The sequence below is a fragment of the Tenrec ecaudatus genome, chromosome 12 (genome assembly GCF_050624435.1).
Source record: "Tenrec ecaudatus isolate mTenEca1 chromosome 12, mTenEca1.hap1, whole genome shotgun sequence".
Lineage (NCBI taxonomy): Eukaryota > Metazoa > Chordata > Mammalia > Afrosoricida > Tenrecidae > Tenrec > Tenrec ecaudatus.
In genome coordinates, this window is record NC_134541.1 from 136,484,548 (window position 1) to 136,769,809 (window position 285,262).

General features: G+C 50.3%; 4 protein-coding genes, 2 non-coding genes and 2 pseudogenes across 14 annotated transcripts; 3 read left to right on the forward strand and 5 right to left on the reverse strand.

Moving 5' to 3' along the window:
- The first annotated feature begins 15,808 nt into the window (after window positions 1–15,808).
- Window positions 15,809–39,777, forward strand: KPNA7 (karyopherin subunit alpha 7). The gene is made up of 10 exons (XM_075528555.1): window positions 15,809–15,893; window positions 18,509–18,637; window positions 22,923–23,005; window positions 23,337–23,605; window positions 25,700–25,782; window positions 28,887–29,150; window positions 32,740–32,973; window positions 36,249–36,431; window positions 38,030–38,176; window positions 39,590–39,777. The coding sequence occupies exons 1-10, from the start codon at window positions 15,828–15,830 to the stop codon at window positions 39,695–39,697; spliced, it is 1,566 nt and encodes a 521-aa protein (XP_075384670.1). The 5' UTR covers window positions 15,809–15,827; the 3' UTR covers window positions 39,698–39,777.
- Window positions 39,778–69,952: 30,175 nt separating this feature from the next.
- On the reverse strand, window positions 69,953–70,429 carry LOC142423320 (U6 snRNA-associated Sm-like protein LSm3 pseudogene; annotated as a pseudogene).
- A 2,477-nt stretch (window positions 70,430–72,906) lies between these two features.
- Window positions 72,907–151,055, forward strand: SMURF1 (SMAD specific E3 ubiquitin protein ligase 1). Of its 2 annotated transcripts, none has more exons than XM_075565046.1 (18): window positions 72,907–73,277; window positions 136,319–136,357; window positions 137,439–137,547; window positions 138,968–139,101; window positions 139,239–139,304; window positions 140,476–140,554; window positions 141,625–141,866; window positions 142,193–142,277; window positions 143,276–143,422; window positions 143,697–143,895; window positions 145,188–145,291; window positions 146,851–146,965; window positions 147,378–147,556; window positions 147,801–147,938; window positions 148,086–148,206; window positions 148,411–148,612; window positions 149,297–149,372; window positions 149,552–151,054. In XM_075565046.1, the coding sequence occupies exons 1-18, from the start codon at window positions 73,223–73,225 to the stop codon at window positions 149,649–149,651; spliced, it is 2,190 nt and encodes a 729-aa protein (XP_075421161.1). In that variant the 5' UTR covers window positions 72,907–73,222; the 3' UTR covers window positions 149,652–151,054. The 2 variants fall into 2 exon arrangements, with proteins under 2 accessions (XP_075421161.1, XP_075421162.1); XM_075565047.1 differs by having other exon boundaries at window positions 72,957–73,277; window positions 149,288–149,372; window positions 149,552–151,055.
- A 4,780-nt stretch (window positions 151,056–155,835) lies between these two features.
- On the reverse strand, window positions 155,836–234,085 carry TRRAP (transformation/transcription domain associated protein). Of its 6 annotated transcripts, none has more exons than XM_075565050.1 (71): window positions 233,947–234,085; window positions 229,840–230,003; window positions 229,402–229,451; window positions 224,647–224,757; window positions 223,260–223,364; window positions 220,975–221,058; window positions 219,046–219,102; window positions 218,058–218,183; window positions 216,843–216,920; window positions 216,596–216,684; window positions 215,747–215,843; window positions 214,596–214,734; window positions 213,549–213,627; window positions 211,513–211,747; window positions 210,429–210,795; window positions 210,236–210,330; window positions 209,442–209,636; window positions 208,878–209,069; window positions 207,992–208,157; window positions 207,538–207,794; window positions 207,003–207,203; window positions 205,686–205,837; window positions 204,166–204,365; window positions 203,344–203,561; window positions 203,058–203,255; window positions 202,064–202,324; window positions 201,773–201,934; window positions 200,093–200,189; window positions 198,441–198,562; window positions 198,033–198,203; window positions 196,460–196,528; window positions 192,855–192,974; window positions 192,039–192,158; window positions 191,393–191,557; window positions 191,107–191,288; window positions 190,807–191,005; window positions 190,390–190,518; window positions 189,848–190,114; window positions 188,027–188,233; window positions 187,386–187,544; window positions 187,175–187,306; window positions 186,647–186,757; window positions 185,732–185,878; window positions 184,436–184,649; window positions 183,696–183,821; window positions 182,967–183,113; window positions 181,925–182,157; window positions 180,740–180,861; window positions 180,110–180,323; window positions 178,939–179,118; window positions 177,415–177,561; window positions 175,956–176,075; window positions 175,074–175,361; window positions 174,849–174,986; window positions 173,734–173,846; window positions 173,451–173,586; window positions 173,082–173,273; window positions 171,969–172,164; window positions 170,966–171,231; window positions 169,769–169,869; window positions 167,047–167,248; window positions 166,139–166,303; window positions 164,974–165,064; window positions 163,972–164,171; window positions 163,060–163,321; window positions 161,313–161,538; window positions 160,479–160,696; window positions 159,298–159,482; window positions 157,829–158,032; window positions 157,546–157,740; window positions 155,836–156,633 (listed from the first exon to the last, which is right to left on the reverse strand). In XM_075565050.1, exons 2-71 carry the CDS (start codon window positions 229,937–229,939, stop codon window positions 156,349–156,351), a joined length of 11,577 nt encoding a protein of 3,858 aa, XP_075421165.1. In that variant the 5' UTR covers window positions 229,940–230,003; window positions 233,947–234,085; the 3' UTR covers window positions 155,836–156,348. The 6 variants fall into 6 exon arrangements, with proteins under 6 accessions (XP_075421165.1, XP_075421169.1, XP_075421166.1 ...); XM_075565054.1 differs by having other exon boundaries at window positions 163,972–164,117; window positions 181,925–182,124; window positions 210,236–210,333; XM_075565051.1 differs by having other exon boundaries at window positions 181,925–182,124; window positions 210,236–210,333.
- LOC142423655 (small nucleolar RNA SNORA9) lies at window positions 189,241–189,362 on the reverse strand (annotated as a pseudogene).
- Window positions 229,526–229,703, reverse strand: LOC142423721 (small nucleolar RNA ZL1). Its single transcript, XR_012779321.1, has one exon. It is a non-coding gene; the product is annotated as a small nucleolar RNA ZL1 (small nucleolar RNA).
- Window positions 234,086–236,107: 2,022 nt separating the features above from the next.
- On the reverse strand, window positions 236,108–236,214 carry LOC142423527 (U6 spliceosomal RNA). The gene has a single exon (XR_012779158.1). It is a non-coding gene; the product is annotated as a U6 spliceosomal RNA (small nuclear RNA).
- Window positions 236,215–250,495: 14,281 nt separating this feature from the next.
- TMEM130 (transmembrane protein 130) lies at window positions 250,496–263,368 on the forward strand. Of its 3 annotated transcripts, none has more exons than XM_075528567.1 (8): window positions 250,496–250,580; window positions 256,792–257,097; window positions 258,598–258,757; window positions 259,566–259,738; window positions 260,502–260,586; window positions 260,807–261,009; window positions 262,680–262,792; window positions 263,213–263,368. In XM_075528567.1, the coding sequence occupies exons 1-8, from the start codon at window positions 250,496–250,498 to the stop codon at window positions 263,366–263,368; spliced, it is 1,281 nt and encodes a 426-aa protein (XP_075384682.1). The 3 variants fall into 3 exon arrangements, with proteins under 3 accessions (XP_075384682.1, XP_075384681.1, XP_075384683.1); XM_075528566.1 differs by having other exon boundaries at window positions 262,680–262,791; window positions 263,176–263,368; XM_075528568.1 differs by lacking the exon at window positions 256,792–257,097.
- The last annotated feature ends 21,894 nt before the right edge of the window (window positions 263,369–285,262 follow it).

The window sequence follows — 285,262 nt, forward strand, 5'->3', positions numbered from 1 at the left end:
TCCCCCTTAACGGAAACCCGGTGCCCCTTTAGCAATGCTCCAACCCCTGGTAGCCACTCATAAGCGTTAAGTCTCTATGCATCTGCCTACTCTAGCTATCTTACATAATCGGGATCCGACACTATTAGGGGGTCCATCAACAAGTTTGTGGGAAAATGGAATGAAAAGATAGTGTAATATTCCCACCAGTTAGCCCCTTGGTGACTGGCTTAGTTCACTCATCTTTTCTGGTTTTTGACCTAGGGTGGTGGGTGGAGGGTCCTTCCTGGCACGCTCCGGAAGCCGCATTCCCAGCTGTTGCTTGCTCCTGTGGAGGAAGGGGATCAGTGTCCTCCCAGGAGGGCTGAAGGACAGTGTGCTGGCAGATAGGGGAAAAGGCACTGTGTGCTCCTTGAAGACCAAACATGGACACAGCGCCTGGGCCCAGAAATAGCCCCTGGCCCCAGAGACCCTTGGAATCCTGCAGGGTCATCGCAGGGAGAGTAGAGTCTGAGCAGGCGCTGCTAGAACCTTCCCTGCAGGCTCTGGAATGGAAAACAGGGCCAAGGACAGCTGCCTCTGAGCACTGCTCTCTGGAATGGGGACAAAGAAGAACCTGGGGCAAGTTCTTCAAAGTCATCCCAGCGTGAAGAGTCTGACTCCAAGCCAACTGGAGATTTCCTAATTGCTCTTGAGTTACCAGGGATCCCAGCAATATGGCAGCCAAGGTGACTGAAGGCTGATTTCTCCGGTGGGGTGGGGGGTGGGGCAGCTGCGTGTCTTAACTTTTTTTCATATGACACTTAAACTTATTTCTCAATCTGGTTTTATTTGGCACAAAAGTGCTGCTGTAGCTTTATAATCTCACAGGTATCTTAAAAATCATCCCCATTTTCCATCTCTCCCAGTATCAATCTTTATTTGTATTTTCCCAAAGGAGAGAATCTGTGAAGTTTCTATGTATCTTCCAAGGTGAAAAACTGGGTTTGAATCAGCTGAAATGAAATGATCAATCAGGTAACTCATTTACCCATTCATCCATCATTCATCAACTCACCCCACTGCCCATTTATCCACCCATCCACCCATCTACCTGAACAGGTGGCAGAGATGGGAGTGAGTCAATGAAAGGCTGGACAAAGCCTCTTCCGGCCTGTCTCTGCCACTCGGAGCCATCAGAGGCTCTGAATTGCCCAAGGGCTCAGGAGGATACCCCAGGCTGGAGCTCAAGGTCCTCATGCTTCCTTGAGCATGCTTGTGATCTGGCCACTCCTCATTTCCCCGATGCATTCTCATCCTTGTCCAGTTTTCTTACGGTAGGTACCACAACAATCCCCAGCCCACCGCTCTTGAGTTAATGATGACTCATACGGTTCCTTAGACTATACACCCTTATAGGACTAGGCAGTCTCATCTTTCTCCCAAGGAGTAGCTGCTGGGTTTGAACCACAAATTTTATGATTAAGTTGCCCAACACCTAACCCACAGTGACACCATGGCTCTTCCACTTGACGTATGGTTATTTAAACCACTCACCGTCCCCCAGCACATCCCACCTACTGAAACCTGCAAGGGCCCGGAGCTCTCTTGATTTGACAGTGAGAATGATTTACTCTCACTCTCCCCCTCTCCCTTTCTCACTCACATTCACAAGTTCGCTTTCTCTTGCTCTTTCCAGAATTCCCACAATGCTTTCTGCTGCTCTTAGATCCTTGTCCTGACCCATCCAGCTCAAAGCCTATCTGGGGCTCAGTTCACTGAATTAAAAAAGATTCGGTGGGGCCTGCATCCAGCGTGTGCACATGCTAATGGGACACCAGTTCCAGCTTCTGGGGCTTGGACAATCAAGCAAGAACGCTGGGAGAGGGAAGGATATAACTGCTGACACATGGAGCAGAGGGGAGTTGGTGGCAGGGAGACCAGGCAGGGTCAGATTGGAGGCCAAATGAAAAGCTCATTTGCTGGACAAAGCAGGGAAGGGTATCCTGGGACGAGGGGCAGGCGGCCTCCTTCTGGGCCAAATAGCATCGACCAAGAATCTAAAATTAATTCCTTAAGGGTCAGCATGCTGTGAAATATAAGTCCTCCTGAACCCTTGGGACTTTTGAGCAGTCGTCTCTCGCTCTTGCTCGATCTTCGGCCAAGTATGTTGGCAGCTGCGTTGTGAGGCGCCAGTGGATTCCCACAGGCTGACCTCAGCCCAAGACCTTCTCAGAGTCCCCCAGGGACATCAACTTTCCCCACATGTGACCAAGTAGAACGCGCTCCAGAGGAACTTCTTGGCTGTGGTCTTTTTTTTTTTTAATTTTTTTTTGGCTGTGGTCTTCATGGGAATAGGTCACCAGGCCTTTCTTCCTCAGCAAAAATAAGTAGGTAATTATTCAGGCATAGGAGCCCAGGTGGCACAGTGGGTTAAGCATTGGGCTGGTAATTGAAAGTTCAGCCTGTTGAATCCATCAGCTATTTCACTGGAGGAAGATGAGGCAATCAGCGCCCACTAAGATGGACCATCTCAGAAGCCCTGTGGAGTTCCACTGAGACAGAGTTGGCTCTGGGCAGTGGGTTAGGTTTGGGGTTGTATACAGGCAGGCCTGGGAGTTACGGCAGCGTCAGTGCCAGGCCACTGTGACAAAGTGAGTAGCATGACACACCGATAGTGCAATTCATCTTATACACTCCTCCGGAGCCCATTTGCATAGTGGGTTAGGATTAGATTGCTAACTTTCAAACCACCACTCACTCTTTGGGAGAACGATGGGGCTCTTTCTGCTCTGTAAAGAGTTACAGCCTCAGAAATCCACAGGGGCAGTTCTATTCTGTCTTCCCAGGGTCACGCTGAGTCAGAACAGACTCACTGGCAGTTAGTTGTTTAAATATATACTCCCCTGTAGACTCCCAAGGAGCCCTAGTGGCGTAGTGGTTATGCATCGGGCTGCAGTCTGGAAGGTCACCAGTTCGAATTTAAAACTACCAGCTACTCCTTGGGCAAAAGACTGGACTTTCTACACCTGTCAAGAGTTACAGTCTTGGAAACTCACGGGAGCAGATCCACCCTGTCCTATAGGAGCACTCTGCGTGGACGTTGCCTCGATGGCCGTGAGAGCGAGAGCGAGTAGACTCTTCAGGGTGGGTCAATAGCATTCTGGAAAAGAGTTTTAAACCTTATGAGACTGACCAAGATGGGATGCAGAGACTCGGAGGGAGCCCAGTCTGTCAGAAAAATGGCCCCGATAGACTTGCCTGATGTAGGTGACCACAGACATTTAACTTGTAAAATTAAAACAAAAATTCAAAGCTGATCGTATTTCTGAAGTGCAGTAAGTTCAAGTGCACCAGAGAGAGGTGTGGTGTGCCTGCAGACTCAGCCCAGCAGTAGGTTTTGTCGGGGTGGTGGGAGCACTTGGCCGGAGCAGAGTGCTGGCTACCTGGGCTGGAGAGACCTTCAACACAATCCTGGGACCAGAGTAGACGCCGGCCTGCTGTTTATCTGCACCCTCTGATGCTGATTAACAATGCCAAGGACAGACACTCCTCCCTCTGGGGAAGGACTCTCCCTGGAACCTCCTCTTGTGAGGGCACCATAAAGAACATAAATCAGCATGCACAATGCTACCAAAGTGTGAGCAATCAGTGTTTGGGTTGAAGGAAGAAATCAGGCTGCACGAGCAATAGAGCCACAAGAGACAGGTGGCCCTCCCTCAGTGGGTGACATGGGGCAGCGTCAGTGGGGCAGCCTTTCTGCAAAGTAGGACTGAGAATTCCTACTGTAGCAGAAGAGTTCAGCCAGGCAGGCACACACACCCAGCATGTCATGTAAGCATGTCATGTAGGAACGTGTCGGAGGGCCCTTCGAGGAGCAGAAAATGTTGCAACCAGGGCCACTGCCCCCCAGTGGTTAGCCTGGAGCAGAGACTGGGCCCTTAGAGGAGACAGCTCACTGGAGGGTGGGGCTGGACATGGGGAAGACTGGACAATGGGCAGAAAGAACGACTCTCTCCTGGTCTGGGAACAGTGTTGGATTTATACAGAGTAGGGGTCGGGGAGGCACTGGGACCCTCATATCTGGTTTGATTATACCAAAGTGCTTTTCCCAGCTCCTGGGAAGTTACTGTAGACACTGCTGTAACGAGCTGGTTTACTTAAAGGACATGGGCTGGTGCTCGACTTGGGAAGGCCATTGAGCACTGCCCACTGTCCACCACTGTGCCTCCTGGATGATGGAGGACAATGGCAGAGGGTCCATTAAGACTCAGGGGTTAGTGGGAGGGGACTGGATTGCATACATCCAACATCTGTAAGTTCTAACTCCTAAACCCATGACCATGATTTGACTTGGAAAGAGGGTCTTTCAAGCTCTTGGTTGAGTGGTCATTGGGTGAGTTGTCTGGAGGTTACCCTGGCATATGGTGGCTCCTAGCCCAATTGGAATGATGGCCCTATAAAATATGAGTTGCAGAGAGACATAGCCAGTGGAGAGGTGGCCATGTGACAAGAGGGGTAGAGTTTGGAATGATACATTTACATCACCTACTGTCCCTGTCTGAGCCCTGGTCACCATCTGCTTTCATTCACCTTGAAGATTCCAGCCAGCTCCTAACTGCTCCAGAAACAATCTTCCCATCACCTCCCCAAAGCTAGAGGCGGTGGTCTAAAATGAAATACAAAGCACAGTCATTGGTTTGGTTGTGGTTGTTAGGTTAAGTTGGTTCTGACCCAACAGCGACCCTGTGCACAACAGGATGAAACGCTGCCTGGTTCTTTGCAACCCTCACAATGCTTCCTTCGCCTGAGCCCCTGGTTGCAGCACCTGCATCAGTGCATCTCGATGAGGGCTTTCCTCCTTTTGCACTGCCCCTCCACTTTACCAAGCATAATGCTCTTCTCCAGGGACTGGTCTCTCCTGGTAACATGTCCCAAATATGCGAGATGAAGTCTTGCCATCCTTGCCTCCAAGGAGCACTCTGACCTCACTTCCTCCAGGGCAGATCGGTTTTGTTAGGCAATGCAATATAATGAGTTGTTCAATATGGCTCTCCTAGCCATAGCCCTTTGCTATTCCCATCAAAAGACCGTGCTTTTTCTGATGGGTCAGGGTAAGAAGGCGATGGAAGATACTGATTGTATTATATGATTCCGCTGTGAGTGATTGCCATCGGGCTGGGTATAAAGTGAACCATCTCCGAAGCAACGAGTGGGACATGTGCTCTGGACCCTGAGACTCTTGCACAGTGAACCTCCTTGGTCCAGGGAACAGCTGTGACAGTAGAACAGGGGCAGAGGAGCGCAGCAGCAAAACCAGAAGCCAGCGCATGGGACAGAGCAGTGGGCTTCCCAGCCCATGGAGCAAGTAAAGCTGGGTGCGTTGGGGCAGGAGGCCAGCTTTTAGAGTGGGGAGCCTCTGGGCATGTAATTCGTGGAGCTGGGTTCGCCTGACTCATGGAGCTAGAGGTGAGTGCCTCTGGATTGAGGCATACAGAGTGGCATGCCCTTGGGGCATTTATTAGCAGCTCTAAAGGAGCTGTGTAACCTGTCTTGACTGAACAACTGTATCCTGAGCATTTCTTGCCTGAATTGTAACCTGTTAAGCTTCCATAATAAACCCTAGTCACAAGTATTGTCTGTAAGTTCTGTGTAGCCATTGCAATGAGTTGTAGAAGCCAGCAGAAAAGTAGAGAGTACAATAGGTAGACTCTTGATATTTTGTTTTGCTTTTTACAGTCCTCACCTGGTAGAGATTCACTCTGCTGTACTTATGGGTGAAATGATGAGATGTCTGAAAGTTCTTTTAGAGCACATCCACGGAAATCAATTAAGTGCAAAGTAAACATAGAGGGGATCAGGGAAGCACAGGAGTGGCTATGTTGTAATTGCATGGAAGTCATTGTTGAGTGGGGGTAACTTCTTAAGAGTCTCTTTATACTCCCCTCTCTGAGTTCATGTGTTTGGAAGTTTCCATAATAAAAAAAAATGTGAAAAACCTGCAACCCAAACGAGTGGAGAAAGTATATCTGCATCAAGACCAGCACAAACGTTGATAGCCGCTTCGGTCTTCGAAACGGATGCAACCAAGACATGTTTCTATGATTCGAAATGAAACAAAACAAACCTGCTGTCTTCAAGTCCATCCCAATGCATGGTCCACTTTGTAGGACAGAGTAGCGCTGCCCCATAGCGTTTCTAAAGCTATAAATCTTTGCAGTAGCAGTTTGTTAGCCCCCCCCCCCCCACACACACACACACCAGGTTACCTGGTGGGTTTGAACCACTGACCTTTAGCTTATCTGCAGAGTGTATCACCACAGTGCCACCATGGGTCCCTTTGTCCTTCAATGCCCACTGCTGTTGAGCCTGCTCATGGTGGCCCTGTAGGATGAGTACAACTGACCGATGAGGCTTCCAAGGCTGTACATTTGCACGGAAGCAAACTGCCACATCTGTCTCCCATGGAGTAGCTGGTAGGTTGAAAACACTGGCCATTTGCTTAGCGCTTAACCACTGTGCCACCAGGGCTCCTTATATCTTCCAATAGATGGATGGAAAAAACAGCTGTGCTGCATCCTCCCAGTGGAATATTGTGCAGCTGTTAAAAAAATGAACTGCAAAGTAGGGAAGGCACAGAATTGTAAATGCATGTTGTTATGTGAAAGCCCAAACCCACTGTCATGCAGATTCAGGTTTATAGCAACCCAACATGGGGGTTCGAAGCTGTAAAGCTTTAGGGGAACACACAGCCTCATATGTCTCCTGTGAAATGTCTGGTGGGTTTGAACTACTGACCTTGTGATTAGCAGCCTAATGCCTAACCAGAGCTGCACCAGGGCTCCTCTAAGTGAAAGGCGCCAGTCTGAAAAGACAACGTACACGGCATTCTGCAAGAGGGGGAGTGTGGGGTAGGAATTAGTGGAGCATAGGGCATTTTTAGGGCAGTGAGACACTTCTGTGTGATATGGTGATGGCAGACACATGACATTACATTTGTCATAGCTAGTGGTAGGGGGTCAAACAACACAATATACCCCAGGGTCAACAGTGGGCTATAGGTACTGGTAATGTGCCCATGTGGGTTCACGAATAGATGTTGTGTTAGTCTGGGTTGACTAGAGAAACAAATCCATAGACACTCATATATATGTAAGAGAGAGCTTTATATCAAAGAGTAATTGTATATTAAGAAAACATCCCAGCCCAAGCCAGTTCAAGTCCCTAAATCTGATATTAGCCCATATTTCCAATACCAGTCTATAAATTTCTCTTCAGACTAATGCAACACATACAAGTACGCTGAATGTAGGAAGATCACAGGCCAGTGGGTGGGAAGTCTTGTGGCTCCAGTGATGGTAGAAGCATCTCACCACTGGCATGGATATCCACCTGGTTCCTCCAGCTCCCAGGCTCTGGCTCCATCAGCATAGCTCCATGTAGCTTGTCAGCAGGAAGATGAAACAGAGTGTGTGTCCCACCCCCAGGGAGGAAGACAGGAGTTCCCAGAATCCTCAGGCGAAGGCCATGCCCACACAGAGGCTTCATTGTCTAGGACCTGATTGACTGGCTAGAATCCACCCCTTCGCTCAAGCTGACAAGAGATTATATAGCTGCCACAGATGTGGTAGCAGAGTGGACTATGCACTGGACTGCTAACACAAGATTGGTAGTTTGAGTCTGCTGTTAGCTCCCTGGGAGGAAGATAAGGCTTTCTGCTTCTTTAAAGATGTACAGAAAGCCACAGGGGCAGTTTTACTCTGTCTTATAGGGTTGCTATATGTTGGAATTGACTTGATGGCAGTTGGTTTCTTTTTTTTTGGGGGGGGGGGTTCTATGGTTTCATCAATTGTAACATGTTTCATGGGAGAAATGACATGTGAGGGGGCAGGGGGATATGGGAACTCTTTCTTCTCTCCACTCTACCCAAACTTGCTCCAAAAGATGAAGTCTTTTACAAAATAGATTTAAAAAGTCAAGCATCCCCAGGGTCCTCAAACTGCTGCTGTGGGGTCGTGCTGTCCAGTCAATTTCTACTCATGGAGCGACCCCATGTGACCGAGTCCAGCTGCCCTGTATGGTCTTCCAGGTTGTAATCTGTAGGTAGCAGGTTTCCAGGTCTTTCTCCCAAGGAGCCGATGAGTGGATTTGAACCATCAGTCTTTCAGCTGAACTCACAACTGTTGAGCTAATAAAACCCATCATCGTCCAGTTGACTCCTAGTGACCCTATAGGACAAAGCAGAATGACCTCACAGGACTTTTCCAGGTTTGTAATCTTTACTGAAGCAGACTGCCACTTTCCCCAGTGCTTTAACCTCAGGCTCCTTTGGGGGATGTATATATTAAAGATGAATAAATAAAAGCAAAGAGGAGCACACCACAGCCAAAGGAAGGCCTCAGTGGCTCCCTGCTACTCTCAGGACAAAAGTCAGACATTTCATAGGGTCCAACCACCTGGCCAACAAAAACTTCGGCAATGAAGATGTCTCCAAATTTATGACTCATAGGAGGATCCTTTATAGAGCCGTTGGCAATGGTGGCTGGGCACCATGTAATTCTTCTGGTCTCAAGGTTGTGAAGACTGATGTGTGCTCTGCCCACTACTTCTTTTAGAGTAATTGTTTTCATTTGCCTTTCCATTTTCATCATTCTTCTTGGGAGCCCTAGTGGCATAGTGGTTACTCACTGGGCTGCTAACTGTAAGGTAAGCAGTTCAAAACCACCAGCCCCTCCGAGGGAGAAATACTCTCGTGAAAGAGTTAGTCTCCAAAACTCATAGGAGCAGTTTGACTCTGTCCTCTAGGGTCACTGTGAATCGGCATCGACTCTACGGCTGTGTTTTTGTTTTGTTTATAATTTCTTGCCTCTGGAGGGTTCAGAGAGCAACACCCCCCACCCCCCCACCCCAAGATGCTGGCCTTTAGTCATACCCTTCAGGCCTGGAACTGAACTCACCGCACCGCCACCATGTTAGAATCATCAACCTTGCAAGATGACAAGGGCGTCATTTAGTCGACAGTAAAGTCCAGAGGCCAGGAAAGGAGGAGGATGGACACAGGACACAGAGGGAGGACAGGGGTAAGCGATGGCCCTCTGAGGGATGGCACTACATGCGTTGAAACAAAACACGTTTCAGCCGTGGAATGGAGAAACCGATGTCTGTATGGTGGATCATCACCTAATTCACAATTAAAAGTTAAAATTTAAAAAGCAAATGGATCTCTAGTTAGTGTTCACTGTTGACTTACAGTCTCCTATGTGGAGAGCTCCCTCCCCGACCTATAGCAGGGGGTTACTCTCTGCCCCCCTCCCTCCATGCACCAGGCCATTCGTGCCCTGCCAGCTGACCCCACTGCCCCTCCAGTTAGACCGAGTGACCTCCTTGTCCCCATGGGTGCCCTTGTACATTTCCTAGGCTCTTCCCTCGGCCCCTTTCTTCTGCTCCTGATGTTCCTGCCTCACGCCCTCCTGGAAGCCCTCCTGAGGTTAGCTCTGCCTCACACCCTCCTGGAAGCCCGCCCAGATGGCTGCTGCCCCCTGCTGCTGCTTGCTGGACCAGAGGGTCCATCTCTGCTCCTGGGCTTGGAGAGTGGGGATGAGGCCCTCTCCGCTGTCAGTGTTCCCTATAAATATGGGCTTCCTGTGCTTACTGATCGGTAGTAAACAGTCACACCTGGATTTTGGCAGGTTCAGAAACACATGGAATTGTTTGTTACAGGTGAGTAAAATCAAACAACCAAACCCACTGCCGTTGAGTCCGTAGGAGCCTTATAGGGCAGGGTCGGACTTCCCCTGTGAGTTTCTGAGACCGGGGAATAGAAAGCCTCATTTTCTTCTTCTTCTTCTTCTTCTTCATTGGCTTTAATACATATATCATTCCACAGTTCCATCACCGCAAGCAGTGTTGTACACGTGCTCCCACAATCAGTTTCCAAACATTCTTTTCCCTCCTGGACTCCTTGACATCGTCTCCTTTTTACCTAACATCCCACACTGCACCCCCGCCCCCAACCCTTATTCCACTTGCTGTTCCTATAGGTTCATCAATCTTGGGTTTTATATACTGAAAAACAGAAGAACATATAATACAACTTCAAGAGGCTGGCCCTCAATGACTTAATACAACTGAGATAAACCCTAATATGGACAATCAAAAAACTACTGAAAATGTTGAAAACCAGATCAGGTTATCAGAGGGAGGAATTGACTAACAAGGTTTTACTGTTCCGGTCAGGTTTATGCCTTTGATCTTTTATACTCTGTCTCCCCAGTGCACCCTGTTTTGTAACCACTCTCCTCCCGTCCCTCAGTTATGGATAGATGGAGATCACCAGAGGCTTATTTCCTATGTAGTTTCCACTAATGTATCTTGGGCTCCCAGAAAGCCTCATCTTATTCCCAAGGAGTGGCTCAGGTGTATTTGAACTGCTGACCTTGGAGCTAGTAGCCCACTGCTTAATCCACTGTGCTGCCAGAGCTCCTAAGAAGCCAGAGAAGCGGTGCACCTGCAGAGACCAAAGGGGCACAGAGGAGACACACCTGGGAGTCGGATTCCACTCAGAGAACAATGAAGCCCTCGTCTGGGTAGGGCCCAAGCAGCAGTGCTGGCTGAGCTCCCATGTGATTCCAATGTCTTCCCTCCCATTTAGCTGGTCTCATCTCTCGGAACACCTGCTGCCTGCTGGGGGGTGTGTAAGGCAAGAGCAGGCTGGGGCGGCACATCTCCTGCATAGGTGAGTGTGGGGCGTGGGAGCTCCCAGGAATACTGTGTCCTCTCCAGATTCTTGGCTCAGGTGCCCGGGGGACATTCCACTCTTGTTCTGGGAACCTCGGGGTGGCATGCAGGGCCGAGCAGCCCAGGCCACTCTGCCGTCTTGCTGAGGCAAGGCTTGCTTCTCAGAAACGGTTGAGCAGCCATTGGCTTGTTCAGGGTGGGGGGTGGTAAGTGGTGGTTGGGAGGTGAAGGTGTTGGACCCCACCCTTCTGAAGGGACCTGGGAGGCCAGCTCAAACTGGAGGGGAGGGGGGAATCTGCCACCTCCTGCCTCCACTCGCTGTGGGCTCCCAAGTCCACTGGGAAGTCTGGAGTGGCCAGTGAGTTCCGTGCATGCTGGTCAAGCCCATGTCTTTAGTTTCCTTGGAGTCGCCTCTGACTCCTGGTGACCCTTGTGCAGCAGGAGGACATGTTGGCGGGTCCTGCACCGTCTTCATGAGCACAGGTGGGCTTGTGTCCTCCGAGGTGGTGGCTGTTGTCCCCTACCATCATGGAACGGTCCCTCCCCTTCCCTGACCTCTCTTTACCAAACTGGTTGTCCTTCTGACCAGGTAGGTGAAGCCCTTCCTGGAGCCAAAGAATGCCAAGACGTGGGCTCGCCCTTCCCTGTGGCTCCAGCCTCTGTCCCCGCCCGTCTCTGATAACTGGCCGCCTTGCAGTCTGCACATTCCTTGGACAGCAGCTGATCCCTCAAGTTTTACCTTTCTAGTGAACAAGCTTCATTTACTCCAACCCGTTGTCTGTTTTTGACTTAAAAAACAAAAACAAAACCCATTTCATTTAAGGATTGGCAGCTCTTGATGTTGTCCTAAACCTGATGACATGGAGAGGTGACCAAGGGACGTGCTGCCAAGCACTGGTTCTCTCAGGGTCGCCTTCTATCATCGGCATATTGATGTGTGTCAGGGGCTTCAGGCCACCCAGAGGACCGTGTGAGTGTCTAAAGGGTAACTTGGAGGAGGAGTGAGGATTATTGGGAAAAATCAAACCAAACTCACTGCCATTGAGTCAGTGACCCTCTAGGACAGGGTAGCTCTGCCCCTGTGGGTTTCTGAGACCGTTGCACTTTACAGGAGGAGAAAACCTGAGCAGGTGGTGTCAAACTGCAGACCTTGTAATTAGCAGCCCAATGTGGAACCACTATGCCACCAGGGCTCTCGAAGTTATTGAAAGCCGCAATGACAAACCAACCACGCTGACTCATGATGACTGGTTTCTCAGAAGAGATGGCCAGGACCTTTTCTGACCAGACACGTTGAGCCTCTAACCCCCAGCAGCTGAGTGCACTCACAGTACACCCCAACCCCCACCTTCCAAGGATTCCTATGGGTATTGCTCTCAATCTATTTTTGAGGCATTTGCATGGTTAAAGCCACCAGTGGGTGACTTTGAAATAAGACTACTGTCTTAGAGAAGCCCGTTCTTGAATGATCGCCCTTGTCTTCATTTCAAACCGTTCTCGGGTCACAAACGATGTTCCTAAGAAAGACTTAGTGTGAGCAGGAGAAACCCAGGAAAACCAGCAGTGGTGTGGAATGCCCCCGTCAGAGGGGCTGATTCAGCCCCAGTCATAAGACTTGGAAGTCACCAGTGTCCCCTCACCCAACAGGAATGAAAGGGAAAGTGGCTTGGGGGTTGGGGTGGGCTGGAGCCTGGCCAGGTCCCTGGGCTGGCGCCTCTGAGGATCTTGTGGAAGCCACCTGACGCCCCATGGCGAGTGTCTCATGGCCTGACACTCCTGTGGGTTTGCCCTGCTGGGAGGAAGGAGACTTCCTCCTTTCTTCCCGTGTGCTCTGGTCTCCTGCTGCTGCCGCCCTACCAGAAATACCAGTGGGTGTCTTCCTCCTCTTTTTTTTAGTAATTTTTTTCTTGTAAATTGGGTGAAAGATTACAGAGCAAATCCGTTTTCCGTGCAACAAATCACACATTTTGTTTCATCTCATGTATTGTGATTCCCCACAATATCGCAACACTGACCCCCTCCTTCTCTCCTTCTCCATTTCCTGCTTCTATTCCTGCTCCTAACTCTTCTGAGCATCTCCCTCGGGCAAAGGCTGCTGCTTCAGTCTCAAATGGTGGCGTCTAAGGAGTTTGGGCCTCCCTGGTATAATCGGTCCCTTTGTAACCTATTGTTTGGCTGAACCTGGAGCCACACGGGATGAGTTCCATTCCAGACCTGGAGGGAGAGTTAGGACTGTGGGCTCGGGGTTCCACCAGTGTCTATCCAGTCACTGCTCTCTGGCCTGGAGCTTGTCCCTCAACAGACTCCTCTCCCTCTTCCTCTACTTCTGATGGAAGTAGAGGTGCCTCCAGCTTGAGCTTCGATTGAACTGATCTCAGACATGAGATTGTCTAAAGCAAATCTCTGTGATATGCCCCTTCTGGTACAGAGGCAGTTACTGGAGGCCTCAAGGGTGTCACTTGGGACCTCCTGAGTGCCACATCTTGTGTGGACATGACTTTATTAATACGCTGGTTGGGAGCATCGTTGATGTTGATTGGGACCATGTGGCACACTCCATCTGTCCAATGGGACTGGTCAATCCAGAAAAGGATTTACAGACAGGTTGTTTGCTGTTCTTGCCCAAGTGCCCAAGAGCATTAGCCCATTAAAGCAAGGGAAGCGATCAAAATGGAACCCAGAGAGATTGGGTGGGCTGACGCTCTGCTTCTACTTTGAGAGCCAGATGACCTGTTTTCCTGCAGCTCGTCGTGCTGTGGATACCTGGAGAGCCTTGACTGAGGACCTTGGTCATGTCGCATTTGCTACTGCTCTGACGCTGTTATTCTCACGCTCTTCCTCAACCTCCTGGTCCCTTGCTGGGCCTTTGTTATTCTGTCCCTGATATGGGGCACATAGTGATTATCCATTGGGCTAAACACCGGGCACAGTTGGAAACCACCACCACCCCGGGAGACAAAGATGAAGCATCTTAATCCTGTAAGAATTACAGTTTGCCCTGTCCTATAATGTGCTCTATGAGTTGGCATTGACTCGATGGCAGGGAGTATGGTTCGGTTTGGAAGTGATCAAAACTTGGTCATAATCTTCCTGCTCTCACAGAGTACGTCTCTTATTAAGCCATCGGTTTTGGATCTAAACTCACTCATGAACTTCAAGTTGTCTATGCCAAACCTACTGCCATCAAGTGGATTCTGACCACAGTGACTAGATAGGGTTTCTGAGGCTATAAATCTTTACAGGAGTCGATGAACTCTTCTTTCTCCTGAGGTAGGTTTGAACCACTGACCTTGTGGTTAATAGTCCAACCCAACCCAACTGTGCCACCAGGGCTCCTTAAGTTGCCTATGCAGACCAAGAAAACCAAACTCGCTGCCACTGAGTTGCTTCAACTCACAGCATCCTCATAGGACATAGGATAATGGCCTCTGTGGGTTTCTGAGAGTAAAACTGTTATGGGAACAGAAAGCCCCATCTTCCTCCCAGGGAGTGGCTGGGAGACTAGAAATGCTGACCTTATGCCTAGCAGCTCAAAGCCACCAGTCCCATTAAATTGATACTGTCTAAATGGGTCTTCCTTGCCAAAACTCTTTCCAGCTGTTATCCCCTCACGGCTAGTCAACTGACCTTTTTCATCCACTTACCGCCTTTCTACAGCACAACCTGAACTTCCTGTGTACTTGGAAGCAGGTGGGTGTTCATTGCATGCTTGTAAGGAATGCCATTCCCCGGTGACTTGTATAAGGTTCACCTGGCCTGATTGGCATAACCACCTTGAACTGAGGGCCAGCTCCCTGCACCACCTTCTCACCACTCCCCTCCTTCAGCAAATATTTGAGTACCTCCTATCTGTTGTGCATTGTGACTGGGCTAAGGACCCATACCTAAGAGACACACAGTCCATTGTCCTTGGGAAGTGGGGAAGAAGATAGACAAACAAGAGTAAGCAGTGGTCAGCACTATACAGAACAAGAAACAGGTCAATTGAGAAAAGGTGTAGTAAACAGTTGTGACCGACTGTCCAACTCATAGCGAGTCCGGTTAGAACTGTGCTCCACAGCATTTTCAGTGGCTGATTTTTTTTAGAACTAGACCACTAGACCTTTCTTTTAAGGTGCCTCTGGGTGGACTTGAACCTCCAACTTTGGGTGGTTCAAGGATTCCTAGAGTCTTAGATGCAGAAGTTTTGTAGAGGTGGCTTCTGAGCTGAAAATGCATGGCAGGGCACCAACTTGCAAAGATTTGAGCAGAATATCTCCTGTGGGAGGGACAGCCTGTCCCAAGGGCTTCAGAGGAGGGTAAGCTTGGTATATGGGGCCGGGATGGGGGCGGGGGGTGTCTCAAGAAGCTCATGGACAGATGGAACTAAATGATAATGAACTTTTTGGACTTGATACCAGAAAGCTAGAAGGTCTGTAACCAATGGTCAAGAAAATAGTTGAGGACAATGAGGTGGACTGAGGCTACCTCCTCCTTAGCATCATGGTGTGCTTGAATCTTCTCTTCAGCTCGGTGGGCAGCCAGGCGAGGGTTTGGAAATAGGGGAGGTATGGGATCAGATGATTTTCTTTAACTCATTGCATGGGTGCTGCATGGAGAATGGATGGGGCCAAGGCAGGGTGCCCAGCTGGGAGGTGATGACGATGGTGCAGGTGAATGATCATGGGTGCGTGGGTCAGGGTAGAGGCAGCCTACCAAGAATCAAGAAGGATAGAATCATCGGGACTGTTCCGACCAAATGTGCTGGTGGTTTGGGTGTGGGCAGACTGAAACATTTCCCTAATGCAGCTTGGCTGGGCTCCTCACCCTCCTCCATATATTCTCTCCACAGCATTCCATGGGCACCGCCATCTGAAAGAACTCTGGGCTCTCTTCCCAGGCCCATCCTAGCTGTCAAGGCCCAGTTCAAGCCAGGCTGCCTCTGGCTTCACTTACTTAATGCTACACCTCAGGGCTGGTCCCCTGGGACTCATGGCCTGTGGAGCTGGTAGGGTGATGCCACCAGACTCGCCTCCCGATTGCTCTGAACTCTAGAAGGGTTCAGGAGTTAGAGGTCTTTATTGTATTAACTCACACTGGGCACTTAAAAAAGCTTTCTCTGACCTACAGGTGATTCACTCCTTCCAGTCAGTATGGCGGCTCTAGAAGCTCCAGAGGAGAGACTGAGGAAATTTAAATACCGAGGCAAAGATGCATCCGTGAGTACGAAGCACTGCCTCTAGGAAAGGCAAGTGCAGTAGAAAGCATGGGTTAGAAACACATCCAACACTGGGGGGAGAGATGGGCAAACTGAGCAAAAGGTTCACTGTCGATAGGAACCTAGGGTGCACAGAACACTGCTTTCCATTGTGCTGGCTTCTGAAGCGTCCATGATGAAGTACTAGGCTGGGGAGGAACAAAGCCATCCGGCCAACTCTGTCCTTGAGTCAAAGACACACAACTCCAGAAACCACTACAGTTTCTATGAGATCTTGAAACGGCTTAACTTGCAGAGCTTCAGTATCTCCATCCCAAAACGGCCTCTCTCCCGCTCGCACTCTCTCTCTCTCTCTGGATTTGGTATGTAGATGTTTGGCTGTAATTGATCATACTAAGGCCTCTTGCCAAAGAGCTAAAGGGTTGGGGATACAGGCGTGGCCATCAAGCATTGGTGCAGCCTTGCAGAAGCAAGAGTTGGGACTGGTGTGCACACCCCTGCTCTCCTCACGGCTGGGGGAATAGCAGGACTCGGGCAGGATGTATGTGGATGTCTAACCTCCATGCGGACTCAGGCTCTGTGTCCTGCATCTGTGTAGTTGAGTCAAGGCTTTGCAGGAGGATGGCTATCGCTTGGGACTCTGAGGGCTGTTGAGAAGGAGGGAAGCCCAAGGTCACAGTGGCCTGGTCAGGACAGTGTCAGAAGCTGAATCACTCCTACTGCCATTCATTCTTGTAAGCTTGGCTCTCTGGCTTCTAAGACCATCACAGAGTAAAGGGAACATGCTGGAAGGAAGGAATTGACCTGGCAATGGGAAGAGCCAACCAGATGGAGGGTTAGGAATCAGAGGTCCATCCCCTCTGTATTAGAGGCTTGCTCAGTGAAGAAGCAACATGGCTACTGGCTGGGGTCGGCCTCACAGGTGTTGCTGCCTTGTCATCTACAGGCTGACCTCTGAGAGATGGTGGGTCCAGTCTCAGACCACTGTGATAAAGTCATGCAATAAGGTGTGATTAGGTTTCTTCTTGTAGCTAAAAGTTAGGTGTATATTGTTATGTTATCTATGACGAATGCAAAAGCATTATGAAAAACAAAGCAACAGTGAATTACTTCAAGGATTACAAAAATGGAAGGTAGAGACAGGAAGTGAGTGTATCTTGTTGGGAAAATCTAGTGCCTTTTTTGACTCCGGGTTGCCACAAACCTTCAATTGGTTAAAAAGAAACAATCACCCCAGTATTGCAATATTTGCCAAACTCAATAAAATGAGGTCTGCACGTAATGCCTTCTTGACTGTCACCAAGAAAGCATTGAATAGCGTTCTGCAGCTTGTTTCAGGAATCAGACATGCCTAATACCGATTCCTTACAAGCAATACATGAAACAGTAGTGATTCTGTGGTAGACTGGTCACCTTTCATGGGAGAGAGGAGACCTGGGTTCAATTCCCAACCAATGTCACCTCCTCCACCACACCCACCACCCTAGAAATATCAGTGGTGGTTTTCAGGTGGTTATGTTGCTGAGAAGAATCCCTGGTGGTTTACTGAGTTACCTATTGGAATGCTAACAATGAGATCAGCAGTTCAAAACCACCAGCCATTCCAAGGGAGAAAGATGAGATTTTTCTACTCCCCAAAATATGTAGTTTTGGGACCCACAGGAGCAGTTCAACTCTGTCCTATAGGGCCACCATGAGTGGGGATTGACTCCATGACAGGAGGGAGAGGCTTGTGGAGCCGCCATGAGTCGAGATGGCTCAATATCATCAATACTTAAATCTTCCACCTAACCCCCATGTATCCAAAAAGGTTACGACGTCATTCCCTAAGAGTTCTTATGACCAGAAAGTCTGTCCACTGCTGGCTGATATAATCAAAGTGTTTGGATCATGAGATCCCTGGATTTGGTGTCCAAGTGCAGCTCGTGGGATTGGATGAAGGCTTGAGAGACCTATTGAACAACATCCCCAGGGCATATAGGGACTGAGTGTTCTATCAGTTTTCCCCAGTCCATCTATCTCCCCACAGATATGAGGTCCGGGTGTCAGCAGTGCTCTAGTATAGGTTCTCAAACTTACTTGGTCAATTCCCCTTCTTCGGAAACAAACAGAAAACTCAGCACCTCCCCTGAAATGAAAAACTCTTGTCCTATAGGCTGTCACCCAAGGTCAAGTGTAGGTATCTGATGTGGCAGCCCCTCTGATCATTCCAGCACCTCCGGGGGTGGGGGCGGGGGGTAGCACCGACTTTGAGAAACAATGGTCTACAAAATCCGGGTCCCACCACAAGCTGGGAGGCAGCGGACTGCTTTGTTCACGTGCCATTAAAGCAGAGACACCTATGGCATGTGTGCATGCCTGTCTTTGGTATAGAAAGCAAGTAGGGATATTTTTCCAGATGTGGTATAGAAAGAGCCGAGAACATAAGTAAGGCAGATTAGCTAGCAGTGTGCCTTCTAGCCTGTTGCAACTATAAAGATAAATGCGGTGCCTTCAGGCTAGTTCAGAGGACTGAACAGGACACGGACACACACACACACACACACACACACACCACCCCATCCCCTACCACCACCCCTGTCTTTAAGCACTCATGTTCTTTCCTGCCCTCACCAGGCAAGGCGGCAACAGCGGATTGAGGTCAGCATAGAGCTCCGGAAGGCCAAGAAGGACGAACATACCTTAAAGAGAAGGAACATCACAGATGCCTTCTCCAAGCCATCTTCTAAGGATGTGGTAGAAGTGGTGCGTCCTGGTGCTGTGAGCGGAGAGGCCATGTGCAAAACACACCCTTAGCTGGTTTGAATATGTTCTGCAAAACACACGTGGCTGGCGTGAATGTGTTCTGTAGACTTAGAAGCTGACAAGCTCTAGTGTAGGGTTCACTCCAGAGAGGAGGGGAGCTCCTGAGTAGTGGGCTCAGCTGCTGATGGAAAGGGTGGCGTTTCAAGTCTGCCTAGAGGCACCTAGAAAGACTGGCAACCTCCTCCCGAAAACTCATCCATTGACAACCCGATGGAACCCATAGGGCTTCCATGAGATGAGTCAACTCAACAGCCACGGTGAGAGGTGATGGTTAGCATGAGAGTAGCCATTTATACATAGAGGAGAACCATCAATTTCTCCAGATTGAGCCGACAACTTTGCTGAACTTGTTGACTAGCTCAGTCTTTTGGGGTCGGTTGGAGGGAGGGAGAATGGTCAGGGAGAGGGGAGGATTTTCTGTATTCAATCCTTAGGGTTTTCTGTATTCAAGATTCGCTAAGTCCCTGAGTCATGAACTTCAGACTTGTGGACAACTGGTACTTGCCCTTCAAAGTGATTGTAAATTTCCCTTCACTTGGAAACAATTAAACCAACCCCTCCGACTGCCGCTTAGTGGATTTTGACTTATAACATCCTTGTAGGGCAGAGTAGAACCACCCCTTTGTTTTCTGAGGCTATCAATATGTCTGGAGCAGACCACTTCATCTTTCTCCTGAGGGGCAACTGGTGGGGCTGAAAAGCTGACCTTGGTGGTTGACTACCCGGGGCGTGTAAACCACTGTACCACCAGGACTCCTCGAACCAACCCTCCAAAGCAAACCATACCCACTGCCATAATGTAGCTCTTGCCTCACTCAACCCTACAGGGCAGAATAGAATTACCCCCGTGGGTTTCCAGGGCTGTAAATCTTTACCGGAGCAGCCAGCCTCATCTTCTCTCATGGAGCAGCTGGTGAGTTTGAACTGCTGACCTTGTGGTTAGTAGCCTAACATAAATCCACTACTACATTACCAGAGCTGCTTTTTGTTTTTGTTTTTAATCAGAGCTCTTTGAGCCAACCCTGTGGGCTATAATTTCATCACCACCACCACCTTCACTTGCTACATGAGCAGTGTTTAACTCACAAAAAGGGCTCCTCAACTTTCCACTAAGGTGAAGCCTGGCTAGATAAGAACTATATGTACCTGTTCTAACTTACCTCCAAGTGAACTGATCTCCTTCAAGCCCCACAGACTATATCTGCAAATAGACTTCTACTTCTTCTTTTCAAATATGCATTATTGTAGTGACTTTTTTAAAAAGTTTGCCTAATTGCTCTCTGTAGAACCTCTCGTGAAACATTGACTAGAAGTGGTAAGAGTGAGGATTCTTGTCTTGAGCCTAGTTTAGGGAGAAAGGGCTGTCTTTTCCTTCATCCAGGATAGGTTTCCCGTACATACCTGTTATCAGGTGGAGGGTCTTCTTAGGGCATCTTTATCACGAAAGGCTTCTGGGTTTTGTTGAATATTTTTTTCTACATCAATTGTGATGATCATGTGAGAATTTTTTCTTTATTACTATAAAAAAGAATTACTATGGTTTATTATATTGATTTTCACATGTTGAAACAGCCTTACCTTTCTGGGAGATTGCAGACCCTTTGTACAATAGAAGGGCGCACTGCCTGGCCCTGCGTCATCCTCACAATTGTAATGTCTGAGCCCGTGGTTGCAGCCTCGCTGTCCATCTTGTTGAGGGCCTTCCTCTTTTTTGATGACCTCCCAACTTTACCGAGCATGACGTCCTTCTCCAGCGACTGGTCTCTCCTGATGACACGTCCAAAGTACATGAGATGAAGTCTTGTGATTCTCATTTCTAAGGGACCCCTGGCTGTACTTCTTCCAAGATAGATGTGTTTGTTCTTCTGGGAGTCCCTAATACTTTTCAATATATTTCACCAACATACGTGTATCTATGAGGGGACTTTAAAAAATTCTTGGGGAATTCCATTATCTTTCAGTTCCCTTGGTCATGGTATATAGTCCTTTTTGGGGTGGTGGTGGTGGTGGTGGCTAGAATTGGGTTGCTAGTCTTTGGAGGATTTTTTTCCATTAGCATTCATCAGAGATCTCAGCCCATAGCTTTCTTGTGGTGTCTTCATCTGGTTTGGGTACCAGGATAATGCTGCCATCATACAACAAGTTGAGAAGTGTTTCCTTTCTCTTTTTTGGAGAGTTTGTGAAGGATTGGTGCTAACCGTCCTTCCAAAGTTTGGGGGAGGTGGGTGGAAAGGACATTAGTAAAGTCATCTGAACCTGGCCTTTTCTTTAATCATGGAAATATTATAAGTATTTTTAAAATGAACAGATCTCTTTAACAGTGTGCCAATAACTCAATGTCCTCTTCTTGAGTCAAGTTTGGTAGTTTGTGTTTCTAGGAATTTGCCTGTGTTATCTGTTGTCTAGCTTGTTGACATGCAATTGTACCCTTACAGTGCCTTTTGTCTCCGTAAAGTCAATAGTGACATTCCCACTCTCATTCCTATTGGTAACCTAAGTCTCCAGCTATTCAAAACCACGGCCTCTGAAACAGTATGCCAGGGAGCTGTAAGTTGAAATAGCCTCTGTAGCAGTGGTGTGTGAGTTTGAATCTCTATAGAAGCAGACTACCATGTCTTCCTCCTGCAGGGTGGCTGATGGGTCTGAACCCCTAACTTTCGGTGAGCAGCCCAGGGCTTCACATTGTGCTACCAGGGTTTCTCTTTCTTTTTGTTCTTATTGATCATTTTATTGGGGGCTCAGCCAGTTATTAAACAATCCATAAATCAGTTACATCAAGTGAACTTGTACAGATTCTGCCATCATCATTTTCAAAACGTTTTCTTTCTACTTGAGTCCTTGACATCAGCTCCTCTTTATTTCCTCCCTCCCTGACCCTACCACCCTCGTGAACCCTTAATAAATTATATGTATATTTCATATCTTACACTGTCCCATGTATCCCTCCTCCCACTGTTCTATTATTTATCCCCCTTGGGGGGGTTATACAGCCATCATTGTTATTCCTTCCCCCTGCCCCCTCCCCCTCTCCCTTCCTATACCCACATGGAATCATGCTTCTGAGAGATTTATCCTGGATTTAATATGTCGAAAGCTCTTATTTATACCAATGTACATACGCCGGTCTAGCAGGATTTGGGAGGTTGAACTGGGGCCATGGTAGTGGGGGAAGGAAGCATTAAAGAACTAGAGGAATGTGTGTTTCGTCAGTGCTCTACCTGGATGAGTTGTCAGGGTGAGTCAAGGGGTTCTCTTTATTCAAGCCAGAAAGTGGTTATTCTAGAAGAAGGCTGGTTCTTCAGAGAAGCAGGAAGTTCTGGGCCATCTCAAGTTGTCCTGTCCAACCCCGTCTCCAGCTTCCTTGCAGCTTTGAAAGCCAAGACCCTTGACCATTACTGGAAAGAGCAGATTGGGGATTTGGGTGCCTTCAAAACCCGACAGGGCTTCTGACACCGTCAGTCTTCATGAGAGCCTCATCTTGTCTTCCAAGGAGCAGCTGGTGGGTTTGAGCTGGTCTTGCAGGTGGCAGTTTAATGCCCAGCCCTGGGCAACCCTACAGGGAAGTTCTACTCTGTCCTACAGGGTCAGTACGAATCAGAGATGAGTCGATCACAGTGGTGTTCTGTCCGTTGTTTGTTTTGTTTTGGTTGAATAAACCAGATAACTGCACGTGTTTGCTTAATGTCTAGAATTCCAAAAGGAGTTGATTCTGACCACTTTCGCTAGTTCATTCTGCTACTTGAATGTCTGTGAACGTGTTTCCACCGCAAACCTGTAATGCAAGCTACTGGCGGCCCAAGGTAAGGAGCCCTGGTGGCGTAGTGGGTTATTGACCACAGGTGGATGGCTGCTAATCACAGGTCAGTAGTTCAAACCCATAGTTGTGACACAGGAGGAACATGTGGCTTCCTTTTTCTTTACAACCTCAGAAACCCACAGGGCAGCTCCACCCTGTTCTTTAGGACAGCTGTGAGCCAGAATCAACTTAATAGCAGTGAGTTTTGGGGTGGGGTGGGGAGGAGAGTAGAGGAAGAAGGAGGGTTTGGTTGATAAGATTTATCCCTCTTTCAGGGCCCTGGGGGACCACCCACATCCTTCTGCTGGCATGGACCAGAAAGCGGCCACTTGTCCAAGCCAGCCTGTTCTAATCAGATGGATGGCTAGACAAGATGACCTTTACTGCGGCTTCGGGCTGAGTCTCTGACCTGAATGTCTTTCCTTGCAGACCAGGCCCAACCTGGATGAAATAGTCCAAGGGATGAATAGCCCAGACCCGGTCCTATGTTTCTGGGCCACCCAGACGGCCAGGTATCACCAGACATCCACCTGCTGTTTGCTGGGTCCAAGTTAGAAATGAGCTCGTGGGAACAATGGTCCCCTCCTGAAGTGAGATTCCATTGCTGCTCTACACAGTCCATAAAATAAGCAGTGTGTTGTCGGAGATGAATTGCCTCCTTTAGATTGGCCTCTACCTGAAGCCCTGCTGGTAGACCATACCTGCAGAGAGAGGGGCAAGTGCTGGGGAGCTGAGCAGCTGGCGGTCCCACCGGGTGGTTAGGAAGGCCAGGAGCATCCATGTGTGAGGCTTGCACTGTGCGCCAGCATGCAGCCAGCTGGCCAATTCTCTTCCCTTGCCCAGGAAACTGCTGTCCCAGGAGAGAAACCCACCCCTGAAGGTGATCGTGGAAGCGGGACTGGTCCCCCGGCTCGTGGACTTTTTGAAGTGTGTCCTTTACCCTCATCTACAATTTGAAGCAGCCTGGGCACTGACCAACATCGCCTCAGGGCCCTCAGAGCTGACCCAGGCTGTCGTGGACGCGGGCGCCATCCAGCCCCTGATGGAGCTCCTGTCTTCCCCCAACGTGTCAGTGCGCGAGCAGGCAGTGTGGGCCCTGGGTAATATAGCAGGTGAGCCTCTCCCATCTCGAGCGGGCTGTGGGAAGTGGTCCCAGCAGGCAGCTGGTATGGGCACTCTTTGATCAGGTACAGAATATTCTGGAACCTTGGCCAGGAGGCTTTTTACTGTTAGTGCCATTGAGTTGCCACCAACTCAGAGTGACCTTGCATCTGAGGGACTGATTGAAATGTGACCTGCTCCTGAGCCGTCCTCACTATGGTTGGTATGTTTGGACCCACTGGACGGTGCTTGTGTCAATCCGATGTCTTGAAGGTCTCGCTCCTTTCTGCAGACCCTCTCCTTCACATCCTTCACGACGATGTCCTTTCCTAAGGACTGGCCTCCCAGGATAAAAACTGAGAAATGCCATGGGGGGAAGGTACAGCAAGCAGTTTTCAAAATGGGGAGCCACATTGAGTCCAAAAGTCAAGTGATGAGGCGTACGCTGAAGCTCCAAGCTTTCTGGACCATGTGCCAATATGAGAGGCCAAATGGCTGGGTGGGGGAAGCATTGGGCTGATGACCTCAAGATCAGCGGTTCAAATCCAATAGCCGATCAGAGGGAGAAAGTTGAGGCTTTCGGCTCCCATAAAGATTTACAGTCTCGGAAACTTTAAGGAACTGCTCAACTCTGTTCTAAAGGGTCAAGTGAGGCAAGATTGGCTGGATGGCAGTGGGGTTGGGTTGGGTTTGGAAGGGCTTGATAGGACCCCCAGGGTGGGGAGGACAGTTTGTGTTGGCCATGGGGGTAGACAAAAGCCTTGACAATCTGCCTCCTTTGAGATGACAGCCAGGAGAACACTGTGGGGTTCATTTCTACTCTGTCATATGTGGGGGTGCTAGGAATTGGCATCCACTCAACAGCACTGGGTTTGGTTTGGGTTCATGGTACCAGGGACAAAAGAGAAAGCCTTGGCACATGCAATGTAGATGGTTGGGACAAACCCTGGCATCACCCAGGCCTCTCAAGAGAATTTGACGTCAGCTGAGCTGAATGGAAAGTTGCCAAGGCAATGTACTTTCAAGTGTTACTCTGGACTAGTCTCCCCCTGAGAACTCAGTCTGATGAGCATCACCATGAACTTGGGGGGCTCGAGTCCCTCCAAGCTCCAGCAAAGTCAGAGAGGAGGAAGGAATGCTACGGGACTGCTCCCCACCCCACCTGTCCCCACCCTGACTTGATTCCTGATGAATGCAAACACTCCTTGAGGAAACAAACTCATGACTTGGCTGAATTTAGATCAGCCAGATATCGGCAACTTCAAGATCTGGAAAAGAACACCCCCTCACAACCGCACAAGCGGGAACATGTGGTGTGACCAGGCCCCCATGGACTTGAGAAAGGGGAATTGGCAGCTTCCGAATACAAGCTTGGTCTGCTTTTTGCAGACTCGTGGGACAGAAAGTGCCTCTCACAGAGACTCTTTGCCTCTAGTTTGGCTTTGGGGCCCATGGGGGACGGGCAAGACTGGGCAGACAGCCAGAGTCTCAGATTGGTCGCCAAGGCTAAATGGCAGACAGCTGATCGCCAACACCTATTGATTTCCCCCATTTTGCTCTGAGCTGCATTTGGAACTTGCTGCCCCATGCTGCAGGCTTCTGGGAAGACCGCTTTGTCTTCCGGAGAGCTATGCTGTGAAATCCGGCCAGCATTTATCGTCTACTCCTTGGGCCTTTATACATCCACACCTCCTCAAACCGCATAGCTGTTGCATCGATCCTGACTGGTAGCAACCCTTTAGGACACGTAGAACTGCCACTAGAGTCTCTATGAAGGTGGCCTTTACAGAAACCCACTGCCACATCTTTCTCCCACAGGTGGGTTTGAACCGCTGACCTTTCACTGAGTCTCCTTTATAGGTCCCAAATGTCTGCTTATAGTAGCAGCTGCAGCCATGTGACAATCTACTGCTTATGTCAAGCTTGATCAGCCAATCAATTCCTTGGAGACTCAGGGTCTAGAACCTGGCTATCCCCTCTACTTGCCAAATCTGGGAAGGAGTACAGGCTTCTCATCCACTAAGCAGACTTTTTTTTTTTTAAAGCTCCAGCCCCAGGGCTCACTCTCGTCTCTCTCTGAATGCCATGCTCTCATCTATCGACAGGTGACAACACAGAGTTCCGAGACATCGTCATCTCCAGCAACATTATCCCACATCTACTAGCCCTAGCTTCAACAACCATACCAGTGAGTGTCTTTCGCGGCCTAGTTCCACGATATGTTCTCAAGGTTGGGAAATGTGGGGTCGTCAGATCGGTTCTGAGTCAGCACTCATTTGAGGGGTGGTTGGCTGCTTACAGAAGTAGACGGCCGAGTTCTCCACTCAACAGCAAAGGTGGATATAATTGCACCGTCGGTTCTGTTCGTGGGTGACAGGGTCTAGTTGGGAGGTTAGAGGCAAAGTTGGTTAATGTGGCCATCAGAGAGGACTCTGGGTCAAAAGGGACATTTGCATTTGATTGGCTTCCAACTCAAAGGAAAAGAGGGTAGCTTTCAAAAGCCAAGAGGATCCAAAGGAAAGCGAGGTGGCCAATGAGAGGGGGAAAAGATGTTCCGTTGGAAAAATGCATGACCAAACCAGAAGGTAGTACCACTTCCCACCTGCTGTAGAAGTAGTGCTCAACTGAAGGAAAAAATAACAGATGTGGGTGAATCCATAGAGATGAGAATGTAGAATGATGCCACCACTATAGAAGACTGTTCTTCAGAAAGTTACACGTATAAGGACCACACGAACCAGCAGTTCCACTTTTAAGTATGTCCCCTTCCAGTGGAAGAGAGGAGTCCAGGAGACACCTGTACACCTGTACTGCGTAGCAGTCCCTCTCACAGTAGCCAAAGGTAGGGAACCACCCAAGTGTCCATCAACAGAAGCAAAAAATAGTTTGTGTAAATACAGTGGTGGAGTATTACTATTCCACCACAACAAAGAACCGAGTGCTGATACATGCGATGACATAGATAAACCTGGGAAATGTGATATGAATTGAAATCTGTCTGAGACAAAATGACAGACGCTACATGGTTCGCCTTTTAAGAATGACCTGTTGTCGTCGTTGGTTTCTTTGGAACCTGAACCCCAATGGATGGCCTGGATGGTACAAGGAGTTTTTTGCCAGAGGGTTTTCTATCAAATGCGAATGGAAAGGTTTGGGGCTCTACCCCATCCAGCAGCTCCGTGACAGGCGCAGACGGCCAGCGGTTGGCTTCTGTAAAGATGGCAGCCAAGAAAGCCCCAGGAAGCAGTTTGACTTATGCGTGGAATCTCGCCATGAACTCTCTAAAATGGGCCAACTTACTGAGACAAAGTAGATTTGAGGTTGCCAGAGGGAAGGGAATAGAGAGTTACCGCTTACTGGATATTGAGGGGGCAGATGAAAAAATTGTGAAAGTAGATCACGGTGATTATACAATACGATGATTGATGCCACTGAAATGCACACTTACAGTGGTTTGCAATGGGATGCTTGCTATGTATATTTACACACACACACACACACACACACACACACAGCGTTGCTGAGGGAATATGTCCAAGAGCTGCTTGGGGGAGCAAACCTAATACAGTGGACCTAGAAAAGGGAGTCAGCAGGGTGGGAGAGTCTTCTGGGAGAGAGTCGGTGTAGGCACCACCCTGGCAGCAATGGGCAGCCCATGGAGGATCTCAAGCCAGGAAATGATGGGGTCTGATCCTGCAAGGAAGACGCTTCTGGCTGCTTAATGTGGGATTACTGAAGGATGTGGTCAAACACAGGGCTCCCTGAGATGTTGAGGTGCCAGACGTGGAAAACCTCAAATCCAACTAGGTTGCTGTTGAGTTTTCAGAATTGATCTGCCCCAGCGGACTTCCCAGGCAGACATCTTTCCAGAAACGGACTGCCGCATCTTTCTCCTGCTGAGCCGCTGGCGGGTTCAAACCGACGAGCTTTCGGTTAGCAGTTGAACCCTTATCCACTGTGCTGCCCTGCCTCCCGTCTAGACATTAAAGGAGACTGACAGAAGTAAGGATGCCCAGAGGTGTCAGGTTAGGCCCGTTAGATGACGGTCCTCTTGTAGAAATAAGGCGAGAGAGTGAGGAAGGAATCAGAGCTTCAGTTGCAGATGCCAAAGTGCCAGAAGTCGGAGGCGGCATAGCAGCTAGGCCAGGTAGAGGGATCCGTAGGTCTAGGCGAGTGTGTGTACCTCCCGTCATCATGTTAGCAAGGAGCAGACATCAGCAAACCTAATGCAGCCGGCTTCTCGTTTTCATAAACGAAGTTTGCTTGGTGGATGGCCAGGTCCATTCATTCACATATCGACTGTAGCTGTTTGGGGCTACGGCCTGGCAGAGAAGATTGGTTGCAGCAGGAACTGGAAGGCTGGCAAAGCTGAAAATGACTGTTCCCTAGGGGGCCCTCGACAGAAAAGGCTTCCCAGCCCCTGGCCTGGGATAGAAGGAGAGCTGGGACCAGGTCCTGGGCTTGTATCATTCAGAGGTCAGCCTGCTTGTGGAGCAGACAGAGGGATGAACCCCTTTGTCAATAGAAAACCAGAAGGTTTGGTGTCACGGATGCCAAGAAGAGCTTTTCCCAAAGGGATGACTGGCTATGAAATACAGATAATTTGAGGACAGTAACTTTAGGACTGAACAGCGGCCATTGGCCTTGTAGACTGAAGAGGAACTGATCCCCACCGTGAACTACAAAGAAGCAGGGACAAGCCAGCCTGGACTGGGCTGGAGGACAAAGGGGAAACTGAGGAGGCAGCGAAGCGAGACAGCATCTCTTGAGAACAGACTAGGAAAAGCAGAAGCGGGCAGATGGCTGGAGAGGGGGCAAGGGGCGAATCTAGGTCGAAGACACCAGGAAGGATTTTCATGTGGGTGGAGGTTGTCTCCAGAGAGAGAGAATGAGAGTGAGTTAATCTTGGGGCACAGTCGTGAAAGGCAGGAGGGGTGGGGTCTGGAAGTGGGGTGAAAAGAAAGGTGATTGTGATATGATGGTAGAATGATAGAGTGTGAGAAGGACCGCTAAGTCCTGCTTGATCTTGATCAAATCAGGTTGTCGACTGAACAGTGTGGGGAAAGGTGCTTTGGAGACTAAGGGGGCCTCCATTGAACATTGGCGTGTGAAATGTAATATTTGCCCTCTGTGTCCCTAGTTCATATCATTACCTAGAACAAGATTCCATTTGAAGCTCAAAAGCTTTGGTTGGTGTCAGTCAATAATATTGATCAGAGATGGCAAAGAAACATTGCTGCTGGCATTTTCTTTCTTGTGCCTTGGACGCTGGGAGCAATCTCTTTGTTACAGATCACGTTTCTGCGGAACATCGCGTGGACCTTTTCCAACCTGTGCCGCAACAAGGACCCATACCCTTGTGAAGAGGCAGTGAAGGAAATGCTGCCCGCCCTCTTAAACCTCTTGCAACACGATGACATCGAGGTTCTCTCGGATGCCTGCTGGGCCCTGTCCTACCTCACCGATGGCTGCCAGGAGCGCATTGACCAAGTGGTTGCCACGGGAGTTCTACCCAGGATGGTGGAGCTCATGCAAAGCTCAGAACTCCGTATCATGGTAAATATCGTCCCAAGTCCCGTCTGTCTCTGAGAACCCTCCGCCTAGAGTCTCAGTCATACTCATTTAGCACATCCTGTTCTCTACGCCCCCACCTGCCCACCCAGACCTTCCCTGGTCAGCTCTAGTCCTTTCACCATCAGAAAGCTTGCCATCTGCAACACGTTGGTCTTTGTCATTCTTGAGCCAAAGACTCAAACCAACGTTGAGTGAAAATCTGGTGGATATCAAGGACCCAACAGCTCTGCAGGAGGAAGTTCTGGGGACTTGCTCCCGTAAAGATGGTTGTTGTTGCTGCTGCTGTTGGGTGCCCTGGAGTTGGTACGAACTCACAGCGCACAGCGTAGCGAGCCTATGTACAACCGAATGAAACCTGGCCCGGACCTGCGCTGATTACAACCTAGACAAACCCCTGGGGGCAGTTGTACTCTTTCTGAGGGGTCATCATGACTGGAAATCAACTCAGTAGCACTCAGCACCACTGGGATATCCATAGGCTAGTATGGCAAGGCTGACTGGTGGGTAGTGCTGGGCTTGGGAGGTAGAGGATGGGAAGAGACTCTCTGTAAGGAGCTGTTGACCCCCCGGTCTGCAGCCTAGTGGGCGCTGTCTAACAAGGCTGTGGTTGGTCTATGGCATTACCTTGACCCCTCATTTGACTAGCTGGCAGGTGGCACAATAGGCTAGGAAAATTCTGGAACTGTTGATGGGCTGTGCTGGGCCTGCCAGCTAGCCATTATAATTCAGACAAACCAATGTTGACTCATAGTCAGCCCTCCTCGTGGGGAGTAGTAGCTGCCTTGAAACTAACTGTAGACTATTGGGGGGGGGGTCATCAAGTGTTATTGTAAGGGGGTTGTAAATACACCAAACATGCCTCTGGGGCCCCATGGTTCTATTGTTAGGTGTCATTCAGTCAGTTCTACCTCATAGCAACCCCTAGGACAACAGAATGGAACTCTGCCTGGTCCCATGCCATCCTCACAAGGGTTGTCTCCATGGGTTCTCTGGCTGTCATCTTCACAGAAACAACACCAGCAGATCTTCCTTCCACGGTATCACTGGGTAGCCTTGAACCACCAAGGTTTAGTTTCATAGTGAAGCACGTACACACACACACACACACACACACACAGCATCCCATCCCACACCACCCCCTCCCACCCCAGGACCTTGAGTATCTCATTATCACTGCCCTTGAATGGATTCCAACTCATAGTGACCCTATGCATTGTGTTTTCAAAGCTGTTGTTCTTTATGGAAACATACAGCCTCCACTCTTCCCCCAAGGAGTAGCTGGTGAGTTGGAGCAGATGACCTGGCTGTTAGCAGGCCAACACTCGGCACCAATTAAGTAGGCAACAGATGCTTGTTACACATACTACATATGAGAGGGCTTTGAAAAGTTTGTGGAAAGATGAAATGAAAACATGGAACTGTTTTTTAAATCGTTTTATTGGGGGCTCATACAACTCTTATCACAATCCATACATACATTAATTGTGTAAAGCACATTTGTACATTCATTGCCTTCATCATTCTCAAAACATTTGCTCTCCACTTAAGCCCCTGGCATCAGGTCCTCATTTTTCCCCTCTCTCCCCGCTGTCCCCTCCCTTATGAACCCTTAATAATTTATAAATTATTATTTTGTCATATCTTGCTCTGTCCGACATCTCCCTTCACCCACTTTCTGTTGTCCATCCCCCATGGAGGAGGTCACATATAGATTATCAGTTCCTTCTTTCCAACCTACCCTCTCGCTATGTTCCCAGTATCGCCACTCACACCACTGGTCCTGAAGGGGTCATCCACCCTGGATTCTCTGTGTTTCTGGTTCCTATCTGTACCAGTGTACATCCTCTGGTCTAGCCAGACTTGCAAGGTAGAATTGGGATTATGATAGTCGGTGGGGGGAGGGCGGAGGGAGGAGGAAGCATTTAGGAACTAGAGGAAAGTTGTATTTTTCATTGTTGCTACAGCACACCCTGTCTGTCTTGTCTCCTCCCTGAGACCCCTCTGCAAGGGGATCTCCTGTGGCCTACAAATGCGCTTTGGGTCTCCACTCTACACTCCCCCACTCATTCACTATGGTAAGATTTTTTTTTTGTTTGATGCCTGATAACTGATCCCTTTGGCACCACGTGATCACACAGGCTGGTGTGCTTCTTCCATGCGGGCTTTGTTGCTTCTCAGCTAGATGGCCGCTTGTTTATTGCAAGCCTTTAAGACCCCAGACACTATATCTTTTGATAGCCGGGTACCATCAGCTTTCTTCACCACATTTGCTTATTCACCGCTTTGTCTTCAGTGGTGGTATTGGGAAGGTGAGCATCATAGAATGCCAATTTAATAGTAAAAAGTATTCTTGCATTGAGGGAGTGCTTCAGTAGAGGCCCAATGTCCTTCTGCTACCTTAATACTAAACCTATAAATATATGCACATAGATCTATTTTCCCATCCTCATATATAAATATATTTGCATTTGTACATGTCTTTATCTAGACCTCTATAAATGCCCTTTGCCTCCCAGCTCTTTCTCTATTTCCCTTGACTTTCCTCCTGTCCCACTATCATGCTCAGTCCCCACCAGGGTTTCAGCAATTCCTCTTTGTGTTACATTACCCTTGATCATGCCCTACCAGGCCTCCCACAACCTCCTCACCACCAATTTGGGTCACTTGTGGTTCCCTTATCCTTGGGTTTGTTAACACCTCTTCCTTTCCTCCCACCTCCCCTTCTCCCATGTCCCCCGGGAACTGTCGGTTCCATTGTTTTCTCCTCCAGATGGTTCATCCAGCCTGTCTTATTTAGACAGACCTGCGGAGATAATAACATGCACAAAAACAAGACAGAGCAAAACCAAGCAATAGGATACAGCAAACAACAAACCAATAACAAAAAACAAAACAAAACACAAGAAAGAAAAGCTTGTAGTTAGTTCAAGGATCATTTGTTGGCCTTTAGGAGTATTTTCCAGTCCAGTCTGTTGGGACACCACACCCTGGCCCCAAAGTCCACCTTCAGCATTCCCTGGGGACCTCGCTGCTCTACTCCCTTGCTGTTCTGTTGCACCCCCTTAGTGTTTTGCCTCGGTGTGGTGGGATCAGATCGGGTGCAATTCCCACACTGTCTCTGGTGTTGGCTTCTGTAGAGCTATGGGTCAGTGAGGGGCGTCATGTCTCCTAGGGGCCTGGCCATGTGGTCCTCTCTGTGGACTGGCTGCTCTAATTGGGGTCATCGTCCTCAAGGCCTGGTTCCATTAACTTTTTGATGCTTTCTCATGGTCAGCAGAAATGATGGCATGAGGAGTTCCATGCATTTAGCAATTTCGTGACACCAGGATATGGAAAGGATAGCACCATTCCTTGATGGAGGCGTCCTTTGCCCTCTCTCCCACTTGAGCTAGACTTTGGGTAAACTGGAAAGGGCCTTGAAACCATGCAGCCACACCATGGCTGAGATAAATAAGGGTCGTGGGTGTCATTGTTCAGGAACTTCCAGGGAAGCATCAGCAGAGCACGAGGTACGTTTGGGAGGGTGATGAGTTTGCAGCATGTGGTTAGACTTCTAACCTTGTTCTCCCAGATGCCCTCTCTCCGCACGGTGGGAAACATCGTCACGGGAACAGATCAGCAGACCCAGAAGGCCATCGACGCGGGCATGCTGGATGTGCTGGTCCAGCTCCTGAGGCACCCCAAGTCCTCCATCCAGAAGGAGGCGGCCTGGGCGCTGAGCAACGTGGCTGCTGGGAACTGCCAGCACATCGAGCAGCTGATCAATCACGGCGCACTGCCCATCTTGGTGTCTTTGCTGAGAAATGTAAGTCCTGCTTTGCCAGCAGTGCCCTTGGCCAGAGACTACTTTCCAACTTGCTTTGTGTTGGACATCAGGAGTTAGACCCAGGTGAAGAGGCAAAGTCTGGTCACATCTCACCATTTGGGTTGTAGCTATGGTCTATGATGAGTCCGAGTTGACCGGATGGCAGTGGGCTTGGTGTTTGGGTTTAATGGTCTATGATAGATGGTCTGTAAAGAAGCTCCCACATAAAGGCTAAGCATTAGGTTTCTAACCGAAAGAACAGTGATTTGAACCCACTCAGAAGCTCCACAGGAGAAAGATCTGGTAATCTGCTTCCAAGGATTCCAGCCTAGGAGTTGCTATGGGACCATTCTGCTCTGTTACGTGGGGTCACTGTGTGTCAAAATTGAATGGACAGCATCTAACAACAAGTTGGTCTGTGACATCACCAGGAATGCTGGATTAGAGGGTATTGAACCAGTGCTCCCTGGAGAGTGCTGCAAGCCTCTGGTCACAACATCTTGACCAACTGTCAATACATCCAGCGCTTTATGTGCCATGTGCTTCTGCATCAGGATGTGTTCTGGAATACAAACGCTTGCTGCATTAGCATCGAACTCACGACCAGCAGCACTGTCGCTCATGCCTGAACGACACTTACCAAACACACACATTTTCTCCATCAGGCACATCACAGCCTTGTGGCACTTAGGAAGACCAGCCTGCACTTTAATACTATGCTGGATGTGCCACAGTCCTACAAAACACCGACAACACAAGGTGGGAAACGTGGCACTGAAAAGACCATACAAGGACACACTTCTTTGTGGTATGAGTGCTGAGACAAGAGGCAAAACATCACCTTGCTCAGCCTCAGCTGGGAAGCAGGTATTGTCTGGAAGACTGAAGATTTTCATCACCCTACATGTCTGCAAACGACCCCTAAAGCACCGAGAGTACTGATGTGGGGCTACAGGTGGATCCCTTCTAGTACAGGGGCAAATGCAAAGATGGGATCAGCAGGCAAGGAAGATCAAGTGTCACTGATAGATAGCACAGCGTAATGATGAAATGCGAGTTTCCCAGTTCTCCCTTGGAAAGGAAGGGCCATCCTGCTTTGAAGAGTCCATGAAAAATTTGGAAGACTTGGAGTACTGGCTCAGTGAAAAGAGGACTCCACACCTCAAATGTGCAGGGAAGTCTTGAGCTGACCCCTACTAGCTCACCGTGTGTGTGTGTGTGTGTGTGTGTGTGTGTGTGTGTGTGTGTGTGTATAATGCACCATCTCAATACCAGCCAAAAGAGGGAGGATGTTGATTTTTTTTATTTGCTAATTTACATTTACCTAGGGGGAAGGACATGCTGGGTTACAGGCACTATGTCACTACAGAAAGGTGGCTTTTTTGTGGTAATCATTAATTTGATTAATGATTATTGCCAAGAGGCAACATAAGCAGGAACTCCAAATAATAAAAACCAGAAATACAAAAAAGTTAATTTTTTTCCCCTCCAATTTCTACTTCCCTTCCCCAGGAGCAACTATGGACGTCAATACAGTTGACCCTTGAACAATGCATGGATGGAGCATCCACCTATATGCTACACTTGGTCTTTGAACACCATGGGCTTGGGGCACCAGTCTCCCACCCGGTTGAAAGTACCCTTATGAGTTACAGTTGGCCTTTGAACAGTACAGGTTTGCACTTACACAGGTATTGTTTCTGCTGCTATTGAGGAGCGCTTGAGTATCACAAGTACCCTCGTGCTCACTGCAATAGCAGAACGAAAGAACAACTCGTGCGTAAGTGGGCCCAGGCAATTCAAACCCATGTAATCCAAGGGTTGACTGTATTTCTTTTGGCGGCTTTTCAACAAAAAAGAGCTATATTTAAGCCGTATACATTTGAAATAACTCACTGGTGGCTCCTGGGAGCAGGAGCAGGCAGTCAGGTGGAGGAGGAGCTACCTCCTGGAAGGTGTTACTCTCAGTGGGTTGGGTGAGGTGTGAGCCCCAGAGCACACAGCAGTATCTTATTATGATTTATTAGATCTCACTGCCATCCAGTCGATTCTAACTCATCGCGACCCTGTAGGACAGAGTAGAAATGCCCTTGTGGGTTTTTGAGACTAAATCTTTATGGGAACAAGAAGGCTCATCTTCTTCAGAGTACCTGGTGGGTTTGAATTGCTGACCTTGAGGTTAGCAGCCCAACACACGACCGACTCTGCTACCGGGGCTCTTGTTTTATTAGATACCTCCTGCTATTTCTGTGAACCTGTGGGCCAGTGGTAGAACTCTTGCCCTCTGTGTGGGAGACCTGAGTGCAAGTCGCAGCCGGCACACGGTGGGCACGGCTGCTGCCCATCTGTCAGTGAAGGTTTCTGTGGTCCTAGGATGCTAAAAAGGTTTTAGCAGAGTTACCAGACTAAGATGGACTAGGGGGAAGGGACAGGTGACCTACGATTTCTACTGACGTCTGTACGTATTCTAGCAAGAAGCAGCTGCCAAGTCTTATTACAAGCTAAACCTTTGTGACTCTAACTTTCTTTAGAGCCCTACGTCAGGTTTATTGTTGCTGCTGTTCTTATTGTTTGTTGTAAGCTGACTCGTGCGTCAGAGTAGAGTTGTGCGCCATAGGCTTTCCGATGTCTGATCTTGTGGAAAGAGACCAAAGAAATCCACTCTTTCTTCCAAGGGTGGATTCAGAACTCCAACATTTGGGTTAGCAGCTGAACATGTTAACCATTTACACTAACCAGGGGCCCCAATGTCGCTGTTCAAGACTATAACCTTGCATTCTATGCAGAACCCCTGCTGTGAACAGATTACTTGAAGGGAGCCCCGGTGCTTAAGTGCTGAGCCGCTAACTGAAAAGTCAGTGGTTCAAGGCCACTAGCTGCTATGCAGGAGAGAAGATTTGATGATCTGCACCATAAAAATTACCACCCAGGAACTCCGCACTCTGCCCTGTAGGACTGCCACGAGGCAGAATCAACCTGACGGCAAACGGCAACATTGTAGATTACTTGGGCTGGTTCTAGCTTTCTCACAGCCCGATGTAGAGAAATGAGCCTATGTGGCCTTAGAAATCTCTACGACACCCCTCAAGTCTTGATTCTGGGCTTTTCAAGGATAATGTCTTCTCAAGAGGGAGAGGCAGGTTGGTAAGGTGCTCTGTGTAAAATTTATCCATGTCCCGGCTGCCAGAAGCATACCCGGACCGGGGACCAAAGTGGCCTTCCTGCACCTAGGTTTGTGGTGATGTGTAAGATATGTAAGCATTCTCTTTCTGCAGGGAAAGTTTAAAGTCCAAAAGGAGGCCGTGTGGGTGGTGGCTAACTTCACGATGGGGAGCACCACAGACCAGTTGGTCATGCTCATCCAATCTGGAGTCCTGAAGCCCCTGACGAGTCTGCTCGTTTGCCATGACCACAAGACCGTTATCACCATCCTTCAGATCATCTTCTATATTCTCCAGGTGAGTTTTTAAGTAATTGAGATGACTGTGACCCTTCTATCATACTGAAGTCAGGCTCCCTAGGGACCACAGGCACCTATTCCGGCTTGCCTGCCCATCCTTAAAGACATGGTAAGGAATGGATCTAGTTTATAACTCAGGGAACTGCCGATCTGTACACGTGTTTGAGTGAACAAATAGCTCTGAATGATTCATCCAACGACCTGCATTGGTTCAATGCTGTTCAATACCCAGTTCAATGACCTGCTCCCAGGACCTTCATTATCTGTCATGCCTTGGCTTGGGTCCTGTAGATACACAGCTTGAATCTTCACCATGTTTCCAAGCTGTATTTAGGGGACGCTCCCTTCATCGGGGGAGGATGTCTACTCAGTGGTGATGTTTACGATCCTTCAGTTCTGATGGATGGCAATCTCATGTGCAGAGCAGGACCACTCTGCAGGGTTTCCAACACTGTGGCCTTGTGGAAGCAGACCACAAGGCCTGTCTTCTGAGGCTCCTCTGTGTGGGTTTGAACTGCCACCAGTTTTTGAGCTTGTAGTCAAACGCTTAATTGTTGATGTCTCGGAGTCGGCAATGGCAAGGTACTTACTGAGGGTAGTTTAGTCCACAAAAGAAACCACCCCACATACCACGATGGCTGAGAAACACCATATTCTGCACAATGGAAGTCAACCTGGCACAGCAGTTCTAAACCTGTGGGTTGTGACCCGTTTGGGGGTTGAACGACCCTTTCACGGGTTGCCTAAGACTATTGGAAAACACATATTTGGATGGTCTTAGGAACTGAGACACCGCTCCTCTGTCTGTCTCCAAGAGGGTCCGCCCACATACAGATACATTCACATAAGAGTACACTGCGTGAAGACTGTTACCCATGCTACACCATGCTTCCAGACAAAATTTCATTTATTTGTAATTAGAAATAAATATTTCACAATATATAATTACATAGTTTTTGTGACTAATCGCTATGCTGTAATTATGTTCAATTTGTAACAATGGAAATACGTCCTGCATATCAGACATTTACATTATGATTCATAACAGTAGCAAAATTAGTTATGAAGTAGCAATGAAAATAATTTTATGGTTAGGGTCACCACAACATGAGGAACTGTATTAAAGGGTCGAGGCATTAGTAAGGTTGAGAACCACTGACCTAGAGGTTTGTGATAATGTAAATGCCCAGTACAAGAAGAAGCTTATGTCACTTAAAAATCAAACCAAGCAGCGATTACACTGGGAGTGCCCATGTTAGGATGCTTAGAGCATGTATTTCCCAGAAGGAGAATCTCTGGGTTAAGTCCCCTGAGAGGGCAAGGCCCAGATTTCCCACTGGGATCCCTGAGGGGTACTAGGCTGCTACCCCAAAGGCTGCAGGTTCTAGTCCACTCAGAAGCATTCTGTAAGAAAGGCCTGAACCTACTTTCAGAAGACCCTACAGAGCACAGTTCTCTGCCACACGTGGGGTGGGGGGTGTTGCGCTGACCACCAGTAAGGGTACCTTCTGTGGTGAAGCTCCCCCAGGGCTGGCAGAGGCCCTGTCTCAGCAGGCCTCATGCCCAGGGTCTCCTGTCCTTCCCTACAACTTCCAGTCTGCAGTGAAGTCTCACGATTTGGAGAAGCTCCGTCTCATGCTAGAGCAACTGGGCACCATTGAGAAGATCGAGGCGTTACAGCTTCATGAGAACCATCAGATTGGGCAGACTGCGTTCAACATCATCGAGAACCTTCTCACGGAGGTGAGTGACCAACAGCCCCGCCTCTCACCGCTGCCGCGTGCCCCCCATCCCCTGTTCCAAACTCGGATTGGGGGTCTCTGGGCTCCTGCGTAGAGCTCTCCCTCCTCGGGAGACTCGGGCTACACTCCGCCCAGTTTGGGTGTCAGCCGGGTTGATTGAGTGGCAGCCACCACGTTGCCTGGGCTTCCTTCGAGAAGTGATTTCCCCTTCCATCCCCAAAGGAGCTTATTCAGATGTTGCTGGTATAGAATTTCATGTTGCTTGCTCCCTTCCTTCCTTCTTTCCTTCCTTCCTTCTTTCCTTCCTTCCTTCCTTCCTTCCTTCCTTCCTTCCTTCCCTCCTTCCCTCCCTCCCTTCTTCCTTCCTTCCTTCCTTCCTTCCATCCCTCCCTGGAATGTGGGGGAGGGGTGGGGGCGGAAAGGAGAAGGGCCTATGAAGCCCAAATCTCTTCTGACCAAACAAGGCAGGGTGAAACTCAGGAGAACCCAACTTGCCAACTGCCTTAGACTTTTTGGGGGGGAGACAGAAGAGGCTTTCTACTCCCGTGAAGCGTTAAGTCTTGGAAACTCAAGGGGCAGTTCCACCTGTTCCTACAGGGCCGCTGCGAGTCAGCATGGACTCGCTGGCAGTGAGTTGGGCTGACTTTTGGATGGCGACATTATACACCCATCTCCCCTAATATATGGCTTGGGTCCAACAAGCTGCCTCTGCGTCATTCCGTAGCACTAATTCTTGTGAGCATATGAAGGGACTTCAAGAAGCTCGGGGTGGGGGTGGGGGTGGGGGTGAAAGATAATGGAATTTTCCCATGTGCTTTCTGAAGCCCCTTGTTAAGGAGGTGTTTGAGCTGAAAGGAGAGTCCTGGATGGACTTGCCTTGTTCCAGAAGGCAGTGTTTGGGGTGAGCTGGCTGACCTGTTGCTAACTAAAACATAGGGGTCTATCAGAGGCCCTCCAGAAGAAAGGCCCAGCAGTCTACTTCTGAAAAAAATCCAGCCCAATGGAGTAGAACTCTACTCAACACACACATGGCTCACCAAGAATTGGAGTCATCGGGCAATAGGTATTTGATTTTTTAAATCTTGGCTTGGGTCTCTTAAGCAGAGATGACCCAGAACAGGTCCGAACATCTTCTGGGTTAGAGACTCCCGGAAGAACCTTGTTAATTGGGACCCTCGTTCTTTAAAGGAGCTCAGGTCCCTAGGACTCCGAAGATTGAGACTCGTCACTCATCTCCAGTGACTGCTCCACTGCACTGGGTGTGAGGCTCGCGCAGGAGCTCTGTCCCCAAACTTCATCTGTAGTCCTTCCTGGGAAGCATTGTTAGGCTTCATTCCTTCAGGTGAAGGTGTCAATGTGGGGGTGACACGGTGCTGAAGAGCTGGGGTCTAACAGTGTCTCTTCTCTCCTGAAGGAAGAAGACGAATGTGCTCTCCTAGACCTTGAAGACAGCATGCACTTCAAGCCTGGAACCCTAACCCCTCCAAACCCCACAATTTTCAAGCCAGCACGCAAACCCTGAATGAGCACACCTTGCTTCAGAAGCGATGCTCCTCGCACTTAGCATGCCCCGGGTAGAAAGCTTTTTTACGCGTTAAATAAAGGTGGTTTTTTTTGACCCTTCAGTTCAAGAACTTACATCTGAAAGGCACAGCTAAGACGGTATTGGTTTTGTTGGTTCCTAACTTCGTGTTGTGAGTTAGACGAAGGCTTCCAGGGCAGATCGTCCGTTGGACATTCAGCAGTTCCCGAGCCTGTTGCTTTTAGTGCACCCGTCGCAATGCTCCCAATGTGTCGTTGCTCAGCCCACGTCCTCCTGGTGTTGCCTCTTTCCAGTCGCTCCTTTCCTAACCCTCCCTGTGCTTTGTTTGTTTTTTGGCTAAATGTTGGCCTTCTTGGTCTTAAGTGGTTGATTATTTCTAGCAGTGGGGAAAGTTCCAGACTTGATGGGCCTGATCTCATTCTCTCTCTCTCTCTCTCTCTCATTTTTGGTTTTGTTCCACATTTTTTCTCCCATGTGCTCATTAGCATATGCCCCCTGGTTTGGTCTGGAGGACTTCTCAAAGACTCCTCAACTGCTGGAAACATCCCCGGGTTTTTGAGGTGGTGTCTCAACCAAGGGCAGAGACCAAAAATCTGTGGGTGACATGGAATCCTTTACCCACTCTTTCTAGACCGTTCGAGCATGAAATAGTCCTCAGGAATTTGGGGGAGCGGTTCTCAAACTTGAGTGTGCACCTGAAGCCCTGGGCAGACTTCTTCCATCACAGATCTCTGAGCCTTCCCCTAAAGGGTCTCTCTCATTCAGGAGGTCAGGTGTGGGGTCTGAGAACTAAACATTTCTGAGAAGTTCCCAGGCTGATGCTGTTGACCCAGGACGACACTTTGAAAGCTACTTGTCTGTATAGAGATGAGCAAATTCAGCCACTGCCTACTTTTATTGGGACATCAATGTGGCCATTTGTATGTACTATCTGTATTGTAGCTTTTTTTCACTCACACCATGGAAGAATTCAGTAGGGGAAACCCATTTCCTGCAAAGCAGAAAACCTTAACTATCTAGTACCATATGACAGGAGTCCTGGTGACGGAGTGGGAGTTACGTGTTGGGCTGCTAACCACAAGGTCAGCAGTTTGAAACCACCAGCCACTCCAAGGGAGAAAGATGAGGCTTCCTGCTCTCGTAAAGAGTTTGTCTTGGAAACCCACAGGGCAGTTCTACTCAGCCCTATAGTCAGTATGAGTCAGGACCAACTCGACGGCGGTAACTTTATTTTGTGTTTGAGCATTTGTTACAATAAATGCTTACTGGTCCATGATCTAAGAGAGTGAGCCACCAGTGTTTCCCCTTCAACACTGGTGACTTAGTGCTTCACCAGAGTTACACCAAACCCAAACTCGCTGCCATCGAGTCGATGCTGACTCATAGCAGCTCTATAGGTCAGGGTAGAACGGCTCCTCTGGGTTTCTGAAACGACAGGAGTAGAAAGCCCAGTCTTTCTCCCATGGAGCAGCTAGTAGTATGGAACAGCTGACCTTATGGATTACAGCCAAACTTGTAACACTATGCTCTCAGGGCTCCTTTGTTTTAATGGTTCAATGATATAAATGACATCATTTAAACATGAAAGTAAGCAGTTAAAATGATAAATGTCCCAGCTGTTTAGATGTGACCATGAAGAGTCAGTGATTCTTGTTTTACTTTGTGCTCAAGTTCTTCCCAATCGCCTGTGATAGATATGAGGGAGCCTCGGTGGTGCGATGGGGTAAGCGTTGAACTGCTAACCACAAGGCTGTGAGTTCAAACCAACTAATCATTCTGAGGGAAGAAGATTAAGCTGCCTGTGCTCATAAAGACTTAGCCTCTGAAACCCTGTGGAGCGATTCTTCTCTGCCCTATAGGGTTGCTAGGGTTGGAATGGTACTGGTAGCATTGATTTTGGGGTCTGGAGGTATGATGGGGCAAAGGAGTCTTACTGGTCCTGTGGTTACATGCTCACCTGCTAACTGAAAGGTCAGCAGTATGGGCCCACCAGCTTCTCTGTGGGAGAAAGATGGGACAATCTGATTTCTTAAAGACGACAGTGTTGGGAACCCTATGGGGGCAGTTCTACTCTGCCCCCTAGGGCCATCATGAGTCAGAATCAACTCAGCAGTGGTAGCGTGGGTTTTTGTTAGTTTTAACAATAGAGGCAAGAGTGTGGATGAGATTGACAACTCTGCTACCGTGATTCATGAAGGATAGTGAGTTTAGAAAGTTCTTTGCTACCTAATTTCTTTCAAGACTGGATTGTTTTCTGATTTGAATTTTTTGTTAAAACTGTTTCCAGTTATGAATTATGAGTGACAAGAAAACAATTTTTGAAATTAGAATTTTAATACAATTAATGAAATGCATATGCCTTGGAGCTGTGGTTGGAGGATGAGGACCATTTCTTCAGATTCACACAGTTACAGGATCCCCACCTGAGGGTAACGTATTAAAATGGGCTAACAGTGTCCCACTAACCCTAGAGGCAGAAGATGTTGGGAAGCACTATATAACATACAGAAAGTCTTTTAATGGACTTAAAGATTTGCTACCAAATTACTAACCTGTTAGGGACTTTGGGCAGTGATGAGCCCAAGATGGTGCTGTTGGATAAAGGTTGAGACCCTAACCACAAGGTCAGTGGTTCCAGCCTACCAGCCACTCATCAGGAGAAAGATGAGGCTGTCTGTTCCCTTAACGATTTATAGCCTTGGAAACCCTGTTTAGGGTTGCTATGAGTCGAAACTGCCTTGATGGCAGTGGGTTTGGGTCTGGGTTTGGTTTGATTGAGGGATAGGATACTATATTGAGTCTGGTTCTTGGGCACCTGATCTTCCCTCTGAGGGCAAAGACTGCTGATGAGAGAATTAAATGGTACAAAGGAGCTTGGACAGTCCTTACACTTAGTTTTATATAAAAGCTGTGCCATAATTTCCATTAAGTATTTCTGGAAGCTGCTTCCCTGTTCTGTACTACTAGACCCCAGAGGTGAACACTTTTCTCTAGGGTTTGCTTTTATTGTTATAAACAAGTGCTTACGCTGCATTAAAAAATAATTTACAGGAGACTCCATATCCAAACCCATTGCCATTGAGTTGATTCTCATGCATCATGACCCTGTATACAGTTTCTGAGGCTTTGTGAATCTTTGCATGAGCAGACAGACTCGTCTTTCTCCTGAGGAGTGGCTGGTCAGTTTGGAACTGCTGACCTTGTGGTTAACAGCCTGGATTTACATAAGAGTCACTTTAAAAAATCCTGTCTTTTCCCATCGTAGATATCTAATATTTGTTAACTTGAAGTCAGGTTTATCATAATTATGTAAATTATATTCAGAACGGTGATTGCCTGAGAATTAACATTTCACTGCATAATTTTCCTTATAAAATCCAAGGGTAAATCTTCTCTTGGCTGTGTCCATTTGTATCAGTATCTATCAATATGCTTGTCTTCTGTACATATCCCAGAACATCCTCCTCTTGCACTGCCATGGGAGAGTTGTCTCCTAACTATGGCAAACGTGTGTCATGTTGAGTTCTCCTTTTGCCATTATCACAGTGACTTTTTAACTTTTGGGTTGGCTTCCTTGCTTTCTGGATCTCATACCTTCCTTGATGTGTCTTGTAGTAGTGTATGCCCTCTAGCAACTTTCAAGAGAAAGTGCATGGGAAATTAAGTTTCAAGTTCTCATCTGAAAACATCTACTTTGACTCTTGGTTGATAATCCAGCTGGGTATAGAATTCGACACTAGAAGCCACCAACTTCAGAGTATTGCAGGAATTATTGAATACCTGAGTTTTCAGTGTTCAGCTCAAAGATTTCCACTTTGTGATCAGTTATTTATATATGATGCCCTCCTCACCCCAAGTTCTGTCTAAAGATTGTAGAGCTTATCTCTGATGTTTTAAATGTGCTGAAATACTTTTATGGAAGTGCTGAGATCTGGAAAGACTTTGCAATCTAGAATTACATCTTTCATCCTCTCCTGTCTCATTTCCTTCTTCTTTTCTTTCCTGGAGTTTCAGTTATTGGCCTTTTTGAAACACATTCTCTAATTTTCTTGCCTTTTTATATAATATTTCCCATCTTTGCCTTTTTCTTTCTGAAATAATTTCTTCTACTTGACCTCTGAGATTTTTCATTTCTGTGGACCTCTGAGGTTTTACATTTCTGTGGTCATTTAAACTTGAGGAATTTTATTAGCACATATTTCCTTCTTAAATCTCTCTCATTAATGAGAGGTTTGTGGCTGTCATAAAGCCTATCCACTCTAGCTGTTATTTGTGCATTGCTTCTTCGGAGGGTAGATTGTTGTGTATTTTGTCTAAGGTTTCTTGAAATGTCAGAAGAGCCTTGCCACTCTGTTCATATTGAAAAAGTCCTCAAGATTGGTGGCCATCTGCGGGGTGATCATGCTGGGAGCTGGCCATTCCAAGGATGAATAATGATCAGATCTGTGGATCTTTTCTCCTAGGCTAGTTGGTTTTCCCAAAGATGGATCCCTCAATCTCTCTCCTGGGATATTTATTACCAACTTCATCCATTCTCTGGGGAAAAGTATAGGAACTAAGATGGATGAGTCATATTCAGTAGAAGAACGCATAGCTCAAGTTATTGTGAGTTCAGGTCATGGCAATATGCAATTCATGCAGATAAATTTGTTCTCCAGAGTATATAAAAGTTGTGTTTTATACTATAGTTTATTTAGCAGGTGTTCGCATGGTGAAAAATTTGAAATGTGAAATGGCATCAAAAAGTTCATGGACTTGGAAAAATCAAATCAAAAGGGCCCATGGATAAAGCTAAGGAGGCTGGAAGGTGTAGAAAAGAAGGGAAAAGGTAGAAGGCACATGCAGGGAGGAGGTGCACAGAGCGCACTACATTGTGGGGATCGCAATCAAGGTCACAAAACAAAATCTGTCTAAATGGTTCAATGGAAAACCAGTTGTACTTTCACTCAGATCACAATAAGGTTTTTTCATTGTATTAGCTTTAAAATCAGTAAAAGTGACTAGCATAACTCTTATCTTTTAATTCTATTTTCCCATGAGGTATTTGAAGTCCATCCCCCTTCCCCTTGTCTTGTGGGTTTGGGTTCAGACCACGCCTATGAAGTTAATATCGCATCCAAGTGAGTCCAACACCATTCTTGGTTTCCCAATAGATGTAACTAGTGATGTTTGCACTGGGCTACAGAGCCCTAGTGGCATAATGGTTATGTTACCCTCAAGGTCAGCAGTTCAAAGCCACCAGCCAATCCATGGAAAAAGATCGGGCTCTCTTTTCCCATAAAGAGTTAGGTGCAGTGTCCTAAAGGGGTGCTAGGAGTCAGAATGGGCTTTATTGCGGCGAGTTTCATTTTTTAGTAGCCTACCAAGTGTTAAATAGCGCTGTGAAAAAAGTTTGATATGCTGTGATAATTATCAGTCCTAATACAGACACAATGTGAGCATGTGCTGTTGAAAAATGGCGCAGGTAGATGGCAGGGTTGTCACAGCCCTTCAATTTGTTTTTATTTGAAAAGCAATACAATAAAGCAACGTGCAGTAAAATGAGGTGTGCCTATAAACCACTCAGTCCCTTGGCTCTAGGCATCACCAAGTTCAGAGTTGTCATACTTCAGTGTCCCAGAGAACTTCCAAGTGTCCAGGCTGGGAACTAAAAATTCAGTGCCATTTTCAGCTTGCATTAGTGGGGACGTGAAGGGGTGTGAAGCAAGCAAACATCAAATGTTGGATGTGCTTGTAGGAGATGAGATGGTGGTAGATTTACTGCCAAGAAAAAGAAGCAAAGGTTAAAGATAAACAGCAATTGATGGTAGAGCCAGGCTTTGTCCTACTGGTGAGCGAATCAGTATGTGTCTGTGTGTCTGGGTGGGGTGGTGGCACAGCAGAGGGGTGCCCAAAGTGTGGATTCTGTTCTCTGGGGAGAGGAATGCCTTATTGCTGGGTCACTCAGAATGCCAACTGTGACCGCTTTCCTGAGGGTTTGCTGGGGAAGTGGTCAAAAAGCAGAATGATCACATCTCAGCCAAGACTGGAGTGTAGGACCTATGCATCAGTATTTGCATCTCAGGTTTCCCAGGGGGAATCTGAGACGCAAACCGTAGAAAGATGACGTTCTTTCTCTCAGGAGGTTTATGTTCTAACGAGGAGCATGACAGTAAACAATTCGGTATAAACTAAATCAAGTGCTGGGATGAAAAAGTGGAATAAAAGGAGAAAGGATGATGGGTATTTTATATCCCAGGATCTATCCAGAGAAACAGACATTGAAGACGCTTCCTTTCCCTTCGTGTGTGTGTGCGCGCGCGCACACACACACACGCATGTACTCCCACACTCCCTAGGGTTTTCAAAGGCTGGTTTTCAGGAAGGAAAATCAAAACTTTCTTCTGAGTTACTTTGGGTAGACTCAAACCTTCAACCTTTCACTTAACAGATAAATGTATATCAACTATTGACACTATTCAGGCACAAGGACAAATATTGTGTCACTCCCCTGACAGGAAACACCTGTTGCTGTTAGATGCTGCTGAGTTAGTTCCGACTTACAGCGGCCCTATTTACAACCCAGTGAAACCCTGCCCCATCTAGCCTCACAATTGTTATGTCTGAGAGGAAGTCTATAGAATAGGCAAATCTACCGAGACAGAAAGCAGATTAGAGGCTACCAGGGGCTAGAGGAGGAAGGAAGGGGGAATTATTGCTTAATGGCTGCAGTTTCTGTCTAGAATAATGAAAATGGGTTAGAAATAATGCGATGGTTTAAAAGATGTCAAAATTGTGTTGTCTTAGGCTGGGTTCTGTAGAAAAACAAAACTTGGGTGTGTGTGGATGTATTCCACACACGCACACACACACACACAGTTTCCTCTAGGAGATGGCTCACACAGTTGTGAAGGCTGGCAAGCCCCAAGTCCATGGGTCAAATGTTAGGTTGGAGGCTTTCCTTGACTGGCGTAGTTGCGGGGTAGTAAATCTTCCCAGTAGCAAAGGGCGGGTGAGTTTAAACTGGCAACCTGTAAGCTAGCAGCTAGCACTTCACCTACGGTGACACCAGGCCTTCTTGCCAAGGGCTGAGGCCAAGGGACTGGGTTGCTCTAGTGGCAGGGCTGGAGGGACTGGAGCTGTCCCCTGCTGACCTCAGAGGTTGCCCACATCGTAGTGCTGCTTCAGGCCTCTCTCCCGCCCTGCTCACTCTTCCAAACTCATCCAACGAATTCTCAAAGCTGCCAGAGTTCATTTTTGTTGCCTGCAACTGAGACTTAACGGATGCACATGAAGAAAGAAAACTATAATCGATAACCCTCTCAAAATCTCAAGCTCACTGCTATAGAGTCGATGCTAATTCACAGGGAACCTATCGGACACAGTAGAACTGCTCCTGTGAGTTTTTGAAACTAACTCTTCATGGGTGTAGAATGTCTCTTCTTTCTCCCACAGAGTGGCAGATGGTTTCGACTGCTTTGCTTACAGTTCACAGCCCTACACATACCACTACACCAGGGCTCCTGCAAGCCATAACCCTAGTTATTAAGTATAAAAGTAAATGTTAAATCTCATTCTGTCAAGATAAAAATATTGTGTAAAATTGATATTTTTTCAATTGAAATAATGTAGCAAAGATGCAAAAATAAAACCTACCACTCCAACACAACTATTTTTCGCTTGTATTTTCCCTTCTAGCTTGAGGCTTACACACACACACACACACACACACACACACGCACTGTACATATTTGTAAAGCATATGTAACATTCTTCAAACACCTTTTTTCCCCTCAAGTAGACTGAAGTTGAAGGGGGGCAGGGGTGCAGAAGGTGAGGTCGTTGGTGGAAACACTTCTGGAGGAAAGAAAAAGCTGAAACCCTGTTGTGATGAGTCACTGCCTTTCAAATGCTCAACATGCTGTTAGTCTTTCTCCCCCTCCCGCCCTTGACCAACTAAGCTCTACTTAAAATTGCACAACAAAGGAGCATTTGTAGTTTGAAGATACTGATACCAACTTGTCTAGCAAGGTTTCAGAGAAGGGGCGATTTGCCTTTTGTCCACGGCCTGAGTGCAGAGAGATGGTGTTACTCACCGGCTGGCTGGGTGCCCATGGGCTTGGACTTGGCGTTTTGGCATGGCTGGCAGAGGAACAAAGGAAGGAAGGAAGGAAGGAATGACTGAGCTGCTAGTGGGCTCACAGGGTGAATGCTGAACTTGAACTATTCTAACCTCCTTGCCTTTACCCCATATGTGTCACGTGCCATAACGGAAATGCAATTTTCCTGCTTAACCGTAGATTATTCATCATTTTAAAAAATGTCTCATTGTGATAAAAATAGAGGCCACAAAACATTTGCCAGTTCAACTTTTTTTTAACGTAGATCAATTCAGCGATAATGGTCACAGACCTCCCAATGCTCCATTTCAGAAATGGTCTACCACTCTTAACAAGAATCAGTGTCCTCTAAGCTATGGCTCCACCAAGAAACTTCCGGTCTCTGGACACAAGCCTATTTCTTATGCTGTTTTTGTTGGGTGCCCTCGAGTCCGTTCCAAGTCATAGTGACCTTAGGTACACGCACTGCCTGGCCCCAGGCCATCCTCACAATTGTGTTTGCGCCCACTGCCATAGCCTGTTAATGGCCTTCCTCTTTTTCACCGGCCACCTACTTTACCAAGCATGATGTTCTTTTCCAGGGCTGGTCTCTCCTGATAACCTGCCCAAGGTTTCATGAAAGTGGGGTGGTAGTGTCCTTTTGTAACTGCCTCTGTCACTTAGCATAATGTTTTCAATGTTCCCCTAGATTGTAACTTTGTCAGAATGACACTTCTCTTCGTGGCGGAGTGATACTCCATTGCAAGTATGTTACCACATTCTGTTTATCCCCCATCTGTTGATGGACATTAAGGTAATTTCTGTCTTTGGACTGTGCTATCTGCTGCTACAGTGGACACTGGTGTGCAGGTTGGTATACATGTTATCAGTTCTTTGGGGAGTATACCTAAGATTGAGGTTGCTGACTTATGTAGTAGTCCCATGTTTACCTTTCTGAGAATCTTCCACAGCATCTGTACCATTTTGCCTTTCTACCAGCAAGGGATGGGGCTCTAGTTTTTTCAATCTCCAAAATCTACTAACTATTTTTCCCAGCCATTCTAGTGGTAAAGTGGTAGTTCAGTGGGGTTTGTATTTGCACTTCCCTAGCTACTAATGGCTTGGTGCTTGGGCGGTGCAAGTGCTTTCTACTCAACTCTAACCCCCAGTCCATGATGTAAAAAAAAAAAAAAAAAGTAAGCTTGCTGATCTGTCCCCGTAAAGATTACAGCCAAAAGGCCACTCTGGAGCTCACATCTTCTCTGTAAAGATGAGGTTGCACATGAGTTGGAATTATAAACAAGTTTAATTTGCTTGTTTTTTTTAAGTTAAACAATGAATGGATATACCCTGTGTTGTGTAAATGGTTAACATACTTAGTTGCTAATTCAAAGGTTAGAAGTTTAACTCGAAGGTTGGAAGTTCTTTCAGAGTCGCCTTGGAAGAAAAGCTTGATTATCAACTTCTGAAAACTTAGCCATTGAAAACTCATGCGGCCCATTTCAGCTCTGACACCCACCGAGGGGCTGCCCTGGGTGGGAATCTACTTGAGACCGACTGTTCCAGGAACAGTGGCATCGAGCTGCTTTCCATTGGTTGGTTGGCCATGTTGATATCCTCCTCGGTGAAATGTCTATTCCATTCCCTTGCCAGTTTTTGGATTTTTTATATCGTTTTATTAGGGGCTCATACAACTCATCACAATCCATACATACATCAATTGTGTAAAGCACATTTGCACATTCATTGCCCTCATCCTCAAAACATTTGCTCTCCACCTAAGCCCCTAGCATCAGCTCCTCAATGTTCCCCTCCCTCCCCCGCTCCGCACTCCCTCATGACCCCTTGATAATTTATAAATTATTTTGTCATATCTTGCCCTGTTCAATGTCTCCCTTCACCCACTTTTCTGTTGTCCGTCCCCCCGGGGAAGAGGTTATATGTAGATCCCTGTAATCAATTCCCCCTTTCCAACCCACCCTCCCAGTTTGGATTTTTTTGTGTGTGAAATTTAATATGTTAATTCATCTGTGATAACATATTTTTGGGGAAAAAATGACCTGTTGGTCCCTTGAGGATATGCCTAGACGTGAGATGACTAGGTTATATTTCAACTGTTGTTATTAACATACTTTATTTAATTGTAGATTATGTACTCTGATTGTTGATAGTGGCTGTGTTTAATAACGGACTCCTATACTTCATGAAACGCAACAACTTGCTCCAGCAAGCTAGTGTGAGCCCCCTCCATCATGTGACCCCATAAGGTCCCAACAGTTCACATCTTCTGGTCTTGTTTTCAGTCACCATGGGACTGGTAGGAGCTTTCTCCTAAACTAACAGGCTGACTGAGGCATTCTTGTAATGCGCCCTCTCATTTGAGGAGGAAATGGAATTTTCCAGGCGATGGAAAAGGCTGTAAGCATTCGCTTGCCAAAACCCATTCCCTCCCCACGCAAGAGTGTGAAAAACCCACGTAGCCCTCACGCTGTAATTAGGGTAAAATTGGAAGGACATTTCGCTTTTCTGGACTTCATGTGAAAATTGCCCTAGGCAGACGCCCTCCCCCCAAACTTAATCCTAAACCAACTGCAGAACCCTCAAGAGGCTTAAATATTGGCCAGGCCATTCAGTAAAACACCATAAAAACAAAAGAATTGGCCATGCCAGCGATCTCTGGAAACAGCAGGAGAAGATTGTGCTAAAGAACAGGAAGGCTGGTTGAAGGACTACTTAAGAAAACACGTAGACGCATTGTCCTCTGAAGTGTCAGAATACAGACCTCCAGAATTGTGCCCCTCCACAAAAGCAATGGGGGGGGGGGAGGAAAAACTTGTCAGAATCAATTTTCCCCCCAGAACTCTGGATATAAATCAAAGGCTTGTAGCAAACTGAGGAATCACTGGTTCAAGGGGGAAAAGAGCAGCTCAAGACTCCATACGAATCCCGAGATGGGTAGCATTTTTCCTTATGCACTGAACTGAGTAGCATCCCCACAACCAAAGGCATAGCTTACCAAAACTTCAGAATTTGACCTTGTTTGGAAATATGGCCATTGCAAGTGTATTTAGTTAAGATGAGGTCAAAGAGGAGAAGGGAGACAGACACAGAAGAAAGCTATGTGACAATGGAGGCAGAGATTGAAGGGACCAGAAGCTAAGAAATGCAAGGAACAGAATCTCCTTAGAGCAGTGGTTCTCCACCTTCCTCCTGCTGCGACCCTTTCACACAGTTCCTCATGTGGAGGTGACCCCAACCATAACATTATTTTCATTGCTACTTCATCACCGTCATTTTGCTACTGTTATGAATCATAATGTAAATATCTGATATGTAGGATGTATTTTCATTGTTACAAATTGAACATAAAGCATAGTGATTAATCACAAAAACTATGTAATTATATATTGTGAAATATTTCTAATGACAAATAAATGAAAATTTGTCTTGAAGCAAGGTGTAGCATGGATAACAGTCTTAATATAACAACAGTATATTACCTTGCTACATTTTGCAACAGTATGTGCAAAAAGCCAACATCAGTGCCAGGGTTGAGATAGCTTCTTTCTCACCAGATCAGCATGTCTGCATGTGGGCGAACCCACCTGGAGACTAGAGGAGCTGTGTCTCCATTCCTTAGACCATCGGAAATATGTTTTCCAGTGGTCTTAGGCAAACCCTGTGAAAGGATCGTTCGACCTCCAAAAGGGTCACCACCCACAGGTTGAGAACTGCTGCTTTAGCGCCTTCAGAGGGAGCATGGCCATGCAATACCTTGATTTTAGATTTCAAGTCTCCAGAACGGGGAGGAAATAAATTTCTATTCTTCTAACTCACCCAGTTTGTTGTCATTTGTTATAGCCATCCTAAACATTTAATACTCTCTGGTCCTGTGACACTCCCTGCCTGTCTCCCCCTGCCACCACCCCACCACCCCTCTAACCCAGCCACTTCCCAGACCCCGTGACAGCCTTGGAAAATAACAGCCCACATTGTGGTACAGGAGGGAAGAGAACACCGCTGGAATTCTTTCAAAGCTTCCCAAAGTCATTACCGACATTTCTGGTGGTTCCCTAGAAGAGCCCATTTCTTTTTCTTTTCTTTTCTTTTACCTTTCTTTCCCCAGACTCACTTGTTGCCCAGTGATCAAAACCTTTCCCAGGAGGGCATTTGTCAGACATGATGACAGTAAAGTGCTTGAAAGGTCTAGGTCAGTAGGTAGCAACTGGAACAAAGCATCAACTACCCAAAAAGCTTAAAAGGAAGTGAGGCACGGAATGACCGTGTTGTTCGTTGTTAGTGACTCCGAGTGACCCTGTGTTCAGCAGAAAGGACACGGTCCATCTTGTGTCATCCTCCCAAAGATTGCTGTGTGTGAGCCCCTATTGTAGGCACCGTGTCAATCTGTGTCGTTAAGGAGGTTCCTCTTTTTCAGTGACTAAGCATGATGTACTTTTCCAAGATCTGGTTTCTCCTGAAAACACGTCCAGTGTACAGGAGACCAGGTCTCGTTGTCCTTGCTGCTAAGGAGCATTCTGATCGCCTTTTCTCTAAGATGGATTGCTTTGTTCTTCTGGTAGTTCACGGGACTTTCAGGATTCTTCAGTAATACCATAATTCCAATGCATCCATTCTTCTCTGAGGGCAGTCTTTCAGTTTGAGCTGACAGGAGCCATGCTCTTAATCTATTGAAGTAGTAAAGACAACTGTGTTGCTTGCTGTCTCATTGGTTCCAACTCAAAGTGACCCTGTAGGACAGAGTAGAGTAGACTTGCCCCATGAGGTCTTCTCGGCTGAAATCTCAATGAGGAACAGTGCCAGGCCTGTTCTCCCACGAAGCAACTGCAAAGTTCAAGTCTTCCCCTTAGCAGCCAAGCACTTAGCCATTGTGCGGATCACGCCAAATCCAGTGACATAAGAAGTAATTTACACTGTAACCAAGTGGGATTTACCCCAGGGATGCAAGACTAGGCCAACATATGAAAATGAATCAATGGAGGATGCCACCTGAATAGAATAAAGGAAGGGAAACCCCACAAGATGATCCTGACGGATGCAGAAGAACATTTGGCGAAATCTACTCATTAATGATAAAAAAATATTCAACCAACAGACTGGAAGAGAACATCTTCAACCGGATAAAGGACAAAAATTGGCAAACCCACAAGTAACAGTCAGTGGTGAAAGATGAAGTACTTTTCCTCTAAGATCAGGAAGAGAGGCCCTTGAAGGTAGTGGGTTACTCGGTGGGCTGCTAACTGCCAGAGCAGCCGTTTGAAACCATCGGTCACATTGCAGAAGGAAGATGAAGTTTTCTACTACGCCAGTCTTGGAAGCCTTGTTCTGCAGGGTCCCCGGGCGTCAGAATACAAACTTGAGGCCTATGGGTTGGGGGCTTGGAAGAGTAAGAATAATACAAGGCTAATCTGCTTTGGATATTTCTATTCAATATTGAACTAGATATTCCGGATGGGGAAATTTGATAAGAAAAAGAAATTTTAAAGCAGCTATATTAAAGAGAAGTAAAACTATTTGCAGGTGACATGATCTCCCATATAGAAATCCTAGAGATTTTTCTCTGTGTCTCACACACACACACACACACACACACACACACACACACACACACCTATTAGAATGAATAAATCACTACTAGCAAAAGAACAGCATGCACCATCAATCTACAACCATCAGTTGTACATGTATTCTAAGCATTAGCAATGAACAATCAGACCATGAAATTAAAACAAACCAGCTCTAATGCCATCAAGAAGACTAAAATAGGAGCACGTTTAATCAAAGGATTGCAGTAGGATGGTTCCTCGAGGAGCATGGGGTCTCCTTTGGGGCTGATTCAGCCCTTTGGGGCCGAGATAGCAGTGATGGTTGTACAGTATTGGGAATTCACTATACTCTGCTGAAGTGTACATCTCAATATAGTGAATCGTATCTCAAAAAGGCGAACAGTCAAATTTTAAAATGACAATGGATTCTGACAGGCAATTCTCCAACTAAATTAGAAAAATAACCAAAAAGCACATCAAAAGATATGCAGCATCAGGAGTCACTGATAAAAGGTGGTGTCCAGGGGGCTCAGACTCGCAGCGAGCCTGTGCACAGCAGAATGAAGCTCTGCCCCCACCCTCCTCCCAGTTGTTACCTTTGAGCTGACTGTTGCCGTCACTGTGTCAATCCACCTCCTTGAGGGCCTTCCTCTCTTCATCTGACCCCTATTTTACTAAGCACGATGTCCATTTTGAGGGACTGATCCTAGAAACCACTCGTCCTGCGTATGTGAGATGAAGTTCAACCATCCTCGATTCTAAGGAATGCGAGTCACTAGAGAGCTACAAATGAAAACCATGATAAGATACCACTTTACACCCACTTGCATGGCTATGATTAAAAATGAGCAAATAATCAAAGACAAAAAAACCCCAAAAGCAGAGCATTGTGAATGAGGGGGTATGCAGAGTGGGGACCCAGGGCCTGTCTGTGGGAAATGGGACATCCCCTTGCAGAAGGGCCACAGGGAGGAGACGAGCCAGTCAAGGTGCAGTGTAGCAACGATGAAACACAACTTTCCTTTAGTTCTTGAATGCTCCCCCGCCCCCCGCCACTATCATCACAATCCTACCTTACAAATCCAGCTGGACTGGAGGAGGTACACTGGTACAGATAGGGACTGGAAACAGGGAATCCAGGACAGATGAACCCCTCAGGACCAGTGGTGAGAGTGGTAATACCGAGAGGGTGGAGGGAAGGTGAGGAAGAAAGGGGGAGCAGATTACAAGGATCTGCATATAACCTCCTCCCTGGGGGATGGACAGTAAAGTGGGTGAAGGGAGATGTCGGACTGTATAAGACATGACAAAATAATTTATAAATTATCAATAGTTCATGGGGGAGTGGGGAGTGTGGAGGGAGGGGGAAATGAGCTGATGCCAGGGGCTCAAGTAGAAAGCAAATGTTTTGAGAATGATGAGGGAAACAAATGTACAGAAGTGCTTGACACAATGAATGCATGTGTGAATTGTGATAAGAGACCCCAATAAAATGATTTTAAAAACAGAAGTAGCAAGTGAAAATAGCAAAGAAATAGAAGAGATAAAGGAGAACAAAATGAAAAACCTTTAGAACTAAAAAATAGAGTGATTAAAAAGAAAAAACTTCAGGGATTCAGCAGCAGAACAGAGGAGACAGAGCCACAGAGAGACACAATCGCGATCTCTACATTCAACTAACAGTGTAGAAGATACACGGAACACTGAACACGGCGAAGCGACAATCCAAAGACGACCAGCACTAGCCGGACCGTGGAAAGCTCTGCAGGTCCACTCAGGGTCTTTCTCTAACAAACCTCAGTTTAAAAGTTGCTCCTAGGGAAGTCTGTCAATGGAGAGACTCAAACACACTAGCCAGCCACGATGGAGGCACCTTATTTGTATTCTGATACAACAAAACGTAAGGTTAAATAAAGGAAAAACTTACAGCCACTGTGAAACCATTGGAAACTTACACATGGAATGCTTAACAACATTAAGATAAAAAATATTTGGGGTGGGTTAATGGCTTTGGGTTTGTTTTAATTAAAAGCAGTCTATCTTCTAGAGATGTCAACTGAATAATTACAGATGGGATAACATGGTGCTTGAAATTCTGTTTCGATGAAACATACAACTTTGCTCTAGTTCCTAAATCCATCCTTCCTCCCTCCCCTCACTGTCATGATCCCCATTCTACCTTACAAATTTGGCTAGACCAGAGGATGTACACTGGTATAGATAGGAACTGGAAACACAGGGAATCCTGGACAGATGATCCCTTCAGGGCCAGTGGTAAGAGTGGCAATACTGGGAGGGTGGATGGAGGGTGTGGTAGAAAGGGGGAACCGGTTATAAAGATCTACATATAAACTCCTCCCTGGGGGATGGACAACAGAAAAGTGGGTGAAGGGAGATGTTGGGCAGTATAAGATATGACCAAAATAATTTATAAATTATCAAGGGTTCATGGGGAAGGGGCCAGCGGGGAGGGAGGGGGAAAATGAGGAGCTGATCCCAAGCGCTCAAGTAGAAAGCAAATGTTTTGAGAATGATGATGTCAACAAATGTACAAACATGCTTGACACAATGGATGTATATATGGATTGTGCTAAGAGTTGTACGAACCCCAATAAAATGATTTAAAAAAGAAAAGAAATTCTGTTTCAATAAAATAGGAAATTAAAAGGGAAAATACTGTATGATGTTGCTGATGTGAAATAAATATATAGACACCAAAAATTATTAACGGTTACCAGGGGGAAGAGAGAGGGGGAAAGGGGGAAGCATTTGCTTACGGGGCATTGAGTGCATGACAATGGTGGTGGCTTTAGTTATCAGGTGCGGCTATAGTAGAAATACATAGTGGATGACTTTGACAAACACGTTTATCTCCTCAAGGTTAGGAAGTTGGAGGTCTGAATTGACGGTACCCACCAGAGGGAAAAGTCTTCTCTCTGTGTCAGCTCTGGGGGAAGTTCTTGTCATCAATCTTTCCCGGGTCTAAGGAACCTCAGCTCCAAATGACATGTTCCGTCCCAGCTGTTCTTTCCCAGGGATAGGTGTTCCCTCTGATCCCTGCTCATCTGTGCCATCTCCTTTATATCTCAGAAGAGAGAGAATCAAGATATAACTAATCTTCCAGTGCCCTGCCTCATGGCCAACACGCAGGTTAGATTTTACAACATACGTGATCATGATAATGATCTCATCACCAAAACAGAGGGTAATTACACAATATCCAGAGTCATGGCCTGGCCAAGCGGATGCCTGTGTTAAGTCAGTTGCGGGGGTGGGGGTGGGGGTGGGGGGAGACACATACATCCTAACAGTGTTGGACTAATTTGGAAAAGGGCAGAGCAACAATGATGCCACAACATGAAGGATGTAATCGGTGTCACTGAATCATCCGTGTAGAAATTGGTGACTACCTTGTTGTGTATGCCTTTACCACAATCTGCTTGGTAAAGTGGAAGGGCAGCAAAAAAAGAGGTAGGACCTCAGCCAGGTGGATGGACACAGTGGCTGCAACAATGGGCCCCAACATCCGAACCGTTGTCAGGAAGGCACAGGACAGGGCAGTGTTTCATCCTGCTGTACCTAGGGCTGCTGTGAGCTGGGACAGATTTGACAGCTCCTAACAGCAGCAAGATGATAATAATAAGGCTGGGAAGTGGAAAAGAGGCAGATATAGGGCAGGACTGACATTGTGAGAATGTTTGTTGGGGCTGGCGATAGGTCCCTGGAGGGTGGTAATATTATTTATTTCTGCGGATGCTTATAAAAGTTCTTCCTAACAGAAAAAGAAGCCATCGTGTTGGCAGACTCCATGAAACTAATCAAGCACTAGAAGTTTACAAGAGGGTATCCCAGAGAAAAAGCTTATTTTTTCAAAGTTATATATTTACCATAGCTACTCATGTATAAGCCGAGTTTTTCCACACAGTTTTTATGCAGTTTTTGTGCCTTGGCTGATATTTGGGTTGGCTTATACTCGAGTATGCACGGCAAATGTTTTTTTTACAAAAACAGCCTTATCACCTTCAAAGTACTCTCCATTATACTTAATACATTTGCCAAATCTGTGATTCCATTTTCTTTCTTTTTTTAAATTTTTTTTTAAGTTTCTGCATTTATTGTTTGAATTTTTTTTTAATTTTAACAATTTATTGGGGCTCATACAATTCTTTTCACAGTTCATGCATATACATACATCAATTGTATAAAGCACATCTGTACAGTCTTTGCCCTAATCATTTTTTTCTCTTTTCTTCTTTTACATTTTATTAGGGACTCATACAACTCTTACCACAATCCATACATATACATACATCAATTGTATAAAGCACATCCATACATTCCCTGCCCCAATCATTCTCAAGGCATTTGCTCTCCACTTAAGCCCCTTGCATCAGGTCCTCTTTTTTTCCCCCCCTCCCTCCCCATTCCCCCCTCCCTCATATGCCCTTGGTAATTTATACATCGTTTTTTGTCATATCTTGCCCTATCCGGAGTCTCCCTTCCCCCCTTCTCTGCTGTCCCTCTCCCAGGGAAGAGGTCACATGTGGATCCTTGTAATCAGTTCCCCCTTTCCAACCCACTCACCCTCCACTCTCCCAGCATCGTCCCTCACACCCTTGGTCCTGAAGGTATCATCCACTCTGGATTCCATGTACCTCCAACCCTCATATGCACCAGTGTGCAGCCTCTGTCCTATCCAGCCCTGCAAGGTAGAATTCGGATCATGGTAGTTGGGGGGAGGAAGCATCCAGGATCCGGGGGAAAGCTGTGTTCTTCATCGACACTACCTCACACCCTAATTAACCCATCTCCTCTCCTAAACCCCTCTATGAGGGGATCTCCATTGGTCGACACTTGGGCCTTGGGTCTCCACTCTGCACTTCCCCCTTCATTTAATATGATATATATATACATATATATACATACATATATACATATACACATATACACATGCATACACACATATCTTTTTTTTTTTGCATGATGCCTTATACCTGGTCCCTTGGGCACCTCGTGATCGCACTGGCCGGTGTGCTTCTTCCATGTGGGCTTATTTGCTTCTGAGCTAGATGGCCGCTTGTTCACCTTCAAGCCTTTAAGACCCCAGACACTATCTCTTTTGATAGCCGGGCACCATCAGCTTTCTTCACCACATTTGCTTATGCACCCATTTGTCTTCAGCGATCCTATCATGGAGGTGTGCAGTCAATGATATGATATTTTTGTTCTTTGATGCCTGGTAACTGATCCCTTTGGGACCACTCGATCACACAGGCTGGTGTGTTCTTCCATGTGGACTTTGTTGCTTCTGAGCTAGATGGCCGCTTGTTTATCTTCAAGCCTTTAAGACCCCAGTCACTATCTCTTTTGATAGCCGGGCACCATCAGCTTTCTTCACCACATTTAATTGTTCACCCACTTTGGCTCCAGCTGTTGTGTCGGGAGAGTGAGCATCATAGAGTTCCAATTTAATAAAAGAAGGTATTCATGCATTGAGGGAGTGTTTGAGTAGAGGCCCAAGGTCCTTCCGCCACCTTAATACTTGACCTATAAATATAGACACATAGATCTATTTCCCCATCCTCCTATATATATTTGCATGTACATGTCTTTGTCTAGACCTCCATGAATGCCCTTTGACTCCTAGCTCTTTCCTCCATCTCCCTTGACTTTCCTCCTGCCCTACTACCATGCTTCATCGCCACCTGGGCTAGAGTATACCTCTTCTCTAAGCAACCTTACCCTTGATCGTTTCCCACCAGGCCTGCCACTCCCCCTTCTCTACCATTTGGGGTCCCATGTTTTTCCCTTGTCCCTGGGTTTGTTAACACCACTTCCTTACCCCCCCTACCCCCCCACCCCAAGTCCCCCCAGAACTGTCGGTCCCATTGTTTTTCCTCCAGATAGTTCATCGTGATTCCATTTTCAGAAACATTTTTCAAACTCATATATTTGGATGGCTGATAGCACCTCCCTCATTTTTTTCTCCACCTCTTCTGTGTCATCAAATCACTGTCCTTTCATGTCCCTCTTCATTCGCAGAAACAAAAAGAAGTGGCACGGAGTGAGGTCAGATGAGTCAAGTGCATGGGGCAAGAGAGGCATGCTGGGTTTGTTTTTTTTGCCAAAAACCAGCCCACTGAGATGGCTGCGTGAGCAGGTGCATTGTGATGGCAAAACAAGACCCATCCCCTGCACCCCACCATCTGCCACAAATCAGGCCTCTTTTTTGTCACACACTGTTATGCAATCTTCTCAGAACCTCTAAATAGAAAGCTTGATTAACAGTCTGACCTAGTGGCACGAACTCCAAATGCCCTATCCCCTCACATCAAAAAAACAAATGTGCTTCGGTTTCATTTTGGAGGGGGGTACCCCCTATATTCTCTCGTCTGTCTGAAAATGCACTGGAGCCCACTGAAAGCACGGGCAAAACTAGATTTATCAGAAGGATTCAAAAGTAAATGCCACTGGGAATGCTGAAGGAGCCCCTCACCCCACACTCCAGGCTTCATACATGTCCTCCAGACAGGAGACTCCAAGATCCTTCTTTGGAAAACCTGACCATCCCAAGAGGAAAGCGCAAAAGACACTGACATTTCTGCTTCCACAAAGAAGCCACCAAGTCAGGTGACTCAGGATTTCAGAGTTTTTTAAAGATCTCACTGTGCAATGAGCAGACCACTAAGAATCACCAGACATCGGAGGAAAGTCGAAGACATGACAGACATCAAAGGAAGTGAACTGGGCCTGCGTGGGAAGGGTGTGGGCCTAGGAAGACCCTGGGAGGAAATAGAAGACGTGCAAGCAAAAGAGAAGAAAAGAAAAACAGTTTCCCCTGTGTGTAACACAACTTTCATTAGGAAACTTATAAATAACATAGCATCAACTATTCTCATGACTAATATTAAATCCAATGAACAACGAAAACCAGATGAACATGTGCGACAAGAAGTGAATGACCTGTGTCTAATTAAGCATTCAATTATCTCTGCTGCCTTTTTACAAAGGAGGAAGCCCGTGGTTTACAGGCACATCAGATTGACAATAAAACTGCAATAGCAATTTTACACAATTACCATTCTTAAGAAGCTCCATCATTAGGACGGTAATTGTGAGTTCAAGAACAGTCCCAGCATATTTGAGAGGTAAGGGTAGATATTGCATCTAGGTACCGCTTTCATGAAGCAAGAATAGGATGCTACTTTTTTTTTTTTTTTTTTAAGAAAGGCTAACTGTAAGGCCAGCAATTTGAAACCAGCAGCCACTCCTCAGGAGAAAGACGAGGATTTTTACTCCTGTAAAGAGTTAGAGTCTTGGAATTGACTTGATGACAGTGAGTCTGGTTTATGGTTCAGCTAGAGTAAATGGACCTAATTGAAATTCTGTTGTGGGAAGATGGAGGAAAGAGAGCGAGAGCGAGAGAGGTCATTAAAACCAAAACCAAACTAGCTGCCACGGAGTCAATGCTGACTCATATCAACCTTACAGGACAGGGTAGAACTGCCCCTGGGAGTTTCTGAGACCGTAACTCTTTATGGAAGTAGAAACGCCGGTCTTTCTCCCTCAGGGCAGCTGGTAGTCTCGAACTGCTGACCTTGCAGTTACCAGCCCAACATGTAACCACAACCCTACCAGGGTTCCTGGGAGGTCATTAATCATGCTTAAATTGAAAGAATCAAGAAACAGATAAATAAGCACATGACTTAGAAATAGGGAGGTCAATTAAAAGTAGTTGCTTCTAGGAACATTACCACGGCCGTTGAGGTGATTTTGACGGACCCGAGAGGACAGGATGAGACCAGACTGCTCCATCAGGTTCCCCAGGCTGTAAAACTTTATGGAAACGGACACATCTCCCCCACTCTGGGTGGCTGATGGGTTCAAAGTGCCACTGTTTTGCTGGCAGTGAACTTTTACCCACTGTGCCACCAGGGTTCCTTCTGGGACTATTAGCCCTAACAGAAACGAAGCCCTTGTGCAGGCCACAACATGCATGAGCCTTGAAAACAATATGCAGTATGAAATAAATCAACCCCAAGGGACATGCTTACGTGAAAATACCTAGGACAGGTCAGTCTGTACCTGTACAGCTCAAACTTGATGAGTGGTTAGCTGTCATGGGCGGGAGGGAAGAAGGGGGGACTCTGCATAGGGGACAACAAACTTTCATTAAGAGAGATGTGAAAATTTAGAAATGTATAATGGTAATGGCTGAGTAGGATGATAAACTTATTAAAGTCACTGAGTTATACACTGAAGAAGATGAGAATGGTAAAGAACTGTTGCAGATGGTGTAACAATTGCAAGATTGATCAATGCTTATTATACATCTCACCAAAAAAGCAACTCCTTGCCATCGAGCTGATTCATAACAACTCTATGGGACACAGTAGAGCTGACCCTGTGGGTTTCTGAGACTGTAACTCTTTATGGAAGCGGAAAGCCGTATCTCCTCCCTCGGAGGGGTTGATGGGTTTGAACAGAAGACCTGGTGGCAGTTAGCAACTCAACTCCCCAACTGGGAATCCTCCAAGCTCTTTCCCAGGGATCCTTCCCATCTATCCAGGACCTTCTAATGTGCTGCCTTTCAGAGCAGTTGGTAGTGGCAGCTGGGCACCATCCAATTCTTCTGATCTCAGGGTCATGGAGGCCGACCTCCCTCATCTATGCCGTCCCTTCACCCAAGACAACGTATGTCTCCCTCCTACTGGATAATTAATCAGCCCACCTGTGGGAACCATCAAAGGGTTTTTTTGGGGGGTGCTTATATCGGTTTTTAATTTTTTTTATAATAGTGGGCTCATAGACTGTCTTTTTTGGTGTGTGATTGGCTTATTCACTCAGCATTATGTCCCCATGGACTTGAGACCTAAATGCCTACAGTAGAACCACACCCAACAAAAGTCTGATAGCTGGCATGGATGTTACCAGTAGTGAAAAGGTGTTTCTCCTCCGAAGTTAACACTCTTTCACTTGGCTCAGGTGAACCATCAATGGGAAACTAGTCTATATCCCGGTTTACTTGTCTTTGAGAAATGTGATGGCTCAGAACATTTTTTTGAAGTTTTTACCCTTCTTTGGTCATGAGACCATTGATCCATGTTAAAAATGATGAGATCTTCATTACTTGCACAGCTTTGGTCACTACGCCTGCATTCAGTTGAACACATTGACAAAAGGAGATCAAAGGCCCTCTCTGGAATCTTGCTGGAAGGAGCAGCTACAAACACTGGAGGCTACGAACAATCGTTTAAGTGATGTGGCAGTTACATAATCTCCTGTCAACTTGGGAAGGGGCAGAGTCTAGTCTGTCAGTCAGGTCGCGGCTTGACCTCATTTGGAGGCATGAAGGAGATACACAGCTCATTGGAGGCCAGATACAGTCTCTTCTTGTCTCTCTGTGAGACATTCCTATTGACAAGCCACATGGAGCTACGCTGATGGAGTCAGAGCCCTGGAGCTGGAGGAGCAACATGGAGACCCACACAAGTGCTGAGATGCTTCTACCGCCACTGGAGCCACAAGATTTCCCACCCACTGGCCTGATAAACCTTCCTGCATTCAGCGTCATTGCTTGTGTTGTGTGAGTTAGCCCAGTGTATAACCACTATGCCACCAGGGATCCCTTCTATTACATATATCACCCCCCTATCAAGTCGACTCCTAATTCTTAGCAGCCCTATCGTTTCCACTTAGCAACCCTGTGTAGGATTTCTGAGGCTGTGAATCTGTCCGGGGTCAGACTGCTTCTGGTGGGTTTGGACTACCTGTCGACCTTTCGGTTAGCTGCCCCCTGTTTGGATCACAGTGCCACCACGGCTGCGCCTACTACCATAAAGCCAAACTCTTGGCCATCAAGTTGATTCTGAGTGACCCTGTGGACAGAGACGAACTGGCCAGTGGGTTTCTGAGACTATAAATCATTCTGTGGGTAGACAGCCGCATCTTTCTCCTTCAGAGTAGTTGGTGGGCTCAAACCCTTCACCTTGTGGTTAGCAGCCCAATACATAGCCCTCCGCACCACCAGGGTCGCTGTGTCCACAAGTGGGTGCATAGAAATAACCAAATTGCGTTTCCTATCGTGATTCCTGGGAAGTCAGCCGCTTGGCATGGCCATGAAGAAGACTGGCCGACCAGGAAGACATACCTGTGGACAGAGTGTTTGTTTCGGCGCACAGCCTGCTCTGACACACACCCAGATGAGGGGAATGAACCTGTTTGAAATCCAGAGTCTCACAAACTCCGTATCACATTCACTGAGCAGGAGTAGCAGCTAATAATTATATATCTTCCCTCCCCACGCAAACCAGATGCGAGTAAGCTCTAAATTCCCTTAATTTGTTTATATGAGTGCCTTTAACTAAGGAGGCGGCTCTGCTCCCACCCCTCTCCCGGCACTAGGGAAGTCGTCTGGTTTGTCTCTGTGGGTTTCTATTTCTGCTTCACCGGAATACGGGGTGAAGTTCCCCAGATCTCTACAGAGAGACAAGTTCAAGGTAAATACTGGGCCGAGTATGTCCAGCAGGGAGCTGGCAGTGAGTACCCCACATCTGCAGAAGTGGGGAGTTAGGCCACCAATGGGCCCACCAAAACCGTGGTTAATATTTGCCACAGGCAGGGCCCTCATGATAGCGTTTTGTTTTTTTTTTAAATAAAATCAGCACAAGAGCCTGATGCCCTGAGTCATGAGTTTTCCACTTGGTTAGAAACCGCAGACGTTCAGCCTCTGCTGACTGGCTGCCTCCACATCGCCGGTAGAGAACGTGCGTGCGCGTGCACACGCTCACGCGCACACTCGAGGATGTGAACGCTAAACTGGACTTTAAATACTGGTGTCTGCTTAACCATAGGAGCCTTGGTCAGCAGTTCAAAACCACCCGCCGCTCCGCGGGAGACAGTCAAGGGTGCCTGCTCTCGTGAAATGTTCTGGTCTTGGAAACCCAGTTTACTCTGCCCTATGGGTGGCTGTGAGTTCTTCAGTTTAACCAAACTAGGAAGAACCCCACAGCCCTCGAGTTAACTCCCACTCTTAGTGATCTCCCCTCGAGGACAGAGTAGAACTGACCCCGTGGGTTTCCAAGGCCATCGTTGATGGAAGCAGATCGCCAGGCCTGTTTTCCAGAGCAGCCTCAATCTTTCAGTTAGCTGGTGAGAACTTAATAGAAACCATAAACCCGTCACCACTGAGCTGATTCTGGCTCAGAGGGAGCCTATAGAGTGGAGTAGAGTTACCCTATAAGGTTTCCAAAGCTATAAAAAAAATCTCTGAAAGCAGACTGCTTCATCTTTCTTCCACAGAGAGGCTGGTGGCTTTGAACTACTGACCTTTGGGTTAGCAGCCGAGCACTCAATGACGCCAGCAGGGTTCCTTAAGCTATAGGCAATGGGAAGCTGCTGCCCTTTCCCTATCCCATTCCAGAGTCAGACATTAGCCATGTGGAACTGTGCAGACTCCAGTCTGTCCTCTGTAGGAGAAAGCCCCATTGTGTGTCATTTTGGCGGCAGGCAGCGTCCCAGTTCCACGACAAAGGCAAGAGGGAGCTCATCTTTCCTTCTCACTGTCCTCAGGTAGCCAGGAGTGGGGCCTCATCGCCACCCAGTCCACTGGCAACGGCTTCCTGGGCTTGAGCGGCCCCCAGATGAGAAGACCAAGGAAATAAAGCCAAGCCTGCTGCCCTGAGCCTGTGACAGAGTAGAACTGTCCCAGGACTCTTGGCTGTAATCCTTACTGAAAATAGATCACCAGGCCTTTCTGGGCAGTGCCACTGGCTGGGCTTGAACTGCCTACTTCAGTTCCAACCCCACTGCCATCAAGTTGAGTGTAAACCATTAGCGTCCCCCCTCCCCACTTGCCGCCTCCCATGGCAATCATTGCTAGGAGACTGTCCCCATTCCGCTTGAAAGCATCTGAGCCTTGGCTGCTGAGCTGTGTCAATCATTACTTATTTTCTAGCTTGGACTTAGAACCTTCTAAGGAGCCTGTTCCACTGGTACCCCATCAATTCCCGGAGCTTTGGTTCTGTCTGTGCATCTATGCATTTGTGGGCTGCTTCTATCCCCTGGAATTGTTGGACAGTGGCCAATTCTTTTTTTTCTTTTTACTATTTAATTCATTTATTTTGTCTTCCCCTTCCCTGGTGGTGATTAGGTAAGTGTTGGACTGCTAACCACAAAGTCAGTGGTTCAAATCCACCAGCTGCTTCGAGGAGGAAAGAGGAGGAAATCTGTTCCCATTAATATTCACAGCCTCGGAAACACTAGAGAGGATCACTATGAGTCACTATGGCAGGCAGTGGTTTTTAATGTTCTCCTTTACCTAGATTAATTTGTGTCTACCTTTACTTAGCCATTTACCCTCCCCTCCTGTCCCACTCTGGCAACTATCAAGGAATATTTCTTTTAGTGTGAAAACACCTTTTTCTTGATTTTTCCTAATAGTGGTCTCATCCAATAGTTGTTCTTTCATGATTGACTTACTTCACTACACATAAGGTCCTCCAAGGTCATCCATGCCATGAGATAGTTCTCAAATTTATTGTTATTCTTTAAGCTGCATAGCAGTCGATGCGTCTGTACCATAGTGTGTTTATTCGTTGTTCCGCTGATAGGCATTTCGGCTATTTCCATCTATTTGCTAGTGTAAATAGTGCTTCAGTGAACATGGGTGTGCACATATTTATTCATATTACAGCTCTTATTTCTCTGGGATATAGATCAAGTTTTGAGATTGCTAGATCATATGCTATTTCCCTTTGGTTCAGTAATTCTGCACCAAAAACAAGGCTCCAGGAGGCGAGGGAATACCAATCAAGATGTTTTAACAAATGGACATGCTTGGTACAATTGATGTATGGCTGCTGTAAGAGCCCGCGATAAAATGATCTTTTAATTAAAAAAAATAAATAAACAAATGGGTGCAACATACAGTGGCCATTCTTCTATGCTAAGAAATCTGGAAGATGGCTCTCTGGCCAACCGACGGGAAGAGTTCCCTATTTGTGCCCATTGCAAATAAAGGTGACCCAACAGAATATGGAAATTATCTAACAAAATCATATGCAAATAAAGTTTTGCGGCGGGTACCCCAACATGATTGCAGCAGTATGTTTGGGAATCGCCAGAACTTCAAGCTGGTTTCAAAAGAGGACATGGAATAGTGGGTATCTAGCTGATGTCAAGGCAATCATGGCTGAAAGCAGCAGAGGATATCAGAAAGATGTTCACTTGTTTTACTAACTGCAAAGGCATTTGACTCTGTGGATCATAACAAATTATGGATACCATATGGAGCAAGAGAATTCCAGAAGACTTACTCCATTGTGATCATGTGTAATCTGTCCATAGACAAAGATAGTCATTCTAACAGAACAAGGAAATTGTGTACTGTATAAAATCAGGAAAAGAATGCATCGAGGTTGTCTCCTTTCATCAAATATATTCAATTTGCATGCGGAGAAGAATGAACAAATCTATCCTGGAAGAAGTACAGCCAGAATGTTCCTTAGAAGTAAGGATGCTAAGACTTTGTCTCTTGTCCTTTGGACATGAGTGCTATCAGGAGAAGGGCCTCCTGGTTGGTAGAGAGTCATTGAAAGGGGGGAAGATACTTGAGATGGATAGACACAGTGGTTACAACAATGGACTAAAACATAAGAATGGCTATGAAAAGGCTCGGGACGCATCGTTGTTTTGTTCTATTGTATGAGGGCAAGTCAAGAAGTACTGCTACAAATCCTGGGACCCGCTGATAAATAACAAATATTAAAATTATTTCTCAAGATATCCTTCATCTGGGTCTACACACTCCTGCAGGTGGTGTTTCCATCTCCCTGACTCTCTCTCGAGGTGGCACAGTGGCACCCAATTTGAAACCACCAGCTGCTCCTTGGGAACAAGGCTTCCTACTCCTGCTCAGTTACAGCCCCAGAAACCCACAGGGGCAGTTCTACCCTGTCCTAGAGGGTTGTTATGAGTTGGAATTGACTTGATGGCAGTGAGTTTGGGGTTTTGAAACCTTTCCCTAAAGAAATCTGTGCTCTGTTTTGATTTATACCACGTCTCTTAAAGAGAATCAAATTACGTTCCTTTGAAATGGTTTTTGAGTTTGGGAAACAAAGAGAAGGCGCAAGGGGCAAGATCAGAGTGGTGGGGTGTTTAGGGTGAGTTTCTCGGGGGGGATTTTGGTAGGGCAGCCTTTGCTACCCTTGAAGAATGAGCCGGTGCATTGTTGCAATGAAACGTTTCCTTGGCACAAAACAAATGTCTCCTTTTATTCTCACCAATACTATGTGCAACTTTCTTCAAACTTCTTCCTAAGAAGACCTTGTGATCATTCTTTGTCCATTGAGAAAATCTATCAAGATTACCCCTTTGGGGTCCCCAAAACAGTGGAAATAGCTTTCTGAGCTGATCTCAATTCCAGAGCTTCCTGTCTAATCCTCTGAGTTGCTATTGTCTGTCTAATCACAGGTAGATGTGTCTTAAAGAGAGCTGAATGCTCAAGGCAGACTTTTGTTTCTTTTAAACTGGGCAAGTTAAACTATTGTTTGGTTTTTATAAGACTTGCGGGGATTTGTGTTTCATTTAAGGTTTAAAGATGATCTTAGGGCAATGGCTTCAGGAGCACATCCACCTTCCATGGTTCCAGAAAGTGTACAGTTCATCATAACTTTGATGAGCACACTGAGGTTTGGAGAATTTAATTATCTGACTCTGGCTCCAGCCGGTCACGTGGTGGATCCAGACAGGGCAGAGTGTGGGTTTGGGTGAGTTCACAGCTGCCCTCTCTTTAGCAGAAACCACTGCCTGCTAAAGGACTGGTGACTTAGCATGGGTGGTCCTCATGGAAGGGAGGTTTAAACACAAAGTGAACTTGTAACAGGGAGCTTTTACATTGGTTGACCAAGCAAGGAGCAAGCTGGGTCCTGAGCCCTCAAGGTAAACCCCTCTACAAAGGGGATGGAGAGTTTTAAAAGGGTATACCAGGAATAGGGGGTTATGAATATGTAACATAGTCATAGAGGAATGGTCACGAATATGCATGGATGTATGGTTACAATTTGTGGCCAGGAAATAGTTCATCTCACTCCTAGCTTCTAAATGTTGTCCAAGTCGGGTCTGGTGATGTCTTGGGCGCTTGGTAGCTTTTAAGAACCCAGTGGCTACACATCAAAGTAGGATGTACAACATTGTCTTTGTGGACCACGCTATACAAATTAACCTAGATGTCCCCCAAGGCTGTAGTCCTAAGTCCCCAAGCCCAGTGACTGACACCCTGAAGGCATTTGGTGCTGGCAAAGAAGGTTGGAAGATCCTGGTACTGTTGACAGAGTTTTGTTGGGTGTCTCGGGTGGGAAATACCTCGGTTCTTGGCTTCGCACGAGAAAGAATTCACTCCAAGGCCTGGTTTATGATCCAAGTGGGTTTTTATAAAGGACAGAAGAAGTTTCAGGTTTTACAGTCACTGAACACGGGCAACCTCAGAGGGCTGCACACCCACACTTGGTGGCCTGAGGCCAGAGAGAGACTCAAGGCGGAGTTGAAGACGGAGAAGCAGCCGAACAACTGGTAGTCTTGAGGTCAACCCTATTGGCTGGATTAAGCCCACCTAGTCTAGTTTGGACCCGCCCAGGTGTACTGCCCACCAGGCTTGGGGCTGGAATTTGGAGTATGCTCAGTAGACACTGCTATCTAACAGTTTGATGTGTGGTAAAAGGACATGAAGGTACGCCTGGCAGTTTCACGATGAGGTCTGGCCCAGCCTGGAAACAAAACAGCAGCGGATGGTTCTTAAGTGGGTGGATTTCCTTTATCATTTTCCTCAACTTTCAGTGGAGTAAGGTATGTGGAGAGATCTGGAAGCTCTGTGATTTCAGGGGCATGGAAAAATGTGCTGGAAAATGGATTTACATTCACACTTTTTTTTCTTTTTAAAACGTTTTATTAGGGGCTCATACAACTCATCACAATCCATACACACATCAATTATGTAAAGCACATCTGTACATTCATTGCCCTCATCATTTTCAAAACATTTGCTCTCCACTTAACCCCTTGGTATCAGCTCCTCTTTTTCCCCCTCCCTTCCTGCTCCTTCCCCCCTCATGAGCCCTTGATGATTTATAAATTATTATTTTGTCATATCTTGCTCTGTCCGACATCTCCCTTCACCCCTTTTTCTGTTGTCCGTCCCCCATGGAGGAGGTCACATGTAGATCCTTGTAATCGATTCCCTCTTTCTAACCCACTCTCCCTCTATCCTCCCAGTATTGCCACTCACACCCTTGGTCCTAAAGGTATAATCTGACCTGGATTCCCTGTGTTTCCAGTTCCTATCTGTACCAGTGTACATCCTCTGGTCTAGCCAGACTTGCAAGGTAGAATTCAGATCATGATGGGCAGGGGTGGGGGTGGGGAGGAAGCATTTAGGAAGTAGAGGAAAGTTGTATTTTTCTTTTTTTTTTAGGAAAAGAAACATTTATTTAAAGAAAAAAAATCCCAAAATTATTTGCTGAAAAACCCCTGCATTTTTGTGATTACATTTATTGGAAGGGTGGGAAAAAAATTAAAATGTCATTTGGTTTGGGGTGGCAGACTGACTTATTTCAGGAAAGGACGAATCCTTGGTTACTTCTGAGCATCAAAGCTTATGTAGGTTTCTCTTCGGAATACAGCCTCCATTCAGGAGGCTCCTCTTTTCCCCTCTGAACAGATGCTGGGTTTCAGCCAACTCTGAGCGGAGGGGCAACTAGCACAACACTGTCGCCCCGCACAAAGAGCATTGGAATATTCCGTTTCGTTGATTTATATATCTCTTTATACGTCTCTTCATCGATTTCTATAGTAGTCACAGTCTCTTCCACATCTCCCAGTATCATATTTAAATGCTGATCATAAGCATGCAATCTCCCTCGAAGCTCTCGGTCCTTTCGCATTTTCACATAAATGCGTTCATCCAGGCTGAGCCTAATGAGATCCAGAGGCTCCTCTACTGTGTTGGTAGTTTGTTGCTGGTCCACATCGTCCGCCATGCTTCAAATGCGGAGCCTTTCCCCTCCTCTCGCGAGAAGACCTGCATCCCGAAAGTTGTATTTTTCATCGGTGCTATATCTCACCTTGACTGACTCATCTCCTCCCCTAGGCCCCTCTGCAAGGAGATCTCCAGTGGCCGACAAATAGGCTTTGGATCTCCACTCTGCACTTCCCCCTTCATTCACTATGGTAAAATCTTTTTTGTTCTGATGTATAGCATCTGGGGTCTTAAAGGCTTGAAGATAAACAAGCGGCCTTCTAGTTCAGAAGCAACAAAGCCCACATGGAAGAACACACTAGCCTGTGTGATCATGAGGTTTCGAAGGGATTAGTTATCAGGCATCAAAGAACAAAAAATCATATCATTGGGTGCACACCTCCATGATACAATCGCTGAGGACAATTGGGTGCATAAGCAAATGTGGCAAAGGAAGCTGATGGTGCCCGGCTATCAAAAGGTATAGCGTCTGGGGTCTTAAAGGCTTGAAGGTAAACAAGCGACCATCTAGCTCTGAAGCAACAAATCCCACAAGGAAGAAGCACACTAGCCTGTGCGATCAGGAGATGTCGAAGAGATCAGGTCAGATACAAGACATTCACACTTTTTTATGTTGATCCCTTTGTATGCAATGCCCAGCAGACTTGAACTTGGACTTTAAGCCCACCTAGAGAATGGCTTGTGGTAGCTCTTCTGAAATCTCCCCAGCTCTCTTTTCCTAAAAATATTAGGTAGCTGGCATAGGGACTGGGGCATCCACTGCACATGCTCAGAGGTTCGAGTTTCTGGCCAGGAAGAGGTGGTACACCTAGGTGGGCATTACACCTGGATTGGCCCATCTAAGTGACATGAATTTGATTCAGCCAATGGGGTCGACCAGTATTGTTGACCACACCTCCCAACGGGGTCCCTGGAAAATTCAGAGGTTTTGCTCTGGCAATTTATTTCCCAGCAGCTTTTACATGATGTAGCACAGCCGGGCTGCAGTCTGGAGCAGCCAGGTCGCAGTCCCGCAACTGTGTCACGGACTCTGTCTGGCTTGAGTTCCATTTACTGTAGAACCTGAAACTGCTACTATTCTCTATACTCACTGGGATCACAAACCAAGCTTCAGCGTGAATTCTTTCTCACGTGAAGCCAAGGACCGGGGTATATCTTGCCCCTGAGAGGTCTAGCCTTGTGTGCCAATATCTCTCCCTCGCTCACTGCCAGTTTGTTCCTCCCAGCTAACTCACTGCTCACTGCTTGCAATCAAAGGGAGTTCTGGCTCACAGCAACCCTATAGGACAGAGTAGAACTGCCCCCTCTGAGTTCCCCAGGCTGTAATTCTGGATGTGAGTAGAAAACCCCATCTTCTCCTGGAAGAGTGTGTGGGCTGTGACCTTGAGGTTAGCAGCCCAGCGGTAACCCACTCTTGCCTCCAGGGTATAACTTGCTATGCTTCCAACAGTCTCCAAAATGTTCAACTGTTAACCAGTACCAAATGCCTTGGAGTTGATTTTGAGCCATGGCGACATGTGTGTCAGAATAGAACTGTGCTCCATAGGGCTTTCAATGGCGGCGTTTTTGCTTTTCTGGAACCCGAGTGCCAGCCCTTCCTCCCCAGGTGTCCCTGGGCATGGCCAGGGATCTGCAGCCTTTCCAGTGAAAGCCCAGTTAGCATCTTCTAGGGACACCTTCTTGAGGGCTCCTACCTACTGAACAAAGGCATGGAAAGAATGAGGAACTTGGCCAAGCTCAAGTTTGATAAACAAGCCCGGCTTTCCCTCTCATGTGATTTCCTCTTCCAATCCTATCAACAATGAGAGCCATTTACTGACTGGGAATGCGAATGGCTTTTCTTTCCCTTGAACTCTGGGAGGAGGGTAGATGGGATAAGCCAGGGAGACAGGGCGGCAACACTTGCTTCCCGGCTTTTGGGAAACCACATTCATTGTATGCAGATTGGACGAAATGCTAGCGACCACCTCTCAACTTTGTCACTCTCTCATATCAGCACTTCCTCTGATTCTAGCAACTTCGTTTCGGTAAGGGGCCAGAGGAGCGCCGTAACGGCAGAGAACACACCTAAGGGGCTTTGTCTCTTTGAGACGTCCCTGTTTGAAGGTGCATTATCTGAAAACAAATTATGGATGTCGGCTTGTCCAGGTGCTTGGCTTAAGAGGCCGCACGAGCTTCACCAGCTTAGGTGGAGTCTGGAGCCTTGAGTCAGACCTGGAAAACCAATTCCGTTGTCCGAACTCCCATGTCCGCATTTGCACAAAGGTTCTCTTGGAAACGTGGCGAGGACAAGCGCTGGGTGGACGTGTAGGCTGCACTGCTCCCCGGGAAGCCCCCAGCCCACAGACACCAGCGCCCGGCGCGCGGCGGGGAGCCCGGACGTGCGACGTCACCGCGCGGCGCGCCCCGCCCCGACGTGTCCAGCGGGCGCGCGCACGCCAGCGGGCGCGGGGGCTCACGCCCGGGCGCGCGCAGGGCCGGGCCGGCACGGCGGCGGGCGCGCGCGCGGCTCGGGGAGGCGGCGGCGGAAGCGGCGAGGGCGGCAGGCGTCCGGCTCTGAGGTGGTAGAGGAGGCGGCGGCGGCGGCGGCGGCTCTGCACTGGGCTCGGCCGGGAGCGAGCGGGGGCCGGGGGCGCTGAGGCGAGAGCCAATCCCCCGGCTCGACTACCCGCCCGCCGCCCGGACGCCTGGGCCGCGGAGTTTGTGTCCCGGCTCGGACCCCGGCGCCCAGCCCGGAGCCGTAACCTTGAGGCGGCGGCGGCGGGGCCGGGCCGGGCCGGACCGGGGGGCAGCGGCGCTGGATCCGCGGCCGCTCGATCGCTGGCGGGAGATGTCGAACCCCGGGACGCGCAGGAATGGCTCCAGCATCAAGATCCGTCTGACAGGTACGGACGGGGAAGGCCCCTGCCGCCCCCCTCGCCCTCCGCCCCCCTCGCCCTTCGCCCCCGCGCAGCCCTTCGCCAACCCGGATGGCCCCCTAGCGCCCTTGGAAAGTGGCCCTCCCCCCCACCGGCCGTTGTCCCAGGACCTCGTCACCCCCCTCAGCGTGTGCCCCTCGCTGCTCCCGGCCCCGCCCCCTCGCGGCTCCCAAGCCCCGCCCCCCGCTGCTTCCCCCAGGCCCCGCCCCCTCGCTTCTCACCTCCACCTTCTAACTCACTTCCCTCCATCCTCACACCTGCCGCCTCCTCTCGGGCCCCGCCCCCTTGCTTCCTGCCCTCGAGCCCCCACCTGCCACCTTGCTCCTCTCCTACTCTCTTCCTCTCATTGCCCTCCTGGCCCCGCCCCCTGTTTCTCCCTGGTTACCCCCCCGCCACTGCCCCTTTTGCCCCGCTTCCCCTCCCACCTGCCTTCTCTCTTGATCCACCCCCACTCCTTACCCCGGCTTTCCTCCTCCTTCCCCACCAGCCCGCCGCCCCGAGAGTCCCACCCCTTTTCCTCCGGGGCCCCGCCCCTCGTTTCCTCCCGAGGCTTCCCTCGAGCCAACCCGCCCATCCCTGCCTCGCATTCCTGCCTCCGGGCCTCTTTCTCCTGGCCGCAGCCCTTTCCTTGCGCTGAGGGCCTGCCCGGCGGCCCCCTCACTTCTCCTTTGGGGCAGATGTCTTCGGTCTAGCCCACTTCCTCTTCCTCCCAGACCCGACCACTCTCCACCCTTCCATTCTGCTGCTTTGGGGCGCAATGTCTCTGCATTGCACTTGACCATCATTGAGCCCCTATCTGTTAGGCGCCCCCTTACTCGGGCGTGTACACACATCGCTCACACACACACACACACACACACACGGGCGCAACGTCTCTGCATTGCACTTGACCATCATTGAGCCCCTGTTAGGCGCCCCCTTACTCGGGCGTGGGCGTGTACACACATCTCACACACACAAACACACGGCTTGGGCAGCTGTACAGACCAGACACACACACACGCACGCACACACACACATGGCAGCTGCACAGACCAGACTCCTCATTCACTAGAATTGGTCTTCAATGAAACGGCATGTTTCCCAGGTGGCACTGTAGTGACACTAAGGGGGGGGCCCCAGTTGGCCTCCTGGGGGGTGGTGGTGGCTGGGATGGGGGTGCACTCCAGATGGGTCGGCATCCTCACCTCCTTTTCCCTCTGAATTTGCCCGAGGACCTACCAGTCAGTCCTCCTGAGGCGCTGCCAACGCGCTGTTGGGCACTTTGAGATGTTGGGGCTTCCGCTTGAAGGAAAGAACCTTTAATACCCTGAGCACAATCCTGTCTCTTCCCCCCCCCCCCCCCCCCCCCCGCCCCCCTTCAGCAAGCTTGCATAATGCCCTTTTTAACCTGAGACCTCTGGTAGTGCAGTGGTTATGTTGGGCTGCTAACCAAAAGGCAACAGTTGAAAAACTACCTCGGAGAAAGGCAGGGCTTTCCAGAGATCCTCTGGGACACTCACAGGGGCAGTTCTACCGTGTCCTGTAGGGTCCGTAGGAGTCAGAGTGGGCTCGATGACAGGGAGTTTATTTGTTTTGTAGTCTAATGAGGACTGCAAAAACAGTGTCTGGTTAGCTCCTTTCCAAAGGGAACAGTATTTGGAACACTTTATGGCAGACACAGAGGCCCTGCTGCCACCGTGGTGAGTGTTGGCCTGTGAACTAAGAGGTAGGTAGTTGGAACAACTAATGCAAGGGGGAAAGATGTCTCCTTTGATCAAGTATGGGCCTGTGCTCCTTTGCCCTGCAGGGCTGCTGTGGTCCAGAGTGCGCTTTGGACTGTGGCAGACACAGAATCCTAAAGTCATCTTGAAAAATACATGACAACCACAGTGATATTTTTAATGAGAATTTCCCTGAAAAAGTATGGTTGTTGCATGATTTGTATGTGTGAAAAACTGTTGCTGTTACAAAGGTTTCAGATCAGGAATTTTGTGGCCCCTAACCTAGACTCCAGGTTTCTCGGGTCACTGGCATATCCCATGGTCTTTGCTCAGGGGGGTGGGGGGGAGAGAATCCACTATACCAGGGCCTGACTGTGAACCTCTCTCTCCCCACGCTATAAACATAGTCATGAATTGCTTTTTATGGCTACATAAAAGCCATGTTTTTGACATTATAATACTTGTAAAACTTTAATTATGGACAGCTTTAATTTAGTTCTCATTTACAGCATAATCTATAATTGACATCAGATCGTTTTCTGTTAAAAGAGAATTAGCTGATTTAGTTTGGGTAGAAATGTGATGTGTATTTCAGAGGGAATTAGGTTGGAGTTAAGAAATGGATGTGTCAGATACTAGGGGACATGGATATAGTATAGTTGGCAGGTCTGGACCTGATCCTTAAGAATGAAAGGAAAATTGTTGATGCATTCAGCAAATTGAGATGTCATAGATACTGTACACGCTTTTAAAGAGCTTTTAAGGAACGTTTGACATTAAAGGGTCAGGGATGATACTCACTCTTCCCAAAGCTCTTTTTCCTTCTTTAAATCGTTTGCTGTCCTAGAGATGGCCCCAGCTCATGGAGAGCCCATGCACAACAGAATGAAATGCTGCCCAGTCCTGCACCAGCCCTATGATTGGCTGCAGGTTGGCCAGCTGGGATCCACAGGGTTTTAATTGGCTGGTGTCAGAAGTAGATGGCCAGGCCCTTCCTCCTGGTCCCTTCAATAGCTCCCACTGACAGCCATGTGGTGGCTGCTCAGGAAGTGCGTTTGGCTGGGAATCAAATCTGGCTGGGTCTTTTGAGTTCCCTCATTGCCCCTTCCCCCTAGTAGATATTATGACTGCATCTGAGTCAATGTGTGTGTGTCAAAGATTGAATTCCCTCCTCCCCCCCAAAAAATATGTCAGCTTATTTCCTTGCTTCTTAGTGATTTGGTATTATATAGTGACGTGATCACTCTGAAGTAATCTAGTGTGAACAGCCAGTCAGTTGTAAGGACAATGGGGTAGGATGAACACTCTTAATAAAGTCACTATGCCGATCTGATCTACTGGAAATTTCCCTAGGGTGTGGCCTGCATCACTTTTTAAAAGGAGAGAGGTAGCAGAGAGAAGGGGGTCTGATTACCACTAAGAAAGAAGGGCGGAGGAGAGCACATCCTCCGTATCCCAGGTCCTTATACTGAGAGCCTGACAGACACTTGGATGCCAAGACACATGGAGTGCTTCAAGGGATGCCAGCCCCACAGATCGATGTTGAAGGAGGATAGGACTTTCCCTCAGAAATTGCAGAAGTCTTCCCCTAGAGCTGCCATTCTGAATTTGACTATTAGTCTCCTAGACTTTGAGAGACTACGTTTCTATTTGTTAAAGCCATCTACTTTGTGGCCCTTATGTGATGGCAGATGTTGAAAAGAGGCAGGGACTTTCAGAACCAGCAGAGGGAGGAAACTTTGCCCTAGAGCTGTCACCCTGAATGTGGGCTTCTAGTCTCCCTCAGCAAGATGGGCTGTCACAGTGGCTGCAGCAATGAGCTCAGAAGTAGGAGCCATTGTGAGGGAGGCTCTGTTGTGCAGAGAGTTGGTATGGGTTGAAACAACAAAAACTGAGAGGAAACATTCGTCAAAGCCATTCCCTTTTGGCATTTCTGTGACCGCAGCACCAGAGAACGAAGACAATGTGGAAGAACACACATGTGGGCTGTTGTCTATCCAACTTTAATTTAGATGGAAACCTTGGGGTGACATATTTTATTTGAAGGTAGAATAACTTTTGGTTTAGTTTTTGAGGTTGTTACAGGAAGTTTGAAATCTCTTCACAAGTATACTTAAAAAAACCCAACCCCAAACCTTGTGAATTAGATGGAAGCTTACATTTCTGATCTTTATTTTTGTATTCCACAACTTACTGCAACGTATCCAACCTCCCAGTAGCTTTCCCTGCCCGCTTGACTGTTTTTCCTCCTTCTTCTTGTAGAATATTATCTTCTTCTCCACTCCAGTAACATCTGTCTACTCTCTAGCCTGTTGCTTCCCCTTTCCCTCCCACCCAATGACCATCAAAGTTGGTTTCTTTTGGCATGAAAACATTTACCTTTCCCCCCCCTTCCTTTTGTAACAGTGGCCTTACACACTCTTTGCGCTTTTGTGACTGACTGATTTCACTCAGCATAAAGTTCTCCAAATCCAATCATGTAATGAGGTGTTTCACAGTTTCCAGAATATACTTTTGTTGTGGGCTTCAAAGGGATATTTCTTTGAATATTTGAAAATATGACTTTAAAGCAATGGATGGATAGTCTAACCACCCAATAACTACCACATACAGCATAATCAAATGTAGTTATAAAGGCATTGGCGTTGTAAAAGAGCATTTCAAACTGCTGGATACACAATTGCCTTTGGTTATGGGTGGTGGCGGTTTTGTGTTGAGTCAACCCCAGATAGTGACCTGATAAAACATTTATTACATTATAGGGAGTTCTCGCCTGTAATGGTGACTTCAGCAGATGCCAAGACTTTTCTTCCAAGGAGCAACTGGTGTGTTCAAACCACTGACCTCTTGACAGCCAAGGGGTTCATCCATGGCAGCATCACCAGGGCTCCTTTGGTTGTGGGTTGCGTGCTTGTTATAATGAGTCGGGCACTTGGATTCTGGTCAGCTCTACCAGGAGCCGCATGATACGGAATGTTCTCTTTAGCCTTTCTGGGTCTCAGTTGCCTCCTATATAAAATGAGATTTCAGCTCTCACTGTAATGATTCTTTGATTCCGAGTTTGCCGGAATGTAGCCATTTGCCCTCCTCCTGACTCCAGATGACTGCGGGCCACTCCGTGCTTTGTCTTGCTCCATATCAGTCCTGACAGTCAGAAAGCTGTGTTGGTGCCAGAATGCTAGGGTGTGATTTATGCCACACATTAATGTTGCATACTGATTACATTTATGATGTTCTTGGAGCCTGTTTTGTTCTGGGAAATTATTGGGTAATATGAGGTTGAACTACTCTTAAAACCTGGCCTAAACAGTCGAAGAACATTGAATGCTTTTCAGTGATAAGAATGTAACCTTAATGGGAGTCTTTGTAGTATTTTAGTAGGAAAATAGTCTTTAAGTGATTTCAGGTCATCTTTGCTTATGTGTGAAGGCGAGGGATCTTTGCTAAAGAACATAATCTGGGAGACATTTTAGAACTCAACTAGCAAAGCAAACACTGGGAACATTTTGATTTTCAACCCCCAAATCCAGGATTTAAAAACTTTGTCCTTCTGTGTCGGACACAGATAAATCCCACATCCGTGATTCTGCCCACTGGGGTTAAAGACTGGAATTTTGCACTCCTTAGGGATCATCCCACAGGGCTCTTTCAGAAAATGAAAATTCCCTTCTGTTAGCCAGTTCTCAGACTGGCTGCCCTAAGTTTTCTAGGGCTTCTGAGCCTTGAAATATCCTTATCCTCCGTGGGCTTGTAACTCTCCTCCAGGAGCGTGACTGAATGTGAAGAGAGAAATCCTCATACCAAGTGAAGAGGGGGAAGTTGGCGTTCCTTCGGAGCATATGGTAACGAGAGGATATTTTAAAGTCACAGCATATGTGGAGAAAGGACCACTGGGTTCCAGTCCAGGGGTGCCCTTAAGGAAGGAACTCATTTGCCAATAGCAGCTAATCACTGTAATTGATCCTGAACAGTTTCAGTGACCTCGGTGATTGGAAACAGTGAAGTTTCTTGTCGGATTTGCTAACTTTCCACTGTATTGACTTTGTCGGTTTATGCCAGCTGAGAAACCTTACTTATGTAAGGCAGGCCAAACTTTTGCTTTCACAACTGTGAGACTTGGTGATCTAATGGAAGAGGTGTGCTGTCTCTTTGGATAATGTTTTTCTTCAGGTCTGCCTTGGCTCCAAGACGGTGGAGGCACGGAGTTTCTTTGAGCTTGATGGTGCATGCGCCTATGATACAAACACCTTTGTAAAATTGACCTTGAAGGTCTTCCTGAAGGCAGATGCATCCCATCCTGCCCAGGACCTGTGCTGGCATTGATTTTGTGTGTTTGATCATGCTTGTGTTGTTTTATATATACAGTTTTGTCTTGTTTTCAGTTTTTTTCCTCCTTTGAGTTTTATTGATCCACATCACTCACTCCACAAATGAGATTATTTCATAGATCAGATGAGTCGGCATTCACTTGAAGGCCATTGTTCGGTGTCTTTATATCTTGTTTAACAGTAGTTGCAATTGATCATACAACATGAAAGCCAGTTCCTAACCTTGAGTGTTTCCTCTTCTTCCACCAGCCTCTTTTTCTCTGGGGGACCTTACAGGGACCTTGTGGTTAGAAGCTGGGGCCAGGCAGAGACCTGGGGCCTTGTCAAGAAGTCTTTCCTTCTGAATTTAGACCACCACCACCACAAACCTGGCCCTTACTATTTCAACATCAGCTTTCTGGTCCAGTGAAATATGCTGGCTATTTTGTAACATGGTATAGTCGAATTCAAAGTGAGAAGAGCTGGATTGTGCATTTTAAGTGGTGAGCCCCAAAAGGGAAGTTCAAATTCTCACCCCACCCCTACCCCGACATTGTTTTGTCTGTGAATTTTATTAGGGGCCACAAAGCCCCTGGTTTACATTAACTGAGTCTCATCCTAGCCACGTAGGACCCTTCAGCCAGTACTGTCTCTCTCTTTTTTAAATAACACTTGCTCTTAGCCGGTAGATGTGGGTACACCTCCTCTGGAAGACGGTCCAATTCCTGTTATGTCTACAAATTCAATGAAGCCATTTATACATTTAAATGAAGAGGAATGGCATCTTCACATTTTAGGATGAAAGAAAAAACAAAGCACCCTGTTATTGTTTGCTGACAGGCTAAATAACATATAGTCAGTGCATCTGGTCACCGTCCGCCTTCTCCCCCATGTCAGTTGTTCACCTCCATTGCAGCTGAAAGGAATTCTAATTGGCTGAGGAATGTCAGTAATATTATGTAGCACTGAGCGCGAATTTATGCTGGCTGCTGGGTGATGTGTTTCAGATGTTCCAGCTCCTGACACTAATGTGGAGGCAGTTTTCAGGAGGCTGGAGAAGAGGTGGTAACTTGGGAGTCTTAGCTGGCTTCCTTAATCCCATATCAGCCCCCATCTATGCGCTTCCTTGTGGCTCAGTCCTCAGTTTCCCCTCTCTAACTTGCCTGTGACAGCTCACAAGGAGTGAAGAAAGATGAATGGCATCTTTTGATGAGTCGTTAGGAATCATTTATGGGGTATGTAGCGCAATATAAATACTGAGCCGAGGAGTCCCGCTGCCTCTGTAAGTGACCCAGGTGAACGGTCGCTGGTGAGGGACTCTACCAATGAAAAGAAGCTGTGGAGCTTACTAGTAAGTACAGGAAAACAATCACCAAAAATGAATTGGGAAGGCCTCTGTTCTCAGAAAGTCCCTTCAAACATAGTGTTAGTTAGAAGCCAAGGGCAACGTCATGTAAATGGCGAAGCCTTGGGATGGGTCTGGCTAAAAGTCAACCATACAGGTCTGTATGCACAGTGGTTAATGAGGAAGACATCAGGAAAAGGAAACATCTCTATCCTTGTCAGGTGATGTGATGATGGTTCTTGAAAAACCCAAAAGAATCAGATGAAAACCACCATAGACAATAAGATAGTAAAAAAGCTAACTAGAAGATTCTTCCATGGCACAATAAGATAAGTAAAATAACTATGCCAAGGCATATATAATGGTGGAAAAATATAAGGAGCTCTCAAAATCAATTAGGAAGAGACCCATAGCCTAGTTGGCAAAGGATGAGGCCGGTTTTAGGAGCCCTGCATTGGTTAAAGTTCTCGGCGTCCATCAGAAAGGTCAGTGCAGAAGAGAAGACTGGGCCATCTGCTCCCATAACAAAGGCAGCCCAGGAAAGCCCACAAGGGGGGTCTCCGTCCTGTAGGGTCCTGAGTTGGAATGGACTGGAGGGTTCCCAATAGCAGCACCCAAAAAAGGCAGTTTCCAGGAAGATGCAGATGGTTTTGAACATAGACAAAGCTGCTCACATCACAGTGGAGTGTCGGTCATCGGTTCCCATCTTGTAGATGAGTAGAGACTAAATTGATAGCAAACACTCGGCGCACACAGGTGGGAAAAACCAGAACTCTTAAACCATGCATTGGGAATGTAAAGTGAAAAGATACATGGGCTAGGTGAAGTCCATCTATCAACTGATGAATGGCCGCCCGCACCCTTTGAGCTGATTATGCTGTCAGGACTCTTGCTTATCAGCACACATTCCTAAAGTCTTAGGCAGCAGTTAACCTGGGGGCCGTGACCCCATGGGGGTGGTGGTGTCGAATGACCCTTTCACAGGGGTCGCCTAAGACTATATTTCCGATGGTCTAAGGAACCGACACACTGCTCCTCTACCCATCTCCAGGTGTGCCCGCCCACATGCAGATACGCCCACATACGGGGGTCACTACAACATGAGGGACTATATTAAAGAGTACGGCATTAGGAAGGTTGAGAACCACTGTCTTAGGGCAAGAATATTGACTCAGCATTGATGAGAGTGATAAAAATGTGGAAACAACTCAGCGGCATTAGTGGACAGTTAATTAAGTACAGTAGAACCTCAGTACTTGACTGCATCAGTATTTGACATAATAGAATTTCGGCATAAAATGTCGAGAAATTTTTGCATTGGAGCTCGAACAAAAACATCGGAATCCGACCTGATGCACGTGGTTTTTGTAAACAAAAGCAATTCGTGTTTGGGTCACCCAGCATTAGTTTGCATTGTTAGTTATTATTTTCGTTAAATCTTTTGTGGCTGTGTTTCTTGGGAAATTTTTTCCAAGAAAATTTGCTATAATTTTCTTAGTTTTTGTGACTTTTGGTACTGTATTCAGATATAAAATGGGTCCTGAGAAAGTTTTTTGAAAAGAATCATCATGATAAGGAACTGGTTAACCGTGTTATTAGAATTGTTGATGATAACTTAGTGTAAACCCTTTTAGAAAACAGGTTAGGAAACAACAACAGCAGACTACATTAGACAGATTTTTTTTTTTTTAGAGAAAGTCAGCCAAGTCCTAGTAAAAAAAAGGCAAAGAAGGGAAAAAGCTCCTGAAAAGCAACGACCAGTTGATTTTGTGGAAGGGGATTCCCCTACCAAACAGTGACTCTTCCTCCTTACCTCCTCTCCACATCCGTGTCCACAGATCCAGATCCTCATCAGTCTTAAGGTACGGGACGTGCTGGAGTTGTTAAAAACTTTTTTAATGTCCTCTTTCTTACTTAAATTGTATTATTTAACTCTGAACTTATTTACTTTGAGATTTCTGTGTATTGCTTTGTATAAAAAGGCAAAGTTAGGATAAAAACTTGGTGGTTGAGGACGGGTTGATCCGTTTTCAGTTCTTATAGGAAAAATTGATTCGGAACTCGACTGCATTGCATCTCGAGGCTCCTTCTCGAACGGATTAGCGTTGAGGTCCGGGGTTCTACTGTAGTTACACAGGAAACCTCATGGAACCCGTGTCAGGCAGAAGGCAGTCAGAAGGAAAGCACGGCTATTTCCCACTCAAAGGAGGGATAAAGAAGTCCTAATCAAAACCAGACCCAAACCCAAATGCACTACTGTGGAGTCGGTTCCCACACATGGCACTCATAGGGAGTCTGAGACTCAGTCTTTACAGGAGCAGACAGCCTCAACTTTTTCCTGTGGAGCGGCTCACTCCATACCAAACTCCTTGCCATAGGCTAGTCCAGCGGTTCTCAACCTGTGGGGCGTGACCCCTTTGGGAGTTGAAGGACCTTGTCACGGGTCGCCCGATTCTTCATGGTGGCAAAATTCCAGTGATGAAGTAGCAATGAAAATAATTGTATTGTTGGGGGGGGGGGTCACCACAACATGAGGAACTGGATTAAAGGGTTGCGGCATGAGGAAGGTTGAGATTCTAGTCCAACTCATAGCAACCTTATAAGAGAGGGTAGAACTAACTGCCCCTGTGGGTTTCCCAGAGTGTAAACCTTTACGAGAATAGAAAAGCTCATCTAATGGATGTGAAATGTTGACTTTGGTGTTAGAAGTGCAGTGTTCGACCCATCTGCACCACGAGGGCTCCTTAGAAAAGGCCCTACGACCCCGGCAAAAGGAGAAAACTCACAAGACCCAGAACAACCACATAGACCTTTGTGTTCAGGTGCTCACAGGCTTCAGTCTCCTCACAATGGAAAGCCGTGTAGCTGTTTAAAAGACCAAGACCTCCCTTTACCTCATGATAAGCAGTTCTGATGGCGGAGTGGTTGTTTGTAGGGCTGCCAACCTAAAGGTTATCAATTTGAAACCACCAGCCACTTCATGGGAGAAAGTTGAGGCTTTCTATTCCCTTAAAGGATTTCAGTCTCAGAAATCCACTGGGGCAGTTCTACAGGGTCAGCTGAGTTGGAATTGATTTGTTAATGATGGTGAGAAAACCATGGTGGGTTCCTATCAGCTAGATTGGTAGTTCGAACCTATCAGCTGCTCCAATGATTAGAAAAAGATGAGCTTAGATGAGGCTTTCTGGTCTTGTAAAGATTTACAGTCTCGGAACTTAGAGGCAGTTCTACTCTGTCCTGTAGGGTCACCAAGATTTGTATCAACTCAGTGACAGTGAGTTTGGTTTTTGGTTTTATATTTTGGTGTGGAGTATTCTCAAATCCATAACTGAAAGGAAAAAAAAGCAAGCTTTAAACAGTGGCTATTATGTGCTAGTACTTGAGAAAAAAACGAGCAACAAAAATAGCGGGAAATGAATCATTCTATCTGTAGAAAGTGTCACTGGGTGGACATGAGGGGAGGTGGAGCTGTGACTTCCTCGGGGGTGACCGAGGCCTGGGGGCGATGGGGGAACAGTCTTCACTGTCCAGGGGTTTTGTGTGCCATAGATACTGTGTGTTTACAAGTGGCAGGTTTGTGGCAACCCTGGGGCAGGCATGTCTGTCGGTGCCATTTCCCCAGCCATGTGAGTGCTCACTTCGTGTACCTGACATTCTGGTCATTCATGTAACACCTCAGACTTGTCGATAATGCTGCTGAATGCTTCATAGACAGCAGCTGGGTGTCAGCATCATTTTCAGACGTGCTGGGAAACCCAGAACTGGGGGTGACTAGCTTGACTGGGGTGACCTGGGGTGATGGGGTTAGATACCATGGCAGCTGGCAGCCACAAACACCTGTACACCGTTTTCTTGGCTCCCAGCCTTGCCCCCTTGGGTGTGTGTTACTTTTCAACAATTAAAAAGGCTTTGGTTTTTAAATCTATAGTTCTTACAAATGTAAAGTGTTTCTTAGGTTAACTGGTGCATTAGTTGTCAATAGTAATTTTTTAAAAATCTGGATGTTCTGAAAATGAAATCTATGCAAAGATGTATTTCAAAGGTCCTGAGTCTTTTTGAATTTTGGTTTGTCCTTGTGGATCCACAGCTGGTGTGTTTCTTCCATGTGAACTTAGTTGACTCCTCATTTAGATGGCAAGCCCAAATGGTTCTTCCTAGAGGCTGAAGTGTAGGGTTCTTTACTGCTAGTGTCTGGATTATGCAGACAGTTTGCACTAACTGCTCATCTAAAGTCAAACAGTTCTACCCTACCCAGTGGCCTGGTAGTCTGCTTCTGTAGAGAGTGGAGCCGACAAAACCACACATGAGAGCGATTCTGTTCGGGTTGCCATTAAGAATTGGCTTGCACAAGAAAGTACAAGGGACCTGGTTTATAGAGTGATGTTGTGCTTCAAAGACTGGAATCTTGACTCCAGAGGAATTGTGTTGGCTTATAGCAGCCATTCTCAACCTGTGGGTCATGACCCCTTCACAGGGGTCTCCCGATTCATAACAGTAGCAAAATTACAGTCATGAAGTAGCAACAAAAATAATTTTTATGGTTGAGGGGTCACTACAACATGAGGAACTGTATTAAAGGGTCGTGGTACTAGGAAGGTTGAGAACCACTGGCTTATAGCATTTTGAAGTTCTTAAAACATACAGAAGTCAAACTCGCTGTCATCAAGTAGATTCTGACTTATAGTAGTAACCCTATAAGACAGTAGAATTGTCCCTCTGGGTTTCCAAGAGTACAAATCCTAACAGAAGTAGAAAGCCTCCATCTTTTCACCAGCAAAGCAGCTGGTGGTTTTGAACTGCTGACCAGTGTGCAACCCACTATACCACCACCTTGCCTCAAAGTTCTTTTACCTAAACCACAACCACACTCACTGCGATCGAGTAACTCCTGACTCATGGCAACCTGATAGGGCAAGGTAAACTGCCCCTCTGGCTTTCCCAGACTGCAGCTCTTTACAGGAGCAGGTTAGCCTCATTTTGCTCTTGCGGAGCAGATGGTGGTTTTGAACTGCTGACCTTACAGTTAGCAGCTTGAAGTTCTTTAAGGACTTGTTAATTCTAGTAGCATCAAAAAGGAAGTAGTTATGAGATCCACAGACACAAAAGTAGAGATTGTTGTAATTACGTGCCTTACATTACATTTTCCCCCAGCTCTTTGGGATCCAAAGTTTTATGCAATTGTATTTCCAGATACATGATCTAGAAACTTATAGATTTGAGAATTACTGGTTGCCTGTTCATAGATGTCAGCAACACTAGTGACTTGTATCTGTATAGCATATCTGTTTCCCAAGGGTTCTCCTGTCCATTTCTTCATTTGAGTGAAGCCTTCACCTCACTTCAACCTCAACAAGGCTCTTTTGGGGAAGGGTGGATTTGTTTGTGTTTAGGTAAAAAAAATAGCATATCATTTGTTTTATTCTTTAAAAACACAGGTGAGAGGATAGTAGAGCTTTTTTTAAATTTTGTCCTCTGTGCATAGACATAGTCTGTCATCTTTGCCATCTTCTCCCCAGGCTCCTCTGACCCTAGCTTGACCCATTTTATGGTCAATGGTACCACCCACAAGCTGGTTGCTCAGAACCAAAGCCCTGATGTCCTCCTCGCGTCTTTCTTCTTATCCTCCAGATGACCACATGACCCAGAGCCCATATCCTGAATCTTTCTACTTCCTCCATCTCTACAGTGATTACCTGGTCCAGGCATCATCACCGTGCTCCTGGGTGCCTGCCAGAGCTCCTTCCTGCTTGTTGGGTGCTGTGTTTTAAGTGATAGTACACAGGCTGAAGAGGGCAGGGTACAGTTTGCTGCTCACTCATGAACTGCACGTGCCTGTGTAACTTTCATCTAGGTTCGTGGTTCTCAACTGGAGTCGATTTTGCGCCCTATGGAATATTTGGAAGGTCTGGCAACATCTTTCATCATTAGAACCGTAGTGGCATTGTTGGTGGGTGGTGGGCAGGTGCTGGCGATGCTGGCAAGCACCCTGCGATGTACATGTTTGCTCCCCAAATAATCAGCCAGCCCAGACAATAAAGCTGGGGTTCAGAAACCCAGGTCTAAATCTCATATCCCTATTCCTAGGGCAAGCATTCTCAAAGTGGGCAATTCTACTCCCTCAGGGGTACTGGAACAATCTGGGGATAGGGGGCGGGATGTAGCAAAAGCAGTTACCACTGTATCCTGGATGATAGGCTATAGGACAAAAATGTTTAACTGCCATGGGTAAACTGAGTTTTTTTCCTTTTTCTGGAAAGTGGACAGTAGGCTTAATAAGTTTGAGAATGGATGATCTAGAGTTTCTAGGTCTAGATTAAGATACGAACTCCCAGTGCCTGGGAGTTCACCCACAAATTCCCTTCCAGTTACTGTTGCCTAGCCTCTCCCTCGTCCCCCTCCCCACAAAGAAAGAGCACAGTCCTGTCATTTAATAACCTGCTCTTGGATGTCTTACTAAAGGAATACACCCATCTGTGACGTTTTATGCTTGTTGTGAGGTTCATGCATGTTGTTTTGTTTGGTTGTAGATAATTTTTGTTGTTGACTAATATTCCATTATGTAAGCATAGCATACTTAATCCCTTTACTACTTGAGAGGCAATTGGCTGATGTCTAATTTGGGCTGTAATAATACAGTATATATTATGATTAGTCTCAAGTGTCTTGGTGTGTGTATGTGCATTTCTGTTGGGTGTAGGCTTAGGAGTGATCATAGAGTAGCATATGTTCAGGTTTTTTTATTTTTATTTTTTTTGCATATGTTCAGTTTTAATAAAAACTATCAAATACTTTTCAAAGTGGTTGTACCATTTGATATTCCCACCAGCAATGTATATTATAGGAGTTCCATTTGCGCCAGACCATCGCCAACCTTGGTGTTTTCTGGCTTTTCTGAGTGACTTACAAGTTGGGCTGCTAACCATAAGTTCCACAGTTTGAAACCAACCAGCCATTTTCCAGGAGAAAGATGAGGCTTTCTACTTCCATAAAGAGTTACAGCCTCTGAAGCTCAGAGGGGGCACTTCTGCCTTGCCCTTGGGGTCTCTGTGAGTCAGAATCCATTCAATGGCAGGGAGTTTGGAGTTTGAGGTGGGAGTGGGTAGGTTCTGCTTCCACTTTTCCCCAACCTTTGCCTTAGATGACACTCTCAAAAACTTGTATCTTAGCTTTTCAATTTTGAATTCACGAAATCATAGGAGGTTGCAAAGACGTGTTCAGGGAGGGCCCACGCGCCTTTTACTCAGTCTCTCTTGCCAGTACTTTGCATAAGTGGAAATTTCATATTCCTGGTAGATATGAACGCCAGGAAATTGTCATTAGTACAATCAACTGAGCTTAGATCTCACTAGTTACACATGCATGTGTGTGTGTGTGTGTGTGACCACATGTGTAGATTTCATACATAGGTCACCATCAGAAGTCACCACAAGCCCCTCCTTCATTGTATCCCTTTATAATCTTACCCATGCCTTCGTCCTATCCCTGATCCCTGGTAACAAGGAATCCATTCTCCCTGAAGAGACCGCTTCGAAATGTAAATTGGAATGTGTCGTTTTCTTCTTTAAAATGCTCCAGTGGTTTCCTTACTCACTAGAGTACCACTACCCTCATCTGTCTTCAGTGCTTAAAACATGACTGGTTAGCCATCATTCAGCTCTCAGCCTCATTGTCATATCCCAAAGGGGACCCACCCATCCCCATCACAGCTGCTTGTCTCCCTTTCTCTGTTGCACCCAACATTTCATGATATTTCTGTCCATCTATCCAGCCAGCCAGCCCTACCTTCATTTTTATTTTTTGGCTCTGCTTTCCTGGTAGGTAAGTTCTGTGTTGCCAAAGGGCTTTGTGGTCTTGTCCCCCCTGAACCCTGTTTGGTTGATGCGTGGTGGTGTTTCCAAATACTTGTTGAATGAAGAAATTGTTGATAGCTCCCCTTTGGCAGTCTCCTGAGCAATCTTCTGGGGGCCATGTGGTCTCAGTAGGCCTGCAAGCTTTGGGGTTGAGCCTGCAAAGTGGGTCGTCACAAGCTGTTGCTAACCAGGCTTAGAGTTTCTTTTACAAAGACACCCTAAAAGCTTAGCCTGCTCCTCCTCCTAACGCCCCCTCCCCGCCTTGTGCAATGCTAGGGTCTAGAACTGAAACCTGACCTTTTCTCTCAAGTCTAGAATCCGTCCATCTTCTTGGCCTTGGTTCCAGTTCAAGTTAGACTTTCCTCCAGGGCAGTTGGAAATAACGGATGGGGGAGAGGTGCTGTTATCTTGTCCCCAGCCCCTGGCATGCTTCCTGGTTGCATCTTGAATGAGGTTTCCCTCTTGCAGGCTAAGCACAGCTCGCAGGTCGGTTTTGGAGAGACATAGGGCTTAGGGTTCTTTTGACCACTCTGCCCTGCAGCCCTGCCTTCTGCTTGGTCTGCCCCTCCTCTGCCTCCGTCTGTCTTGCTTACCCTTTTAACATCTTGTGGTCACCTTGGAGTTTGAGCCACAGCAGAAAGGCCTCTCAGCAAAGCTGAGTTTTCTTCTCCTGATTGTTTCTTCCTCAAAAGATGGGCCTGGAATGCCAGGAGAAACACCTGGTGCTTTCCCACACTAGTCCCCCTTCTGGTGGCTTGCTTCTTTCTCGGATCGTAAAGACTGGGTCAGTCTGGTGCAGTACTGTGCTGGCCCTGCTTCCTTTCATCAGCCATCTCCATAGTGTTGTTCTCTTAGCTAGAGGACCACACTTCTTCATACCAATTTTGTGTTATTTTTTAAAAGCTGGGTGTTTTCAGATTTCAAAGAAAAAAATAAAACAAAACCCCCTCTCCTTAAACAAAATGCTCAACTGCCTTTGGTTTGATTCTGATTCCTAGCTTAAATGGGTTCCATGAAGCATGGATTCGATTCACTAGAAAATCTAAAGCGGTTCCAATGGTCTGGTCAGGGCCTGACCTCTGCCCCTTTCCTCGTCCTAGGACCCCAGAACCATCCTCGAGGCCCCCCTTGTGCTGGTTTTAGATCCAGCCGAGAAGGTGGTCTACTCCTCTGCCAGCCTGGGTGGGAGCCTTCACTGAGGGACCTAATTGGAATTGTGCACCTGTCTCCAAGGCCAGTGCTGTGGTGAGGACCATGGGACATTCTGGCAAGATCGTTAGGGTCTCTCTTTGAATCTAGAAATGGGGTCAGTCCCAGCCTGGGGCGGTGCGGGTGGGGTGGCAACAGGAAAACAGATACTAGGGAGGGAATGGACACATGACTGACAATCACCTTTTGCTTTCCTTCTGTGGGTGCTGAGCTTGAGGAAGGTAAAGTCACCATCGAATGACCTGCTGAAAAGCCCTCTGCCTTCGTGGTGCTGCGGCAATGCGCAGCCAAAGGTGTGTTTTGTGTTTTGAAGTCAAGAATTCTTGCCAAAAGTAGCTTGACATGTGGTTTGTATTGTAGTAGTTTCTGGATTGTTACGGAATGCTGTTTTATTTGAACCAATTTTAAGAGTATACTTAATTATAAAATAATTAGACTTTATAGTAAAGGAGTTCTTGGCGCAGTGGTTAAAACCGTTAGCTGCTAATGAGCCCTACTGATTGGTCTGGTGGACAAAGTTGTAACAAACTGTAGCCAGAAAGATGACCAACCTTGGAAACCCCCATAGGCTTGCTCTGAGTCTGAATCAACTTCATGGTAATGGATTTGGTATTTCAATAATAAGATTTTAGCAAAATCCAGGTACAGATCATGGAAATACTTGGGTTATTTCTCTGGAGGCTATTGGACATTAAAAAAAAAGATGTGCACTTTTGTGTAGAAATGGAATTCCAGATGTTTGGAAAGAAAAAAGTGATGAGTTTTGATATGCCTATAATTTGATATCTGACAAGACAGTTACCAGCTCTTTTCTATAGTGTATGCTTCGAGTTCCTGTCTGTCCTTGTTATTGGGAGCACTGTATCTTTAGTCCTGTGTTCCATTTAAAAAGGGACAGAGCTTGTAAGATGCATGACTGAGGCTTGGGCCTGCAGCTGGCTCTCTCAGATGTCTTGCAAGCTAGTCCTGCTGTGGAAACAGCCAGACTGGCAGGGTTGGAGCATGGCAGGTGGCAGCTGTGACTTAGACAAGCTCATCTCTTAGTTTGCTGACTGTCACAGTGGGGAAGATACTTGGAGCCAGTTCTGGGTTGTTGGTGTGGGTATTCGATGAAATGATTCACATGTGGGGCATGGGACCTAGTGCTCAGTAAGTGCTGGCCACCATAGCTTTGTTTTATGTCGTTGCCTCTAAGATGAGCTTGTTGGAACATCATACTATTGCTTTATGCAATGCTGGAAAAAGTAACACCATTAATGACCCTCCAACATATGATTCATTTTAAGATTTCCAAGTTGAAGTGTGTATGTGGGGGAAAGGTATCTTAGAATTAGTGATCCAGCTCCATGAGGACTGCCTTGGCTCAAGATGAATGCCATCTGTCTGCAGTTTAAACACAACAGCGTTTGCCTATGTCCCTTCTCCTCATTTGTGTTTTGGCCCCAAACTTACATTGAGTTTGGTGTCCAGTGTTAGCAGATTGGCAACTTAATAATTACAAATTCGCTAGGTAGGTTTTGTTTGCTTTTTGAAATTGGTGTGTGTATGATTTCTAAAAACTCTTCCTGACTTGGATAAAGGTTTATGGAGCAAATTGGTTTTCTATTTAATGGTTCACACACCCTTTATGCCCTGACATTGATTACCGTTTCCACAGGGTACCATCACTTATCCCACCGATCTCACTTCCTCCCTGTGTTTCCAGTTCCCATTCCTCCTCCTAATCCTTCCTGCCTTCTGAACTGTGTTCTTGGACAAACGGCTGCCCTGTTGATCTGAAATAGTTGGTGAGTCTGAGGAGTGCATCCCTCCATGTTGTTCACCTTATGTGTATAAACCTGTTTATTGTTTGACTAGGAAACCAGGTGGTACTAGCGCTGCTAACTGCAAGGACAGCAGTTCAAATCCACCAGTTGCTCAGCAGGCAAAAGATAAGGCTTTCTGCTTCCTTTTCTTTTTTTCCCCTCTGCTCCTTTAAAGATTTACAGCCTTGGAAACCCGCAGGGATACTTCTCTGTCTTAGAGAGTTGCCATGAGTCAGCATTGACTCAAGGGCAGTGAGTTATTTGATTGCCTGAAAATTAAGCCATTGGGGAGGGGGGGTGGGTGTTTCCATTCCAGACCTGACGGGTGATGAAGGGCCTGAGTCTGGGCATTCTATGAGTCTGGATCCAACCAATAAGCCTGGACATGTTTTGTTTGTTTATTTTTAGTTTTGTTCCACATTTTCTTCCCCTCAATCGCAACTCTAAGGAAAACTCTCTCTAAGTTGATTCTGACTCATAGTGACCCTGTAGCGTGCGCGCGCGCGCACACACATACACACACACACTTTAATATGCATAATATAAGATCCAAGCTTGCCAAATTTGGGTATTTGCTTTCTTCAGTGATTTAAAAACACTTTTGAAATCAGTGGTTGGAAATCACTACTCTTGAGTGAATCTATCCGGGAACCAAAGGCAAGTTACAGTCATGCTTGTAACCCTGTGTGAGGCGTTGTGAGAAGCCTGCTTAGGAAAATACCTTGGCTTTGCGTTCCGTGTAGAAGGTAGTGCTGTTCTGTTTGAGAGCAGTGTGTGGGGTTTCTGTTGCCTTTCCCCAGGCTGGTTGGTTGGTTTCCCATTGAACTTCCAGCATGGACAGCATGCCATAGTGCTTGAGAGCTCAGCAGATGCTATTTAAGCTTGTGACGTAGTAGGTTACATGTTGGCAGTGCCAACCACAAGGTCAGCTGTTTAAAACCAACAGCCTTTCCTCCGGAGAAAAATGAAGGTTTCTACCTCTGTAAACAGTTTAGTGTCTTGGAAACCCACGGAGGCAGTTCTGCCCTGACCAGTAGGGCCACTTTGAGTGTACTGACGGCCTGAGTGTGTTTTTGGTTTGGCAGAGAAGAGCATTGCTCTGTAGCCGGAGCTGGATACGTACAGCTTTGAGGAGGGACAGGTCCCCAAAGGCCGGGTACTTTCAGAGTTGTGAATGGAGGAGTCAAGGCAGTGTGGTGTTCATATTGATTGGTGATGGCAATTTTGGGGGGTACTTGATCTGTTTCCTTGTTACCTTATGTTTGGCTTACCTCATCTGCGGAATGTGTCAGCAGGGGTCTACTTTTGTTGAAGACACCTGCGAAATGGGAACAACTGGGCCACTGGGTTCCCTTGTCAGAGGCCCCCCCTCCCCCGCTCCGGGCTTTCCTGGCTCACTTGGTGGTGAAGCCGTGTGGGTATTAGTGAGGGTGTTGGTGATTATCTTTGGCACAATCTGTAGCTTAGTTCATACTGGAAAAGCAGTGTTGTGTTTTTCATTTATTTTGTTTTTGGAAATCCAAGATGTTGAGTTGCTGTATTTTGCATAGGATACACCTTAGCTGTACGAAAATACACTTTCAGTTTAGCAAAAGAGTTTTACTTTTAGAAAATGGCATCAAAGTTGCAGTAAAAGGAGAAATCTTCCCCAAAAGGGAGCTTTGATTGGTGGAGTACCGTCTGCTCGCTGAGTTGTAGTGATGCGCCTGTTTGGAGCAGTCGGCAGCCAGACCAGTGCCTCTGACTGGGCTTTACATAAAGAAGGGATTGTGTGCATGGCACCCCAGGGGTCTGACTTCGAGTACCTGGCGTTTCTTAGACTAGAACAGCCTGGACTTGGTGGCACAGTGGTTAAATGGTTGGCTTCTAGCCCCAAAGTCAGTGGTGGTTCAAACCCACCACTGGATGGTGGAGCAGCTCCACAGGAGCAAAATGAGGCTTTCTGCTTCCATCAAGGTGACAGCCTTGGAGACCCTGTGCGGCTGTTCTCTCTCTTCTAGGCTTGCCATGAGTCAGAAGAGAGTGCACAGTGGTGGGTTAGTCAGGGGGAAGAGAAAGAAAGAACCCCCCCCCCCAAAAAAAACCAAACCATAAACCCTTATTTTGAAATACATACATCAATCTAAAAGTGGCTTTGGTTGTTGCGATTTTTAAGGAGACCCTATGTTTTGTGGCTAAAAGTTGGGCTGTTAACTGCAAGTCAGCAATTCAAAACCAGCACCCTCTCTGTGGGAGAAAGATAGGACTTTCTACTCCTGGAGAGTTACAGTCTCAGAAACCCTCAGGGGCAGTTCTACCTTGTCTTACAGAGTTGCTATGAGTCAGCATCAACTCCATGACAGTGATTTTGGTTTTTTGGCTTGTGTGTTGTGATGTAAAGAGAACCCACTCTTTCCTAGCCTGGCTGCTGTCACCACTACTGCTGGTTTCTCTGGTACAAGGAGGCATCAGCAAGTTTGTGGGGGAAATTGTATTCCAAGATCATGGAACCCCCCCCCTCCCCCCCCCACACACACACACTTCTGGAAGCCCTTTTGGATTCCTTCAGAGATTTTCTGTGCCCCTCATGGTCTTCCTGCCTCCTCACTTCTTTCTATCCCATTGGCTCCCAGCTTCAGTCTTCACAGAACCCTGGAAAGTGCTGTCCTTAGACTTGTAGGAAAAGGGAAGCATATGAAGAGAAAGCTGGGGGCTTCCCCAGATGGGCCTTCCTGTCCCGACAGCGAATGCTCGACCTCTCGAAAGACATCAGTGTCTTTTACTAGCCAGGTACTCTCCGAGCTTCCGTGCCCAAGGCCTTTATTAGTGTCTCACTCTGTAGGCTTCCTACCTGAGGTCCCTGATATCATAAGGTGATCTTTCTGGCCCCATCACCTTCTGCCCAGGAGTTAACTCATTGGCATAAGCTGTTTGGTTACGTGTAGTCTGGAGGGCTCAAAGAGGTTGGTCAGCTGGGGAAATCTCCAGGGTTTTAGAAGTTCTCTTCTCAGGAACCAAGAACAGAGACCAAACTCACTGGGGAAAAGCAATAGCCCTCCAGAGACCCTGCAGTTTTGGCAAATGCCTTAAAGGTACCCAAAAGCTCCGGCGAGGTGTCTGTCATCCTGTGTCCCTCCCGCCATCTTGGACAGGGAGTGGAAGGCGGGAGAGAACCTCAGTCATGTGCCTTCGTGCTAGCCTCTCCTGCTTGATAGAACCCATTTCTTATCGCTGGGAAGTGAACGCTCTGAACCTGGTTCTCTAATAAGAGAGAAAAAGTTGTTTAATAAACAGATACCACAGAAATGCATTTTACCCCCATGTGTTACTACTCTAGTGTAGCGTGTGTGCGTTTGAAAGGAAAATACCTTTATCTTTGTTAGATTTAAAGGGAATGGGGAAATGAGCATTTGAATTTTTAATGAGCCTTGATTCTTTAATGCTGTTGCTAGGTGTTGCTTCTGACTCATAGCAGCCCATATGCACCAGAAGGTAACACTGCCTGGTCCTGTGCCATCCGCACCATCCTTGCTACCTTTGTGGCTACTGTTGCAGCCATCGTGCCAGCTCATCTCATTGAGGGTCTTCTTGTGATGGCCTCCCTCCCTCCCCACGCCGGAAGACCGTCTCCAGGGGCTGGCTCCTCCTTGCCCAAAATACGTGGGAAGTCTTGTCCCGTTTTTGCTGTACTTCTAAGAGAGCTTTGCTGGTTCTTCTTACAGGCCACAGTCCATTTACACTTCATTGCCAGCACCATAATTCAAATGCATCAATTCTGTGTCAGTCTGCCTCGTTCACTGCCCAGCTTTTACATGCATAGGAGGGGATTGGAAGTACATGCTCGGGATAGGCTCCCCTTCGCCTTAAAAATGAGGTCTTGACTCTTTGTTTGGTTTCTTGACTGTGACACTATTAGCATTGTGGCATTACAGTTTGATGCTGATTGCCGGTCAGGTCATTGTTAAAGCCATTGCCGTTTGTCAGCATCGACTAGATAGCAGGGAGTTTGGTTTTGATCTCCTTTGTGAGTCTGATACTTCAGGCCAAGAGGAGGGTTGAAGAAGACAGTAGTCACCTCCTTGGAGTTGAACAACGTGCAGGGAACTGAGGCCTTCACTGAAAGAAACCCCAAGACCCTACTGCCATCGAGTGGATCCTGACACCAAGGGTGTCCCGGGCTGTCGTTGAGACGGGAGCAGATCGCCAGGTCTTTATCCTGAAGAGCAGCTGGTGGGTTTGGTTGGCAGCTGAGCTCTTTACCCACTGCTCCACCAGGGTGCTATAGACATGCGATCGCTGGTGTTGCGTGACATCAAGTTCCTTCTGACTGCGGGATCCCTGTGTGCAACTGGGCAAAACACTGCCCAGGCTGGCCTTGCCAGAACAGGTTGAAAAGGAGTACTTTGGGGCTGGAGAAGTCTAGCTGCTGCGGGGCTGGGTCTGAAGTGCATCTGGAAGATTACGAGGATGGAGACCTGGCATTCTGGGCCAGGCGGGAGGTCACAGCAAAGTCAAGCCAGAACCCAGCCTCTGTGGAAGTAAGAGCTGCTGAACAGGGAGAAGGAAGGGGGGTCAGGGGGCGGTTCAGTGGTGAGTGACAGCCTTCCTTGTGGAGGCCTGCCTGGTAGAGTAGCCCAGAAGCCACTGAGTGGAGTAGTGGAGTGACCCCAGTGTGAGGGCCTGGAGGCCAGGGGCCTGGGTCCAGTCCTGCTATGTCACCTCCTGGCCTCTGGTCAGCAGGGCTCAGTGAGGGTGATGAATGGCTGTACCAGGGAGAGCTGTCCGTGAGGGACATCGGCCCTCTTCACAAAGTGCTGAGTGTTTCTGCCCTGTGCATGTGCAGCTCTCTAGGGTCTGTTACAGAGAACCCTTTCAAGGGGCTACCTTTAGACAAAGTTTCGTTGCACTAACAGTGGTTGAGTAGCTGTGTCTGTGGAGGACCAGTTAAAAGAGGGAGTGAGGCCAGAGATGCTGATCCTTCACTCTGCCCTTGCATCTCACAAAGCTAAAGCCAGATTCCCGACCGGCCCCTGAAAAGCCAGGCCAACGGGAGGTGATAGGAAGCGTCTACAAAGCAAGTGACAGTGTAGACAGTACTAAATGACATTGGCCGGCCTGGCAGGCATTCAGGGGGGTAGTGTGCCCAGCCCGTGTCTTGGGTAGATTGTAGCATACCCACTGGGGCAACTCCAGCCTGGGTGAGTGAGTGTGGGTGGAGTGATTTAAAAAAAAAAAAAAACCAGTTGGACTTTGGTTTGGTTCTTTTTTTGTGAGTAAAGGAGTCCCCACAGGAGGGACTTGCCACACTGCATGTAGCCCCTCTTAGTCCTGTCCTTCTGTCCTAAAAGCTCTCAGTGGTGCAAACAATGATGTTCTCGGGTGATGGGTGGTAGGAGATTTGATTCCACCCAGAAGCACCTCAGAAGAAAGGCTTGGCTGTCTCTTCTGGAAAAAGCAGCCGCTGGGAACTCCCTGGAGCATGGCTGTACTCAGGTTCTGGGGTGAGCGGGGGTGGGGGGGTTCCCCTGAGTTGGAATGGACTCAAGGACACTGATGTAGTCTGTCCTGGGTCACTGACATCGGGGCTGTGCCGCCTTCTTGGCTCTCGGGGTCCTTGAAGGAGACTCTGCTATGGTTAGCTATCAAGAGTCTGCTGGGATGCCATTTTTTGGTGGCATCTCTTCTGTCCTTTGACCTTTCTATGGAAACTAGGTCAGGCTTGTGTAGCATCTCAAGTGAGCACTGTGGTTCACGTCCAACTGACCTGGGTTTCAACAAAGCTTGCTCAATGACTTGGATCAACGATAAGGACCTTTGTCAGTGATTGGAGCTTGCGCTGTTCTCTGGGTGCTTGTCGCTGCTTCTGTTTCCTGCCCACTTTAGGGAAGCGTGGAGTGGGGTGGGTCAGTGACCCAGTTGTGCTACATGCCAGAGGGCTTGAGAAACCACCAGTTCTTTCACCTCTGGGCCTCAGATTGGGCCTCCCTTGGGAGATTGTTGTAGGCATTAATGACGTGACTTAGTGCCCAGCCCTGTGGTGGGTTCTAGCTTGCTTCAAGCCAAGCCCCATGGAGAGTCTTGTACGTGGGCTAAAGTCAAACTGCCCATGAGGTTCCTTGTTATAAGGTGGCTTATGAAGGTGGCTTCTGTCTGAACGGAGTTCTTCTCCTACTTGTCTCCCCATTACTCTCCCTACTATGGGTCACAGGTGGTGCTGGCGGTGGCACGGTTGGTAGGTGCCTTCGAGCCCACTCCATTTCATAGTGACCACCGTGCACAACAGAAGGAAACCCCTCCAGTCCTGTGTCACCCTCACAGTGACTATGTTGGAGCCCCTTGTGGCAGCCATTCTGTCAGTCCATCACCTTGAGTGCTTTCCTCTCGTTTGCTGCCTTTTCACTTTCCCAGCTTGATGTCCTTCTCCAGGGACTGGTCCGTCCAAAATACCAGGGACGGCGGTCTCCGGGTGAGGAGGATTTTGACTGTACTTCCTCCAAGGCAGTGTGGGTTGTTGTGGCAGCACCCAGTCCTGACATTCTTGCTTGCCAGCACCCTAACTCAATTGCATCAGTTCTTCTGCCTACTGCTCACGTGCATATGAGGTTGGAAAGTAACATGACTTGTGTCAGGGACACCTCAGCCCTCAAAGTGACGTCTTTGCTCCTTTAACACTTTAAAGAAGTCTTGTTTAATTTCTTGACTGCTGCTTCCATGAACAGTGATTATGGATCCCAGTAAGATGAAACCCAGCTTCAGTGGTTACTCCGTGTATCCTGATGCTGCCTACCGGTCCCGTTGTGAGGCTTTGCCACCACGCTGAAGGTTGCGGTGCTTGATCTTCAGTACTTCAGGTTCTCTTCACTTTCGTCAGGCAAAGGTTGTGTCATCTGCTTATTACAATCACGATGCCACGTTCTTCTTCATGTGATCCAGCTTCTTGGGTTATTTGCTCAGCAGATAGATTAAATAAGTATGGCAAGAGGACACAACCCTGGCACACACCTTTCATGAATTTAAACCCTGCGCTAGTTGCTTGTTCTGCTCTCACTACTGTATCTTAGTCTGTGCTCAAGTTCTACATGAACCCAATCAAGCGTTAGGGAATTGCCTGCGCATAGGAAGGAGCTCCGTGTTAGACCAGTGGCCTTCCCAGAGAGTAGTGACACTAGCTCAAGAGACCTGTTGTCTGGAGACAAGAGCTCACTGGCTTTTTGAGTCACCTCATGAAAGGGAGAGAGACTGTTTGTTCTCCCTGAATTCCCACTTCCCACAAGGCCTGTGGTTCAAACTCCCTCAAGAGAAAGAGGAGGCTGTCTGCTCCCATAAAGACTTATGCTCGGGAACCACACAGGGTTGCTCTGAGTGGGGATTGACTGGCTTACAATGGGTTTGGTTTGGTTTGTGGTCCTATGAACCCAGGAGGTCCCCATGGTACCATCGGCTAATAAGCATTTGGCCGCTAACTTAAAGGTCAGAAGTCAGAATAGACTTTGACTTGGTATTAGGTTTGCAATCCTGAGCAAGGTTTGCAGAGGGCTATGAGTGGCACTGACAGCCCCAACTCCATTTCCAGAGTCCTCACATAGATTAAGCCTCCATTGAATTCCTTCTCGCCATTCACCAAGGGTATAGATAATCATGGCCTCAGGCAGAGTGCATTGGGAACTGAATTACCCCCACCCCTCGGCAGTCAGCCCAAGGAGGGCCAGTCTCTCAAAGGGATGTGCCTCCTTATGCCCTTGATGGAAGTCACCAGACTGGGGACAGTACTTGGGGGTCGCATAGTCATGAGTCATGCCCTATCAATCTTGGCCTAACTACATTGGTTAGGAGGCCTAGACCAATCTTGTAAACCCATCTATCTAATGTACATGTCCTGATTATGGTCCTGCTCCTTAGCTGTGATGTGCTAATCTGCCACCAACCATGAATTTGTGGTACTTCCCTGTAGTCTATGCCTTTTTTAACTAGCTTCCTGACTTGACTCCTCAGACGCCATTTTGACTTTCTGAGAATGGCCTCCCTCATCTGGAGGATATGTCTGTGTCTTTGTCTGTTTGAAGACTTAATACATTTTCCTTAAGTGGCATTTGAGACAAGGGTCCCTTTTGTACCTAAAATGCCCTGTTATCATTTGTTGCATCTGTATCTTAGAAAGTTACACTGTCATTGTGGTTTCACGAAAATGTTGAAAATATTGGTGACTTCCCAGAGTGCTTTCCGCTGGCCTTGGGCTGTGACCCAGTCTTCAGGCCAGCCCGTCTCCCAATCTGCAGCAGTCCACTGGACTTCGTGAGGCTTCTATGACCTTGAGGGAGAGCAATTAGTGGTTCTGATTCGTCAGCCTCTGAACTAATGAACCAACTGCGTGTGTGTGTGTGTGTGTGTGTGTTGAGTGTGAGGGGTGTAGAGCTTGATGGCACCCATCACTGCGTCTCAGAGACATTTTGACCAGCACCCCAAGCGACGCCGTCTCATCTTGAAGATGCAGAAGACACCCTGTGAAACAATGACACGCGCACAGGGCGGCCAACGACCTTCTTATAGCACAGGGTCATGGTGTGAATTTCTCAAAACTGAGAACTGGTCGCTGGCTGTTCTATTGTGTCTCTATGTGCCTTGCGCCATAGAGGGGACAGCAAGAGAGGAAGGGGTTATGTGGGGCCTACAAATGCTAGGGACTTGCCCCAGCCACACCCTGATTCCTGCGGAGAGCTGTCTACCACCCCCCACCCCCACACACACCTCCGGGGACGCTGATCCCTGGGTGGGGTGCTTCCCTCTCCCTTGGTATCGCTTCCAGACGCCGTGCTTTTCACTCTCAGCAGCATTCCAGGAGGAGAGCACTGCCAGCGAGCTAGAGAGAGACCTCTTGGGAAAGGACAAACCACGGCTCTAAGTGGTCTGCGATCCCAGGCATTTCCTGGGCTGAGTGTTTATCAAGGCTGTGCTGTGCTTCCAGCCTAAGCCTGGGAAGAATCTGGGAAAGCTTCCCGGCTGCTGGGTGGGGGGACGGGCTGAGGAGGGTTCCTTCTCAGCCCTCAGACATCTCATCTGCTGAAATCTCCCTGCAGGTACAGGTTGCACAGGGGAACCAGTCCTAGTGAATGAAGTAGGACACCACCACCCCTCCCCCAACTGTGTCACACCAATTCTGACTCCTAGCCAAACTCTAGGGTTGAGAACTGCCTCCTCCAGAGAACTTCCAAGGCTGGTGCTCTTTCTGTGAGCAGGCAGCCTCATCTTTCTCCCTCGGAGCAGCTGGTGGATTTGAACCACTGACTTTTGAGCTGTCCAGCAGTCAGCATTCAACTCACTATGCTGCAGGGGTTCCTTTTTGGTTAAGGCTGAAAAGACAGACGCTGGGAAGTGCCACCAGCATTGAGGGGTCGGTGGTGATGGGTGGGGGTTGTCACCCAGTTGGCTTCATTCAGCTCACATAAAGCCTATGAGGAGGCTGCCTGGGCCTGCACATGTGCAGTCCTTGAGCTCCCGGGTCTGCTAATGTCCATCACCGGGGACTCTGAGCACCTCTCCCAGCTCGCTGTCAGGTGCTGGTCTGTTGCCATCCATGGGGTTTTCAAAAGGACGTCTCCAGGCCGTTTTTCCTGATCTGGTAGCTCTTCTGAAACCTGTCCTCTGTGGTGGCGCCGCTGGTATTAGAAATAGCTTCGTGGCTCACAGCGGCAGGGCACACTTGACAGAGGCAAGTGGCATTCATATGCAAGAGATGCTTTTTTCCTCCCTCCTCCTGGTGTGGGAGGACTTGTACAGAAGCAGTAGGCTTGCTTCTGTATCTTGATGCCCTGTCTCATCACAGGCACCCTGGGCCACAGAGGACCTCCTCTGTTCTCTTAAAGGGGCGAGGCTGCATGAAAAGAACCTGTCTCTTTTATTTCAGTTTCTTCCCCTAAAAGGGTTCCTGGGTCACTCACTACGCCTTTAGTGAGGATGAAGAGGTGGGTGGTTTGTGCTGAATGGTGCCAGGCAGCTTCACTTCCCTCTAGGATGGCATGTTTATGTGCATTTTGCAGTTGTTTCCCTTGCCTCCACCCCACCCCACGCCAGATGCTGCTGTGCATGCGGGTCTCAGCAGAAGAGACTGGCATTGCATTGCTGGTGAAAGAATTTCATCTAAATGTAGTCTCTTCAGAGCTTTCATGGAATACTTCCATTGAGTCGCAGACTGCATGAGCTGCTGCAGAGTGAGGCTTCCAGAGCTGGCGTGTTTTCGGCTCTAGAAAGAAGATAGGAGCCTGAAGCCCAGGCTGCCACTGCTGGCTTTTGCAGGAGGGCCTGGCCTTGTGCTTGGAATTGGGAGTGGCTCCTGTGATGAACATGGCGTCATCTGGCAAAATGGGAGATGGCAGGAATGAGAAGGGTCTGGGTAAAAGGAGCCCTGATGGCATAGTGTGCCCCGCAGTTCGAAGCCACCAGACACTCCACGCGAGAAACAGACTGTCTGCTCCTGTAAAGATTTTGCAGGCTTGGACACCCACGGGGCAGTCCTGCTCTTCCCTGCACGGTTGCTATGAGTTGGCATTGGCTCCATGGCAGAGATTTTTTGAACTGCTTGTTTGTTCCTTGGGTCTGTGATGGTGACTACAATAAGGAGGCGCCGGGGGGACTGCGGTCTGACTGGTATCTGTAAATGTACCCGGAGACAGCTTTGTGCTGGTTTACCCAGTGCATTTACATGGTAGGGCCAGTGATACTGTTGGAGGACCTTCAGAGTCCAGAGAACACACTGAAAACCAAGTCTTGAGGGCTCTTAGGCAATTACTCTCCCTCTCCTTGCTGAGTGCCTGTTGCCATTGTGTTGATTCAATTGTGTGGCAGGTAACAAACGATGAATAATGTTGCAAAGATTAGGCATTTCTGAAGTCAGTGGTGCTCATTAGGACCTACACAATGTAGCAAGAGGCCATCCTGGGGCCAGAGCAAAGGGAGGCTGTGAGGTTTACAATCAGGAAGGTGCGCACAGCATTGTGTTGCTTTACAGGGTCAGCACTTAGAAACCACTGTCTGCTTCATAGGAGAAAGACGAGGCTTTCTACTCCTGTAAAGCTAGAGTGTTTGAAGCCCTCAGGGACAGTTCTCCTCTGCCCTGCCAGGTCACGGTAGTTGGCATGGAGTAGCCTGGGTGGCAGTGAGATGATGCGCTCTTCCATTTCAGCTCTCATTCGTGGTTGCTCAGATAAGGCTCGCTGTGATGACTGGTAGGGTGGCTCCAGTGTTTCCCTCTCACAGAGGACGAATGCCTGTGGATGCATGTCATTTCACCCAGGTGTTATTCTACACACGTGCCAGCATGGCTAAGGATCCCTTTCTGCAGCTCGAATTTGTGGGTGAACGCAGGTGTCCTCAACTATGGCCGGTGGGCTGCACGTGGCCCGCCACGGACATTTATCCAACCCGCCAGGTGTTTTTGCCCCGTTTGTTTTTTTACTTCAAAATAAGATAAGTGCAGTGTGCATAGGAATTTGTTCATAGTTTTTTGGGTTTTTTTTAAACTATTGCCTGGCCCTCTAAGGGGTCTGAGGGACCGTGAACTGGCCCTCTGTTTAAAAAGTTTGAGGAGCCCTGGGTTAAAGGTTTTGGTGCATTTAGGACTTTGACCAGGCTGCAGAGTGACACACTCTTCCCACACCTTGATTGGTACCACCTGGCACCATAGCTCATCCTTGCACCTGCACAGGGACAGTTCTTTTGGGAGAGATTTGCTTTTCTTTGAGAATTGTGCTGGTGGAGAATATCGAAAGTGCTATGGACTGCTGAAAGGACAAACAAATCTGTCTTGGAAGAAGGACAGCCAGAGTGCTCCTTTGAGGCAAGGATGGCGAGACTTTGTCTTACACACTTTGGACATGTTTTCAGGGAGACCAGTTCCCGGAGAAGGACGTCCTGCTTGGTGAGACTGGGGCAGTGACAAAGAGGCGGGCCCTCAACCACATGGATCGATCAGTAGCCGTGACAGTGGGATGAGGCCTAGGGACCCGACAGTGCTTCCTTTGTCGGGCAGGGTCGGAGCTGACTGGATGGCACCTAACGCGCAGCACCAGCGAGGGCGGACAGGTGTTCATGCAGCTTTCCAATTTCCCTGCAAGCTTCCTTTCATAGGAGGGGCCTATAGGCCTGCTGCCCTTTGCTAGTTATTGCTGGTTTTATTTTGAGATTTTTTTGAAGAGATGTTGACTGTGTTTATCTGATTTGAAACCCAAGTAACATGAAAACGTGAACTCACTTAGTACTCTTTTGCTTTTTTTTTTTTTCAGTACTCTTTTTGCTCTAGCTCCGTTGACCCTGCCCCCTCTGCTATCACAGGTAACTGTGGTGACTATCGTATAACTTTCTTATTTATCCTTCTAGTGGTTTTAAAATGAAATTACCAGCAAATACTGATGGACTTACCAGTATCCCTACCCTCTTCTTACTGAAAGGGTGGCATTCTATTGATGTTGCATTGTAACCTGGGTTTTCAGCTTCTGGTTTCCCTGGCAGCCTATCTCTCTTTAGTGTGTGATTGCCTGGATCAGTGTACATCCAAGCAGCCTTATTTTTGCCGGAACACTTGGGTGGTATCCAGACTTTTCCTCCTCAGTGATGCACCAAGTGACCCTGTGCGCGCGTCATTTCTATACGTGGGCCAGTCTTTCTATGGGCTGCATTCCCAGAAATCAGATGGCTGGGTTCAAAGGCAAACACACTTGACAATCTGGTGGATATTGGCAGATGCCCCGAAATGGATGTTGTGCCAGTGTGCATTGGTACCCCTCTAGAATGGTCACCAAACTGGAGCTCCCTGCTCCCCCTCCCCCAGCTGATTGGGGGAGAAGTAGCATTTCAATGGGTATTTAGTGTGCATCTCTCTGCAGGGAGGTTGAGTGTCTTCTTATGTATTCTAGAGTCTTGGTTGTAAGCTAAGTGCTTGGCTGTGAACCATAGTTCCTGGTTTGAACCCACTAGCCACTCCATGGGAGAAAGATGAGACGGTGTACCTCAGTAAAGATTTACAGCTTTGAAAACCCCGTGGGACAGTTCTACTCTGTCTACTGCCTCATGGGGTTTTCAAGTCACAATGGACTAGATGGAGCACATTGTTTAAATGCTCCACTCCTAATCAAAAGGTTGATGATCCAGTTTACTTAGCAGCTCTGCAGGAGAAAGACATGGAATTCTGCATGTGTAAAGATTATGCTGAGTTGGAATCAACTCTATGGCAGTGATTTTTAAACTTTAAAATTTTTTATCTATTGATACTTATGTTATCGGATGATGTATCTGACTCTCTAAAAACAAGCTCACCAATAGAGGACTTACTCATGCTGTCACACTATATTAATGTGGGACAAACTGTTGTTTATGACATTGATTCCTTTTATCCACAAACTTTAAGTTTTTTTGGTTTGTTCAGCTCTTCATGTAGTTTCCACCTTTCTTCAAATAATTTTCTTTAAGTTCGCTCCTGAGAATTTTTTGTTGGTGGTGCTGTTGGTTTTTTGTTGTTGTTGTTTTTAATAAATCATTTTATTGAGGCTAATATAACTCTTACCACTATCCATGCCTACATCAATTGAGTAAAGCACCCTTATACATTCGTTGCCCTCGTCATTCTCAAAATTTGCCTTCCACTTGGGTTCCTGGAATCAGCTCATTTTTCTTTTTTTCCCTCCCCCTCCCTTCCCTCTCCCCCCTCCCCCATGAACCCTTAATAGTTTATAAATTATTATTTTATCTTATCTTACACTGCCCGGTGTCTCCCCTCACCCACCTTCCCCTTGCCTATCCCCCAGAGAGGAGGTTACATGTAGATCCCCAAGAATAGTTCTCCCTTTCTACACTCCCTTCCCTCCCAGTGTCGCTACTCTTGGTGGTGCTGTTGTTTTAAACAGGTCCTTTATATCTGCCCGTCACATCTTTTAACTGAGGTCCTTTGTATGCACAAAAGCTGTTGATTTCAGTGTTTTAATTTTGTTCCCAGTTAGCTTACTCAGTTATTCTCATGCTTTATTACAGGTTTTCATTTGTTTTCCTGGTAGGTAACCATTATCATTTGAAAATAAAACACATGAGTAAGGGCCATATGTCTTATTTGTGCCCTTTCTTTCATCCCGTGAGTCAGCTTCAACTCTATGATAGTGAGCTTGGGTTTTTGGGGGGTTTTGTTTTTTCCCCTTGTTGAGTCCTTCCCAAATCCAAGTCAAATTTATTGGTGTCAAGGTGATTCCAACTCATAGCAACCTGTAGAATGAAGTAGAAATGTCTCTGAGGATGTCCAAGGCTATATGTCATTACGGAAGTGGACTGCCTCATCTTTCTCCTTCAGAGCAGCTGGTGGGTTTGAACCACTGTGCTTTGGGTCAGCAGCCTAGCTCTTAGCTGAGGGGTTCACCAGTGCTTGTTGTTAAGGCCTTAGTGTCCTCAGATAGACTGCGCAGCAATACTAGGAATGATCAGTGCTGTTTGTCTTTGTTTGCCCTTGTTTGATGACGATGTTTCTGGTGTGTTCCCAGGAAGCCTGCTCTTAGCTTCTGAGTTGAAGCCCGTGTGTTTTATCATGTATTGAGGCATTGTGTTGTATTCGTGTGCTTAGATCATTAACGGATGTTGGATATGATCAAATACTTTCTTGATATTATTGGTATGTCAGCATCCAGTCAGCTCTGCGGAAGCACTTTCGGGTGTTATACCACAGAGGAACATGAACAGGGCTGGGCCACACAGGTGTTCAGTGGTGAAGTAATGGCCTGGCTGCTGCAGGTGCCTGAGACAACCTAGCTGCTGGAGAGAACACCACTTCTAGGGATAGCAGGGCTACAGATCTAAGCTTGGTAGAGGGATCCAATGGGAGTGCTCTGTGCAGCTGGACTCTGTACATTTGAGGGTGCTGCTTCAGGGTTCAGGGGGATTTGTGACCTACCAGGTGCCCAGTCAGAGGGAGAGGTCCCATCTGGTGAATGTTCTGATGTCCAGAGGTGTGCCTTAGCAGGTGAGGGCATGAACCCTGGGGCCACGGTCAACCCTCTGCTTGTGACTACCTCTGAGGGGCATAGCAAGGCTGGTGACAGAAGTTGGCAGCCAGAGCCAGCCACCTGCCTCTAATGGAGCAGCGCTGACAGCATCGCCTCCCTTCTTGTCTTGGGGCGTCTGGTTATTGGTCCCCATTGGCAGACACTCACAGGGAAGACTGGAGAACAGTTTGAATTGTGGTGGCGGTAAAGAGTACGGAAAGCACCAGAAGAACAAACGGACAGTCTGGGAGGAAATGTAGCCAGAATGTACATTTACGCCTTTTAAGACTTCACAAATGGTCTCCTTCAATTAAAAACAAACAACAAAAAAAGGAAGCAAGGATGGCAGCATCTTGTCTTATGCAGGCCCAGGAAAAGTCCAGTCGGGCTGGGTAAAGTGTGTGTGTGTTGGGGGGGGGCGGGGAGGGGTCCTCGGTGAGGTGGCCCGACAGTGGGCTCAAGCGGAGCCACTGTGAGGCAGTGTGTGTCATGTTCTGTATTCAGGGTTTCCCTGAGTTGGAACCAACTTAATGGTGCCTCACAACAAGGGAGCTAGCCAGCGTGGGGTCTGGGAGATGTCATTTGTGGGTCCCTCGTGGAAACATCACAGCCTTGTGAAGCTGACGGCACCGAAGGACCCCTCAGGTCCGCCAGTGTGCAGGATGATTTTCAACATGTTAACCCACTTAACAGCATGCAGTGGGGAATCAGATTCATCAGACATTCCAGGCCACGTCACCCATGACTCTTACTAACCTTTTCCCACCATTGAAGCTGCCCATTTTATGTCAGGCTTGCCGCCGTGCCTCTGGTGACGAGACTGTAAAACTGGTTCTGGACAGAGCTGTGTAACTCCAGGGCGATGCTGCCAACTCCTCAGAGCTCTGATGAGGGAATGCTGTCAGTCCCTGCCGTAGTCTCTTGGTGGAACAATGGCTTACAAATAATGGCGGTCATATCAGACTGTCTCCTGGTTTTTGTTATGCTGATCAAATCGTGTGGGGGTGAGCTCTTGCATGCTACCAGGTGGATTAAAAACTGTGGAAACGTGGAATAAAAAGCTCAGAATCTTTCATGAACCTTCTAAAGCACGCGCCCCCCCCCCCCCCGCCATATAGAACTGTTCAGCCCTCTCTGGAAAACAAATGTTTGATTTAGGGAGACCATACTTCCCCCCTCTGATTTCTGATCCCCACCCGCTGCCCTGGCACAACTTATGATAGCAGAGCCCTGATGCCTCAGTGGGTCGGTTACTCGCTGAGCTGCTACACAGCAAGATCAGCAGTTCAAAAGAGGTAATTTTTTTCTGTCCCAGAGGGTCGCTCTGAGTTTGAACTGACTCGATAGCAGTGGGTTTATTTTAAAGTGTCCTGGTTGGTGTGTACGGCCATTTCACATAGAACTCCCCCACTTTGCTTTTTAGCCATGTTCCTTGAAGGCCGCCGCCATGGGCGTGAGCTATGCAGGGAGAGGCCGAGGGTTGGGTTGGAGTGGACAAAAGGTGGAGTCTGAGGACACGTGGTTGGACCTGCACCAGAATCTGCCCCAAATGTGCTTGCTTATGCACGGTGTGTCCTTATCCACCTAAACACCCCCCCCCCCCCAGAGATGCGGCTCTGCTCTCTTTAGCAAAGTGATGATTCGTCTCAGATGGGAGCTCTTGGTAGCCCGTTTCTGAGGATCAGGCCGGGATGAGCCCACCCTGCAGGTTCCCCACAGTCAGGTGTCCTTAGGTGGGTGGTGAGTGGCAGTTTTATGTTTTCAAATATTTTCAAGGGATTTCCTCAAGTTGGAAGCCACTTTAAAGAAGCCTGCAATGAAATGAGTCTTTAAGGAGAAATGACATTTGAAAGTTCTCATGTCGGCAAATTAGGTTCACAGCCTCCCTTTTCTTCTGCTCACACTTTTGGGATATTTACCACCTCTTTTCTGGGGCAAGTGTGCACAAATGCAAATCGGCTCGCTGTCGAGGTGAGCAGCCCAGTGTCTCCTGCCCTGCGTGTGGTTGCTGACACTGAGAAGGACCAGAGAGATGGCATCCAGGGTCACTGCATCCCTTTGGCTTTTCATGCCACTTTGCAAACAGGTTTCCGGAAGACTGGCACCAGCTTAGTTATTCCTGGCTCTTGGAATGGCCAATGTGCACAACTGCTAACCCAGAGTTGGGAGGTTCAGTCAGCCTCCTCAGCAGTCAGCCACTGTAACTTCTACAGCGAACAGCTCTACCCTGGCACCTACGGGGCTGCCCCGAGTTGGAGCCTTACCCATAGGACAGCCAGCTCCCGTCTCCTGCAGGCACTGCCACAGGACCCTGCGAATACGCCCAGAGAAGTTCCATGTGAAGTACCTGCGTGTCGGGCTTAGGTTTGTAAAAGGGAGGGTTTCGTTTCCCTGAAAGAAGGCCCTTTGTGAGAAGCCCCCTTCACAGGAGAGACCCCCTGTGGTGCAAGGCAATGAAGGGCCAGTTGTGTTGGATAGATCGTGCACGTCTCCACTCCCTGTCCTCTCTGCGGGTTGGCCAACAAACAAGCCACGTGGGCATTGAGTTGTTGGTGCCCAGCCCCGTGTCTTCCGGTGACTGACACAGGTGTGTACCGTTCTCCAGACTTCTCTTAGACGCCACATGCAGTTATTCCCATCGCGTTAATGATTATGACTTTGGCTTTCTCCCACAGCTCTCCCCTCTGTGACACACCCTGGCAGGAATGCACAGGTGACAGCTTTTCTTAGTTACCACAGCAGGGGTGGTGGGTGGGGAAGGGCAGGGGGAACAAACAGGTGACTGGACAGGCAAAGCACTCTTGACCCTTCGAATCACCCAAAGGACCTTGACTGGAGAAGAACCAAAGGCCCTGGAGGCAACAGGCTGCCTAAGATGCTGGGTTATGGCCACCAGTCACTTTGCCTGCTGCCCCGGCCCTGACTGCTGGCTGAAGGAGCGGCCAGCGTGCCACCTTTTTCCTTTATGGTTCATGCTACTTTGTGTTCCCAGAGTCGCCAAATATTTTTAATGTGTTTTTTTAAACGGTCCTTCATTTTTCAAACTGTGTACACATTCAAACTATAAAAGGGCTGTTGAAATAAATGTTACAACGCCACAAATACAACGAGTATATCGTAGTGTCTGTTTGTTGTTTTAGTTTCGCCAGGGGCTCATATCTGTCCTGGAGGAACCAAGGACAACCAATAATGCTCCTTAGCAGCAAAGAAGGCGAGACTTCACCTAGTGTACTGTGGATGCTTTATCAGGAGAGACCTGTCCCTGGAGAAGGATGTTATGCTTAGGAGAGAGGGTCAGTGAAAAAGCAGAAGACCCGCCACTAGATGGACTGACATGGGCTGCAGCAGGCGCTCAAATCACCACCAGTGTGAGGGTGACCAGCCTGTTCTTTCGTACAGAGGCTGGTACGTGCGTTGGCTCCGACTCGAGGGCTCCTGACAACAGAGTAGGTTGGGGATAGGTTAATTGTTTTGTCCTCTTGCTTGCCTCTTTGGAGTATGACATCTTGGTAGGAAAGTCTTTAATAACCAGACTTCCTCAACCTAGATGGTCATTAATTGAGCAACTATTTTTTGAGATAATTATTTTTCACACAATGGAAGGTTCCAAGTTAAAGAAGGCAGTTATATCTGTTGTGGTCCTTGCTTTCCGTTGGGAAGCAGCGTATTGGGGGGAAGGGTAGCACACTTGTCATTTCTGCTCTGCTGGGGGTAAATGGAGTCATAGGATGATAGGGGAGAGGCAGGCTCATTCTATCGGGAGGGGCTTTATGGGAAGATGTGAAGGGGGCATTTCACCATGGTCTTGCATGATTGGTTGGAAATAGGCAAGTGGGTCATGGATCTGGATAGGGCAATTTAAATACTAAAAATGGATTGAGCAACGGCATGGCACTTGGCATTTCTGGTGGGAGGGAATGACATTCTGTATACTGGGATCTTAGTCTTGATGGGGGGTGGGCGATGTAGCAAAAGCCCATTATTAGAGTCTAATTGTGTGGTCAAGACCCTCTTGCTGTCACCTAAGCCCCAGTTGAGACAAACAGTTAGAATGTTGTGTACGAGCAGAACCAAAGCATCTGTCCCAAGACAGATCTCAGGGAGCAGTGTATGAACACAGCATTTAAAGCTGGATTATCTTGACTCAGACTCTTAATAACTGTGTGACCTTGGGCAAGTCACTGAACTCCTACAATCTGATAGTTCAATTTCATCACATAAAACCAAAGAAGTTCCCAAAGAGCTGTCACTGAATCCATTTAGATTCATGGAGACGCTGGGTGTGTCAGAATGGAACTGTGTTTCCTGGGGTTTCCATGGCTGCTTTGTCAGAAGCAGGTGGTCAGGCCTTTTCGCTCCAGCCTCGTGGCTAGCGGTGGAGTGTGCTAACAGCACCCCTCAGAGACCTTCCCTCCGCCCCTTACGTCCAAGTGGGGATGCTGATATCTGCTCACGCGTATTACAAAGATTGGAAAATGTCTGCAGTGCCTGGCATATCATGGAGTACTGTAGGAGTGGAAGTGAGTTATAGAAGCGGCTGTAACAATGGGCCCAAACAGAGCAACCATGGTGAGGATGGGACGGCACTAGGCAGCGTTTTGTCCCTGTACATAATGACAGCACTATGGGTTTGGAACTGTCTTGATGGCACTTAGCAGCAACAATAGAAGTGTTAGGAACTAAGAAGAGTGGCAATCATTGTTTCATTGTCAATAGTTGACGCAATGTGCACTTTGCATCTTTTTCTTTTCTTTTGCCCTGAGGAAGATTCCGTTTCTCTTTCTAATCTTGCACTAGTGAAATGATAGGGCCCCGGGCTTGCAAGGGCGTGAAGACTTGCCTTTGGGATGAAAATGTCTTTTGGAACGTCTGAGAGCTTTTTGTGCTTTTCACTGCAGCTGTCTCATTTTTCTGGCTGCTTCCTGGAGCACAGCCGGTTGCACAGGTTGCTTATCGTCTGGCTTGTCATTGTGAGGGTATACCTCTATGTGCATGCACACCTAGCAATAGGAATCCATCTGACTGTATTATCAGTCACGAATACTTTGCAGTCCTTAAACATTTCATCTAAGACTATTTAATGACGTGGACACGATGTACCCTATTTACTGAGGGAAATGCCAACAGCAACTCTGCATGGACTGAAAAGTTATATTTAAAAACTGTGCGAAGTGGGTACTGTTACGATTCGCCATGTGCCCCCAAGTGCAAACCAAACTCACTGCCATCAAGTTGATGCCAACTCATAGCATCTCTATGGGACAGGCTTGGACTGCCCCTGTGAGTTTCCCAGACTGTTTACAAGAGAAGATAGCCCTGGCTTTTCTCCCAAGGGGCGGTTGGTGGTTTTGAACTGCTGAACTTTAACGGATTGCAGCTCCTTGTGTAACCACTGTGCCACTGGGGCTACCAAGTCATTAGCTAATATGTGGTAGGATTAGGGTTTAGAGCTGGGTGCTTGTGCATGCCACTGCTCTGTCTGGAAACAGCCCTAGTGGTTCTGAGTAGTAGGATTGAGGATGCATTTATTTTATTATCTAGTCTTAATTTCTAGGATGAACATTTGTTGGTTACAGAGAGATGGGATTCTTAAGCGTTTGTAAATATATAAGTTTTTAGAATACTTTTCTTCTAGTTGAAAGGTTGTATCCAAACATGTTTACTGTACCACAAAACAGACCGCCCAACACCGATCTCCCTAATAAATGGATTTCTTCTTTGTGCTTGTCCCTATCCTACTACATATGGTTATCCTGGTGGGATAAGCACTTCCTGCCGTTTTCTAATCCAGAAAATGTTACTGGAATTTTCAACTTGGTATTGTCATATTTTCAAATTATATAAGAGCATAGATGAAATAGTTGGGCTTTTAAAAAGAGGATTTAAATTTGGGGAACGTTTTAGATTTGAGCTTGTCACGTCTTGATGCAAGTTTCTTGTGTGTAAAGTGTGGTTATGAAAAGACTGGTTTCCATGTGCATATTTAAAATATTCTGAGTCATAAGCTCAAATAAGTCATCGACATTATATCTATAACAGAATTCTGCGCTAACATCCCCTCTCATGAAGACGGACATTTGTTTGAGTAATTGCAATAGCAAACACATTTAATTGATGCAGTAGCATTCCTCTCAGAATACAGCTGTCTGTGTGATTTCTGCACTGGACGTTTAGGGAAAGGACCCACATGTCTGTGGACACAGGTGTGTGTATGTTCCTTGGAGTGCTATAAACATAGACGTATAGAAATTAAAAGCTCGTTATCTCCTGCGTCATCCACGTTACAAAGTCTCAACTCGAAAACTACTTTTCTTTTAAGACGTACCGTTTACTTTATACACCTCTGGAATGAAAGAAGACTTAATACCTGTAGTTTGATATTGCTGAAAGAGGGACCCATTCAACACAGGTTTTTCTCACATGCTGTTCATGTTCATGTATAATCTAAAAGTATAAGCACCTATCTGAAAGCGTTCCTAAATGAGTTTCACATCCATTGATACATTGTTTCTTTGACAGAGTTGACAGTATTTGTGTGTCTCCACCCAACCTGCCACCAAAGATGCTGAGAAGCCACCTTTCTGGAAGAGTTCCCTCTTCTGGCCCTTTCCCTCTCCACACATGCACACGCAGTGCCCGCCAGGTCCCAGCGGTCATTGACCAATGGATGATATTATACAGCTCCTGTTCAAGGTGCCAGAATGCAGGTCCTGGGAGGGATGGGGAGTATTCGTATATTCCATTAAAGCTGAATGCCCAACATGCCCGTGTTAGTATTCTTTAAAAGCTATTTATTTTAAAGAAACATCTCCCATCATAAAAGCATGCACCCTCATTGTATAGTAGTACAGCATACTGTTGAAACAGACTAATATGGAAGAAATGTAATTGCTGGTTCTCTCTCTTTCTCTCACTTAGAAACACACATTGATCTTTTACTGATACTTGTTTTTAAAGTTTTTACAAGCCTGTAGTATGCTTTTATTCTTTCAAAATCCCACCAAAATGAGTATTCAGTTTTTAAACGGCAGATTTGCTACAGAGAATAAAAGCCACCTGCCCCTCCCGCTCTCCGTCACCCCCTAAGGTGACTTACTGGGCTTCTGCTGTGTAGTGTATGACTGCAGAGCCTGCATGCACTGCTCATGCATCTGCACGGCAGATGAGACCAGGGCCGGCCCCTGCGCTGTTACTGAATTTCTGTGAGCCTTGTTCTCCCTGTTCCGAGGTTTTGCTACCCTGTGTGTCTAGGACTGATACCTTCGGTTGCATAGCATAGCTGTGTCATAATATTGCTCCTGACCATGCAGCAGGTAAATTCTCTTTCCAGACTTTTGGGACACAACCATATGGGAGTTTAGAAATATGTACAAACAACCAAAAGATACTAAGATGATTCCATTTGGATATTTGTCACATTTTATCATGTAGATGGATCTTGTTTATATGCAAGAAGCATGTATTTAAAACCCCACAGATTGCAAATTATTGTTTATCGAAGGAATACATTTTGACTCTTTTGCACCAAGTGCAGGTTTAAATGGGACGACATTCAGAGTCTTTGTGTGCCCCTATGCAAATCTGCTGCCGTCCAGCCAATTTGAACCACCAGTGACGCTGTAGAACAGAGAACTGCTCCTTAGGGTTTCTGAGACCGTAAGTCTTTGTGGGTGCAGACTGCCTCATCTTTCTTCCTATTAAATGGCTATGGGATTTGAACCACTGACCTTGCAGTTAGCAATCCATGGCTTAACCATGCCACCACCAGGGCTTCGTCAAGGAGCCAATTTACAGTTTTACTTTTTAAAATTTCAAATATACATGATAATGTCACATTAAGATAGTCATTGAACTTGCTTAAGCACGGACATGCCTAAGGAAAATGATTATACTTCTTAATATCATTTTTATATCATCTTTAGCAGGAGATTGAAATGTCTAGACCTTCAGGCATTTACAAAAATAGATGGCACACTGTACAGTGAATTAAATGTGTGCGTTGCGTTTCACTTTGAAAGTTAATTGTGCGTGTCTCCTGTAGCGTATTCATCTGCATGTCTAGCGCTCTGCTGCAAATATCAGCCAGGATTGAAGGTCAAGTCCAAATGAAATCGCTCAGTTATTAAACTCGACAGAGGCTGCGTGTGACACTGATGGCATACATTTACCACTCCTTCCCAGCCCTTGATTTCTTCAGACTGTTGTATTGCTCCATATTCAGAATCAAGTTCATTGATAGCTTTTCATAACAATTAAACCGCATCCTAAGAAGGAGAGAGGGGAGGGGAAAAGTTGCAGAGTGCAATTCAGTTTTGGCTATTTCTTCCTCAAATGAGCTTTTTCACTTTTTAAAATCTTTGTTTGTGGTTGAGACTGTACACAGCAGAATGTCTACTAATTCAACAATTTCTACGTGTTCAATTCAGCAGCATCTTCTCCTTATTAGAAAAGGAGGCTCAACGTCCTTTTCCTATGCTCAGTACCCCCCTGCCAGGTTTATCTCTGCACCTTTGTTTCTTGGTTTGCATTTAGAATCTGTTGAAGGTGGTCCCATTGTTTCTCTCTCAGTACTTGGGAAAATGCCCCTGCCCTTCAAGTCATATCATTAAATTTGCCTTCTGTTTATGAGTTGGGCTGCAATCCACAAGGTCTGTAGTGGGAAACCACCAGGCACCCATAGGGAAAAAGATGGGCTTTCTGCTTCCATCGAGAGAGAGAGAGAGAGACAGACAGACAGACAGAGACAGATTGATTCAGGGAAACACACAAGGGCGGTCCTACCCTCCTGTCACTTTGCTGGTTATTAAAGACGTTCCTATCATGGACTATTGGATGGCAATGAATTTGTTGGTTTCTGTTTCGCTTAGTGCTCAGACACAGAAATTAGGAGGATGGCCAAGCAGTGTTTCATTCTCTTGTAAACGGGGGTCCCTATTGAGACAGAACCAACTCGGCAGCACCTGACAACACACCTCCTACTTCAGCCTGTGTTTGATCATTAATAGAATGCTTCTACTCTTAACTCACCAGCCATCACTGAGTTAATGATTGTGCTCTAACCAAACCGCAGACACGCAACACACTGCATCACGTAACTCACCTGGGAAGGTGAGATATTTCTCTCATGTTGGACTCAGACCTTGAGACCACATTTTAAAAGTAAAACTAAGTTATAATTTCTCTCCCTCTGGTCCCCCATCCCCCACCCCCACCCCGTTACTTATTTACTTCATTACAGATATTTTTCTTAAACACATGAAATGCTAAGTTCTTAGATGTCTTGCCCACCTGCCTGTCCTCAACCTCAGTGAGGTTGAATCAACCTTTGGGTATTTATTAGCAGCCTCAATTATATATGATTGCTGCTGAGAATAAAAGGCAGGGGCCTTTCATTTCAACCATAATTTTCTTCAAACCCTCTAAATATAGGAAATGCCCTAAACCCTCCCCCCTCCCCGCCCCCAATTCCATTCTGCCCTAGTTGATTGAGTTTCGCATGTATCTGGGTTCTTTCCCCCACCATTTTAGTGTTATTTAGCTCTGGTGTTGGAATAGTACTGGGTGAGGTAGTTAATATTTATTGTGCCAACCTGGCTGATAGACAGACACATGTGGGGTTAATTGAAGGGCAGAGAGATAAATGGCTCACCTTTCTAGTTCTCGGGTCTCTTGCTTTGTGATGATCGGACCAGGGTGCAGCTGCCTTAGCCAGTTCCCTGCTTCAGCCGACAAGGCTCACTTCCCTAAAGATCCCTGAGGAGAAGCCTCCTGGACCTACCACATGCAGCCCTGGGTGCTGGAGCAGCTGCATGGAGACTCCTGCCAGCGCTGAGATGCTTATACGTTCACTGACTCGGCTTTCCTCCTGCAGTCAGTATCATTGCGTGTGTTTTGTGAGATGGAGGAGGACTTTGTGGATTGGTGTCGGACATAGGGGCTAATGTTGGACTTGTGGGCTTGGGCAGCACTGGGTTGGGATGTTTTCTTGATGTGCACTTACCCTTTCTATAAAACTCATATGAGTTTCTGTGGATTTGTTTCTCTAAAGTACCCAGACTAACACACTGGGCTTTGTAAAAAAAAACAAACAACAACCAAAAACCAGGCCTGTTAATCAAATGAAGAGATTGATTTGCCTGGTTTTCAAAGGTCCTTGTCCTATATGTTGAAGAAAAAAGAGTCAGACCTGTTGGCTTGAATTAAGGCTAAAAACCTTTCATATAGTTCTATCCCTATGCAGCTGTTCATTGTACCTCTGGGATGTATTGGTTCAGTAATTTTTCCAGATAATTTTGAAGCTTATTGCTTATAGAAAAGGAACTCATCAAAGCAGATGCCAATTTAGTGGATAAATAGTAGATGGATATCATCTATTATATGCAAGAAGAATTTTATTGAAATGTAATTCATATACCAAGCCCCCCCCCCAACCATTCTTGCATTATATGTGATGCAAGTTGCCATTTAAACCATATTTAAGTGTACAATTTTAGAATATTTTCATCACCTCCCAAAGAAACTCTGTACCTGTTACTGGCCACTCCTTACACCCCTTGCTTCCATTCCCTGGCAAGTCACTAAAGCACTTTCTGTCTCTGAATTTCCTATTCTGGATATTTTGTATCAGTAGAGTCACACAGTCTGTGCGGTCTTTTGAGGCTGGCTGGCTTTGCTGCTGTGTGATGTTTTCGAGGTTTGGCTGTGTTACGGCGTGCTTCAGGACCTTGTTACTTTTTACTGCAGGATCCTCTGTGTGTCCTAGTGGAATAGCATTCCACTTTATAGATATACCAACCTCATGGACGCTTGAGGCGTTTCCACATTTTGAATCAGCGGTTTTGAATATTGGCTGCTGTGAACATTTTTTAAAATCATTTTATTGGGGGCTCATACATCTCTTATCACAATCCATCCATCCATCCATTGTGTCAAGCACATTGGTACATTTGTTGCCATCATCATTCTCAAAACATTTGCTTTCTACTTGAGCCCTTGGTATCAGCTCCTCATTTTTCCCCTCCCTTCCCACTCCCCCCTCCCTCATTAACCCTTGATAATTTATAAATGATTATTTTGTCATATCTTACACCATCTGATGTCTCCCTTCACTCACTTCTCCACTGTCCCCCAGGCAGGAGGTTATATGTAGATCCTTGTAATCTGTTCCCCCTTTCTCCCTCCCTTTCCCTCCCCTTCCTGCTGTAAACGTTCTTGTGCAGGGTTTTAAGTAGACATGTTTGAGGTATGGGATTGCCAGGTCTATGGCAGCTCTTTGTTCAACATTTGAAGAATTGCCAAGCTGTTTTCCAAAGTGGTTGAACCAGTTTCTGATCTGATCAGCAGTGTATGAGAATTCTAATTTCTCTACTTCCTTGTCAACAGGAGCGACTGTTTCTTTGATTTTAGCCCCCCTCCTGGGTTTGACGTGATACCTAACTGGGTTTGGTTCTCATTCCCTTAATTACTGATCATGTGAAACAGTTCTTCATGTGCTTATTGGCCATTTGTATGGCTTCTTAAGAGAAATATCTAAATGTACTTTACCTATTTTTTAAAAAATTGGTCTGTCGTTTTTTTGTTTTAAGACTTCTTTTGTATTCTGAATGTGAAGGTTCTTATCAGATATAAAATTTGCAAATGAATGTTTGCAACACCCATTCTGTGGGTTGTCTTTTCATTTGATAATATCCTGGAGCACAAGCATTGAAAGTCTAATGTCTCTTTTATTTTTGTTGTTGCATCAGATCATGAGGATTCATACCTTTTCTTCTGAAAGCTTTGTAGTTTCAGCTCTTACTGTCTTTGATCTATTTTGAGTTTATGTTTATGTGTGATATAAAGAGGATCTGGTTGTCCATCCGGGAGCACTGATTGGGCTGCTTAACTGCAAGGTCAACAGTTGGAAACTACCAGCTGTTCCGAGGGTGAGGCTTTCTACTCCCGTAAAGAGTGAGAGACTGGGGAACTCACAGGGACAGTTCCACCCTGTCCTGTAGGGTCCCTGTGAGTTGCCATAGACTCCATGGCAGTGAATTCAGGTGGGTTGGCTATTTATTGAAGACTGGTCTTGCTCATTGAATTGTGTTGGCATCCTTGTAAAAGTCAATGGACTGTAAATAGCACATTCATTTGTATACTTTCAGTTCTTTCGTTGAACTGTCAGTCCATATGTCTTGACCACTGTGTTTGGTAGTAAGTTTTGAAATTGAGATTTGTGAGCCCTCCAATCTTATTATTATCAGTATTGTTTCTGTGATCCTGGGTCCCCTTTTCATATGAAATTAGGATCCACTTGCCAATTTATGTAACCAAGCCAAACAATACAAACCCAGAAACAACAAAGCTTCCTCGGATTTTGATAAGGAGTGTGATGGATGCCATCATATCACCGTGATACACAGAGATTGTTGAAGTCATCAAAGATTTCGTTTTACTAGGATCCACAGCCAGCACCCATGGAAAGCAGTATTCCAGAAATCAAATAACATTGTATTGGGAAGTATGTGATTGAAAGTAGTAAAAAGCAAAGATGTCACCTCAAGGACCACAATGCACCTGACCCAAGCCATGGCATTTTCAGTCACCTGATAGACACGGGAAAGCTGGACAATGAATCAGGAAGACCGAAGAAATGATGCTTTTGGATTATGTTGTTGGCAAAGAATGTTGGATATACCATGCACCGCCAGAAGAACGAACAAGTCTGTTTTGGAAAAAATATAGCCAGAATACTCCTTAGAAGGTGAGGATGTTAGGGATTTGTCTGTTTTACGTTGGACATGTTCTCAGGTAGGATCAGTCCCTGAACCCTCAACAAGATGGACTGACACAGTGGCTGCAACACTGGGCTTCACCCATCGTGAGGATGGCGTAGGACCAGGCGGTGTTTGCTTCTGTTTTACACAGGGTCACTGCCTGGTACTGGCACCCACATCTCCACTAGTAATCGCAAGTCAGATTCAGAGCAGATCATGTTCCTGGGAGTATGCGTAGAAGTCCGGGTGTCTCTGGAGAAATCGCTGCAAACCCAAGCTGGAATTATTTGAAGACATTGGCCTAGACTTTTTTTCATCCTTTGCTTGGCTTACATTTTCAAAAGAGACAATATATGTGGCAGTCTGGGCTAGGGCATTTGCTTCATAGTGGTTTTCTCTTCCCATTACAATTTTGAGATCAATGAAAATGTGATTAAATGAAGATAATCCCTGAGAATGTGGTTTCCTATGGCCTTTGCTGTGGGTTCCAGTGGTAGGGCTGCTAACTGCAAGATTGGTGGTTCTAATCCACCAGCTGCTCCAAAGGAAAAAGGTGATGAATTTGCACAAGAATTTACAGCCTCAGAAACACGAAGAAGCAGTTTTCTACTCTATTCTATTAGGTTGCTGTGAATCAGAACTGGCAGTGCAGTGGTTTGGTGGTGGTGGTGGTGGTGGTGTGTGTGCTGTCAGCATTTTAAAATGAAAAACATTGGTGGTCTGATCCGAGTGTACCTGGCTTGACTTTTTCCCTCCTCTCCTTTATCTTCGTAGAGGACTGAGTACACATGGCTTCAACAGGTATTAGTAGGAAATTTAGGTATTTTTCTCTTACAGCCAAGTCAGCTCACATTTTTGTTCTCTTTGAAAGCCCAAAGCACTTTGCGAGGTGCTTCTGCGGGTGGCAAGGCCGAGGAAGAGCTCCCTAAGGTCTAGGTGACAATGGTCCCTCCAATCTGTCATCCATCTCAAGGTGGAACAGGGCTGGGCGGTGTTTGGTTTGCATGACCATGAAGTTGCCAGGCGTCTGTCTGGGCTGACTAGGCAGCCACTAACAACAACAACACAACAGCTGTTGACATAGCTCCAACTGAGGCCCATCGTTCTGCCTCCTCAGCTTCTGCTCCGCTTTCTCACCGAATCCTTCTGGTCAGTGCCAACCAGATGAAGTTGGAGTTCCTTGGCATAGCCTTAAGATCTTTGGAGTGTGGCTGTGGCCTAGCCACACGCCTCACAGTGCACTTTCCCCTGAATGCACTCTGCCGCTCCCACCCCCAACTCCACCTCTCTGCTCTCCAGGGTGCCCTCCCCCAACTCGCTCCTTTCACAGGCTGCTCAGCGGGGCGAGGCTGGAGCTGAAGAGTTGGCACGGGCAGTTAGTTCTGAGCAGGGCTGTTAATGAATGAATGTGAGTCAATTGCTGAGGAAAATGGTAAAATGGACTTCTACCTTATCCGTATAGTCTTGTCAGACCAAAAAGAAAATTTACGTTATGAGACTACCTGGTAATTTCATGTGGTGTTATTGGTTAGCTGCCTCTCTGTCTAATTTGCATCTTTCCCCCCTCCTAGCCAGCTAGCGTGTTCATAGACTGAGCTTAATGTAACTCAAGTGCCTTTTAAAAAAACCCCAAGAACAGTGCTCATTTTGGAATGAAAACATAATATACTTCCTCTTCTGCCTCAGTTTCTTTACTTGCAGTTTCTTTACTTGCAGTCATCCTTTCGCGAAAATCCTCAGCCACAGTCACCCTCGTCGTTACCCTTAGCCTCATATTCTCATTCATTCTCTCTCTGGAGCTCCAATTAGATATAATTAGACTCCCTCACTATAGCATTTTATTTTGCTATCCGTTTTCTCATTTGTTAAGGTGGAACCTTTGATTTTTGACTTGTAACTTTTTAAAAATAAATTTAACCCTAGTTTTCCCTCTAAGCTCAATTTTAATTGTCACATATCACAAGTTTGGGTATGTTATTTTAAAATTTCTTTTTCCGTTCAAAATAATCTCCAGTTTCCTTTGAGACCTTCTTTTTCAGCCATGGGTTATGTAGACGTGTGAATCCAAGTGTTTGGAGGTTTTCCTATTGTCTTTCGTTATTGATGCCTAGCTTTAATTCCACACAGCCAAAGAACATCCTATAGCCACAGTTTTGTTTGTTAACCTTTGCTAAGATTTGTTTACCTGCATGATGTGGTCTGTCTTGTCTCTGTGCATTGCTGTGGTTGTGTGGAGTGTCCTATAGGTGTCAACCTGGTCCAGTTAGTTGTTAGCATGCAGTTCTTCTGTAGCTCCATCGACTTTCCATCTGCTGCTGAAAGAGTGTGGAAGTCTGGAGCTGTAAATTCTGAATTACTGCATTTCTTTCTTTAATTCTGGCCCCTTTTGCTTCCATATACGTTGAAACTCTCTTAGGCGTGTCCCCATTTAGGATTGTTATGTGGTGAATTAACTTTGTATGTCCCTCTGCCCTTTCTGCAGTGCTCGTTGCTTAGAAGAGCACTGCTGTCTAGTGCTAATGTAGACACTCTAGCTTTCTTGTGATGAGCATTGGAGTGTTATAACTTTTTGTTTCTCGTGAGTTGCAGTTTTCCTGGTTCTTCGAGTGTTGTGTGATTTTCATTATATCCCTGACATTTTTAGTACTATGCTTTGAGACTTCTGTGTCTTGTCTAAATCGCAATGAAAATGTTGGGAGATTTATTTTAGCAGGCATGGGATTCAGGTTCTAACCAGGATTTTGTGGATTGTGACTTCAATGTCAGTTCTGTTTTCAAAACCTGTGTCTGAGCTCTTTGTAGCTGACCTGTCTGATCAGTGTGCCACCAGGTGGCCACTGGACATGCTCAATGGTGTTATCCCATAGTTCGGGCTTGTTGAACATTTGTATTGAAAATTATTCAGCTGTTCAGAACGAAGTCTTGAGTTTTTCTTGGCCACCCAGGTGAAGCAAAGCTGAGTGCCAACTGTCTTTCTAGCCCACCCTGAGCGCATCACCAGAGATGACATCCTTGCCAGTTAGCAGATCCCAGCCTCCTCGTCCAAGGACTGCTTTCAGCAAATGACTGCAGGCATTTCGTTCTGTGGGGAAGATGCTTTTTGTGATTCTGTCTGTCTTCCTGACTTGCCTTATCTGCCTTTACCAGGAGCTGGACACAGTCATGCTTTATTGTATGTAGGCTTTCCTTTCGTGAATGAGAGGTGCCCATTTCCTCCCGATCTTCTCTCGCAGCTAAATTAAGACCTTTAAGATAAAATAGATTTTTTTCGATCCTTAGGTTTAGTAATTCTCAGGACCTAGCTCAGTCTTTGTACGTAGTAGACCAACACTTGATAAATATTTGTTGATGTTTCTGCCGTAATGGAGCTTGCGTGTTCCTAGAAACAGCAAGCATCTTGCTACTGGGGAAAGAAAGATGTGGCAGTCACTGGAAAGCTGTGTAACTTGGTAACCAGTCACAGAGCTAAAATTGGTGCCTCAGGAGGTTCCTGGGCCATACCTGCAGGCATCTTACCTCAGCGTGGCTGGAGGCTGCAGAAACAGATGTGAAGAACGTCCAAGGCTGGGAGAGTAGACATTCTGGCGAATGTCTGAATTGGTGCGTGGATGGTGGCTGGTGAAACAATGCAAACACAGCTGAGGCTCTGAGCTGCAGAGGAGGAGGAGGGGGGGTACCCACCTAGGGAGAGCAGACCCTGCTTGCTAAGGCCAAGCTAAGTTGAAAAGCTTCCCATGCTGGCTGAAGATTTTCATCCCGCTGCCTTGCTTAGGAAGCGTACAGATAGCCACTGGCTCTGCCGTGCTCTAACGATGTCATTCTCACTTACCAATCGCGTGAGCGCTCAGCCGCGTTACAGGCAGCACAGAGGGCCTTAGGATTGAGCTAAACTCCCTTGTGTTAGCCTCTGCACAACTGCAGGTGTGATTTTAAACATGTGCCTGGGATTAGCCAGAGTTGCATTGCTAAAAATTAGCTGTGGACTTGCACCTATCTATTGATTTCTTACAAGATAACTTAGTTGCTCCAGAATCTATCATTTATTTGATCCTGACTGATTGCTAATAGATTTAGGTTGCTGCCCAGGAAGCTTGTGGTAGTTATATAATTTAATGTCAACTTAAAGATAGATAAAAGTGTGGGGGTGGAGTTCAATCTGTCAATCAGGTGCCTCCTTGTGGGTGTGACCTTTTCATAAGGAGAGTCCTGGGAACCTTCTCTCTCTCTCTCTCTTTTTTTCCCTCTCCCTACCCTCACCTTCCTGTTGACAAGCCACACCCTGTGGTGTGCCCACCACCATTGGATCCACACCACTCTGTGCCCATTACATCTGCATCATTACACGTGGCTGCGTGAGTCTGAAGAGAGACTTAAGGGCTGGTATCAGACTTAAGGACTTGAGTTGGACTGGGCTGGAATATTTTCTCGATATACAATTACTCCTTAATATAAAGAAAGCTCCTTCTTACACATCTATGAGTGTCACTGAATTTGTTTCTCTAGTCAACTCAGTCTAACACAAGGTTTTACCACTATTCTCTGGTCAGTGATTGGATTTCAATTGTAAGCTGTGAGAATCATATTGCACATAGCCTCTGTCTCTCAGTTGTGATTAGTTTAGTTTTGTGTGTGCCTAAATTTCATCTGAACTATATTAATGGCACTCACAATTTGACCATTGTTCCTGCTATTTTTAAAAACCAAGTGACTGTATTACAATATAGACAGCCTTTTCTTTTATTGACTGTAATTTATATTTGGACTGTAAAGGTTTTTGTGATAGAAATACATTATAATCAATTAATGAATGAATTGGTTTCTTGCAATTCAATCTGGATTATATACTTTGCTTATATTTTAAATGAAATAGAGATAAGTATGCATTTGAAGTATATAGTGAAGTGTATGGACAATGTAGTTCAGAGTCAAGTGATTTTGCTATAAAAGCAGTGTCTTAAGAGCCAAACCCCTGTGAGGAGAAAAATCACAGCCACACTTAACTTGGCATACTTTTTTTTGGTGGGGGGCACAAAACTTTTCCGAATGAAACTACAGAGGCATCTTAGCATTTGGGTGCTAGTTGCATAAGGCTCTGGTAATTTCTCAGTTCACATTGTCAGCATTAGGTGCTAACTTTGTTGCTTTATGTCAAATTTTTGACAGGAGATTCCAGGGCAGGTTGTATTTCTAAGATGTTACACAGTGAACCGATGTGATGCTTTCCATATTGTCTGCTCATTTAGGGAGAAAGATCAGACTTTGTGTATGTCCCATAAAGAGTTACAGGCTCAACCAGGACTTTAGACGCTGCCCTTTCGAGGTGCACAGCATCCTTCATAGGTCACACCAGAAGGATCCAATTTGGATTTCACCTTAAACACACCAGTAGCAGATTAAAAGACTGGAAATACGTCCACGGACCTCAGGATGGACCTGTGCTAAGTGTGAGAAGGAGCCGAGACTGCTATCCCAAGGCTGTGAATGAAGAAGTCATTAGACTTGCGTTGAACGTGTTTGCCTTGAGGATGCTCAATAACAGCCACTGAAGACCACCATATGTGTGCTCTTCCCATACCCGGGGCCTTTCAGTGACGTGTGTAGTACAGTTCTGCCTTTATAAAGGACCATTACTGAAAGTTTCCTATAGCCGACCCTTATGGTTGGTGTAAATAGTGTCCAGTCACCTAAGTTGTTAATCTGTACAAATCTACAATTCATGTATGAAAACAGTTCTATGCACATGTCTTATTATTCTTGACAGTGTTTCAAACTCTGTACCGGGGCTAAATTAATGGTAATACTAATAGAGCTACCATATGCCCCACTGGGATCATTTATAATGCCTTTAACAAAATAATCATGTTTCCAAAGTGAACCAGGAACATGTATAAACTATAGATAGATGAATGGATTTCGAGCTCACACTTCATTGTAGCCCTGATCTAAGAATGGCCCTACTCAATACCTGCCCCCATGAAGTGATCACTGAAAATATGCGTGCTAAACCAAGTGTGATTAAGAAAGCAGATGATGCCTGGCTATCAGAAAGCATAGCATCAGAGGTCTCAAGGACTTGTCTTATAACAAGCAGCCATCGCCCTGAGGCATCTGCTAAGTCCACATGGAAGAAGCATACCAGCCTATGTGATCTAAGAACTGGAAATAATAAAAACCAAACCCTGAGGAGGGAATGATCTTAGAGCCTAAATTCTGAACAGCTAGTGTATGGAAGGCTATGGATGACAGTGAACGCTCAAAACCCATTCGCAGGGTCCCCCACCCGAATGAAGCCTCAAGAGAACCCCCTGTGACAGGCCTGTTTATCAAAGTACTGCTAAAGGGCGGCCACTGCATTGTAGTTAGGACAGTGTCACGTGAGCTGTATTTTACTATTTCCTACTTTGTTTTCAGTGGAGGTTTTTCTCTTTCTGCCATTGTGGGGCCATTTGTGCTTTGTTTTGATTTTGTATGTTTTTCTGTATAGGAAACTCAGGATGGGTAAACCTACAGAGACCACTGGATGGTGGTTTCAAAGGGACATGGCAGGGGGAGGGGCAGGAAGTGGAGCGCTCACAACAAGGAGCACAAAGAAGAAACGTCCTGAACTGACAGTGATGGTGGCACAACTCCTGTGAAGGCGGTTGAACTAGTGAAATGTGTGATGTGTGACTTGTGTTTGGGTTAAACTATTAAAAATAAACAAAAGAAAACAAAACAACAACCAGTCTCGGAAACCCGCGGGGCAGTTCTGGCCTGCCCATAGGGCTGCAGTGAGTTGGATGGCAGAGGCTTGTTTGATCTTGAGGGCTGGCTGAGAGGAAGTGTCACAGCTGTCAGGCATCATAGACGGACAGCAGCTGTTGACTTGGTTAACCACCACAGAATTCCATCTAGGAAATGCTTTCCAAATGGGAGAATTGAAGAGATCACCCAAGCTACTTCAAAAACGTTTGTGGGGAGTTTCATGATGTTTTAACTCCATTTTCCCAAAAACCCTTCGAAGCCCCTGGAAAAATTCTGGAAGTGGAGAGGAGCAGGGGAGCAGTGGCGGGGGGTGAGTGTGCCCCTGAGAGCTCTTTAACCGCGGCTGGCTGAGTGGCCCTCTCTGTGGGGCGTGTGCTGCTGAGCCCACGCTCCAGCTCAGGAACTCTCTTGATGTAGTCGAAAGGAGATAGATACCCTGCGAGGGAACGTTTGAAACGTTCATGGAAGAGTCCACGATCTTCTCGTCCCGTTTTCTTCCCCCATGAACTCTTCCACCTCACCGAACTGGAAGGAAAGCCCAGAGGTACACATGGCTCTTCTGGGGTTCAAGAACGGTTCAGCAAGCCCGCTGGGTTATCATGTAGGAAAAGTAGATCCAGAGAAGTTGTATTTGGGAATTTTGAAATCGCTTTAACCTCCAGATAAATCAGTTTGAACTTGATCCCTGCAAGCCAGTGTTTCCCAAAGTGAGAAATACTCCCCCTGGGGTGGGGGTGGGGGGCACTGGGAAATCTACAGGGCTGCCAAAGCAGCTACCTACACTAGTTCAAACCTGGGGAGGGGGCTGTTGTTCTGAAAAGGGGGGTTGTAAGCCAAGTTAAGTTTGGGGACCATGCTGTAGGCAGTGAAGACCTATAAAAGTGATCACGAGGGATTTTTGTAACGTTTTAAGAGTTATTTGGATTTGAAACAAGAAGCAGAGCTTTCAGCTGAGAGACTTGACAGTCCTTCGGAAATCATGGCTAAAGATTTCAGCTGTTTGCTTAATAGGCAAGTTACTCATTTGTCAGTCTAGAAGGTACTTGGTCAGCATTCCATTGAATAATTTCTGAAAACAGGAGTCTGCCTCCCTTCCACGTCACGGGGCCTCCTCCTCCTAGTTCCTATCACAGCACTAGGTATTCCAACACCATTGTGGCCCCATTTGAAGGAGTTAAAGGTTCCTAGGAAATCTCCAGTCACTTTTTGGTGTCTTTTTTGATAGTGACTTGAAAAGATGGACCCTACTGAGATACATGACACAGAGCAGCAAATGTCAGGTTTGTTTTACCGACTCAACAGGATACTTTTTATTTTATTGCTAATACACATGCCACACAGTCCACCGACTTACCTACTCCCAGAGCTGTGCCACTGTCCACCACGGTGGTCTGCAGAACATTCCAGTCATGCCCAAAAGAAACCTCGGGCCATCGCCACTTTATACTCCGATCCCTCTCTCCTCCCCACCACCCCAAACACAGTTTACTGAAAAGAAAAGGAAGCAATTCTATTTTTCATCACATCGTCACAAAGAATAGACACTTAGAACTAAACTGAGCAAAGTGCAAGAGCTGAACTCTGCAAAGCACAAACTTCTGTTGCAAGATAGGGAGGACGACGGAAATGGACACTGCCCTCACCCTTTGACCCGCATGTCATCCCAGCTGTCTTGAACTTGGGTCTTAGCGAAACATCTCCACCAAAAACCTCACTGCCATGGAGTTGATGCCAGCTCACAGCGCCCCTGTCGGACAAGGTAGAGCTTCCCTGTGAGTTCCCACGACTGTAACTGTTGACAGGAGTAGAAAGCTCCAGCTTTCTCCCGAGGAGTGGCTGGTGGTTTCAAACTCCTGACCTTTGGGATCACAGCCACTATGCCAGCAGGACTAGTGAGACACCTCCTCTCTGCCCATTTTGTATGTTGAAGGCATATGCCTGGCTGTGATGGATGCTGAGGTGTGGGACGCCCGAGGTGTGAGACGCTGGGTGAAAAGACCAGAACGTCAGCCTGAGCTCAGGCTCCAGGGAAAGTTTCAAGTGCCGGATAACTAGGAGCTCACACTGGTTTTTAAAGGAACGCCTGCTTTGTCCAGTAAGTGCTGAGCTCAGAGGCTTTTTTGTGTAGAGGAGTTAGTTACACAATGAAAAAGAGTTTTCCTCACTCTCCAGCAATTCATGATCTCATGAGTAAAGTGAATTGGAGACGAGAGAAGCCAGAACCTATTGTAGCGACCCAGATGCAGTGGGACTGGGAAGAAGAGATGGCAGGGACCTTACAACGGTGATGAGTCATTGCATGGGGTTCGAATAAACAAGGGCTTTTGCAGTGCTGTTTGGTCATCTGGTGCTTTCTGTTTGCTAGCTCAACCCTGGCAGCAAGGCTTAAGGTTCATGAGCCAACTTGGTTGGGCCATGATCCTCAGTGGTCTGGCAGTTATGTAATGACGTAATTTGGCACTTCTGAGATGATGTAGTCATCCTCCATGTTTACACAACACCAATTTCTCCTCACAGTCTGGTCTTAGACACCTACCCATGTTGGTGAGAGAGGAGAGGGTGTAAATGGAAAGATAGCCCGTGTTCTCGGATCAAATGACTTCACTTCATACGAAGGCAACCTTCCCCAAACAGCCCTGTCAATGAAACCCACTACCCATCAAAATCCCAGCAGACTTTTTAGTAGAAGTCGGCAAGCTGGTCTTCAAGATCCGTATGGAAGAGCCACAACAATCTGGGCAAAGAAGCAAGCTGGAGACTTAGAATTCCTAGTTTCAAAACTTACGACAAGCCTACAGCCATCAAGATGTCACTCAGTTTGGTGGGACAGTACTCAGAGTCCAGATTTTTTTTTTTTAAAGTTGGTTTCCAGTTGATTCCAACTCCTGGAGACCTTGTGTGTTTCAGGGTAGAACCGCACTCCAGAGTTTTCAGGGGTTGTGAGTGGGCTGTGATCCACATGGTTGGTAGTTTGAAGCCCCCAGCTGCTCCTTGGGAGAAAGGGAGGCTTCCTACTTTTGTAAACGGTTACAGTCTCAGAAACTGAGTTGGCATCAATTAGATGGCAGTGAGTTTGGAGTTTGGCTTAGTAATTCTTTTGGAAGTAGATCACCAGACCTTTCTTCTGAGGCACTTCTGCATACATTTGAACTGCCAGTCTTCCAGTTAGTAGCTGAATCCTTAGCTGTTTGTGCCACCAGGGACTCCATTCCAGAAGTAAATTGTCATACAGTCATTGCATTTTTACTGCAGTGCTTTGCAACACACATGAAAATATTACTGTCTAATTTTAGGGATTCTTTAGTGTACCTCAAAGTGTTTCAATGTTTTCCGACCCACAGCAACCCTGAAGGACAGAGGAGAACTGCCCCTGTGGGTGTAAATCTTTCTTGCGCCGCGTAAGACCTCGCCATGGCTCTGGGACTCGTTTATGCATATATGTGCTGCGTACACTAAGACAGCATCCGATGACTGAGGCTGGGAAGCGCGCCTGCTGCTTCTGACTGAACCTGCATGTTTGACTATTAAGACAGACCTAGGAACGGCACTGGCTCACAATCTGGGCACTGCCAGTGCCTCTTGAGCAGCGACGCCCCACTTTGATCTCTGCTGGTTTGCCTGTGCTCAATACCTCCTGTAAATGTCTGACTTACTTCCCTCAACAGAACTTTTCAAGGCCAATCCACGTGGGAGCATCCGGACTTCACTTTCTTTCGGGCTTTTGTTTTTCCCTCACCTCTGCTGTGCTTTTGATGAATGCCTCCTTTCTCGTTCCTCTGGATTTCTTTTTCTTGGTGGCTGCTTCTCGAGTTGGACTTAGGCCGTGATCTGAGGAATGAATGCGCCACCACATCAGGATGAAAGACTGTGAGAATGGAGACTGCCGCGCAGCCCTTTTGTGCTGTACAATCTGGTGCTCGAAAGGGAATAGATAGGAAAGAAATGACGAGGGGCTTTGAGCTCATTGTTCGCTTAGTGGTTGATTTTATATATTTTAAGTAACATTTTAATTGTAAATTAGATGAGGGCTCACATCTCAGACCGTCAACATTATATTCCATAGTTTAAACTGCTAGTCAACCCCTGCCCATGATTTCCTCTTCACCTCGCTCACCTCTTGATTTCTTATCTTCCTCTTGGGGACTAACTGCCATCTTCCATTCCATCCGAGTTAACACCCATCCACAGTCTAGCCCAGGGGCGGACAAACTCCAGAGATGGAAGAGCTAGTCCTGTGCCTCACACAATTTAAAAATTATTCGAGAGATATAAATTTATTTTATAAATGAAATCACCATTATCTGAATAATATCCTTTAAACATTTTTCATTTTTGACTTCAGAACCTCATGTTCATACTGAAAGAGCCCCATGGCTCTCGAGCTACAGTTTGCACCCCCATCTAGCCCATGGCTTTATCTCCTCACCCTGGGTCCCTCCCCGCCTCTCCTCTCCCCTCCATGGGTTTTTCATTATTAAGCTGTGCACTTGCTTTGGGTTTCCTGTTGACCTTTCCACTTGTCAGTAATCCTATCTCCCTTGTCTCCTTAGCCTCTGAAAGAAGGAAACTGCTGTGTGTGTTCTCTTGTTCTCATTTGTTAATTCCCACTCGTAGGCCCGGCCTGTTTCAGGCCTGGTCTGATTTTCAGGCTGTAGACGCATGCGTGTGATCCTGGCTTCCATCCCTTCTCCCATCACATCACTGGCCCTCAGCAGCCACCGCCTCGTTTCAGATGGCTTCCTGCAGAGGGCAGGCTCATGCAGTGTGAAGCTCCCCCAGAGACAGGTCCAGCAAAGCTCTTTGCATCGATGAAGGCTCTTTCTCCATGAACCCCAGAAGGACTCCTCCGTGGGCTTCCTGCCGTTTCCTCCCAGGATGACAATTTAAATCCAGTTAATCCAATGACAGGCTTGTCTTGGAGGTCAAAATTTATTTCCTCTTGACAAAATTTGCTGCTGCTGACCCTAGGTTCCATGGAGTCGTTTTGATCCCTGGGGACCCCAGGTGACAGTACACTGCCCTGTAGGGCTCATGGGGCAGGTCCCTCTCCTTGTGAGGTCACCTGCATGAGTTTGAACCAAACCACCTCTCTCTCAGCAGCCAGGTGCCTTCCCATTGTGCCACCAGGGCTCCTGTGGGAAGGTTCTGCTCTCCTTTCACGTCCTGCCCCTGGGAGATAGCCCAGGTGTGAGAAAGGATGGTGCTAACTAGCTTGCTTTCCTTACAGTTCAAACCCTGTAGTTAGGGGTGAGTCGGAGTGCCACCATGGGGGATTTGAGTTCATCCTGGTGCCCCTGAACTCAGGTCAATGAAGTCACTACACAGCTACCATGGGGACTTGGGTGCTCGAGTTATTTAATCATGGAAGGCTCCATTTCCTTGTCAGTAAAATGAATGTAGGAACGAACTCTTTCCTATGGAACAAGTGACATCATTGCTGATGTCAGATGGATCTGGGCTGGAAGCAGAGAATACCAGAACAATATTTACTTGTATTTTATTGACTATTATGCAAAAGCGTTTGACTGATCATAACGGACTGTGGAAGCCTTGAGAAGAATGGTGGGTTGTGCTCATGTAGCACCTGGACATGGCCTGACACTGTGCTCAAGACATGGGGCCAAACATAACAAGGGCAGCGAGGATGACCCGGGGCCGGGCAGGGTTTCACTCTGTTGGGCATCGGGTCACTCCGAGTGGGAACCAGCTCAACGGCACCTAGCAGCAGCAGCAGTGGCAGGAGCACTCAGAGTTGGAGTGGACGTCACCACAGGAGGGTCTACACTGCTAAACAAGCGTCGCTTTCTGTGCGCACCACACCTGTAAGGCTCCCTCCACTGACGCCCAGCTGCGCACACTCCACAGGGAGGGAGGCAGCGGCTCTTCTGGTTTGGGTGCTTTTGTCGTTGTTGAGCCTTGCTCAGACCCACGTCTTCTTTGTGGGAGATCCAGACAGTGCAGGATGACAATGACCTTGATGGTTCCATCTCCTAAGGATGGACAAGGAAAGTCTTATCTTAGGTCACAAAAGTAGTCCAGCACGTGCGACAGCATACCATTCATTGAACTGGATGCAGCAGGACCTGAGATGTCATGGTCACAATTGAGTCAACGTGTCCTTTGTGCTCCCCCCCAGACCGTGTCCCTTTTGTGATATGACCAAAGTCCACTAGAATGAGCCTGAAATGAAAACATCGCTAGCCTTGTAACCAGGAACAAAGGTGACTCTATGGGAGACGTGTGGCCACCTTCGGTCCAGTCAGGAGCAACTCAGCACCAGGCAGGCCTGGGTGGCGGCAGAGCACAGACGCTCGGCCTTTGCAGCAGGAAGCTGCTGTTGGGTTTCAAGAGAAGGACGTGCTGATGAGATCTGGGTTTTGAAAAGACTGCTTTGCCATGGCTGGGATGAGCTGGGTGGGAGCTTGGACCAGGGAAGATGGCAAGACTTCGCTGTTGAGACAGGTTGAGAGCTGGGCAGGATGCTGTGCAGGTTGGGTCTGCCTTGTACAATTGGGGGGAGTGGGGTTGGTTCTCTGAAGACATGAGCCCTGGAAGAAGACCAGGTTTGTAGGCCAAGTGGGAAGATCATGACTTCGTTTGGGACACTTTGAGTTTGAGATGAGCAGCCGTTGAGACCTTCAGAGGTTTGAGAAAGGAATCCCAGGTGTTTGCCGAAGTGGTTGATTTGAAATGAGCAGAAGACTATCCAGAGCTTCCTTCTGTCCAATTAGCTAATTCAGGACAATTAGCAAGTGTCCTGAAAGGAAGGATCCCATTCAGAGCTACCCTAACAAAGCGCTTGGTTGGGGGGTGGGGGACACACGGGGACAGAGATGCACACACCTTGGTGGCATCCTCTCAGACTGCCCTGGTCAGCACTAAAGATGAAGGTATTCAGTAGACAAATACTTAAGAGTGAGGGATGGTCAGTATATTAAGGAAATGAACGTGCACAGGCATTTTAAAAAGAATTTGCTCAAAACTGTTTGAGGGGGAACTGATTGCTGTAGGAAAAATAAGCCTGTCAGCTGAGTCAGGAAATTTGTTGACTAATAATAAGATTTAGAGGCATGTCTGCATTGTCTGCTTATACTTTGCTGTGTTTCAAGTTTAATTTTTTGCCAGTGTTTATTTGTGTAATTAGAAAAATAAACAAGCTGTTAGCTGGAACTATAATAACTTGATGATATTGCCAAGGGTGGGGAATAATCAAGGTGGAGCCACTGCCCCAGTGTGGCAATGGCGAGTGCTCACTAAGTGGAAGGTCGGTGGTTTTGAACCCACTAGCTATTCTGGAAGAGGGTGGGGGTGGAGAGACCTGTCCGTTTGCTCTGTAAGGACTGTGGGGCAGCTCTGTCCCGCCATGTTGGGTCGCTATGAGCCAGAGTCAACATGGGGATGCACGTGAACAGATTTACACATGCTTCTTACTGGGCTGGGTAGACAATGACATCAAAGAAGATAGGTCACTACTACCATGACAGAAATAAGGGGTTATTTGAGAGTACGACAGATGCCCATAACTTAGATGAAATGGACTAATTTCTAAAAAGGCATCAGCTATCAACACTGACTCCAGAAGGCAGAGGAAATCTGGGTAGACATAAAAATAAGTAAAGAGACTGGATTAGTCATTTAAAACTCCCCACAAAGAACAGTCTAAGATTAGCTGGCTTCACTGGTGAATGCTTCCAAATATTTAAAGAAGAATTTATAAGGATTCTTCCAAATTCTTCCAAAAGACAAAATAAACAAATAGAACAGAAGAAAACATTTCTCAACTTACTCATTGAGGCCAGTATTACCCTGCTTCCTAAACCAGACACAGCCATCACAAGAATCGAAAACATCAGCCCAACACCTTTTCTAACCGTACCCCTGGCCATCAAGCCCATCCTGACGCACAACGACCCTGTATAGCAGTGGCGTTCCACCGGTGGGTTGTGACCCCTTGGGGGGGGGGGGAAGTTGTTGAATGATCCTTTCACAGGGTCGCCCGATTCATCACAGTAGCAAACTGACAGTTATGGAGCAGCAGCGAAATTAATTTTATGGTTGGGGGGGTCACCACACATGAGGAACTGTGTTAAAAGGTCACGGCATCAGAAGGTTGAGAACCACTGCTTTATAGGGTTTGTGAGGCTATAAATTGTTATGGGAGCAGGTAGCCTCATCTTTCTCCAAAATTTTTCAACAAAATACTAGAAAATAAGATCCAGTGATATAAAAATGTTACACACCCCGAGCAAGTGAAATTTATGAATAGGAATGTGAGGTTGGTTTCACACCTAAAAGCCAAGGAAAGAAGCACACGATATCAAATGATCGTCTCCATGACTACAGGAAAACACTGCACAAATCCAGCACTGTGATGAACTGTTTTCTAATTACAGTCGGAGGACACATCTTTAGTCTGATAGAGTGCAGCAGTGAAGACCCTATAGAAACGACCAACCCCTAATGGTTGAAAGACTGAATGCTTCCTAAGATCAGGACTGAAACCAAGGCCCGCCACGTCTCTCACCTTGGTCCTGGCCAGTTGGGCGAGAGAGAGGAGCAAAGGCAGGCAGATCACAAGGAAGGAACTCCAGTGATTTCTGTTTGCAGACATCATGAGCGTACACACTCCATCAATCACACCTGCAGGAATCCACATGGACCGTGAGAGTGCTAGGGGCTTGGATTCAGTGGGATGCAACATAAATATGTACTAACTATGTTCTAAATGCGGAGACAACAGAAAAGCCATCAGCTGATGAACGGAGACACACACTGGTGTGTGAATATATTAGTCTCTCATAAAAACAAAAACAGGAAGCGCTGATTCATGAATGTCAAAAGTGTGGTGCTAAGTGGAAGAAGCCACCAGAGACCACATATGACACAATTCGGTTTATATGGACTGTCCAGAACAGGTAAATCCAGAGAGACAGAAAGTCAGCCTGGTGGTTGTCTAGGACTTGGTGTAGGGGAGAAGTTGAGGGCAGACTGGTAACGGGACCAGGCAGGCCTCGGAGGCAGTGGGCTTTGGCCCAGACCACCATGATAAAGTAAGCCCCATGGATTTTTGGTTTGTTTCCCAGAGTATATAAAAGCGATGTTTACACCGCAGTGTAATCTGTGAGGTGCAGGAGCAGGATGGAAAAGTTGGGGATATTGTGAGAAGGACCCAGCTGGGGCTGAGTCACAGCGAGCACACCCTGTTGGAAAATGGTGCGTAGAGACGTGCTCAGCACAGGTGGCCCCGAACCTTCCCTTTTAGAGATTTTAAAAAGCACTCTCTGGGAAGCACGGTCAAACCACATGCAATAAAACGAGGCGGGCCCATTTTGGGGTGACTTTGGGGAGTGATGAAAACATTCTGGAATTGCGTGTGGCGCAGCTGTGCGACTGTACTACAGATCAGAGAATGACGCTGCCACTGGAAAATGGTTGGGCGTGTTGAGTACCATCCGGAAAAAGTGCACCCAGAGGGGGACAGTGTACAGATCTGTACATGTTTCATGCCCCTACTTCTGTTACATTGCACATGTCATGGTTCATACTAGAGCAATCTGGGCACAAAAAGGAACAAAGTTAGTGAAGCTTCTTGGAGTCCTCTCTCCTCTGAGGGCCTCTCACTACAGAATGTCGTGCCTGCTGCGTTTGGTGATGACAGTCCTTCACAGGCTCCGGATTCACCGTGTTAATAGAACATCCTGGAAGCCTCATTGCAGTCGGTCTCTGTGCCAGCACTGCTAACCCCTCGCAGGCATTGTCTTGTCCTGCGTGCCCTGACCACACTCCGGTGGAGGGCCGCCCTCCCTACCGTGACACCCCTGCCAACAATGCCAGAAGCTTCTGTGTATTTTAACTGTGTTATTATTCAGAACATGAGCACATCAGCCCCCATGCTGGCTAAGTACAAATCAGGCTCACTGCCATCGAGTTGATGCCAACTCATGGAAACTCTGGGCTAGCATAGAACTGCACCCGAGGGGTTTTGAGACTGTATCTCTTGAGGGGCTTAGAAAGCCGCCTTCTCCCGAGGAGCAGCTGGTGGTTTCGAACTGCCGGCCTTGAGGTTGGCTGCTCAGCCCGTCCTCATGTTGGAGTAAGGCTTTCAGAGGAAACGAAAGCATGTAGTATTTGCTAGAGTTGACCCTCCAAGGGGCAGAAAAACACGAGGTGGTTACTGGTCAGTAACAAGACAGGTATTTTGAAAATGCACACCCACCCCTGCCTCAGGGGCAAATAGAGACAAGCCGTGGTGTTTGGATCTTGTTTGATGCTAATCCCTGTATTTCTGTTTGTTTTCTAGTTTTATGTGCCAAGAACCTTGCAAAAAAAGACTTCTTCAGTAAGTAAACATCCTTTCTTTTTCGGTGCTATCTGCCATTATTAATGCTCTTCACATATTTCTGACCTTTGACACTTGTAAAGAAGCACTGGGTGTGTCCTTGGCAAACTCCGGCCCTTCCTGAGGAGAAATCCCCGAGGACCACACGTAGGAGGGGCTCCTTCCCAGGCGCTCCCCATGAGCGCCTTCTGCCGGGGAAAGCGGGAAAACGCTCCTCAGCTCAGCTCCAGACGGGATCTCCTCCTTTCCTTTTTGCATCCTCTACACAACAACTGGGTTACAGTAACACTGCGGGTCAGATTTCATAGTTAAACCACATTTGAGATGGCTTGTAAGAGAGAAACACCCCTTCACTTTAAAGATTCACCCACCTGGGAGGAAGTGTCTGTCCTGGTCAGTCTTGCACCTGCTTCCTGATCAGTCCTCCCAGGCATGCCGGCGAGCGCCACATGGGCTTCAGGTGGCGTCAGTCACAGTGTAGACTTTGTTTCAGAGACTGCCCAAGTCGCTGGGACGCTTTGAGCACTGGCATCCAGTCAAGGTCGGCCTCCAGAACTTTCTATCTTGCCACCTCCTCTCAGATCCAGACCAGCCTCATTCCTACTTGAGTGGATGATTTTTCCCCTTGGAGAGAGGGTGGTTGCTGAGAGCTGCCATCGGGTCAGCCCACATGGCGTAGAAGGCTGGCCCATCCTGTGCTGTCTTTGTGACTGCCCACGGATTAGGCCATTGTGTGCTGTGGGCATCTTGATGACTGGCTTTCAGAAGTGGATGGCCAGGCCTTCCTCAGCCTGGCTGAATAGATTCACATCATAGAGAAATGTAGTCAATCGGATGCTGCCCCGGTACCTTCATTGATCTGGCCCCACTTAGAGATGATCAGACTGGAAGCTGGAATTTGAGCTTTGTTCCCTTTCCGTTCTGTCTGAAAGTCTAGAGGTGCAGGCATGCAGCCTTTCTCAAAGAGCTGGGTGGGAGGGACCCTGTGTCGGGTCGAACTTAGGGCGGCATGAGCTTGTCCATTGTGTGTGTCCACTGAGGGCCGGATGGCCCCCAGCCCTGACTGTGCGCGTTCCTCCAGGACTGCCAGACCCTTTCGCAAAGATCGTCGTGGATGGCTCCGGGCAGTGCCACTCTACCGACACTGTGAAGAACACGTTGGACCCCAAGTGGAACCAGCACTACGACCTGTGAGTGACCCTTCGGGGGACACCCCGCCTGAACCTACATCTTCATCCATTTGTGTGTGTGTTTCTTTCTTTCTGTTTTTGGATGACAGTGTTTTAGCAATTAGCAGCCTTTCCAATCTCCTGGCCAATGGGAAGGGTGGGGGGGAGGCCCCGGTACCTGCCCCCAACACCCTGGCTGCTTCTTCACTGTAGAGACTACCTAAGATTTGGTACAAGTTTCCTACAAACATATTTTCTACAGGAGGCAGTGGAGTTTTGCATGATTTGAATGTATATGAAGGGGCTCCAGAAAGTGCGAGGCAAAAGGGGATTGAGAGGTGGCAGGGTTTTCTCATGAGCTTTATGAAGCCTGCAGGTCATTTCACCGTTTCGGTTCATTTGGAAGTCACATTGTCCTTGGAAAACCACTTTAAATATATAATCATACCTGTTTTCAAGTTCCACCCACAAAATGTTGATCAACTGATACTGAAGGGTTTTTTTTTTTTAATCTGCATTTGGGCAGAATTTTTTATTGTAGGATTCTAGAATCAGCTGACCTACCCAGAGTGAATGGAGACCAAGGTGGTTCCTCCTTATGGGGTGGAGTGGGGCCAGCCTGTTCTTTCTTCAGAAGAGCGACTGGTGGCTTCATACCACTGGCTCTGGCTCTGGCTCGTTGCCCAACACGTCACACTCCATGCCATCAGGACGCTTTCAGTGACTTGGAAAAGGGTTGTCAGTTCTCATGCGAAGGCTCCCCTCTGTGGGTGACATCTTCTGAAAGGGAATGAGCTCAACTCTCAGCCGGAGGATTTACAGGCCACTGGCGGATAAGTTGAAGTCATGCCAGGGAGGCCCCACCACTGAGAACAAGCAGCCATAATGGATCACTTGGGGCAGGGCAGGCAGTCTATGCCCATGGAGGAAGGGCCCTGGAACCAGGGGCCGGGGAAGACCTGGGAAGAGCACCATCCCATTGAGGGCTTGAGTCAGTGCCACAGACCAGTGTGCAAACTTCTAGTGAAGTCACATGGAAAGTTATTTTTAAAAGTAAAAATGTAGCATGTTGCACAGGGGTGGAAAGGTTCATTGTGCGGGCATCCTTTTGCATACTCTATAGCAGCGTCTATGTGATTGGTGGGAATTGATGCATCGTGTCACTAATGTTGCCACATGGCAGACTTCTTATGTACTGGAATGCTCCCCTCATGTGGTGGGTGATCTCCTGGGTTCCCTTCACAGCTGATTGTCGACGACTTCCCCACCCACTGGCATTAGGAGACGCGTGCGGGGTGTCTGTCAGGAACGGCATACAGAACCTGAGTTTAAAAGGCATCCTCTGTGCTGCTTGCCTCTCAGCTAACCCCACCCGCACCCCCGCCCCATCAGACATCACTGTCAGGAGCAAACCCCAACCCAGCTGGCCTGCTCTTTTCAGATATGTTGGGAAGACAGACTCTCTAACCATCAGCGTGTGGAACCACAAGAAGATCCACAAGAAACAGGGCGCTGGCTTCCTGGGCTGCGTGCGCCTGCTCTCCAATGCCATCAGCAGGTTAAAAGACACTGGATGTAAGAGCCCAACGCCTCCCTGCCCCTTCATGCACCTGCAGAAGGCTCAGGGTTCCTCCCATGAATGCCGACTGCAGAAGCCCGCCTGCCTCTGGGTGGCATTGTTCTGGGTTAAGTTTCAAATTGTTTGTTTGCAGACCAGCGTTTGGATCTATGCAAACTAAACCCCTCGGATACTGATGCAGTCCGTGGCCAAATAGTGGGTAAGAACTCTCTCCTCTGTCCAAAGAGATGCTCTTCCAGAACGTGGCATTCAGCCCTTCTCCCCCACGCCCCCTCTGGGGAGAGTAGCGCCCGCAGGCTGCCCCTGCTGAAGAGGATGTGTAGGAAGGAAGGAGCAGGCACCCCAGGCCAGAGCACCATGCTGTGAAGTTTTTGTTCTCTATCTCCCTTCAGCCAACCATTCACAGTTGAGGAAGGAGCTGAAAGGGGAGAGTCAGGGCTAGAATTGCTGGTGCAATTTTTCACCCTCATGTTTTGGCGACACTTAATTGTTGGTCGTTGGTCACTGAGTGTAGATCAGGGGACGGTGGCACCTACACAGGGGCTAGGAAGTTGTTTCTCGTGGAAGAAGCCCATCCTATATGTGAACGCAGAGGGATTTTGAAGCAGCCTATACAAGTCAGACTCAGAAGATGACATATTTTGAATAAGAAAGAAAAGGTCCCGTCATTACCAAGCGTTCATGGGAGGTGCCCTGCTGAGCAAGCGAGGGGTCTGTGAAGCAGCTGACCCTCTGCCTCCCTTAGAATGGCCAAGTGTTGACTGGAGCCATTGCAAAGCCTCAGAGAGGCCACAGGCCTACAGTCCACGAAGCCTCTCTGTCTACAGATGGTCCAGGGATTGGCTTACATGGACTTGACCCAACATAAATGAGCTGTGGGAGACAGCCAGGAAACTGATGATGCACATGATCTCGGCTAGTGCCTTCTCTGCTGGTCATCTCCTCCTTGGGGAGGAACATGTCGGAGAAGGACTTCCTGTGTCCAGTGTCTGTAGAAGGGATAGAGTGCATTCAGAGCCAGGTGACTCCTGCCGACACCAACAGCCCTCTTTAAAGGGAGGGTCACTGAGAGGAACCGAATATTGCTGTCATTTTTATGGGCAGCCCAAGAAGCCCAGCGCCCCTCCTGTCCCGCATGACCACTGCGGCTGGAAAGTTCAGGAGTGTGTGCATGAGAGAGCACATGCACACACCTGCCTTGCCGTGCTCAGGATCAGAACCCAAACTCACTGCCATGGGTCAGTGTCAACTCATGGTGACTCTGTAGCTTTGAGAGAAACGGGTGCCAATCCTGACGGCAGTGGCCCGCTGTCTCACAGGTGTGTGGACTGCTGCCAGCTTCTCACGGAAGGCATTCTCTTCTGTTCCAGTGAGTTTACAGACACGAGACAGAAGTGGCACGGGTGGCGGCTCGGTGGTGGACTGCAGAGGACTGTTGGAGAATGAAGGGTACGGACGGCTTGGGGGGCCGCTGCTGGCCCACGTCGTGGTTCAGAGGGAAGCTCCACGGACCACTGGGCTGTGCCAAGATGCCTCAGTCACACCGTCCAGCGTGGAGCTGGTGCCCCGGGGCATCACTAAGACGTATGACTGCAGTGGACGCACCACCCGTTTATGAAGAAACCATGCGTTCAGGATACATTTAGTGGGGAGGGAACTGCTGTGAAACCCCCGAGACCACTTGAGTCACTTTTAAGGGAGGGGGTCTTGGAGAATGTGCTATTCTGGAGACTGCTGGGATGGTATGGGGCATGGGGCAGGCAGGTAGCCAGCATCGAACGGCCTTTCCTGTGGCATCTCCGTGTCCCCCAGTCATCGTGAGAGGAGGAAGTGGTTCTCGGAGGGAGAAGAAATGCTCAGACTGGCCTGTCACTCATCACTGAAAATAAGAGCGTCCACCCAACAAACACACACTCACCGCCCCGGGGGAGTCGAAAACGCTCCCTCTCGAAATCATCTTGTCCCCCAACGCAACCTGAATTGCTCAGCCCTCTCCTGGGAGATACAGGGATCAGAGGAATGTGCCCCCCCTTTCAGACCCCCGAGAACAGAGAGTTTCCAGTGTCCTCTAGGGGAGCAGAGAAGCAGGCCTGTGCTGGGACTGGGGTCTGATATCGCAGAGTGTTTTCAATGCGCTGTTGGGGACAGTTCTGCCTAGAGGTGCCTGAGACTCCCTGAGCTTGGCAGGGAGCTGAGGGGCTGCAGTTCCTGTCATGGGAGTGGCTTCTGAGGGAGGAACAGAGAACAGTTGGCTGATGAGCTCTGAGCTCCACAGTAGGCCTTTCTCTGCTGTCCACCCTGCCCCTTGCCTCCCCAGGGCTGAGCCCCACACTGCTTCTGGGGATACATTCGGGAAGCTCCTTGGGGCACACACATGCTCACCTGTCTTGTCTCACATTTGAATGGGACCAAGGTGAGTTGTAGGAAAGACATGTGGGGACTTTGCCAAAGGAAAACCAGAGGGCGTGGCAGTGCCATTAGCTCTCTGTTCTGACCTGGGGTCGCACTCTCCCTTCCAGAACAGTCTACGAGGACTCCGGCCCAGGGCGGCCACTTAGCTGCTTTCTGGAGGAGCCAGCCCCGTACACAGACGGCCCGGGTGCCGCTGCAGGGGGAGGCACCTGCGGCTTTGCCGAGTCCCCGAGCCACGAGCAGAGGCTTCAGGTGCAGCGGCTACGGAATCCCGAGGTCCGAGGGTCTCTGCAGACGCCACAGAACCGCCCGCATGGCCACCAGTCCCCCGAGCTGCCTGAGGGCTACGGTGAGAAGGCCCAATCACTCCCAGAGGCCTCCCTGGCCCGTGCCCCTCGCCTGCTGAAGACCAAGGCCAGAAAAGATGGTGACACTGTAGCTGCTCAGCAGCCTGGGGCCACCACGGGGGCGGGACCCAGGCAGCGCTACAGGTCAAGGGTCAGGGGTGGGCCAAGCTGATGGTGGCCCACACGTAAGGGCAGGGAGCTCAGCTTGTACAGTGTCCCCCAACTCTTTTCTCTGCATTGAGAGGAGAGCGAAGCTCGGGAGGGGTCACTTGCTGGGAAACTCTTGGTTGAACTGAACCAACCTGATCCCCCCTATTGTACTTTGCAGAACAAAGAACCACTGTCCAGGGGCAAGTTTACTTTTTGCACACACAGACGGGCGTGAGCACCTGGCACGACCCCAGGATACCCAGGTGGGCCTTCCAAGTGCTCCTGCAGCCTCCTCCTGGCCTGGGACTCCTGGGTGTGAAGGGGGAGGGGGACAGGGGTCGCCCTTCTGTCGCTTATCTGGGGCCTTCTCTCCAGACTCTGTGTGTGTGTGTGTGTGTGTGTGTGTGTACACGCGGGGTGGAGGGGGAGCCATTGAGAAAGCAGTCTCACCCCTGACACCGATGAACTGGAAACAGCTGATCTGATCTGAAAAGCCTCTACTCCTTTAAGCTGTGTGGCTCTCACTTTGAATATGTTGATGGGTGTTCTTACAGGGCGGCTGGGACGGTTTCCTCGTGTGAGCGGAGGCAGACCAGGAACAGGGCCAGCCAGGTTGCTGATAGTTGACGTTGGTCCCTGGAGTCCTTCTGCTCTCTGTATTTTATGTGCTTAAAAATGCCCACAGCCAAGAGTGCAGATACAAAGACCATCATCCTTGTCTCCTACTTCACTGTCCCTTGGGACCACTCCTGGGGGAGGAAGCGTTTCGAGACTGATTCCTTTTCTAAGACCACACAGCCCAGCCCAGCTTAGGTCAGATAGCCCACCTCCTAACAGAATGAAGGTCTGTGCCCCTGCCCCCACCCCCACCCCCTGCCCCGTGGTTTCCACATTAGAACTGCTACTTTCCCTTTGAGACTCAGCATTCCTGGTAATGCCCAGGCCCTTTGATCTGTCCGCCTGCAGGGCCCGCCCTTGTCACTGATGTCCCCAGACGCTAGGCTTTGTGCTTGTTGGTCAGTCACATGAGTTCCCGGGTCTGACGGTGACTTTCCCCAGAGATACCTGACCTGAGTGACTTTCTCAAAACGCTTTTCCAACAGCCTGCAGAGCCCTCTCGTTGTCGCTGCTTACTGCGTGCCAGCTGCGCCCTGGCCGACCGCCTTCCCCCACGCTAGCCAGCACGAGAAGTCTGGGTGTGCCTGTGAGCGGGCTGCACCATCTGTGCTCTGACGGCCGCCTCTGTTGTCCCTTTTGGTAGAGACCTTAACAGCGTGAACTGTGATGAACTGGGGCCCCTGCCGCCCGGCTGGGAAGTCAGGAGTACTGTCTCCGGGAGGATATACTTTGTGGATCACAACAACCGGACCACCCAGTTTACAGACCCGAGGCTGCACCACATCATGAAGTAAGACTGCAAGCCAGCCGCCCTGGTTACTGCCGAGGACGAAATGCCTGGCCCCGTGCCATCCCCCTCATCGAGCCCATTGCTGTGTGGTAGCACTCTGAGCGGCAGTGACAGGGAATGAGACAAGGGGGACCGAGGGGTCTGCTCTGTTCCCTGCACCACGTTTGGGCTAATGGCGGCCTCGCTTACACCTGCGGGCACCACGTTGGGGGACGTGTGGGCAGCGCTCCCTGGCCGTGACCCCCACAGTGACCCAGCTGCTTCTCCTCCCAAGTCACCAGTGCCAACTGAAGGAGCCCAGCCAGCCGCTGCCACTGCCCAGTGAGGGCTCCTTGGAGGACGAGGAGCTGCCGGCCCAGCGATATGAACGGGACCTGGTCCAGAAACTCAAAGTCCTCAGACACGAACTCTCCCTGCAGCAGCCCCAGGCTGGCCACTGCCGCATCGAGGTCTCCCGGGAAGAAATCTTTGAGGTACAGAGCTGAGCACAGCCCGAGGGAGTCCGGGCGCGTTTCCTCTTGTGTTGGCATCTCGGGCTCATTCAAGAACTGAGCCTAATAATGCTTCGAGGAGGGAGCCGCGTCCTCTCAGGTGGACCTCTGGTGTGTGTGGGGGGGGCGGGGGGGAGAGGAGCAAGCAGCTCCATGGCAACCCCTGGTGGCCCCCGTGCCACAGAGCAGAGTCCTGGACTTGGCTGTGATCCCTAAGGCAGGTGATCAGGCCTGTCCGTCTTCCACTGCCGAGCGTGGGTCAGAACCAATCTCCTGGGTAGCAGCTGAACAGTGTCCCACTGGTGTCCCGAGGTGAGCCCTACCCACTGCCCCTTTCCCTCAATGCCCACCGCGACCTCGCCGTCACCTTCCGGCGCCTGCCTTCCCCAAGCAAGTGTTGTCTCCTTGGAGGGGAGCAGCCATTCCTTCTAGACAGGCCCCTTCTCTCCAAAATGGTGAGCGGAGGGCCTCACTGCTGCGAGGTGAGAACCACCTTCAGCAGGGACTGGGCGCCTTATCCCACCACCAGGGCCCAGCCTCTGTGCTGCCAGCATGGTGGGTGAGGGCATCACTAAATATCGTGGGGCCATTCATTGAGCCATCTCCACTGGCTTCCAGATAAAAGAGGGAAATTGCTGACGTTTTAATAATTTATCAGTATCCCCTGCTCTGTTGCCATGTCTGCAGGGGAAGGCAGGGCTGGAGTTAGAGGAACCTCTAAGTGCCTCTCAGTGAAACCTGCCACTGTGTCTCGGGGGGAGCAGTTGGCTGGCCACAGGCTTTCTGCCGCTTTGTCTCACCGAAGCCCTCTGCTTTTCTATTTGGGACTCTTGATTCCGAGGTCCAGAATGCTCCAGCCTGGGTACAACAGACAGGTGGTGTGTAAGGCCCTGGAAGTTAATTCACGCAGGGAGGGCAGCAGCCTTCAGCCCTCCGCCATGGTGCTCTGGACAGGAGCTGCTTTTCTTCACACAGCAGTCCCCGAAGGAGCCCTCTGGCACAGTGGGTTAAGCGCTGCCTTGCTCCCACGGAGAAAAACGGGGCAGTTGTGCTCTGCTCGCCCAGGGAGGCTGTGGGTGAGGATCGATTAGCCCACAGGGGGCTGGGCTAGCACCTCGTGTGTCCGCCTGTGTGTCAGAGAGAAGGGCTGACGGGGGCAGCACTGTGAGGTGCGAAGTTGGTGACATCTAGACTCTCAGCGGGGTTCCATTACCCATCTAACCTTTCGTTTGAGAAGAAGGATCTATCTCTGACACGGTCGTGTTTATCTGCAGGAGTCCTATCGCCAGATCATGAAGATGCGGCCAAAGGACTTGAAGAAACGGCTGATGGTGAAGTTCCGTGGGGAAGAAGGCTTGGACTACGGTGGAGTGGCCAGGTAAGAGGCTGCCCTAGAAAAGGGGCCCCCTCTCCCCTAAGTGCGGAGCACAGGATAGAGTAGAACTGCTCCAGCGGGTCCCCAAGGCCGCACCTCTTTACAGAAGCAGGAAGAAGCCACCTTTCTCCCTCAGAGCTGCTGCTGGTAGGTTTGAACTGCTGACCTTTTGGTGAGCAGTCGAACGCTTTAACAAGGGCTCAGAGTGGGAAGAACTTGCAGTTGGTTTGAGCTTGGTTATTTCACTCTGAATCTCCCCAGGCCGTGCATGGAATCGTAGTGCACCCCAGCAAGGCAGAGGTGGGCCTCACGTGTGTCTGGCCCAGGAGGGAGGGCAGGCCTTCCTGTGCGGCTCGTGACTCCTAACACCTGGAGCACACCTCAGATGCCCCTTTGCTGTGTCCATGCCCCGTCAGAATCTGCTCACAACCGTCACTTCCTGTCTGAGCTATGGCAGGTCCTTGGCTTTTTTGAAACACCAGAAAGTTGGAGAGGAATTGGCATGCTAGCAGCTCGGGTCTCAGCCTTCTGAGCAGCTCCTTTCAGCTTCACGTGGCAGTTGGGGTACTGACTTCTCGAAGGGAGAAAAGTTTCAACCTAAAATCCAGGCAGGGCTGTGACCTTAATGAGCTATCCGTCCAGTTAAAAGGCTAGTTGTTTTTACAACATCCCCCAGTCTCTGGGCTTATTACCACCTTCTCTCTTGTTCATAACTAGTTTTTATAATGAAATGGTTCAAACAAAGGAGGAAATCACTCCTGTGGTTACCTCAATTTTTCAAACTCTTCAGTGCCCATTTTAAGTGTAAGAGCAAAAATCACTGTCAAACTCCCTACACCGAAATCTTTCCTTCTTTTTTAATATTTTTATTGAAAATGGCTGTCTAATGAACCCTGTAGTGTCAGTCTTTTCTCTTAATAAATACACACCAAAAACATCTCATTGCCATCAATGGACAGCCTGGAACAGTCGACCTTGTGGTTTGCTGCCAGACCAGTCAGGGCTCCATGAACTCACGCACATGCGTCCAAATGAAAGAGAGGCTGTGCTTCGGGGACTTCCTGAGGTGGTGTTGACATCACCTGGGATTTTGGTCTTTGAAAAGCAGCTGATAAACCTAGTAGACACGGGGGAGGCTGTAGACCAGCAGTTCTTAACCTGTGCGTCGCGACCCCTGGAGGAGGGGGGGGTTTGTCAAACGACCCTTTCACAGGGGTTGCCCTATTTATAACTAGCAAAATGACAGTTATAAAGTAGCAACACGAGGAGCTGTCTGAAAGGGTGGAGGCAGGAGGAGGGTTGAGGACCGCTGCTGTAGACGTGCTTCTGCATGGGGTCCTGCCGCAGCTTTGTTGCTGGGCCTGCATGAGTGTTGGGCCCAGAGCACAGTGCCCCTATCGATACAAGAACACCCCTCCTGGCCATGTGCCAGCCTGACAAGTGTCTGTCCTGCAGACTGTAAAGCTTCCTCTTTTATGCTGAGCCCTCTTCTCTCGCAAAGGGAGGGAATCAGCTCGAAGGTGAGCTCAGTGCAGCGCGTAACTGTGCCTTGTTGTTCCCAGGGAGTGGCTTTACTTGCTGTGCCATGAGATGCTGAATCCGTACTACGGCCTCTTCCAGTATTCCACTGATAACATCTACACGCTGCAGATCAACCCAGACTCTGCCATCAACCCTGTGAGCACCCAGCGCAGCGCAGGCGGGCCTGGGCTCTCATGGGAGAGGGTGGTGGATAGCTTTTGTCTCAGTTCCGATAAGATGCATAATGTCAGCCACTGGGTCAAGTCCCTTGTCCTTCATGGGAGTCCTCAGGAGATCACTCCGACGACTCACTGGTAGGGGTAGGTTCCTCAGAGAACAGTGCTGGTTTAAGTAATTCTTCCACGGACTGTGTCCCTGCTGCTTGTCCTTGGTCCGTGTGTGTCTTCTGGTTGGAGGGAGTCGCTCTGTGGCGAGACTTTCTGGTTTTCTCCACCATGGATGGACCCTGTAGTGATTCTGAGGCCCAGAGGGAATCGGGCTGCTGCTTCCAGCTGAGCCCTGGACAGCCCTGCGCGCCTGACGCTCCATTCTTTGGCGCCCCCCGCAGGACCATCTGTCCTACTTCCACTTCGTGGGCCGGATCATGGGCCTTGCTGTATTCCACGGGCACTACATCAACGGCGGCTTCACGGTGCCCTTCTACAAGCAGCTCCTGGGGAAGCCCATTCAGCTCTCGGACCTGGAGTCGGTGGACCCCGAGCTGCACAAGAGCCTTGTGTGGATCCTGTAGGTGGAGCCCTGGTCACCTCCTATTCACCCATGAACACTCAGCAGTGGGGGGAACACCAGGTCGATTAGTGACCCAGGCGGCCACTACCTGTACTCACTCTGGTAGATTAGTGACCCTTGTGACCGTATCCTCTGTCTCTGCCCAGTCCCTGGTGCTGGGCATGAATCACAGGGCAGGGCTCCCGTCTCACACACCTGCCCTTGACACTAATGCTCGCCCCCTTGTGGCCTGCGGGGACAGGGAGAACGACATCACACCTGTGCTGGACCACACCTTCTGCGTGGAGCACAACGCCTTCGGCCGGCTCCTCCAGCATGAGCTGAAGCCCAATGGCAGGAACGTCCCTGTCACGGAGGAGAACAAGAAGGAATATGTCCGGTAAGGGCCCGCCACACTGCGCTTACTTAACCTCCCTACGGGCACATAGAAGCATCACCGCACGTGCTCGGTCGTGCGGTGAGGGGAGAACGGTGGCTATCTGCTGGGCCCGCCTAGACTTCCTTTCCCCGGTGGCTGTCCTCGCAGGCTGTATGTGAACTGGCGCTTCATGAGAGGCATCGAAGCCCAGTTCCTGGCTCTGCAGAAGGGGTTCAATGAGCTCATCCCCCAACACTTACTGAAGCCCTTTGACCAGAAGGAACTGGAGGTAGGCGGGATGGGTGCTGGCTGCGGAAGGGGTTGTCCACTTGGGTGGCAGTGACCTGGGAAGCTGTTGGGGACCGTCACCTGTCAGTCCAGGCGATTGTATTCTTGCTAACAGTACTCTGCCCGCTCCTCACCCCCGTCAGCTGGACATGGGGCAAGTGGTCAGTTCCCAGGAACCCATTCCCTCTCACCGCCCGCCCCCTAGCTCATCATCGGCGGCCTGGACAAGATCGACCTGAGCGACTGGAAGTCCAACACGCGCCTGAAGCACTGTGTGGCCGACAGCAGCGTGGTGCGGTGGTTCTGGCAGGCCGTGGAGGCCTTCGACGAGGAGCGCCGCGCCCGGCTCCTGCAGTTTGTCACCGGCTCCACTCGAGTGCCACTGCAGGGCTTCAAGGCCCTGCAAGGTGACTGCAGGCGAGGCGGGAGGGACTGGCGCGTTCTGAGGCTTCTTGTAGAAGCATCTTGGGCTTACCTGGCAGATGGGCGACATCGCCACTCCCTGACCCCCATGTCTGCTTACACGCTGGGATGTGGTTGCTTTAATGGGGAGGACCCTGGTTGCTGGTCCCTATTCTCCCCCTGTGAGCATGGCTGGGGGCTGTCGCTCCAGTGAGACCCATGCCACTCCTTCCCAGACCCCCTTGGGTTTGTGGAGAAAGCTCATTAGTTCCATCTTCCCACAAACTACGTGAAGCCACCTTGTGCCTGAAGGCCCGGTGCACCACACCCTCTCCAAGCCTAGTGGTCCTAGCCTAGCAGGGGCCACTGTCCCCATCTAAGCCACCAGGGGTCATGTGCTGATGGGCCCCACCCCTTCCCAGCATCAGCTCAGTCATTTCTGAGACAAAGCTTTCCCAGGAGCTGCTGCTGCAGGCCATGTCCCTCTGGTGAGTAAGGCAGCACGCGAGGCAGGGCCTGGGACGAAACGTGGGGAGAATGCTCACATAGCTAGGCAGGCGAGGCCAACTCCAGGAAGGGCGACTTCCTGTCAGGAGCGCCTTTGGAACGCTGTGGCCACGGGTGGCTGGGGAGGTGGCAGGCCAGCTCTGAGGTGCGTTAACTAGAATGTTGTGTGTAAGGTTCTACAGGCGCGGCAGGGCCTCGGCTCTTCACCATCCACCTGATCGACGCAAACACGGACAACCTGCCCAAGGCCCACACCTGGTAAGCACGCCGCTTCCTGAGAGAGGCTGGAGCTGTAGTTGGGCTCTTGCCCGACACCCCGGGGCCCCGCTGCCTGCTAGAAACTGGTCTGTAACTGACCAACGAGCAGCTGCAGGGGGCGCCCAAATATGGCTTAGGGCCACCCTGGTGGGTCCCAGCGCTGACGCCCTCTGTTTCAGCTTTAACCGCATCGACATCCCGCCCTACGAGTCCTACGAGAAGCTGTACGAGAAGCTGCTGACGGCCGTGGAGGAGACATGCGGCTTCGCGGTAGAATGAGCGCGCTCAGCGCCCGGGCCTGCCGGCCTGCACGCACGCCGCGCTCGCGCTGGGAGGGGCCGTCCCCCTCTTCCTCCGCACTGACGACACCCCCACCCTCCATCACCCATCCAATAAAGGCAGCCAGGGTCACACAGGAAGGTCCGTGCTGATGGGGACGGGCGTCTGACTGAAGGAGCCCTGCCCGCACAGGGACTGCGGGCTGTGCACAGAGAAGAACCACCTGTCCTTTCCGCCACATCGCCCAGTGAACAGACCAAACCGCCTTAGACCCCACCGCGCAGCGGGCTGCTGCCATGCCACTTACTTGAAATCCTCCCCGTTTCGGGGCTGCCGTGGCTCGCATGGTGTTCTTGCTGCCGGCTCAGTGAGAACTGAGCCTGAGGACATCGCCGCCTGAGGGGACTGGGCAGATGCCATTGGTCAGCCTGCACCCAAGTCTGCGACAGCTGACCACAGCGGCTCCAGCACGAGGTGTTGCGGGCACCGTGTCCAAGACGAGCTCTGGCCTCGGCGCAGGTCGGAGGCAGGCGGCTGCTCTTTCCGGGCTCATCCCTTCCCGCCAGGCTGGCTCGCAGGCCTGTGGGCCGCTCTGCATGAGGGGCCCTGGGAAGGGCAGTGCGTGAGGCTGGCTCCATCTTACCTGGGTATCGGCCCCTGGAGAAAGAAGAACCACCAGGGACCAGGCTGACTCTTGAGAACTATCCCAGATGGCAGGACCCCCACCTAGAAGGAAACCAGGGTCTGAGGGGCTTCAAGTAGGAAGGTGTCCTTTGACACCAGAAAACTGTGGGAGGGCTTGGGCTCAGGACCTCAGGTCCCTTTGCGTCTGCACCGTCTAGATTCCACGACCTACCCAAAGAACCAGCGTGGCAGACAGAGCTCCTCCCAGTGGCCCCAGCCGACACTCAGGGACAGCAGAACACCCTCCACAGTGCCCCCTGCAGGACAGACAGCAGCGCCCCGAGGGCTGGGTTCCAGAGAGCAGTCTTGCCTCCGCACCCACTGTCCACATTCCCACCGGCGGGTCCTCCACCCGAGGTGTCAGCAAGGGCCCCTGCAGAGGATGCCCGCCCAACAGAGTATGGATTTTTAAGATTGGTTTATTTTTGTTTATCAACCACTTTATAATGTATTTTTTAATTTATTTTGTAATGTCTTGTTTTGAAGTATTGCTGCTATCCTTGTTACTCTTCCCACCATTTTTATTGCCGATTTATTTTGTGAAAAGTGTACACTAATATTGTTTTATGTCAAAATCAAAAGTATTTTAAAAAAATGCTAATTCTATTTAATGTGGTCATGGAACCAGCTGGAACCACACACACACACACACACACACACACACACACACACACTGCAGCAGGTGGCGGCGGCCAGGTTCATTTTGTTACATATGCAATAAACTCACCACTTTGTAGCTGTGCGTCCGTCCTGTGGGTGGAGGTGGCACTGCAGTGCCCTCACACATCCCGTCCCCGGAGCAAGGTGGTGAGCCGTAGCCTGTGTTCTGCCCTCACACCAGGGCAGCAGTTCTCAACCTGTGGGTTGAATGACCCTTTCACAGGGGTCTCCCATTCATAACAGTAACAATTACAGTGATAAAGCAGCAGTGAAATTAATCTTATGGTTGGGAGGGTCACCACAACATGAACTGTATTAATGGGTCAGAACCACTGCACTAAGGGAACACCTGGGCCTGCAGGGATTGTGTCGCAAGCATGTCCGCCAGCACCTGAGTGCCCTCACCTGATCCCACTTCCAGTGGTGGCTCTGGGCACTGTCCGCGTCCGCAGGGCTCTGGTGGACCGGCTCTCTGCTGCCATAGTGACTTGCTAGAACCCTGGTTGACCCCAGTCACGTAGTTTAGACAGATCTAGTCGTACTCAGTAAGCTCTCGGGGAGATCGTGACTACACGAGGCAGGCACAGCTGGCAGTGAGGGCCTAGACAAAATCCTGGCTGGGCTGGTGCCTCAGTTTCCTCACTGGTGAACACTCCACCACCTCCTGGGAAGCTGGGGGCTCAGTCGGGTTTGTGGTGCTGGCAACACCGACCAAAAGCAAATTCACTGCCATCGAGGCCATGCCAGTCCATGGTGACATCAGACCCAGAGCCACAGCCAGGCAGGCCCCCAGCCAGCCAGGCAGGAAGGAGCAGGGAGCCAGCTCTGCCCTCCCCTGCACAGAGCAGCGTAGTGGGGCCACACTTTTGACCTGGTTCCCTAATGTGTAAAGTTAGGGTGCATGGGTATGGGCGGCAAGCTCAAGTGTCAGTTTCCCTCTGTGAAGTGGGCTGACCCAGGTACTATCCTGGGCCATGCTGGGAGGCCACCTGAACGGTGCCTGGAGGAAAGGAATATAAACAGCCAGTCCCTTTAGCCTCATCTGAAGGGACCCCCCACCCCCTGCATGACTCAGGATGGTCCCGAATGACGCAGAACTGCTCCGTGGGGTCTTCCCAGCTGCCTCCTGCACAGAAGCACATTGTCCCACATGAATCAGCCATGCAGTTTTGAACTGTCAATGTCAGATTAGTGGCCAAATTCCAACTGTGCCGCTGGGGCCTCCCCTTAGAACCTGGCCCCAGATCTCCTGGGGCCACACTTGGGGAAGAAGATGTTTACTGTCTGATGGTTCTGTGATACGTCACCCAGTGTCCTGCCCCCTCCACCGCGGTAGCTGAGGGCTTCCCGGATGCACCCACCAGCCTTGGGGACCAGGTGAGGGATGGCAGCTGGGGTGCTGATAGCCACCCATGAGCTTCTGGGGTCTGACCTTGTGCCTGTGTCCATGTACCGCACCTGGCAGCAGGATCTTGTTAGGACGAAGGCAAGCCAGGGGCTGTGCCAGGAGGAGATAGATGATGGTGTGCCCAGCATCCAGGAAAGTTGTCTGTACTGGCTGTGCCCACATAGGCTGCCCAGCCCCTGGCCAGTCCTGCAGGAAATTGACAAAAACACTAACAACAAAAACGAAGCTATACCACAGTGCCCACCACAGGCGCTGAAAGGAAGTGGTGAACGTCGCCTTGCTTGGCCTCCGCTGGGAATGTATACTGTTCTCTCCAAATGTCCTCCAAACACCTTGGATGTCGAGATTCTAGGGGTCCAAGCTCAAGCCTGGAGTGCCGGACAGCACCCTGGCTCCCTTTCCTGGGTGCAGAGAGCATGAAGGGAAGCGAAGTGCTGCCCCTGAGGTGACCGGCAGCACTTTACCAGAAGGATGGACTTGTTCCGTGTCTAGACGACTCCTGTTTCACGTTCCCTTTTAAACACGCAGAGCTCAGTGAGAAAATCAACCGAGGACTTCCAGCAAGATGACAGACGAGCCAGCCCCCTCCCTGATGGAGACATCAGAGACCAAGAGAAACAGACACAGATGGTAATCCTGGAATCCTGAGCTTCACAGGAAGGAGGAAGAAGGGGATGGATTACTGGCTAAGAGGGGACAGGGTGGCTGGGGGCCTTGAACTGCTGCAGGCGGCATGCCTTCATAATTGTGAGGTTAGCCTGGGACCAGGCAGTGCTTTGTTCTGTTGTGATGCATAAGGTCGCTATGGGTTGGAACCAGCTTGACAGTAGCTAACTACAACTACGTAACGGTTGGAGAGGGAAATTAGGGGCATCCAGATTGGCAGAGAAGTCACTCTTGGAGATAATACGACTAGACTTAAAAACCAAAAAAAAAAAAAATCCCAAAGACTTTGCTGAGTCCATTAGCTCTAACAGTTTTCTCGCTAAGGGTCCAAGGTCAACGTACAAAATCAGGTTCCTTTATGCTAAAGGGAAAGCTATACTATTTTCCACTTGAAAAAGGAATACGCCGCCCGAGAAACGAAGACCCATGTAAGGACAACCACGATACAATCCTCTAAGAAAGCAGGAGAGACCTACATACGCCAGAGCAGCCATGCTCTTGGATTAGAAGGCCAGCATCGAAAACGCCAATGGCACCCAAGTCTCCAGCTTCAAGGTGGTCCTGGATCAGAGTCCGGCACCACTCTTTAAAGGGATGGGAAAACAAACCACCACCTTTCTATGGAAAGGAAAGACATCTTGGATAAGCAGATCCTGATTTCACTTCCTGGTCTCAAAACCTGCAACAGTCAAAGCTGCCCAATGAGAGAAAGGCCAATGGATCGGAACAGAGAACCCAAAAGAAAATCCGGAAGAACCAACAACCCACGACCTGATTGTCTCTCTGACAAACGGTGTCCCAAAGCTGCATCTCCATGTGCGGGAGGAAGAAACGGAGCCCCTATCTCACGCTACACACAATGAACAAACTCAGGATGGGTCAGAAGACCTAAGCGTCAACATGCACGCTATCGAGATAATCTATGAGAAAAATCTGGACAAGCTAGTACAAGGCCGAAAACATAAAAAACACAGCATCAGAGAAAATGGCTGGCTGGGACCTCTTAAAAATTAAGACACTTTGGTGCACCAGAGATTTCTTTAAGAGTATAAAGAAGCCACAAACTAGGGGGCAGGGATGGTACTGTCTTAAGGGAGTAATCTACAACCCATAGAGAACTTCAATCAGAAGACAAGTAATTACAAGACGAGATGCAATCAAAATGTTAGTAGCAGAGTTAGAATTTGTAAAACCCAAACTCATTCCTGCTGGTGAGATGACACAGCATAACCCCTGTCGGCGCCTCTTCCACACAAAGCTGGGAACAGGAATCCGGTATGACTCAGCAGTTCCTCTACCTTGGTATGTGTCTACCTGGCACGTATGTGCCACATAAACTTCCTAGAGGAATAAGGGCTGCCACGTGGATGGACACCCCCCCACCCCCGCCACGTTCCCGGCAGCACTGCTCACAACAGAAGGATGAAGTCACCCACATGGCCACAGAGAGCCTGACGAGCTTGGCTGTGCACGTCCCACAGACAGGAAGGCCAAGAGTGGCGATGCGCCTGTGAAGCCACGTGGATCGAGCCGGAGGACATGGCACCGAGTGAGATGGTCGATCACAGCTGCTGCACGAGGCTATTACAAAGAGCCAGGTAACCGGTTCTCACGGGAAGAGAAGCACTCTTGGATGACTGACTGCCAGGCACACAAGGGGACGTCACAGGCTGAAGGGTAGACAAGTGTTAACTTGAGTGAAGAGATGGCACTTAAAAACAAAATAAATTTGAGAATGAAGTATTTTGGGAGCAGTACTTAACTCAAGAAGGTGTTTGGGGAGCCAGGAGTGGGAGACATAGGGCCCCGGGAGAAAGCTGCTTCTAGAAGCTTCCATGGCTCCAGGCTTAGGTCCCCTAGGACCTTACCGAAGTACTCACAGGTGGGGTGCAGGCAGGATGCTGGGAAGTTGCAGGGCGGGGATCATGGAGCTGAGAGGGGGAGTCAACCCTTTCCACACCAAGCATCGACTTGACTCGGTGCCAGGGCCCCTGACATCAGATGGGAGCACAGGGCCCACAGCCCAACTCTTCCAACACCAGGCTTGTTTGCATCTGGCCCCCAACCCAGAGGCCTGTGGGCCCCTCAGGTCTAACGCTCCCGTGGCCTCCAGGCACAGGACAGCATGGCTGGGGTCCACCTCAGGCCTCTCTGGTCCTGTAACTGGCAACAACTCCAACAGGTGTTACCCTTCCTTAACGTCCTCTGTCTGGGCCCACAGCCCCTCAGGATGCTCACAGCTGTCCCCCAGCGCTTGTGCATGGTGGAGCAGCTCAAGCGACGATCCCACCCCCACCCCCGTTCCACAGGTCCCGTGGCGTCTGACACTCCTCAGAGTCACTCACAGTTACGGCTCCCTCCAGTCCCTCCGTTCATCCGTCCGTTGCAGGGTTTGCCCCAGCCCTGGCAGGCCCCGGCCTTACTTGGCCTTCAATTTCAGGACCTGCGATCTGATCAAGGGCTGAGGAAATCATGAGCACTTGGAACCAGTCGTCTCTGCTGCCGACGTCCAGAGAGTGACCGTCCTCCCGTCCACAGGCAGTTCCCGCTTGGCTGTGGCCATCCGGTACAGATAGATGAGGCCAAGGCCACCCATCTCCCCGCACACATGGCACCTGCCAACCCACCTCGGCCCCTGGTGACCAAGGCTACTGTCGCCACAAGGCCTCCCAGCGTCCATACCTGAGACCACCTGCTGATGACCTCTGACCTGTACCCCATCCCCTCACTACCAGAAACCAGGATTTGACACACAGACAGGACAACCCCTTTTAGAAAACATTTATTCTAAAAAAATCACACTGTACAAATTTCAATAGAACATCTCACTGTGCAGATTTATAAAACGCGGACCTAACGGAACCCATGGCTGAGAATGCTTGTTCCTGTTTTGTCTTAAATTAGAGAGGAAAAGCAATTCCAGGTATGGTGGCAGGCCACATGCCCGACACCCAGAGGAGCCGCTCCGAGGGCTACCTGCCAGCTCTGGGGAGACCCAAGGCTGGAGGGCACCCCACGGGCCAGCCCCACTGCAGCTCCCTCTGGCCACACAGACGTCCGTCCGTGTGGCCAGCACACTTGTGGGTTCCGTACAGGCTGCTGGAGGGCAGACAGAGTTCCAGCTGTACATTCACACGGGCGGGGTGGGGGGTACAATAAAAATAATTCAAAGGGTGGGGAGCTGGTCCAAGAAGGCAGCGCCGAAGGCTCAGAGCCTGGGTTGGCCTGCTGCCGGCAGAGCCCGCCTTCACGCAGCAGCAGCAGCAGCAGGACGCACTGTCACAGCCACGGGTGCCAGGCAGGGTCCATGCGGCACAGGTTGTCCAGGCTATTAGCCGCGGCCACCAGGGTGTTCACCTTGCTTTCCCCGCCCTCAAACTGGGCCAGGTTGTGCAGGCGGGTCACAATGGCCGTCACGGCCTTCTGGACCAGGGACACTAGCTGCTGGCTGTCCATGTTCTCTGGCTGCCCGGCGGCCGAGAGCGGGGAGGACGTGTCCTCCTGGGTCTTCTTGTGCCACGCGATGACCTCGTCCCGCAGCACCGTCTTCAGGATGCCGTCCACCTGCAGGAGAGCGGCGGGTGAAGCAAGGGCAGCCGGGAGCTGGCTGAACAGCGCACAGGCCGGGGCAAGAGGAGCGTGGACGGATGGATGGGGGGAGTGTGTGTGCGCGGGGGAGGGAGCAGCAGCTGCCACCCCCTGGGACTGTTAGGGTGGTGTCTAGCCCAGAAGGGAGGAACCTGAGCCTGTGAGGACAGGTAGGGAAGAGCTGGGTGACCTGCTGGGCTGCTGCAGGCAGAGGATTCTCAGGAGCCGGGTCGAGCCTCTCCCATCCAACATCACAGCCTGAGACCCCACAGGTCACACACCACCCAGGGGTCCTACGCAGGTTTCTGAAGTGATAACTTCTCTACCTGAGTGTAGATGACCAGGACCCTCAGCACAGGGCCAGGTCAAGTTGGACACAGGACGAGACCCAGAGGCCCTCAGGTCCACTACATCTGCTGTTGCACCAAATGGGCGTGGGTGCCGTGTCCAGGCATCCAGCAGAGGTGCTGTGAGCAATCACCTCCAACCTGCCCCCTGCCTCCTCCACCGATGGGCAGCTGGTGTTTGAGGTCTTCCCTGCCAGGGGTGGGGATGGGAGGGGGACTCACACCCATTATTTTAGGACAAAAGAAATCAAGCAAAACAGTGCCCAGTCCCCAACCATGAGGAGTGGAGATCAAACTCCGCAGAGGTGCACCTTAAGACACACGGCTCCCCACTGCCCCACCGCCGCCTCCCAGTCACACGCTGGAGGCTGTCAGAAGTGGGGGGCCAGGGAAGCAGTCGCTTAGGGTGGTCCAAGGCCTCTAGAGAACGGAGTCACCATCACCACAGAGTGGTGACAACTGGGGAACACTGCTGACCAGCTGTTGGGGCCTTCCCTGGCCTGCAGCCCAGCCTTGCTGGGCGGGAGACAGGGAGACTGACCTTGAAGTTTGGCTGGGCAAAGCACCGGGCGACGGCGATCATGGATGCGGTCAGTGGGCCGGAGACCCCGATGGTGGTCAGGAACTCAGATATGTTGGGGGTGAGGCGGAACGGGACAGGGCGGTTGGCGTCCAGGTCTCCCGTGGCGTCGTTGATGTCAAACCGGAAGTAGGCGACATTCAGCTTGCCGGTGTCCTGGGTCCCAGAGAGAGGTGTCTGGGTCTCTGTGGCAGTGGCCAGGACGGGGGCAGCGAGGGAGCCGTGCTGGCCATGCAGCCCTTACCTGAGCAATCTGCAGCATCTCGGGGTTGAGCCGGTTCAGGTGCAGTACGAACTCGGCAAAGCCAATAAGGGCCAGCTGGAGGGTGAGCATCTTACGGAAGGTCCAGTAGTCAGTGGCGCTGGGGAAGGCATGCAGCGCCCACTCCTTGAGCATGCTGCGTGGTACCATGTTGCTCTGCACCTCCTTGAGGATGTCCCGCAGGACCTGCACCAGCACGGGGACACACGCTGTGAGGGCAGGCCCCCACCCCACCCAATACCTTCAAAGAACGAGCCGAGGGCAGCTGTCCCCATCAAGCCTCGTCTCTTCCTCTAGCTCACTAACAAACCCACGCTCACTCCCTGCCAGTGACTTGACGCTGACTCACAGCGACCCTGCGGGACAGGGCAGAACTGCCCCCGTGGGCTCCCAAGACTCTCTATAGGAGCAGAAAGTCCAGCTTTCTCTTGCAAAGCAGTTGGGGTTCCGAACTGCTGACCGGGGGGGTCACCAACATGTGACCATGATGCCACCAAGAGATAGCATTTCCCTCTTCTTCAAAACCCTCCAAATTGTGCATTCACACTCAGGTGGCATCAGCAGGGTGTCCCTCTCAACAACTTGGGTTGTGTGTGCGCGTGTTCCCTGGCTTGCACGGGGAGGAGGGGGCCTGCCAGGTGGTCACCCCTCAAGTTTGCATAAAGCTCTAGGCTTCCATCTCTCCTCGCGCCCGACAGGACACAGCAGGGCTACCCCACAGGCTTTCTGGACTCATCAGTCTTTCCGGAAGCAGGCGGCCTCAGCGAGTGTCCTCGGGCCAGCAGCCCAGGATGAGCCCAGACCGCCTGGGGATTGACGGCTGGATCCGAGCAGCACACCCACGTGTGAGCAGTCTTCTAGTAAACAGTGCTGGGACAGCTGGACACGACTCGTGAGAGCACAGAGCTGGATCCCTCCCTCACAGCACACACAAAAACAAACTCACCATGGATCAGAGGCCCCAGTGTAAGAGACAGAACTCAGCTCTCAGTACAAGACACCAGAGTAAGCCTTCCGGATCTCAGTGGGCACCAGACCCAAAACATAAGCAATCAAAGTTATGACAAAAACTTCACCAAAATTGAAAATGTGTGTCAAGATCACTGCAGAAACGCAATGATGCCCCGCTGGATGGCAAACTGCAACAAAACTCAAGCTCATTGTCAACCAGCCAATCGTGGCTCACCCAGACCAGAAGTGCCCCCGAGTGTCCAAGAATATCAGCCTTCATGGAAACAGAAGCTGCATCTTTCTGCTTCAGAGCAGCGGAGGGATTTGAACCCCTAACCTTGAAGTTTGAAGCACAGTCTACTACTCCACCAGGCTCCGAATTACCACTTGCTCACAAACCCGATGAAGTCACTGTAAATCTGAATGCACTCCCGGAAAAAGCTTGCTGTTTTACACGCTGTGACACCCTCAGCGGCCCAGTGCCGCCCCCACCCTGGTACCTGGTGGCTGGCCTGGGTCCCCCGGGCCTGCACGGTGGCCAGCCTGTCATAGTAGCGGGAGATGGGGTTGTCGTGCTCGATGCCCTTCTTGGCACAGCGCTGCTTGTAGATCTCCACCAGGGACAGGGAGGAGGGGTTGTCCTCCACCAGGCGCATCTGCGGGGACACAGCCACCACTCGGGGGACTGGGGGGGGGGCAGAGTGAGAGAGCCGCATGGTCACCCCCCAGGCACTTCTGGGGGCGCTCCAGCCCCACGCGTGCACTCCGGGAGCAGAAGTGGCCGCACAGCTAGATGGACAAGACTTCACCCACCCTCGCTCCCTGGGTAACTGTGGAGTCGCTCTCCCAGCCTCCGGAAGAACCACACTCGCCAGGACAACAGGGACTCAGACCATGTCTGTCCCGTGGCTCAGACTGACGAGCAGGGAACAGCTGATAAACCGCTGTCCCCACAGTGGCTGGCCCGCACTCGACACTCGGGGCGTGAAGAGGCGGCCTTCCATGACACAGCCGTCCGTGTGCACGGGGCGAGGCCAGTGCTGCTGCCTCTTCCACGAGCAACGGGACCTGCCGGCGAGGGATTCGACTCGACGACACCCGGTGGGTGCAGGGCTTTCTAAGGCTGCACATTTGTGCCCGGGAGACTGCTTCGTCTTTCTCCAGCAGAGCAGCTGGGGCGTTCGGACTACAGACCTGGGGGTCAGCAGATCAATGCCTCACCCGGAGCAAGCCCGCACCAGGTGCACTGCTGCTGCATCTCATGGGCCAAGACGGAGGCGAGACTAAGTGCGGCCAGTGCCCTGGTCTCTGCGGACGGGGTGGCCACAAGGGTGTCAGGCTGGCTTCTGGGCGCTCTCTTAGTGGCCAAGGAAGAGTGTGTCTTTGGGAAGGGCAAAGGACCTGGCTGCCCATGGTGGGGTGTGCTCACGGGAGGTCGCAGCAGTCCCCACGGCCCCCTGCTCAGCTACTCCGTCCCTGCACAAGGACACTGTCTGCAGGGGCTCAGCGAGTCCAGATCCAGGGGGCTGGGTGATACCTCGGCTGTCCCAGAAAGCCCTGTTCTGGGTGGGATTCGGGGTTCTTTGGCCCCGTCCCCCACAGCACAGTTCCAGGAAAACCCCTCCGAGGCAGGTTGCTCAGAGCTCCTGCTCAGCCTCCACCTGCGTCTGGGCCCACCCACCTGTGAAGAACAGGTGCCTCTTGGTGGTCTCCTTCCTCTTCTCCAGGCAGGGGTTGAGCAGGCGCAGCAGCTGCAGCACGCGCTCCTCGCGGCGCGACTCGGTCAGGCAGGCGTCGTTCATGACCAGGTAGGGGTAGATCTTGCCGTTGTGCCCGCGGATGTACAGCCTGCGGGCGGCTGTGTTGTGCTTCTGCACGATCTCCACCCTGGGCATGAACCTGCGGGCGACAGGGTGATCTGTTCACCCCACGAGGATGACTGCTGCCCCATCCCGGGCCAGGTCACACTGCCGTGGCCGCAGGGTTCCTTGGCTCTGCGGACGCCTGGTGAGCTCTCTGACAGCGGCAGTGGCTGTGCCCAAGATTCAGCAGCCAGGAGCTGACGCAGGGCCTCCCACTACCACCGACCCACCAGGCAGCCCAGCAACGGCTTGCCCTGGGTGGTGGGTGACTAAGGGTTATGTGCTCGGCGGTTTGAGCCTGCAGAGCACAGTTCTCCATAGCTCACCCGGGCGCTGGGAGTGGACACTGGTGTCTGCGACCGTGGCCATGAGACACTAAGCTAGCGTGTCAGAGAAATTGGCCGAGGGCCATTAGGACAATCGGGAGCCAGAAACTGTGGCACGAGGGTCTGTCGGGAGGACCCTCCCCTCTCGGGCAGAGGGGAGCAGCCTGAGAGCAGCAGAGCGCCACACCCCACCTAGGAGAGGCCGCAGCGAAGCACGGCCTACATTTTCCACGGAGGCCACCAATGCCGGCCGTGAGAATGTTCTGGTTCTGCTGCGCCGGGCTCTCTGGAGGCAGGCACGTTCAGAGCCAGGGGCGGGGCACTGACCGAGCAATCTTGATGTAGTAGTGTGTGGGCTTCGGCATCAGGAACTCGCCCGGGATCTCCACCTCGGCGGTCTGCGCTGAGAAATTACTCAGGAAGCGGCATTTCTCCTCAATGAGGAAGAACTTGGGGAGCTGTTTTGTCTTGGCCTCCAATATCTTAATCCATTTTTTCAGTTTGGAGATGAGGTTATGGAGCTTCATGGACCCCGGAACACTGAAGTCAAAATCTGCAAAACAGACCCAGTGACACAGACTGCTTTTGACAGTGAGGTGGCCCCTTGCGGGCTACCGGTCACTGTTCAGAGCCCCTGCCCCTGTGAGGCGGCCCCTTCTAGAGCCTATAGTGGGTCACACCCAGGGGAAGCCACATATTGGGTCCTGTGCATGCCAGCCTGCCCCAGAGCAGGACACAGCCTGGAGCCTGAAATGTCCCCATGGCACCCGATACTGACCCCAGCAGTCTCTCTGTGAGGTGGGCACTCAGGGCAACCAGCCCCCAGGAAGGTGCTCATGAACCCCAACGAGAGCCAGCCTTGCCCCACACACAGCCTGGGCAGTATACAGCAAGTGGCCCTCGCTCAGAAGCCAGAGCAGGGGCCAGGGAGAGGCCTTCTCGACGGTCAGCCCGGGGCCACTACCCACAGCAGCGTCCAGGGACGGAGGGCCAGTGCGGTGAGGCACACTCGGCTCAGAGTGTGGTGCTGGTCAGGGTGAGGGCGGCGTGTGGACTGGACTGAGAAGGACCTGGACAGCGCTCCTCTCACGGCGTTCTCTGTGACCTCCCAGTTAGCACACACCCTGCCCCCCTCCTGCTGCAGAAATGAGCCAGCGGGTGAGCTTGGCCTCTGATGCTTGTGGGGGACAGACCTGAAGACTGGACCGCTGGACAAGACTACCGAGTGTCACTTTCTCAGAGGGAACGACGGGCCGTCCAGGGAGAACTCTATGGCAAGGTTCCATGTGGACAGAGCCCTGCCTGGGTGCCCGAGGCCACTTCACCCCGGGCCCAACGTGGGCACTAGGGAGGGAGAGGCTGCACAGAGGCCTGTGGAGGCGGCGGCAGGGCCCCGCTGCACCTCAGACAGATGTAGAATAAGCCCCTGAGGCTGCGGCTGCCACCAGCCAGGTGTCTTTTCCTCCAACTGAGGGGACGTTTGCTCTGCGTTATCTCAACCTATCCGACAGTGATCCCGAGACAGTGACCATGCCAGGAACATGCCCGTAATAAAAGTCCTACAAAGAGTCGGCCCTCTGGCTCTGGGACACTAACCGGACTGGGTTTCCACCAGACAGTAGCTTGCAGAGGAGCAGGAGTCTGCTCCAGTGGATCCTGCACCTGAAGCCCTTGCTGGGCTGCCGCTCACAGGCCGGCGAACCCCCAGGGGACTGAGACAGGGACCAGTCAGGCAGGGCTACCCAGGGTCTCAGGAGGCGGGAGGAACGAGCCCGGCAGACACTCTCCCTGTTAGCTCCCAGCTTCGGCCTCAAGGTGCTTCCCTCCTCCCAGAACTGGTTCCCACCCCAGTCAAGCAAAGGAAAGGGCGAGGGGAGGCAAGAGGGCAATTCAGCTAAAGATATCAGCCCCCAGCTTGGAGCTGGACGGTGCTGGCTCTGCCCCCGTCCTTTGCTGGTGGCCAGCCCCCCCACCCTCCACCCCGAGCTTGCCCAGTGCCCCTCAGTGACCACAGTGACCCCCAAATGCCACTGGCTCTGAGCGCGCACATGCGAGCAGACGGAGCCAAACTCACCTGTTGTGAACTGGCCCTTCAGCTTCTGGAAGACGGGGTCCTGGGCGGTGGCCTGGGCCCGCCGGGCGAGAGACTCAGAGGCTGCGCTGGAGAACATGGTGGACACGTTGGACACGTTCTCCAGGCCCACCCCGAACGTGCTCACCAGCTTCTTGACGAAGTTGAGCGTGTGGGGGGTGATCTTGGCGTCAGACACCGCCCCGCTCTTCTCGAAGGCCACCGAGTAGCACTTGGCCAGGCCCTGCTGCAGCTGCCTGAGCACCTGTGGAAAGAGCCAGGTGCACCTCACAGGACGGCCCTTGGCACCACCGCCGCCACCACGGCTTCTACACGGGGTGGGAGCTGTGTGCGCCCCCAAAGTGACGAACCCAGAGTTTCAATGCAGATACTTGTGCCCCCCACCCACAAAACACAAGCCAAGCCCTGGGGCCACGTGGACCCCCTTCTGTGCGTCAGACACAGGAATGCTCGGTTTCGGCTGACTTTTATGCTTGCCCCATGTGTTCCCAGGCACGCAGTTTACCACCACACACCCTCACAGACACACAAGTCTTGGTAACAGCAGGGACTTTGAAAAGTTCATAGAAAACAGAAAGACAATGGAATTTTCCTGCAAAACTATAGATATGCCCCGTAACTAGAAGTTGGCCCGTGGCCCATGCAGACTGTGTCTGGGGATGGCCACACAGTGAAGGCTGGCCAGGCCGAGGGCCAGTGCTGGCAACCCATGAGCTCACTCGAGCAGAGACGCCTTGTGAGCAGAGGCCTTCGCGGCTGTGCCCCCGCCACTCTCTCATGCTGAGGGACAAGACGACCTGCAGGCCGAGCAGGCCACTACACTCAGAAATGAAGAGACAGACCACTCACGAGCCGACAGGCGCTGCCTCCCCCGGCTCCTGGCCCACCCAGTACCTCTTCGTGCCAGTTCTCCCGAAACCAGACCATCTGGTCGACGATGCCCTCCAGGGACGACAGCAGGGTGGGGTGCAGCTCCCGCTGCATGTGCATGATTCGGCTGCAGCGCCACATGGGGGCTGTGGCTCTTATGGGCCCTGGATCTGATGCAGAATGGGACTGGTTACCCACTGAACTGGGCTGCTGCTGTCCAGAATCTGAGAGCAACACACACAACGCCAAGGTCAGCACCACACGGCCAGACCGAGCACGGGGCTCCACAGGGCCCGCCAGCCACAGGAAGGCAGGCTCCTGAGGGCGCGCCACACGCCGGCCTGCCAGGGCAGGCCCAGGGCTGGGGACTCCGGGCGTGGCATCCACACCCTCGGGTCTCTCAGCGAGGGGTCTCGACCTCCTGTCAGCAGGGACGTTAACAAACAGTCAGTCCTTGTTCCCACAGCCTGGCGTCAAGAGAAGCAGGTCTACAAGGGACTCAATCCACTGCCACTCAGTCAACAGAAAACAGACTGCGGACGCCCCAAACCCCACCCACGCCCCGAGAATGAAACACTCCTCTCTGCTATGGAGACGCACGTCTGTTCAGGGCACTGCCCGGAGCTCAACGCTAAAGCCTGCTGCCCAGCCCACCAGCCACCCACCTTGGCCCCGCAGCATGAGCGTCTGGTGCTTAAAAGACCGCTGCAGCCCGCAGTCCTTGTCCGCTCAGAAAGCGCCAAGATAGGGGGGTCGGCAGTGCTGAGTAAGTGAGGGCCTCACAACAAAGATTCTCGGAGCTGATTTTTATCAACTTTGGTAACATTGCATTATGTTCCCATACGTCCTCGTCAGAGAGACCGCTCACAGGCAGTGGCTAATGAGGACCGAGGCAGGGGAAGGACTAGCTCTCTGTCCCTGAGTATCCAGGGTCCACCCTGCGCAGACAGCCTTAGGCAGCCCCGCTCTGCCCCCAGTGACCCCGCTCCTCCCTGGGCAGTGAGCAGAGGGCAGGTAGGCACGTACCACTCTTGTAGCGCTCCCGCTGCTCGATCTTCAGCGTCAGGTACAGCGTCCGGATGGGGAAGTACACAGCCTGTGGGTACACTCGTCCAACCTGCTCCGAGACAGGAGGGGGAGTGGGGTTAGCTTTCGAATCACCCTTCTGCCAGGGACAGCCAGCTGCAAAAGATATGTTCACACCCTACTCAGTCACCCCAAAGGCAACACGGTCTCCTGTGCCAGGCGAGAGCACGCTGCCCTGGGAACTGGTTCAAGCTGCAGACGAGAAGCCGGTCAGCTAGGAGTTTGCCACTGCAGGACCGCACAAGTCGAGGAGGACAGAGGACGGACACACACCATGCTCATCCCACGAGGGCTTCCTGCTCCTTCAGGAGGGCAGAGCAGACAGTGTCGAGCTCCGTGGGGTCCCCTGACAGCCACAGGCCAAGGTGGCTGGCCATCTACGTGAAGACACTCAGTGGCAGACCAGCCCCAGTGGCTGAGCCTTCACCCCAGCAGAGCAGCTCCAAGCCAGTGGCCCAGGCACAGCGCCCGAGCCCGAGCCCAACATCCCTCGTAAGGACTCCCTTCCCCCCGCTGTGGCCGAGTCGTCCTCTGCAGGGGAACTTCTCGGACCTTGTCCAAACACGAGGGGCGTCAAGATGTTCTTGGAAGGTCCGGGGACTTTTCATTCCTCTTTCCCCAAGAAGGCCTTGCAGCCCCTCATGATGTGCTGTCAGGTTCCCCAGCCCACAGCCCGTGGGCTGCACAGGTCTGTGGTAGTCGCCACCAAACCTCTGGAGAGCAAGCTGGGGGATCGAGTGCAAGACGCACGTCCTGGTGCCTCTTGAGGGCTGCTGTCAGCAGTGGTGTCTTACACCCCAGGTGGCACTGTGTCAGCACAAGCCCAGGGGTGCCACCCTAACCCTGTCCCCCTCTCCCCGGGCCTGTGCTTCACTGTGTCCATGATCTGCTCATCTCCCAAGCCCCGGGCACATGAGCGCTCTCTCTGGGACAGCGATTCTCACCCTGTGGGTCGAGTTTGGGGTTCGAACGACCCTTTCACAGGGTCACCGATTCATAACAGTAGTAAAATTACAGTGAGGGAGGCTGAGGACCACTGCTGGGGGAGAGGAGAGGGGAGCCAGGGGCCGAGCCGGCTGGCGTGCAGGCGCGGTCTTGCTCCCACCTGGCTGATGAGGTTCAGAAGCAGCTTGCCCTCCGAGCCGACCAGGCAGGTGAGCAGCTGTGGGATCCAGGCCAGCCACTGGATGGGAGGCACGCCGATGCAGTACTTGTCCACGGCGTCGGCCAACGTATTCTTGTCATCATCAAAACTCAGCAGCCACAGCACCTGTGGAGGGAGCACCGAGTCCAGAGCTGGACGAGAGAACGCCGAGGCCCTTCACCAAATGGCTTTTTCCCAGCAGCAAGCGATCATCACCAAACCAAACCAAACCAAACCCACACCAGCACCGGCACCGAGCTAATCCTGACCCACGGGACACTCTGAGGCTTCGAAGACGACACGCCCTTGTGGGACAGAGAAGCCTCGTCTTCCCGATGGAGTGACCGGTGGTGGGTTGGGGCAGCCACCTGTGCGGTCAGCAACCTGATGCCAAACCCACACCAACACCAGAGTAGCCTTACTGGCAGGTGGATACCAGCTACCGGGGCAGCTCATTTCCATGAACTCAGAAAGAGACGAGAGGTATAAGGGCCAGCAGTAGCTGGCGTGGAGCATCACCACTGCCCATTTCTCTGGAGCTCAGGCGCGTCCCGGGCTTCGAAAGAACTGTGCATGCCAAGGACGCAGCGCCCCTCTGCAAGATGGCCCTGCCTCGAAACAAGCACCTGGAGACTGAGGGTGACAGTGGCTACCAGGCTGGGAGGAGGCGGGGTGGGCTCAGAGTTTCCATCCCTGGGGACAGGATGACGGAGAAAGGGCAGGCCCTGTGCAGTCACACGGTCATTGACCCCAAGGTGCAGACTGCTGAGTGGCTGAGTGTCTGGTTGTGCTCATTTTAGCGAGCACCGGGGGCGCCGCCCTGGAGAGAGTGAGAGGGGACCCTGCGCGCCTCCCACCGGGAGCCTCACCTTGGCCAGGTACTTCCTGGACTTGCTCTCGTTCTGGTGCCGACAGGCGTGCAGGTAGCAGGTGATGGCGGACACGCCGAGGTGCAGCTGCCGCTCCTTCACGAAGATACTCTCCAGGTAGTCCCCCCACATGGCCCAGGCTTTCACCAGCACGTCGTGCATCTGCACGGCGGCCGAGAAGGCTTTGTTGGCTTCCTCTGACCTGCGAGGACATGGAGCCAGGAGCCAGTCAGCCGACTCACAGGGAAGTCCCACCTTCCCAGGATGGGCTCCGGCATGGTTTCTACCTGCCGGCTCCTGTGAACAGGCCATGTGACCGTCACACCCAAGGGCCCAGCAGCTTCACCACCTCAAAGGGCACCTTGGAGCCAGGGTGCAGTCACTCCCACCTCTCTGGATTTGCTTGTTCTGAGTTGGGTTTTTTAAACTTTCCGTTGATTGTGATTTGGGTGGAAGGAGGCAGGGAGAATCCGTGTCCATTCAGTGGTTTACACACATTGTTTCCGGCGATTGACTGCATCCCCCTCTTCCTCTTTTCCTCTCCGAGCTCCGTCCCCAGGCACAGGCTGCCCGTCTGACCTTGTGCCTCAGTTGTTCGGTGGAGCGTGGCCCTGCCTGGTGCTACTGTTCACCGCACACACAGCTCTCTGGCTGAAAGCTCAACTGTGGGGCAGTTCAGTTCCAGACTGCAGGGGCCACTACTGATTATTGATACGGGCCACTACTGCGGACATTCCTCTGCATGGTACGTGTAATTAGGTACAGACAGCCCTTGAATCTGTGTGTTTCCGACTCACAGGACAAACCCTACCTGGTCCCACCTACCCTCTCAAGTGGGTGAATCAGAGCCCCAATCCTTACGTGGCCGCATAACGCTCCCCCGCGCTGACACGCCACCCTCTGCTTACCCACCAACTTGTGGCCACACTGAACACGGCTGAGGGACCAGCCACCCAGTTCTCCTGGAGGAGGAGGGAGGCTGGGTCACTGGCAATTCTAGGTCTCACTTTTTGAGGAATTGCCAAACGTTTGTATTCCCACGTCTGTGTAGAAAAGGAAGCTCACACACAACCTCCCCTTCCACCTCAAGAGAACAGCACACTCGAAGCAAGGCATGGAGGAGCAGAGGACTCAGAACAGCACAACCCACCGGGCGGCGGGTGAGGCCGGCGCGGGCAGAGGGGTGGGAATGAATGGCAGCCCTAGAGGAGCTCCAAGGGGAATGCGAGTGGCCCGAACGACGGCAGTGAGGACTCAAGGGAGGAGCTGTCCAATGGGCCGAGCAAATGTGACCCAGATAAAAGGGGCCACTTCCTGGACCGAGACAAACTAGCAACTGACCCAAGGGGAGAGCTACAGAGCTGAACAGACCGACCTAAAGCAGCAGGTCAGCAGTAACCAGACACCTGCTGGTGGGAGGGAGGTAACCACATCAAGCACTGAGCTACCACGCCGCCACCGCCACCACCACCACCACCAGGGGTCAAGCCAGTTCTGACTCACAGCGACCCATGTGTGGCAGGAGGAAACATGGAGGTATGATGGAGGGGGCGTCAAAGCTTTGTGGACATTTCACATTCTCTTGTCGTTCCGTTTCCCAGACTTTAAAGCCCTCCCGCGCGTTTGAGGCCACTGCGCCAATCCCTCTCACTGAAGGTTGTCTTGTTTTCTCCGCTGACGATACCCTTCTCTGGGGTCTGGCCCCCTCCGATCACAGGTCCCGCACACGAGGCCAAGCTCCCCTCCTAAGGAGCACTGACTGGGCACAACCACCACCAGCCACCTGCCCGAGAACTCGCTGCAGGGGCATCCACACTAGTCACGAGGTTGGGAACGACCCAAACACCCATCAGCAAAATAAGAAAAAAGAAATAAAACACCCCCAGAACACCGTCCAATTAACTGCCAACGAACAAAAGTTCTGACACCCCACATGGGATGAACATGAAAGGCCACTCGGTGGCTGAGTCCACCTGCATGAAATGCCCACGGGCCTACTCTGGAGATGGGCAGATCGGTGGCTGTGAGGAGACAGGGCGACAGACACCTCCCAGGTGCCAGGTTCCTTTGAGGGTGCTAGGGGTGTTCTAGAGTGAGCCAGTGCAGCGGCCCTACAGCTCTGCGAGGACACTGAACCCCACTGAGTGCCCTGTGGCCACAGGCCACTTGTCATGTGAATGTTAGCTCACTACTATTACTAAAAGGAAAAACTACCCACCAAAGCCACCACCCCTATCATCCTGTAAAATCATGTACTCATTCAAAGATGGGCCGACAGACAGTGTCACCTTCCCTAACTCCGAGCGGATGAGTGGGTTTCCGTGCCATGCCTGAGCTCTGCCCCGCCCTTTACCGCCCGTGTCCGGGCGTGGTGGCCAACAGGCCTGTCGTGGACGTGTGCCTGCACAGCTCCCCACCCCCCCACCATGTCCCAGGCCAGCCACCACGGCTGTGACGAGACAGTTCCAAAGGACAGGCCTCCACCACGAGGAGCAGGCCCACGTGCACCACACCTTCTCCACGCAGCCCGTTTCTACCGAGCTCGCTGAGCACGCAGAACACTGTGCTCTGCAGAGGGGGACGCACTGCGCGGGCGGTCTCTGGGTCCCCGTCACCGCCACACCATCAGGAGCTCCGTGGTGGCTTTGTGTCAGAAGTGACCCACGTCCCCACCCTGCTGGGTCTTCCCTACTCTCTTCCTCTTCCCAGGAAACATACATACTTGTTGATCTGAGCCAAGAACATTCCCTTCAGGGCGTAGAATTCAGCTGTCATTTCTTTGGTGAAGTATTTCAAGTTTGTCGATTCGATAACTTCAAGGCCCTGTTTAATAAAATTAAAACTTAAAAGTAGGAAAAAGTCCTTGAAGTTCTTAGATCAGCAATGAAATATACTTATCTCCCCTCACAGAAGGATCACACGGAAGAGATGATTCAGCCAGGGTGCAGTCTCGCACCAACAAAGCACACAACATTCCTCTGATTCTTTAATGCTTCCTCCCTCCCCCCCTCCACTACCACGACCCAGTTCTATCCCACAACTCCTGCTAGACTGGTGCATGTACATTCGTACAGATAAGAGCTTTTGACACACGGAAGCCAGCACAGATAAATCCCTCAGGATCAGCAATGGGAATAGCAATACCATGAGGGTGGGCAGAGGGTGAAGGGGGAACCGATAGTGATGATGGATGTACAATCTCCCCCACCCCCCTCCCCCTGGGACAAACAGAAACGTGGGTGAAGGGACACAGCAGGCGGTGTTAGATACAAAAATAATAATATATAACTTATCAAGGGTTCATGAGGGTGGGAGGGGGAGGGAGGCAAAAAAAAAAGAGGAGCTTATAGTTAGTGCCCCAGTAGAAAGATGATGTTTTGAGAATGATGATGGCAGAGATGTACAAGTTTGCTTCATGGATTGTCATATCTGTGAGAGCCCTCATTAAATGATAGAAATAAATTTTTTTTATCTAGGATACCCCAGTCAATTCCATTCGCCTGCTTTGAAGCTCCCAGCAGGCTGCCTGACAGGGCTGTCCAATAATGGAATCACCACGTCCAGGCCGAGTTCCAGACACTTGGCGCAGTACTGGCTCCCAGGGCCTCATGGTGTTAACACAACGGAACCCTCCTGCTGCTAAAAAGTTCTCTGAAGTTAAGTCGATTCAAACACACAAACCCGCTCCTTAGGGCTTCGAGGGCTGTGAATCTACAGAGGACTAGGCAGCCTCATACTTCTCTGGCAGAGCGGCCAGTGGTTTTGAACTGCTGGAGTTAGCAGTCCAATGAGTAACCCAAGCACCACCGGCTCACCTTAAAAGCTACCTCACACGAATAGTCTGTCCCTTTAAAATGCTCCTTGCTGACAGGTGCATCTCAAGGACTCCCAGACAGACAGGCCCTGCCCACATGCCCACCTGCATGCACTCGTTCTTCCCCATGGCCCCAGCCAGCTGCAGGTAGCACTTGACTTGCTGTCGAATCTTCTGGAAGCAGTCCACGATGGGGACGGTTGGGATGGTGTGAATGCGACTGAGGATGTCCAGGGCCACGTTGACCAGCCCTTGTTTCCGGGCGATTTTCCCGTACTGGATGATGGCCGAGGCCGAGGCGTGGACCCCAAGCATAGCGTTGTTGGAGCTGGGATCGTGCTGTGAGCTGTTTTCGTACGCAGTCACGATAGCTAGGGAGAAGGGGGACGGAGAGTCGGCCAGGACTTCATGGTAAGACAGGGGTCCTCAAACTTCTTATTTTGAAGTAAAAAACAAACGGGGCAAAAACACCCGGCGGGCCAGATCAATTTCCGCGGACGCCTGTGGTGTGGTGGAAAGTCAACACAGACCGTGCCGTGACCAACCCTGCCCCTCCCTTGGGGCTAGCATGGGAAGGTACACTGCAGAGACCACGGAGTTCAGTACAACTCTCTTGGCTAGTAAATCAAGCACCGAACACACACACACACACACACACACACACACACACACACACACACACACGATGCCCATAGCTCTCGGGGACTGGGGGCGGGAAGGAGATGGGGAAAGGCTGAATGGAGGCGGCCGAAAGCAGCTGCTCCGGGGAGTGCTGGAAGGAGTTTCAAACCAAGGTGCCATCAACCCGGCTCTGTGCAGCTGCCCACAGACAGCTCCGGGAGCCCTTGTTTGGCCTGGACCCTTGGTTCGCAACCTGTGGATTGCGACCCTTTTGGGGGTTGAGCGACCCTTTTACAGGGATCGCCTGATTCACAACAGTAGAAAAATTAGTGATGAAGTAGCAACGAAAATAATTTCATGGTTGGGGGCGTCACATGACATGAGGAGCCATACTAAAGGGTCGCGGCTTGAGGAAGGTTGAGAACCACTGGCCTAGACAAACTGGGCACGTGGACGAGCAGACTCTGCCAGCCTGGGCCCAGCTCACCTTGGTAGTGGTGCTGCCGCCACATGAAGATGCTACTCCAGTGAGACAGGTCGTCCGAAACGATGGGCAGCCGGTTGCGCCAGGTCTTCACCACCGTCTTCATGTCGTGGAGGCTGTTGTTGCGGCCCAAGTTGTTGGGCTGCAGGCCGGCGTTGATCTGGGCTGCCTCCTGGAGCTCAATGATCTGCTGAGCGGCCTAGATGGGAAGGTGGGGGGGATCCTCCAGAATCAGCCTTCATATGAAGCTGACAGATGGCAGGGGCAGTGGAAACCTGATGACCACGTAGGCCTGCTGCTCCAGCCTCATTCGCATGGGCACCTTGGACACCACTCTGCACTTACCCTCACTCCTCCCACGTTCCACCCAGCTAGGACTGCCCAGAGGTGGGAGCCGATGCGCGGTGCAGGGCCCTCATCTTGCTAATGGGCAGCACCCCCTCCCAAACCACTAGTGGGGGATCAGAGCAGCCTCAATCCCTCCTCCACAGCCACATGCAGCACCTGGAACCCTGTCAAGGAGTCGATGCTGAACCGCAGCACCGCAGGGCTGCTCAGTCGTAATCTTTACAACTGGTGGCCAGGCCTTTCTCCCACAGCACCACCTTGTGGGTTTAACTTGCCGACTTTTAACCACTGGAGCACCCAGCGCCTTCTGGGGCTGGCGTACGAGCCCCATCAGGTTCCTGCGGACACCAGCCTGTGGCCATAGCTGCTCTTGGATTCTAGCTGCACAATAGGGGGCTCTGTGGGGGAGCAGGTCACTGTGGGGACAATGATGATGTCGAGGGGAGGACGAAGTCAGTAGCCTTGGAGTTCCCGTGGACCAGACACGCAACACAGAAGGCAACAGGACACCCCCACACACGGAGTTCACTCTAATGTGGGGTGCCCCCGTGTGTGTCGACACAGAACTGTACCCCATGGGGCTCTCGTGGACTGAGCTAGGGAAGCGGACAGTGGTACGCAAGGCGCTACAACAAGCTGCCAGAGCGAGCACCACGCAGTGCTTCCCTAGGACCTCGATGTGGCAGGTTTATTTCTGGGTGCCAGCCTGCCTTTCCCCCAAAACTGGCTGAAGTGGGGGTGGTGGCACTGCTCCCGTGAGGACCTCACCTGGAGGAGGGGTGTGTGCACGTGGGACACCACGTGAGGCAGCCGCCGCCACTCCCGAATGGCCAGGCTGCTGGCCATCTCCACCAGGCGCTCGATGAAGCTGAGCTGCTGCTCCTCGGGGTGGCAGATGGCCAGGTAGCCTCGGTACATGTTCACCTTCCAGGCCATCTCCTTGGGACAGCTGACTTCCACCTGGGGGAGAGGAGACACACAGGATGGGGGGCATCACAAAGGAAGTCCCCCAAAGCAGGAAGCGTGGGTGCCACCGAGACCTGCCCCCACTTCAGGACAGTAACCAGTCCAGCTGGGAAGGTGTGCTGTGAGCTCCTGGTGTGGACATGCATCCCGAGAATGGGGCGGAGGCCTCACCTGCACCAGGGCCTCCTTCATGGCGGTCCAGTTGGAGACCCGCCAGGCGCACTCGAGGACCAGGTAGGGGTTGATGTGGCCCTTTGACTGGCCGTACTCTGTCAGGGCCTCCCACTGGTTCAGCTCTTTCGAGCACCTGCAGGGCGGGTGTAAGGGCAGAGCTCAGTGGACCCTGGGAGCAAGGGCACCGTATCTCTGTTCCAGGGAAGAGGGCGCCTGCCGCGGAGACCAGCCCTTTCCGGGGCGGCTGCCCCAACCCGCCCCGCCAGGCTGCGCGGCTCACCGGATCCAGTGGTCCTCCCAGAGCTGGTACTCGGGGAAGAGGGCAGGGGGCGCGCTGCTCCGCTCATGCTCCTTTTTGGCCTTGTCCATGGCCTTCTCGTAGGACTCCTGGGCCTGGGAAACGCGGACCTTCAGCCCAGCGCCCACCCCGACCAGCCAGACCACAGGGCGGTGGCACTGCAGGTCCAGCGTGGGGCTCTGACTAGTGTGGCCTGGTGTAGCATGTCCAAAGAGACCAATTGCTCGGCTCCCTTGTCCCTGCTTGTTTGTCTTCCAGCCCACGATCCAGCATCGAGTGCAGGAACCCATTTTTGGCCCCCCTCAGACCCGCACAGGCAGTCCTACTCTGTCCTCCAGGGGCATGGGGGCCACATCGGGCACCGCAGACCACAAGTGCCTCACTGCCTGCTTAGGTGGCCACTACCTGGACCCTCAGCGATAGGGAAGAGAAAATTGGGCGGTGAGGAGGAGGTACGAGTCCCCAGCCAGGATGGTCTGAGAGTGGCCACACCCCAGACAGGAGGACCACAAGAAGGACCATGTCAATATCCCCCCAAAACACTGTCGAGATGGAGCCACCAGGCCGTCACAGCAGCTGAATCGAGGCTCACAGTGCTTCAGAGAAGCAGGTCACACACCAGCCCTCTGCCCCGCGACATCAGCCAGGAGGCCTTCACTCCTGGACTGTGAGGGGGCCCCAAAGTGCGCAGGGAAATGGGACGGAAGGATAATGGGTTCCCCCCACGTGTTTGAAGCCCCCTCACAGGTGGACATGGCTTTATCTGAGCCTCAGACTTAGGGTTCCCACAAGCTGGAGGGCTGCAGCCCCACATGGGCTGTCCTCTCACTACCTCTCCCTTTCCCGGCAGGCTACGGCACGCTGGACCGACGGCAGTGTCCTGTCAGCACCACCACCTGCCCTGGGTGCCTCCCTTGACCACCACAGCTGCCTCGCTGTGGCGACCTGGGCGCAAGCCTGTCCTATCTTCATGACCCTCCCAGAAGCGCTTTAAGCTGAACAGACCGTTTTTCAGCATGGGCCCTGCCCTGAGCACATGCTACCACGGTGGGGCTCCCAGGCCACCAGCCCCTCGGCTCGCCGGCTGGCCATCACACCTGCTCAAAAAACCCGTGCTGCTCGTAGGCAATGGCCGTCGCTGTCTCCGAGTACTTGCACCGCTTCTGCCACAGGCCTGCCCACATGTCCTCCTCCTGCAGCAGCGAGTACAGCTCGGCCAGCGAGTCCAGGATCTCCTGAAACACAGCACCAGGTTCCTGCTCCTGCATGCTCCCTCGGGAGGGAGGGAGGGAGGGAAGGGGGATCTGAGATGGCTGGGGCACCTGCTGGGGCGGGGTGATGCTCTCTTGCTCATAGAACTCCGCCGTCTGCTTGGGCTTGATCTGCAGGCTCAGCCCCTTCTCGAAGGCCTGGTGCTCCAGCATCAGTGTGGAGCGAAACCACAGGTTGTGTGTCTTCCCCAAGTACTTGAGCACACAGGGCCGGATGGGGATGGGGGGCACACACTGCGACATGGCTTCCACAAAGCAGTTCAGGGCGCTGGGCTGGCAGTCGCGCTGCACCTGGTGGCTGCCGCTACACAGGAACGGGCTGATCTCGCCGGCCAGCGCCTGGCGGGGCACAACGCAGTTAGACCCTGCCCTGGGCAACCAGCCAGGCCTCTTCTCCCCCACCCTCCACCCCCACTCGAGGGTACTTCTTCCAGGCACTCGCCCTGGGCCGACAGCCACCAAGGCTGCTTTCCTGCACAAATACTTCTCCAAAGGCTTGCTCTACGCCTTTCTCAAAGGACTTAGTTTTTAAAAGTGTTGTGAAACGCCAACTGCCACCAATTCAGGAATTTTTGGTCATACAATTTGGAGGCGTTAATTTCCAGCCATTGCCATTTTCCTGTTCCAAACGATCCTGCCTGTTGGCAGTTCCAGACACTGAGGCCCCTAAGCAATGACACCCCAGGGACCTCCACTCACAGCCTGTTTCCCGTGGGCCACGCACAGCTGTCTGAGTGTCGGCCTCCTCTCACTCAGCATGATGCCTTCCCGGGTCACCAGGGGCCTCACTCCTCCATGTGGCCACGCCATCCCCACTGTACAAGTGTCCCCTCTATCCATCCCTATGTCCCCTGAGGGAGGCTTGGGCTATCTCCACTTCCTGATGCGAGAACACGTGTTCCCACCCCAGGCTGGGTTTACGCATACACTTACGTGCTGCTGTCTGTCGGAGAGAATCTTCCAGAGCCTGGGAAAGAGCTGGACCCACGTCCTCTCGGCTAGCGTTGTGGAAATGTGGCACAGCTGGACAAAGGCGCTGAGCAGGGCCCCCGTCTAAACCCAAACAACAGTTCAGGTGGCCACAGTCACAGGCTGGACATCCAGCACTCGACACCCCCACCCAGGTCCTGAAGACACACCCCCCACCAGGAAGAACAACGGCGAGTTCGAGAAACACGATACAACAGATTTGGAGGTGAAATATGTTTGTCACAGGAGAAGAGAGAAGAGTGGATCCTGAAGAGGCCAGTGCTCACTGGTGACTCAAAGGGAGGGAGGGAGGGGATCCCCAATATTCCTGGCCATGGAGAGTGCCCGAGTGTGCGTGTGGTGGGTACAGCTGCACCACGGTTAACGAGGGGGCCGAGAGCAAAGAATGCGGGACTAAAGCACCTGGCCTTTGTGACGTGGCCACAAGTCCAACCAAGACTAATAAAAGACCACCTGGTCACACAGACACCTGCTCGGACAGGTGTGCTGTGGTTAGGTGCTGTCCAGTCCGCTCTGACCCACAGCAAGCGGGACACAGCCCGTCCTGCGCCATCCTCAGAGTACCCTGTGTACATCCATCTCATTGAGAGCCTTCTTGCACGCTGCCCTCCACTTCACCGAACATGCTGTCCTTTCTCCTGACAGTGTCCAAAGCATCCTCTAAGGAGCACTCTGGCCACACAAGAAGGTGCAGTTGTTTGCATGTGTGCACAAGTAAGATGTGTGAGCACAGACATGTGCACGCAGGCACACGATCCACAGAAGACACGCACTCCTACAGACCCACTCCTCAGACAGCCACACACCTTGCAGATTGGTTTTCTCGTGGGACAATGTAGTTGGTTAGTGTCTGAGTTTACAAAGTTCTGGTTCTGATCCTAGTGTGCAGCACCTGAAGTCATAAAGCCTTGCACATGGCCATCTACAATATATTCACGGGGTCTCTACTTGTTAGGAGTAAGAGTAAGAAAGCCATTAAAACCTCATTAGAAAGTGCTTCACTCGAATGTTATGCTCTACAGAAGCCATGGCCTCGCCCGAGGTCAGAGCGACTGCGTGGTGTCTGAGCACCACTAGCCACAGGTTCTGCTAAGGGATCACGGAGATGGCTCTGGATAGAATGTGAGGAAAATGTAGAACAGAAGTTAAATTCCTATATCTGTGCATGTATTTAAAGGGCTGGCTGAACTGAACCAGTTGTGCTGCTGAGATCTGTTATTTAACAATGGGGAGGGGCATTGGAGACCAGTCTCCGCTCTTCTTTTTCCACAATTGACCCGGAGCTCCTCCGTTTGACTGTGGGGTTGGACCCACCAAAGGTAAGACCGCAGGACTTGGGGACTTGGGGGAGCTGGGGTGAGGGCCCACGCATACCCAGGACCCCGCACACCTGCATACACACCTTCACTTCCCGCAGAGTATCCAGGAATTTGTCGTGCCGGTTGGTTAACATGTGCAGCTGGTTTCCAATGTCCTTTTCGGACAGTTCCTTGGTCTTGGGGGTGCTAGTCTGATCTCCGGGCGCTAGTTCAATATCTATCTCCACATCCTGAACAAAACAGGAACAAAACCAAAGTGGTCAAACGGTGCCAGTAAGTCCAACGGACACCACACGCAGATAGGTGGTTCTGGTTACGTTTCTGCAGAGTAGAGTTTCACTCTGCTCCTGCAAGTTCGTAATCACTCCATTAAGCTCACTTGAACTGTAAGGTAAACAAACAAACAAAGCCCATCAATTTGTGCTGCTCCCACGACAGTGTGCACTGCCATCAATTGTGCTTAGGGAAAACGAACAACAAACCGACAAACGTCAAACCGTGGAAATCCTCATGCTGCGGGCGGGATTTCTTCTGAGGACGGTAAAAACAGACCCACTCTGGAGGTTCTCCATGGCAGGACTGCTGCCTCGCTCACCCAGGGCTGTGACATAGGCCATCGTTGGTATGTCTTGTTTGTCCCCAGAGGAGTGACTACACGGTGCTTCTGCCCGGAGTCCAGGGGACATCTCAGCGAACAAGCACAGCCCTCTCTCACCCACAGCTATTCTAAGTCTGAGTTAACACCCCCCTAAACCCGAAGTCAAGATATCAACTGCTCAGAGTGCTCCCCTCTCAAAGTAGAACAAAACCACTTCCAAGTCTGTATTTCAACAAGAAAGCTCCAGAAAGAACACACGACCAGATCATCTAGGGCTGTTTCCTACAAACTGCCCCCTGGGGGGGGGGGGGCTACACAAGAAGACGCCTATACTTTATCCTGGATTGTGGGCTACAGTACTAATGACGGCGGGAGGGGGGCCCGGGGTGGAGTAATTTTTTTTTCCCTGAAAAGGGACTAGTTGTTCAGAGCAGCTTGGGAATCCATGGTCTAGGGATTCCGCACCAGTGAAGATAGGCCTCTGTTGGCTGAAAGAATGAGGTGCCCTGGTGCCCGCAGGAGCGCTGACACCCCCGTGGTGGAGTGGGGGCTAGGGCCATCTCCTGACACCCAGCACTCCAGAGAAGTCGGCCACAGAGCTGCCATATCCACCAAGCCCTGTGAGGTCCTGCAGGTCCCACCAGGCATCAGACCTGGCTGCTCTGTACGTGGCTGCTGGGGAAGCCAGGGCTCAGGGCTGCTCACACCAGGAGCTCTGGCCCCTTCAGGCTGGATGGGTACATGGCCCCGGGCATCCAGGCGAGCCTTCTCAGAGCAGAGCTTGGTCACACTATCCTGGCGACTTCTCCCCACAATAGTGGGACACTAGCTCGGAGTGGCACTGGCTCCAGAGAAAGCAGCCATCCTCACAGCTGAATGACAGCACAAGTCCTGGGACTTATTCAGGGGACACGTTATGGCAGGTTTCCACCCTGGCTGAACCCTCCTGGAGGGGCGGGGCCTATGGGAGGGGAGGGGCCTGTGGGAGGGGCGGGGCTGAGAGCCTCACCTCCTCCTTGGACTCGCTGTTCTCCCTCTCCCGGGGCTCCTGCTTGACGTGCGTGACCATGGCGAAGGCGGCACGGTCGTGGCTGTCGGCCAGGTTGATGACGTTGGTGATGGACGGGAGCATGGCCCCCTGGCAGCTGGTGCCAATGGGAGCGCTCCTCTCACACACAGCCAGGAGCAGCTGAAACAAGATCGCGGGCAAAAGGTGACCCGTGTGGGGCCGAGAACAGATCGCCAGCACCTAAACATCTAGTAGTCTCCCCCACCCCTTAGATGAAGGAGGCTTTGCACCTGGGCCCTTCTGTTCAAAGCCACCTTCCTGCACACACTGGACCCCAGCCTCAGGGAGGGCCACGCCTCTAGTCCCGGCTCATGCAGTCCCTGTGACCTCACTCCCTGTCCTGGACACTAGGACAGGATTCAGAACCTCCTGCTGGCCAAGTGGCCCTAAGTAGCCCTGAGTCAGGTGCATGCTCAGTCTCGGAGGTCCGCTGTCAATGACCCAGACACTCACTGTGCTGACACTACTGCCCGGCATGGGGAAACCGGCCGGAATGAGGGGCACCCCCTACTTTCCCTTGCAAAGGAAGTCACTGCACCCCCAAAGCCTGAGGGAGGAGGGAGAGATCAGCCAGGTCAAAGTCAGAGGGAAAGGCTAGGCCTTTATGGGGGTGAGGGGTGACATGCTCAGAAAATGACAGGCTGCTGGGAGGGGAGGGGAGAGGGACACGATGGGGCTGGAGGGACAGGCAAGGGTCAGGACACCTGGGGGCTGCAAGACCACCCTGGCTTTCTGCTGTGGGCAGTGGTGAGGAGTGACAGAAACAGCTTTGTTTTTTGACATTTTTATATTTGATGAAACTTTAAATGCTTTACAGCTGAGGCAAAACAGAATCTTTGGTATTCAACCACAAGAAATTATATCCGGCCTTCTAATAAAAGCAAAACACCAAACCCACTGCCCCGGAGCCCACCCTAGGACTCAGAGGCCCTGGAGGACGGAGACTGCCCGTCTGCCTCCCCTGGGCGGCTGGGGGGGTGGGTCACACCACCGAGCTGGTCCTGTCAGCCGCCGTGTGGCACTTTATCCAAGCCTACGGGCTCAGAACCAGGCCCAACAACCCCCACGGCCCAGGCCAGCCCAGCTCTGTGTCCGGGAGCCCGCGTCCTACCTCGATGCACTGCTTGACCCAGAAGTGGCTCCCCATGGCCTCCCAGTTCTGGGAGCAGGTCACGTAGAGCAGGCGCTCGTACACGCGGCGTTTCATGGAACTGTCGAAAACCTCGAAAAACTTGGCCCTGATGAGCGGCTGGGCACAGCGCAGCCCCGAGAGGAAGGCGGGCTCCAGCTTGGCAGTCAGCTCGCTGCCCGACAGGGTCTCGTCCCTGCAGCGAGAAAGGCCGCCAGTGGGCAAGCCAGGCTCGGCCGGCCACAAGCAAGCAGACACAGGTGGACATCCAACTTCTCAGCAGCCTCACGGGAGCCGAGGGGACGCGGTTGGTGGTGCTTGGAGTCGTGCCCATCTGGCACAGGGTACGGGCAAAACTCCAACTGAGAAATGACTACAAGCTCACTGCCATCGATGCTGACTCAGAGCTGTAAGGCAGGGCAGAGCTGCCCAGCGAGTCTCCAAGGCTTATCTTTCTCCTGAGCCAGGCAGGTGATTTCAAACGGCTGACCTAGCAGTTACCAACCCAGTGCCCACAAGTACGCCACCAGGGCTCCCGAGGTACAACTAGATAATTAACATGTCACAGGGACCGTGTGGCTCTGGGAGAAATCTGAGGACCACCATCATTACCTGTAGACGTAGTTCACGAGGTCTAAGAACTGGGCATTTAACTCAAGGTCTTCCGGAAAACGCTTCTCTATGTAGGTCATCATTTTCACAAGCAAGATGGACTTCTCCCGGAGTGTAGGTGTCTGCAGGCAGTTAGGTTTTTGAGAGAAAAAGTCCATCACGTTCTCTTGAAAACAGACATGTCCAAAACCATCCACTAGACAGCTGGGCGCTTACGATTTTGCCAAGAATGGCGAGACCCAGCCATTGGTAAGAGGAAGAGGTCAAAGGTGGCTCTGGAGGTGGCAAATCGAGAGATGCCGATAGCGTTGTCCAGAGACTGCCACTCCATAGAGAAGCCAGCAAATCGGCTTGCCAGGCTTTAAGTTACACCCCAGTACTGCGATTCTGGGTCACCTTCGCCAGCACAGAAGGTTCATTTAGCGAAGGAAGATGTTGGACAGTGTAAGATATGACAAAATAATAACTTATAAATTAGCAAGGGTTAATGAGGGAGGGGAGTGGGAAAAGTGAGGAGCTGATGCCAGGGGCTTATGTAGAGAGCAAGTGTTTTGAGAATGATGAGGGTAACGAATGTAAAAATGTGCTTTACACAACTGATGTATGTATGGATTGTGATAAGAGTTGTATGAGACCCCAATAAAATGCTTTAAAAAAAAAGTTCACTTAGCGCGCATATGAGCGGCCAAAGTGTGGTGTCCCTGTAAAGTGTACTCAAGCACACGGAGAAAATGCCAGGGGAAGACAAGGCACGCCTCGTGTGACCACACTTTGTGAGGACTGAAGGTCTGCAGCCACCCCACACTGAGCAAGTCTATCGACCCCATTCTCCCAATAGCCTGTCAATGCCAGGGCTCTGAGCCCCATCCTGGTCGTCACGTCAGCTCAGACTTTTCAAAGTGCTACCACGTAAGACAACCACACCCACTGGCCGTCTAGTTGATCCTGATGTGCAGCACCCCCGCCGTGTGCTTTTTCCAAGACTGCAAATCTTGCTGGGAGGCAGACGGCCTCGTCTTTCTCCCAGGGCACAGCTGGTGGGTTGGAACCATGACCTGGCAGGTAGCAGCCTGGCACTAACCCACTAGGCTGGCTGTGAGGACATGGTTTACTGTGAAAAGCGGAGGAGGAGAAGCTTGCCTTTCAGTCAGCAGCCCCTAAGCCAGGCCCTCATCCACAGCTCACCTGACTGGCTGCCATCGGTGAGTTATTCTTGACCCATTCCTCCACAATCTTGACCACGGCGCGGAGGATCTTGGCATCGGGTGATTTCTCGATGAGGGATGTCAGGATGGCCTGGATGAAGCTCTTGCGCATCTCCGTGCTCATCACGCCCAGCCGAGTCTTCACCAGCTCCAGGCTGAGCATCACCAGCTCGCTGGTTCCTGTGCACGGGGAGGACGACGACACGCCCACATCTTAAACACGCCGCCGCTCGGCGGGCCTGGCCACGGTGGAGTCCGCCCATTGCCCCCCAGTGCGCTGTCTTTAGCCTCCAGGCTTTAGACTCGGGCGGCTCACTGGCAGAAATCTGGCCTGCCCCGCAGGCAGGAGGCCTGGGCTTGGTTCCTGGCCAGTGCACTCTGGCTGTCTATGGCTGCTGTGCTGCTACAATGCTGGACAGGCTTCCGCAGAGCTTCCAGATGCTAAAGAAACGGCGCTCTTTCTCTACAACAAGCCAGCCAACAACCACCCTAGACTCATAGGGGTCTAGCCTGTAACCCATCATGGGGTGACCCAGAGTACGGGGTCACCACCAAGCTCCTTCCCTCCATGGGGCAAGCTATTGTGCAGATGGCCCAGGAGCACCTGCACCCCACATGCTCGAGTCACACTCCTGGCACCTGTGTTCTAAAGCCTAACAGCAGGCCACACACACACACACACACACACACACACACTCTCTCTCTCTCTTTCTCTCTCTCCCTCTCCCCCCTCCACAGGTTTGTTCCTCAAGCCTGCCGTTTACCCCTGGAGGCTGGAACTCAGCTCCTCCTGACCAGCTGTGAACAAGGCGCTGGGTGCTGGGCACCCTCCACACAGGTTCCCCTCTTGCACTCACAGACCTTCTCACAACAGCTCACTTTACAAACCGCTCTGGGGTTGGCGTATTAAGCATCTCTGCTCAGAACAGTCATGTGGGAGCGGGGACCTGGACTGCACCGCCAGCACGGCATCGGTGTCGACTAGAATCCGTGTCGCCAGCACGGGGCACCTGGGCAGTCACCTGAGGTGGCGTCTGTGCTTCCTGAGGCGGCCTGGGGGTTCAGGTGCTCGCGCACCATCTTCTGCAGCGAGCGCATGAACACAGAGATGAGCCTGTCGATGTAGCTGGGGTTGTTGCCGCAGGCTGACTTAAGGATCATGAGCGTGCCTGGGTGCAGAGGTGACCGGTTATTTTACAGAACAGCTAAAAATAAAAGACTAACAGAAACATGCTATTCAACACAGCATGGCACAAGCACAGCTTAATCCCAAACGTCAGATTCGGAAGCATTAGGTTTTCACCCCAGCCTCCAAGACAGAGCAACGGCAGCTGCGTGAGAATGGACCTCACTGTGTGTGGGAAAGCAGCACCCTTGCTTCATTTCGGGATTTTGAGTTTCCGCAAAGCACCCGGATGTAGTCTGCTGACCTCTCCAAGGGAGCCAGATGGCGTGTCAGAAGCTTACTGGCAGACAGGTTCAGTGACCCGTCTCTGGACTTACTAGAAAACCGAGGGCAGGACCCTGTGCCAGGACAGCGGAGGGCCCTCGCAGCTAAATTCTAGCCTCTAAGGCTAGAGACTGGAAGTGCTCGTGACAAGAGCCCAGGGACAGGGGGCCTTGAAGCCGCATACACAGACAGCATGAACAGCATGGCAGCTCAGAAGCTCCACACAAGCCGAGCCTTTTCCAGAACCATGAACCCGCTGGAGCCCAATAGAACCGCGCGGGAGCAGGAAAGCCGCACTCACCAAAGAGCTGGGACGGACTGGCATTGGCGGCCTTCTCGTAGCTGGTGAGGCCCTCATAGATGACCTTGCCCACGGCCGCATAGAGGCACTCCAACTCTTCGTACTTCGAGGCCACGCTGGAGGTGCCTGTGGGCACAGGTGAGGCGAGGCGTGGGCACTGCAGTCTGGGCTCTCAGGCCCTCCCCGTTCCCCCCACCCCCCCACCCCCGACGCTCACGAGCATCACGTTAGGTGGGGACAGAAGTTTGTTTGGCTGTTTGGTGTCTGTGGAGGCCAGCTCAGCGTGGTGCTCAGTAAACTGTTACTGCAACAATGAGAGCTGGGTCTGACTGTCACTGCCCATGATTCTAGGGAAGTGGGTGTGCACATGTGCGTGCGGTTTAGACGCTGAAGGCCATTCTCGTCCCCTGCAGGGCAGGAGAGGTGTTCCTCCCTGGGCAAGTACCTGCTTCACAAGGGAGGCCACAGCCTGTCAGCACCCCAAGCTTTACCAGGATGTGCTGTAAGCCACGGGCGTATTACCAGTTCAATGCTGGATAAAAGACTTTAACCTAATTTCCCATAACACATGTGGAAGAACAGCAACCTTTGGCAAATGAACAAGAGCATTCCCACAGCAGACAAAAAATGATGCCAATAATAACGTGCCAACACTGAGTTTTCATGGTGATGATTTTAAAAAGAGAAAGGTCCCTGGGGCCCAGCACATGCTCGGGAGGGCAGGCGAGGGCGCCACCTACTTGGCTCTGTGGGGAAAATGCTCATGAGGCGTGAGAGGAGGCTATGGACAGCTCGCAGGACTTTGGTGTTCCCGCAGGTCATGCAGGCTGCCACTCCGCGCTGCAGGGGCTTGAAGCTGCTGAGGATGGCGGGGGACTGGAGGACCGTGAGCAGGAAGCTCAGCACTTCCAGCCCTGTGCAGATGTTGCCGTAGTTCACCTGGCTGGGCTGCTCCTGCAAGGGGAACACAGGCCACACAGGATGGGCTGTGGCAGGCGCTCCAAGCAAGCCGCGGTGCAGACACAGTGCAGACACGTGAGGCCGGCAAGACAGAGCCCATGCAAGGGAGGCCCTGGGAACCGAGACACAACTAAAGGAAGGAGCACAGCACGTCCCTCGTGAAACACACACACACACACACACACACACACACCCCTCCCAAAGGGTCACAGAACAACGGGATTACAAGATAATGGGACTTTCCCACAAGCATTCTGAAGTTCCTATGACTGCTGTATCAAATACTGAATTTCATTAGTGCATTGGGATTTCATTCAAGCGCTCCTTTCATCTATTTGTTTTACATCAATCCATCCTTTTTAAAAAAAAGCCCAATTAAAAATATTAGAGTAGTTTAAAATCACAAAACTGTGGATTAAAAGAGAAAACTTACTATAGTAAACATTCCCAATTTCGTTTTGTTTTAACTACAATATTCAGTATCTTTCCAAAGAGACGTGTACCTTTCCAAGCGTCTTAACATGGGAACCCTGGTGGCTGCAAGCCGGGGCAGCAGCTCCACCCCCGCTAGTTCCGAGGGAGAAAGAGGCAGCTCTCCACTCCATCAACAGTCTCAGAAACTCTGAGACAGTGCTAGCCTCTCCTACACGGTCCTTAGGAGTCAGAATCGACTCAAAGTAATGAGCTAGTGAGTTTGACTTTGGTAAATGTCTAAGAAAAATAAAACAAAACTGAGTACACTAGAGCTGAAGGACGTGGTTTACACATGGATGCGTCTGGGGGACTAATAAGATCATGGCATTTCCCGCGGGCCTCGGGACGTTCCCTGTTCATCCTGCACGTGTTGCCCGAAGGTGTGAGCAGAAGCCCAGAAGGAAGCACAACCGAGGACCACAGAGCCACGGGGAGATGAGCGAGGACAGGGATTTCCTTGGAAAGGCCCTCAGTGCACTTTGACGTGGGAGGCCACCTGAGGTCCGGAAGCAGTTCTGGTCCCAGCAGAGCCAGGGGACCCAGGGGCAGAGGACGCCACTCAGAGGGAACCTCCATGAGACCCTGGCAGGGCGGGCACTCACCACAGTCATCAGGAGTTTGTCGAACCACTGGAGCTTGAGTTCGGACTTGGACCACATGTCTGGCCGAAGGGCCGTCTTCAGGAGATTGACACAGCGGCGCGAGAGCACCTCCCCGGGAGAGCCCGCTGTGTTGGTGTTGTCGTTCACCTAGAACACAGTCAGGTCAGAGCCCGGCTGGAGTGCAGCCAGCAGCCCACTGCTGGCAGGGCTGCCCTGCCACTACCCGACTTCTGGAACCCTGAGCCTCTGAACCAAGTCACTCCCTCGAAGCCCTCTTGTTCACGGTGAGAATAAGTAACCGCTAGATTAAGGACCAGACACTCCCTGAGGCAGGGCCAGGTGCCTCACCAGCACAGCTGAGCAGGTCATGGGTCCACTGGAAGTGACCACTGCCAGTACGCTATCTTGCCTAACAATTACACACGCTTGAGATTCCCAAATGACAACAGGAGAAACCGCCTATCTGTTGGCAGCATTGGGAAACTGACAGCTTTCAGAACTGCATTCTCAAGATCCCGAACACACTTGGTGTGCATGATTGAACACACCAAGAGCATTTAAACATGAACGTTTTAGGATAAGCTGGATCACCTCAATGTCATTAGATATAGCACCCCCTCTTCTGACAAGGAAACTTGGGACTTAAAATAGCATCCAAGATCACTAACCCACCTACCACAGCTCACTTATCAAGAAAGTGCTCTCAATGTTGTTCCCAGCGAAGAGGGGGAACCCTCTAAAAGCTGGATAAGCCACAAGACAAGCAGATTTCACACAACAGGCCATGGAATCAGGGCATTTGGCACTGAAATGACAGGATTCTTTTCCAGACTCGTTTCTGACCCCACTGTCACACGTAGCACCCTGGGACAGCACTCAGCCGGCTGAGTGGGGAGAAGCTCGAACATCCCGCACCTGGCAGGCCACTCGGATGAGGAAGTTCACCACTGTGTCAGTGTGCTGCTTGTCGATGGGCTTGGCCAGAAGGGAGTCTGCTCCAGGCAGCGACTGGCTCCTCCCAAACACCTGGAAAGGGCAGCTGATGAGGCAGGAGCGCAGTCTGACAAGCGCTCCCGACAGAGGGTATTTCCTGCGCCGGCTAACAGGCTCAGTTCCCCAGTGCTGGCGCACCCAGCGCTCCACCCTCACGCAGCAGGGACGCCAGCAGGAGAGCCAGACCGTGACCTGGAGTCCGGCTCCAAGGAGAGGCAGACCCCAGAAGGCCCGGAGAAGCGAGGCCACACCATGGGCACAAGCCTCAAAGTGGTGCTTATGCTGCTTCACATGAATGCGAAGAAAACCGAGCCTGGGGACCTTTAGTGAGCTGTGCACAGAATGCAGCCTCTCGCGGCTGCCCCAGCCGAAGTGAGGTCAGCAGCAGAGGCTGCGGAGGAAAGCTTGGCACCCACACAGAAAGCGCCCTGCGAGGGGACGGGGCCTTACTGCACTGATGGCCCCGGTGGCTGTCCGGAAGCGCTTCACTTCCTGGGCAGAGTCCACGGACAAGCCTCTCTTCATAGACGAGACAGAATTGACACCTTCTCCGCTTGAGTTTGGATCCACATCCGAGTCCGGCTTCAAAACACATAACACGCGTGAGCTCACTGCCTACTTTGCAGGGAGACGCAGCAGGAGAGGGGCAGGGCCGGCCTACCTGTTGGTCCTTGATTCTCTGCAGCTCCCACTTGATAACGACTTCCGACAGGTCCACCGCCAGCCGCCTCTGCTCGATGGTGACGCTGGGCGTGAAGCCCAGCCTCTGCATGGCGCTGACCATGTGCTGCACCAGGTGGTGGCGCACGGGGTAGTACACCTGCAGGTGGACATCACGGTGGGCCCCACACACATTCACGCATGCACACTTGCACACACCCATACTCCCTAAGTGTGCGTCTCCTGAGGCCCAGGAGCACCCAGGGCACATTTCAGCCTTTTTCCTACTTCCATTTTTAAAAGCTGCCACCACTGCTCACAGCCATCGATCCCGACTCAGGACAACCCAACAGGACAGGGTAGCACCACCCCCCAGAGTTTCCACAGCAGTGGACCTGCGTCGGAGCAGAGCGCCTCATCCTTCGAGCGCTATAACATGGCTGGCCAGAGCTTTATGCACGGCTGCCCCAGGGCTCTTAGGCTGAGTGTCTACAATGAGGTGTTACTTCTGGACAGACGGAAGCAGACCTAAGACATGTTCTCCAACTACAGCAAGCCGTGTTAATGAAGCCATGCCCACAGGCACCCACCAGCCAGAGCGGGGGAGGAGCACCTCCAGCAGCAGCCCACAAGCACACACACCTTGAAGTGCTGCACGATTAGGTGCAGGATATGCACCAGCTGTGGCACCGTGTGGCCCTCCTCCACGATGATCTTACGGGTCCAGTGGGTCAGCATCTGGTGGCCGTCCTCCATCCTGGCCGGTACTGCGGGCGTCAGGATGGCCATGGCCTGTCTAACGATGGCCCGGGCCTCCATCGCGTGAGCCTTGAGAAGACTGTGGAACACCTGCAACAGCAAAGGGGTCCCAAGGTGGAGTGGGCACAAGGCGTGGACGGACGCAGGCTGCCGGGCAACAGCCATTGCTTAGAAACAGGCAGGGGTGGGGGTGGGGGTGGGGGTAGAGAGGGTGTTTAAGAAGTCTTGAACTCTCTGGTACTGAATCTCTTAGCCATTCGTCCAGCTGTCAAGTTTTGGTCAGCAAACATATTCACTGTCATGTTTGCTAAGTGCCCACTAAATGCCCTTGGCTGGGCTAGGGTGGGGAAACAGGAGTAAGGCCTGCCTCCCGCTCTGGGGGGCTGAGTCTAGCAAGCAGTTGGCTGGGGTTCCAGGTCGTTCCCAGGGGCATTCTGAGAGGCAGTAAGACAAGGAGCTCCAGCGACATGGCTGTATTGGGGCCGAAGGCAACCCTCTCCCTCGTCTTAGGCCAAACTGGCAGGCCAGGTGGAACAGGTGCCTAGGGCTCTTATTCAGCCCAGCCGTGATGCAGGAAAAGGCTCACAGTCTCTGCCATGCTGGAGCTGGGTGGGCGGCACATGGAGCCGAGGTGGGGAAGCCTGTGTCACCAGCAGGGGCGGACTCAGTCATTTCAAAGAGGGCAAACTTTCACACTGTCAGAGGGCAAATAGGAGCTGTCCATCAATCCAAAGTTTATGAGGCCTGTGAGCCTGAGTGGAGGCCAGGTGAAAGGCCAGCATGATGGCCCAGGAGGCACTGGGGGGCCTGGGTATCCGGGAGGGTTGGAGGGCTACAGCAGCGCCTCTCAACCTGTGGGTTGAGGTTCTGAGGAGCCAACCGTCTCCCTGCTGGGAAGATCTAGAGGAAGCAGTGACAACCCCCGGGGCTGGGGTCCTGGCTCAGGCCTGGGCTCCACCGCCACCAATGTCCACTAGAGGGAAGGGTCTCGGGGAAGCAGAATGAATGAACTAGACCAGTGGTTCTAACGCCACGGCCCTGAATCCAGTTGCTCATGATGTGGCGACCCACCCATAAATTTACTTTTTTTTTTTCCCGTTTCTCTGAAATGTCTATAACCTTGCTCTGGAGAGGGTTCAGAGCAAGGCCTCAAACCGTTTCAACACTGTTCTTGCAAGCACAGGGTCACTCCAGACCCAGACTCGCTGGAGGCTTGCAGCATAAAGTTACTTTTGTTGCTACTTCATAACTGTAATTTTCCTACTGTTATGCATCGGGCAACCCGTGAGAGGGTCGTTAGACAACCCCCCCAAAGGGGTCGCGACCCAAAGGTTGAGAACCGCTGAACTAGAGCAAACATGCGCTGAGTGGAGCAGGCTCACAGGGCACGAAACTCCAGCGAACTCAAACCAGGGCCACCAGCCTCCAAGCCTAACCCAGAGACTTGCAGCAGATGAGCTTGGCAGCACCCCCCCCCAGCAGGGGGTTCCCACTGCGGCTGAGCCTGTGACCAAAGCACCCTTCATGGTTGGGTGGCAGGTGGTTAGGGAGCTTGCGGGGGACAAGGGAGACATTCTGTTTCTAAGCAAAGGAGCCATGCAGGTGGAGGGGTACAGAGAAGGGGCGCACGTACAAGCTCACGGCAGAGCCTGCCAGGCCAGGGGCTGCAGGGGCATGCGCAGGGTGTCAAGGAAGGGCAAGCACCTGGAGCACAATCTTCTTGTGAATGGCGAACTTGGCGATAATGTGGGCCAGGAGCAGGTGGCCGCTGTACTTGCAGGCAGGGTCAACGCAGGCCTTGGAGAGCAGGCAGGGCCAGGCGAAGGTCATGAGCCGGCGCAGCTTGCTGTTGCGGTTCTTGTTGTTGTCGTGGATGTGGTGGGGCGCATGCTCCACCAGCAGCGTGGCGAACTGCAGGAGGTAGATGCGCAGCGAGTCCAGCATGTCGGCCTGCTTCTCGGGGTCCAGCACCTGTGGAAAGAGCACAGGGGGATCCCCTGCTGAGTTGGAAACAGAGCACTGTGAACCGTCTAAGAGACAGGGAGGGCTTCGACGGGGCAGGATAGTGAACTCCCACGGAGACAGGGAGCACGCCGTGCCTCAGACTGAGTTGGAAATGAGGATTCACGCCAAGATGAGTTGCCCTTAATCACCCACCAGCAACCGCTGTGGTGCCGTGTCCACGTGAGAAAGGAAACCCGCAGGGAGACGCACTCATCTCAGCGGCCCCACAGCACGCGCCCCACCTTGGTTATGAACACACTGGTGATGCTCTCGGGGTTGTCTCCCTCGGGATTCGGGGGGCCCAAGAGCTGCTCTCCTTCTCCCTTCTCAAAGCTGTGCAAGAAGGCCGGGTTCAAGATGTGCTGCAAGACCTACAGGGAAGAAACAGGGAGGGGCTAGAAAGCGGCCAGGCACACAACCATGGGGCCGTGCGGCAGCGCATAGCACGCTGCCCGCCAAGGGGGCAGCCTGCCACCGGGACCTTTACGCCCAGGGTGGTGGGAAAAGAGGGTTACAAACATAAGAGATGGCGGCCGGCTCCTCCTCCTGCCCCACACAGTCGAGTCCCCAGCAAACATCAGAGCCAAAGAGGCAGCGGCTGCTGATCGCTCACTGTGGCCCGGGTTCCCCAGATAGCCAGCACCTTCTAAGCCACCCACCTTGGCTTTTAGCTCGTCTCCAAAGTTGGGGTCGTTTAAGTCTACGAAGCGAAAGAACAAGGCCCGTTTCTGGGCGATGGTGTAGCTCTTGGGAATCTCCTCCTCCAGGTACTCCTTCAGGAACGTCATGTTGCAGAGGAAGCGGCCGGTGAAGGCGCGCAGCAGCTGGAAGAGCAGCTCGATATCGCCATAATTCCTCCTGAAAGGGCACCGTAAGGCACGCTCACCATCTCCATGAGCGGGGCCCCGGGGGAGGGCCGCAGGGGGAGGGGCATACTCCGGGCAGCAGGGAGCACCCACTTGCAGTAGTTCAGGAGGCAGTAGGCCAGCAGTTTGGGCTCCTTCCAGTTGGTGGCGGCCATGTTCTCCTTGCGGTGCCTTTCCTGGAAGACGTCACTAACCCACACGCGCCTCAGCTGGCTCACCAAGGAATGCTGATTGGCCAGCCAGGTGTCGTCGTTCTTGACAATGATACTGATGATCTGTGGGGGAAGGGGCGGGGCAGGCACACTCAGAGTGTGGGCAGGGCACACTTGGGGCTTTTGGGGCCCAGATGGAGGGAAGGGGGTGGGCAGGGGTGCACTACCTTGATAGCCTGGAACTGGAGGTCCAGGCGCAGGGTGCTGGTGCTAGGGGAGCCGGGGCGCACCGCCGCCTGCGTGCCGCCGGGCAGCAGTAGGGTGATGAACCTGTTTGGGTTGGCAGCCAGCACATCTCGTAGAGGTCTGGCATCTCTGTGTTTCAGGAAGCTCTGAGACAAAAAACACGCGACGAATGGCCGCCGTCAGTCCATCCACGCTCAGGCTCCAGGACTCTTTTCTGCTGTCCCACACGGCCAGCATGCATGCTGACCCCCACTGGTTGGTTCAGGAGACATGGGCTCCATGGGGTCTTCCCCAGCTGATGTTTTCAACCACACTCACCTGCCCTTTCTTCCAAGGGACTTCTGAGTGGCGTCAACTCTGCCCCGCCCCCAACTCCACCCTCGCCCTCTGGTAAGTGCCTATCTGCTCTACTCCCCTCACGCCCCCTCCCCCAGGGACGCCACACCTCTAGACAAACTCGTAAGAAGGGCCTTTTCACCCCACACTAAGTGAACAGCACTCACGCTGTGGGACTCGGGGAAAGCACATCAAGATCAGATGCTCGTCGGCGAGATGGGAGCTGAAGTGTACGTGCCACCCTGGCGGCCACCCACGGCAGGGCTGCAGGCCAGTTCCTCGAGCCCTTACCATGAACATCCTGCTCCACTGGGGGTCGTTCAATGTGGCCTCCATCATGAACAGCTCCACCGTCTGGGAGGGGTGCCGGGTCAGGAACTTGATCAGAGGCTCCCGGAAGGGACTGCCAGCCTAGGACACACGAGGGAAACCTTATTGGATGCTGTCCCTTCATGGGGTTCCGGTGTTCCTTCTGTCGCTGACTTGCCCATCTCACACAGCCATGATGCATGTGACCCGAGCAAAATGTTGTCAAACACTAACTTGTAACTGGACTGCACCAACCACCCGGTTCACATGGTAACGGCAGGAACGTCTTCTCATGTGCCGAGGGTCTTAACGACATACCCCACGACTGGGGCACACGCCCTTCTCATAGCTGAGCTGCGCTAACAGCCCACTGTACACCACGGGGCAGTGCCGTCCAATGGTGAGGTGGACGTCTGCTAGCACTGCCAGGCGGTACACAGATGTCCCCTCATCACTGGACTGCCTCAAACACCCAGCTCACAGGGTGGTGACGCACCTGACTTCCTCCCAACAGGTGTGTCTGCCTGCTCCCGGCCATGACGCACAGCCACGAGGGCCGACAACCCCACACAGGGATGACAGGCGACTCCCCTGCTCCCCTTTGCCCCCCGCCTCGCTCGTCACTGGTTTGTCCGCCTCTCTCACACAGTACCAATACGCATTCTCGTAAATGAAGGGCACTCACATGAATACTCAACATCTTCACACTATCAACCCATTCAAATTCTAACACGGTACAAATATCGTAAGCAAATAGCTGGAGGAAGAGCCAGAATCGATCCCGGGTTCGACCCTTACCTCGATCAACATGGCCCGCTCTGTCTTCATGACCACCTCCAACAAAGGCTTGACCAGAGTCTGAGGTGCAGCTGGGATCAGGTGGAAAAGGTTGATAATTGCTGAGCAGATCTTCATTTCCTAATAGAGAATACCTGGAGTGAGAACCCAGGCCAGCCGGTCTTGCAGGCTCACACTACGGACAGGACCACAGACCCTACTACGGCTTAACTACATTTGCAAGGCGAGCCACTGGAAGCCAGGAGGTAACACGGAAAAAGCCACGACTTACCCACTGTGGACTACCACTGTGTCCTAAGGGGTCAACCTGCCCTGGGCTCTCGGCTGACCGTCAACTGTGGGGGAATGTCAGTGTGTACGTCACGTGGGGGACTGGGCTTGTTTCCATGTCCACGGGCAGGCCTTGGAAAAGGACCTTCTGGGTCCCCTGTGCTGGGGCGCTGACTGAGGGACACCAGGTGGGTGGCAAGAGAGCAGTAGGACCTCTCTCTCTCTGCTCCGGTAGCACGTGGTCCTCTGAGGACACTGACTACTTCCGCCTTCAGAACCTAGTACAAAAGAGGCCTTTGGAGCCATGACTATTGAAAGGAGACAGCAGATACCAATCTCACAGTCTTAAGCATCTGCCAATCATTTTTCCAACCAGGCCTACGCATGAGGCCGGCAATCTGTTATGCTGGATCATCAAAAACGGAACAGTCAGGTCTGCTCAGAGGTAGATGGCTCTGAGTGAGGGGCCCGGAGACTTTGCAGTCTCACGCTCAGTTCCCCTGGCTTGTCAACCAGCAGTCTGCCCAGGTGGAATGCAACTGCTGGGTACCATGGGCGGGGCAGGGTGTCCCACTCATGGGGACCCCAATGGAAAACTTCTAAGTGCCCTGCTGCAGGGCTTTCCTGGGCTCTCTCCAGTCTTTAGGTTCACAGGCCAGTGCTTCCCCACGGCGCCACCAGGGCTCCTTCATGGTGGAACAGTGGTGCTCGTATGGGGGAGGGGGGGTTGGGTGTTCAGAGCACTGTTGCCAAGTCACCGCTTGCGCCCTTCATGGCAACACTGGAAGACAGAGACAGCAGGTGGTCTATCAGCCCCACTGCAGCTTCCCTGCGAAAGCGCTGTCCTTACACCTGTGTGTGAGAGGCAGGGGCGGGGCAGGAGGGTCAACTCAAGTCAGTCCATCAGTCAGGCGGCAGACAGCCTCTAAGTGCTCCCTATTCCCAGCCCAATACAATGATCTTCCTCCGTGGCATTTCCCAGACAAACGTCAGGCTAACAAAATCCAATGGGCTCCTTACGATGGGGTATGGAGAGAGACAGGAAAGAGGGATTTCTAACAGATAGGAAACAGAACCCCGAGGCTCTTGCTTCAAAGTCCGGAGAGAACGCATGCGTGGCATCTGGACAGTTCACAGCAATGGGACGGGGTTGACTCTGCCACAGACAAGACAACACGGTCACTGCACTCAAAGGCACAAGGCACTCCGCCCGGGGACAGAACCACAGGACAGCTGACAAGTCACAGCAAAACCAATACAACAGCAACCCCGCCTGGGCCTCCACTCGCGTTCTCACCTCTACCCCTTCCATGGCAGGCTGAACCACAAACGGAAACAAAAAAAACGGACAAAACAAAAGAAAAAAATCACAGCGTGAAAAAAGGCAACGGAAACGTGGAGAAGGAAAAGGAAAAGGAAAGGGAACAGAGAAACGGTTCTTAGTCAGAACCTGACTTTCAACAGGTTGTTCTCACCTCAAACTGACAGAATGGAGACAGGGAGCATCTCCCGCACTCCGACATGCCTTCCTGGGGACGGGGAGGAAAAGCATCGGTGGCATTTACAGAAAAGCGTCCCGTGGGCTCGGAACACGGAAAGGATCAGAGCAGACAAGACAGCACAGACAGTTATCAGAGAACACAGTCATTAGCAGAGGCTCTGTGGCACAGAAGAGCGCGTACACCGTCCACCCTTGGGTGTCAGACGCAACCCTGCAGGTGGCGCGTCTGTCTCAGGGGGGAGGGCGTTCCTTCCCTAAAGGAACTGAGGACCGGGGCGTTGAGCACGGATGTGTTCGAGCAGTGGTTTTGGGCAGAGTGAATAATCCAAGTTTTGTATGTGCAGTGGTAAGATGTTACTTTTTAAATGCCGAGCTAACGTTCCCTGCTTCTCAAGTTGAGGGTGCAGGTGCTCGGCCCCCAGCTCTAGCTGGATGGCCCCCGCTGCTCAGGCAGAAGCTTATTCATGAGGAGGATAAAAATGTCCATGAACACCTGGCAACTTGGCAGTGTCCTCTGGACTCTGTCCCCTTCCAAAGTGCCCCCACCTATCCCACTCCCTAAATCCTGCTCAAGGAGTGGCCATCATCCTTGAGGGGCTCTTTCTTATCCGACAAAAGGGCACTCCCAACCCACTAGGGGTCTGGTGCTTCCTCGGGACTGATGGTTTCAGAGACTCCGTTTACCGGGAGAACCCTGGTAAGACATGGGTACCAGAGAGGTGGCTGGGAGGGGATGCTGCACAGTGGGACACTTGTCCTTCCCTGGCTCCCAAGACTGAGCGTGGCTTTAATACACTCTGCTTTCCCGCGGAGAGGCTCCCTGACAATTCTCCGTGAGCACAACGCTCCCTTCAGAGAGCACGTGGTGGCAGTTACCCTTTAAAAAGCTGAAAATCCTAGTTCCGTTCTGCTTTGTGGACCACTTATAAAAGTGGCAGAGATTGTAACTGCCAAAACGAAGAATAAAGACCCAAAAATGAAAAGGAGGAGGGGTCAAACTGAGCTGGGTGAGCCCGGCATCCAACAAAGGGGCGCAAGAGCACAGAGCCACACGAGTGGTGCTCCAACACATTCTCTCGAGCTGTCTCGCCAGGCGTGGTGCCAGCGTGTCCACCAGGGGTGACAGAGCTCAGGGGGAGCACGGGCCCACTGGCAGGACGGGCATCCATGTGAAGTCTGAAACAGACATCAGGGTCTGAAACAGCAGAAAGCATTGGTCTGAGAGAGGCCCAATTTTCATAAACGTGCCGTCAGAAGCACGATTCGTTTAACTTTCAGCACACAAAGGGGCCGGGGCTGCAGCCTGAAGGACGTCCGTGCCGAGGAGCTGAGGTTTCCATGGTACAGCATGCTCCCAGGACGCTCCCATGAGGCCTAACAAGCCTCTAGTAGGTGCTGTTGGGCGCAAAGAATAAGATACAGAGGCTTGCTGGCCACTCCGGGAAGCAAAGCAATGGCACGAGGAGCTGAGGAAGGCGCACCCCTACGTAAGCTGTGGCTAAGCCTCAATCAGGCTCAGAAATACGCAGGAGCAAAACTAACACATCTGAAGTAAGGATGCTGCATGCTTCCCAGTAGCCTTGTAAGTGGAAACGCATCATCAGATCAAACGAAAGGGGGTTTTAAAGAGAAACACAAAAGGCAATGTTTAGCAATTGAAGAGAAATAAAAGCAAAACCTCATGCAGATAAAACTCATTTAACTGTTTCGTGGACTATAACTGCTTCAGACTCAAGTGCAGACCGGTGCTGTGGTTAAAAGCACCAATCAGCAAGGACCCTGCTCCAGCATGCACGGCACGGCTGCCCCTCCCCCAGACAAACGAGCCACTCACGTTTCCGTCGCTCCTCTGGCCCCCTTTGTGGGTGATGACCACCACTTCCATCCACTTGCGCAGATGTTGCTGTCAGAAAAACACACCCATTCACTCCCGTCAAAACTGGTGTGAGAACCAAGGGGTCCCTATCACACGCACAGCCTCCACTGGCTTGTGTTCTGTTGAACATGAGACTGAGCTGCCCAGCAGAAGGCTTTCCAGGAACCCGGCCCTGCCTGGACCTGTCCCCCCGTCACAACTCCTCCCCGAGAGCAGCCCGGGGCAGACATCACGGTGGCAGCCTCGGCACGGTGTGAGAGAGGACGGGAACCCAGCTTGAGTGGGGGCTCCTGCTGGGGACTTGAGTCCCACGCAGCAGCAGAGAGAGAAGGGCAAGGCCTGGAGCCAGAACAACTGAGTGAAGTCCAGAAACAGCAAGGTAGCCCGTGGCTGAGGAGTGCAAACGGAGAGAGGAGCATAGCATGTTGGGACCTGGTATGTGTAAGCACCAACCGTCATAGTAGAGGGTGTCAGAGAGGTGCACATGAGAGGCTCTGGCTAAGGGCACCTCCACCTCCCTTTGCTCTGTGTGCACGTGTACAGATTGGGGGAACATTATTGGGGCGGGGAGCACTTCAAAAGGTTCATGGGAAATGGAATGAAAAAGCTAACGGGATGTTCCCATGTACTTTGGAAGGCTCCGCCTGTGTGAGAACATCTTGGAAGCATATGTAGGAATATGGTCCCTTCGTGGAAGTCACCGCCAAGCGGGACTTTGTAAAATGTCTAATCAATCAGACGCGAAACCAAACGCAGACGGAAGTCAATAGCGGAAATCCTCCTTCATCAACTTAGACGTCAGAGCTAAAACATCAAACGGATCTTGGGTATTTTGTCCCTGGCCATCTAAACCCTCAGAGGTGTAGAGGGTCTGCTCAAGGTGGTCTACAAAGAGGGACCACACCTCCGCTCTGTGGAAGCAAGTGCCAAGTGGTTGAAAGGGAAAAGCAAAACAAAAGCCTGTGGAGGACACCGTGGCCTGTATCCAAGGGGAGCTGTGTGTGCATTCATCCTGACCCAGAAACCCTGCCTCTACGTAAGCGCTTGCCACGGCCTACGGTCAAGGCTTTAGGCTGCACCACTGCCACCAGCGGCAGGACGGGGACCAGCCACAGGCGCATCGGTGGGGAGAGGTGAAAGGAGGGAGCGAAGGCCTTCTGAAGCGACATCGGGCAGCCAGAGACAGTGACGAAAGGCTTCATGCTCTGATAGGGAATCATCTCCAAGATGTGTTATGAAGCGAAGAAAAGAATTGTGTGTGAGGCGGCCTCCTTTCCTCGAGGGGAAAGAGACACATCCGTCCTGCTCCACATGAAGACATGCCCACAGGAGGCCCAGACCCGTGTCCACACTGGCTGCTGGCCTCTGGGAAGGAGAAGCGTGGCTGAGGGCAGGGAGGAAGGTACTGCTGCATGGTCTGCACTGTTTATACCGTTCACATTTCAAGCCACACGACTGCATCATTTACTCAAAAGCATCACTTCATCGTTCAAAGCCTGCTGTGGAGTAAGTGTAAGTGCATCTGGCTTACCATCATCTGGTCACAAAATTTGTCATTAAAGGAATTTGGGAAGAGCCTCGTGACGGAGGTCAGGCGGTTCACAACATTCAACGTCAAGCTCCGATAATCTCCCAGCATCATCAACAAAGGCCTCATGTGGGTGTGAATCTGATCTACTTCTATTGTTGCGCCTTCTAAAAACTATTGAGAGAGAGAGAGAGGTTACAGAGTCAAATTCAGATAACAGCAAATTCTTCATGACAGTCTCATGTTCAAATCTTGCCGTGAGTCTTTCTCTTGGGAAAATGAGCTTATTAACCACAAATATTTTAGAAATTCATGAGGAATTAAGGAAGACCTGTCTTTGCTGTTCTGAAAGTCTAATAGGTCCAGAGGCCTGAGAGAAGGGTGGCGACGCCACATTCTCACGCCACCCACCTTTCGCATGCAGGCTTCCCCTGCCTCCTGGAGCTCGCCGTTGGTGGAGTTGAGGGCTTTGAAGAGGGCCGCGATGATCTTCTCTCGGGACTGGGGCAGGTAGTTGCAGGCAGCAAGGGCATCTCGAGAAAGAAGGCACGACACCCTCTGCCCTCCAGGCTCCCACCAACCAGCAGAAGGGAGATTCCCTCCCTCCCCAACAGAGGGACTAGGACCCATGGCTTTCTAAGACACAAGTCAAACAGGCCCTGGCTGCAGGAAGGAGGCCTGGAGGGCAGAGTAGGAGTAGGGTGGGCCCCACTGACAGCCTGCCCACTAGTGCAGAACACGGCCGACCTACGGGACTGGGTGGCCGAGAGTCCAGAGGGAGCTTCTCCAGGACCCAGCCACCTCCAGACTTTGAGGATTAAAGGCTTTAAGCCTTTGAAAATGCAAATATTCTTGGGAAAAGGAGGTTAGTCCTATCTGTTAAGAAAGAGTAGTGTCCATATTAGCAAACAAGAATGAGACATGAGAGCAGCCCGAAACAGGAGGCCCAACAGAAGGAAGGACACTCTGAGCAGACCTTCGTAGACCTTCTCACAGTGAGGCCCGCCATTATCTCCAACGGCCCTCCACCCCACCCCTTCTCCAAGCTAGGTATCAGGGTAGCCTCGGCTTCAGACCTTGATTTCAAAGAAAATCCTGGCGATGTTCAGGGGAATGCAAAAAAACAAGCCAAGTCCACTAAAAATGCTTCTGTTGGGTACATGGTTACACTCCTTCACCACCCCCTCACGCCTCCCCCACCCCCCAACCAGACCATTTCTTGGGTATGCTGGTCAGTCAGTACCCGTCTACTATGCTTTCCTAAGCTTGTCCAATTCCGCTAACTGATGTCCTTGAATAAGACCCAAAGACTCAGGCTACCTGGATGCTTTCTGAGCCACTCAAGTCTATACAAGCAGACCCCAGCAATACTGCTGGCTACGTTCCAGAGCATGGCAGTAAAGCACACATCCGGTCAAACCAGGCACACGTGGGCTGGTTTCCCGGGGCAGATGGCACTTATGTTTGCACGATACTGTAGTTCATGACATGGCAACAGCATTAAGAAGAAGAGTTTGGAATATTTCTCGGGATAATCAAATGGGGCACAGAGGCAGGAGGTGAGATGCTGGGAAAACGGCACTGACGGGCTTGCGGTGTGATCGCAGGCCAGTCTCCTGCGTGGGTAGGGCGTACCCACTGGGCGCTACACAGGGAGGCACAGGAAAGGAGCTTTGCCCATAAAGCCTCACGTACCCCCTCCCTTTTTGAAGTCCCCCAAATAATCCAATTCTGATGAAAAGCCCAGCATACCAAGTCTCTCAAAGCAAACATCTGATTCATCAGAGAATCTGACGACCAGAGGCAGAGGGCAATCACTTACTCCAGGGTGAAATCCAGAGTTTAGAATGATCTAAGAAAATCATTCAGATCCCAGGGTACTTTCAACCCACTGACATCTCATTCCCTCTCAGCAATCTGATACACACACAACCATAACTTTAGGGATTCTATCTTATAAAGGCTGCAAGGAGCCAGAACGACCATGACAACAAACTCCACTGTCCCCTCCTACTTACTTGTAGGCCCTGGACCACACCACCTTCAGGCCTGCGTTTACTTACTTAAGGCTGCAATGCGCAAAGGGACCAGCGACGGAAGGCTCTTGTAACAAGGCAGCTTGGTCAGTGCTGAATCTTCGGCCTCACACAAGTTCAACAACTGTGAAGGGAAGACCAGCACGCCAGTCCATTTAGCCCACTCATGACTCACAGGGCAGAACAGAGGACAGAACAGGGCCATCTTCCACACACACCCCAACACAACAACTTTCTACAAGAGTTGGCAGGGAATCCGGTATTCTCAACAAATGACAGATGGAACTCAAATCCTCCAGAATTTGAGGAGAGGACTAAGTGTGCTTCCCCCCCTTGTAAGCGCCTATCTGTCGCCACACCAGTGAGAGGAGCTTGCACGTGGGTTCTCACCCACCCTGGAGCTGGCACATTTCTCCCGGAAGCAGAGGGGTCCTGTCTCTTCTTGTCTGTTTCCGGAAATCACCGCCATGTAATTTTAAAAGGCCGGTATGTGCTATCGCCCAGATGTGTCGGAATTTAGTCCATCCTCAGAAATCCATGTCCTGCCCCTGGATTGCGCAACCATCATGACCAGATCCTAGTCGGTCTTTCTGCACAGGTGACTCACACACCTGCCCCATGGGCAAAGGGAAGCTGTCCTTCCAACCCCAGGGGCTCTCCTGGAACACCCTGTCGAGCCTTCAGGAAACAGGGAGACACTGCATACCTGGGAATCCAGGCTGGGGCGGGAGGGGGAAACCTCAAAGGATGTGTGCTCTCATGAGTTTTGCTCCTATGTCCCCAGAATTTCCTCTGATAAAGCATCATGTTGGGACTGAGTATCAGGGCCCATTATGAATTCTAAGAATTAATGTTTAACAATTAGGACTCTATCTACAGGTTTGATTTTTGTCCTTGCTTATCACCAGTGGTGTAGTGGTGACGCAGCAGTGGGCTACTAACAAGGTCAGTAGTTTGAAGCCAGCAGCCCACTCTGCAGGACAAAGACGAGGCTGTGCACTCCAAGATCTACAGCCTTAGAAGCCCATGGAGTAGTTCTCCTCAGTCCTGTTAGGTCCACGTGGGTCCTACTCCGGGCAATGGCGGTGGACTTTAACGTCACCTCACAATGGAATCCACTAGCGCCACCCTCACAGTGGCCAGTGTCTAAGAAGTGACATTTGCTGCAGTCTGTCTCTTGTCAAATCTGCCGAACAAGAAGCTGACAAGTCAGCGAGCTGACACCAGGCTCTCACATGAGACTTGGCTCCCTGGGGGAGGCGCTGGCTGTGTAACAGATCCCGGGCGTGTGTCCTCATCGGCCACAGGAGACTGAACGTCGTGTGTGGTCAGAGCTGAAGAAGGGGCTTTTGCCACAGCACAGAGCTCACCAACGTGCGAGAGTTAAGTTGACACCCTGGCACTTGTGACTTGCCGGTCGTATTCTAGACATCAGCTGACAGAGGAGTGCGTACCGTGCATGAATGGAATCCAGTGTCTACAACACAATGCTACAGCCCTAGCAGAGTCCCAAGGATTCAAACCACCACAGGGCATGGAGCTCCTGAGTCATGGCGCCCTCCTGCTGGCCAGTGCTGGCTCACAGGGGTGGGCCGTGAGAGGAGGGGCTACCTGTGGTCAGTGCCTGTGCCCTCTCTGAAGGCAGCCTGACTGTCGGACACAGGCAGGCACGCACCACCACGCACGGCACTCCACACCACCCCCTACCTCTGTGTAGAACACCTTATGCTCCACCACGTTCAGGTCCATCGTGAAGAGCCGGGGCTGCAGCGTGGTGCAGAAGGTGTTCCCCTCCATCAGGCCGATCTGTGCGTTGGCGGGCTGGTGCCTGAGCAGATGCTTCTTGGGAGGGACCATGTCTTGGAGGACCTGGAGAAGCAAGTCGGGAGGGTCACTCACAGGTGCTCCTCCAAGGGCAAACCGAGCGTCCAGACAGGAACCTCCCCCCAGGTGTCCTACCACGGTCGTTCAAATCCCTGGTGCAGGGGACAGTCTCACCTCCTTGTGGGGCTCCATGATCACGGTCACACTCTTCCCAGTGACCTGGGCCAACACCTGCAGCGAGTGCATGGCCTGCTTTCTCACGGTGGAGTTTGGCGAGGTGACTTCTCGCACCAGATCATGTGTCACATGGTGGAAGGACTTTTCCTGAGCTGCCAGGATCTCTTCGGCCCGCTCCTCGTCTTTTAAAGGCGCTGCGCACCTCATCAGGAGCTGTTCAAGGGTGGTTTTCGCCATGGCCACGGCACCGTTGGAAACCTGACGGTTAAGGACCAGGTGAAAGCGAGTTGGCAGGTGTTCCACGCAGCCCACCACATCGGGGTCTGTGAGCACGCTGGCTCCAGGCCACACCCCTCACGCGATTGATTTAACAGAGCGGCTTCCCCAAGCCCCCTTGATGCTTCAGTAAATCAATCGCCCTCCTACAGGGAACTTGCTTGACACTCAGAAGGCAAATGTGGACTTCAACTTGAGCCTTGGGGTCTGAGGGGTGCAAATGACTCACATGCTCAGCTACAGGTCAAGAGGTTGGTGGTGTGAGTCCACCTCCCCAAAATTGGAAAACGTTTGCTAAGCAGCACACACAGCCGGCATGCCTGGTGTGACAGTGTGTCCAGATCGGCGTGTGACCGTTTCGTGTGCAAGCAACTAAGGGTTGTCCCCAGTACATCCCCCTGGCACCATTTCTACCCACAGGCAAGTACAGGTGGGTGAGGGAGCCACAGCATGCGAGGCGGCAGCATGCCCATCACGGGGCATCTCTGCAGGCAGGAGGCGGGCAGGTAAGTGAGATGCTTGAAAAGGGCACCTTCAGGTGGGAGGCATGGGGTGCAAAAAAAAGCCCAAACTCTCTTCAGCAAAAATCAGTTACATAATGCATTTTCAAGAGATGAAGATTAGGCCATGCAGGTGACCACTAGCAGCTGGTTTTCCTCAGACAGATGCTCAAAGGCCTGGCTGCCGTGACCCGTGCCTCCCGCCTGCCACCTACCTCCCCAGTCAGGTCCATCATGACAAAGAGAAGCGCTTTGAGGAAGGTCTGCTGGTTCTGGAGCACCCACGTGAGCGGCAGCCGCTCCATGAGGAACTTGATGGACACCACGCCGCCCAGCTTGGCGTACCAGGCCTGCTCGTAGCAGCAGGCGCACAGGCGCTCCACGATGTAGGAGAAGAGAGGCAGCTGGCACGCCTGGGGGGACACAGGCCACAGGCTGCCGGGCGCTGATGGGGGCACCCACCGCACGCTCCCAGAGCAAGCTGCCCGCAGGTAGCCTTACCCTCTCCTTGGAGCCCAGGATGATGCTGGCAACGTCAAAGATCACGGCCAGGGCCACCTCCCCGATTTTGCATAGTTCCTTCTCTTCATAGGCCATGCAAATAGCGATGGCATCGATGAGAACCAGGGGGTCCATGCCTTTGGACCCGTTTTCCTCGCTATGAAACATGGCCGTGCTGGGCTGGCTGCCCACCTGATAGCAGGGCAGCAAGAAGGGGCCTGAAGGAGAAGTGGTGGAAAGGGAGGGCGGGCATGGACCTCACTCACATAACAGCCTGGACCTCAACCCACCTGACTGTCTCTGAGGTCAGGGCCTCCAGAAGAGCCCACACCAGGGCTGACCAATCTCTGACAGCCTGCAGCTACTTGCCAACTGAGTAGGTGATGTGCAATGATGCTACGTTTCATGAGCGTTTCCCATTTAACACTGTCTTACTCTCAGATATTCTCAGTCAGCATTGAGAAACGTCATCTGCTGAAAACGGGAACCGTGAAAGAGGGCTCCTATGAGACCACACCGCTCAACGGGCGCGCCGGCAAAGCAGAGTCACAAGGACGGGTGCGGACTCCGGCAGAGGAAACAATGGCTTGCTGGCAGCTAGTGATGAACGCCTCGCAGGGACCCAGCACTAGGTAGCTGGGAGCAGCTCAGTCTGACTGGCAAGCCACTGCTACCACAGAAGGAGCATGGAGACGCGGCCCAGGTATTAAACTGGTGAGTGTTCAGGCCCCGAGTCTGCTTCTTTGAAGGAAAGCAAAATTCCTGACCCCCACAGAGAAGTCGCACATCCGCGACTCTGCCCAACAGCCCCTCTGTACTCACCACACTGCTGGGCCACAGCCACCATGGTGTAGTGGCGGATCAGGCTGGCTACGAATGGCAGGGCACTGGGCCGGAGGTCCTTGATGACAGCAGACATGAAGGCCCCCGTCAGAGCCTGCTCAAAGGTTTTCCGGGCCGGGGTGTCCTGTGCTTTGTACCGATGGGAAATGATGACACTGGGTATGGTCTTTTCTGTAAAGCTGAAAGACAGAAAAGTCCAAGTCCACCACCATAGCCTGAAACCATGACCTGTCACTTAAATATTTTTCATTCTGCCCACTTCTCCACTGTCTAGACCGGCCAGTTAATTTCTCCGCTTTAATTGCAGTGAGACCTAGCGTCGGACATGAGGGACATCCTTATGGACATTTGCAGCTAGTGGTTCAAGAGTCCACCTTGCTTCTGACCCACATGAGCCCAGGCAAGGAAGCACACAGGTGAGGTCTGGAACAGCTGCGCCTTCAGCACCCTTACTCGTGAGCTGCAATGCTGAGAAAGCGGGTGTAGGACTCTGGTCTTCTATCTTCAATGATTAAAGAAGCCAAGCCCACGAATAACTCAAACTCCCTTTGAAACGTGTCAGAAAAGAGCTACGACTTAAAGGTAACGCGACAAAGGGGGGACACTGAAAACCACACCGAGGTTCCAGACTCAAACAGGCCTGAGAAGGAAACTCGAAGCATTCCCAGCAGCTCCCAGTCTCTCACCGAAAGGAGCCCGGGGTACGGCTGGGGAAACTCCGAGGAAGACGAAGGTGGCTGTCTGCTCCCTCCAAGACCCGACCTGGGGTCACTAGGAGTCAGAATCCACTCGGTGGCAATGAGCTTGGGATTTGGGGGTTTAGTACATGAGGCCAGAGTTGCTGGGGGTGCTCGGCAGCTAACGGAAGGGTTGGACGAACGAGTCTACCTGGAGGCACCTTGGAGGGAAGTGACTTGCTTCTAAAGCCAGCCACTGAGAATCAAGCACAGCTCCCTTCCACTGCATACGGGGTCACCGCAGTGAGTCCTTTCTGCTCAAAGGGCACTGGTTTCCAGGGCTGTGAGCCTGCTCACTGTCACCTGCTCAGAAAAGGCTCCCACCACCCTGCTGTACCTGCCCCGACATTCTAGTCTTCGCAGTACAGCCACGCTCATTCTTGAGTCACCTGGTCTCCACAGCTATGACTCTCCGTAGGCTGATGTCTTCTTTCAGATCTCGTTTCCTCCATGGCCCAGTGGCACTTTTGTTGTTAATGTTGTTGGGGTGGGGTACTTTTGACGATGTCCCCGGTCAGCTTCCTAGCCATTTCATTAGAATGTGTCTACGTGTACAATTCTTTTTACTTATTGCTTGGGACTCAATGAGCAGTTGGTATCTACACTGTTTAAATTATTCTCTCTTTAGTTCTGGGGAGTCCTCAGCCAGTCTGTCAAGTACCACCTCTGCCTCCAGTCTCAACTACAGACAGCCTCAGAAGCAGGGAGCCCTCTCTGAGCCAATCCTGGCACACAGACCGCCGTGCCCAAAGGAACACGTACTTGGGGTGGGCAAGGAGCTGGTAGAGGGCGTGCTTGTTGTCCTCCAGGCTCATCATGGCCACCAGGAAGCACTTGATCACCTCCCAGGCCTGCCGCCGGTAGTAGGGCTCTGTGTTGGCACTTTTCAGGCAGTCCAGAGCAGTTTCAATGGCCTGCAACAAAGAGCGAGGGGTAAACACGGAAACTAGAGTTCTTAATGACATTGCAGGATGTTGAGGTGCCTACACTGAGAGCCTCTGCAGTACCTCCCCGCCCTCCTGAGAGCACTTCAGAGCTTCCCCAGCAGAGGAGTCTCCAGGAGACATGTTTGAGAGCTAGGCTTACACCACGTTCAAGCTACATGCACAGTGGAACTAGGTGCCTGTGTGCCACAGCTGTCAGTGGGAGAGTATAGAAAGTAAGCAAACTCAGAAGGTCCCTGTGGTAGGAAAGATTTGTCGATGGCAGATGTGTGTGTGTGTGGGGGGGGGGCGGGACTATAATCAATCTCCCACGGGCTGGATTCAAACAGAGACCACGCCGTCTACCCACGAGTATTCAGGTCCTAATCAGAAAGAAGAGCGGACTTTTCTACTGGCCACAACTCTGACAAGTCCACCCGCATCCCTCGGGAGCAGGGAGGTCCCCCCGTCCACGTCCCCAAAGCACCTGGTTTTCCAGAGCTCTCACTAGAGAGGTCGGCATTGTTTTTCCTTCCCCTGAAAAATCAGCACAGCTACGCACACATTTTATTCGCACTTTAGTCACTGCGATTAGGCAGATTAGGAGTGGGGGAGACGACAATAAAGAACGCCAACCCGGCAACAGCAAACTTATTAACCTGAATGTGAATTATAGACACACTTGTCTTAAGAATTTGGTCATATACCATGATCAAGTGGAATTCAGAAGTTCTCACCAGAGCAATCAGATACGAAAGAGAAAAAGAATAATGCACACAGATTAGAAACACGGTAAGAAAAGCAGGTTCTGGGGGATCTGGGGGACGGGATAAAGGAAGGTGTCGACGGACCTCGGGATCCTGAAGGACACTCAAAGAGCTTGGGGGGGGGGCTTCAAAGTCAACGGGGTGGAACTGAGTGACAGCTCCTGGACCGACCCAGCAGAACAGATGGAACTGGTTGAAGGGGCCAAGGTTCTTGAGGACAGCACCCCATTTGCCTCCTGGAGTTACTACAAAAGGTCCATAAATCTTGTTTTACTTTGAGTTAGAAATTCCCTCCTTAAAGACACAGCCTTATCCTTCCATCATGCCTATTTCTAAATAGACGTTCACCTTCCTAACTGGCAACGGCAGCGTCTGGGGTCCAAACGTACCTTCTCCATTGGGAGCTGCAGAGAAGCCTTACAGTCAGAGAACTCCACGGTGATACTGGGCCCCTGGACTTCAGTCATCACATAGTGCAGCTTCTGGGACTCTTTCAACATCTTCCTGTTGCTGCCGCCGAACTTGCCGAGGACACGGTAGGCCACGTGCGAGATGCTGTCCGCAGGGTTGCGCAGAGTGCGCCAGAGGGCCTGGAAACCAACACGCTTTCACTGAGCCTCCCCCTGGGCAAGCAGTGCATTCACATGGCTAGAAACCACATTTCCCCAACAGGAAGTTCTAGTAGCCTAACTCCTGTCTTCCTAAGCTGTGAACTTACTGAGGCTAACTGGTGAAGGCCTCCGAGAGGGCAGCACTGCAAACCAGACACCACTGAAAGGGCTGTCTTGGCATCTTTTCACAAGTCTGCAGACCTCACAGAGTGGGTCCCAGGTCCTCCGGAGCCCAGCTGAGTACAGCATGCTCGCACCAGGGTAGCCCGGCACTGTGGGGAGAATGGTAGCGCCGGCTGGTCTACTGACTGACCTGCATGAGCTCAGCGCGCACCGGCTGAATGTGGTCATAGAGGAAATCCGGCTGCAGGTTGTCCACACACAACTCCAGGGTCCTGAGGCCCTGGCTCACCAGGGTCTGGGAGCCATTGAGTGCAGACACCAAGGGGTCCATCAGCATGGGCAGGTAGGGCAGGAGCGAGCTCAGGCGCACGGGCACTGTGAGGCACAGCTCCACGAAGAGGTCCTTCATGTGCTGCTTGTGCAGGCCGCTCTGCAGCATGTTCAGTCCTGAAGGAAGAGGGGTGGTGCAGGGGGCTTCAGCACGTCAGGGAGAGGATAAAGAAGACCAAGAACAACTCCTAGGAGGCACGACACGCCCTGTGACAGCCTGTCAGCTGCATCTAACCCACAGGGTAACTGACGCCTTGCACCACCCAAGCGAGAGGGGGACACACGACACCAAGAGGCTCAGCCACTGCCCTAACCTTGGAGGAGGTTTGGAAGGAGAGGAAGGAACTCCTGATAGAGGAGGTCATGGCTTCCTCCCCCGATGGAGCGGAACAGCGCCCGGAGCAGCAGGAAGTAGTTGTAGGGCTCCTTGGCCGTCTGTGCGAGCTCCATCGAACTGTTCACAATCTTGTGCAGGTGAGGCTGCGTCAGGAGAGAGGACAGGTGATACACAAGAGCCACCACCTGCTGCTGCCCGGTGGATTCCGATGCGTCATCCCCCCTCCCCCCACAGGACAGAATTGCACAGAGTTACGGCAGACTCTGACTCAGGCTGAGTTTCGGGACAGGAGCAGACTGCCACACCTGCCTCATGTGGAGCAGCTGGCCAGTACAATGGACCAGCCCTCCGTTCGGCAGCCCGATGTGAGGCTCACAGGGGAGGCCAGACAGTTGAGGGAGGAGCGCCATTAGGCAGCCAGGTGTCAGAGCAACATTCAGTCTTCCTCACTCTTTTGTATCACTTAGGGTTCGGTTTGGTTTGATTTGATTATGTTAACAGGGAAGGTGTGCTCTGAATTGTTAGATTCGATTAAATCAATGTTTTTGCATTTTAGAAAACAAAGATCAGCGATGGCAAGAGGAGCCTGATGCTGACAGGTGGGGGGTTCAGCGTTAAGTCGCGTAGAAGCCCACGAAACATCTTCCCCTCATTGGCTGCAAACATGTTAACTCAAGGAGAACTTTGAAGACACAGAACAACGTTTGGGATTCTGCTCAAAAGTGGAAACAAGATGAACCAACCCCAGAGCCCCCCACCCCACCACCAGGGGGAAGAACAGTCCCCTGGCACGGGGGCTGCTGCTGTGAGCTGGAATTGGCTCAACAGCACCCGGCATCCCGGCAGGTGCCAGCGATCTTTACCTTCAGCATCTGCTCGTTTTCCGCTGCAAAGAGGGAGACAGAGCCGAAGACCAACTTAAACAACTTGAGGTACAGGTTGGAGAGCTCCACGTTGGAGCCCATTTCTGGCAAACGGTCAAGGAGATACTCCACTAGAATGGTCGCAAACAGAGCAGAGGTACTGGGATTTGCCAAAAAGGAATTGGCAACAATCTGTCAAGATAAGAAAGGCAGCGTCACCACGAGAAGCCCTTCCCCAGAGCAGCTGGAGACAAAGACGAGAGCGTGTCCAAGAGTCCCACTTTAAACTGGGGCCTGACACACCGAGTCGCCCCCGCACTGGGGGGCGATGCAGTTACTGAGCACCAAGGGGAGCATTTGCTTCAGGAGGTCCTCGCGCCTGTATTTCACACACCATCTCTCCTACCCAAAGACGCCTCATGATCTTCTGAATTCTGCTCTACAGATATCTCCACAAGTACACGCATGATACACAGTGGCTCTCATACGAGACGCCGTGCCCACAGTCGGCACCTCAACCAGGATGCCTCAGGCTAGCATTCAGAAGGGACGGACGCGTTCTACCTGAAGGGCGTAGTTTTTCGAGATCCTTTCCACCATGTAAGGGACCGTGGTTTGAAAGATCTCCTTGAAGGTTAAGGGGTTCATCATGGTGAACACGCCGGCAAAGTGTTCCAGAACCTCCTTCTCTTCCTTCATCCTAACCGTCTGGCAGTTTGCAACTCGCATGTACGTCTGTCCATTTCCTGCAATCTGGACCTGCCCGCAGGAAGAGGGGAGAAGACACCAGCCATCTATAGCAACTTCTCTGGGAAAATTCACAGCATAACATCAGTCCCACTTGAGTTATCTAACAAAAGTCCCTGCCCACCCAACTCCCCAGTCTCTCAGAACTGACTCAACGGCAAAGGCTTTTTGTTCTTCGTAATTCTGCCAAGTGTTTAAGAAACAACTTCTATATGTTGTTTGGAACAAGTTTTCGACCTTAAACATCTAACTCCTTATATTCCATTTATATCACACCTCTCTCTCCTGAAACTACAAACTCTCCCTTTCAACAAGGGCAGAAGAACACCTGGGCACCCACGACTGGACCACCTCTGTAAGCCAGAGGGAAGCAAGTCTCACCAAAAAAACCAAACTATGGACGTTGAGCAGACTCTGATTTATAGTGACCCTGTAAGGCAACTGCCCCTCTGGATTTACGAAACTACATCCTTCCCGGTACAGACAGCCTCCTACTTCTCTGGTGGAGTGGCTGGTGGGTTTGAGCTACTGACCTTGCAATTGTAACAGCTCAGTGTGCAGGGCCCCTATCCCACCAGGAGCCTCTCTAGCTCTGTGAGGCACCGCCTTACCTGATAGATGTCTAACGCCTGCATTGCGTACTTGACGAGCTTTATGTAAATCTGAGTCTCTTTGGGCTGCAGCTGCTTGTTGGGAATGAACTGAGCTTCTGGAACAGAGACACGTATTAAACAAATGCAAACACAACTTTATCTGTTCTACTGGGAAGGAAGGTGCGTCCAGGGAGTCAGAGAGCAGGATTACCACCAGGGGCTTTGCACGACGTTATCCCCCACGTGATGGTCTTGACACCGCAGACCAGGGTTTTCACCAGGCTTCGGCAGTCTGTGACCTGGAAGGTCTGCTTGTCTTCCTTGTCCTTTTCTCCTTGCTTCTCAAAGGGAGGCACTGGGGCAGGCGTCAAGGGTGTGGCAGGTGTTGGAGGTGGGGGCGGGGGTGGGGCAGGGGTGGGCACAGGGGCTGGGGAGGGAGCTGGGCCGGGCGCAGCAGGGGCAGTGGGCACCCCAGGCAGCGTGGCTTCGACGGCCCCAAGCTCCGACTGGGGTTTGCATTTCTTAAAAATGGCAGAGAGCTGGTAGCGAGCGATGGTGTGGAACTTGAGAACAAACACCTAACATGAAGAGGAAGCAGAGGGTGAAGACCGAAGGTCGTCCTCTTCTACAAGCCAGACAGCCAACACCTCACTTCCCAAGACACGCCCCCCCCAACTCCCGACTGCTGAGCACACCTCTCCTCTGTGCCAGGTGGAAGGAGAAAGTGGATCTTGTTTCCCACCAAGCAGGATTAGAACATGGCTGTGACTCCCTGAGGGCAGAGCTGGGATTTGATCTCAGACTGCAGGACCTATCGCCCCCGCCACAGCCACACCCCACCCCCACCCCTCTCCAGAAAGTCAGAGCTCATTGAGCATTTTGCTGCTGGCCCTGGGCAGTACTGCTTCCCATCACTTCCCAGAACGGTGCAGAGCTCTCGTGTGCGATTTTACCTTTTCACCAGCTGTGGGACAGGGACTGTGATCATCACTACTAAGAGTTGGAGAAACTGGCACCGAAAATTAAATTTCTCATTTCAGGACACTAAGCCAGTTGGTGGGAGGAGCCAGGAGACCTAACCCTCACCAATGGGGCCTCCTCAGAAGCCTGCCAGTTAAGTGCAGACTCAAATCCTCTTTCTCTGCAGAACCTTGACGAATTATCTGCCAGCTGAAATGTATCTGTAATCTCAAAATCACTATTGCTGTGCTTCCACGTTCACTCGCAGACTAGCCAGGGACGTAATACTGGGTGCATCTCAGCTGGACGGAGGTGGGGTGCTGGGGAGCCGGTACCTCGAGCATCCGCATCAGGACATCCCTCCCGTTGCCACTCTCCTGCTCACTCTTGGAGCGGATGCAGTCCACCAGGTTCAGGAGGAGTTTGCAGGACATGGTCTGGATGCTACTGGGCAGGGACTCGTCGTCAATGTTCTTGGCGAAGAGCTGAACCGCAAGGGAGAGGTCTCCGAGGGGCAGGTGCTGACGCACGTGGTGGACCAGGTCAGCCAGGGTGCTATAGGCAAGGGGCCTATGGGCAGAAACCCCGCGAGGTCACCACACACGCTCACCGCCAGGCTGTCTCAACATTTATATGTGGCTGTGTGGACACCTTCCGCCCCGGACAACACCGCTGCGCGGCACAGCCACAGCCACACCGAGAGCGGTCTGTTTCCCAACATGACCTTCTCCAAACTACTTGACTAAAAGGCTCAAGTCCTACCTTACTGCTTTAACCTCTGCTTCCTCTATTTGACTAGCTTCACCTGTATCAGTGCGAAGAAATACTGACCAGCTTGGTCACGCCTTGAACAGGTTTTGTTACTCAACAATCAGTAGTTACGGTACTTTAATTGATACTCTGCATACTAAGATCGTCTTATAGAAATGTTATGCACTGGGCTGCAATCCACACGGTAAGCAGTTTGAAACCACCAGCAGTTCCGAGGGAAAAAGACTGGGCTTTCTACTCCAGTAAACAGTTACAGTCTCGGACATCCACTGGAGATTGCTATGAGTCAGCACTGACTCGATGTCAGAGTTGGTTGCTCTAGAAATGAGTTCTTGCAGACACTAAATAATGAGGTGGCTTCAGAAAGTTCATGGGAATATTCCATCATCTTTTAACTACATTTATCCACAAACTTTCTGAAGCCCCTTCATATGTGCATACCTGCCATGTGCCAGACAAAAGGCGGGCACCAAAATTCCCACAATGAAAAGATATTTATAACGTTTGGCACTGAAGCTTCTTTACAGGAAGAAGACACACAAGCAGTGCTGGGAGTGATGTAAATCGGTAAACTGACCTAACTCTGGGAAAAATGTGGGAAAGGCACTGTGAGAAAGTACTCTTGGGATGCCAGGAGATAACACTGAAGATGAAACCCCACAGATAAGCGAGAGCCAGAGCAAAGAACAAAGGTCCTGAAGTAGAATGCCCGAGGAGCTGTAGGAGCCTCCAAAGGAGCCACAGTGCCTAAGGCGGGGAGGGGAGGGGCGGGGAGGGGAGGGGAGGGCCAGGGTCCAGCACATCTAAGGAATGTCAAGCAAGGAGAGCAAAATATGGCAAAAATGTGGATGAAGTCAGTGAGAGGAGAGGAACAGAAGATGGGAGACAAGTGACAGTGGGCGGGGTCCAGTCACACAGGAACAGGCGTCTGGGGTTCATCTAAAGGCAACAGGAAGCCAGTGGAGGCTTTTATGCAGGAGGAAGGTGACTTAATGTCCACTTCCAGGCAGGTTCAACCCCAAGGTAAAGAGCCACTTACTTAATCCAGCAATTATTACCCAAAACAGAGTGAACCATCTCTATCAAAGTACCCTGAATGCTGTCCTTTAAAGATCTATCACGCTTCCCTCAGAAGAAAAATTACTGCCGACTCAACTTACACTCTAAGAATACAATGTTCATTTTTCCCTTTTCAAGTACTAAGCTTCATGACACTACATTGTTTTATAAAAAGCCTAAGAAACAGACTGAAACGCATCAAAGACTGTTACTTGCTCTCTCTGTGCAAGACTATCAGGCTTTCTTCTCCTGGTTTCCTCTGCGTCACTTACCAAACATTCTTTTATAACCAAGAGATACAGAAAATGAAACTCACGTTAAGGAAAACATTCCTTACAACTTAAATCAAGACAACAATTAGGACTTTAAGTGAAGACACACAAAAACAGCCCAAGGCCACAGCCTTTTCCAAGCTTCCTCCAATTGTCAATCAGTGGCTGAGTACAAGGCTCGAGGGCTCTCTCCCGGGCAACATTACGGACATAATTAGCTGGTAAGCAGTTAACTTAATCAACCAGATATCATGGTTGCGATCTCTTACCTTAGAGTCTCCCGAGCAGTGTATCCTGAGCCAATTAGGATGGATTCATCAAACAGCTTGTCCATGCAAGGAATGAACTCTAGAACACAAACACCCACTGCATCTACCACCAACAAAACCAATTACACAGTTCATTGCTTGACCACGATCCCACCGTGGCAGGGGGAGTAGACCAGAGGCATGCACGTGCTGTTTCAGTCCAGAACGTGGGTTTTGCTGGACCGCACAGCCATACGGAGTCGAAGATGCAGCTGGGGCCCTCTCAGCATGAGACAGTGAGCAGAAACGGAAGTACATGTCCCCTGCCAGAAAACCCGCTGCTCCAGGACTTTATGGAGGTACAGCATGGCCGATTTCCAATGTCCTTCAGTAAAAGCTGCCACCACCCACCCACCCACACCTCTCTGTAGAAGGCAGCACTGTCTCCTAAGTGCCCCCCTTCCCTACTCCCCAAAGCCCCATCCTTACAGGAGCACTGGTGGTACAGTAGCAACGAGTGCTCAGCAGCCAACCAACATTTGTGAGTCCAGCAGCTGCTCTATGGAAGAAAGCTGTGGCAGGTCTACTTCTAGAAAGATCTATATATAGCCTTGAAAACTTTTGGGGCAGCCATCTGTCCTGTGGGCTACCTAGGAGTTTGAATGGATCTGATAACAGTGGGCTTGGTTTGGGGCTGTTTCACAGTTCGGAGGAATAGGGTGCTTGTCTACTTCCGTTACAGATTCACTCACTGCCACCAAGTCAACACCGACTCACACCAGCCCTACAAGACAGGGTAAACTGTCCCTGGGAGCTTCAAAAACTAACTCTGTCTGGGAGTAGAAAGCCCCGTCTGTCCTTCCCAGTGTTCTCAAAGGGACGGGTCATAGGTTATTGTTCCCAATTTCCTGGATAAGGCTAATGAAAGCCCACTGGGACTTATCCTACAGTTGGGACCATCACCAAACCTTCTCCCTGAAGACCCAGCTAGGTGCTGTCAGTTCATCTCCTCCCAACTCCCCAAAGGAGGCCAGAGGCCTCAGGCAGGCGTGTGGGAGGCAGACGTACGGTTGCGCAGTTCTGTGGTGAGAATGTGTTTGGCAGCGATCAGAAGCTCCTTTCTGAGGTGCGCCGTCTCCGCGGGGCAGTTTGAAAGCAACTGCAGCATGCCTTTTACCATCTGCTGAGAGTACTTCGTCACCAGCTCCTATCACAGGCAGGGTTAGAGCCACTCGGGCACCCGGAGAGACTCCCTTTCTAACATCAACACCACACTCACTGCCACCCAGTCAATTCGGACTCACAGCAACCCCACAGGACAGAGTAGAACTGCCCCTGCTGAGTTTCCAAGACTGTAAGCCCTTCACAGGACCAAAAAGCCTCATCTTTCCAACCCTTTAAACAGTTCTACCAAGACTAAATATGGACAAAGGATCCTTGTAAATAGGCTTCGGAAACAAGTAGCCTCAAAAAAGGTAGAGAGAGAGAGACAGAGAGAGAGAGAGAGAGTGTGTGTGTGTGTGTGTGCGCATGCTCTCACACTAGGAGGATGAAGCACTAACCTAAGTAGCACTTACTTCTACACAGTAGGGTTACAGGTGTCTTCTCGGTTTGTTCAGTTTTCAACAGTGACTCAATACTATGTCACTATTTATTATGGGGGAGGGGAGTGTAAACATACAAACACAAATTTTTAAAATATTGTACTTGTTACTTGTCCCATTAATGGAAGTTGAGAATGACACCATAGACTTATAATCAAGTCACAAAAATGTCCAATTAAGGGGCTAAAAAACAGGTCTGTGACGGCCAGGGACTGACATTAGCAGGACCCGTGCTAGCACAGTGGTTAAACACTCAGCTCCTAACCAAAAGTTCAGCGGTTCGAACCCATCAGTAACCATGAGGCAGAAAAGTCTAGTCCACAGCTTCCACAAAGATTACAGCCTTGGGACGCAGATGGGGTTGGTTCTACTGTCCTATGGGTTCACTATCAGATGCAACTGAGCCCACAGCAGTAGCTTTGGTTTTGGGGGGTGTGGCAATAGAAGAAACAGACTACAAATATACACGAGGGAGAGCACACTGGGGTGGTGAAAATGCTCTCTAGTTTGATGTGTTGGTATAGTTATCAATTCATAAAACTGTCCAGATTTTAATCTTAACAAAACATTATCTCAGTAAGTCCCACGTGAATCAAAAGCCACTAATGAACTCACCTGGTAAATTCGGATGATATAAGCTAAGAATGACAACGTTTTAATCTGAGCGGCGATGAAGTCAGCATATAACTCTTTATTATAAAGTTTATGTTGCCTAAAGGAGAAGCGAATAGAAGTTAGAGTATTAGCTCTCTTGTCTGTATGTGAGGCTGATACAAAGTAAAAGCTAAGCCACATTTCCCAAGCCCTCCCCCACCTCGGGGAAATCGGCTTCCTCCACAGGTCAGGGCCGCATGGCAGGAGGGCTCATGCACATTTCTGGTAGTCCCAAGCAACAGGAAAGCCAAACAGCTCTCCAGACCACTCTGACACCTATGCGACGTGACCCCCACAGAACCAGGCCTAGACTGGCCCGCTCCTCCACCCCGCGCCCCCCAACGCGTTTTGATGAAACAACTGGGTCAAGCCAAGGCCCTCCACTGCAGCAGTCCTCAAATGACCCAGAGCCTGAGAGGCTACAGTCAGGAGAGTCCGTGATGAAGGCCTTAGGAGGGGTGCGCTCTGAGGGCTGAGAAAAGGCTTCGAGGATGACCAGGGCTGGCCCACAGAGAGATCAGGGCAGAATATACTCAGCACCCGGCTTAAAGCAACAGGGAGAATAATCATGCCCAATAAGGTTTCTAACTGTCAAAACACCAAAAACTAAAGACAGTATTATCTTGCCTTTGCAAATTAATGACAACCTATAGCCATCGCCTTTGAAAGTTCAAAGTACATGTAATTTTACCCAAACGTTATCATCGCCTGTTACCTTCATGTCTTAAGGCAGACAACAGCAGGTTTATGTGTACTTCGGTCAGAAGCACCCTAGCAGCCAACCATTACCGCCGTCCTAGGAAAGCTCACCTGGCTTGCGCAGACACCTGAATTGCAATGGTATTCATGATCAAAGGCACAAATTCGGCAACGACATTGTGGATATTCAGCTTGTAGAGCTAAAATCAAGCACATCAGAGGTCATGCTCGCACACTCAGCTAGAACACATCACAGGCCAGGCCAGAGAAACTGCACAATTCCCTACATTGGTTAGAACATGTGTCCTTCACAGAAAACTGAGAGAGGCTTTATTCAAAAACAACTACTAAGACATACCTGATACATTAAAACAACAATAATGGGCAATTCGGCCAACACTTTCAGAGACAGCGAGCCCCTAGGAATGATGGAATGCTGTGAAAGAGAGATTACCTCTGGTTATCAATGATGTTGAAAACTGTCCAACCCCGATCCCGCACTGAGACAAAGAAAACAAGCACCGCTACATCTTTGTGAGGGAGGAAGGGTGCACCAAGACCCAAACAAAGAGTCTGGAAAACCGAGCGCACACACAGGACCATCGTTTCATGCCAAGGCTTTTCAATCTTTCAGTGGCATCGCTCAGGAAAACCTGCCCACGTGCCGATTCAGAGCACCCGAGTCACTTTATAGACCAACCATCAGCTACTTATCTGACTTAACTGAGAAGAAGAATGGAGAGCCCAGATTCACTGGGGCATCTTTATTTAGAAGTACTATTCAAAATTCGATTTCTTTTTTTGCCAAAGAGAAATGTTGTGAGACGCTGTTTCAGGACCACAAGCCCAGGAGTGAGATATTTTTACCTCAACAATCACTGGAGGTGGGGGGGTGAGTGAATGCTGAGCACATGCTCTGTGTGGCAGACCCAGCTGGGCCAGCACCACTGACCCAGTGTCCCAGGGCGGAGAGGAAATGGGGGGTGGGGCGGGGGCCAAGACGCCACTCCCAGCTCTGTCTGCAGAGCCTCGTCTCGGACATGACAGCCCAAGCCTGGGCCGTGTGTAAAGGCCCTGGTATGTCTGCTTTGAGCATCGTACTCGTTTAAAGAGCTCGCTCTACGGGATCAAAGAATGGCAGCAACTAATTAAGAAGCTACCGGAGAAGGCAGAGTTCAAAGCGGAGGTGGCAACAGATGTACGAATGGACACATGACTAAGAGAGTCGATGATGCGGACTACTGTGTGCATTTTCAACGAGACGCAAAGCCGAGAAGGCAGCAGTGGCCCCTGAGCCTGGTCTGCAGCTCTTTCCACCAGCTCAGGGTAGATTTCCACCAACCAGGCATCTTCCTGTTCTTGCGCCAATCAATGGCTGCCAATAGCTTGCTCCCCCTACCTCCAGGCTGCCTCGCAGAATCAGGGATTCTCTCTCATGCACATGTCTGTTTAAGTACCTTATATACCCCAAGGGGTTTAAAAAAATTTTTTAAGGCCTAAAGGGAATCAGCATCTCCTGCACCAAGTACAGCGGAGACGGTGGAAAGCCAAGCCCATCCACCTACACACGCACCGTTCTTGTCTCGCTGTCCTCGCGCTCGGGGTTCACCTTCACAGCGAGTGTGGTTATCATGCCAACCATTTCCGGCGGGGGAATTGTGTTTTCCGGGATCACCTGAGGGTTCTCAAAGTAGCGGTTCTACATAAAAACAGCATTTTCCCTAGAGTTAAACACAATATTCCTAAACGAAACACACCTGACATCAAAGGACAAAACGTTCCTTAAATTTGAATAACTGGAACAAAAAACCCAAACGTTGTCTTCTGCTGAACGTAACACCACTCACATCCCACTCGACTAAAATCAAGTCCACAGAGCCTTGCGCCTGTCTAAAACCAACACAGGCTACACGCTTACCTTCTCTCAAGACCACGAAGTTACAGATGCGGGAAAGACCATGTTCTCTGTCTCCAACAACAGAAAAACTTGGCCAGAGACTTCCCCACCCTTTTTTGGTAGCTAATACAATTCAAGCCCAAATTCCACCACCACCCGAGTGAGGCAGTGGAGACCATGCCTCTAGTGGCGAGAAACCAGGGCTCGCGCTTATGAACTAACTTCTCAGAGAGTCTCCTAAAGAGCTCAAAGCAGGCACAGAAGGGATGTGCAGATGCTGCTTTAGGAGCCAGGGCCCCCGCTGGCATCCTGAGGCCTCAACCGAACTCGGACGTCACGTGAAGCTTAGAAAGGACTCAATGGCAGCGAGTTGTCTGAGCTTACACATTTCGTCTAGAAATCACGGTGCAACAGTTACGTGTTTAGCTGCCAACCCAGCGGACACTCTAAGTGAGCTGGCAAACGGCTTTTGTAAGGATTTCAGCCTAGGAAAGCCCAAGGAGCAGTTCTCTGAACTACAGGGTCACTATGAGTCAGAACACAAGCACTTCCTGTTTCACCGGCCGCCACCACCACCACCCCCACCCCGGTCATTCCTTCAAGCCAACCACATCAAATTTCCTATGGGATAAGATAAGCCCAAATTTCATTTTAAAAACCATACCACGACTTTTGGAAGCTCTTTGTAAATTTGTTTCACAAAATCCAAAAAGTGATGGATCTATAAAGCAAAACCAGAAAAGACAATGTCATTATAAGAAGATATACATATTTACGTATCTGTGAACCCCTTTCCCACACTAGCATCTTGCAATCTGCAGAAGAAGTGGACAGTGTCTGGCTGCCACTGCCACCATCAACTATTCTCCCAGGACACAGCAGCAGGTCCCAGTTAAGACTTAGAAACACAGAAAACTCAAATGGATTAAAAAAAAGGACCAATCTTACTAGGCTGATAGAGATTGGAGGCACCACCAAGAAAGACTATGTCCCTAGACAAGTAAGGATATGGGACCAAATGTTCAACATTTATCCAAAAGCTAAGAAGACAAAGCGGGAGGAGAACAAAATTGACAGAAACAGAACAGAATGGAACTAACATGAACACGGACACAGTAAAACTGTAACCCAGGCCATGGACCAATGTGAGTAACAATGGCTACATGGGAGCCACCATCACTGTGTAAACCTTCACCTGAAAATAACAAAAATAATTTTAAAACAACATGGTGCTCTTTGCCTCGGTAATTCTACTTCTGCAAACAATCTACTAAATAATTTGAACTGTCAAAGTGACTCCTTAATTGTATAGTAAAATATTTTTAAATGCCTTAAACATAAAAAAAAAAATCTTTTTTAAAAAATGCATTCATTAAAAAGTATCTCTATCAAGGATTCACGAGAGTGGGAGGAAGGGGGAAAATGAGGAGCTGATCCCAAGGGCTCAAGGAGAAAGCAAATGTTTTGAGAATGATGATGGCAACAAATGTACAAATGTGCTTGACACAGTGGATGGATTGTGATGAGCTGTATGAGTCCCCAATAAAATGAATAAATATTTTTTTTAATTTTAAAAAAATTTTACAACTGGACAAATGTTTATATACAACGTGAAGTGAAACGATCAGGATATACGGTATTCTATTATGTCGTCACAATCCTGTAAGACACACACACACACACACACACACACACACAGTGGGAGGAATAAAAGAAAGTCACCAAGGAACTGAATATTGTAATAATTTCTCTCCTCACAAGGTGGGAATCTATTTTATCTTTATGCTTTTATTTAATTCCCAAGTAATGGGCATTTAAACATCTACCTATTTATTGCAGGGAATGTATTGTCATTAGGGATGAACGGTGGATGCTTACCATTGACTAAAGATGCCAATCACTGTCCCAAGAATTTAATAACTCCACATGGAAGTCTTTAAGCGACCTTCTGGGGAGAGACGAGGGCGGTCCCCATTTAAGGCAAGGATCCCAAGGTCAGTTACTGAATCTGAGAGGTGACTGCAGAAGCTCCTTCTTAAGCCTCGTGTGACTCAAAGACTGGGGTTTCCTGACACATCAGGCACGTTAACACACAAGCAGGGAAGACTGTGTGTGTGTGCGTGTGTGTGCGTGTGCGTGTGTGCATATGCCTCGGTTTGGCTGATTAACATGTTTCAACGACTGAACAAATTCGTTACACACACACACACACAAAAGAAAAAAAAGGTCAATGTTTAGGAAGCAATGAGCTTCCATTTAGGATGATGGGAGACCCGGCAATGGGTACAGGTGACAGTCGCACACGACAAGCAGTAACTAAATTACACCTGTGCAATGCTGAGTTGGCAAAAACATTTTAATGCCAATAAAAAGTTACATATTAAGAGAAAAAGCCAGTGTTACATCCATAATGAACTTCCTTCACTGAAGCTACTGTCTCCTACACAGTTAAAAGCAGCATGGCAGTCAACTAAGAGTTAAAACACACACACAGAGCATGGCAGTCAACTAAGAGTTAAAACACACACATACACACACAGTGAAAGGAACTTGCCGATGCACCTTTAAAAGGCGATCAAGATAACCAACTTACTTCTTGTGTGATTGGAGGCCGGAACTGTTTGTGTAGTTCAATAATTATTCTTAAACAAATAAGAACATTTTCTTCATTTTCCGTCTTCAAAAAAGAAAAAGGAGGGTATTTTTAGAGTTACACTTTTCAGAACGTATTTTCATCTAAACATCAAAGATTGGTTTTCTGAGCACTCTCTGCAGTCCCCCGTCAGCCAGGCCGCATCTGTTGCAGTGTCTATCATTCGAGCATTTCTCATGCGACAGGACACAGCAGTCTCAGAGCAGAGGTCTCCCTGGTGTTCGAAGTACCAGCTGACCAGCACCTACGCCGACTCCCATCAGGACAGCCCTCTCACAGAGGGGCACAGCACATGCACAGCAAAGCCAAAGTCTCCATGAGCTCACTAACTCCTCACTGCTTGGAAATACTGCCATGTGAACAGCAGAGTCAGCACTTACTGAGCGCCCTCCATGTCCTGGGTACTGTGCTAAACAATGTATAAACACGGTCCACACAACATCCACCTGTGCAGGTTCGACTGCATATACATACACGTCCATGGTCCCAACCCCAAAAAGCATAATAAAGCATTATTATACCAAAACATCATCCTTACTATTAATATTACTGGATACTGGGTCTCGTTGGCCCACTGCAGAAAAGGCAGTGCTTCCGTCCAGACTGCCAGTCTTGGAAACTGCCCTGCAGGTTGCTAAGAGGTGGGATGACTTGATGGCAATGAAAGATGCTCAGTGTCTCGTTTTAGCAGAGCTACACAGCAAAACACAAACTGACTACAAGCCATCTGTGCTTAGACTTTCAAATCTGTCTTAAAGACAGACGTAGGAACTGAACTGGTTCATAATCTGGAGCCTGGCTGTGTACACTATGACTTTTGTACAACATCCACATCGCGTAACACCTTATTTCACAGAGCGCAACTCAGACGTTAAGGGATAGTACTTAGTGAGTGGCTAGTGTCATCCACATTCTACCCACAGGACACTGAGCCTTAGAGAAGCCAAGCAGCTTGGGTAACATGATGTGGACAATAAAGACCAGGATTTGAATTCAAATCTGTCACACAGTTCCCTATAGGAACACAATAAAATTCAATTACTCATCAAGACTAAAGACAGCAAGAAAATCAAACACTTGTAGAAGTCAACTCAATAGGTAACAAAAGAATTCATCCCAATAATTTGAGAAACTCTTTGTGGGCTTCTATAATATGTACAATGGGTAGTGGCGGTTCTCTGGAAGAAATCCCACCATGCAGGAAGCCCAGGTTCGAGTCCCGGTAAATGCACCTCATGCAGAGCCACCATTCATCTGTGGAAGGAGGTCTGCTTGTTGCTCTGACACCAAATAGGTTTCAGCAGAACTTCCAGCCTAAGTCAAACTAGGAAGAAAGGCCTGGCGATCCGATTGTGGAAGTCAAGCAGTGGACACGCTTGTGGTGCACCATAGACCAATTCTGTGGTGTATAAGGGCACGAGTCACAACCACACTGTGGCTAAAGCACTGTGCTTGGTAAACACAAATGCAGCACAAAACCCAGGGAGCCCTGCCCACACCGTGTCGGGCAACCACTGTCCGCCTCCAAAGATGCCCACCAGGATCCTCCAGGGACTTACTATTCTACCCACCTCCCATTAAGTAATCTTTCAGTCCCCAAATCAAGAGACTTAGCAGAAAGGGGGAGGAGGAGGGGGCACGATGAGATGTCCTCCTAATGTGAATCAGAACTTCCGCGAAAAGGAAAATAGACATGTAACATGGTTTGTGGTAGTTACATAATTCCATGTGAACTTACACAGAAAAAAGTGTAGGGGTGGAGTAAACTCTACCTGTCAATCAGGTCACAGCCTTGTGAGTGTGGCTTTCTCATAAGGGGACCCTGGGAATCTCCCCACTCTCTGCCTTCACCTTCCTGCTGGCGATGACCCCTGGTTGCACTCAAGCCACCACTATTAGGTCCAAAGGACTGTGCACCCACCGGCCCGTGACCTTCCTGCAGCTGCATCATTGCATGTGGCTGCATGCGTCTAAGAGGGGCTGGTGGACTAGTGTCAGGCATACGGACTGGAGCTGGACCGGGCTGGGATATCGTACTGATACGTGATGACTCCTGGACATAAAGCTCTGTCTTCCACACGAGTGTCCCTGGATTTGTTTCTCTAGTTGTCCCAGACTAGCACATGGCTTTACAACAACAGAAACAGTTTCACAGAAATAAAGAAAGACAGAAACAGTTTCCGTTTGGAAAATGGATCAACCACCAGAACACAACAGAAGGTTACCTCTAAAAATCGAAACATCACAGACAAAACATTTTTTGTGTGAGGACGAAGATGTTCGTTGGTTGGTATTCTGTGAATTATTTCAAGTACTAGCTTCCGCAGTTGCTAGGAGGAAAAAAAAAGAAACAAAAAAGATTTTTAAACATCCAAGTTCTACACTTAATTTTTTCACGTCCTGACATCCTATAGACCAGTGGTTCTCAACCTTCCTAACAGCCGTGCCCTGCAATGCAGCTCCTCGTGTGGCGGTGAGCCCCCCAACCATACAATTATTTTTGATGCTGCTTCATAACTCTCATTTTGCTACTGTTATGAATTGGGCGACCCCTATGAAAGGGCCATTCAACCCCTAAAGGGGTCATGACCCACAGGCTGAGAACCGGTGCTCTAGACTCAGGTGTTGGTAGGCATATAAGATGGATTCTTTTTAAAAGCAGCCCTATCAACGATTTAAATTCAAAGCATGTTACAGCACATTTTGTCTCTCAGTATTACCAAACCCACCAAGCTACGTCCTCTGCCCCTGCTTTTCAGTACTTCCCACAGAAGAACATTGGGGTACAAAAGCATGAAATGAACTTGAGGTGAAAGAAAATGCAAACTGAAGCCAGTCCAGGCTTGCTCTTCATAACCTGGTTCTCTCCCATAGCTGTCCTCCATGACCTTGGACCTGAGGGCTAACTACATCATGAGAAGTAGCAGGGGTCCATGATCCTGCCTACAGAGTCAACAACTATAAGAGATCAAAGGGGCAAGAGGGGCTTCCAAGAGTTTATGGGAAAATCCTACTCTCTAATCCTTCTAATTCTATTTCTCCAAGAACTGCTTGAAGGTGTTCCCTCCTCCGAACGTAGGACCTTAAACTGGTTCAATATAAAGAGCATTTGTTTCACTGGTATCAAGGCAAAGTTTTAAAAGCTCTTTTTAGAGATATCCTTGCACTATCTACAGAAACAAAAGATCTGGTGATCTGTTTTAAAGTCACTGGTGGGGGTTTAATTAAAAAAAAAAATTTGGCCGCAGCTTCTAAGAGCTAAAATGAACAAGATCCGAGTGAGGCCACAGCTAAGGGGGATGCGGTGTCAAACTACCACCCTTCTTCCGCGTGTGTGTGGATGTGCCCACAATAAACACTGCTGGCACACTGCGTCACCAGCACATATGAGCACTTTGTCAAAGACAGGCTGAGAAAAACAGGGCCTTTTAAGCCGAGGAGGCAAGGAATGGTCTTGGACAGGTTATTCGGAGGCCATGGTCTCCGGCAAATCCTTCTCGCGAAGCTGTAAGGGGAACTCGAGGAGTTTGGGCTTTGTGGGGGCATTCTCACTCATGAATGCTCAGAATCCCCCCAAGTGACTTTTGCCTCAGAAGGCTGTAAGGAGATTACCTGGGCTGGTTTCTCCTGGAGAAACTGTACTTCTCCATCTTGAAGAAAAGTCAGAAACCGGGGGATGATGTGTTCCAGGAATGTAGAATACTGAGGTGATGACGTCACATTCTAATCATGCAAAAATCAGAGAAAACCCCATTTAAGTTATGTATGCATTTCCACCTCAAATTCACATCTGCTAAACTGAAAGCAATATCCATCATTGTAAAACATCCCTTTTAATATTTTTGAGCGGTCTTAGCGTGAGTAATCAGAGTTTGCCTAAGTTGGGATGACTGCTGCTCCTGAAATCCCATCTAGGAAACGTACCATTCCCCAACGGGATGCCAGTGCTGTGGAAAGTGGGGAGTTAAACGTGCAGTCGTAAGTGACCAGCCTGTGAGCCCAGGCATCTGGGGAGTTCTAGGCACAATTCTAAGGGCCCCTCCACATTGAGTACTATCAAGGGGTGCCCCTGAAGTTGTGGGACACAACTTATTCATCTCTCCCCAAGAAGCCTCTGAATTCCCAGAGGGCAAGAACTGTGTGAGTCATATCCAGGGCATTAGACTTTTTAATGTAACACCCCACGTTCAAGAGGGCAAAGAAGAGTACCAGCTTTAGGACTGGAAGATGAACAGAAAAACCAGAGGTTAGGAAAGTTTAAGGGACTGGCGTCCCAGTGCAGCCAGAGGGCAAAGACCTCAGGTAACACCTTGGGAATACTCCAGACAAGGCCATGGAGGATCCATGCCATTAAGAGTAAAGTCTATTCTAAAGCCCACCCCAACAGAGCCTAAAATCAAGCTCTGATATGATCCAGAGAGAGTTCACAGGTAGAGTCCTACGAAGCTACATACAAGTGGAAAACACCATTGGTGCTAACCAAGCCTGCCCACGTGCAATGAGATCACCAAGATTACACTAGACGGTCTAGTATCAAGAGTCGACTTCTTCCGACTGCAACGTTCCTAAACATTCCCACACAACATCCACTATACAATACAAACAAACAGGAAAAAGGGACTCATGGGCAGTAGAATTTGACTATTAGCTAGCCCAGATGTCAGACTGAAAACGGACCTTTAACAGCCACTGAACTCCAAACTCACTGCCGTGGAATAGATGCCAACGTGGCCGTGTGAGTCAGGGTGGAACTGACCCTGTAAATTTCTAAGACCAAACTTGTTTACTGAAGTAGAGAGCCCGTCTTCCTTCCAAGGAGTGACTGGTGGCTTCAATCTTCAAACGACCTTGGGGATCACAATCCAACGGGTAACCCTGACACCACTAGGGCTCCTCAAAACAGCCATGATGTATAGTCAAAGACTCAAAAGAAAATATGGTCTTAATGAACAGGTTGGACATTTCTGCAGAGAAATGAAATCCCTTCAAAAGAACCCCCTGGGCTGGGGGGTGGGGAGGAGAACCAAGGAGAAATTCTGGAAGCACAATAACTGGAATTTTAAAAACCAGATGATATGCTCAACAGCAGACTGAAAGGCAGAAAGCTAGTCGATGAATATGAAGAGACAGAAAGCATTCAATCTGAAAATAAAAAGGACTGAAGAGAAATAAACAGAACCCAAGACAAAATAAAATTGTAGAATGTGAGGCCCAAAAGAGAAACACTGCTTCAAGGTCATGTAAGTTTTAAGCAATACAGGCGGAGCATGGGGCCAACACCCATTCCACAAAAATATGCCATCTGTTATCTGAACATAACAATTCAAAACATGAAATCTTAAATGCCAAGAAGGGCAACTAAGTTTTTTAAATTAACAAATAAGGAGCTGACCAAATTAATATTCCTCAACATAGTTTGAGGTTCACTACCAGTAATGTGAAGACCTTACATGCAATGCTATGTGCAAACCAAACAATGAAAAAAATGATGCAGTTGTCGACACCTGCCCCTCCTCCCAGAAGAATTCACTTCAGAGGACAGCACTGAATTTGCAGCTCTGGGAGAGGGACATGTCTGACCAGAGCACACGGGAGCAAATGAAGGAGGAGAAAGAGAGTGGAGCACATCCTGGCCCACCAAGCGTTGAGGACGACATTCCCGCTCAGAGCAGCCAATCCACAGAGAGGACCACATGGCCAGCCCCATTATGAGACACTACATCCCTACAGGGGACAACACTGGAGACAGTGTGGGAATTCCGCCCAATCTGATCCCACCACACCAAGGCAAAACACTAGGGGCATGCAACAGAATAGCAAGGGGAACAGAGTAACAAAGCCCCCAGGAAATACCAAAAACAAACGTGGGGTCAGGGCGTGGCACCCCAACAGACTGGACTGGAAAACACTCCTAAAGGCCAACAAACAGTCCTTGAACTAACTACGAGTTTTTCTTTCTTGTTGTGTTTTGTTTAGTTTTTTTGTCATTGGTTTGTTGTTGTTTTGTTGTATATTGTTGCTTGGTTTTGCTCCGTCTTGTTTTTGTGCATGTTATTATCTCTGCAGGTTTGTCTACATAAAATAGGATGGATGAACAATCTGGAGGAGAAAACAATGGGACTAACAGTTCTGGGGTGATATGGGAGAGGGGGAAGTGGGGGAAAGGAAGTGGTGTTAACAAACCCAGGGACAAGGAAACAACAAGTGATCCAAATTGGTGGTGAGGTGGGTGTAGGAGGCCTGGTAGGGTGTGATCAAGGGTAATGTAACCGAGAGAAATTACTGAAACCCAAATGAAGGCTGAGCATGACAGTGGGACAAGAGGAAAGTAAAAGGAAATAGAGGAAAGAGCTAGGAGGTAAAGGGCATTTATAGCGGTCTAAATAAAGGCATGCACATATGCAAATATATTTACATATGAGGATGGGAAAATAGATTTATGTGCATATATGTATAGGTTTAGTATTAAGGTAGCAGATGAACATTGGGCCTCCACTCAAGTACTCCCTCAATGCAAGAATACTTTGTTCTATTATATTGGCATTTCATGATGCTCACATTCCTGACACAATCGCTGAAGACAAAGCGGGCAAATGTGGTGAAGAAAGCTCATGGTGCCCATCTATCAAAAGATATAGCGTCTGGGGTCTTAAAGGCTTGAAGGTAAACAAGTGGCCATCTAGCCATCTGGCTCAGAAGCAACAAAGCCCACATGGAAGAAGCACATCAGCCTGTGTGATCATGAGGTGTCGAAGGATCAGGTATCAGTTATCATCAGAACAAAAAATCTTATCATTGTGAGTAAGGGGAGTGGGGAGTGCTGAGTGGAGACCCAAAGCCCATTTGTAGGGCACTAGACATCCCCTTACAGAAGGGTCTCAAGGAGGAGAGGAGCCACACAAGGTGCGATGTAGCAATGATGAAACATACAACTTTCCTCTAGTTCCTAAATGCTTGCTCCTCCTACCCACTATCACGATCCCAATTCTACCTTACAAATCTGGCTAGACCAGAGGATGTACACTGGTACAGATAGGAATTGGAAACACAGGGAATCCAGGGCGGATGATCCCTTCAGGAACAATGGTGCAAGTGGCGATACCAGGAGGGTGGCTTGGAAAGGGGGAACCGATTACAAGGATCTACATGTGACCTCCTCCCTGGGGCACGGGAAACAGAAAAGTGGGTGAAGGTAGATGTCGGAAAGGGCAAGAAATGACAAAACAATAATTTATAAATTATCAAGAGTTCATGAGGGAGGGGGGTAGCGGGGAAGAAGGGGAAAAAACGAGGAGCTGATGCCAGAGGATTAAGTGAAGAGCAAATGTTTTGAGGATGATGAGGGCAATGAATGTACAAATGTGCTTTACACAACTGATGTATGTATGGATTGTGATAAGAGCCCCTAATTAAATGATTTTAAAAAATGATGCAGTTAATACAACCAACTAAGCAATGAAATAGGTGAATCAACTGAAACAAAAAGAACTATAAAGGGCTGGATTATAACACAGTTGAAAACTTAGGAAGAAATGGCCAAATTCCAGAAATACACTAAGTAACTAAACTAGCAAGGACTGCAGTGGAAAATCTGAACAGACCTGTAACATAATAAATTGAAACAAACCAAAAAATTCCCAACTAAAGAAAGTCAAAGAGCTGACACCCATTCTATTCAAACTATTGAATATATTCTATTCTGGCTATACAGAAAAGGATGAAAAACTCACAAATTCAAACATAATGCTGATACCAACCCCAAGCAAACATAACACTAAAAGAGAAAACTATAAGCCAATATCTTTCATGAACAAAGATGAAAAAAATCTCAAAATTCTAGTCAATAGAATTGAACAATATACCAAAATAGTAACACAATCTCTGAAGGGGGATTCATACCAGGTAAGCAAGGATGTTTCAACATTAGAAAAAGCACTACATGATGACATCAACTGACAGAGAAAAGGCATTGACAAAATTCCAAAACCCATTACTGACAAAAGGAGCCCTGTGGGGTCATGAGTTATCTACCTACTGTGCTAACTTCCGGAGTCAGCAGTTCAAAACCATTAGCCACTCCACAGGAGACAGATAGAGGCTTTCTGCCACCATAAAGATGCATTGTCTCAGAAACTCACAAGGGCAGCTCTACTCAGTCCTACCTATTAACAATGAGCTTATTTCTATTCAAAACACTCAACAAAAAATAGGAACAAAAGGGGTAATTCCTCGCATAATAAAGGGAACATATGCAAATGCAGTCATTAACAAGAACAATGAATAAAAAAGATGGACCTCGCAGCAACAGATAAACACAAATGTCACCTTTACCTCCAAAGGGAAAGTATAAAATATAAACGCTCATACCTCAAAATTTTCACTGACTTCTTGCATCATCTTCAGCTTTGTTTCATCAGCTGTAAATAAGACACACCATCAAATCATTCAGCTACATGTGTTCAGAAAATGATCGAATTTAGTCATTAAAATTGAAGCAATCAGATCTTATCAGTTTGACTGTCAAGGCCAAAAAGAGGTACTTAAGTTCCCTACAACATTTGCACTCCCAGACACCCGTATTCACACACAGACAGGCACACACTCACACACACCTAACCCATGTGCCTCTTTAGGGCTCCAGCCAGTAACCATCATCATTTTGCTTCAACTCAAGACAGGGAAAGAGGAAATTGGGGTGGGGTGGGGAGGGGTACATTCCTATTGATCTCAAAATGTACATCATGTAGCCTGCACTAAATTAGTCACACATACTACCAAGACCAGAAGAAAAAAAGAGTCACTCACGTGTATTCACATCGGTAAGAGCTGCCACAAACTGAAGGTATTTTTTCATCAGAGTGGTTTGATCAACCACCGTGGCCCCTTGTGTTGCAACGAACGCCATTTTTCTTGAGCGCTTCTTCACTTGTTTCTGAAGGAAACGGTATCAGGCCATGAGGTCCCCCAGCCTGTGAAAAGAAGTCAAGATTGGACAATTTATCATGGATACAGGCTCATAATCTCTGTGAAGGACTCATCGAAATCCTCACGCATTCTCCAAATGCGACACAACACTCCTCCCTCCCTCTCACTGGCTCTTTTGAAAATAAATTGACCTAAATTCATCTCATCTATAAATTTCTAAACCAGATTTGTAAACACAGATGCAGCTTGTTCCCTTGCCATTTTTTCCTTCTTTGCCCAAGGCCAGTGGTTGGCATTTTCTGTCTGAAAGCTTGCCATCTAAAAAACTCACTGCCGTAAGTCTATTCTGACTCATGGCCACCCTACAGGGCTGGGCAGAACTGCCCTTGTGGGTTTGTTTACAAGACTGTAGAAGGGGGGGGGGGGGAGGAAAACGAGCTGATTCCAGGAACCCAAGTGGAAGGCGAATTTTGAGAATGATGAGGGCAACGAATGTATAAGGGTGCTTTACTCAACTGATGTATGTGTGGATTGTGATAAGAGTTGTATGAGCCCCAATAAAAAGATTAAAAAAAGAGAGACTGTAGATCTTTACTGGAGCAGAAAATCTCAACTTTCTCCTGAGGAGCTGCTGGGGGTATTGAACTGCCTTATGGTTAACATCCCAACACAACACCTCTAGAGAACACTTCTAAAAGCCAGCGAGTAATAGTAAAAACTTTAGACTGTGCAGCCATCTGCTAGGTCCTGAATGAAGTGGAGCCGAAACGCTCCTTAGACACAAGGGCAGTGAGAATTCACTTATTTTGGAGGTTATCAGGGGGGGACCAGTCCTGAAGAAGGATCTCTCACTTGGTCAAAGTAGAGGCTCAGCAGGAAGAGAAACCCTCAACGCCAGGCTGCAGCGATGAGCCCCAGCACAGCAGCAAATGTGATCGAGCAGGACCAGGCAGGGTTCCCTTCTGTCACAGTCACTATGAGTCAGCTCCATGGCACCTAACTGCAGGCTGTTGCAAATATTCAGCCCAGCTATTTTAACCCAAAGCCGCCAGAGCAGTGGTTCACAACTATGGGAGGAAGTCAGATGCTCCTCCCAGAGGGCGATCAGCGGCCAGACTGCAGGGGTCCCACTCCCTGCTGTTAAGGACAATGGACACCTGCAGTCATCTATTTGGTTCCTGTAGGTGGGGTTTACACCCTACTGATAATGGTTCCTATGGAGGTCCAGAGAATAGGTCAAAGTTAAGCTGCCATCCTAAATCTAGGTTCCCCCATCTTGTCACATGTATCTCCCCAATCCCTCCACTTCCTATTGCAATGTATGTCCCTAGACCACCCCCCTCTCATTACTGTATTACCTATAGCACAGCCCCTTCCTGTGACGTATGTCCTCACCTGTAATTAGGGGGCTTGCATGTCCCCAGAGAAGATAAAAGCCTGGGCTAGCATTAAATATCTCTCTCTCTTCATCCATGGTAGGTGAGCATGCTACCATGAATTGTGTCTGACTCCATTTATTTCAATACTTCTCTTCTATCTCTCAATCTCTCTATAACTTTACTATGATCTTATTATCGGTGTACAATTGTGCCTACCGGACCCCCGTAATGCTGGCTTCCCCTGACACACAACCTCCCCAACGCCTGGACCCTTTAATACAGTCCTCCTGCTGTGGTGACTCCCATAGGTGGGTGTGTCTGCATGTGGGCGGAACCCCCTGGAAACTGATAGAGGAGCAGTGTCTTCCTTCCTAAGACCTTCGGAAATATGGTCTTGGGCAACCCAGGTTAAAGGGTCATGACCCACAGGTTGAGAACTTGAGCTAGAGGAATGAGCAGGGGCTGTGTGAGTTTCATGTCCTTGACACCTTATGAAAAAAATTTTTTTTTGCTTTCTCCTTGATTTGAACATGTCAAAACCATTCTTGGTTTATGAGGCATAAACAAGCAACAGGTTGGATGTGACTGTGGCTGTTCAGTTTGCCAGTCCTGTCTTAGACAACGTACTACCCTACCCACCCCACTCATAGGCGATCCTCCTGGACAGAGTAGAATTGCCCCCAAAAGATTTCCAAGGCTGTAATCTTCATGGGAACAGCTGCTAGGTCCCAAACACTCTCCTTCCTCCAACTGCTGCAGCCAGTGGGCCTTCGCACACAATGCTCCCGGAAGTCAAACCCTGAGAAGTCACCTCAGCTAAAGGGACACAGCTGGTCAGAGTGTGACGCTGCTCCAGCTTGTAGAGGAGTGGAACTGGCTTTCTACAACACACAATGCACAATGGGGTGGTAGGGAGGCTGACCAGCCCTCTCCGTTGAAAATCCATGGGTAACTTTTGACTTCCCACAAATGTAACTAGTAATAGCCTGCTGGCGACTAGAAGCCTGACCGGTGTCACGACCATTGACTAGCATGTTTTGTATGTTATATGTACAAGAAGCATCAAAACGTTTGTGGAAAAACGGAATTAAGTAATGGGGCTGTTCTACAAACATTTTAGAAGCCCCCCACCCCGAGTATGCTATACACTGCATTGTCAACAGCCGATAAAATCACTATTTTACAAGTGCAAGATACTTATGCCGGCTGGTTTGACTGCAGCTTCCAGAATCTTTGAAAACAAGGATCCTAATGCTATATTCATTTATCTTGAAATGGCGGGCGGCTGCAGCTGCAGATCTCCGCTTATCAAGCAATTCCACTTTTTCTCGTCCCGTTGTGACTTTTTCTGTTTCTCGGGAGTTCTTCCAGCATCACCAGTGGCTCTTCTGTACAGGCCCCCCTGGGGTTTTCGAATCAAGACTGACCGGACCGCACTAAACGCGGTGAACAATACGCGACCAAGGCAAAAAGACAGCTTTTTCCTGCTTCAGGTACAACTCGCGGGGACACAGCAGCAGGAGCGAGGATGATGAGCTGATGAACCTCACATGGGGTTTTGGGGAAAAAATCTCCCACGAGTAGTCCCGTGAGGATTCAAAGTCGGGGTTGTTGGGCCAACTGTATTTAATGAGCCCTCAACCCTAGCGAAAGGACTCCTGGACCCCAGCTCGCTCGCAGGCCCACCGCCCAACTCCGCTAGGGAGGCCCTCCACCTCGCTGGCGCCTGCCTTCCCAAGCGGGTCCAGCTGGACTTGTGCCCCATAATGGGGACACCCCCGACAGGCAGGGAGGACGCCCCCAGCACAGCCCCCCCTCAAAAGCTGAGGGCATGGAGAGCCACCAAGGAAGGACCTGTAGGGCTACAGGGCACCAAGGACCCCACATCCGCATCCTCACACCCGGGGCGCAAATTTCGGGGTGCCGGCCTCTCCCTGGCAGCCCCCGCCACCCCGCCCAGGCCTCCGGAAAGGCTCTGGCCCCGGTGTGGAAGCTCTGTTCCCAGTCGGGTCCGGTGGTTGGGGACACGTCCCGGGTCCCCCGGAGGGCAGCGTCCAGTTCGGGGCCTGGGGTCTGAAGGGGCCGCGCCGCCCCGCCCCGCCCCGCCGAGCCTGAGGCGGCGCCGCCAGGCCACAGGGGGCGCTCTCGTCGCCGCTACCTTCGCTCCAGGCGCCGGGCCGCTCGAGCCGGGTGCCTGCGGGAAGGCCGGGAGGTGCCGGGCTGGCCCGGAGAGGGGGTGAGGGGTGTCTGGGGGGTCCGCGGGCCCCAGTGCCGTCAGTCACACACAGCCCTAGGCTTGCCTCCTTTTGTCGCCGTGCCCCGGCGCTCAGGGACCGCCTTCCAGGCCGCGCTACGGCGCGCGTCGAGGGCCAATCCCCGCGCGCGCTAGCGGTGCCTCCGCGTCTCGTTCGCGCGGCCCGGCAGCGAGCGCGGGCCTCGCCCCGACCGGCGGCCTCGCGGCCCGGCCCGACCCGACCCGGGCTCCGGCGCAGCTCTGGGGCTGCCCGAGCCTCCTCCCGTGCCCGCCGCGCCGCCGCGCAGGGCCCCCTGCAGCCCGGCCGCCGCACGCCCCTCCAGGCCGGCCCGCCGCGCGCGGCCCCTCGCTCACCTGCACCTCGGCGCTCGGCTCCCGCAGGGCCAGGCCGTGCGCAGCCCCCTCTCCGCAGTAGCAGCCGCTCCGCCGCGCGGTCCCGCCCCCACTCGGAGCGGCTGCTCCCGCCGACCGAAGACTAGGCCTTGCGCGCCGCCCCCCAGTGGGTGCGGCCTGGGTGCGCGGCGGGGCGGGGCATCGGCGCCGGCCGCCAGCCCTTTAAACCCGCCTGCAGCAGGGCCGCAGGTGCCCCAGATCAGGGTCGCGGCCTCCTCGGTCTCCACGCTGGACCCTGGCTGGACGCGGACAACCGAGGGCCTAATTGAAGAGGTGGCAGGTGGACCTGGAAGTGCCCTAAGCAGAGCAGGCAGGCAGAATGGATGGGCTCCTCCTTTCCCTTTCTGGGACCCCTGGGATCTAAGCCACTTGAGACCAGGAGGGTCCTTGGGCAGCAACCCGGGGCTGGAGAATGAGCAAAACTTTGGTGCCAAGGAAAGCCCCCGAGAGTTCTGTCCAGAAGTGGCCGGCACGGGTGCAGAAAGGCCCACTGGTTCTGCAGCTGCCTTACCTAGATTTCCCACTGGGCGGGGCAGGTGGCGTGGCCTCTGTCTGATGGCCAAGGCAATGATGGAGGGAGACTTTGGTCAAACCCAAGAAATGCTGATAACAATGGGAGCGGGGAGTGGGATCCAGAAGCCCAGGTGAGTTGGTGTGGGCTAGACCAAGAGGCGACTTCCTGCAAACTTCATCCATGTCAGTGGTTTCTTCCTTCCTGGTAATGGGCGCTAGAGCTCACCCAAATGTCACCACCGCCTGCCCCTTCCTGACATCACTACCCCCGTGCCACTAACTCCGTGGATGGATTTCACACCTTGCAATAATTAAAAACTGCAGAATGCTCTTGGAAGCAAGCAGCCTGATAGGAGGCAACACATTACTTTATTGTTTCATGTTTGGTAAAGTAGAGGGGCGGCGTGAGGGAGTAGGGGAAGGAGAAACTCCCCGACAAGAAAGATTAACAGGGTAGCTGCAACAATGTACTAAATGTAACAATTGTGAGGACAGCGCAGGATTGGAAAATGTTTCCTTCTGAATAGAGGAAAGAACTACAAGACAAAGGACATTTATAAAGGTATAAATACAGGCATGTACATATGTAAGTATATTTAGATTTAATGATAGGGACATAGATCTATGTACAGATGTTAAGTATTAAGGTAGCAAACAGACACTGGGCCTCTATTCAAGTCCTCCTTAAACCCAAGAACACTGCGTTCTAATAACCTGACATTCTGTGATGCTAACCTACCCTACATGATTGCTGAAGGCAAAATGGGTGTATAAGCAAATGTGAAGAAAACTAATGGTGCCCACCTAATAAAAGAAATAGTGTCTGGGGTCCTAAAGGCTTGAAGATAAATAACGAAGTGGCCATCTATCGGGAAAGCAACAAAACCCATATGGTAGAAGCACACCAGCCTGTGTGATCACCAGGTGTTGACAGGATTGGGTATCAGAAGACCCCAAACAAACAATGTGAACAAGAGAGAGAGGGGGCAGAGTGGAGACCCAAAGCCTATCTGTAGACAACTGGACATCCCCTCACAGAAGGGTCACAAGGAAGAGACGAGCAAGCCAGGGTGCAGTGTAGCGCAGGAGAAACACACAACATTCCTTAGGTCCCTGCTTCTTCCTTCCCACTCATGACCCCAGTTCTCCCTTACAAATCCAGCTAGACCAGAGCATGGACACTGGCACAGACAAGAGCTCCGACACAGAATCCAGGGCAGATAAACCCCTCAGGAACAACAATGGGAGTAGTGATAGCTGAAGGGTAGGAGGAAGGTTGGGGGTGGGGAACCGATTGCAGTGATTGACGTATAACCCCACCACCACCACCACCCATACACATCCAGGGTGATGATCAACAGAAACATGGGTGAAGGGAGACAACGGATGGTGTAAGATATGAAAATAACAATGTATAATTTATCAAGGGTTCATGAGGGTGGGAGGGTGGGGGAGAAGGGAGGGAAAAATATGGAGCTGATAGTAAGGGCTCAAGTAGAAAGAAAATGTTTTCAAAAGGTTGATGGTAACATAGGTCCCCTGTGCTTGACACAGAGGATGTATGCATTGTTATAAGAGCTGTGAGAGCCCCCAATAAAACAATTTTTTTTTTTAAATGGAACGCTTCACGAATTTGCGTGTCATCCTTGCGCAGGGGCCATGCTAATCTTCTCTGTATCGTTCCAATTTTAGTATATGTGCTGCCGAAGCGAGCACAACAATTTTTAAATAATACAAATAAATTAAAAAATATTTCCTTCTGTTGTACATAGTAGGGCTGTGATGAGTTGGAAGAGAAGGGACCCAACCTCATCTGACAACAACAGTATTGGGGTTGTAACTGGATGTTTTCAGCATCAATTTCTGTTCCAGAAGGGAAAAAATGGGTCCGCAAACGCCTTCTGCAGTGAAAGAAGTTGCCCCTATGTCACCCAATCCTGTACACCTCACCAGAGAATGGCGCCCAGCCCGTGTGTATCAGAGGAGAACCATGCTTTGTACGGTTTTCAGTGGCTGATTTCTCGGAAGTGGAACACCATGTCTTTCTTCCGAGGCACCCCTGGGTAGACTCCAACCTTTGGGTTGGAAGTAGAATGTGGTAACCATGGGCACCAGCATCCCCAACACATAAACCATATGCCACCAGGGATAGCTCCATCAGGCATTCAAGAAAGGCACATTGTTACCACACGATGAGACCCCCTTCACCCCCACTGTAGTTGCTATTGCGAGGTGCTGTCCAACAATCCTATGTGAAGCAGGACGGACACAGCCTGGTCCTGTACCATCCTCACAATCGTCCCTCTGTTTGAGCCCCTGGTTGTAGCCACTATGTCGATCCATCTCATTGAGGGTCTGCTCCTTTTTCATTGACCCTCTACCAAGCATGATGCCCTTCCCAGGGGACTGATCCCACCTGATAGCATGTACAAAGCCATCCTTGGCTTAGAGGAGCATTCCAGCTGAACTTTCAAGCCAGATGTGTCCGTTCTTCTGGCTGTTCATGAATCTGGTCAATAGTCTTCACTGACACCACAATCCAACTACATCACCCCCCACTGGAATGGCTCTGAAGCAGCCCCGCTGGTGCAGCCATTGAAAATTACCTGTTGACCGAAAGGTCGGTGGTTGGGACCCACCTAGCAGTGGCCCCGAGGGACAAAGAACTGGTAACCTGCTTCTGTGAAGAGTCCTGCAAAGAAGCCTCCCACCTTGGGCACTTCTATTCTGTTGCACGGGGGTGCTTTAGGTTGGAACTCACTCCCTGGCATCCAACAGCGAGGATGGTTATCATCAGAAAGAAAGGGAAAAAATGAAAATAACAAATATCGAGGAGGAGGTGGAGAAGTGAAAACTTTCACCCACTACTGATGGGGTTGCACATCTGTGTCATTGCTGAGGAAAACAGCTCGGCAGTTCCTTGATAGGTGAAAGATAGAACTACCATTCAGAAAAGCAAAACAAAACAAACCCTCACTGCCATCAAGTCCAAGTCGATGCTGACTCATAGAGTCCAGGTAGCATGTTGACTTCATGTTGGGCTCCTAGCCCCAAAATCAGCGGTTCGAAACCAGCAGCAGCTCTATGAATGTGGTCATCACCTAATCTGGTGTCAATTTATGGATTAAGAGTGTAAGAGTGGAGTCCAGGCTGTCAATCTGAAGACAGCCAATGAGACTTCTGTGTGGGCATGGCCTTCTCCTGAGAATTCTGGGAAATCTGGTACTTCCTCCGTGGAAGCGGAAGACACCTCTCTTTCTCTGCTACTCCCTGGGAGACATTGCAGAAGACAACACACTAATCTGCATTGTGGGTGACAAGGCCAACAAGCACCAGATCAAACAGGCTGTGAAGAAGCTCTTTGACACTGACTTAGCCAAGGTCAACACCTTGATCTGGCCTGATGGCAAGAAGAAGGCATATGTTCAACTGACTCCTGACTCTGACGCTTTAGATGTTGCCAACAAAATTGGAATAATCTAAACTGAGCCCAGATGACTAATGCTAAGTATAAACTTTTTCAATATCTTAAAAATAAAAATAATTTTACAAAGAGTTACAGTCTTACGAACTGGGATCTACCTCAAAACTACCTGTACCTTGGGAGTGAAGACTGAAATACTGTGATCTGAAAGAGAGCAAAGCATGGCCACTCCTAAGACTAGGGAAATGGCAGTCATTGGATCTTGCGAGGGGCCCCTGACTTAGTGAGCATCTAATGAAAGGGGACCCAGAACCACATTATATTTATTACCTCAATGCTCCCCTGCAGTAACACGACAGATTTTAATCTGAGAGGCAAAGATCTGCTCTTGTAAGAAATGATACAGGGAATTTCTCCTAGCATCATGCCCGCCCCCCCCCCCCCACACACATACATACTTTATGTAAACAGAACTCAGTCAATTAAGAAATCCATCTGCACAAAACAACAACCCATAGATTGCTGCTCACAGATGGACTGTGCTCCCATAAACTCTTATCAGAGGTCCCTAAATTCTGGGCCACTGGATAAGCGATGGATGCAAACAATGCAAACCTTACACCCCAGGGTGATGACTGATAACGTTTTCTTTTGTTTGTTTGTTTCCTTTGGGGTTTTTTTTGTTGATGCTCTTGTTGTTTTTTTTTTGTTTTTGTCATAATACGACCGCCAAAGTAAGTCAGAGTAATTAAAAACCTGTGCACAAGCAGATGGATTTTGGGTCCCCAGCTCAAGCGATGTCTATACCAGTATCGTTGTGAAGCAGGTCTTGAAGGAACCCCAAACTACAGCGACACAGTTCACGGGTTGGGTGTCTCACAGGTAGTGTAGCTTGCAAGTTGAGGCAGAGAACCAGCTAAGGCAGTCTCCATCCATGTCCATTTTGTTCATATGCCCATTGGGCAATGACAGGAGTGGCAGAGGAAAGAGGAGGACCAGTCTCCACAGTGCGCGTCTTCTTATCCACTTGATTGTTAAAGTCCTCCTCTTCAGAGATAACCACATAAGATACGAACCTTTACTTTCTTGGTCCATTCAGAGAGGTCTACCCGCATCCCTCTTCCCCACACCTCCTTGTCACCAATTTTCCAATCATGCTCCTTCCAATTCCCTGACCATATTAGCCAAGCTATTAGCCACAGCCCATGATTCAATATACAGTCTCATACATGGCCATTTTTCCTGGCAGGCAAACTGAACAGCCAGGTGCACTGTTTGAAGTTCTATCCACTGGGAAGATTTCCCTTCGCCACTGTCCTTTAGGGAGATCCCAGTAAGGGGCTGTAGGGCTGCTGCTGTCCACTTATGAATGACACCTGCATATCACACAGAGCCATCCATAAATCAAGCATGACTTTTCTGTTCTTCAGTTAAATTATCATAAGGAACTCCACAAGAGGCCATAAGTGCAGACTAGGAGAGGAAAGGTACTGTGACAGGAGTGGAGACTGTGGGCATTTGGGCCACTTCTTCATACGGCTTACTTGTACCTTCAGGTTGCAGGTTTAGAACAGTGTCTGATACTGAAGTTAGGACATTAATAGGAAAATATTGGGACCCTGAAATATGGGATGGGAACCTATCGGCTGATGGTCCAGAAGAGGAGGATATTGGGTGCCTAGAAACTAAGCCACTCCAGTCAATAGATCCACCCCTCCCAACTGAGGTGATTAATCCACTATCAGTAAAACAATCCACACCTGAGCAGATTAACCAAACTGGTCAAGCTGAAATGCCAGGTAGGGCTGCATCTGTGGCATAGGCTGAGGGAGATGCCTTACAAGATATTGCTGAGAGCACCCAGGAAACACTGTCATCACCCATCATTTCCTCTAGGCCTATCACTAAAATTAAGGCTCAGGAAGCTCCTAAAGGTGAGGTTGAGATGATTACTCAGGAAGAAGCATGCTATACTCACAAACATCTGCTCGAGTTTTCTGACACGGACAAGCAGAAGCCTGGGGAATATCCCTGGGGACGGTCACTAAGGGTGTGGGATACCGGTGCAAGGAAAGCAATATTAGACCTTCTGAGTTTCTGGATATGGGACCCCTAAGCACAGATTCTTCTTTGAATGTCTCAGCGAGAGAGGGTAAGAGAGGATCTAATTCTTTATTTAGTTGGTTCACTGAAGCCTGAACTGCCAGATGGCCTAGATTGACCTACCTTGGTAAACTGTAGAAAAAGGCATCCAAGAGCTTAGGGAAATTGGTATGTTGGAATGGATCTATCAGTATACTCCCATAGACCGAAAAAGAGGGTGTCCCGAAGACATACCCTTCACCACAACCATAAGGAACAAGTTTGTGAAGTGGGCCCCAGCATCTCTGAAGGCTCCCGTGATTGCTATTTTATGTGCACCAGGATTAAAAGTGGGAACTGCCCTAAGTAAACTTCGACATTTGCCTACAATGGAGCTGCTTGGGCCACATGGTGGTAGAGAGCAGGTGTCAGCACTGAATCTACAGAGACAGGGTGGACGTGGTTATCCCAATAGACAGCAAGGTTTCCATAGTAATCAAAGCAACCTGTCTCGGGTGGACTTACGGCATTGGTTACTTAGCCACGGTGTCCCTAGGAGTGAAATACATGGGAAACCTACTAAATATTTACATGATCTGTACAGGCAGAAGAATGCTAGATCCGGTGAACAGCAGAATCGAAAGTCATAACCACTGAATCAGAGGCACTGAGTTTATGCTACTGACGGTGGAATACTTTGGAAAAGGATATCAATAACGGTTGTATAACACAAATAGCGTAATCAGTGGCACCGACTTATACATGTAGAAATTATTGAATTGGGGAATGTTTTGTTGTGTACATCTTTGCCACAATTAAAAGAAATTACATGAATAAGAATGAGTACAAGGAGAGGAAAATGTTCTAAAATTGATTGTGATAATGAATATATACTTCTTGATATGACTGAACTATTGAAGTGTATGATAGTGGATGAATTGCCAATAAAACTGTTTACAGATCAAAAAACCTTACAGTCTCTGAAATGCACTGGGGCAGCTCTACCCTGTCCTATAGGGTCACTGTGAGTTGGCATCCACTCGATGGCAGTGAGTTTGTGTTGGTGTTTGGCTATTTCACTGAGCCAAAATGCTCCTTCGAAGCCAGGATGGCGAAACTTCACGCAAACACTTTGGACGTCTCGAAAGGAGAGTCCAGTCCCTAGAAAAGGACATCAAGCTTGGTAAAGTGGCGAGGCAGTGAAAAAGCCTTTCGATGAGGTAGTTTGACATGGGAACTGCAAAAATGGGCTCCGCCTTAAGACCCATTGTGAGGATGGCGCCGCAGGACCAGGCAATGCTGTACATGGGGTCGGTGTGATGACTTGGAACCAACTTGACAGCGCCTAACAGCGACATCGCTGAACAGCCTGCCCTTTTTTCTATTCAGCGGTCTGCCTTCACGATGTGTCCAAAATAAGCAAGCCAGCGTTTCTCCAAGCTCAATTCTAAGGCGCTTTCTCACGGTGACTTCTCTGAGATGGAGGTATTTTCATTCCTCTGGCAGTGGCAGCCCGAGGGACACGCATCGTCCAGATCACTGTGCAGATGTGCCAGCTCTTCATCAGTCTTCTTCTCTCATGGTCCGGCCCCTCTCTCAGGAATGTGAGGATGATGCTTTGATGATAGAAGGGCCTGCCCCCCACAACTAATTGTGGGTTCTATAGGTGAAATTGTACGGTTAAGCTATATATATATATAAAGATTATAATAAAGTCAGAGAGCATGAGAGAGATAGGAGAGAGTGTAAAATAAAGAAGTCAGGCACATTTCAGGATAGCATGCTCACCTCCTGGATGGCCATGATCTCAACAGCCAGATCCATGCACAGCACGGGCTGAGAGGGCTGGGGAGTACAGTTTCTGTGGATTTGTTTCTCTAAAATACCCCTAGACTAATACACACACCTTAGTCATCCAAGTGGCATCTTTACTTTTTAAGACAGTCCTGAAACCGTGGTCAACTCAACGGTGGCCCCTCCAAGGTACCACAAAAGAGCCCGGGTGGTGGTGCTGGATAAGCATTAGATTGCTAACAGGAAGGTTGGCAGTTCAAATCCAGCAGCTTCTCCATGGGAGGCTTTCTGCTCCTGGAAAGATTTACAGCCTCAGAAACGCTATGTAGGGTGGCTATGAGTCAGAATCAACTCAATGGCAGTAGTTTTGGGTTTTGGTAAGGAACTCTCGGATTTAATCCCCAACGTTCCAGGAGCAGATGATGTAGGGGAGCAGTTTATCTCTCACCGTTACATGTTCAGAGCAGGACAGGGAGGAGCTGAGAGAGGGATATGGCCATTGGGAATGCCCCTATCCAAACCAACCAAACTAAACTAAACTCACTGCCATCGAGGCAGTGCCCACTCACAGTCAGGGCAAGGTAGAACTACCCCTGTGAGTTTCCCAGATTGGAACTTTTTAGGGGAGTAGAAGGCCCCATCTTTGTCCCACACCCTATCCAAAGGGAAAGTCAATTACACCACTGTTACTAGAGCAAGCAGACACAGTCACCTGCTTTAGAAAGATCTTTCAGTCCCCAGAATACGGACACTAAGGAAGCGTTACTCAGAAAATAAAATTATCCAGAACCCCCTGAGCCCGCATTCAGGGCCACGTGAACAAAGTCTGGCTGTGCGTGGTGTCTGATTACCCCTCAGCTGCAGAACCGTTCACGCTGTTGGCCTCAGGTGTCCCCCCTACCCTGATTAGTGGCCCTCCGTGTCAGTCCTGCCCAATGCTCATCTTCTCTAAGGAGCAAATATCTCCTCTGGATGTGCACCCCAGCCCTGTGGCACAGTGGGCTCCATGTTGGGCTCTAGCCTAAGGTGACCAGATTTTAACACTGGGAAAGCGGGACACCATTCATAAAATTCATATCCTGGCAAAATAGCCAACTGGCAGCCGAAAACCACATACCCTAGCTTGTCGTGCATTCCTTTAAAAAAAACCAAAAAATGGGACTTTTAAAAAACACCGCGGGACGCGGGGAAAAAATGTTAAAATCGGGATTGTCCCGCCCAAAGCAGGATGTGTGGTCACCTTACTCTAGCCTCCAAATCTAATCCCTCAAAAGCATCTGACTGTCATTCTTCCAAGTCTGATTTGTTCGTTTTTCTGGAAGCCGTGGTCTGCTCCGTATTCTTCACCGCCACCTACATCCCAAGGCAGCAAAGCCGGCTTGGTTTTCTCTGTCCAGCTCCCACACGCGTCCGAGGAGATTGAAAAAAACCGTGCTGCGGGTCAAAGTGACGTCTTTGCTTTCTGACACTTCACAGAGAGCTTGTGTGACAGATTTTCCCAGGGCAATGTGTCCTTTGGTGTTGTGCCTGCTGCTTGCACGGACTCCTTCTACGGGCTGCTGTGGCTTGGTGCCCTCAGGTGGGTCCAGACTCACAGCGACCCGATGGACAACAGAAGGAACACGGCCCGGCCCTGCGCCGTGCCCACGTTTGTTCTTATGTTTGCGCCCACTGCACCTGACCACGGGCCGGCAAACTGTGCCTCTTTTGGTATGTACACGTGGCTCTGAAGTAAACATCCAAACATTATGAAGGATGCTATTCAGAGAATGGTGATTTCATTTGCTTGTTAAAATATATTTATAGCTCTTGAATCATTTTTTTTCCTTTTTTCCCCGAATCATTTTTAATTGGTTCCGAGGGACAAGATCAGCTCTTCTGTCTCAAAAGTTTGCCAGCCCCTAGACTCGACTGAACATTATCAGGGAGATAAAAAAATCATGGGGTGGTCATTAGAAGTGGCCTTTCCAATTCCAGCACCCAGATCCCTGTGGCTTCTGAGCACATGAAATGTGAGGTGTAAAACAAGACACATCAGATGCTGAGGAATGAGCCTGAAAAGGGAGATATATTATCCATCTTAAGTGATGGCAGTGGGGAATGTGGGGCCTTCTGGGGACTGTGCCTTGAAGCAGGTCATGGTCTGACAGTGACCCTGGTCATGTCAGAGAACCATCAGCCACCGCACTGTACAAATAGGTATGCCAAGGCAGGGTATTGAAAATCAAGGGTGTTACTCTGAGGGCTACGGCACTCCTGTCCCAAGCCATGGTATTTTCCATTGCCTTGTATGCAGGTGAAAGTTAGACAGTGAAAGAAGACTGGAAAAGAATATACACACTTGAATTGTGGTACGGGAGAAGTATATTGAACGTACAATGGACTGCCAAAAGGACAAACAAACCTGTCTTGGAATACGTACAGCCAGAATGCTCCTTACAGTTCTTCATGTTGTGGTGACACCACAACCATAACATTATTTTCGTTGCTACTTCATCACTGTCATTTTGCTACTTTTATGAATTGGGTGACCTTGTGAAGGGGTTGTGACCCCCAGGTTGAGAACCACTGCCTTAGAGGCAAGGATGGTAAGACTTCGTCTTACAAGGCCTCAGTCCTATTTGAAAGATAAATCTTAATTACAAAAAGTCTAGAAAGGGAAGTGGGAGAAAATGGCAACCAGATAGGACTCATCCCTCCAGAGCTCCTGTGCCAGACCAGAAAATCGGGAGGAAAGGCGAAGGAAACGGGGAGATGGAGTCCTGAAATTAGAACTAGGGTACCAGGGTTTCTCCTGAACCTCTTTTTGTGTGGGATTTCCACTCACAAAGCAAACCAAGAACGCATTAAAGCACACTAGCTTTGGTGAGCCCGCAGGCACCAGCTGTGCCCTTTCTGGAAGCAGCAATCTCTGCAGGCAGACGCCCGAGAGGGGACAGAATCCCAGACATGAGGGGAACCTCACTCCGGAGCTCTCCGCGTGGTTAGCTGCCTTGAGCCCACGGTCAGGGGAGAGGTGGCGGGTAGCCATAATTTAGAGTAAAAGAAAAATATATAATATTACCTTAGGAAGATGGCATTGTGGGAGAAAATAAGCGGAAAGTTGGGAGTCCAGGGAGCAAATTTAGTTCCAATTGTCCGAGAAGGAAGCAATCCCCCCCCTAATAAGCTGGATCTCCCCCTCTGGTGGCCAGCCTGACAGCCCCAAAATCAGAGCACATCACAAGCAAAAAAAAAAAAAGGGGGGGGGAATATATATTATTGGTTTAAAACTCAAACCCAAGTCTGGAGCAAAACCAAGTCCAAGGAGCACATAGGTGGAGGCCCTTAACATATATCAGCATAAGAAGCAACCTAGCTAAGGAATGCCAGAACTCAGCTGCAGGGCCTGGTGGCTTTTAGCATAACAAAGACCTGCTGGAACAAGAGGCAGCTTTATTTTTTTTTAACATTTTATTAGGGACTCATACAACTCTTATCACAATCCATACATATATACATCAATTAAGAAATTTCCTGAATGCTACTTGTAGTCATAGAGGATATGAGGGAAACAATACAGAATAAGGATGAAATGATAGAAGAGGTAAAAGCCATAAATCAAAGAGAAATACAGGATCTTAGGGAGGAGATAACAAAAACCAGTAGCAGACTCATGGACCTCGAGAAGCGACTGGAGGAATCCAAGAATCGCATCAGTGACTTAGAGAACAGCCAAGCAGACTTTAACAAACGCAAACAAAAATCTAATAAGATCATCAGAGAAGCTGAAGAAAACTTAAGAGCTATGTCCGATGCTATGAAGAGGAACAACATTGGAATTATTGGCTTACCAGAGGAAGACGCAACAAAGAAGTCATCTGCAACAATAGTGAGAGAATTCTTGGAGGAAAGCTTCCCCAGCTTAGTGAATGAAAACCAGGCATCCATTCAGGAGGCTGAAAGAACCCCAGCAAGACTGAACCCCAAGAAGAAGTCACCAAGGCACATAATAGTTAAATTATCCAACTTTGAGAAAAAGGAGAAAATCATGAGAGCAGCTAGGGAAAAACAAGCAATCACATATAAAGGTTCCCAAATAAGAATGTGCTCAGACCTATCAGCAGAAACTATGATGAAGAGGACAGAGTAGAGTAACATATTCAAAAATTGAAGGAAAACAATGCAAACCCAAGAATACTCTACCCAGCCAAATTATTGATCAAGATCGATGAAGCAGTAAGAGTCTTCCCAACAAGGAAAAACTCAAAGAATACATTAGAAGAAACCCAGCCCTACAAAAGATCCTTCCCAACCCAGTATGGGCAGAAGAGCAACACTCACCAAGCATAAATAAGAGACCACCACATAGAACAACCTCACCCAGAGGGCAAAAAGAGAAAACAGACCTAAAGATAGCATTGACTTACATATAGAAAGACTTCAAAGGCTGCTGAGGTAAGCTTTAAAAAAAAAAAAGGCAAATGGGGCATAGGGAAAAAGATACGGTACGGTATATAAATATTCCTGGGGTGAGGACCAGGTGGTGTGGCGGGGACCAGACCAAATACAGGGATACACACGGTAGACAACTAAAAAAGGAGGTGGGAAAGGAAAAAAAATAATAAAAAAGAAAAGGGTAGAGGGGGCACAGGGCACTAACCCACCCAAGGGGAGGGTATTGTTTGGGTCTCCACAGGGAAAGAGGGACCAGACATCAACCCGATGTGGAGTGGGGAACCAGTGGAGAGGTCTGGGGGGCCAGCTCCAACCCCAACTACTAAGGGGACATCTTTCCCTCCCCTCAGAAGAATTTACATCAAAGGAGAGCACTGAATCTACAGCTCCAGAAGAGGGACATATCTGATCAGCGCACACGGGAGCAGATGAAGGGGGAGGAGGAGAGAGTAGAGCACATCCTGGCCCACCAGGCCAGGAGGTCAATGTTCCCAATTAGAATAGCCAGTCAACAGAGAGAACCACATGGTCAGCCCCACTATGAGACACGACGTCCCTCACTGACCCATAGCCCTACAAGCGACAACACCGGAGACACAGTGAAGGAATTGCACCCGATCAGATCCTCCACACAGAGGCAAAACATTAAGGGGGTGCAACAGAACAGCAAGGGAATGGAGTGGCGAAGTCCCCAGGGAAAGCTGAAGGTGGACTTTGAAGGCAGGGCATGGTACCCCTACAGACTGGACTGGAAAACACTCCTAAAGGCCAACAAACAATCCTTGAACTATCTACAAGCTTTTCTTTCTTGATTTGTTTTGTTTTTGTCATTGGTTTGTTGTTGTTTTGTTGTATATTGTTGCCTGGTTGTGCTATGTCTTGTTTTTGTGCATGTTACTATCTCTGCAGGTCTGTCTAAATAAGATAGGCTGGATGAACAGTCGGAGGAGAAAACGGGACCCATAGTTCCGTGGGGACATGGTAGACGGGGAAGTGGGGGGAAAGGAAGTGGTGTTAACAAACCCAGGGACAAGGGAACAACAAGCAATCCAAACCGGTGGTGAGGATGGTGTGGGAGGCCTGGCAGGGCATGATCAAGGATAATGTAACTAAGAGGAATTGCTGAAACCCTGGTGGGGACTGAGCATGATAGCGGGATAGGAGGGAAGTCAAAGGAAATAGAGGAAAGATCAGGGAGGAAGAGGGCATTTATAGAGGTCTAGATAAAGACATGTACATATGCAAATATATTTATACATGAGGATGGGGAAATAGATCTATGTGCATATATTTTTAAGGTTAGTATTAAGGTAGCAGAGGGACATTGGGCCTCCACTCAAGTACTCCCTCAATGCAATAATACTTTCTTCTATTAAATTGGCATTCTATGATGCTCACCTTCCTGACACAACCGCTGAAGACAAAGTGGGTGAACAACTAAATGTGGTGAAGAAAGCTGATGGTGCCCAGCTATCAAAAGAGATAGCGTCTGGGGTCTTAAAGGCTTGAAGGTAAACAAGCAGCCATCTAGCTCAGAAGCAACAAAGCCCACATGGAAGAAGCACACCACCCTGTGCGATCACAAGGTGTCAAGGGATCAGGTATTAGGCATCATCAGAACAAAAATCTTACCATAGTGAATGAGCGGGGGAGTGCGGAGTGGAGATCCAAAGCCCATTTGTAGGCCACTGGACATCCCCTTACAGAAGGGTCTTGGGGAGGAGACGAGACAGTCAGGGTGCGATGTAGCAACGATCAAATATACAACTTTCCTCTAGTTTAGTTCCTAAATGCTTCCTCAACCCCCCTCCCCCCGTCATGATCTGAATCCTACCTTGCAAGCCTGACTAGACCAGAGGAGGTACACTGGTACAGATGGGAACTGGAAACACAGGGAAGCCAGGGCGGATGATCCCCTCAGGATCAGCGGTGTGAGTGGCAATACTGGGAGGGCATAGGGAGGGTGGGTTGGAAAGGGGGAACCTATTTCAAGGATCTGCATGTGACCTCCTCCCTGGGGGACATACAATAGAAAAGTGGAGGAAGGAAGACGTGGGGCAGAGCAAGATATGACAAAATAATAATTTATAAATTATCAGGGGTTCATGAGGGAGGGGAAAAATAAGGACCTGATGCCAGGGGCTTGGGTAGAGAGCAAATGTTTTGAGAATGATGAAGGCAATGAATGTACAAATGTGCTTTACACAATTGATGTATGTATGGATTGTGATGGGAGGTGTGTGAGTCCCTAATAAAATGATTTTTTAAAAAGTCTAGAAACAACAAGTAAAATGAATGATTTGTTTTATAGTTTATCATCCGTGTCCAGTTTGGTGATGCCATATAAGTGAATTATCAGGTCATTATTCTTGTGCCCCTTCTATTTTTAAAAATAACACAAAAATTAATTTAAAAAAGACTTCACCTTATATGTTTTGGACAGGTTATGGGGAGAAGGCAGTCAGTCACTAGAGAAGGACATCATGCTTGGCAGAGGGAGGGACAAAGAGGAGGGCTGGATGAGATGGACTGGCACAGAGGCTGCAATACAGGGAACCTCTGTGGGGATGGCACAAAACCGGATGGCATACACCCGGGCAGGGTTTTCTTCTGTTATGCGTAGGGTCTCGGTGGGTCCCAAAGGACCTGCTGGCACCTAACAATCTCCACAAGGCAGGGTGGGTAAGGGTCATTTGCCCAGGCTCCACAGCAGCAGCAACAAGGGGCTCAACATCAGAACAAGCGTGAGGATGGCCCAGAACTGGACCTTGCTGCCTTCTGTTGTCCAAAGGGTCACTATGAGTCAGAACCCCCTCGATGGAGGGCACCGAATACCACCCCCATTCCCCACCCCCCCTTCACCCCTCCCCCACGACGCCCACAGAAGCAGAACTGGGGGTGTGGAGCAAGGCCGACCAGGTCCAGGAGCATCTCAGACTGGCTTGGGCTGCCCTGTGGGGAAGGCAAGGTGTAGCTTGGCCCAGGAGAGTCCAGAGAAAGCCGCGCACTCACAGGGTTGGTGTCTGAACCCAGAAGGGCCCCCCTCGTGGCAGGGAAGTCTCCATGGAAGGGCACACGCAAGAATCCCATTGTACAGGAGGGACATCCAGCCCAGAGAGGGTAAACTGAGGCCTCACCCCACACCTTGCTTAGGGCTCCCAATGGATCCCCTCTGAGCTGGATAAGAAGCCTCTCCAGGAGGGCGCACAGTAGGCACAGTCTGGGACCAAGGAACAGCGGCTGCAGCTCCAGGCCCGGAGGGCGGCCCCCATGCGCACCATCTTTGGGGACTTAGAGTCCAAGCCTCGAGCATGGCTCCGGGAGAGGCAACAAGGAGGGAGCGGGGAGCACGGTTTGGGTGAGGGAGGGGCTCAGGGACTCAGGCGAGGGAAGGCAGGGAGTAGGTTCGACCGCCGCGAGGAGAGGGGCGAGGACTCCTGAGAGGGAGGGACAGATATGGTCAGAGGTGGTGGGGGGTGGAAGAGGAGGCTGGAGGAGCTTGGGAAGGGAGGGGGCACGCAGACCCCTGAAGAGTGGGAGTTACAGACTGGGAGTGGGAGGTGGGGGACAAAGATCGTCAGGGACCTGGGCAGGCTAAGGGAGGGGAGGGGAGAGGAGAGGAGGGGGGCTGGAGTCCGAGGAGGGAGGGGGCACAGTCAGGGGAGAAAGGGTCGCAAAGGATGGGGAGGGAGGGGTCGCTAAGGATGGGGAGGGAAGGGGTGTGGACTCGAGGAGCAGAGGGCAGGGAGACCTGAGCTGGGGAGGGGGTACAGACAGGGAAGGAGCGGGGAGGGGAGGAGGGCCCGAGCTCGGGGAGGGAGGGGGCGCAGATGCGGAGAGGGGAGCGGATGGAGGGGGCGGAAAGGGGAGGGGAGGAGGCCCGACCTTCCGAGAAGGTGGAGGTGTGGACTCGCGGAGGGCAAGGCGACCTGAGCTCCGGAACGGGCACAGACCAGGGAAGAAGTGGGGAGCGGAGGAGGGCCCGAGCTCGGGGAGGGAGGGGGCGCAGACGCGGAGAGGGGAGCGGATGGAGGGGGCGGAGAGGAGAGGGGAGGGGAGGGGAGGAGGCCGGCGTTCCGAGAGGGAGGGGCGCTGTCCGGGGAGGGGAGGCGCGCGGCGGGCCGGCGCGGGCGGGGGTCCAGCGGCGGGCTGTGGGCGGCGGCGGCGCGCGCAGCAACAGCGCGGCGTCGGGAGCGGGGGCGAGCGAGTGGCCGCGGCGGCACCTGCGCGCCGCTAGAGCAGCCTCCAGCAGCCATGGCCATGGCCGGGGCCGCCGCGCCGCGCCTCCGCCACCTGCTGTGGCTCGCCTGCCTCCTGCCCTTGGCCGTGGGCCCGGCGGCCGCAGGTAAGGCTACACGGGAGGTGGGGGGACCTGGGGCTGACCACCTGCTCCGCGGGCGGCCACTGCGGGGGTCGCAGCGAGCCGGGCCCTGAACCCACTCCTCTCGTCGCCCCGACACTGGAGGGGCGCCTCTGGGTTCCGGAGCACCCCGGCTAGGACCTTGCCCGCTCGCTCGGGGACAGTGCAGCCCTGGAGGGGGAAGAAGGAAGGACCAGGGCAGACTGCCAGGCGTCGCTGTGTTTTCATCCTAACATGTCGCCACCGTTGGATGGATTGCATCCCCTCATCTCCCCCAACCCCCATTCATGTTGGCTTCTGGGAGGACACGATTTTTGAGCCAAGGGGTCCTTGTCAGCCACCTCCTCTGAGACCCTTCCCCAAAGGACCTCAAGCCACCAGCACCCCGACACCCGCTCCCCTTCTGACAGGCTCTGGGAGCAGTGGGAAGACCCAGACGGAAGATTTGAGGGGCTGGTGGGATGCGGGAGCGCCTGGACATGGCGGCTCATGGGAGCTGAATTTTAGACTGCGTTTGTCATTCTCTCCCCACCCCCCTCCACCCCGAAGTCCCCGCCCCTCCCCAAATGAAAGAGGGATTGCAAGGAAGAGAGCGAAGAATGCAGATTCGTGACAGAAACGCCACACGGGAAAATGGAAACCCAGCATCCGGGACGCAGAATTAGGTAGTCATGGTGCCAGGCCATGGAAATTGGAAGTCTTTGGCCCATTCGGTACCTAGTCCAAACCATCTCCTTGTGGTGGCGTCATCACCCACTCAAACTCAGAGAAGTGATCCTTGGGGTTCTGGAAGCATCTTTATGGAAGAAGACAACCGAGTCTTTCTCCCGTTGATCAGCTGGGGGGCTCAAGGGGCCAATTTTCCCCATCGGCAGCCCAGTACCTACTTCACTGTGCCATTAGGCTTCCTGGCCTGAGGTACAGGTGCCCAGAAAGGGCAAACAATGTGCGTATGAATGACTCATACTCTGGACGTTGTTCATGGTGCCTAGGCTGGTTCCAGAGGGCTCTTGCACCCACAATGTGGTCGGCAGTGTCGGAACTGGAGCTGGAGAACATCACTCCCTCATCCCTCGGAGAAAGAGGTTGGGGGTGCCACCTGTCTGGGATGCTTTGTACCCCAGGGGTCATCCATGGCCAATCTGAGGACTAGACTGTCCATTCCAGAGTGCATAGGCTGGGTTTTAGAGATACCGATGGGAAATGTGTGGGGCACTGTGGAAGGGGCTTGTGAAACCACTGTGCAGAAGGTTCCGGACCCCACGTGCTGTGAGCTAAGCAGAAGCCCTGGCTGGGGGTGGGGACAGGGAGCTACAAGGCAAGCGTTACTATCTTGGGTCAAGGGACCCTTGAGTTTGGGTTCAGGCCCTTCAGCTGGGTCTCCCTCTGCACCTAGGATGATGGGCACAGTTTGCTTGGGCAAGCTCCCAGACCAGGGCTCTCTCGGGACATGCTACCAAGGACCTGTGCCAGGGCTGAGCTTCCAGAAGTGGGAATATGCAGGAAAAACCCCAAATGCCAAGCCCACTGCCAATGAGTCCATTCTGACTCACAGCCACCCATAGGATGGGGTACAACTACCCCTTTGAGAATCCAAGAGGTTAAATCTTTAGGGGAGCAGACTGTCTCTTCTCCCATGGAGCAGCTGGTGGGTTTGAACTGCCCAACTTGTGGTTAGCTCAGTTTATAACCCCCAGCAGCACCAAGTCTGTTTGAAGATGTGTGAGGGGGCTTCTGAGGACCTTTTAATCCCATTTTCCACCAGCTTTTTGAAGCTCCCTTGTATAAGAGTGGGTAGGGCGGTGGGGCTTGGCATTGGCTCCATCGCCCAGACTTGTATGTATGCCCTGGCCCTGTCTGAGGACCCTCAGAAGGAGGAGGCCAAATCTCTGGGGGCTGTGTGGGTCCTGCATTTACAGAACCAGCTTGGGAATCCTTAACCTTGGAGCCTCCTTGGGGAGGGGGCACTGGTGACTGGGGGCCAGTGTCAACCTCCCTGTCAGCAGCAGCACTAGCCCCTTCCTATCCCCCCATCCCTTCCCCTTCCCTTCCTGTGTGTCTCTCTCCTCCCCGCCCCCCCCCATCCTAGCTTGCCAACTCCAACCTGCTGCAGTCAGATTCCATCCCCATGGCAACGAGCTACATATGACGTTAGCAGGCACCCATCTCACTGCAGATGCTAAATGGACATGAGGATGTAGCTGAGTGTCCCTGCCATCTGCCAGCCTCGCTCTGGGCTCTGGCCCACGCTCCTCCCAGGAGGTGCAGCGGCAGGAGGGAGCAAGGAGCATGCTTCTCAGACCAGAGGACCAATTAGCCCAGCTCAGCTGGCTCACTGCTGTCCCCAGCCAAAAGGAGGGGGATGAAGCTTAGCACTGGCAGGTGGGGCCAGGTGCTGCAGATCTGTTAGGGGAAACCAGCCTAGGCTGCTGGGGGACTAACTGCTATTGAGTCGATCAGGACAGACAAAAAGAATAAAAATGCATTGCTATCCAGTTGATGCCGTGTTGATGCCGACTCGTAGTGACTCTGTAGGGCAAAGTAGAACTGCCTGCTGTGAGTTTCCTAGACTGTAACTCTTCATGGGAGTAGAAAGCCCCATCTTTCTCCCTTAGAGTGGCTGGGGGTTTCGAACTGCTGACCTTGCGCTGAACAGCTCAGTGCTGCACCATGGTCAGAAATGGCCTCATGAATGCCTAGCAGTGAAAGTCGATTAGTGGAGACCTGGGGCTATAGGAGGGGGCAATGGGGTGTCATTGCTGAAGGGATACTGAGTTCCTGTTTGGGGAGAGGAAAACATTTTGAAAACAGGTGATGGAGAGAGTGCCACAGGGGTCCTGGTGTCACAGCAGGTGAAACATCCAACCACCAATGGAAAGGTCAGCGGTTAGAACCCACCAGCTGCTCAGAGCGAGAACGAGGTGGCAGTCTGCTCCCATGAAGATTACAGATCTGGAAATGCCATGGGACAGCCCTACTCTGTCCTATAGGACACACTTGGAGCAGGACAGGGGGGGGCAAGGGTGTGGCAGTTGGAGTAACCTAAGCTGGGATGGGGATAGAGATGCATGTAAAGCAGGCAGGAGTGGATGTAAGTCAGGGGTGGGCATCAGCCACATTCCTAGTGAGGGAGAGGTGAGGACTGTCCCCAGATGGGAAGGCTCAGAGGGATAAGGGCCTGGGGGCTGACTGTTGGGGAGCTGGCGGCTCTAACCCTACAGGGTGTAGGGCGGTGGGTTGGAAGGTGGGAGGAATCCAGGGCGTCATAGACCAAACCCAAATCCACCGAGTTGATCCTGACTCATGGTGACCCTTGAACACAGATTGGAACTGCCACATACGGTTTCCAAAGCTGTGCTCTCTAGGGGAGGAACCTGATGGCATAGTGGTTAAGTGCCAGGCTGCCACTCAAGATCAGGGGTTTGACCCCACAGCTGCCCCGTGAGCAGTCAGCTTCAGTTAAGAGGGCAGCCTTGGGTGCCCGAAAGGGCAGTTCTCCGATGACTGAGAGTAGGCTCATCTTCAGGGAAGCAGGCTGCTCCATCTTTCTCATGCTGTGGGTTTGAACTGCAGGCCTTTCAGTTTGCAGTGGAGCACTTTAACCACTGTTCCACCAGGGCCATCTCTACCATAGCCACTGGCCACACAGGACTGTGGTTTGTCTCCATCGACAAACTCAAGGGGACCCCGTGTGTTTTGGTTAAGAACTGTGCTCCGGACGAGCCAGTCAGGGTACAGTATAGCATCGATGAAACATACAACTTTCCTGTAGTTCTTTAATGCTTCCCCCCCCCCGCCACTATCATGACCTCAATTCTACCTTACAAATCGGACTAGACCAGAACATGCACACTGCTACAGATAAGAGCCCTCAACACAGGGAATCCAGGATAGGTAAACCCCTCAGGACCAACAATGAGAATAGAGATACCAGGAGAATAAGGGAAAGGTGGGGGTTGGGGAGGGGGAATCATCACAAAGATCAATCTATAACCCCCTCCCAGGGGGATGAACAACAGAAAAGTAGATGAAGGGTGACAGAGGATGATGTAAGATATGAAAATAATAATAATAATCTATAATTTATCAAAGGTTCATGAGGGAGGGAAGGAGGGCGAGTATGAGCTGATATCAAGGGCTCAAGTAGAAAGAAAATGCTTTGAAAATGATGATGGCAACATATGTACAAATGTTCTTGACACAATGGATGCTTGTATGGATTGTGATAAGAGATGTAAGAGCCCCCAATAAAAGTATTTAATAAAAAAGAAGAAGAAGAGGACCTGTGCTCTGGGGGAGTTTTCAAAACTGTGAGCTGGAAGCACTGAGTAAGTAAGTAAACTTGAGTCCTTTCCATGGACAGGTTCATGGTGAGTGGCTGCTTTGGGGCTCGGGTTGGGCTTGAGCGCACACCTGGATCCTGGGTACCGTCAGCTTTTAGGAGCTGAGTCTCTGCATACCTTCTTGGAGTCCCTGGGTAGCCCAAACAGTTGCTATGCTCAGCTTCCTATTCTGACTCGAAATGACCCTACAGGACAGAGTAGAACTGCCCCCATGGGTTTCTGAGGCTGTCACTCCTTGCGGGAGCAGAAAGCCTCATCTTTCCACCAGGGAGAGACTGGTGGGCTCCAACTGCTGACTTAGTGGCTCGCGACCCAACACATAACCACCACTCCACCAGGGGGCCGCTGTGCTCTAACCCAAAAGTTGGAGGTTTGAGTGTCCCCAGAGAGCGGCACCTTGGAAGAAAGGCCTAGCCATGTCCTTGCAAATCATCAGCCGTTTTCAGAAAGAACAGAATCAGGGATCTTAAAGGCTTATCTTAAAACAAACAACCATCTAAGTGAGGCTTCAGCCAAGTCCACACATCAGCCCGTGTGATCCAAGGACGGTGAAAAATAAAATCTGAGACCTGAGGAGAGAATGGTATCTGTGCTTAAATTCTGAGTACCTGGTTTGCAGAAGGCCATGCAGGACAGTGAAAGCCTAAAATCCGTTTGCAGGGTCCCCGTGTGGATTAAGCCGCCAGTGAATCCTCTCCGATTATCGATCAGGGCTGTGAATAGCTTTCCTGCATTGGCGAGTAGACTAATACAGATATAATTAGGTTAAAATGTAGCATCTTATCGATTGTTCTCCCCTTTGACCCATTTTGGGAGCTCTGCTGGCCATAATGGTTACAAGTTGAGCTGCTATTCTCGAGGTCAGCAGTTCAAAGCCACCAGCTGCTCCTCTGGAGAAAGATGGGGCTTTCTACTCCCTTAGAGCAGCAGTCCTCAACCCGTGGGTCACAACCCCTTTGGGGGTTGAAGGACCCTTTCACAGGGGTCACCCGATTCATAACAGTAGCAAAATGATATTTATGAGGTAGCAATGAAAATATTGTTATGGTTGGGGGTCACCACCACATGAACTGTATGGAAGGGTGGCGGCAGTAGGAAGTTTGAGAACCACTGCCCTAGAGGGACCGTCTCAGAAACTCACAGGGGCAGTTCTCCCTAGACCTAGAGGGTTGCTATGAGTCAGAATTGACTCAGTGGCAGTGAGTTTGGTTTTGATCCATTTTAAATTGGTTTTAGTTTTTATTATGTTATGCTTTCTTTTCCATTGAGATTTTCCTGTTTTATTCTTGGTGTTGGGTGGGTTTTTCTTTTCTTTCTTTCCTTTTATTTTTCATATATTTTTCTTTCTGTAAAATCCAGGATGGGTAAATCTATAAAGACAGTAGCTGGAGTCATAGTTTCTTAGAGGTATGGCAAGGGAGGTGGGAGAGGGGTGCTGGGGAGCTAATAATAATGAGGACAAGAAGGAAGAAAATATTCTAAAATCGATTGTGGAGATGATTGCACGACTCTTTCATATGTTTAAACCACTAAATTGTTTGATATGTGAATTATGTGTCAATAAAACTGTTAAAAGTAAAAACAAAAACCACTGCATCAGCTGTTGAAAACCCCGCTGCAAGAAGTTCTCTGGCACACTGGGTCACCGTGAGTCACAGTTGGCTTGGCGTCATCTGGTTTTGCTGGTGAAGGGTTTATGACGTGGAGTCCGCTGGGCTCCCAGCTTGACATTGTGGGAAACCAGCTTGCTTTTCCACCTGTAAAATAGAATCGGAGATGCCAACCCAGAGGGTGGGAGGGGTCTGCTCGCCACTCTCTGCCCTGAAACACAATCTCTGTCTCTGGCCTCCCAGGCTCATACGAACTCCGAGTCACCACCGATGGCCCGGCCACCACGGGGGCAGAGGTGACCGTCTCGGCCAGCTTTGTGGATGAGGACAACAGCAGCCTGTCCCTGTCTGCCGAGGATCCCCTTTACCACTTCCACTGGATCCACACCCCGCTGATACTCACCAACAAGACCCAGAAAGGGCTCTCCTCCACCATCCGCGTGGTCAGCCAGGCACCCGGGGACTTGCCCGTCTCCGTCTGGGTCACTGCGGCCAATTGCTGGATGTGCCAGCCTGTGGCGAGGGGCTTCACCGTCCTCCCCATCACAGGTGAGGACTATCCCTGGGCGCACATTTCCCTCAGTGCCCCCGGGACCTGGGAAGAGGTCATCGCATTAATGCCCAGCAGACGAGGAATTCCTTCTCTGTGGTCATCCGAGCTTGCAGGGGATCAGAAAACGGCCGTGCCCAGTGCTGCCTCAGCTGCCCTAAAGTGAACACAAGAGGTCCATACTGCCACTGTGCCACACACTATTGACAAATCCCCCCAGCGCGGGCCGGTGGTACTCAATGTTTCCAGTCTTTGACCCAACGACTCATTCATTCCTAGTCTCCCTCATTCCAAGAAGTGCCTGCCCAGCAAATGCATTTCTCTCCAGAAAACAAACTTTCCTGTGAGCAGTGCGTGGTGCACAAAGGTGTTCGTTGCAGGGATGTTTATAAAGGCCAAAGGCAACATAAACTAGCTTGTTATCTAATCGCAGAGGAAATCATTTATGTCACTATTAATCACAGCCCTTACCGTTTGCTGTGCCACGCGGAACAGACTCAGGCTTTGTGAAATTGAAAAACCAAAAATGAAATTCACTGCCCTCAACTCCATGCCGAGTCATAGCAACCTAAGGGACAGGGTAGAACTGCCCCTGTGGGTTTCTGAGACTAACCCTTTGTAGGAGTAGAAAGCCCCTTTCTCCCAGGGAGTGGCTGGTGGTTTTGAACTGCTGACGTTGAGATTAGAAGCTCGACTCCTAACCAGGATGCCACCAGGGCTTGTAACATTGAAGAGTGGTGGGCAGGGTGGCAGGCAAATAAAGCAAAAAAAAATTGTATAACCCATCGGATGAGCAGTGTTTAAATTATTAGGTCCCAGGTGGGGAAATCATCGGTTGACATTCTTTTCTGAGGATGCCCAGTACAGTGGAGCTGGGGGTGGAGATGAATGAGAACAACTAACTCAAAAACCAAACTCACTGCCATCGAGTCGATGCCAATTCATAGTAACCCGACAGGACAAGTTGCTATGTCAAGTCTCCACATACCCTTTGCCAACCCCTGGGCAGCCCAATGGTTACTATGTTCAGTTTTCTCGCTGACTCAAAACAAACGACCCTATAGGACAGAGTAGAACTGCCTTTGTTGGCTTCCGAGGTTGCCACTCTTTACAGGAGCAGGGAGCCTCACCTTTCTTCCAGGGAGCGGCTTGTGGGATCCAACTGCTGACTTTGTGGTTAGCAGCTCACTGTAACCTCTACGCCACCAGGGCTCCAGAACAGCAGAAGTGCTCCTTTGCTTCTTAAAACATTTCCCAATAGTGACATTGAATGTCCCTACCTCTCCTTCTGGCCCCTGGCATCATCTGTCACAGAAGACTTGGGGTCCTGGTGCCAGGAGGGTGAAGTGAAGTTATGCATGTAACATACACTGTCCATCTTTCCAAGTACCTGCTTGGGGGAGGACCAGGGGGCAGTGGCCTGTGTGTGTGAGGAGGTCACGCCTGATTTCTGCCCTTCCCCCCCCCCTTCCTGACTCACCCTTCCTGATTTCCCCCAGAGTTCCTGGTGGGAAACCTCCTTGTCACCCAGAACACCTCTCTGCCCTGGCCCAGCTCTTACCTGACTAAGACGACCCTGAAAGTTGCCTTTCTCCTCCACGACCCCAGCGACTTCCTCAAGCCTGCCTCCTTTCTCTACAGCTGGGACTTCGGAGATGGGTATGTCCTTACCAAGCCTGCCCCTGACCCCTGGCCCTCAAGCTTTGGCCCAGGTGTTTTGTAGATGGTCCCCAACGGCAACTGTGTCCAGCCTCGCTTTGAACATTTCTTGAGCACTGGTTTGGGGCTGCTGGGGGACTGGTCATTGGCCCTGCCTTCCAGGCACTGGCAGCCTCATAGAGGCGGCTCTGGGCACCTTTGGGGGCATGTTGGGCCCTTGGAGAGAAGAGGGTGATGCCAGAGCCTCTGGGGTAGTGCCTGTGGTGTAGGCATGGTTCCCTTGCTACTTGGATGAGGAAAAAGTGAGGCTGAGCTAACACAACCTGAAGTCCCGAGCTGAAATTCCCCACCCAGGTGCCTCTTAACTCCAGGGGCTACACCTTTCCCTTCCCCCGCGTGGGTCCCCATCTCTGGCACACCACCGCTGCCAGATCCCTGGCTTGGGACCCAGAGACATAGAGCATCCTTGGCAGGTGACGGGGCCCTTGCTATTAGGAGTTCCCCACCTATAATGTACCTGTGTCAATATGCACCGCATGCATGCTGTGAGGAGGTCTCCGGGGGGCGCTGTGGTGTGGTGCCACCTGACGTTGCTTGGTGTGTGTGTGTGGCGGAGCATTGCATGGCAGCTGGTACGTCCGTGGCAACAGGAACCCCCAGTGCATGTCAGAGCCATGCGCCTGCTGTGACCCACCCCCCCTGGCCTCAGTTTCCTCCTCTATGAAGTGGAAGGGCTGGTCTGGGGACCACTGTGGCAGGTTTTGTGGGTGTGTCATGTGACTCGGGTCATCTTCCTCTGTCCCCACAGGACCCAGATGGTGACAGAAGACCCCGTGGTCTATTACAACTACTCCATCATGGGGACCTTCACTGTGAAGCTCAAGGTGGTCGCCGAATGGGAGGAGGCGGAGGCTAAGCCGGGCGCTGTAAAGGGCGTCGTTCAGAAGACGGGCGACTTCTCTGCTTCACTGAAGCTGCAGGGTGTGTGTGTGGGGATGTCCCCCCCATCCCCGGGAGCCCTGATACCCCTCCTTCCAGGACTTGGTCAGGGTGGGCCCAGCCGGCCAGCAAGCAGTGTTACTGCCCATATGCCCATCTGTCCTGGTCTCAAACTTCTCGCACCTTCCTTTTGGGAAAACCTGATGCTGCTGTTCTACTCTGAGCCTCCACACGGTGGCGACAGAAGTGGTGCTGACTCCACCGCCACTGGGGATCATAGGGGATACTGGCATATGGAGGAGGATGCAGGGAGGCCAAGTAGCAAAGCTGGGATTCAAACCCAGGGCTGTGTTTGTGTCCCGCCGTCTGAGTTCTGCTGCGAGCTGGCACGCTGTCCTTCAACTAGTACTCTGATCGGGGTTGGACAACTGTACCCCCAGCTCCTTCCTGCTTCTCCTCTGCACTGAGGGCTCCTGGGCCTCTTCCTTGCCCTGGCTCTGGCCAGGCACCACTAATTCTTTGGTTTGTGGTGCTGCCCTCACATGGCTCAGGTGCCAGCACAGATGACAGGGGGCAGGAGAATTGGCAGGGGGCCCAGGGAGTCAGCAAGGATCCCAGGCCTTGGTGGCTAGTCACCTGAGTCCTGATGCCATCTTGACCTTCCCCGCTCAGCAGACTCGGGCACATGCCAGATGCCCTCTGGGCAGGGGAGAGGACAGGGGAATGATCATATAGTCCTAGAACCTGGAGTCCTGGGGCTTTGTGCTTGGGGACCAGGTCTCATGGGGCTCATTCTGTCTGGCAGAAACCCTTCGAGGCATCCAGGTCTTCGGGCCCACTTTAATTCAGACCTACCAGAAGTTGACCGTGACCCTGAACTTCCTGGGCAGGTGAGTGAACCCTGGAATGTCCTGTGGGTATGCTACCCCCTGGGACATTCCTGAGTCGGGGGGCGGATGGCAGGACAGGCCACTGCTCTGTGACTCTGCCATAGAGGCTGCACAGGGGTCTTTCCTGAAATGGACTCTGGGCCTCAACCCACCTGGCCTTCCTTGGACTGTGCTCACACGCCTTGCCGAACCGTTTCTGAACTGTCCCATCTCCCTCCAGTCCCCCACTGAGCATGTGCTGGCTCCTCAAGCCGGAATGCCTTCCTCTGGAGGAAGGAGAGTGCATCCCAATGTCTGTGGAAAGCACATTCTACAACCTGACGCACACCTTCAGAGACCCCGGGGATTACTGCTTCAGCATCCGAGCTGAGAATGTCATCAGCAGGACTCATCAGTACCACAGGATCCAGGTGTGGCCTTCCAGTAAGTGACACTTGCCTTTGGCTCCAGTGTCCCCCAGGCAGCAAAACCAGTCAGCCCTGCTACCACCACCACCAATTACCAGTCAACCCTACCAGCTTCATCTGCCCCCAACTCCACAACACTAATACCATAAATAACTCTACTGACTCCAACAATAACCAACATCACTATTGACTAATTCTGCCTACCACAATTACTCTAACCAATCCAATACCACACCAACCCATTCTACCCACCCCTGTGCCACCACCACCTACCCATTGCACTAACAACAATGACTCTACCAACCCATTTCTGAACTCTACCCTCAATAACCAACTACCAACCACCACCATCAGCAACCAACTCTACCAACCCCAACATTGCTACTACCAAACTCTACCATCAACAACCAACTCTATCCACTTCATATCCCCCTAATCAATGGTAACACCACCACCATCAGCATTAGCACTCTCTAGAGTAACAACCTACTCAACTTTCACTTATCTAGCTGTTCCAGCGTCGTGACCACCATTCCCCACTGTTTATCAGCATTCCCCCCAAATTAATTTAGTAGCCTCTGCTGCCACCCACTTCCATAAGCTCTATATAATTACTACCATCCAAATCACCACCCCATTAGCACCATCTGTACCAACAATACCAACCAATTGCCCTCAAGGCCAACCACCTATACCAACACCATGGTTGCTGTAGCACTCCAGTGCTACCCAGTTTCAGCTTTCACACCCACCATCACCACCACCATGATCATCCCTCAGAGCCACACATGACCCTACCATGAATACTCTCATACTCAATTAGCCACCATGATGGCAACCCTCTCTCTTTCACCACCATCACCCCCACCCACTCCAGCACCATCATGGAGCTGTGGCCACCTTGCTCCATACCTCACCATGCCCACCTCAGCAGGCACTATCCGTCCCTGCTCCCTCAATGACCTTATCACCAAGGCCTCCCTTGATGGGGCTCAGGGGAGAGAAGAGATCCAGGGGTCAGGAAATCCCATCATTAGCCCCATCTTACCTGAATTGCTGGCCTTCCCAGCTTCCACCTAGGATGCCAGGGTCAGTAGCCGTGCCTGACTCAGAGGGCCATCGTGAATCTTCTCAGGGGGATGAGCTGCTCAGAAAGTACCAAGGATCATCAACTACCTCAGTTGCTGCCGAGTGGCTTCCAAAAGGTGCCCCCACATGCTGCATTGGATTTTCAGTGGCTGAGTTTTCAGAAGTGGATCACTAGGCCTTCTGAGGGGCCTCTGGGTGGGCTCAGGCTCCCAACTTTTGGGGTGGCAATTGAATGTGTTAACTGTACCACTCAACAACTCCTTGGACTGCCACCAAATCATCATCACACCTGGCTACTACCAAAATCACAGGCTTAGCTAGTGACAGCACGAGGCGTTTCTCCTACATGTGGGGGTCTCTGGGGTCCCAGAGAAATTCTCCCTTACATAGAGGAGAAATAGGATCCTAGAACTCTAAGTGATGGTCTTACAGATGCCCTTGTGAGTTCTACCCTTCATGGTACAAAAGGGGAAACTAAGTCCAGAAAGGCAGTAAGTCTTTTTTTTTAAATCAAATCTAAGAACCTGGATCCAGATTTTCAGATTCTTGGTTCAGTGACCCCAGCCTGGGGGTGACTATGACCTCTCAATCCCCCAGGCATCCAGCCTGCTGTCTTTGCTTTTCCGTGTGCCACGCTCATCACCGTGATGCTGGCCTTCATCATGTATGTGACCCTGAGGAATGCCACACAGCAGAAGGACATGGTGGAGGTGAGTGCTCAGGGAATTGGGGCAGCAAGCCTTGATGATGGAGGCTATTGTCTGTGGAGAGGGTACAGGGACCAGGCCAGGAGGCTTTAAGCAGGTGTTGACGTCAGAGAAAGACCCTGGGGCTTGGGGTGATGTGTCCAAGAAGCGCCTACAGATCAGGCCAAATTGTTGGGCTGCCTTGTTGTCTGAATGACCTCCTGTGATCTCCTTTTCCATGGTATTTGTGTCTAGGGGCCACTAAGGAAAGGACCAATGATGGAGGGAGGCCAAGCATAGAATACTCTTAAGTGGTGCCTTCTGCCATTAGGCAGCTGAGCTCGTGAGGCCACCTGATGGGGCTTCCTGGTGGGCGGTGATTGATCCCTGGGGTTTTGTTCACCATGGGTGGCTGATTTTGACTTTTCCCCCATGTCTGACAAGAACCCGCAGCCTCCTTCTGGTGGGCCAAGGTGCTGCTGCCAGATGTGCTGTGCGCCCTTCTTGCTGGAGAGCCCAGATGAGTACCTGGAAATCGTCCGAGAGCACCATGGACTCCTCCCGCCCCTCTACAAGTCTGTCAAGACTTACACTGTGTGAGACCCACCCTCCATCCTGCCTCAGAGCTAACTGACTGCCGACTGGGAGCTTCCGGAAGGGTGGTGCACGCCACCACTGAGCAGGAAGGTTTCAATGTGCAGGGTGTGTGTCCTGGCTGTCTGCCTACCTATCTATCTGCCTCCGCATCCAGCCACTGCCACAGCCCCTCTCCGCCCCTTCCCTCCCTCCTCTGAAGAGGCCTTGGGTAGAACTCAGGCACTTGGCATGTGCCCTGTTTCCCCCAGGCCCTCATCCATTGCTCTCAGATGGGCATATCTGCCCTCCATCTGGGGTCCACCTTCCAAGCTCCTTCCCCTCCTTGTCCTCCTCCCTCCCCCAGCCAACTCTGCTTACGTCAGAGAACTAGGAGGAAGTCAGAAGGTCGGAGAGTGTTAGAACTACAGGTCATGCAGCCAGAGACCCATAGGCACACAGACATGAACACACACACATGTCATGCTAGGTTCTCAGATTCATCCCTGTCATGACATGTCCCTCTGTGTCAGTTCTATAGTTGCTGAATTAGAAAAAAAAGGAAGTTTGGCCTTTTCTGCTCAGCCCCAACCGCTCCCAGGCCCAGCTCGGTCTCTCTCTGCGTGTCCCCTCTGCGACTCCACGCTGCTCCCTGCCTGCTTGCCAGTGTTGGGTGGGGGCAGGACCACCTAGTTGTGAGTGCAGTGCATTATCAATATCCCCGCCTTCTTTTGCTGTTATCCACGGATTCAACTGGAACTGTAGGAATGGCCTTGCAGCTAAAGGAGCTGGGAACAGGCGTGGTACTTGGGGTACCAGGGGTGGGCCATGCTCCTCCGGTCCACACAGCCACTCCTGGGGAGGGGACGGGCACTTGAGGAAGAAGAAACAGGACTGGACGCAGCTGGGTGGTGATTGCGGCTACCCCCTGGTGGAGGCCCAGGGAAGGCAGTGCATGCAGGGGCAGAGTTATGGGGCAGGCCCAGCTCCATGCCTTCAAGGTCCCCAGTGATCTGAGGGAGCTGTTTTGAGTTGTTTGGGGGTGGAGGGGGCAGGGCTGGGGGCTCTGTCACAGTTTGATTGACTTGAAGATGTCACACCCATTCTCATGAAATCCTGCCATTACTGCTGAATAAAGCTTGCGTGTGCCGAGTGTAGCCAAGCCCGGGGCGTGTGGCTGAGTAGTTCCCAGGCATAGATGTTTGCAAGCTGCAAGCGCATTTCTTGGACATGCTCATCAGAACCTCGTCTCCTCTTGCCGGTGGAGTACCACCTCTGCCAGCTCTCTGACATCTTGTTTATCCAGGCAGCCACAACGAGCAGAATGTACTCCGTGGCAGGGCCTTTGGAAACAAAAATGTCCCATCAAAACAGTGACTTTGGAGGGGATCTGCTGGGCCGCGTCCAGGCAGGCAGAGCTTCCCGAGGGGTATCTTGCTCGATTTTCTCCAAGGGGGCTTAGCACAAAGTTTTCAGAACACCGAACATTGCACGAGTGGGAAAATGGCCAGGAACTATGCCCTGACGAATTGGTTTCCATCACACGATACACCTGCTCATTCTTTGAGGGCAGCTAGGGGTGTCCACACCACCGCCCTGAACTTGACCCTTGGTGGTTGTTGTTAGGGGCCCTTGTGTTGGTTCTGATCCACAGCGACCTGATGCATAATAGAATGAAACACGACCCGGTCCTGCACCGCCCTCCCATCGGTGCAGCCACTGCGGCACTCTGCCTGGCCGAGGGGCTTCCTCTTTCTCACTGCCCCTCTGCTTCCCCAAGCAGAATGTCCTTCTCCCAGGTCTGGTCTCTCCCGACAACACGTCCACAGTCTGTGAGACCAAGTCCTACCAGTAAGGAGCGTCGACCTCGCCCCGTTAGACTTCTCTGTAGGAGGAGACAGTCTCCTCTTTCCCCCAAGGAGCGACTGCGGATTCCGACCTCTGACCCCGGAGTTAGTAGCTACCATCTAGCGCACTGTGCCACCAGGGCTCCTGTTAGTAAAGCGTGACACCTATTCGCAAGACGACAAGAGACACCAACAGTGTGGAAACACAGTTGTCAAAGTATTGACAGGAAGGCGTGCACTTCGTCGGCAGGCCCTCGTGGCGGCTGCCATGGCCCCTCTCATTAGGAAGCCGCCCCTTGGGGAAAGGGGGCTCTCTACTCATGCAGAGAGTGACAGCCCCAGAAACGCACCGGGGCAGCTCTGCTCTGCTCTGTCCGGCGGCTGGGAGCTGGAGTCCACTTGGTGGTGGTGGGTGTGGTTTTTGGAGTTTTGCTTTCAAATCAGATGGAGCTCCTGCGGGTTCGGCCCCAGCTCACTGCCATCGAGAGAAGATCCCAGTCAAGAGACTCATCCAAATGTATATGTTTCCCCTATGAGAGTCTCTGAGTTCCCAGGACCCCAGGGGAGACAGGAACAGAATGGATAGAATGCATTGTTGTCCACGTTCCACACAGAACACACTTTCCTTCCAGGGGGAATGACGTGAGACAGAAACATGACATGGGCACACGCGCTCGTTGGGAAAATAGCCCCCCACAGACTTGCCACAACGGTCCCTTTGTGAAAACCCACAGTATCTGACAAGAGCACTAACGTGAAGTCCCACCCTAAGCAGGCCAGCCGCTGCGTCGGTTCCCGTGAAGGTCCACAGAGCAGCCGGGTATAATGGGTGGCTCTGCTCTCAGGGCCAGAGGAAAGGACTGCTGGGGGCTTTAAAGGCAGAGGGATCCCTGGTGGTTCAGGGGGTTATGTGTTGGGCTGCTAACCACAGGATCAGGAGTTCAAAACGACCAGCTGCTCCTCAGGAAAAAGAGGAGGCTTTCTACTCCTGTAAAGATGGACACACTCAGAGCTGTGCGTTGCTGAGTCAGACTTGCCATGATGGTAGGGAGTCCGGAACGTGGGTGCTGGAGAACTGACGGCACAGCCTGTTTACTGGCCATGCCAAGTCTGACCAGCAGGTGGCCCTCGGCCTGCTGATGCTTCCTGCTTTACGCTCCGGGCTTCAACAGTTGGGCAGGATTGAACGCAGGTCTGGGGAGCCCTGGTCCCTGCATGTGGGTCCACATAGGAGGGGCTACCCCAAAAAAACAACCGAAAATTTTTTTCAAAGCTATGTATTAAAAAAAATTTTAAACAGCTGTATAAGCTTCAAAGTACTCTCTATGACACTTAATATATTTGTCAAATCTGTGATTCTCTTCTTGGAAACATTTTTCAAACTCATCTGTTTGGATGACTGTGTTAGTCCTGGTAGACTAGAGAAACAAATCTATAGAAACTCTTATGTGTATAAGAAAGAGATTTATATACAAGAGAAATTGAACATTGAGAGAACATCCCAACCTAGTCCAGTCCAAGGCCATAAATCTGATATTAGCCCATATGTCCAATAGCAACCTATAAAGTCCTCTTCAGAATCATGAAACACATGCAATGAAGCCAAATGCAGGACGACACAAGCCAGGGGGTAGAAAGTCTTTGGGTCCAGTGCCATTGTAAGCATCTCAGTGCTGGCAGGGGTCTCTCTGTGGCTTCTTGGGCTTCTGAGGTCTGGTTGTGTCCATGTGGCTTGTCTTCTGCAATGTCTCCCAGGGAGTGGCAGAGAGAGAGAGTTGTCTTCTGCCTCCCAGGAGGAAGTACCAGATTTCCCAGAATTCTCAGGAGAAAGCCATGCCCACACAGAAGTCTCAATGGCTGTCTCCAGATTGACAGCTTATACTCCATCCCTACACTCTTAATCCTCAAATTGACACCAGATTAGGTGACTGCCACAGACCACCCCTGGTCAATTGAACACTTTCACATACTCTTTAGCCACATATAATTTTCAAACAATAATAAAATCATATATTTATCTAACAGGATAAAACTAAAATGCATACAATTCAATATGTGCCACCCTCATTTAAACGTAATAATCTATAAGTAAACAAAAATATTCTGTGCCTAATAGTTGCAGTTAAGTAACACCTATAATCCTATGAATATATTCCTCTACCTACGAAAGTTTGGAAACCAATCACTTCATGCCTTTATTCCCCCATTTTGGGTATCCAATTTCTATACTGCCCACATATCAACCCAGTGCTCTGAGAAGACAATCATATTTTTCAAAGTGAAGAATCTTCATTCCAGTTGGAGCCTTGTGAAATCTGCATCCATAAGCAAAGTCAAATCAGGATAGGCCATTCCCAGAGTCGTCAGCGACATGCACCAGTTCACAGGCTCAAAAATGTTCTCTTCATCTGGTCGGGTTCTGGTCAACTCAATGTGGGCTGCCTCACGTAGCCTCCCAGGGTTTCCCATGGTCGCCTTGCCTTAGGCCATGGCCCCAACAAGCATCTCGTCTCCATCTTTATGGATTTGTTTCTCTGGTCTACCCGGACTAACACGACTGACAGCACCTCCCTTGTTTTTTTCCTCACCTCTTCTACGTTGTCAACTCGCTGTCCTTTCACGCCCCTCTGCATTCGAGGGAACAAAAAAGAAGGTGTATGGAGCAAGGTCAGGTGAGTCAGGTGTGTGGGGCAAGAGAGGTGTGCTGGCTTTTTTTTGGCCCAAAATTGGTGCACTGAGATAGCTGTGTGAGCAGGTGCATTGTCATGGTGGCAAAACCAGTCCCCCATCTGCCACAAATCAGGCACACTGTTACACTATCTTTTCAGAACGTCTAAAGAGAAAGCTTGATTAACAGTCTGAGCTGGTGGAACAAACTCCAAATGCACTCTGAGTTGACATTTTCATTTGTTCAGGAAGTTGACAGACGTCCAGAACGAGGTTTGTCTTCAATCAACATTTCACCTTTTTGACATGAGAAAACCACTTGTCACTTGAGTTTTCCCCACAGCACTGTTCTTGAAAGCTGTGTTCAACATCACAACAGTTTCTGTGGCATTTTTCTTGAGCAGGAAACAAATTCACAGCCACATGCTGTTCTCTTGAATTGGCCATCACAAAAAATGAGGTTCAAGCAAAACTGCTTTCATGAAAACATTCACTGTGACCAGAGAGAACCTTCCCAGACGCCATGGGGTGCACTAACTCAGAGTTGCTAGATGCTTGCCTAGCAGGGAAAACACGTACTACAAAAGCTCTGCCCAGTGGAGTTTTTTTGGGGGGAGGGGATACCCACTTGTATATGCACATGTGTAAACATGTGTTAGACCAGGCTGACCAGAGAAACAAATCCAGGAACACTCATATGTGTAAGAAAGAGCTTTATATCAAGAAGTCATTATATATTATGAAAACATCCCAGCCCAGTCGAGACTAGTCCCTAAGTCTCTCTCAGACTCATGCAGCCACGTGCAATGATGCAGAGTGCAGGAAGATCCCAGGCTGGTGGGTGCAAAGTCTTGTGGATCCAATGGTGGTGGACGCATCTCCAGGGCCCTTGCAGCAACCAGGGTCCCCCAGCAGGAAGGGGAAGGCAAAGAGAGAAGGGGGAATTCCCAGGACCTTCTTTATGAGAAGGCCACGCCCACAGGGAGGCACCATCAGGCTGTGACCTGATTGACATGTTGGACTCCACCCCTACACTTTTATGTATCTTCAAGTTGACATGACATTATGTTACTACCACAGAGCACCAAGCCACACAGCACACACCTCTGCACGCTCATTGCTATGGATCGAATTGTGTGCCCCCCTCCCCCACCCCAAATGATGTGTCAGCCAGGCTGGGCCATAATTCTCAGGGGCTTGGTAGTTATGTCATGATGGAATCATCCTCCATGATGTGGTCTGATGTAATTCTCCTCCGTCTTGTGAAATGCCGTAAGTCCTGCCAAAGCTTTGTTCATGAGACAGGATACAAGCTACAGGATCAGGTTGTATTTTGAGCTAGTCTCTTTTGAGGTATAAAGAAATTAAACAGGTGAGCAAGGATGGCGGGTGGGGGGGGACTTACTACCACCAAGAAAGAAGAGCCAGGAGTGGAGTCTATCCTTTGGGCCCAGAGCCCCTGTACTGAGAACGTCCCAGAACCAGAAGACACAAAGAGACTAAGCCTTCATCAGCTAGGAAATTCTAGTCTCCTGAACAGGAGCCCTGGTGGTGTAATGGGTTATGCACTGGGCTGTTAACCAGAAAGTTGGTAGTTTGAAACCACCAGCTGCTCATCAGCAGAAAGATGAGGCAGTCTACTCCTATAAAGATTGAGTCTCAGAAACCCAAGTTATACCCTGTCTTATAGGGTCGCCATGAGTCAGAATTGGCTCAATGACAATGAGCTTAGAGCCTCCTATACTGGGAGAGGGTATGTATTGGGCTGCGAACTGAAAGGTCAGCAGTTTGACTCCACCAGCTGCTCCTCAGGAGAGAAAAGAGGCTTTCTGCTCCCATAAAGGGTGAAATCTCAGTGTTACTCTGCCCTATAGGGTTGCTTTGAGTCGGAATTGACTTGGTAGCAGTGCATTTTGGGTAGCCATCCATTTGTGGTGTTTCTCTGATAGCAGTGACAGAGATGCTCATACCCACACAGGTGGAGCCAACCACCTACCTGGTCATTGGCATCTAGAAGATTCTTCTCCCCACCTCAGGACAGAAGGCATTCCTGAGATTCACCTTGGAGGTGATAGAAAAGTTTTCTTTCAGCAACTCCTTCCAGACTCATGGCCTCCGTCTCATTGGAAGGAGCCTCATCTTTGTCTCCAGCACTGGCTGGGCACCGACTGAGCTGAGCCGTAGATGAGTCTGACACTTCGCTCAACGCCTATCCACACAGCCTGTGTCTCCTCCCTAGATCTATCCTCTGGAGAACATTCCCCAGCTCAGGAAACTTCATTTCCCACCCACGGGGGGCAGGGGGGGGTTGGAGTGCGCTCAAGAGACACATCCTGGAGAGTTGGATTCTCCTTCTCTGCCCTGCAAGTCTTGTCAATGCTCTTGCTCAGTTGCAAATCCACCTCCATCCGGTGCATTCTCTGTCCTCCACCCTCTTCTGGGCACCTGCTATGTCAGCTCAGGGTCCCCCTGCTCTTATCTCTGCACAGTGACACCAACAAAGGCTCCCAGACACTCTGGGGCCTCTCCTCTGACTTCTGTCTTCGCTCCTGCTGTGCCCCTCGAGCCCCTCCCCCCTCTCCCCGCCAGCCCGAGGTCTTCAATCAGGTCCAGGAACACACCGATAGTGTGTTGAGGGTCTCAGGAATGCCACAGTGAAAGTAGCTCAGCTTACCCGGTCAGTCGCAGGGGGGCCATCAAGACAGTGGCCTTGGCTTTCCTTCCTGCCGGCCCCAAGCCCAGTGTGAGCCCAGGCATGGGCACCAGAGGGCACTGCAGGCTCTCACATTGCTGGAGGAAGCCGCAGGAGCGCCAGGGCCAGGCTTCCCTTTGAAGGCATGACCACCGCCACTGCCCTGGGGCTGGACTGTCAGGCTTCTCAGGAGCCCAGCCCCCAAGTGAGCGTTTGACTGGACACTAGACCACTTCTAGCCCCCATGAGGAGGACGGTGGCATCTTCTCTTCACCAGAAAGCAGTAGCCCCTGGCCCAGGCTTACCCACCAACACATACAGCTTGCTCCCTAGTTCTGTAGGACCCAGATGCCAGGCAGCCCCATGGACCAGAACAGCTCTGGGCTCCCTGGGGTTTCCAAGGGCTGGTTTTCTGGAAGTAGATCACCAGGCTTTTCTTCCGAGATGACTCTGGGTGGGCTCAATCCTCCAACCTTTTGGTGAATAGCCAAGTGTGCTGCAGTGAGCACCACCCAGGTGCTAAGGCCTCTTTAATGTGTTGCTGCAGGAGATCTCATTCAAGCGGTGAAAAGCCAGCACGTTCCTTTGAGGACTGAGGTGCGCCTGACCTAAGCCATGACATGTTTACTTGCCCCTGGTCCTGTGAAAGTTGGACAACCAATAAGAGAGATTGTGGAAGAGTTGATGTCTCTGAAGGGCGGTGCTGGTGAAGAATGTGGCAAGGACCAGGGTCAGCCCAAAGACCCAACAGACCTGCCTTGGAAGACGTACGGCCAGAATGCTCCTGAGAGGCGAGGATGGCGAGACTTCGTGCTACGTGCTTTGGCCGTGTTGTCAGGAGAGACCAGCCCCTGGAGAAGGACTTCCTGCTTGGTAGAGTAGGGGGGCGGCAGGGAAGAAGAAGGCTTGACAAGACGGGCTGACTTGGTGCCGAACGCAGGGGCTCAAACATCAGAACAATTGTGGGTGTGTTGCAGGACCGGGCATGGAGTCCACTGGACAGCCCTTAACCACCCCCACAAACACCTCCCTGCTCAAAGCCCTCAGTGACTCCCTATAGCCCTCAGTAAACCCCACGTCAAACCTGCTGCTGCTGCTGAGTCCCTGCCAACTCTCGGTGTCCCCCAAACCCAAGAGTGTTGGAGACTAGAGCTATGCGCCAGGCAGTATTCTGGGCTGTAGTTCTTACAGAAGCACATCAAAAGCTCCGGTGGGTGGCTTCGAACCACCAACCTTGAGATGGAGCGGTGTTGCTGCTGCTTTGAGTGCGTCGGGCCGGTTCTGTCGTACAGTGATCATGTGGGGCAGGGTTTCCAGGCTTTATTTTTCAGGAGCTGACGGCCAGGACTTTTCTCCTTTGGAGCCATTGCGGGGTTCAAACCGCTGACCTCTGGGTGGGCAGCTCAGAGCTCAGAGCTTCACCACTGTGCCACCAGTAGATGAATGGGAATGATTCCCAGGGTCCTTCAGTAGGAAGTCTACCACTCCTGGTTTGGCACTCAAGCTCCTCCCAGTAACCATCCCCGCCTTGGTTATCCGCATACTCCTTTTCACCAAGACCCAGGGGGTCTAAGCCACCCCCTTCATTCAGCAGATGTGCCCTATGCCACGTGCCAGGGAAAACCAGACCAAATACTCACTGCCATTGAGTCAATACTGACTCAGCATGACCTCATAGGACAGGGTAGAACTGCCCCTGTGAGTTTCTCAGCCTGTCTTTTTCCCTCTGAGCGGCTGGTGGTCCCAAATTGCCGACCTTGCTGATAGCAGCCTGATTCGTAAGTTGGGGAAGGTAGCCATGGACAAAGCCAGAGATGACCGCTTGGACCTGCCTGTTGAGGGGGTGAAAGTGACGTCGTGACCAGAATTGCCAAGAGCTGCGTCATGGCAACTGTTGGAGTTCCAAGACCTGCTCTGTCCACTTCCTGGTTAGTGCCCCTGTGTTCTCTCCTTCCCTCCTGGCCTGGGGAAGGCCTGGCATCTGCCTGATGTCCAGCCCACAGTGGGGGGGGGGGAGGTTCTGTTGACCACACCTGGTTCTTCTACTAGAAAAGCCATAGGTGTTTTGCTTAGGGAAGGTGGGCTGGCCGTCCCCCTGCAGGTCACTTTCCTTATGGACCTTAGGATCCCCAGGGGCGGGCTGAGCTCCAGGTGAGGAGGTGGTCAGCAGCTAACAGCCAGAGGAACCCTCATCAAGTAGCCACCGGCCACTAACCGGTGCAACTCACACGTCTGGAGCAGATTTCTGCGTCGTTGTCAAGGAAAATGTGAGTGCCTGTCAGGCGCCCCTCCTTCTCCCTCATGATGGACATCAGGAACCTTCTTGTAGTCTTCAGGTTCCGCCTCTTCACCAGCACAGGGGCCTCACTCCAGAGAGCAGCGTGAAGATGGTTGTGGATGTTAAAACCCGCGGTTTGGGAGGTTTGAGACATCAAGGGATCTGTTCTTCCAGAAGGTTCTTCCAGAGGTTTCCACAGTTGGTGGCATAGTGGGTTACGCAGTGGGCTGCCAACGGCGAGGTCCATGGTTCAAACCCACCAGCTGCTCCATGGGAGAAAGATGAGGCTGTCTGCTGTCCTAGAGATGTACCGCCGCCGTGGGGCTCCGGAGGAGCAGCTGTACAGTCAGAGGGCCAGTATGAGTCAGAAAGATGAATGACCTTCTAGGAGAAAGAAGAGGCTTTCTACTCCCCTGAAGAGCCGCAGTCTTCTCAATGGCAGTGAGTTTGGTTTGGTTGTCTTAAGTGGTATTTGTGTACCTGTCTCAACCACTGCTTTGAGAATGACTCACGCGCTCAGTGCCATTGAGTCGATGCCGACTCATAGAGACCGGATAGGGTAGGGTAGGACCATCCTGAGGTTTCGAGACCGTAACTTTCACTGGAGTAGAAAGCTCCAAACCCACGCCACTGCATGGAGTCCATGCTGGCTCATAGTGAGCCTCCTGTGGGTTACTGAGACTGACTGTTCACATGACTACAAAACCCAGACTTTCTCCCTCGGAGCTGCTGGTGGTTTTGAACCGCCAACCTCCCCGTGAGCAGCCTAGTTTGTAGCCACTATACCATCGGGGCTCCTGCTTTGAGAATGCAGTAGGAATTAAACTAAAAGAAGGAAGAACACTTTATAAAGACTTTTGCTCAGTGCCCACGAATGCGGCAATTAAGAAAGTTGTCATGCAATGCACAAAGCCTTTTGTTTTAAAATCACTTTGTTTTGAAATCACTTTATTGGGGCTCGTACAGCTCTTAGCACAATCCGTCCATCCTTCCATCGGCTGTACAAAGCCTTTTTGTTTGAAATCACTTTATTGGGGCTCATACAGCTCTTACCACAATTCGTCCGTCCATCCGTTCATTGGCTGTACAAAGCCTTTTTGTTTGAAATCACTTTATTGGGGCTCGTATAGCTCTTACCACAATCCATCCGTCCGCCCATCCATCAGCTGTACAAAGCCTTTACAAAGCAGTTTTGCTGTGAGTGTACATATAATCTAAGAAACGTGACCTTTAATCAATTTACAACTACCTATCACCCATTACTCTAGGAGTAACATGGAGAATACACAAGCCCAGGGTCTAGTACGGGAGGGTGTGTGTGTGTGTGTGTGTGTGTGTGTGTGTGTGTGTGTGTGTGTGTGTGTGTGACACTGTGAGTTACAGCACTGGTGACACTTACCTTAGTGACACTACTGGAGCAGTGACATCACTGGGCATCAGGGCTGGCAGGGTTGATCAGAACAGTCACCTGTGGGTTTTTGAAATCAGCCCAGGGTCGAGGAGGAAAGGGTAGGTGGAGGCAACAGAGGGCAGGGGGGCCATGATATGGAAAGCCATGTAATGTGTAGGGAGACAGTGGGGACCTGAGCTCCTGACTCAAAACGCCTTTGGCCCAAGGGATTGGACTATGGGCACTGGCAAGGACACAGCAGGGTCCACCGCTGCCCTGGTCAGCCTGGGAGTCCAGCAGGCCTTGGGGACAACTGCTTCCCCCGCATCCTGGGGTGGTGGTGGTGAGGGGATGGAGCATGGTACACCTGAGCCTCCAACATCTGCCCCCCAGCAGGTGGGGCATGGGGGGCGCCCTTGCCGCCATCCTTCTCCCCAAATGCTGGTGACCTTCATGAGGGTGCTCAGTGATTTTCCTTACAGCCCGGCCTGCATTCCATCTTTAAAAATAGTTGCAGAAAAACCCATTGCTTATTCAATGAGCTCTTTTGTTACAGAGAGAAAAAGAACAACACTCCCCGCAGCCCCAGTGTGTTTTGTTCCAAAGGGCCCCGGGGCCAGCGAGTGTCCAAGGGCAGGCTCCTCCGAGAGAGACAGGCTGGTGGGAGGAGGGGAGAGGGTGAGGATGGGGTCTGCTGCAGCTCCATGCTGGGCCAGGGCCCCAGGGGTGGTGGCCAGGTCTGGCTCATCTCCAGTCCCCTCTGTCCACTTGGAAGGCACTGCCTCCCCTCGCCGAGCCTTCGTTTTCCCGTCTATCTGTTGAGCTCATAACGATGCGATGCGGGGTGCAGGGGCTCAGAGCCCGGCAACATGGTCCCTGCCCCCACCTCGCCCTCTGTCCTCTCTCCTTCTTTCTTCACACGTCTGGAAAGAACTGTCCACTCTGGTCCTGCGCCCACGCTCCACGGTAAGGCGGTCTGTCCACCACGTTTCCTTCCACACTGTGTGTCTGCCCTCAGAGATCGTGCGAGGCTCTTGTCCCTGGTAAGACATCCTTTTGCCACAGCTCAGGCTCTTTGCTGGGAACCAGGAGGCCAGTGGCTCCAATCCATCAGCTGATTGGTGGGAGAGAGGGGCAGCCGTCTGCTTTCACCTCTACGGAAGCCCTAGATGGGGGCAGTTCCACTCTGCCCTCCAGGCCCACTGTGAGATGGTGGTGACCGGAGGACAGCAATGGTCTGGGGCCATTGGCTTTCATCCCAGGGCCTGCGAATGAGGAGCCTGGTGCTACAGTAGTTATGTGTTGGGCTGGGTTCCCCAAGACCCGCAGTGTGAGACCTCCAGCCACTCCACAGAAGAAAGATGGGCCCTTCCGCCCCATAACGAGTGACAGTCTCAGAAACCCACAGGGCAGGTCAATTCTGTCCTCCATAGGGTTCGTTGTGAGGTTGCAGCCACTCCATGGCAGCAAGTGTGGAGTCTGAGACCAGTGACTGTAACCTTGCTTGAGACTGCAGTCTTTGCAGATGCAATTAAGTCACGGGGAGGGCATTCGGGTAGCCCTGAGCTCTGGTGGCATCATGGGTTATGTGTTGGGCTGCTAACCACAAGGTCAGCCGTTGGAAAAAACCAACTGCTCCGACAGAGAAGATGAGGCTTTCTGCTCCCAGAAAGATTTTCAGGCTCGAGAACCCACAGCGGCAGTTCTGTTCTGTCCTATCAGGTCACGGTGACTTAGAATTGATGCAGTGACTGTCAGTTTCTTTTATTTGAGAGTGGGGGTGGGAATTCAACTTGATTTGTGTCCTGGAAGATGAGGGGAAGAGACATAGGGCCAGAAAGACACTAGGGAAGGACGCTGGTTGAGGATGGAGGCAGGGGAGGGGGTGATGTCTATACAAGTCTTTGAAGATACTATTAAGCTACAGGGAGGCCATTGGGGTGGCCCTGAGCCCTGATTATACATTGGGCTATGATCCACATGGTTGCCAGTTCGAAACAACCAGCAGCACTAAGGTAGACAGACTGGGCTTTCTACTCCTGTAAATAGTTACGGTCTTGGAAACCCACAGGGGTTAGCGGTGAGTCAGCATCGACTGCATGGCAGTGAGTTTGGCGTTGGGTGAATTATCTACAAGCCGGTGAAGGCCAACCATCGCCGGCAACACTGGAAGCAACGTGAGAGCTGAGAGTGGGGACGGGATGAGGCAGATGACAGACCCTTCTCTGGAGTCTTCCAGAGCCTTCCTAGAGACCCTAGCCTCCCGGCATCTCGCTTCTCAACTTCTGGCTTCCCCAACTGGGAGACAACCAATTTCTATTTGTTTTTGAGCCAGTTGATTTGATAGGAAATGAATGCAAACACCATGAGCCCAAGATACTGCTGTGTTCTCCAGCATTCCCTAAACTGCCAGCTGTGGGCTGTTGTTGAGATCCAGGAGGGCATTCTGGGAGAAGCTTCCAGAAGTCTCCATCCCCACCCCCGCCATCCTGGTGAGCTTGATGAGAAAACTCCTCAGACCGAACTCACCGCCACGGGGTCGATTCTGACACACAGCCACGCCAACAGGACGAGGTAGAATGGACGTCGTGGTGAACAGACAGATGTGGAATCGACCATGCCACCGGGGCTCCGTCTGAGAGCCACCTAGACCACCGACCGTGTTCTCATGGCCACGATAAAGAGAAACAGGTCAGATTGTTCATCTGCCACGGGACCTCCCGTGTCCTCAGCCTGGCATGGCACTGAAGCCCGTGGAAGCCAGAACCTGTGGAAGGCGGGATGCCTGCTGGCAGAGGAAAATGCATGTGTTTCCCACTAAGATAGAACAAAGCAGGAAAAATGTTTGGAGAGTTGGAAGAGCAAGGTAGTCCTGCCTCTCCCCGGCCTCAATGTAGGAGGAGACGGCAGCACAGAGGAGCTTAGTAACGGACTGCTCAAGGCCACATAGCCTGTAAGTGTCAGAAGTAGAACCCAACTCGTTTGACCTGGCCCACAGCATTTTATGTCAGATCCCCCCCTTTCTCTCTCTCTCTCTCTCTCTCTCTCTCTCTCTCTCTCTCTCTCTCTCTCTCTCTCTCTCTCTCTCTCACACACACACACACACACACGAGAACACACTTTGGGGAAAAATCCCACAAAGTTTTATTTATTGATATGTTGGATACAATCGATGTATGGTTTGCAACAAGAGTTGTAAGAGCCCCCCCCCCAAAAAAAACAAATAATAAAAAGTATTACTTATTTACCTGGTGTGGGCTATTCCATCTTATTATCCTCAAAACCTCACTGCCATTGAACTCCCTCACTGCTGTTGAGTTGATGCCAGCTCATCTTGACCCTCTAGGATGGGTAGAACTGTCCCTGTGAGTTTCTGAGACTGTAACTTGTTAAGAGAGTATAAAGGTCTATCTTTCTCTGGAGGAGAGGCTGGTGGTTTCAAACTGCCGACCTTGTAGTTAGCAGTGCAGCTTGTAACCACTGTGCTACCATGGCTCCACACTACCATCTTTTTTTGGGTTTTGCTCTGTTTGTTCATTTATTTGTTTATTATTATTTTAAATCAATGTATTGGGGGATCTTACAGATTTTATCATAATCCATCCATCCATTGTGTCAAGCACATTTGTACATATGTTGCCATCATCAGTTTCTTTTTTTCCCCCATCATCATTTTCAATATATTTTCTTTCTACTTGAGTCTTAGGTATCAGCTCATTTCCCCCCTCTCCCATCCTTCCTTCCTCATGAACCCTTGATAATTTATAAATCATTATTTTTTTCATGTCTTACACTGACTATTGTCTCCCTTCACTCACTTTTCTGCTGTCCATCCCCCTGGGAGGGGATTATATGTAGATCATTGTGATCGGTCCCCCCTTTCTCCCCTCACCTTCCCCTTCCCCCCTGGTATCGCTACTCTCATTATTAGTCCTGAGGGGTTTATCTGTCCTGGATTCCTCGTGTCTCGAGCTCTTATCTGTACCAGTGTACATGCTCTAGTCTAGCCAGAATTGTAAGGTAAAATTGGGGTCATGATAGTGGTAGAGAGGAAACATTAAAGAACTAGAGGAAAGTTGTTTGCTTCATCAGTGATATACTGCACCCCGACTGGCTCATTTCTTCCTTGTGACCCTTCTGTAAGGTGATGTTCAGTTGCCTACAGATGGGCTTTGGGTCTCCACTCTGCACTCCTCCTCATTCACATCGATATGATTTCTTTGTTCTGGGTCTTTGATGCCTGATACCTGATCCCATCAACACTTCATGCTCACACAGGCTGGGGTGCTTCTTCCATGTGGGCTTTATTGCTTCTAAGCTAGATGGCTGCTTGTTTATCTTCAAGCCTTTAAGACCCCAGACACTATATTTTTTGATAGTCAGGCACCATCAGTTTTCTTCACCACATCTGCTTATGCACCCATTTTGTCTTCAGCAATCATGTCGGGAAGGTGAGCATCACAGAATACCAGGTACTTGAGGTACTTGAGTAGAGGCCCAATGTCCATCTGCTTCCTTAATACTTAACATATAAATATATGCACATAGATTGATTTCCTTATAGTTATATATAAATATATTTACATATGTACATGCCTGTATTTAGACCTCTATACATGCCCTTTGCCTTCAGCTCTTTGCTCTATTTCCTTTTACTTTCCTCTTGTCCCACCATCATGCTCAGCCTTCATTTGTGTTTCAGTAATTCCTCTCGGCTACATTCCCCTTGATCAAGCCCCACCAAGAATCCTGCGCCCTCCTCACCATCAATTTTATATCACTTGTTGTTCCCTTGTCCCTGGGTTTGTTGACATCCCCCATTCCTTTCTTCTGCCTCCCCCTCTTCTGTGTCCCCCTAGAACTGTTGATTCCATTGTTTTCTCCTTCGATTGTTTATCCTGCCTATCTTATCTAGATAGACAAGCAGAGACAATAATAAGCACAAAAACAAGACAAAACAAGAAAAGAAAAGCCTATAAATAGTTCCAGGTCTGTTTGTCGACGTTAGGCGTGTTTTCCAGTTGAGTCTGATGGGGTGCCACACCCTGACTACAAAGTCTATTTTTGGTGTTCCCCAGGTTCAGTACCATCTTTATCAGCCTTTTTCAGGGCACACTTCTGATGCACAGCAGTAGACTGTGAAACCTGCCAGAGCTGGTGTTTCTGGGTCTTGAAGGTGGAAACTTTCTTACCGCTCTTCTATGGCTCTTTGTCAGTGGAATCACCTGGTTTTCCATCTCTGACAGGTCTGTATGACACAGGCTCCGTTCTCTGCAGACTTGACTGCACTGGCCCCCTGGGCCCCTCAGCTTGTAACCAGTCTTGTTCACCTCTCCCCCCGCCCATGTCCCCTTTCATATCACTTGGAAGCGAATTGCCAAATTCATTTTGCTGTCATGTCTGATAAGCATTGCACTGCCAACCGCAAGATCAGTGGTTCAAACCCACCAGCTTCTCCACAGAGGAAGGACGAGGATGTCTGCTCAGTGAAGATTGTACAGCCTCAGAAGCTCTATGAATTAGAGAAACTAGATGGCAGTGGGCTTTGGCTTTTGTCTTTCCTTGAGGGGGAAGAGGATGGAGACATCCAGGAGACATTTGGGGGGCTATGTGTGTGGAGAAGTAGCCCTGGTGGCATAGTGGTTATGTGTTGGGCTGCTATGTGCTAGGTCAGCGGTTCGAAACCACCAGCTCCTCCATGGGAGAAAGACAGGGCTTTCTGTTTCCCTAAAGAGTTACAGTCTTGGAAACCCACACGGGCAGTTCTACCCTGTCCTGTAGGGCCACTATGAGCTGGAAATAACTTCATGGCATGGATTTGATGTTTGGTTGTGTGGGGAAGTGTCCAATGCTGTCCACTCCCTCCCTGTATCCCTGAGCCTGGAGGAGGCAGGGGGAGGTGGTACCAGAAACCCTTGCCTATGGTAGCCAAGGGTCTATAGGAAGAGTTGGTGGTGCAGCGAGCTGGGACTTGAAGGATTCCGGACAGTTAAGCACCACTCTGAGGCAGACGTGGTTGGCTGGTAGAATTCTTGCCTTCTATGCAGGAGTCCAGGCTTGATATGCAGCCAGGGCACCTCATGCTCAGGCACCACCTGTCCATCGGTGGGAGCTTGCATGTTGCGGTGATGCTGAATGTGCATTTCAGGGGGTATTTCCAGACTAAGACTAGGAAGAAAGGCCTGGCAACCTAGCTTTAAAAAAATCAACCAATCAAAACCCTACAACTCGCAGTAGTCCCACCCACAACAGGAAGATGCAGGACCAGGCATGAGGGCTGTGCTTGGGGTTGTCATGGGTTGGGAGAGGGCCCTACTGGAGCTAACTCCAGTGACCCAACTGTTCTGATGCCCCCCCTGCCCTGGGCTGGGATAAAGACCTCAGGGGAAGGCCAAAGAGCAGGGCCCTCTGTCAATAACCACTGGCCTCAGTTTCCCCTCTGCAAGACCAGGGGTTTCCAGTCAGGCCCCTTCTGGCTGCAGACTCTCTGACTCTCACCACTGCAGCTCAAGGAGGGCCTGGGACAGGTGTCTGTTGTGGCTGCTTCTCAAAGGACTAACAGATGATACCCAGGAGGCAGGGGAGGGGCTCCCAGAGCTAGGCTGAAGGGGGCGCCCCTGCCTGAAGTGGGCCTGCCCTGCAGATGAGGGGCTGGGGGAGGACAAGGGGCAGAGTGGGATTTTGTGGTCAGCTTCCTGGGGCCGCCCAAGTGCTGAGGGTCATTCTGGGCAGGAACAGACGTGCAGCCAGGGCCAGCTCAGGGTGTTGGCAGAATGGGCTGAGGGACTTCTCATTTCTGTTAAAAGATGTCCCAGGAGGTAACTGAGTCTGTGACAGCCACCTGCAGGCACGTTGAGCGCCAATGTGGATGTGACAGGTGGTGGATAAGGGCCGGTTGGCACCAGGGGGAGACTCGCCGGAAAGCCAGCGCTCAGTGCCAGACTGGACCGGAGCCATGTCGCCTGCCCTCGGAGGATCCGCCAGGAGCTGGCAGGAGCCTGGCAGCCCTGGACAGGGGCCAGAGCCAGTGTTGTCGAAGTGTAAGAGGACAAGGTGACCTGGCTGGCCAGTGGGCTGAGGGTTTGGGAAGGGGCTACCAGATTGGTTGGGATTTCCCCAAACTTGTCTGCCCGGCAGCAGTTATGCCTACCTATGCAGGTGTGCACACCACACGCAGGTGCACCAGGTGTGTGCAGCCACCCACCACTGCCCTACTACCTCCACTCCCTGTTCCTCGAGGTGTGATGTCCTAGAAATTCCTCCCCCTCAGGATTTCTTGGATGCTGCAGCCAATTCTCCTTCCTGCCATGCCGTTCCTCCACAGATGCTGCCAGGAATGTCTCTTTGCCTTTTATTTTGGGCGCGGGAGAGCCAGCCCTGGGAAAAGGCCCTATAGCGGGCTCCGTGGTGTTCTCACCACAGGGCAGCTTTCTGAGCAGGTTTGTCCAGGGATCGGCTCTAGAGCCACGTCTCTCACCTTCCCTCCACCGGGCCACCTCCTTGTATGCGGCGTGGCCCACAGGGGGCACCAGAGTCTAGGTCCACAGAGGAGCCAGGCCAGGGACGGTGGGACTGCGGGAATGTGTGTGTGAGGTCAGGACAAAGCAGGTTTGACGCCCTGGAAGGAGAGAGGGTGAGAAAGGCGTCCGGAAACAGGTTCCACAAGACTCTCTGGAAATCTTTGGGCCAAACTTAGCCTTCAGAGCCTTGAGTTTCTCAGCCATGGGTTGACCTTGTTCAATGACCCCTCTCTCTGTGGTCACTGCCTGGGAGAAGTCGCTGGAAAGGGGGCAGACGCAGCTGTGGGACTCTAAGGATGTCAGCTGTTGGGATCAGCTTGGAGGTACTTGTGGCCATCAGAGCAGATGAATGAATCAGTGGACGAGGGAGGGAGTGCCTGCTGGCTTGGGAATGACTGGGTGCTTCTGGAAGATTGAAATGAGAGAGAGTATCTGCCGCAGGAGGTTCAGGAAGGAGGGGTCGCCTGACAAGTTGGGTGGCTGGGAGAAGAAGTGTGGCCAATGTGTTAGTCTGGGTTGACTAGAGAAACAAATTCATAGACACTCATATGTGAATAAGAAAGAGCTTTATATAAGAGTAATAGTGTATTAAGAGAACATCCCAGCCCAGTCCAGATCAGTCCATCAGTCCGATATTAGCTCATATGTCTGATTCCAGTGTGTAAATTCCTCTTCAGACTCACGCAACACATGCAATGATGCCGAATGCAGGTAGATCACTGGCCAGTGGGTGGAAAGTCTTGTGGATCCAGTGGTGGTGGAAGTATCTCAGCGCTGGCGGGGGTCTCCACGTGGGTCCTCCAGCTCCAGGGCTCCATGTGGCTCCCTCAACATAGCTCCATGTGACTTGTCAGCTGGAAGACGAAGCAGTGAGTGTGTGGGTCTGGTTTCCAGTGAGCTATTTATCTCCATAGAGCCTCCAAATGAGGTCATCAAGCTGTGACCCAGTTGACAGGTTAAATTCTACTCCTTCACTCTTAATAGTCTCAAATTGACACCATATTATGTATCTATCACAGCCAACATAAGACCCTCTGCCCAGTGTTGATGGGAAGAGGCATCTATGGAAGGTTCTAGCCCGGGCCCAACACTCAGCAGGCAGACAATGAATGATTGCATGCATTGATGGATGGATAGATGAGTGGGTGGATGGATGGGTAGGTGGATGGATGGGTGGATGGATAGATGAGTGGGTGGATGGATGGGTAGGTGGATGGATGGGTGGGTGGGTGAGTGGATGGAAGAGTGGATAGGTGGATGAATGGATGGGTGGATGGATGGGTGAATGGGTGGGTGGGTGAGTGGGTAGATGGATGAATGGATGGGTGGGTGGATGAATGGTAATGGATAGACAGGTGGGTGGGTGGATGGATGGATAGGTAGGTGGATGGATGGGTGGGTGAGTGGATGGATGAGTGGATAGGTGGATGGGTGGGTTTGTGGGTGAGTGGGTAGATGGGTGAATGGATGGGTGGATGGATGGGTGGATGGATGGGTGGATGGGTGGGTGAGTGGGTAGATGGATGAATGGATGGGTGGGTGGATGAATGGTGGATGGATAGACAGGTGGATGGGTGGATAGATGGATGGGTAGGTGAGTGGGTGGATGGCAGGCACACAGTTGGTCCTCAGGAAAAGGAGATGGTGGTGAGGAGGATGGAAGTGCTGGCTTGGTCCTATGCCTGACACACACACACAGGTGACTCACTCATCCCTGGCCGAGGACCCCACGGTCTAGTTGTATGGGGTGCTAACAGGTGAGCTGGTAGCTCTGGCTATCCAGTGAGGCAGCTTTGTTCCGTGTGGCCTCTCTGATGAATTAGTAGCAGTCTGAGCCCCACACTGAGCATGGAACTGCGGGTGTGTGGGTTTTATTTCTCAAAGGAAAGGCATTCTGCCTCTTTCCTGGGGACTGAGTCTTCATAAGATGGGCTAAACAGACTGGGGCAGGTGGCAGGCCCAGGTCCATGGTGCCTTTAGGGGCCACACCAAGGGTTCAGGGATGCTTCCTGTAGTCTCTGCACCTCTGCCTTTCCACAACCTGCCAAGCCCTGTGCCCCCAGGGCCACCTGTCACAGCCCTCCAGCGGCTCTGCCACAGCTTATCCGGACTCCGCAGGCTTTACACCCAGGGGCCAGTTTCCAAAAATGCACAGTGGCAGCAGCGCATGGCTGAAGGGCATGGCAGCTGGGAATCAGGTGCCACCAGCGGAGTATCAGCTGGATGGAAAATTTTACCTCGAGTCCTGGATGTACGGCAGCTTCCCCTCTGGGACTCGGAGGCTCAGGCCGGGACGGGCATCTGTGGCATTTGGTATCCTAGTGTCACCTCTGTCCTCCAGCAGTGACTCAGAGAGGTTCTTTAAGGTGGCAGAGGGTCGTCGTGCCATAACAGCCTGATCCTCTTGCCTTGGGGTGGCAGGTGGACAGCGCAGGTCAGCCTCATGGAGCTGTAAGTGAATGGAAACGATGAGGGCATCATGGGTCTCTTTGAAGGTGAGGCTGGCTCACACGGCCTTTTTCTGACACCAAGCCCGAACCCCCTTGAATTCCACCTTGGAGTGAAGGTCCTTCCAATGGAGCTGCCAATGTGCTGTGGACCTTTCCATCTGCATGTCAGCAGATGGGCCAACAGCCACACACATTCTCCTCATCCCCTCCTGACGTGAGCTGGGCCTGATAGCTACTCAAGGCATCTCACGTCTCCTCCTCAAACCACAGCTAGTGGGGCGTGAACCTGGACAGAGCAGAGGAGCAACACATCTGCTCCGGATGGTCCCACTGGGCAAATGGGTCTAGGGTCCTCACCATGTTCCCAGTTGGGTCACAGGCTCCCTGAGTGGGCACTAGCGGGAGGAACAGGACCCAGGGATGCCGTTGGGCAAGTCTGGCCGACACGTGGGGTGAGGGTGGGGCCTTGGCCTGGGGACTGACTCTGCGCTCTCACTGGTCCCAGGAGCCCCCCTCGTGCTGTGCATCTATGAGGACCGAAACACCAAGCCAGACCCACTGCCATGGACTCAATTCTGACTCACGGTGACCCTACAGGGCAGGTAGAGCTGCCCCTGTGGGTTTCCGAGACTGTCCCTCTTTACGGGGCCAGGAGGCCTCATCTTTCTCCTGCCTAGCTGTGGTGGTCTCTAACTTCTGACCTGGAGGCTAGCAGCCCAGCGTGCAACCACTTCCCCACCCAAACCCAACCCAACCCAACCCAACCTCAAAGCCATAGAGGTAAAGCTGATGCTGGCTCACCACAACCCTACAGGACAGGATGGAGCTGCCCCTGCGGGTTTCCCTGACTGTGCCTGCTCACAGGAGCAGAAAGCCCCGTCTTTCTCCTGAGAAACAGCTCGTGCTTTTGAATGCAGCCCAACCCATAACCCCGCGCCCCCAGGGCTCCAGACAGGAGGACACGGGTGCTCTTGGAAACACTTCTGCTGGGCTTTCTTGTTCTTCTCTTTCCCCCCAAACCATTTTATTGGGACCTGATACAGATGTCATAGCATCCCATGGTTCAATCACATCAAG

Coding starts and splice junctions, on each gene's coding strand:
- KPNA7 (XM_075528555.1), top strand. CDS start 15,828: ATGGCGGCTCTAGAAGCTCCAGAGGAGAGACTGAGGAAATTTAAATAC. Junction 29,151..32,739: donor GCTCAGAACTCCGTATCATG/GTAAATATCGTC, acceptor TTGTTCTCCCAG/ATGCCCTCTCTCCGCACGGT. Junction 32,974..36,248: donor TGGTGTCTTTGCTGAGAAAT/GTAAGTCCTGCT, acceptor CTCTTTCTGCAG/GGAAAGTTTAAAGTCCAAAA.
- SMURF1 (XM_075565047.1), top strand. CDS start 73,223: ATGTCGAACCCCGGGACGCGCAGGAATGGCTCCAGCATCAAGATCCGT. Junction 139,305..140,475: donor AGTCCGTGGCCAAATAGTGG/GTAAGAACTCTC, acceptor CTTCTGTTCCAG/TGAGTTTACAGACACGAGAC. Junction 148,613..149,287: donor GGGCTTCAAGGCCCTGCAAG/GTGACTGCAGGC, acceptor GTTGTGTGTAAG/GTTCTACAGGCGCGGCAGGG.
- TRRAP (XM_075565048.1), bottom strand. CDS start 229,939: ATGGCGTTCGTTGCAACACAAGGGGCCACGGTGGTTGATCAAACCACT. Junction 183,822..184,435: donor CATTTTCCCCACAGAGCCAA/GTAGGTGGCGCC, acceptor CTGTGCCCACAG/GCACCTCCAGCGTGGCCTCG. Junction 183,114..183,695: donor CAGTCCGTCCCAGCTCTTTG/GTGAGTGCGGCT, acceptor CTCTGCACCCAG/GCACGCTCATGATCCTTAAG.
- TMEM130 (XM_075528566.1), top strand. CDS start 250,496: ATGGCCGGGGCCGCCGCGCCGCGCCTCCGCCACCTGCTGTGGCTCGCC. Junction 250,581..256,791: donor CGTGGGCCCGGCGGCCGCAG/GTAAGGCTACAC, acceptor CTGGCCTCCCAG/GCTCATACGAACTCCGAGTC. Junction 259,739..260,501: donor TGCTTCACTGAAGCTGCAGG/GTGTGTGTGTGG, acceptor TCTGTCTGGCAG/AAACCCTTCGAGGCATCCAG.